Source organism: Somniosus microcephalus, chromosome 19 (genome assembly GCF_052327205.1).
Source record: "Somniosus microcephalus isolate GS21.2 chromosome 19, FLI_Smic_1.0, whole genome shotgun sequence".
In the NCBI taxonomy this organism is placed as follows: Eukaryota; Metazoa; Chordata; class Chondrichthyes; order Squaliformes; family Somniosidae; genus Somniosus; species Somniosus microcephalus.
Window position 1 is genome coordinate 22,108,360 of NC_141005.1, and position 288,358 is coordinate 22,396,717.

Here is a 288,358-nt window from a genome sequence, read left to right on the forward strand (position 1 = left end):
TGGTGTTGGTCAAGAGAGGCGGGAACACTGGATTTGATGTGAGCCAGGACCAGTCTCTCGAAACACTTCATTATGATGGGTGTGAGTGCGACAGGTCGACAGTCGTTCAGGCACGTCACAGCCTTTTGTTTTGGCACAGGAATAATGGTAGCGGTCTTGAAGCATGTAGGGACTACTGCCTGGGCCAATGACAGATTGAAGATGGCGGTGAAGACATCAGCCAGCTGATCAGCACATTCCTTGAGTACCCGTCCAGGGATGCTATCCGGTCCAGCAGCCTTTCGTGTGTTCACTCCGTGTAGAACACCCCTTACGTCGGAGGTTGACAGAGTGAGCACCTGGTCTTCCGGGGGTGGCAAGGCTTTGGTAGCCGGCTCCCTGTTGTCCCTGTCGAAGCGAGCGTAGAAGTTGTTAAGCTCCTCCGGAAGGGAGGCATCGCTAACCGGGGGGCTGGTGTTTTTGCCCTTGTAGTCAGTGATGGACTGGATGCCTTGCCACATGCGCCGGGGGTCCGAGTTGTTGTGGAAATGTTCCTCTATCCACAGTGTCTGTTTCCTTTTGGCAGTCCTGATACCCTTTTTTAGGTTGGTCCTAGCTGCACTGTAAGCCGCCGCGTCGCCAGATTTAAATGCTGTGTCGCGTGCTTTCAACAGTGAGCGGACCTCTCCGTTCATCCAGGGTTTCTGGTTGGGGTATGTCCTGATTTTTATGGGTCGTGACGACCTCGACGCAGCTGTTAATGTAGAATAGCACTGTGGATGCGTATTCCTCGATGTCATTATGGGCAAACATGCCCCAATCAGTGCGTTCGAAGCAATCCTGAAGCTCCGAGACTGCCCCCTCTGGCCATACTTTCACTGATCTCACTGATGTTCTCACTCTTTTGATGAGCGGTTTGTATGCCGGGGCTAGAAACAGGGAGAGGTGGTCAGACTTCCCAAGGTGGGGGCAGGGAATGGCCTTATAAGCGTCTACAATGCTCATGTAGACTTGATCCAGTGTGTTCTCCCCTCTTGTGGGGCAGGAAACATTCTGGTGGAATTTCGGTAGTACAGTTTTTAGGTTTGTGTGATTGAAGTCCCCCGCGACGATAAAAGCTCCGTCTGGGTGCGCAGTTTGTTGTTCACTGATGGCCCTGTAGAGGTCCTTCAGTGCTAGTTTGGCATTAGCGTGTGGTGGGATGTAGACCGCAGTGATGATAACAGCGAACTTGGATGCGACACTACAACGACTGAAAGAGTACGGACTCAGAGTTCGTAAAGACAAATGTGAATTCTTTCAGTCTTCCGTTGAGTACCGGGGGCATGTGATTGACGCTACTGGCCTGCATAAGGCGCCGTCAAAGGTCAAGGCGATCGTGGAGGCCCCAGCACCCCAGAATGTGAGCCAGTTACGTTCATTTCTGGGGCTACTTAACTACTATGGGAAGTTTATTCCAGACTTAGCAACATTGCTGAAGCCGTTACATCAGTTGCTATGTCAAGGCAAAACATAGAAATGGACTGAACTGTGCAACGAAGCTTTCGCCCAAGCAAAGAAAGCATTGCTGAAATCGGAGGTCCTGACACACTTCGACCCAAAGCTACCCGTGCAGCTAGCATGTGATGCGTCACCATATGGTGTGGGAGCAGTCATACCCCACATCATGCCTACTGGTGAAGAGAAACCTATCGCCTTCGCATCACGCATCTTGAACAAGGCCGAGAGTAACTATGCACAGATTGGGCGTGAGGCCTTGGGAATCGTTTTTGGAATTCGAAAATTTCATCAGTACCTGTTTGGGAGAAGGTTCACACTCCTGACGGACCACCGTCCATTGACTTCAATCTTCGGGCCCCACACCGGAATTCCATCTCTTGCTGCAAGCAGGATGCAAAGGTGGGCTTTACTGTTGTCAGGACACACATACGACATCAAATATCGCAAATCAGACTTGCACGGCAACGCAGACGGTCTCTCGAGGCTTCCCTTGCCTGTTACTCCCCCAGAGCCTCGTCAGATAGACATCTTCTACTTTAGACAAGTGGAGGGAGCACCTGTCACGGCAGTTCAGGTGTGAAGGTACACCCGCAACGATCCAGTCCTGTCTGAGGTAATGGACGATGTCATTCGAGGGAGAGCTATAGGAGATTCTCCTAGTTTGATACCTTACGTTTCAAAAAGAAATGAGCTCTCCGTCCAGGCAGGTTGTCTTCTTTGGGGACGCCGTGTCATCATTCCGCCACCTCTGAGGAAACCTATACTGCAACAACTTCATACAGGCCACAGTGGGATGGTTCGGATGAAGGAAATGGCAAGAAGCTACTTCTGGTGGCCAGGTCTCGATGGAAATATTGAGGAGAAAGCCAAAACATGTTCCCCATGTCAAAGGGTCCGGAATGTTCCACAGCTGGCAACCCTACACCCCTGGGATTGGCCTGTAGAAGTGTGGCAGCGAGTACATGTGGACTTCGCCGGTCCTTTCGAAGAGAAGATGTTTATGGTGGTTGTGGACGCTCGTAGCAAGTGGCCGGAGGTCACTGTGATGAGGTCTACCACGGCAGAGAAAACAATTGAGAAACTTGGTGAGATGTTCAGCCGTTATGGCTCACCGGAACAACTCGTAAGTGACAACGGTCCACAATTTGTATCACAGGAGTTTGCAACCTTCCTGCATGTGAATGGTGTCCAACACATCAGGTCTGCGCCCTATCATCCCTCTACTAACGGCCTGGCAGAAAGGTTCATGCAAACTTTGAAGCACGCCTTGAAGGCATCGCAAGGTCAGGTCTCAATCCACCAATATCTGAACAGCTTCCTGTTGTCCTACAGGAACGAGCCGCATGCCACAACCAAAACTTCCCCCGCTTCGCTCATGATGAAGAGGCAGTTGCGGACAAGTTTTGACTTACTCAAACCTCCAAGGGCAGAACAGGTTGTCCATTGTCAACAACAAGCTCAAGTTGAAAAGAGAGAGAAAAGAGCCAAGGAGAGACGGTTTCACCCTGGAGAGCACGTCCTAGCTCGAAACTACAACACTGGACCGAAATGGGTTCCTGCTATGGTGATCGCGCAGACGGGCCCTGTGTCTTTCACGGTTGAGACTGCTGAGGACGTCATCTGGAGAATACACACAGATCAACTGTTGCTAGGAGCAGAGACAGCCAGAGAGGCTCCAACGGCTGGTTGGCCTGAACTGTTTCCGAATGATACCGCAAATCAGCATCCTTTGCCACAGTGCTCTTCTCCAACACAGGAAGTCATAGAGACTGTTCCACCTGTGCAAACTCCTGACTTTCGACTGACACAGGCACCTTCTCCATCCAGGCCTGTGTCAATGCCTACTGCTGTGGAAGCCAGCGATGACAGGATACCGGCGGTCAGAGAGCGGCGGCCTCCAAGACGCTTGGATCTGTAGGCTTAGCAACTTACCCACAAGACTGGGGCAGAATAAACCCCAGGGTAAAGTCAGGGTTTGAGGCAGTCTACCTCTACCCTTGGTTAGTTGAGTGCATTGAAAGTAACTTACCTGTTGAGGAATAATGTGGACCTTTCATTTAAGAGGGGAGGAATATGTTATGTATTGTGTGTTCTCCTCCCACCTGTGGTGGCGCTGTCACAGCAGATAAATGGTTGGGTGTTCTCTTGGTTAAGTTTAGCTCACTTTGTTCGGAACTCTCCACAACTTCCCTTTCCTTCCTGAATAAAGCACTTCATGTTTGAATCTCTGGGTTCTGAGTTCTAATTGTGTCTAGGTAGAAAGGTACCGACACAACAGTGCCAATGTAAGTCAGCGAGCACAGGGATGATGGGTGAACGAGACTTGTTGTGAGTTAGGACATGGGCAGCTGAGTCTTGGATGACCTCAAGTTTACATAGGGTAGAATGTGGGAGGCCAGCCAGGAGTGCATTGGGATAGTCAAGTTTAGAGGTGTCAGCAAATTCAAAGAGCTGTATGGTTAGAAGAGAACATGATGTATAGTGTGGGCAGCAGCGAAATGGATGGCAATTTGCATTTCTGGTCCTGTACATTCTTGGATGTGACTTTAAAAATGGCGCAAGGTGAAATTGCCATTGCAAGTAAAAAGATTTTCCTGGAGTGGGGACTATTTTCATAGAAGACGGGCAAACGAAAATGTACCCTCTGGGAAAATGCTAAACACCAGAGGGTACATTTTCGTTTTCATGCTACATGTTTTCTGTGCTCTTTTTAGGCAGCCATTAACCGATTAGAAATAAATTGATTCATACCTGCCAAAAAATAGCGGCCAGAAAATGTACAACGGGTATGTTAAACATTCATATGTGTGCTTTGCTGATTGGACAACAGACCTTCAGTGTAAAAGTGGGTTTAATCAAATTGTAGCCTGAATGGCTGATTCATCAGCTTCCTTGGAAAGCTCTGTCAAGCCATAGAGAATAAAAGCCAGGGTTCCTGCTCCTGGTCTAGTGACTCCTGCTGGTAAGTACACAACTGATGGCATTGGATGAAGACCGCTTTTGGACTCGATAGTGACAGCCCTTAGCTGAGGTAGCAGAGGCCCACCAGCTCCTATGGAACCAAACTATTGCACCTGATCCCATCAGTTTCCCGATTTGAGGGTTAAGTTAAAATTACCCCCAGGCTGTCCAGAAACACAATGACAAATAATCAGTGCCCTGTAAAGGGTTAATGACTCAATTGCTGTGATGACTTCAATGATCTGGGCTCTTGCGCTTATGACTTGAGGGAATTAGAATGGTTGACCAACCACTGAATTGTCCACTTTAACCATGGGCTGAAGAAGGGTCTCAGTGTGTTCATAATGCTGTAAGGAAATCAAATCCAGCCCTCCCCTGTGATAAACACCACAAGGAGCTGGAGACAGAGAATAAAACAGGATCTCAAGTGTTGGAATCTGACACTGAAAGAATATATTTACACAGGGGGCCTGCAAGCAGTTCTCATCATACAGGGTTTATAAAACAGCTGCAGTTGTCTCATTTGGAGTTAGGACTGACCTAGAATGTAATTATCAAAGGCAGTGATTTTGAGAGGCAGGGAGGGAGAGAGAGGGATAGAATGAGAGAGAGAGAGAGAGAGAGAGAGAATGGATTGGATATCTCCGAGGTGGGACAAGCTGAATCTTGTTGAGTGTGAAACCTCCTGGTGAATAAATTGGAGAAGGACTGTTTCCCTGAATGAGAAATGGAGAGGGCAGGATAAGTGCTGAAGAAGCACACACCCAGGAGAAAGTCTGAAGCAATGTGTTTGAGCCGGAGATGAGATTAGAGGGGAGCTGATGACCTCTCCTCTGGGAGTATATTCAACCTTCTGAAAAATGTTCAAGTGCACAGCTTTTCTCAAATATTAGAGAAGCTTTGAAGTATCGGGTCCTGTGTGTGAGGGTGCCGGTTAGTTCCCTCAGTAACCCCTAGATGGCACCTTCACTTGTTTTTTCCCTTTGCTAATTGTTACTAGTTTCTCCTGTGTTTATTACTTAACTGCCTTTTATCAGGTTTATTGGTTTCACCTGTTTTTGCTTGTATTTAAGTTCTGTGATTTCTTCCATAGAAACATAGAAGATAGGAGCAGGAGTAGGCCATTCGGCCCCTCGAGCCTGCTCCGCCATTCAATGACATCATGGCTGATCATCCAAATTCAGTACCCTGTCCCTGCCTTCTCCCCATATCCCTTGATCCCTTTAGCCTTAAGAAATATATCCAACTCTTTCTTGAATATACTTAATGAACTGGCCTCCACCGCCCTCTGTGGCAGAGAATTCCACAGGTTCACCACTCTCTGGGTGAAGAAATTCCTCCTCATTTCAGTCCTAAATGGCTTACCCCTTATCCTTAGACTACGACCCCTGGTTCTGGACTCCCCCGCCATCAGAAACATCCTTCCTGCATCTAGTCTGTCCAGGCGTGACAGAATTTTATAGGTTTTGATGAGATCCCCTCTCAATCTTCAATCTTATACTCCAGTGAGTATAAGCCCAATCGACACAATCTCTCCTCATACGCCATTCCTGCCATCCCAGGTATCAGCCTGGTGAATCTTCGCTGCACTCCTTCCATGGCAAGAACGTCCTTCCTCAGGCAAGGCGACCAAAACTGCACACAATACTCAAGGTGTGGTCTCACCAAGGCCCTGTACAACTGCAGCAAGACATCCTTGTTCTTGTACTCGAACCCTCTTGCTACGAAGGCCAACATACCATTTGCCTTCTTAACCGCCTGCTGCACCTGCATGCTTACCTTCAGCGACTGGTGCACAAGAACACCCAGGTCTCTTTGCATTTCCCCTTCTCCCAATCTATTGCCATTCAAATAATAATCTGCCTTCCTGTTTTTGCCACCAAAGTGGATAACCTCACATTTATCCACATTATAGTGCATTTGCCATGTTTCTGCCCAATCACCCAACCTGTCCAAATCGTACTGGAGTTTCACGACATCCTCCTCACAGCATACCCTCCCATCCAGCTTTGTGTCACCTGCAAATTTGGAGATATTACATCCAATTCCCTCGTCCAGATCATTAATATATATTGTGAACAGCTGGGGTCCTAGGACCGATCCTTGCGGTACCCCACTAGTCACTGCCTGCCACTCGGAAAACGACCCGTTTATTCCAACTCTTTGCTTTCTGTCCGCCAACCAGTTCTCTATCCAAGTCAATACCTTGCCCCCAATCCCATATGCCTTAATTTTGCACGCTAATCTCTTATGCGGGACCTTATCGAAAGCCTTCTGAAAGTCCAAATACACCACATCCACTGGTTCTCCCTTATCTATTTTACCAGTTACATCCTCAAAAAATTCCAGTAGATTAGTCAAGCATGATTTACCTTTTGTAAATCCATGTTGACTTTGTCCGATCCAGTCACTGCTTTCCAAGTGCTCTGCTATTACATCTTTTACAATGGACTCTAGCATTTTCCCCACTACCGATGTCAAGCTTACCGGTCTATAATTCCCCGCCTTTTCTCTACCACCTTTTTTGAATAGTGGGGTAACATTAGCTACCCGCCAATCCATGGGTACCGTTTCAGAGTCTATCGAGTTCTGGAAGATGACCAGCAATGCATCTACTATTTCTAGGGCCACTTCCTTAAGTACCCTGGGATGTAGATTATCAGGCCCTGGGGATTTATCGGCCTTCAGTCCCATCAATTTTCCTAACACCATTTCCCTACAAATACTGATTTCTTTCAGTTCCACCCTTTCATCAGACCCTATGTTCCCTGGCATCTCTGGGAGGTTATTTGTGTCCTCCTTTGTGAAGACAGAACCAAAATATGTATTTAGTTGGTCTGCCATTTCTTTGTTCCCCATTATAAATTCCCCCGATTCTGACTGCAAGGGACCTACGCTTGACTTCACCAATCTTTTTCTCTTCGCATATCTATAAAAGCTTTTACAGTCAGTTTTTATGTTCCCTGCTAGCTTACTCTCATATTCTATTTTCCCTTTCTTAATTAATCCCTTTGTCCTCCTTTGTTGAATCCTAAACTGCTCCCAGTCCTCAGGATTATTGCTTTTTCTGGCCAATTTATATGCCCTCTCCTTGGACCTTATGTTATCCCTAATTTCCCTTGTTAGCCACGGTTGGGTCACCTTTTTTGTTTTATTTTTATGCCAAACTGGGATGAACAAATTCTGTAGTTCATCCATTCGGTCTTTGAATGTTTGCCATTGCCTATCCACCGTCAACCCTTTGAGTGCCATTCCCCAATCAATCCTACCCAACTCACTCCTCAGACCATCGTAGTTTCCTTTATTTAAATTGAGGACCCTAGTCTCCGAGTCAACTACTTCATTCTCCATCTTAATGAAGAATTTGATCATATTATGATCGCTCCGACCCAAGGGGCCTCGTACAACAAAATTGCTAATGAATCCTTTCTCATTACATAATACCCAGTCTAAGATGGCCTGATCTCTGGTTGGTTCCTCGACATATTGGTCCAGGAAACCATCCCGTAAACACTTCAGGAATTCCTCCTCCACAGTATTGTTACTAATTTGGTTGGCCCAATCTATATGTAGATTAAAGTCACCCATGATGACTGCTGTGCCCTTATTGCACGCTTCTTTAATTTCCCTTTTAATGCCATCCCCAACCTCCGCCTTACTGTTTGGAGGTCTATATACCACTCCCACTAATGTTTTTTTCCCCTTTAGTATTTCTCAATTCTACCCATACAGATTCCACCTCATCAGAGCTAATATCCTTCATTACAATTGTGTTAATTCCTTCTTTAACCAGTAATGCTACCCCACCTCCCTTTCCTTTTTGCCTATCTTTCCTGAATATCGAATACCCCTGGATGTTGAGTTCCCAGTCCTGGCCTTCCTTGAGCCACGTTTCCGTAATCCCAACCAAATCGTATTTGTTTACTTCTATTTGCGCAGCCAATTCATCCACCTTATTACAAATGCTCCTCGCATTAAGACACAAAGCCTTCAGGCTTGTTTTTTTAACGCTCTTCAACCTATTAGAATTATTATTTACTGTGGCCATGTTTGATTTAAACCGTTGATTTCTCTGACTGCCACTTTTGTTTTTCTCCTTCCTATCTTTTGCTTTTATCCTTGTTTCCCTTTCCTCTGTCTCCCTGCTCAGGTTCCCAACCCCCTGCCATTTTAGTTTAAACCCTCCCCCCACAGCACTAGCAAACACTCCCCCTAGGACATCGGTCCCAGCCCTGCCCAGGTGCAAACCGTCCGTTTTGAACTGGTCCCACCTCCCCCAGAACCGGTTCCAATGTCCCAGGAACTTGAATCCCTCCCCCTGGCACCATTCCTCTAGCCACGTATTCACCTGAAGTATCCTTCTATTTCTACTCTGACTAGCACGTGGCACTGGTAGCAATCCTGAGATTACTAACTTTGAGGTCCTGTTTTTTAATTTATCTCCTAACTCCCTATATTCCGCTTTTAGGACCTCATCCCGCTTTTTACCTATATTGTTGGTGCCTATATACACCACGACAACTGGCTGTTCACCCTCCCCTTCCAAGATGTTCTGCAGCCGCTCGGAGACATCCTTGACCCTTGCACCAGAGAGGCAACACACCATCCTGGAGTCTCGTTTGCGGCCGCAGAAACGCCTATCTATTCCCCTTACAATTGAATCCCCTATTACTATAGCTCTACCCCTCTTTTTCCTCCCATTCTGTGCAGCAGAGCCACCCCTGGTGCCAGGAAATTGGCTGCTGCTGCCTTCCTCTGATAAGCCATCCCCCCCAACAGTACTCAAAGTGGTGTATCTGTTGGAGAGGGGGATGGCCACAGGGGACCCCTGCACTACCTGCCTGCGCCTAGTACTCTGCCTGTTGGTCACCCGTTCCCTTTCTTCCTGTCCAACCTCTACCTGCGGTGTGTCCAACTCCGTAAATGTGCTATTCACGATGTCCTGAGCATCGTGAATGCTCCAGTATGTATCCAGTCGCAGCTCCAGCGCCGCAATGCGGTCTGTCAGTAGCTGCAGCTGGATGCACTCCCTGCACATGTAGTTGTCAGGGACACAGGAAGTGTGCCTGAGTTCCCACATATCGCAGGAGGAGCAGATCACGGAGCCCGGCTGTCCTGCCATGACTTACCCTTTAATTAATTGAATTTAAATTAAATCAATCAATCCCACTAATTACACTACAGTTAACTGGTTTACCAACAGTCCCTGCTACACTAGAGAGACCTTAGAAACTATAAACCAGAGTTAAAGTTTTAAAAAAAAGAGAGAAATACTCACCAACCAATCACTTACCTGCTTTCTGGTGATGTCACACTTGGATTACTTTTTACCTCTCTCCCCTGCTGTTGAATTGGTACGCCTCGTTCGCTGAATCAGCCGCCGCTCCCCAACTGCCGCCGGTTTTTGAAACTCCTCAGCTGCTCGCTCGCAGGTCCGCTCTGATCGGGCCTCGTTCGCTGAATCCCTATGTGCTCAGTCTTGACAAGCTGTTTGCCTAGTGGTAGCTTGTCTTGAGCTCCTATGTTTGTAACTGTTTACCTGTGTGATTCTAGTAAAGTACTTTTATTTAAGACTGCATACCTGCTTCTCGCCTCGTCTTTCTGCACTTGGGTCCAGAACCAGCCTCACCCTGACAGCAAGACTGAGGCAGTATGGACCCAGCAGTGATGGAGGAATTTCGTTCTATTCTCTCCCATCAAGGTGCTTTCCTCGGCCGCCTTGAGCAACTTCTCCAAAGCATTTCGGACCAGGTAAGTACATGGACTGAGACCATGCAACACCCAGCCGCTGTGGCTTCTGCTCAGGATGTTCCTCCTCAGTCAGTTCCTTTGGGTACTACCCCACCGGTCGCTGACCTCCAGACTCACTGAGAGCCTCGCCTACCCGCGCCAGAGCGCTATGACGGTCATCCGGGCAAGTGCCGTGGCTTCTTGACCCAGTGCTTCCTAGTTTTTGAACTCCAACCCTCCATGTTCCTATCACCCCGCTCTAAGGTAGCGTTCATCATATCACTACTCTTGGGGAAAGCTCTCACCTGGGCTACCGCTATCTGGGAGCAGCAATCTTTCGTCTGCTCGGACATTCTCCTTTTCGCCGAAGAGATGAGCAAAGTCTTTGACCATCCTGTGAGTGGACGGGAGGCAGCTAAGAGACTTTTGAATCTCCGCCAGGGCAACTGCAGTGTAGCCGACTTCGCCATCGAGTTCCGCACACTCGCTGCGGAAAGCCGCTGGAATACCGAGGCCCTTCTCTCCACGTTTCTTCATGGCCTTTCCGAATCTATCAAAGATGAACTGGCTTCCAGAGAGGTTCCGGAGGACCTTGACACGCTCATCTCCCTTGCCATCAGAGTGGATAACCGCCTCCGGGAGCATGGTAGAGAGAGGAGATTCACTACTTCCACAGAGGTGAGATCTTCCAGTGTTTCGAATCTGACCAAGAGTTTCCAAGTACCCCCGAGTCCACCTGTTAGCACCGAAGAGGAACCTATGCAACTCGGCAGAACTCGGCTCTCCCAGTTTGAGAGACAGAGGAGATTGAGAGAGGGGCGTTGTCTTTACTGTGGCCTTTCTGGCCATCTCAGAGCCACATGCCCTGAGCTTCAGGAAAAAGCCAGGAGGATTGGGAAAATACTGACAGATCAAATCCCTTCTCCTACCCCTTCTGTCTTCCAAACCCTGCTTCCCGCTCGTCTCTCTTGGGAGGGACAACAGTACAACCTCCAGGCGTTTGTTGACTCCGGGGCCGCTGGCTGTTTTATCGATGCCACCCTTGTGCGCAGCCTGAAAATTCCTTTCTCCCGCCTTGACAAGCCTTTACAAGTCACCGCCCTCGACGGCAGGCCCCTTGGTTCTGAGCGCATTCATCATATCACCGGAGTATTACATGTCCAAGTAGGGGAGAGACATCAAGAGTTGCTGCAGTTTCACCTTATCGATTCACCTGAGCTGCCTCTCGTTCGTGGACATCCGTGGCTCTCTCTTCACAACCCTCACATTGACTGGACTACCAGGACTGTGCTGGAGTGGGGTCCTTCATGTCTAGCCAACTGTCTTAAGGTCTTCCCCAGTCTGCCCCGTCCTTCCTCTCCCGAGCCAGCTGATCAGCTGGACCTTGCTCATGTGCCCCCTGAATATTCGGACCTCCATGCTGTGTTTAGTAAGAGGCGGTCCACTACACTCTTTCCCCCCCCCCCCCCCCACACCGGTCCTACGACTGTGCCATTGATCTCCTGCCTGGCACTAGCCCCCCTCGGGGTCGGCTCTACTCTCTCTCAGGCCCTGAGAATGTTTCCATGGAAGAATACATCAAGGAAGCCCTCGCTACAGGTTTCATTCGCCCTTCCACCTCCCCAGCGGGTGCTGGCTTCTTTATTGTAAAGAAGAAGGATGGTGGTCTCAGGCCTTGCATAGACTATCGGGGGCTTAACCGCTATCCTCTCCCTTTGATGTCTTCAGCGTTTGAGCAGCTGCAGGGAGCTACCATCTTCTCCAAACTTGACCTCCGCAACGCGTACAACCTGGTCCGCATTAGGGAGGGGGATGAATGGAAGACTGCCTTTATCACCCCTAGCGGTCACTGGGAATACCTCGTCATGCCCTTTGGTCTCACTAACGCTCCTGCTGTCTTCCAAGCTCTGGTCAATGACGTGCTCCGGGACCTGCTGAACCAGTTCGTGTTTGTTTATTTGGATGACATTCTCATCTTCTCAAAGTCCCCCCAGCAGCATGTCCAACACGTCAGACGGGTGCTGCAGAGGCTCTTGGAGAACCGTCTCTTTGTCAAATCCGAGAAATGTGAATTTCACGTCTCTAAGGTCACCTTCCTGGGCTACGTCATCTCCTGTGGAAGCGTCCAGATGGATCCTAGCAAGGTTCAAGCCATCTTGAACTGGCCGCGTCCCACGTCGGTTAAGCAGGTTCAGCGGTTCCTGGGATTCACCAACTTTTACAGATGCTTCATCCGCAACTTCAGCTCCCTTGCCGCCTCCCTCTCCGCATTGACCAAGGGCTCATCTTTACGGTTCAGTTGGTCTTCTGAAGCAGAACGGGCCTTCCAGGAGCTCAAACAACGCTTCACCTCTGCTCCCATTCTGGTACACCCTGACCCCATTCTGGTACACCCTGACCCCACCCTGCCCTTTATCGTAGAGGTGGATGTCTCGGATATTGGAGTCAGGGCTGTCCTGTCCCAGCGCTCCCCTAAGGACCAAAAGCTACATCCCTGTGCCTTCTTTTCCTGTCACCTGAAGCCAGCAGAGAGTAACTACGATGTCGGCAACAGGGAGCTCTTGGCAGTTAAGTTGGCCTTGGAAGAGTGGAGACACTGGTTGGAGGGAGCAGAGCATCCTTTTGTCGTCTGGACCTACCATAAAAATCTGACATATATCCAGGACGCCAAGCGCCTCAACCCTCGGCAGGCCAGGTGGGCTCTCTTTAACCGGTTCAACTTTCTCCTGTCTTACCACCCAGGGTCTAAGAACCTCAAACTGGATGCCCTTTCTCGCCAGTTTGACCCCTCGGAAAAGGACCGGAACCTATCATCCCCAGTTCCTGCATCGTTGCTCCCGTCGCATGGGAGATGGAGATTGAGACTGTGGTGCGAGGGGCCCAACGTCAGGAGGCTGACCCTGGAGGAGGCCCTCCTCATAGCCTTTATGTTCCCAGTCAGGTGCACGCCCAGGTCCTTCAATGGGGGCACTCTTCTCGATTGACTGGTCATCCTGGGATCCGTCGGACTCTCGAGTTCCTTAAGAGGAGGTTCTGGTGGCCCTCTGTTGAAGCCGACACCCGGGCCTTTGTCTCCGCTTGTCCCGTCTGTGCCCAGAACAAGACATCCTAACAACCTCCGCTTGGTCTCCTGCATCCCTTGCCGTCCCTGATCTCATATCGCCCTGGATTTCATCACCGGGCTACCTCCATCTGAGGGATTCACTCCAATCCTAGTTGTGGTCGATCGCTTTTCCAAGGATGCTCACTTCATCCCTCTTGTCAAGCTTTCCTCTGCCAGAGAGACTGCCCAGCTGGTTGTCCAGCATGTCTTCTGCCTCCATGGTTTGCCCCTGGATGTCGTCTCTGACCGTGGTCCCCAGTTCTCATCCAGGTTCTGGAAGGCTTTTTGTTCCCTTCTGGGCGCTTCCGTTAGACTGTGGGTGGAACCCAGAGGAGAGACTAACGGCCAGACTGAGAGAACCAACCAAGATCTGGAGAGGGTGCTAAGCTTTGTGTCCTCCAATCCTTCCACCTGGAGCAAGTATCTGGTCTCGGCGGAGTACGCACACAATACCCTTCAGAGCTCCTCCACTGGCCCCTCACCTTTCGAATGTCAATATGGCTTCCAACCGCCACTCTTCCCTGAACAGGAGAGGGAGGTAGGAGTCCCGGCTGCCCAGGGGTTCGTCCAATGCTGCCGCCGTACCTGGAGGAGGGTCCGATCGGCCTTGCAGCTCGCTTCTTCTCGGCAGAAAGTGCAGGCTGACTGACACCACCGCCCAGCTCCTCGGTTCCGGACCGGACAGAAGGTCTGGCTGTCTACCCAGAATCTTCCGCTCCATGTGGAGTCCCGCAAGTTGGCTCCCCGGTTCATCGGACCTTTTAGGATTTTGGAAAAAGTAAAACCTGTGGCCTACCGGCTCCTCCTTCCTCGGTTGATGAAGATACATCCCACGTTCCACGTCTCTCACCTCAAGCCGGTACTTACCAGTCCCTTGGTTCCTGCTTCCAGACCTCCCCCCCCCCCCCCGCCCCACATGATTGATGGTCAGCAAACCTACACTGTCCATCGCCTCCTTGATAGTCGCCAGGTTAGGAGGAGCATTCAATACCTGGTCGACTGGGAGGGTTATGGTCCTGAAGAGCGTTCCTGGGTTCCGGCCCGGGACATTTTGGATCCTGAACTCATCAGGGATATTCGCCGTCGCCACCCTGATCATCCAGGAAGAACGTCAGGAGCCGTTCCTAGGGGAGGGGGTTCTGTGAGGGTGCCAGTTAGTTCCCTCAGTAACCCCTAGATGGCACCTTCACTTGTTTTTTCCCTTTGCTAATTGTTACTAGTTTCTCCTGTGTTTATTACTTAACTGCCTTTTATCAGGTTTATTGGTTTCACCTGTTTTTGCTTGTATTTAAGTTCTGTGGTTTCTTCCCTCTGTGCTCAGTCTTGACAAGCCATTTGCCTAGTGGTAGCTTGTCTTGAGCTCCTATGTTTGTAACTGTTTACCTGTGTGATTCTAGTAAAGTACTTTTATTTAAGACTGCATACCTGCTTCTCGCCTCATCTGTCTGCACTTGGGTCCAGAACCAGCCTTGCCCTGACACTGTGCTGTGCTGTGTGAGTAATTCACTTTATTCTTTACTCAACCCATCCTGATGGTTCACTGAGTAAATGCACTGCCTCGTGCACTACCAGGTCATACAGGGCAGAAGGTTCTGACTTTAACCCCAGGCTTGTGTTGAGTTAGTTGATCTCAGGTAAGGCAGTAACTGCAGTGCTGCAGTTAGCCTCAGTGCCCGGGACTGGCAGAGAGAGAGAAAATCCCTAAAAAAGCTCTCTGCTTAGTCCTATTCATGAGTCACTTGCAGGGGAGGGCAAAAAATCAAGAGTGTAAATCGTGACTTGAGTAGTAGACGTTCATTGCATATACAGGCTATTTAGCCTCTGAGATTAGACCACACAGCCTGTTTATTTACTGGCATAGCAGTCACATTGCAATTATTAACTAAGGTGGTGCGGATACCCTGGGAAAACTGTAAGGGGGTCAATATGCAATGGCTGGCGAAGCAGAGAAAGAAAAGAAAGACTTGCATTTCTATAGCGCCTTTCACGACCACCGGACGTCACAAAGTGCTTTACAGCCAATTAATTATTTTTTGAAGTGTAGTCACTGTTGTAATGTAGGAAATGCGGCAGCCAATTTGCACAATGCAAGCTCCCACAAACAGCAATGTGATAATGACCAGATAACCTGTTTAAGTGATGTTGATTGAGGGATAAATATTGGCCAGAACACCAGGGAGAACTCCCCTGCTCTTCTAAATAGTGCCACAGCATCTTTTACATCCACCTGAGAGAGCAGACGGGGCCTCGGTTTAACGTCTCATCCAAAAGACAGCACCTCCGACAGATTGTCAGCCTAGATTTTTGTGCTAAAGTCTCTGGAATGTGTTAGGTCCGTGTGTTAATGGAGACACGGAATGCAGGAGTTGATTTAACAAGTGTTTACTGAACAAAGTCTGGAGGTGAACTAACAACACAAGACGCTACACAGGCTTATATACTCGAGTGGTCACTACTGGTACTACAGAATACAGGGGCTTCAAAAACATAGTTCCTCTTAAAAGGTACATACACTACAATTCCTCCCCTTTTAGATAAATAGTACATAACATTTTAAGTAATCATTAAATAACATTTTTACAAGAACAATAATATACACATTTGCTGAAGTTAATCAATTACAAATTCAGTCTTTCTGGAGGCTTCCTGACTCGGTCCGGATAACGCCTCGGTGGTGTAGTAGGTTCTTTTGGCAAGGTCGATTCGGCTTCAATGCTAGTGTCGGGTTCATCTGGTTCCAGTATCACCGGATCGGAGGTAGATACTATGGGTATCTCTGCTTCATCACTAGGCGTATAGAGTTGTGGTGTAGGTTGTCCTTTTTCGGATGACTCTATGATCTGGTCAGCATGGCACCTTATTATGCTTTCTCCCATATCCACGGTATACATCAGCGGTCCTAGTCGTGTGCAAATAGTTCCAGGCTGCCATTTCTCGGTACGGTAGTCCCGGGCCAAAACTGGTTGACCTATCTGGAAGGTTCTAGTTGGCCTTTCATTCATGCTTTGAAATTGCAGGTTCTCTACGTCCCTTCTGACGTTTGGCTTGACCAAATCCAGCCGGCATCTTAGTCTTCTATTGAAAAACATCATGGCGGGGGTTTGGTTTGTAACCACATGTATTGCATTCCTGTACGCAAACAAGAAGTTATCTACCTTATGTTGTAGATTTATGTCTTCATTACCCATGGCCTTTATGGCCTTCTTGAAGGTCTGGACAAACCTATCAGCCAATCCATTGGTGGCGGGATGGTATGGGGCGGACGTGTAGTGCTTAACCCCATTGTTTTTTAAGAACTTCCTGAATTCTTCGGATACAAATTGCGGTCCATTATCAGAACAGATCTGTTCAGGCAGCCCATTCCTGGCGAATATGGTCCTTAATACTGTGATGGTTTTTTCCGTGGTGGTGGAGGACATCTTTATTACCTCCGGCCACTTGGAGTGTGCATCCACCGCGATTAAGAACATTGAGTCCATAAATGGACCAGCAAAGTCGATATGTACCCTTTGCCATGGAGATGAGGGCCACTCCCATGGATGTAGAGGGGCTTGTGGTGGGGCGTTTTGGACCTTCTGGCATCCTAGACAGCTCTTGGTCATTTCTTCGATGTCTCCATCGATACCTGGCCACCACACAAACGCTCTGGCTAAGTTCTTCATTTTCACTCCACCCAGATGCCCCTCGTGAAGCTCCTTTAGCACTCTATCCTTGAGTTTGGGTGGAATCACCACTCTGGATCCACACATCAAGGTTCCTCGGCACACTGACAGCTATTCTCTTCTTTGCGAGAATGCTGGCAACAGTGGTTCGCCATGTGCTGGCCATCCCTTCATCGTTAAATCGTAGACTCGTGAGTGAGTTGGGTCATTTTGCGTTTCCTTGTCAATGGTAGAATTTGTCACCAGTAGACATTCCACTATGGTCGTGTGGAATATCTCCATTGGGTCCACTGTAGGCGCCTCTTCCACCATTGGCAACGGTAGGCGCGATAACCCGTCAGCATTCCCATGCTGTTTTGTTCCTTTGTACTCTATGTCATATTGGTGTGCCCCTAGGAAAAGGGACCACCTCTGTAGCCTTTGCGCTGTCATAATGGGAACGCCCTTTTTAGGGTTGAATATGGAGACGAGGGGTTGATGGTCAGTCAACAAGGTAAATTTTTGTCCGTGTAGGTAATGGTTGAATTTCTTCACCCCCCACACCAGGCTGAGTGCCTCCCTGTCGATCTGGGCATAGTTACGCTCAGCTGAGTTCAATGAGCGTGACGCAAAAGCTATCGGCCGCTCCGAGCCATTAGGGAATCTATGCGATAATACCGCTCCCACGACGTAAGGGGATGCATCGCACGCCAGTCTGATTGGCAGTGATGGGTTGTAATGAGCCAACACTTCCCTGGACGCGATCAAGCCTTTGCATTTATGGAAGGCACGTTTACAGTCTTCGCTCCATTTCCAAACTACTCCCGTTTGTAGCAGTGCGTTAAGTGGATGCAGAACCATTGACAAGTTTAGTAAAAATTTATGATAGTAATTTACTAATCCCAGGAACGACCTTAATTGTGAGACATTTTCAGGCGCTGGGGCCTTTACGACTGCTTCAATTTTTTCAGGTGACTTATGCAACCCTTCTTCGTTAATGACATGGCCACAATATGATATTTGTTTCTGGAAAAATTCGCACTTGGGGCGATTTGCTCGTAGGCCCCGTTCTCTCAGCCTCGTGAGCACCTGCTCCAAGTTGGCAAGGTGCTCGTTGTCGTTTTCTCCTGTTACAAGGATGTCGTCTAGGTAGCATTGAGTCCCCGGAATCCCTTGCAGGACTTGCTCCATAGCTCTTTGCCAGATAGCCGGAGCTGATGCCACTCCGAAAACCAGTCGATTGTACTGGTACAGGCCTTTGTGTGTGTTTATCGTGAGATACTTTTTAGAGGCCTCCTCAACCTCCATCTGTAGATATGCCTGTGCTAAGTCAATTTTGGTGAAACGTTTCCCTCCGGATAGTGAGGCGAAAATATCTTCTATCCGAGGATAGTGTACCGTGTGAAGAACCGGGTTTACAGTCACCTTGAAGTCCCCACAGATGCGAACTTTTCTCTGTTCTTCAGATTTATCATTATTCAACGTTTTTCTTCATGACCGGGACGATGGGTGTTGCCCACTCGCTCCAATCTACCTTGGATAACACGCCTGCTTTTTCCAAATTCTCCAGCTCTGCCTTGATGGCTGGACGAATTGCGTATGGCACCGGCCTTGCCTTAAAAAACTTGGGAATTGAAGCATCTTCCACTTTTATTGAGGCGGTGGCGCCTTTCAGGGTTCCTAGTTCCTGTTGAAACACTTCTTTGGCATTAGCCAAGATTTCTTTTAATCGTCCAGGTATGACGTCATCATCGGTTTTTTTCTTACTGGTCACCGTCAGTGTCTGAATGGAGTGCCAGTCTAAACGTATCTTTCTGATCCATTCACGTCCCAACAACGGTGGACCACCATCTTGCAGAACGTATAAATACAACTTCTGTATTTCCTTGTCGTTGTATACAACAGGCACCCTTATTTTCCCTCTGGGGTATACTTTCTGCCCCGTATATGTCTTCAAGACAATGGATGTGTCTTTCAAAGGTATATGCGGAAATAGCTGCTCGTAATCCCGTTGACTCATGACGGTCAGAGCTGATCCTGTATCTAGCTCCATTTTGACTGGGGACCCCACTATCATGAGGGTAACCCAAATGGTCTGGTAATCTTCTTTGGCAATTACATTATGTAATTTGAGACAGCTTAGTCTCTTGTTTCCGGAGTCGCTATCGCTCTTCTGGTCTTCGGCGCTACTGTCCGTCATCATTTGTACCTTTCTGTACTTTTTCTTATTGACCTTTTTACTGTCAGCGGATTTCTTTCCAGATCTGCATACACATGTAATGTGTCCCATCTTTCTGCATTGCCTGCATGCTTTGTCCTTGAACCAGCAGTCCTTCTGGTCATGGGTGGATCTGCCGCAGCGATAACATCTCTCTCAACCCCGTGTCATTTCATGGGTGCCGAAGTCCTGTGGCTTTTGCTGTATCTCTGCAGCTCCTCTTGCTGCTGCTTCGTATGATACAGCCACACTGAAAGCCTTGTCCAGTGTCAAATCTTTCTCGGAAAGTAGTCTTTTCTGTGTTCCTTCGCTTAGGAGACCGCAGACGAATTTGTCTCGTAGAGAATCTGCCAGTCCTGCCACGAATTGGCAGTGCTTTGACAGCTTTCGTAATTCGGTGAGGTAATCAGCGTTACTTTCATTCTTGTGCTGATTCCTCCTGAAGAATTTAAATCGTTCCGCTATCAGCAGCGGTGTTGGGTTTAAGTGCTTCTGTAAGGTATCAACAATCTCCTTAAAATTCTTGTCCATCGGTTTGGCTGGAGTGATCAAGTTTCGTAACAGCCCGTATGTCCTTGCGCCCATCAGATTTAGAAGTACCGATGCCTTTTTATCATCCGCTACTTCATTCGCCTTGCAATATACCTCCACTCTTTCCACATATGTGGTCCAATCTTCTATATCACTATCGAAAGCAGTAATATTGCCAGTCTTCGGCATCTTGAAAATCTAAAATGGCGCTTCCCGCGCTTTTCCTCCATCCCCGATGGATCAAAATGGCGCCTCCCGCGCTTTTCTTTCTTCCCCGCCGAGTTAAGATGGCGCCTCCCGTGCTTTCCCGCCGCTGCCGCTGCTGTTCTCCGTGGTTCCTGTTGCGACCTGCAGCTTTTCGCGGTATATCTATTTTTTTTTATATATCGCTTCAATATTCTCTCCGTAATTGAAGAACCGTTCCCGTCGTGGAGCGGACCCTCTGCGACTTTTTTTATTACAGCGCTTCAATAGTTTGTCCATTACTTGGAGAACCGTTCCCGTCGTGGAGCGGACCCTCTGGGACTTTCCCCTCCCTCTGCTCGGTCCGAACGCCGACCTGCTTCGCAGCACCGGCCGCGCCCTGAGTGCTCCACCCTCTCTCTCTCTTTGCTTCTGCTTCCTGACTCGCTGCCCGGCCCCGTTGCAGAGCCACCCGATCGAGCTCTAGCCCGCCGCAGCCCAGGAAGGATCAGTGCACTACCTGCCACCAGCCCGTTTAGCTGGGGAAACCACAGACTGGAGACCAAGCCTGGCCCTCGTTTTCGAGTTTCTTCGAGTTATTATTTTTTTTCTTGCTTCTGGCTTCGACCTTCGTCTGAGGAATCGATCCCCTTGAGGTGCTGCCGAATTGCAGGTAAGTTCGTTTCTAACTCGTCACCACTGTTAGATCCGTGTGTTAATGGAGACATGGAATGCAGGAGTTGATTTAACAAGTATTTACTGAACAAAGTCTGGAGGTGAACTAACAACACAAGACGCTACACAGGCTTATATACCCGAGTGGTCACTACTGGTACTACAGTATACAGGGGCTTCAAAAACATAGTTCCTCTTAAAGGTACATACACTACAGAATGGTACTTGATACCCGCAACCTTCTGACTCAGAGGTGAGGGTGCTACCAACTGAGCCACGGCTGACACTCAGAGGCCTGAGGCCTACACTTTGTCTGAGGCACACTGTGTATGCCTGTGTGCTGGGAGATAGCACGCAAATTGTAAACAAGGCCCATTAAAGCCCCAAATGCTTAATGATTAGGAGGCCTCCCATAATTGGAACAGGCGCTAAAGGAGAGGCTGGCAACAAACATTTTTTTCCCCTGTTCCACAGTTGCTCTTGTGTCATACCCTTCATTATTCCTTGTTGCACCCATGGCCTCCAATGGCCAAACAAAGAGGTCAAAGTACCTCCGAGCAGGTAAGATGGGCAAAGAATGGAGGCGCTCCACAGGTAGCCAGCTGCCGCCACCCAACATTTTGACTTCTGACCCATGTGGCACTCCCATTGAGTCATGTGGTGTGTGCCAGGAGCACCATCAAATTATGGGTATGAGCTGACTTCACATTATGGGGTGAGATCAACTCATATGGACACAGTCCCGGTCCTGGCATTGCACAGGCAGGACTGTGTTAACAGCCCTGACGAGTCCTTCGGGCAGCAGATCTCCTTTAGCCTGTCTCGCAGGGAATCACAGGTTGTGCTGTTACAAGAGGGGGTGAGGGAGGGATGCACTTTTTCACTGAAATTTGTAAGATATCTGCTCGGAGAGAGTGAAGTAAGTGTTTCTTGAATGATTCTTGGAAGTAGTTTTCCTTACCCACGGCAGATAATAATGCTGCAAACTAGAATAATGGTGCAGTCCTTCAAAAAAATGGTCACTTATATGAAATAACTTTGCTCTCCTCAACTACCAAAGAGGTATAACTAAATCTAAGCATGTCTAAGGGACAAGTTGCTTTTTACCTCGGATATCTATCCTATCTGTCTAGCGTGCAGGTTTTTATAGTGAGGGCCGAGAAATCTTAAACCTAAGAAAAGATTCATTTGTATCTTTCCTTTCCACCAATATCTCTGAAGCAGAACGCTGCATTACTAAAAATTTATGCTGTAATAATCATGTTTAAATTTAGTACTTTTTTCCGGAATCTCACTGCAGACTTGCAGTACAGTCCTTCCAGCCATTGTCACCAATAAACATTTATTTATTGATTGCGTTTGAGTTCTCTTTCAAGCACACATAGAAGAAATACAGCTGTAGTAAACATAGCCAATTATACTTTAAACAATATAGGTTAAAAAAAGTAACATTTCAAAGTGCAGTCTGTCTTTTGTTGCTCGCTTAATGTGCTGTATTTGCTGTTTGGGTTTTTTCCATTGAAAAACCCAGATGAAAGGCGAAGTCCCATAGTGCAGCATTCCACCAAAAGGAGCAGAAGAGAAGGCAAGGTAAATCAAGAAAACGTGATTAGCTAACTAAAGGCTTAGATATTAAAAGCCTGCAGATTGTAAGAGCGAGGGAGGTCAGGAGTTCAACAGCAACAACAATTTGTATTTCTACAGTGCCTTTAACGTAGTAAAATGTCCCAAGGCTCTTCACAGGAGCGATTAACAAACAAAATTTGACACCGAGCCACATAAGGTGCTATTACGGCAGAGGAAGTAGGTTTTAAGGAGCGTGGCTAGAGGAATGGTGCAAGGGGGAGGGATTCAAATTCCTAGGACATTGGAATCGGTTCTGGGGGAGGTGGGACCAGTACAAACCGGACGGTTTGCACCTGGGCAAGGCCAGAACCGATGTCCTAGAGGGAGTGTTTGCTAGTGCCCTGGGGGAGGGTTTAAACTAAAATGGCAGGGGGTTGGGAACAGCAGTTATCATGGGTGACTTTAATTTATATATAGATTGGGCTAACCAAATTAGTAACAATACTGTGGAGGAGGAATTCCTGGAGTGTATACGGGATGGTTTCCTGGACCAATATGTCGAGGAACCAACTAGAGATCAGGCCATCTTAGACTGGGTATTATGTAACGAGAAAGGATTAATTAGCAATCTTGTTGTACGAGTCCCCTTGGGTCGGAGCGATCATAATATGATAGAAGATGGAGAGTGAAGTAGTTGACTCAGAGACTAGGGTCCTGAATTTAAATAAAGGAAACTACGAAGGTATGAGGCGCGAGTTGGGTAGGATTGATTGGGGAATGTCACTCAAAGGGTTGACGGTGGATAGGCAATGGCAAACATTCAAAGACCGCATGGATGAACTACAGAATTTGTTCATCCCAGTTTGGCATAAAAATAAAACAACCGTGGCTAAAAAGGGAAATTGGGGATAGCATAAGATCCAAGGAGAGGACATATAAATTGGCCAGAAAAAGCAGTAAACCTGAGGATTGGGAGCAGTTTAGGATTCAGCAAAGGAGGACAAAGGGATTAATTAAGAGGGGGAAAATAGAGTATGAGAGTAAGCTTGCAGGGAACATAAAAACTAACTGTGAAAGCTTTTATAGATATGTGAAGAGAAAAAGATTGGTGATGTCAAGCGTAGGTCCCTTGCAATCAGAATCAGAGGAATTTATAATGGGGAACAAAGAAATGGCAGACCAATTAAATACATGTTTTGGTTCTGTCTTCACAAAGGAGGACATAAATAACCTCCCAGAGATGTCGGAGAACATAGGGTCTGATGAAAGGGAGGAACTGAAAGAAATCAGTATTTATAGGGAAATGGTGTTAGGGAAATTGACGGGATTGAAGGCCAATAAATCCCCAGGGCCTGATGATCTACATCCTAGGGTACTTAAGGAAGTGGCCCTAGAAATAGTAGATGCATTGCTGGTCATCTTCCAACATTCGATAGACTCTGGAACAGTACCCATGGATTGGAGGGTAGCTAATGTTACCCCACTATTCAAAAAAGGTGGTAGAGAGAAAACGGGGAATTACAGACTGGTAAGCCTGACATCGGTAGTGGGGAAAATGCTAGCGTCCATTGTAAAAGATGTAATAGCAGAGCACTTGGAAAACAGTGACAGGATCGGACAAAGTCAACATGGATTTACAAAAGGTAAATTGTGCTTGACTAATCTACTGGAATTTTTTGAGGATGTAACTGGTAAAATAGATAAGGGAGAGCCAGTGGATGTGGTGTATTTGGACTTTCAACAGGCTTTCGATAAGGTCCCGCATAAGAGATTAGCATGTAAAGTTAAGGCACATGGGATTGGGGGCAAGGTACTGACTTGGATAGAGAACTGGTTGGCAGATAGAAAGCAAAGAGTGGGAATAAACAGGTCTTTTTCCGAGTGGCAGGCAGTGACTAGTGGGGTACCGCAGGGATCAGTCCTTGGACCCCAGCTATTCACAATATATATTAATGATATAGACGAGGGAACTAGATGTAATATCTCCAGGTTTGCAGACGACACAAAGCTGGGTGGGCATGTGTGCTGTGAGGAGGATGCCGAGAAACTCCAGTATGATTTGGACAGGTTGGGTGATTGGGCAGAAGCATGGCAGACGCAATATAATGTGGATAAATGCGAGGTTATCCACTTTGGTGTCAAAAACAGGAAAGCAGATTATTATCTGAATGGCAATAGATTGCGAGAAGGGGAAGTGCAACGAGACCTGGGTGTCCGTGTGCACCAGTCGCTGAAGGTAAGCATGCAGGTGCAGCAGGCGGTTAAGAAGGCAAATGGTATGTTGGCCTTTGTAGCGAGAGGGTTTGAGTACAGGAACAAGGATGTCTTGCTGCAGCTGTACAGGGCCTTGGTGAGACCACATTTTGAGTATTGTGTGCAGTTTTGGTCGCCTTATCTGAGGAAGGATGTTCTTGCCATGGAGGGAGTGCAGCGAAGATTCACCAGGCTGATACCTGGGATGGCAGGAATGACGTATGAGGAGAGATTGGGTCGATTGGGCTTATACTCGCTGGAGTTTAGAAGAATGAGAGGGGATCTCATTGAAACTTATAAAATTCTAACAGGACTAGACAGACTAGATGCAGGAAAGATGTTCCCGATGGTCGGGGAGTCCAGAACCAGGAGTCGCAGTCTAAGGATAAGGGGTAAGCCACTTACGACAGAGATGAGGAGGAATTTCTTCACCCAGAGAGTGGTGAACCTGTGGAATTCTCTACCACAGAAGGCAGTAGAGGCCAATTCATTAAATATATTCAAGAAGGAGTTGGATATATTTCTTAAGGCTAAAGGGATCAAGGGATATGGAGAGAAGGCAGGGACAGGGTACTGAATTTGGATGATCAGCCATGATCTCATTGAATGGCGGAGCAGGCTCGAGGGGCCAAATGGCCTACTCCTGCTCCTATCTTCTATGTTTCTATGTCTTAAACGAGGAAAGAGAGGTAGAGAGTTGGAGAGGTTTAGGGAGGGAATTCTAGAGCTTAGGGCCTCGGCAGCTGAAGGCACGGCCACCAATGGTGGAGTGATTAAAATCGGAGGCCAGAATTAGAGGAGGGCAGATATCTCGGAAGGATGTGGGGCGGCAGGAGATTACAGAGATAGGGAGGTTCCACAGATGTGAGGTGCTGGGAAAGGATTAGTTAATTGATTTCAACACAAGGAAGTTGAAGAGCATCTGAGGTTACATGGAGCTGAGGGGAACAATTTGGACTCTGTGACTGTGGTGATATAGAATTCTCCAAATGCTGACTGGGTGGCTCATATTGAAATTGGTGCGATGAAGGGAGAGAGTTCCTGTGTCTGTTTAAATCAGTTACAGTGACGAAAAGGAGAAGCCTGCTGGAGGACATTGTAGAAACCACAACACTGCAGCTTGGTACTCTGCCAATTAATCACTGCACCATGGCATCATAGAAACATAGAAAATAGGAGCAGGATTAGGCCATTTGGCCCCTCGAGCCTGTTCCGCCATTTAATGAGATCATGGTTGATCATGCAAATTCAGTACCCTGTCCCTGCTTTCTCCCCATATCCCTTGATCCCTTTAGCCTTAAGAAATATATCCAACTCCTTCTTGAATATATTTAATGAATTGGCCTCAACTGCCTTCTGTGGTAGAGAATTCCACAGGTTCACCACTCTCTGGGTGAAGAAATTCCTCCTCATCTCTGTCCTAAATGGCTTACCCCTTATCCTTAGACTGTGACCCCTGGTTCTGGACTCGCCCCACCATCGGGAACATCCTTCCTGCATCTAGTCTGTCTAGTCCTGTTAGAATTTTATAAGTTTCAATGAGATCCCCTCTCATTCTCTAAACTCTAGCGAATATAAGTCTAATCGACCCAATCTCTCTTCATACGTCATCCCTGCCATCCCAGGTATCAGTCTGGTGAATCTTCGCTGCACTCTTTCCATGGCAAGAACATCCTTCCTCAGATAAGGTGACCAAAACTGCACACAATACTCAAGGTGTGGTCTCACCAAGGCCCTGTACAACTGCAGCAAGACATAGAAATATAGAAGATAGGAGCAGGAGTAGGCCATTCGGCCCTTCGAGCCTGCTCCGCCATTCAATGAGATCATGACTGATCATCCAAATTCAGTACCGTGTCCCTGCCTTCTCCCCATATCCCTTGATCCCTTTAGCCTTAAGAAATATATCCAACTCTTTCTTGAATATACTTAATGAACTGGCCTCCACCGCCCTCTGTGGCAGAGAATTCCACAGGTTCACCACTCTCTGGGTGAAGAAATTCCTCCTCATTTCAGTCCTAAATGGCTTACCCCTTATCCTTAGTCTATGACCCCTGGTTCTGGACTCCCCGGCCATCAGAAACATCCTTCCTGCATCTAGTCTGTCCAGGCCTGACAGAATTTTATAGGTTTCGATGAGATCCCCTCTCAATCTTCTAAACTCCAGTGAGTATAAGCCCAATCGACACAATCTCTCCTCATACGTCATTCCTGCCATCCCAGGTATCAGCCTGGTGAATCTTCACTGCCCTCCTTCCACGGCAAGAACGTCCTTCCTCAGGTAAGGTGACCAAAACTGCACACAATACTCAAGGTGTACTCGAATCCTCTCGCTATGAAGGCCAACATACCATTTGCCTTCTTAACCGCCTGCTGCACCTGCATGCTTACCTTCAGCGACTGGTGCACACGGACACCCAGGTCTCGTTGCACTTCCCCTTCTCCCAATCTATTACCGTTCAGATAATAATCTGCCTTCCTGTTTTTGCCACCAAAGTGGATAAACTCACATTTATCCACATTATACTGCATCTGCCCAATCACCCAACCTGTCCAAATCATACTGGAGTTTCTCGGCATCCTCCTCACAGCACACACGCCCACCCAGCTTTGTGTCGTCTGCAAACTTGGAGATATTGGCCCAGAAATTCGGGCCTCCACGGGTGAGTACGCGCTGGGTACTCACCCGTAGGCCCAACGAAAGTGCCGGTTTCGTGCATGCACTGCGCATACGCGGGAAACTGGAACTTCCGTTCCCTTAAAGGAAGGGGTTCAGAGGTCGAACGCGTACGCCGCAGAGGCAGCGCGTGCGCCTGGAACTTACGTTTTTTTTTCCAGGTTTCTCTGGGAGGGTAAGTCTCCAGGAGTTACACTTTTAAAAAGCAGGCGCAAGGCCTGCTTTTAACAAGGTAAGTGGTGAATTAAAGTAAAAATAAAATTAAAACATTTTTTCCACAGGTTTATTATTTTTAAATACTTTAAAGAAAGGTAAGTTTATTTTTAGCCCCATTAGAAAATGTAATTAATTTTTTCAAAAATTTAAATTATTGTTTAAAATAGTTATTTCATGTAATTTATAGTTATTTTAAAAATGTGATTTAAAAAAAAAAAATTATTTGAAGTTTTAGTTATGTTTTGGGGCTTATAGTATTTATAGTTTTGACAGCTCTTCCTGTCAATTTTATGAATGGGCATTTTCCTGCTACCATTGGCTCTCCATGACCCACGTGATCCCAGGGGACGCTTTGAACTAACTGCACCCCTGGGATACGCAAGCACTGCGCGCCGGCAGTTGGAGGAGGCCCAGGATCGGAATCCCACGCAGGCCCACAGCACAACGGCTGGTGCGCAAGGTAAGTGCAGGTCGGGGGCTTGCACCCACGGGAAGCCTCCGACCCGAATTTCTGGCCCATTACATCTAGTTCCCTCGTCTAGATCATTTATATATATATATATTGTGAATAGCTGGGGTCCTAGCACCGATCCCTGCGGTACCCCACTAGTCACTGCCTGCCACTCGGAAAAAGACCCGTTTATTCCAGCTCTTTGCTTCCTGTCTGCCAACCAGTTCTTTATCCAAGACAGTAGCTGGCCCCCAATCCCATGTGCTTTAACTTTGCACGCTAATCTCTTATTTGGGACCTTATCGAAAGCCTTCTGAAAGTCCAAATACACCACTGGTTCTCCCTTATCTATTCTACCAGTTACATCCTCAAAAAATTCCAGTAGATTAGTCAAGCATGATTTATCTTTTGTAAATCCATGTTGACTTTGTCCGATCCTGTCACTGTTTTCCAAGTGCTCTGCTATTACATCTTTTATAATGGACTCTAGCATTTTCCCCACTACCGATGTCAGGCTTACCGGCCTATAATTCCCCGTTTTCTCTCTACCACCTTTTTTGAATAGTGGGGTTACATTAGCTATCCTCCAATCCATGGGAACTGTTCCAGAGTCTATAGAATTTTGGAAGATGACCAGCAATGCATCTACTATTTCTAGGGCCACTTCCTTAAGTACCCTAGGATGTAGATCATCAGGCCCTGGGGATTTATCGGCCTTCAATCTCGTCAATTTCCCGAACACCATTTCCCTACAAATACTGATTTCATTCAATTCCTCCCCTATGTTCCCCGACATCTCTGGGAGGTTATTTGTGTCCTCCTTTGTGAAGACAGAACCAAAGTATGTATTTAATTGGTCTGCCATTTCTTTGTTCTCCATTATAAATTCCCCTGATTCTGACTGCAAGGGACCTACGCTTATAAAGGAAGCATAATCAGTGAAGTCACTGAAACAAAACATCAAGGACAAACGGGGAAGATGCTTAAAGGATTAAAGTTGTAACAAACACACCAGACACTCTTCCAGCCCCTCATTGGTGGCACTTTTCAGTCATTTACAGCATCTCAGTAACAGTGTATGTTTCAGTGCTTTTCATTCATTTACAGCAGCTAATCAGTCTTTCTGAAGAGATCGTTAACAGAATACTCTCACTAATGATGTAGAACTAACAACCTGAGAAGAATATTATGAGGGCGAAGACTCAACCAACTGGAGAAATTTACTTAGGATTCAGGGAATGCTCCAGAAACTCTTCAGATGCTGTGTTTGACATATGATATATTAGTTAACTAAATACTGAGATACACAGGAAGATAAGGACATAAGAGTTAGGAGCAGGAGTCGGCCATACGGCCCCTCGAGCCTGCTCCGCCATTCAATAAGATCATGGCTGATCTTCAATCTCAACTCCACTTTCCCGCGCAATCCCCATATCCCTCGATTCCCCTACAGTCCAAAAATCTATCAATCTCCGCCTTGAATACACCGAATGACTCAGCATCCATAGCCCTTCCGGGTAGAAAATTCTAAAGATTCACAACCCTCTGAGAGAAGAAATTCCTCCTCATCTCAGTCTTAAATAGTTGACCCCTTATCCTGAGGCTATGCCCCCTAGTTCTAGCCAGGGGAAATAACCTCTCAGCATCTACCCTCAGTTAATCCCCCTCAGAATCTTATATGTTTCAATGAGATCACCTCTCATTCTTCTAAGCTACGTGTATGTGTATCAAAAAAACCAGAGCAGAAAAGTGGGCGAGCAGATTACACTTCCAACACCAGGGAGAAATAACAGTTCCCCATTAACATTACAGAACCACTTTTGTAATCTGGTGGGGCACATGGCGCTCTGAGTTCAGCCCATTTGCAGTGTGGGGTGAATCGGGACAAGGCTTTAGATTTCTGGCTGTGCACTTTCCCTGGTGTTGTAAGGAGGGTACAAGTTAGCAATTTGAAACTATGATGCTGTACTGTAACCAGCCTGCCCAGAGCCAGGACAAAATATTTGCTTCTAGCAACTTGCTTCCACAACCAGGAAGTGCAAGCAGACAAATAGGTATAGTGTTCCGCTCGAGGCAGTGCTGTAGTGTAAATGGGGTATTAGATTTCTTACTGGGAGATGTGCAACTGGAGATTTATAAGGTCCCAATGTTTGTAGCTCTCCTCCACCTATAATCCATTATTCATTCCCACCCATTTATTTCTCTCTCTTTACTGCTTCCCCTGCCCTATCTTCCAGCACGAGTATTTTCTTTTCTGTTTAACGGAGCTGAGGTTTAACCTATTTTCTTAAGAGGTTAATTACTTATTTCTAGTTTCCTGGTCTATTCCTGTCCAGGTTGCCCTGGATCTGTATTGTCCTGATGGGATTGAGTCTGAAATGGATCCCGGCGCTCTCCTGTACCAGCTCCCCGCGCTCTCCTGTGCCAGCTCCCGGCGCTCTCCTGTACCAGCTCCCGGCGCTCTCCTGTACCAGCTCCCGGCGCTCTCCTGTACCAGCTCCCGGCACCCTCCTGTACCAGCTCTCGGCGCTCTCCTGTACCAGCTCTCGGCGCTCTCCTGTACCAGCTCCCCGCGCTCTCCTGTACCAGCTCCCCGCGCTCTCCTGTACCAGCTCCCGGCGCTCTCCTGTACCAGCTCCCGGCGCTCTCCTGTACCAGCTCCCGGCGCTCTCCTGTACCAGCTCCCCGCGCTCTCCTGTACCAGCTCCCGGCGCTCTCCTGTACCAGCTCCCGGCGCTCTCCTGTATCAGCGCCCCGCGCTCTCCTGTACCAGCTCCCGGCGTTCTCCTGTACCAGCTCCCGGCGTTCTCCTGTACCAGCTCCCGGCGTTCTCCTGTACCAGCTCCCGGCGTTCTCCTGTACCAGCTCCCGGCGCTCTCCTGTACCAGCTCCCGGCGCTCTCCTGTACCAGCTCCCGGCGCTCTCCTGTACCAGCTCCCGGCGCTCTCCTGTACCAGCTCCCGGCTCAGTCCTGTACCAGCTCCCGGCGCTCTCCTGTACCAGCTCCCGGCGCTCTCCTGTACCAGCTCCCGGCGCTCTCCTGTACCAGCTCCCGGCGCTCTCCTGTACCAGCTCCCGGCGCTCTCCTGTACCAGCTCCCGGCGTTCTCCTGTACCAGCTCCCGGCGCTCTCCTGTACCAGCTCCCGGCGCTCTCCTGTACCAACTCCCGGCGCTCTCCTGTACCAGCTCCCGGCGCTCTCCTGTACCAGCTCCCGGCGCTCTCCTGTACCAGCTCCCGGCGCTCTCCTCTACCAGCTCCCGGCGCTCTCCTCTACCAGCTCCCGGCGCTCTCCTCTACCAGCTCCCGGCGCTCTCCTGTACCAGCGCCCCGCGCTCTCCTGTACCAGCTCCTGGCGCTCTCCTGTACCAGCTCCCGGCGCTCTCCTGTACCAGCTCCCGGCGCTCTCCTGTACCAGCTCCCGGCGCTCTCCTGTACCAGCTCCCCGCGCTCTCTTGTACCAGCTCCCCGCGCTCTCCTGTACCAGCTCCCGGCGCTCTCCTGTACCAGCTCCCGGCGCTCTCCTGTACCAGCTCCCGGCGCTCTCCTGTACCAGCTCCCCGCGCTCTCCTGTACCAGCTCCCCGCGCTCTCCTGTACCAGCTCCCGGCGCTCTCCTGTACCAGCTCCCCGCGCTCTCCTGTATCAGCTCCCCGCGCTCTCCTGTACCAGCTCCCGGCGCTCTCCTGTATCAGCTCCCGGCGCTCTCCTGTACCAGCTCCCGGCGCTCTCCTGTACCAGCTCCCGGCGCTCTCCTGTACCAGCTCCCGGCGCTCTCCTGTACCAGCTCCCGTCTCTCCTGTACTCTGGTGTATGATGCATGTCAGGTGAGTTCTTCAAGGGAGAGCCAGACCAAATACAATAAGTTGAGTGGGGATGTGAAGATGAAAATAAGATAGGCAAAGAGAGAATATAAGAGTTGAATGGCAGTTAACATAAAAGGGAACCCAAAAATCTCTTCCGGCATGTAAACAGTAAGCGGGTAGTAAGAGGCGGGCTGGGGCCTAGTAGGGACAAAGAAGGTGATATATGCTTAGAGGTGCAGAGCAAGGCTAGAATACTCAATGAGTGCTTTGTATTGGTGTTTACTAAGGAGGTTGGATGCTGACAAAATATCGGTAGAAGTGGAAAAGGTAGAAGCAATGGAAGGGGTGAAAATTGATAGACAGGATGTACTAGAACGGCTGGGTATGCTTAGAGTGGACAAGTCGCCTGGTCCAGATGGCTTGCATTCCAGGCTGCTAAGGGAATTGGGGGAGGAGATAGCGGAACAGCTTGCCGTAATTTTCCAATCTTCCCTAGATACGGGGGAGGTGCCTGAGGATTGGAAAGTGGCAAATGTGACACCATTGTTCAAGAAAGGGTGCAAGGACAATCCTAGTAACTACAGGCCGATCAGTTTAACATCAGTAGTGGGTAAAGTTTTAGAAACAATAATCAAGGAAAAAATTAACGGGTACTTGGAGAGGTGTAAGCTAATTAAGGAGAGCCAACACGGATTTGTAAACGGCAGATCGTGTTTGACGAATTGAATTTTTTGATGAAGTAACAGAGAGGATTGATGAAGGGAAGGCGTTTGACAAAGTACCACATAGAAGGCTGGTTAACAAAATTGAGGCTCATGGAACAGGTGGGTCAGTGGCAGCTAGGATAAGGAATTGGTTTAAGGATATAGAACAGCAAGTTGTGGTAAATGGCTGATTTTCAGACTCGAAGATGGTGGACAGTGGTGTTCTCCAAGGGTCAGTGCTGGGGCCACTGCTTTTTTTGATATATATAAATGACGTGGATATTGGAATACAGAGTAGAATTTCTAAATTTGCCAATGACCCCAAACTTGAGGGTGTGGCAAACAGTGATGATATCAATTGACTGCAACAGGACATAGAAAGGCTAGCAGAATGGGCAGACATGTGGCAGATAGAATTTAATACAGAGAAGTGTGAGATGATGCATTTTGGCAGAAGGAACAGGGAGAGGCAATATACACTTAATGGCACAGTTTGAGTGTGCAGGGACAGAGGGACCTGGGAATTAATGTGCATAGATCTCTGAAAGTGGCAGGACATATTGAGAGAGTGGTTAACAAGGCATATGGGATCCTGGGCTTCATAAATAGAGGAATTGAGTACAAAAGTAGAGAAGTTATGACGAACCTTTGTAAACCGCTGGTTAGGCCACAACTGGAGTATTGCGTTCAATTTCTGGCCACCACACTTTAGGAAGGATGTGAAGGCACTTGAGAGGGTGCAGAGGAGATTTACCAGAATGGTTCCGGGGATGGGGGATCTTAGCTACAAGGTGTCATGAATCTTATCATGGCTCATGAAGTAACACTGGGCGGCCAGCTGGTGGCGCCGTCCAAGGAGTATAAATACTCGGGTGTGGGCCCAGCTTGCTCAGGATGTTTCTGTAACCAGGAACTAGTGATGTAACTAGAATCTCATGGTTTTGAAACAGTTGATTAAAGCCTTGTTTTATACTCAAACCAAGTGCTCAGTAGTCTTTTTACGTCAATTTAATCAACTTGATATCGACTCCACGCTCTGAGTAATTTCGGGAACAGCCAGCTACGACTTCAACTGTAGAAGGGAACTCCGACGTAGTAATCAATCCATCATGGACAAACTACTCAGACCCACCCGTCTTGACCTGGACCCAATTTCCATACTAAGGTATGGAAACACTGGTATCGTACCTTCAGCAACTTCCTCAGGGTGTGTGGTGAGAATGTTCCTGATAAATTAGAGATACTTGCCAATTATGTATCTCCTCATGTGTTTGACTATATCAAAGACTGTGTAGACTATGACTCCGCTATCCTAATATTACAGCGACTATATGTTAAGGCCTCAAACGAAATTTTTGCTCGGCATCTACTGGCCACTACTCGACAACAACCCGGGGAATCACTTGACGAATTCCTTCAAAAGCTTCGCAGGCTCAGCAAGGATTGTAATCTTACTGCTCAGCCATGACAGCTTTATCAGAAGGAGCCAATTCATGATTCTTTTATTAACGGAATTACGTCTCCCTTCATACGCCAGCGTCTGTTGGAGAATAAAACCCTCAAGTTACAGGCTGCCTATGACCAGGCATGTTCCCTGGTCTTAGCAAAGAGGAATGCAGATACCTATCTTTTACCACATGCACAGGCTGCTGCTATCACTTTTAATGACTCCTTCGATAGGTCTCGGGCGGAAGCCCTCACTGATGATGACTCTAACCTAACGGATGACAACCCTACCCTAGAAGCCTTCACTGATGACAACCCTGCCCTAGCGGCATCTTGGCAATCTGGAAGGAAGTGTTTCTTCTGTGGAGGTGCGTTCTACAATAGGAAATTTTTCTCGTAACGCAACCTGCAATCATTGCAGTAAGAAAGGTCACTTTTCTAAGGTATGCCAGTCAAGAGCCTCTGTTAGTAAGAAAGGCCACTTTTCTAAGGTATACCGGTCGAGAGCGCCTGTTAGTTTTGCAGCTACTATCTATAAAACTGCTCCTCCCCCGAGAGCCACTACTAAGGTTACAGCTGCAATCTATAAAACTGCTCCTCCCCCAAGAACCACTACTAAGGTTACAACTGTCAAGGGTAAAACTGCCCCTCCTCCCATCACAGCTGTTTTTCCCCAAAGTCTGTCCCATGCAGCCACGACGGTTTCGGTAAATGGACACATTTTGAGTGCACTAATTGACTCATGCAGCTCTGACAGCTTCATTAGTGAGCGGGCTGTCAGTAAGTTAAAACTGCGTATTTACCCCTCGGACAGGGAAATTGCAATGGCTCTGACGACACTGACCACCAACTCTTCCGGCTTTTGTCTTGTCGACCTTATTCTCAATGGCCGCACTTATTTCTCCACCCGGTTCGGGGTGCTCAAAAACCTATGCAGTGATGTGCTCCTGGGACAGGATTTCCAGAAACAACACAAAAGACTCACTTTCGAGTTTGGAGGTTCAAAGCCGGAGCTTACTATTTCCAAAGTACCGTTTTGTGCGCTTTCGGCGGCTTCATTCGACGAGCCCTCCTTGTTTTCCAATCCTTCCCCCCCGTTGTAAGCCCATAGTCACTAAATCACGACGTTTTAGCCAAGATGATCGATCCTTTATTGAGGCAGAAATCTCTCGCCTTCTAGCTGACGGTATTATTGAGCCATGTTCATCTTCCTGGCAGGCTCAAGTCGTCGTTGTTAAAAATCCTCTGAAGCAACACAAGAAACGTCTTTGCATCGATTACTCGCAAACTATTAACCAGTATACCGACCTGGATGCCTACCCACTACCACGCATCGATGACATGGTCAATAACCTTGCCAACTACAAGGTATTTTCAACTTTTGATTTAAAGAGCACATACCATCAAGTACCGTTAAAGACTCTGACAAGAAGTATACGGCCTTTGAGGCCAATGGTCGGCTTTATCAGTTTTGTCGCCTTCCATTTGGGGTCACCAATGGGGCGGCCGTCTTTCAACGGGCAATGGATAGCCTAGTCAAACAGGAGAACTTAACGGACACTTTTCCATATCTGGATAATATCACCATTGCTGGTCATGACCAGAAGGAGCATGATGCCAACCTCCAGAAATTTTTTGACGTTCTCCGTCGTCACAATTTAACCTTAAATGAGTCCAAATCTGTGAAATCAGTACCATCAGTCAACATCCTTGGCTACTGGGTGGGCAACGGTGTCATCAAACTGGATCCGGAGCGACTTCGTCCGCTTCAGGAGCTCCCTCGCCCTACGAATCTCGACTCTCTTCGTCGGGCATTCGGCATGTTCGCCTATTATGTGAAGTGGATACCCCACTTCTCCGACAAGATCCAGCCCCTGCTTCATGCAAAGTCATTTCTGTTGGAGGCAACGGCTATTTCAGCTTTCAACCTCCTCAAGCGAATACTGGAAAAAGCCACGCTTCGTTTCATCGATGAAAATCTCCCTTTTGTGGTCGAGTGCGATGCATCGGATGTGGCGATCTCAGCTACCTTGAATCAAGGTGGTCGACCCGTTGCATTTCTGTCCAGAACTTTGCAGGGTAGCGAGCTCCATTATCCTCCTGTCGAGAAGGAGGCTACGGCTATCATCGAAGCAATACGTAAATGGAGTCATTTTCTCGCTCGTCGCCATTTCACACTTATAACCGATCAGCGCTCCGTGGCCTTTATGCTGGATAACCGGAAACGCACTAAGATCAAGAATAACAAAATACAACTCTGGAGGATGGAATTGGCCGCCTTTGGCTACACCATACATTATCAACCCAGCAAAGAGAATGTGGCCCCGGATAGCCTCACGTGTGCATTCTGCTCTTCTATGTCAACTTCGACTCTTGCGGACCTTCATACTGACTTATGCCATCCTGGCGTTACCTGTATGTTGCACTTTGTGCGATCTAAAAATCTCTCATTTTCTATGGAAGATGTGAAAAGAACTTGCTCCACCTGTAGAATCTGTTCGGAATTAAAACCGCAATTCTTCCACCAATCAGATGGCTCGCTCATACACGCTATGCAGACTATGCAGCAACTCAGCATTGACTTTAAAGGGTCATTGCCTTCCTCAACGCGAAACACCTACTTACTTACTATGGTGGACGAATATTCACACTTTCCCTTGCTTTCCCCTGTCCCAATATGCTTACTTCCACAGTGATCAAATGCCTCGATCAGGTCTTTTCCCTTTGCGGTATGGCCAATTTCATCCACTCTGATCAGGGTGCCTCCTTCATGTCAAGCGAACTCAAAAGTTATCTTTCCCAACGGGGAATTGCCACAAGCAAAACGACACCTTATCATCCCATCGGTAACAGACAGCATTGTATCTCTCAACCTATCATTTGGAACGCTGTTCGTCTTGCACTGAGGTCACGCAACCTACCAGACCAGCAGTGGGAAACTACGCTCCCTGACGCGTTGCATTCCATCAGGTCTCTTCTTTCTATATCCACCAATGTTACTCCTCACGAGCGATTTTTCAGGTTCCAGCGTCGCTCCACTCATGGGACGTCCCTACCGTCATGGTTGGCAGCTCCCGGCCCCGTGCTGCTCAGAAGATTCGTCCGATCTTCCAAAAACGATCCCCACGTCGACGAGGTGGAACTAACGGACGTTAATCCCACGTACGCGCACGTGCGGTACCCTGATGGCCGGGAGTCCACCGTTTCACTCCGAGATCTGGCTCCCTGTCCAACCAGTCCCACGGACCCAACTGATAGAGGGACCCATGGTAATGATACCGATGCTCTGCGCTCCTTTGAGGATGATGCCCTACCTGGGACATCAAGGGATCTGCCGGCTACTCCACCGGATCAACTCGGGGAGCCGAGCGCTTCCCATGGGATGGCCACCCGAAGCCAGGACGTCGGTCAATCCCCGGCTACCAACCAAGATGATGCCAGCTCTGTGCCTGAGGGGACCCGCACCTGGAGTCACGATCTCCCCAGTCTTCCGCAGGTCGATCAAGGCGACACGGGCCCCGTCAATCTACCAGTACGGAGCAAGCGACCCAGGGAGCAAGACATGGTCTGAGGAGACGTGCCTCCCAGCCACAAGCGAAGATCTAAAAGACTGCGCCTATTCGTGGTCCGCCTAATCCACTAGAAGGAAGTCGCCGGACTTCCAAAACTTTCAGGCGGGAAGGATGTCATGAATCTTATCATGACTCATGAAGTAACACTAGGCGGCCAGCTGGTGGCGCCGTCCAAGGATTATAAATACTCGGGTGTGGGCCCAGCTTGCTCAGGATGTTTCTATAACCAGGAACTAGTGATGTAACTAGAAATCTCATGGTTTTGAAACAGTTGATTAAAGCCTTGTTTTATACTCAAACCAAGCGCTCAGTAGTCTTTTTACATCACAAGGACAGGTTGGAGAAGCTGGATTTGTTTTCATTAGAGCGCTCTCCTCTACCAGCTCTCGGCACTCTCCTCTACCAGATCCCGGCACTCTCCTCTACCAGATCCCGGCACTCTCCTCTACCAGATCCCGGCACTCTCCTATACCAGCTCCCGGCACTCTCCTCTACCAGCTCCCGGCACTCTCCTCTACCAGCTCCCAGCGCTCTCCTATACCAGCTCCCGGCACTCTCCTCTACCAGCTCCCGGCACTCTCCTCTACCAGCTCCCGGCACTCTCCTATACCAGCTCCCGGCACTCTCCTCTACCAGCTCCCGGCACTCTCCTCTACCAGATCCCGGCGCTCTCCTCTACCAGCTCCCGGCACTCTCCTCTACCAGCTCCCGGCACTCTCCTCTACCAGCTCCCGGCACTCTCCTATACCAGCTCCCGGCGCTCTCCTCTACCAGCTCCCGGCACTCTCCTCTACCAGCTCCCGGCACTCTCCTCTACCAGCTCCCGGCACTCTCCTATACCAGCTCCCGGCACTCTCCTATACCAGCTCCCGGCACTCTCCTCTACCAGATCCAAGCGCTCTCCTACACCAGCTCCCGGCACTCTCCTATACCAGCTCCCGGCACTCTCCTATACCAGCTCTCGGCGCTCTCCTATACCAGATTCCGGCACTCTCCTATACCAGCTCTCGGCGGTCTCCTATACCAGATCCCGGCACTCTCCTCTACCAGCTCCCGGCACTCTCCTCTACCAGCTCCTGGCACTCTCCTCTACCAGATCCCGGCGCTCTCCTCTACCAGCTCCCGGCACTCTCCTATACCAGCTCCCGGCGCTCTCCTCTACCAGCTCCCGGCACTCTCCTCTACCAGCTCCCGGCACTCTGCTATACCAGCTCCCGGCACTCTCCTATACCAGCTCCCGGCACTCTCCTATACCAGCTCCCGGCACTCTCCTCTACCAGATCCAAGCGCTCTCCTACACCAGCTCCCGGCACTCTCCTCTACCAGATCCAAGCGCTCTCCTACACCAGCTCCTGGCGCTCTCCTACACCAGCTCCCGGCGCTCTCCTACACCAGCTCCCGGCGCTCTCCTATACCAGCTCTCGGCGCTCTCCTATACCAGCTCCCGGCACTCTCCTATACCAGCTCCCGGCGCTCTCCTATACCAGCTCCCGGCGCTCTCCTATACCAGCTCCCGGCACTCTCCTATACCAGCTCCCAGCGCTCTCCTATACCAGCTCCCGGCTCTCTCCTATACGAGCCCCCGGCACTCTCCTATACCAGCTCCCGGCGCTCTCCTATACCAGCTCCCGGCGCTCTCCTATACCAACTCCCGGCGCTCTCCTAAAGCAGCTCCCAGCACTGTCCTATACCAGCTCCCGGCAATGTCCTATACCAGCTCCCAGCGCTCTCCTATACCAGCCCCCGGTGCTCTCCTATGCCAGATCCCGGCGCTCTCCTATACCAGCTCCCAGCGCTCTCCTATACCAGCTCCCGGCACTCTCCTATACCAGCTGCCGGCGCTCTCCTATACCAGCTCTCGGCGCTCTCCTATACCAGCTCCCGGCACTGTCCTATACCAGCTCCCAGCGCTCTCCTAAAGCAGCTCCCGGCACTGTCCTATACCAGCTCCCGGCACTGTCCTATACCAGCTCCCGGCACTCTCCTACACCAGCTCCTGCCGCTCTCTACCAGCTCCCGTCACTCTCCTATACCAGCTCCCGGCACAGTCCTATACCAGCTGCCAGCGCTCTCCTATACCAGCTCCTGGCTCTCTCCTATACCAGCTGCCGGCGCTCTCCTATACCAGCTGCCGGCGCTCTCCTATACCAGCTCCTGGCTCTCTCCTAAACCAGCTCCCGGCGCTCTCCTATACCAGCTCCCGGCGCTCTCCTATACCAGCTCCTGGCTCTCTCCTATACCAGCTCCCGGCGCTCTCCTATACCAGCGCCAAACAGTCTCCTATACCAGCTCCCGGTGCTCTCCGATATGAGCTCCTGCCGCTCTGCTATATCAGCTAGGGCTTTAAACTAAAAAAGGGGGGTGGGGGCAGGGGTCAGGTGAGGGGAAATTTAGAAATCTAAAGAGAAAGGTCAAGGCAAATGGGCAGTGTAGCGATTTGGGTCAAAATAAGCAGAGTATGACAGGAAGGGACAGCGAGTTTAACAGTAGCAGTGCAGCAGAGAATAAGGTCAAAGCAGGAAATAATGGTAAAAAAAATTAAATTAAAGGCTCTTTATCTGAATGCATGAAGCATTTGTAACAAGATAGACAAACTAATGGCACAAATATAGATAAATGGGTTGTTCTAATGGCCATTACAGAGACATGGTTGCAAGGTGGCCAAGGTTGGGAACTAAATGTTCCAGGGTACTTGACGTTTCGAAAAGACAGGCAGAATGGAAAAGGAGGGGGAGTAGCTTTGATAACAAAGGATGACATAAGGACAGTAGCGAGAAAGGATCTCGGCTTGGAAGATCAGGAAGTAGAATCAGTATGGGTAGAGATAAGGATTACTTCTCTTCTTAGGCAGTCCCTTGAAACCGATGATGACTTGCTTCCACATTAAAAATGGGTTCTCAGGTGGCTGATGAGTCCAATGCGAGACCTAGGGCAAGATTTTCATTGGGCCGTGGAGGCGGGATTGGAGGCGTGTGGGGGGTTAAAATCACAAAATTGGGGGGCACAAACCCATCCCACCCCCAACCCGCCTCCATGCCAGTTTCAAAGGAGGCGGATACCCGACCTGTGCTGGGAGCCACCTCCCCGAGGCAGGAAGGGGATTAGTGCCAATTAACTGCCTGTTCACAGGTAGTGAACAGGCAGTTTTTAGCCTAATCCCTATTTTTATTCCTGAAGTGTGGGATTCCCGACGGCTCCAAACCACGCCAAGTTAGTGAGGCGGACCGTCGGGTTGGAGGGTTCGAGATGTCCGGTGTTCAGGTGAGTGATGGGTGCATGAGTGCAGAGATAAGTGTGTTTGGTGTGTGTAAAGTGTTTAAAGAAGTTTAATTACCTTTACAGCCTTCCTTCCTTCAGGTCTCGGGAGCCCCTCATCTCACCGGCACAGAAAGCAGAATGGCCGCGAGCTGTCAAAAGTTGCAGCATTCAGCTTTCTGTTCTGGAGAGATCTCTAAATCAGCTTGAGAGGAAGGAATTAACTTAGTGTACAGATTGTCAGTGTTTGACAGCTTCAAAGAGCTGTCAAACGCTGATATTTCATCTGTCAAAAGCTCTTGACAGATGAAATGTCAATCTGTGACATCACCTGTTGCCGGGTCACCCTTAAATGGCCTGCTGAGCCCACTGGGCAGGCTCAACAAGGTCAATCAAGTGAAAATCGCGTGGGTTGGCCACAACTCGATGGAGGCGGGACTACAACCCCAAAAGTTGTAGTCCCGCCTCCTACACGCCTCCAGTATCAAAATCCAGCCCCTAGAGTCTCTGTCACAGGTGGGGCAGATGGTGGTTGAAGGGGCGGGTCGGTGGGGTGCTTGGGTTGACGTGCGCTCCTTGCGCTTGGCTTCCGCTTGCTCCCGGCAAAGAAACTCAAGGTGTTTGGTGCCTTCCCGGATGCTTCTCCTCCACTTTGTGCGGTCTTGGGCCAGGGATTCCCAGGTGTTAGTGGGGATGTTGCACTTTTTCAAGGAGGCTTTGAGGATGTACTTGAAGCGTTTCCTCTGCCCACCTGGGGCTCTCTTGCCGTGCCGGAGCTCTGAGTAGAGCGCTTGTTTTGGGAGTCTTGTATCAGGCATGCGGACGATGTCTTCTTCTTAGGCAGTCCCTCGGAACCGAGGATGACTTGCTTCCACATTAAAAATGAGTTCGCAGGAGACTGATTAGTCCAATGCGGGACCTACAGCCTCTGTCACAGGTGGGGGCAGACGGTGGTTGAAGGGGCGGGTGGGTGGGGTGCTTGAGTTGACGTGCGCTCCTTGTACTGCCTGCGCTTGGCTTCCGCCTGCTCCCGGCGAAGAGACTCGAGGTGTTCGGCGCCTTCCCGGATGCTTCTCCTCCATTTTGTGCGGTCTTGGGCCAGGGATTCCCAGGTGTCGGTGGGGATGTTACACTTTTTCAAGGAGGCTTTGAGGGTGTCCTTGAAGCGTTTCCTCTGCCCACCTGGGGCTCTCTTGCCGTGCCGGAGCTCCGAGTAGAGCACTTGTTTTGGGAGTCTCGTATTGGGCATGCGGACAATGTGACCATCCGTCGGAACTGATCGAGTGTGGTCAAAGCTTCGATGCTGGGGATGTTGGCCTTAGCAAGAACACTGACGTTGGTGCGCCTATCCTGCCAATGGATTTGCAGGATCTTGTGGAGGCAGTGTTGGTGGTACCTCTCCAGTGCTTTGAGGTGCCTGCTGTACATGGTCCATGTCACTGAGGCATACAGCAGGGCAGGTATCACTGCTGCTCTGTAGACCATGAGCTTAGTGCTGGGTTTGAGGTCATAGTCTTCAAACACTCTCTTCCTCAGGCGACCGAAGGCTGCACTGGCACACTGAAGGCGGTGTTGGACTTCGTCGTCGACGTCTGCCCTTGTTGACAGTAGGCTCCCGAGGTATGGAAAGTGGTCCACGTTGTCCAAGGCCTTATCGTGGATTTTGATAATCAGGGGGCAGTACTGTGTGATGGGGGCAGGTTGGTAGAGGACCTTTGTCTTACAGATGTTTAGTGTAAGGCCCATGCTCTCGTACACTTTGGTGAAGGTGTTGACGATGGTTTGGAGTTCGACCTCCGAGTGAGCGTAGATGCAAGCGTCGTCTGCATACTGTAATTCGACAACAGAGGATGGGACGACCTTGGATCTGGACTGGAGGCGACGGAGGTTGAACAGTTTCCCGTTTGTTCTGTAAATTAGCTCCACTCCAGCGAGGAGCTTACTGAGGGTGAGATGGAGCATTGCAGCAAGGAAGATCGAGAAGAGCGTTGGTGCGATGACACAGCCTTGCTTGATCCCGGTCCGTACGTGAATTGGGTCTGTGGTGGAACCGTTGGTCAGGATCACGGCTTGCATGTCGTCGTGAAGCAAGCGGAGGATGATGACAAACTTCTGAGGGCAGCCGAATTTGAGGAGGACACTCCATAATCCCTCACGGTTGACAGTGTCGAAGGCCTTTGTTAGATCAAAGAAGGCCATGTATTTCTCTTGTAATTGATGTGCGGTGAAGATCATGTCCATTGTGCCCCTTAGTGGGCGGAATCGACATTGCGACTCTGGGAGGAGCTCTTTGGCCACTGCGAGAAGGCGATTGAGGAGGATTCATGCGATGACATTCCCTGTGGCAGACAGCAGGGAAACTCCTCTGTAATTACCGCAATCGGACTTGTCACCTTTCTTGAAGATGGTCACGATTACGGCGTCTGAGATCCCCTGGCATGCTCTCCTCCTCCCAGATAAGAGAAATGAGTTCATGAATTCATGCCAGTAGTGCTTCTCCGCCATGCTTTAGTGCCTCAGCAGGGATTCCATCTGCTCCTGAGGCCTTGTTGTTCTTCAGTTGTCGGATGGCCTTTGCAACCTCATGCCGGGCTGGGGTTGTACTGAGATGGTGGCAGGCAGCATGCTGCGGGATGGAGTATGGGTGGAGATAAGTAATAACAAGGGGCATAAAACACTGGTAGGAGTAGTATATAGACCCCCTAACAGTAGCTATACTGTTTGACAGAATATTAATCAAGAAATAGTAGAAGCTTGCAACAAAGGTAATGCAATAATCTTGGGGGATTTTAATCTTCATATAGACTGGACAAATCAAATTGGCAAAGGTGGTATGGAGGACGAGTTCATGGACTGCATTCAGGACAGTTTCCTAGAATAATATGTCATGGAACCAACCAGGGAACAGGCTATTTTAGATCTTGTATTGTGTAATGAGACAGGGTTAATTAGCAATCTCATAGTAAAGGATCCTCTGGGGCAGAGTGATCATAATATGATAGAATTTCATGTTAATTTTGAGAGTGACTTGTCCGAAACTAGAGTCTTAAACTTGAATAAAGCCAATTACATAGGTATGAGGGGCAAGTTGGCTAAGGTAGAGTGGAAAAATAGGTTAAAAGGTATGGCGGTAGATAAGCAGTGGTTAGAATTTAAAGAAATATTTCATAATTCACAACAAAAATACATTTCATTGAGAAACAAAAACTCCACGGGAAAAGTGATCCAACCGTGGCTAACTTGAGAAGTTAAGGATAGCATTAGATTGAAAGAAGAAGCTTATAATGTTGCAAAGATTAATAGTAAGCCTGAGGATTGGGAGAGTTTCAGAAATCAGCAAAGGTTGACCAAAAAATTGATAAAAAGGGAAAAAATAGAATATGAGAGAAAACTAGCAAGAAATGTAAAAGCAGATTGTAAGAGTTTCTACAGGTATGTAAAAAGGAAAAGAGTAGCAAAAGTAAATGTTGGTCCCTTAGAGGCTGAGACAGGAGAAATTATTATGGGGAATAAGGAAATGGCAGAAACGTTAAACAAATATTTTGTATCTGTCTTCACAGTAGAAGACACAAAAAGCATACCAAAAATGGTGGGGAACCAAGGGTCTAATGAGGGTGAGGAACTTAACGTAATTAATATAAGTAGAGAAAAAGTACTAGAGAAACTAATGGGACTAAAAGCCAACAAATCCCCTGGACCTGACGGCCTCCATCCTAGGGTTCTAAAAGAGGTGGCTGAAGAGATAGTGGATGCATTGGTTTTGATCTTCCAAAATTCCCTAGATTCTAGAATGGTCCCAGCGGATTAGAAGATTGCAAATGTAACACCGCTATTCAAGAAAGGAGGGAGAGAAAAAACAGGGAACTACAGGCCAGTTAGCCTGACATCAGTCATCGGGAAAATGCTGGAATCCATTGTTAAGGAAGTGGTATCAGGGCACTTAGAAAATCATAAAACCATCATTTTATGAAAGGGAAATCGTGTTTGACAAATTTATGAGAGTTTTTTGAGGATGTAACTAGGAGGGTAGATAAAGGGGGACCAGTGGATGTGGTATATTTGGATTTCTAAAAGGCATTTGATAAGGTGCCACATAAAAGGTTATTACACAAAATTAGGGCTCATGGGGTTGGGGATAATATAATAGCATGGATAGAGGATTGGTTAACAGACAGAAAACAGAGAGTAGGAATAAATGGATCTTTTTCAGGTTGGCAGGCTGTAACTAGTGGGGTGCCGCAAGGATCAGTGTTGGGGCCTCAGCTATTTACAATCTATATTAATGACCTAGATGAAAGAACCGAGTGTAATGTATCCAAGTTTGCTAATGACAGTAAGCTATGAGGAGAACACAAAGAGTCTGCAAAGGGATATAGACAGACTAAGTGAGTGGGCAGTAAGGTGGCAGATCGAGTATAATGTAGGGAAATGTGAGGTTATTCACTTTGGTAGGAAGAATAGAAAAACAGAATATTTTTTAAATGGTGCTCAGAGAGATTTGGGTGTCCTCGTGCAAAAAATACAGAAAGCTAGCATGCAGGTACAGCAAGCAATAAGGAAGGCAAATGGCATGTTGGCATTTATTGCAAGGGGGTTGGAGTATAAGAGTAAGGAAGTCTTGCTACAATTGTACAGGGCCTTGGTGAGACCACACCTGGAGTGCTGTGCACAGTTTTGGTCTCCTTATCTAAGGAAGGATATACTTGCCTTGGAGGCGGTGCAAAAGAAGGTCCACTAGATTGATTCCTGAGATGAGAGGGCTGTCCTATGAGGAGAGATTGTGTAGAATGGGCCGATACTCTCTGGAGTTTAGAAGAATGAGAGGTGATCTCATTGAAACATAAAAGATTCTGAAAGGACTCTATTTTCTCTCCACGGATGTTGCCTGGCCTGCTGAGTTTTTCCAGCATTTTCTGTTATTTAAGATTCTGAAAGGGATCGACAGGGTAGATACTGAGAGGTTGTTTCCCCTGGCTGGAGTGTCTAGAATTATGGAGCATAGTCTCAGGATAAGGGGTAGGCCATTTAAGACTGAGATGAGGAGGAATTTCTTCACTCAGAGGGTTGTGAATCTTTGGAATTTTTTGCCCCAGAGGGCTGTGGATGCTGAGTCTGAGTATATTGAAGACAGAGATAGATAGATTTTTGGACTCTAGGGAAATCAAGGGATATGGAGATCGGGTTGGAAAGTGGAGTTGAGGTCGATGATCAGCCATGATCTTATTGAATGGCGGAGCAGGCTCGAGGGGCCGTATGGCCTACTCCTGCTCCTAATTCTTATATTCTTATGTTCTCCTGGCACTCTCCTATACCAGCTCCCGGCGCTCTCCTATACCAGCTCCCGGCGCTCTCCCATACCAGCTGCCAGCGCTCTCCCATACCAGCTCCCGGCACTCTCCTATACCAGCTCCCGGCGCTCTCCTATACCAGCCCCCGGCACTCTCCTATACCAGCTCCCAGCGCTCTCCCATACCAGCTGCCGGCACTCTCCTATACCAGCTCCCAGCGCTCTCCTATACCAGCTCCCGGCGCTCTCCTATACCAGCCCCCGGCGCTCTACTATACCAGCTCCCGGCGCACTCCTATACCAGATCCCGGCGCTCTCCTATACCAGCTCCCGGCACTCTCCTCTACCAGATCCCGGCACTCTCCTATACCAGCTCCCGGCGCACTCCTATACCAGCTCCCGGCGCACTCCTATACCAGCTCCCGGCACTCTCCTATACCAGCTCCCGGCACTCTCCTTTACCAGATCCCGGCGCTCTCCTATACCAGCTCCCGGCGCACTCCTATACCAGCTCCCGGCACTCTCCTATACCAGCTCCCAGCACTCTCCTCTACCAGATCCCGGCGCTCTCCTATACCAGCTCCCGGCACTCTCCGATACCAGCCCCCGGCGCTCTCCTATACCAGCTCCCGGCGCTCTCCTATACCAGCTCCCGGCGCTCTCCTATACCAGCCCCCGGCGCTCTCCTATACCAGCTCCCGGCGCTCTCCTATACCAGCCCCCGGCGCTCTCCTATACCAGCTCCCGGCACTCTCCTACACCAGCTCCCGGCGCTCTCCTATACCAGCTCCCGGCGCTCTCCTATACCAGCTCCCGGCGCTCTCCTATACCAGCCCCCGGTGCTCTCCTATACCAGCCCCCGGCACTCTCCTATACCAGCTCCCGGCGCTCTCCTATACCAGCCCCCGGCGCTCTCCTACACCAGCTCCCGGCGCTCTCCTATACCAGCTCCCGGCGCTCTCCTATACCAGCCCCCGGCACTCTCCTACACCAGCTCCCGGCGCTCTCCTATACCAGCTCCCGGCGCTCTCCTATACCAGCCCCCGGCACTGTCCTATACCAGCTCCCGGCGCTCTCCTATACCAGCCCCCGGCGCTCTCCTATACCAGCTCCCGGCGCTCTCCTATACCAGCTCCCGGCGCTCTCCTATACCAGCCCCCGGCACTGTCCTATAGCAGCTCCCGGCGCTCTCCTATACCAGCCCCCGGCACTGTCCTATAGCAGCTCCCGGCGCTCTCCTATACCAGCCCCCGGCACTGTCCTATAGCAGCTCCCGGCACTCTCCTATACCAGCCCCCGGCGCTCTCCTATACCAGCCCCCGGCGCTCTCCTGTACCAGCCCCCGGCGCTCTCCTGTACCAGCTCCCGGCGCACTCCTGTACCAGCCCCCGGCACTCTCCTATACCAGCTCCCGGCACTCTCCTATACCAGCTCCCGGCACTCTCCTATACCAGCTCCCGGCACAGTCCTATACCAGCCCCCGGCGCTCTCCTATACCAGCTCCCGGCACAGTCCTATACCAGCTCCCAGCGCTCTCCTATACCAGCTCCCGGCGCTCTCCTATACCAGCCCCCGGCGCTCTCCTTTACCAGCTCCCGGCGCTCTCCTATACCAGCTCCCGGCACTCTCCTATACCAGCCCCTGGCGCTCTCCTATACCAGCTCCCGGCGCTCTCCTATACCAGCCCCCGGCGCTCTCCTATACCAGCTCCCGGCGCTCTCCTATACCAGCTCCCGGCACTCTCCTATACCAGCTCCCGGCGCACTCCTATACCAGCGCCCGGCGCTCTCCTATACCAGCCCCCGGCGCTCTCCTATACCAGCCGCCGGCGCTCTCCTATACCAGCCCCCGGCGCTCTCCTATACCAGCTCCCGGCGCTCTCCTATACCAGCTCCCGGCGCTCTCCTATACCAGCCCCCGGCGCTCTCCTATACCAGCTCCCGGCACTCTCCTATACCCGCTCCCGGCGCTCTCCTATACCAGCCCCCGGCGCTCTCCTATACCAGCTCCCGGCGCTTTCATATACCAGCTCCCGGCGCTCTCCTATACCAGCTCCCGGCGCTCTCCTATACCAGCCCCCGGCGCTCTCCTATACCAGCTCCCGGCACAGTCCTATACCAGCTCCCAGCGCTCTCCTATACCAGCTCCCGGCGCTCTCCTATACCAGCCCCCGGCGCTCTCCTATACCAGCTCCCGGCACTCTCCTATACCAGCCCCTGGCGCTGTCCTATACCAGCCCCCGGCGCTCTCCTATACCAGCCCCCGGCGCTCTCCTATACCAGCTCCCGGCGCTCTCCTATACCAGCTCCCGGCACTCTCCTATACCAGCTCCCGGCGCACTCCTATACCAGCCCCCGGCGCTCTCCTATACCAGCCCCCGGCGCTCTCCTATACCAGCCGCCGGCGCTCTCCTATACCAGCCCCCGGCGCTCTCCTATACCAGCTCCCGGCGCTCTCCTATACCAGCTCCCGGCGCTCTCCTATACCAGCTCCCGGCGCTCTCCTATACCCGCTCCCGGCGCTCTCCTATACCAGCCCCCGGCGCTCTCCTATACCAGCTCCCGGCGCTCTCCTATACCAGCCCCCGGCGCTCTCCTATAACAGCCCCCGGCGCTCTCCTATACCAGCTCCCGGCGCTTTCATATACCAGCTCCCGGCGCTCTCCTATACCAGCCCCCGGCGCACTCCTATACCAGCCCCCGGCGCTCTCCTATACCAGCTACCGGCGCTTTCATATACCAGCTCCCGGCGCTCTCCTATACCAGCTCCCGGCACTGTCCACTACCAGCCCCCGGCGCTCTCCTATACCAGCCCCCGGCGCTCTCCTATACTAGCTCCCGGCGCACTCCTATACCAGCTCCCGGCGCTTTCATATACCAGCTCCCGGCGCTCTCCTATAGCAGCCCCCGGCGCTCTCCTATACCAGCCCCCGGCGCTCTCCTATACCAGCTCCCGGCGCTCTCCTATACCAGCTCCCGGCGCACTCCTATACCAGCTCCCGGCGCTTTCATATACCAGCTCCCGGTGCTTTCATATACCAGCTCCCGGCGCTCTCCTATACCAGCTCCTGGCGCTCTCCTATACCAGCTCCCGGCACTGTCCACTACCAGCTCCCGGCACTCTCCTATACCAGCTCCCGGCGCTCTCCTATACCAGCCCCCGGCGCTCTCCTATACCAGCTCCCAGCGCTCTCCTATACCAGCTGCCGGCGCTCTCCTATACCAGCTCCCGGCACTGTCCACTACCAGCTCCCGGCGCTCTCCTATACCAGCTCCCGGCGCTCTCCTATACCAGCTCCCGGCGCTCTCCTATACCAGCCCCTGGCGCTCTCCTATACCAGCTCCCGGTGCTCTCCTATACCAGCCCCCGGCGCTCTCCTATACTAGCTCCCGGCGCACTCCTATACCAGCTCCCGGCGCTTTCATATACCAGCTCCCGGCGCTCTCCTATAGCAGCCCCCGGCGCTCTCCTATACCAGCCCCCGGCGCTCTCCTATACCAGCTCCCGGCGCACTCCTATACCAGCTCCCGGCGCACTCCTATACCAGCTCCCGGCGCTTTCATATACCAGCTCCCGGCGCTCTCCTATACCAGCCCCCGGCGCTCTCCTATACCAGCTCCCGGCGCTCTCCTATACCAGCTCCCGGCGCTCTCCTATACCAGCTCCCGGCGCTCTCCTATACCAGCTCCCGGCGCTCTCCTATACCAGCCCCCGGCGCTCTCCTATACCAGCCCCCGGCGCTCTCCTATGCCAGCTCCCGGCGCTCTCCTATACCAGCCCCCGGCGCTCTCCTATACCAGCTCCCGGCGCACTCCTATACCAGCTCCCGGCGCTTTCATATACCAGCTCCCGGCGCTCTCCTATAGCAGCTCCCGGCGCTCTCCTGTACCAGCTCCGGGCACTGTCCTGTACCAGTTCCGGGCACTGTCCTATACCAGTTCCGGGCACTGTCCTATACCAGCTCCGGGCACTGTCCTATACCAGCTCCCGGCACTGTCCTATACCAGCTCCGGGCACTGTCCTATATCAGCTCCGGGCACTGTCCTATATCAGCTCCCGGCGCTCTCCTGTACCAGTTCCGGGCACTGTCCTGTACCAGTTCCGGGCACTGTCCTGTACCAGTTCCGGGCACTGTCCTATGCCAGCTCCGGGCACTGTCCTGTACCAGCTCCGGGCACTGTCCTGTACCAGCTCCGGGCACTGTCCTATACCAGCTCCCGGCACTGTCCTATACCAGCTCCCGGCACTGTCCTATACCAGCTCCGGGCACTGTCCTATACCAGCTCCGGGCACTGTCCTATATCAGCTCCGGGCACTGTCCTATACCAGCTCCCGGCGCTCTCCTGTACCAGCTCCGGGCACTGTCCTGTACCAGTTCCGGGCACTGTCCTATACCAGTTCCGGGCACTGTCCTATACCAGCTCCGGGCACTGTCCTATACCAGCTCCCGGCACTGTCCTATACCAGCTCCGGGCACTGTCCTATATCAGCTCCGGGCACTGTCCTATATCAGCTCCCGGCGCTCTCCTGTACCAGTTCCGGGCACTGTCCTGTACCAGTTCCGGGCACTGTCCTGTACCAGTTCCGGGCACTGTCCTATGCCAGCTCCGGGCACTGTCCTGTACCAGCTCCGGGCACTGTCCTGTACCAGCTCCGGGCACTGTCCTATACCAGCTCCCGGCACTGTCCTATACCAGCTCCCGGCACTGTCCTATACCAGCTCCGGGCACTGTCCTATACCAGCTCCGGGCACTGTCCTATATCAGCTCCGGGCACTGTCCTATACCAGCTCCCGGCGCTCTCCTGTACCAGTTCCGGGCACTGTCCTATACCAGTTCCAGGCACTGTCCTATACCAGCTCCCGGCACTGTCCTATACCAGCTCTGCTGTACCAACATCCTGAAAACTTTATTTCATGGAAGATGGATTACTTATCTAGGGGAGAGGAATATTCTTGTCCTGGTAAATGCGCCGCATGCAACGGCTGGTAAAGTGCACTGGACACGAATATGCTATACAGGAGACACGCAGATGAGTTAAGTTTCCGGTGCAACCCTTGATTTTTGCTTAGTTGCTTGGGCTCAGTCAAGCAGTAGTTGGGGTACTGCAGGTAGCCTAAGCTTCCCAGAACTGGGGAGAGGAGAATCCATAGGAAAGTTAGGTACCGGAGTAAGCCATTCAGCCCCTCGAGCTTGCTCCGCCACACAATTAGATCGCGGCTGATCTGTACCATAAATCCATTTAGCCGCCTTTGCACCAGATGAAATTCCTGCTCCCAATCACTATCCAGCGAGTCCTGCTGGAATTCGTCGTGCAAGATCAAGCGAGAACAGCACCAGGCTTACCGATGACGTCCTCGTGACAAATAAAAGACTCCTTACACTCACAAGCAAAGCTCATACATGAAATGCAGCTGCTCAGACAAGATACTAAGGGACTGTTGGCACTTGCAGAATCGTATGCAAATTGATTCAGCACTCCAGGAAAGGAGAGAGAATTAGGAGTGGGCGGGGGATGATAAAAGCGGATTGAGAATTTTCCTTTTTCAGTATTTGTTGATAGGCGTTGGAGTAAGGTTGTGGGTGCAGTTGCTGCAGATTTCATGGGGTGATGGTGTTAATCCTAATCGAATCAGCTGTAGGAAGACTAATCCATTGCTACCAATAACCGACACTGTACTAAAAATGTCATAAATCATTAACTGCCTCAAGTGGCTCCACACAAAGCACTCCTTGATTTGGCCTTTATAAGTCAAGCTTAATATTTAATTGATAAATTGTCCAAAACAGTTAGCACCCCTGTCTCTGAGCTCTAAATCTTTCCTTGCTGTGCACAGAAAAATGAACCCAGTGTCTCATTTTGTTGCAGGACGAATAAGATTTAAAGTCTGGGCACCTCCACTGGCTGCGTTGGTAAACGCGTTACTCAGTGTAGACTATAGACCATATGCACCAGAAAGGTCCAGGTTCAATCAGATTCCCCTTCCTCCTCCCCTTCTCCTGCTATGGGGAGATGCTGAGCAGCTGCTGACAGGTAGTTAAGATTGAGAACTCAGTGGAAGTGGAGCAACTCTGAATGCATTAACTTTGCAGCTTCCTTGGTGCCCCAGTACTCCCATCCACTTCTCCCATTAACACCGCTTTAATATTCAACCCACTCTACCCCACATCTCCCATTAACGCTGCGTTAACATTCAACACTCTGTACCCCTACTTCTCCCATTAATACCTCTTTAATATTCAGCACACTCTACCCCCCCTTCCATTAACATCTATTTAATATTCCATCAGCAAATTGACTGAATTCATATAAATTTAGAATCATAAATCCAGTCTGAACATTAATCACTTTTGAATTATTTTGGAGAGATTTCCTCAAACTGTAAGCTCTGTCCCTGTGGAGCATTTATCAGAGATGTATTAAGGATGCTCACACTCAATTTATATTACTGTTCTGGCTATCATACAAATGAGTTCACATAAAGAAAAACTTGCATTTATAGAACACCTTTCACACCCTTCAGACACCCCAACGTGCTTTGCAGCCAATTATGTATTTTGGAAGCGTCATCACTGTATAGACAAATCAGCAATGAGATAAATGACCAGTTAGCCAGTTTTAGTTGAAAACATAAAAACGTAAGGAATAGGAGCAGGAGTCGGTCATTCAGCCCCTCGAGCCTGCTCCGCCATTCAATAAGATCAGGGCTGATCCTCGATCTCAACTCCACTTTCCCACCCAATCCCCATATTCCTTGATTCCCAAAATCTATTTATCTCAGCCTTGAATATACTCAACGACTGAGCATCCACAGTTCTCTGGGGTAGAGAATTCCAAAGATTCACAACCCTCTGAATGAAGACATTTCTTCTCATCTCAGTCCTAAATGGCCGACCCCTTATCCTGAGACTGTGATCCCTAGTTCTAGACTCTCCAGCCAGGGGAAACAGCCTCTCAGCATCTTACCCTGTCAAGCCCCTGTATAGCCACACTTATGACGAAAGGTTGTACCTTTTTCTTATTCATTCACAGGATGTGGACGTCGCCAGCAAGGCCAGCATTTATTGCCCATCCCTATTTGCACTCGAGAAGGTGAGACGTCTTCTTGAATATAACTGAGTGGGCATTAAGTGAACCAGCTTTTTATTCCAGATTTATTTAATTAACTGAATTCAAAATCCCCAGCGGCCGTGGTGGGATTTGAACTCATGTCTCCAAATCATTAGTCCAGGCCTCTGGATTACTGGTCCAGTAACATAACCCCTGTCATAAATCTCATCATCGAGAAACTACCTGTGAAGTGACACTGGACGGCCAGCTGGTGGCGCCATCCAAGGAGTATAAATACTCGGGCGTTGGCCCCAGCTTGCCAGGGGCATTTTGTAAAGACAAGGAGCTAGTGAAGTACAACTAGACCTCCATGTTCTGAAACAAGTTGATTAAAACCTTGCTTTATGCTCAAACCAAGTGCGTAGCGAGTTTTATTACGTCAAACACTATGCTACCATACTCTACCTGACACTGGGAGATCTTCTTGCTCCTCTTTGAAATAGTGCCTTGGGATCTTTTACATCCACCTGAACAGGCAGATGAGGCCTCAGTTTAATATCCCATCCAAATGACAGAAGGAAAGAAAGACTTGCATTTATATAGCGCCTTTCACGACCACCGGACGTCCCAAAGCGCTTTACAGCCAATGAAGTACTTTTTGAAGTGCAGTCACTCTTGTAATGTAGGAAACGCAGCAGCCAATTTGCGCACAACAAGCTTCCACAAACAGCAATGTGGTAATGAGCAGGTACAGTTATGTATTATAATGTAGCATTCCCTCAGTACTCCACCGAGTGTCAGCCGAGATTATTTGCTTAAACCCTGGTGTGGAGCTTGAACCCTCTCAACAGCAGGTGCACTCCCACTGAGCTAAGTTGACACACATGCATTTGAAGATGAAGAGCGAGCACCTTGCATCCTGTTTAGTTCCCTGCCTCCAAGAGTAAAGCACTACTGACAGGTATCATAACTAGTCAACGCCTTTGGTGCTTGCCATTGGGACTGCTCTTTTGTCCTGCCTTCAATGAATGTCTAGCCAGCATTGTAAAGTCATAAATGTAACTTCAGAGCAATGATGCGTGCATGAACCGTGCACCTGTGCACTTCTGCTGGCCTCTGAACCCTCACAGCAGTGTAAACGGGACAAATCTGGTACACAGGCATCCAGACTGTCCTGCAGTGTGCTTTCACTGGGAGTAGTTTTGTAATTTAAGTGAGGGGTCCCTTTAAATCAGCAGCAGGTGGCAACTGCACTCTCTCCCCACGTCTAAAGACATCCAAACCTTTGGGACCAACAGAAAAGTCCAACATTGATTCACCAGCCCAGATGCACCAGAAAGGATCAGATTTTAGCCAAATGCTCACTCTCACAGTGACAAAATGCCATAAATAATTCTACAGACAGACAGATGAGCTGCGTGCAAAAAAAGAGGGTAGCTCATTATCAAATGCAGCCTGAGTCAGGATTAAAATGCTCTTTTAATTAGTGGCTTATTTTGTAATGCTTTTTCTTTTCTGCTGTGCAGTAGGAAATGGACTGGTGATGGAGTGTTTATGGAGGACTATTTTACAAGTGCTGCATATCACACGTGGGTTTGCTGAAGCGATTCCTTAAAGGTTTCGCTAAGTCGGAGTGGTTGGTGACAGTTTAATAGATTCACAGTCGAACAGGACCTTCAGTTCTTAACGGTGTGTTGTAGACTCTCTGCACCTTGCCTGCTGCTAGCCCTAATACAGACGGACTCCCTCCTGCCAGTAATCATTACAGTGTGTAAATATCAAGGGATTCATCTCTCTGCGATTGCATTTTTTATTTCTGTAGCCTAAGGTGAAACGTGTAAACGTGAGTCATAAAGTGTTGGCTCAGTGTGGAGACTTAGCGGTGGGGCAAGTTTTCCAGGATGTTTAATGCTCTCACGTGCGTGCACACAAACACTATGAGCTCCTGATCTCAACTGGTCTATCATGGGACATGTGCAGAACAGAGATGGAGGTGTCTGCTGAGGGAGGGAGAATTAGCAGGTCAGTTAACTCATACCCCTGTCTTGAATGCCCTGTGGGTCAGGGGGAAGTGGACAATGGGGGAAACAAAAAATTGTACAAATCTGTGAAAATTCTGTGGCAAAAAATGTTGAAATATTCATTGACACCAACGTGAGATGCTGCCCATGCAGCTTCAACTCCTGTGGGGCTCAGGTCCTAATCATAGCTGTGCCGCTGTCAGGAGACGTCAGAGAGCACAAGCCGGGAGCGCTGGCTGAGGCCTCGGAGCTGGGCTGGTCCCGGTCTCTCTCAATGGCATGATGTGCATCGCCCAGGAAACGAAGGAGACTGGGCCAAAGGGAAACAGTCTGATAAAGTCAGCAAAGGCTAAATGTTATGATGCTTTTCAGTAGATTGGGGCAGGAAATGGAGGAACACTCCCAGGTGCTCTTGCACTTCTGAATTTTAGCAGTGACATAAAGCTGAGCCTCACCATCTCCCAGAATGACGTACAGTGTCGACACAAGCTAATAGGATAAGGGGATTTTAAATTAGACCATAAAAGTCGGCTACACAGTTAGAGGATAAGGGCTGAGCTTCTGACCGGCGTGCTTGGCAGGAAATAAACACAGTGTGGAAATTACAGGAAACTCTTTTTTATCCGGCACCGACGGGACCGACGTGGTGCCGGTTCATAAAAATTTTTGGATAACCAAGAGCTATAGTTAAAAGATACGGAGAGCTGAGAGCTCCATATAAAGCAACAAACCCTGTTGCTTAGCAACAGGTGCAGAACAATGGCCACAAGTTCCAAGCGTCTCTGTAGCTTAGCAACAGCTGCAGCCACACCCGATTGCACAGCAACAGATCGAGGAAGGCAAGTAATATGAAGTAAACTTACCTGAACCTACTCCTGAATTTTGCCGGTTAACCGAGATTTCCGGTTATTTAGGTGCCGGTAAATCGAGAGTTTCCTGTAGATTTGTTCCACGTGCAGAACAATCACAAGACAGCCCGCTCCCTCTCCCACACACGACTGAGCGAGTGCTGCACAGAGATCCCGGCTGAGAAAGAGAATACTGAATGTGGAAGGACACCAGGAGGAGAGCAAGATTGGGGAGGCTAGAAACCCGCCTTCCCACGCTCATAGCACAGAGGAAGGGAAGTTACCTGTGGGCAGGTAGGCACCAACAGCTACAAAGGGGAATGTGGCTAAACTCGGGGGTGTCCAACCTACGACCTCTGAACCCTAGTATTCTGGTCCTTGATGCCCAGGCAACTCACTCCTACTTGTGCTTGTTTGCCGGTTCGTCCCGTTTGAATTGTGTGGGATCTACTGGTTTGGAAAGGGCTATTTTAAACACTGTTGCCTCATTGATGGTTGAACCCAAAATCAGATCCCCAAGACCTGCAGGATCAGCAGCTTGAGGAATGGGCCGATTAATGGGAACATGGACTTGAACTTTATACGCAGCCCCAAGGTGCACACCTATATGGCCCATGAGGACAAGCGATCGGCCATTCCCACCCTATAGCAGAGAAGCACTGGTCAGAGAAGAGGGTCAGGGTGAAAGAACAGAAGCTGCAGATTCCCCCACCACTCAACACTGTGGCCGGGGTTTTCCTTAGAAAGAACCACCCATTTTTGGCTATTCTTCAGACGGTCTGGCAAGTTTAATGGGGTGGAGAGGTTTTCCGCACTTATAAAATGGCCACTGCAATTTCAGCACGTGACCCCACTGTGACCCTGAGCTGCCCGCTGGAAGTGTGCTCTGCCACATTCAAGTGAAGGAGGAAGTGTGGCCAATCCCCCCTTCCCCAAATAACCTCCCCCCCCCCCCCCACAACCCCTGGGACCTCCCCCGCCCCCCCCCCCCCCCCACAACCCCTGGGACCTCCCTTAGTTTACGCCCACGTAGCAGCTCTGAAAGTCACCACCAAACACTGGGGGGAATTATTACTGCCAACTTTTTTCCCCTCATTTTTTTGGGCTGCGCAGCCCATTCAAATTTCTGCACATGCACTGTTTTTCCATTTTAAAAGCCGGTGAGCTTGCTGCGTGGGACCTCCAGACCGCTGTGCGGCCACATGACCACGCAGCTTAGCAGGACAACTGCCAGAAGGCAACGGGGTCCTGCTTTAAATATGTGGATGAGGTCCTGATGATGTCATCAAGGTCCAGCACCTATTTCATCCTGAGGCCTGTAATGCTAGCCTGAGAGGCTGAGCAGTGGTGCCTTCCCCGCCAGGCCAAATCTGCCAGGAGCTGCATCAGGGGCCAGAAGAGGCCTAATGAGGTAAGTTGTTTTTTAAAAATGTAGGTTTCCTTGTTGGCCAGGAAGAGCCGGTTCTGGGCCCCACAATGAAACCTTGGGCTTCCACTCCCCCACTCCCCATCATCCCCTGCGATCGCCTGCCGACTCCTCCAATCAACCTACCTTAGTTCCCACAAGTGCAGGTTGTCATTGATGCCACCCATGTATCTATAAACGCCTGGTCTGAAAGCCACATCAACTTCATTACATAATATTACAGAAACAGGCCATTCAGCCCAACAGGCCTATGCCTCCACACGAGCCTCCTCCTACCTTGCTTTTTCTCATCCTATCAACATATCCTTCTATTCCTTTCTCCCTCGTGTACGTATCTAACTTCCCCTTAAATGCAAATTTAACAGGAAGGATTTTCATTCCATGACAGCCCAGATAGTGAGTGCTGCTTTCCACCTCATTCTGCATGTCAACGCGTGCTACCTAGGGAGTAGCCACAATTTGTTTATTCTCAGGCTATCGAGGATGCCTGCATTGAGCAGCCAGAGTAACGTGACAGTGCGGCACAATAATCCCTTCATGATCCCTTCCTTACCTTGCTCTTAGGCATTCATTCAGCAAATCTGTAATACCTCGAATATCCTCTCTGGAAAGGACAGTTAGTAACATTAATTACTTTGTAAGAGAGATAACAGGAGGCCTCCCTGGAAATGATACGCAGACACATCAGCCCCGATTTTAACTCTCCACGCCCGATGAGAACGGGCTGAGCAGGGGGTTAAAATGGGAGCAGGGCACTTACCTCCCCATTCACACCACACTCCCGTCTACCGCTATTTTAACCGGGTTTTGGCAGGCGTGTGGTAGGTGGGCAGGGGCCTCAGTAAATATTCAAACGTCTGGGTTCAATGATGTCATTCAAACCCGGCCTGATTTTAAAGCTGGGATGTCTGAGTCGCACAGTGCAGACCGGGCTGGGGAAAGCTGTGGCCAAATGGATCCAGAAGAGTACTAGAGAGTTTCCGGTGGCTGTGGAACTGTGCCCCAGTAAGAAATCACTGCCCTGGAAAGGAGGTGGAACAGGAGAGAGAACTGGTGGGAAAAGGAAGAAGCAATGAAATTGGGGGAGGGGGGGGGGGGGAGATCTGGCAAAGACTTTTTTCATGATGACTGTATCCCTTTAAAGAAAACCTGAGAATTAAAAATATGCCAAAATAAAACTTTGAATAAGTTCAGGATGAGACAGGAACCAAGTCAGTCGTGGTGCGACCTCAACGGAGTAGCGAGCCGTTCCTGCCAGAGTCTCCACTGCCGAGGTGACCGCCCCTTTAAATTGGGGCAATCTGGAGCAGCAAAAGCACAATAACCGTATCCATAAACCTGCCTTCAGTCAAGTCGGATGTACAAGCACATGTGAGAGTTTAACATTTCCATGTCCTGTAATAAGGGGCTGGGGTTAAACCCAGACCAGAGAGATTTTTCTGCATTGCTGTGCAGCGCACTGCTCATCTGCTACACTTCGGGAGCAGGCTGCCTCTTCATTCCTGTTCATCGATTGATGCAGGGGGAGGAACTAACAGCACTGCACACATCAGTAAGAGAGAGCAGAGCGGGCTATTGATGACTGCCCAACTGGTACAGCTGCAGATAAATCAGTTTTACAAAGAGGCCGTGTAATGTTTGGAGAATCTCAGATAGCCCAATCTGCTGAGTCAGGACCAATTTGCTTAAACTCATTGACTTCTGCAGCGATTGATGGAGTTCTTTTTAAAAAAAAATAATTAGTTCCATAAAAATCACAGAATCAGCAGGAGCTTATGTCGGAGAGCACAGATCCTGGTGTGCTCAGTAAGAAATTTAAAAGAAAAGAAATCAAATTTAAACTGCTTTTATAAAATGAATGATCTTTAAAGATTCCTGGATATTATTGGAGATTGGCCAGACACTCCTCAACATCAGAATCACCATATCATTCTCTGAGGTATTGGATGTACATCGGATGTACACCTGTGAGGAAGTCTTGCTACAATTGTACAGGGCTTTGGTGAGACCACACCTGGAGTACTGTGCACAGTTTTGATCTCCTTATCTGAGGAAGGATATACTTGCCTTAGAGGCGGTGCAACGAAGGTTCACTAGTTTGATTCCTGGGATGAGAGGGCTGTCCTATGAGGAGAGATTGTGTAGAATGGGCCTATACTCTCTGGAGTTTAGAAACATAAGATTCTGAGGGGGATCGACAGGTTAAATGCTGAGAGGTTGTTTCCCTGACTGGAGAGTCTAGAACTAGGGGGCACAGTCTCAGGATAAGGGTTCGGCCATTTAAGACTGAGATGAGGAGGCATTTCTTCACTCAGAGGGTTGTAGAGCTTTGGAATTCTCTACCCCAAAGGGCTGTGGATGCTAAATCGTTGCGTATATTCAAGGCTGCGATAGATAGATTTTTGAAATCAAGGGATATGCAGATCGGGCGGGAAAGTAGAGTTGAGGTCGATGATCAGCCATGATCTTATTGAATGGTGGAGCAGGCTCGAGGGGCCAGATGGCCGACTCCTGCTCCTAATTCTTATGTTCTTATCTACACTTCTGAGGTACAGGTTGAGCGTCCAAAATATGGAGTTCTGGAATCCGGAATGTTCCGGAATCCGGGATGATTGGTGGCAGGGTCGTCCGGAATCCGTAAAATGTTCCGGAATCCAGACACCCTGAGGGAGGCTTACCAAAAACCGGAAATATCGCAACCTGGGCCCAGGCATTTCCGGACTCGGCACGTGTTTCTGATGTCCAAAGTCCGGAAATATCGCAACCCGGGCTCGGGCGTTTCTGGACTTCGGACATCAGAAACACGTTCCGAAGTCCGGAAAAACACGAAAACCGGCTCGGCCTCGGTCCCGAGGTTGCTGGATTCAGGACGCTCACCCTGTATTGGATGTACATCTCTGAGGTATCCTTGACGTACACAGGAAGCTTCTATTACTGTGCCAACTCTATATTTTTATTTTCTCTCCAATTTTCTCCCTACCCAACCTTCCTTGAAGCTGTTGATTCACCTGCAGGGATACGGCCCATGGGGGAGCGGCTGCCCTTCGGTACCTCACCTAAGGGGATAATTTTCTTGTGTGCGCCTATACAATGAGTGTCAGCGGGCTTTTCAATGCTGGAGGACGTCAGAATTGACCCTCTCTTTACTCAACATCCACACATATGCACACGTCCTTTCAACAAGGACTCACGGGATAGCAATCGGGAACCCTCGCCCAGAGTGCTGAGGCCAATTAACGCACCTTAACTGCTGCCCCAGCCGAGTTCAGCGAACTCAGCACAGGTCAGTGATTGAACCCGAACTAATTGAGAAATGTGCACGTGCACATTCTGAGAATTCAAGATATCAGAAAACCAATGGGCTAAGAGTTTACAAGAAATGCATCTGCGAACCCCAAAACACAAAGGGGTTCGACTAAAAGCTCTTCTGTTATAGCATTGACTGTAAAATATCCAGCATGATTTCAATTTCCAAGGTAGGATGGAGATATGACCCAGGGAAATGTGAGATTAGCATCAATAACAGAAAAAAAACAGGTATCTGTTACAAATGAATCATTCAGCAAGACAGAGGTGATAAACAAGAGACAACACGGGCTCAGTAAAAGGATGTCATGCACAACAAATGTCCTTATTATTGAGGATGTTACTACCCTGGTGGATGAAGGCAGTGCAACTGATGGATCTTCCTGTTCAGAGAGTATTTGGTAAGATTTATCACAGAAGACTTAGTAGTCAAAACAATGGCTCAAAGGTGAAGTTGTAAGTTGGGTAGGGAATTGGCTTGACAAAAGAAGGACAGAGGCTGGTGCAAGTGGCAATTGTTTGATGCTCGTGTAGCGTTGACTAATAGAGTCCCATAGGAACCTGTTCTGGGACCTTTTGCTATTCGGAAGGTTTATTAATAACCTCAGCATGAGGATAATGAGCAAACTGCCACAACTACAGATGATCCCAAAAAAGTCCCCACAGAATATCAGCAGCAAATCTTCGCACGCTCGGCCCCCGGCATCCTTTTCTACAACCCCTCCTCCCCAGCCTGCTTTTCTCTGTCCCTCACTTACCTGAGGGTCGCTGCGACGCCAGCACTCGCCTGATCTTCATTTACTCTTTGCTGGCTGGCTATTCATGTTACGCCTGCTTGATGTTAATAAAAGCTGAGGCCCAATATTGATTGTACCCTGCACCCAATTCACCACCCCATCATTTTTGTACAAATTGGAAATCAATATTGAACTATATGAATGTACATTATATGTAAGATTATTAGGATAATTCAAGGTATTGGAGGGCTATATGGAATTCATCAAGAACCCCAACCTTCAAACTTACTTCAGGGTAATGCTAAGTAATTTTGACAAGGTAATTAACCACTTCCATGATGTCAGTAGAATGTCTCGTCTGATACAAATATGGAATGCACTGCCTGAAAGGGTAGTGGAAGCAGCTTCAATAGTAACTTTCAAAAGGGAATTGGATAATCGTAGAATAGTACAGCACAGAAGGAGGCCATTCGGCCCATCGAGTGCGTGCCGGCTCTTTCGAAGAGCAATCCAGTCAGTCCCACTCCCACTCCCCCGCTCTTTCCCCATATCCCTGCAATTTTTTCTCCTTCAAGTATTTATCCAATTCCCTTTTGAAGGCTACTGTTGAATCTGTATCCACCACCCCATCAGGTAGTGCATTCCAAATCATAACCACTCGTTGCATTAAAATATTTTTCCTCATGTCGCCTCTGGTTCTTTTGCCAATCACCTTTAGCCTTCTCTGCTCTAAGGAGAACTACCCCAGCTTCTCTAGTTTATGCAGGCAACTGTATTCTCTCATCCCTGGAACCATTCTAGTATTCTTCTGCACCCTCTCCAAAGCCTTCACATCCTTCCTAAAGTGTGGTGCCCAGAATTGGACACAATACTCCAACTGGGGCCGAACCAGTGTTTTATACAGGTTTAGAATAATTTCCTGGCTTTTGTACTCTATGCCTCTAAAGCTCAGGATCCCATATGTTTTATTAGCTGCTTTGTTACTACTTGAAAAGGGAGGGGGGAAATTGCAGGACTATGTGGAAAGAGCAGGGGAGTGGGACTAATTGGATAGCTCTTTCAAAGAGCTGGCACAGGCACGATGGGCCAAATGGCCTCCTTCTATGCTGTATGATTCTGTTCTAGAGGGAAAATGGTGAATGTTGTGGCTGAAAGCTTGCTTAACTCTTTGGTTGACAGGGTAATATCAGAAGAATGCAAATGCAATTTCCCGATGCAATTTCAGTCTTCAGGTGAGGCACTGAGGCACGACTGCAGGAAATGTGAGCTGGGGATTAGAAGAACGCAGGCATCTGTTATAATTAAAGTAAGTTAGAATCATCTAGCAAGACAAAAGCCAATAAACATGATGTTCAATAAAAGGAAGTCAGCCATAAGAAAATCACTTATGTTGTGAGGGTGTAATTGGGTTAATGGATGAAGCTCTCTTTTCAGTACTCCATACAGGACACTCGCTGAACATTTCATTTTCTTTCTGCCTCAGTTAGGACTTTCTCTGTTTGTTTAATTGTTTCATTTTTCCTCCTCTCCTGAAGGCGTATGTTTATTGCTGGGGTTTAGGCTGCTCCGATACTGGTACCCCACCCAGGCCACTGTTCTTCTTGTGCGAGTAGGGGTTGCCAACCCTCCAGGATTGTCCTGGAGTCTCCAGGAATCGAAGATTAATCTCCCGGACACTGTTACAACTAACCCAATAGAAAAATCATAGGGGCACTAAAACAAAATGGTGCAGTTTAAAAAAAATAATCTTTTAACACTTGTTTATTTGTTTTAAAAATAGTGGAGCTGGGGGGAAAATGGCTATGAGACTGGGCAGGGTGGTTGGAGGTCATATGAAACCGCCAGGAATACGTCCAATCAGAGTTGGCAACCCTATTAAGTGGGAGCCTTAATTATGCAGCTGGCACCACCTGAACTGCTGAGTGCTTTGGGCAGTGGAGCCTGTATTATCGGGGTGGCGTACTTGGGCCTACTCTGCATCTGATGCACTGAGTGACGAGCAGTGTAGGTGGGGTGCACCTAGGGTGCTAAGAGTCTACACACCAACTGCGTGCAAGGTTCAGTCAGGCTCCATTCCACAATGCTGCTTCTCATATAGGGGCTGGGGCACCTGAGAAGGATGCTGGTTGCACAGTGCTGTTTGCAAATGGACACTGCAAGGGAGGGCGGTGGGGAAACTCTTAAATGTTTTCTCTGTCTCGCCATGACATTTCATTAGGTCCATTCAGCCTGCCTGCAAGAAAGAAAAACTTGCATTTATACAGCGCCTTTCAGGACAACTGAACATACCAAAGCGCTTTACAGCCAATGAAGTACCTTTTGAAGTGTAGTCACTTTTGTAATGTAGGAAACGCGGCAGCCAATTTGTGCACAGCAAGCTCCCACAAACTGCAATGTGATAATGACCAGATTGGTTGTGGTTGTGGTGGTTGGAGGTCAATCATCACAGCCCCAGGACATCGCTGCAGGAGTTCCTCAGGGCAGTGTCCTAGGCCCAACCATCTTCAGCTGCTTCATCAATGACCTTCCCTCCAACATAAGGTCAGAAATGGGGATGTTCGCTGATGACTGCACAGTGTTCAGTGCCATTCACAACTCCTCAGATAATGAAGCAGTCCATGCCCGCATGCAACAAGACCTGGATGACGTTCAGGCTTGGGCTGATAAGTGGCAGGTAACATTCGCACCACAGAACTGCCAGGTAATGACTATTTTCCAAGCGAAAGTCTAACCACCGCCCCTTGACATTCAACGGTATTACCATCACCGAATCCCCCACCATTAACATCCTGGGGTTCACCATTGACCAGAAACTTTACTGGACCAGCCACATAAATACTGTGGCAACAAGAGCAGGTCAGAGGCTGGGTATTCTGCGGCGAGTGTCTCACCTCCTGACTCCCCAAAGCCTTTCCACCATCTACAAGGCACAAGTATAGAGTGTGATGGAATGCTCTCCACTGGCCTGGATGATTGCAGCTCCAACAACACTCAAGAAGCTCGACACCATCCAGGACAAAGCAGCCCGCTTGATTGGCACTCCATCCTCCACCTTAAACATTCACACCCTCCACCACCGGCGTACCGTGACTGCAGTGTGTACCATCTACAAGATGCACTGCAGCAACTCGCCAAGGCTTCTTCGGCAGCACCTCCCAAACCCACGACCTTTTCCACCTAGAAGGACAAGGGCAGCAGGCGCATGGGAACACCCAAGTTCCCCTCCAAGTCACACACCATCCTGACTTAGAGGTATATCGCCGATCCTTCCTCGTCGCTGGGTCAAAATCCTGGAACTCCCTCCCTAACAACACTGTGGGAGCACCTTCACCACACGGACTGCAGCGGTTCAAGAAGGCGGCTCACCACCACCTTCTCAAGGGTAATTAGGGATGGGCTATAAATGCTGGCCTTTCCAGCGACGCCCACATCCCATAAAAAAATTTTTTAAAAGATAATCTGTTTTAGTGATGTTGATTGAGGGATAAATTTTTGGACAGGACACTGGGACTAACTCCCCTGCTCTGCTTCAAAATAGTGCCGTGGGATCTTTTACATCCACCTGAGAGAGCAGATGGGGCCGCGGTTTAATGTCCCATCTGAAAGACGGCACTTCCGACAGTGCAGCGCTCCCTTAGTACTGCACTGGAGTATCAGCTTAGAATTTTAAGCTCAAGTCCCTGGAGTGGGGCGTGAACCCAGAACGTTCTGACTCAGAAGCGAGGGTGGTACCAACTGAGCCACGGCTGACACTATTTCTTGGTCAGGCACCATCCTCCTCAACGCCCCTTCTCCAAAAAAGTCTTTTTGCCATTTCGGCTCCAGCAGCTGCTGACACAGGAAATCCGACCCTTGTCAACTCAGCGTGTCATGGGCAACCGACTGGGAGCGATATTTAAATAATGAGATGAACTGACCTTGATCCAGGACAATCCTGGAGGGCTGGCAATCATATTGTACATGGAGAATGGTGACCAGTATCCAAGAAGCTTAAAGCCCACAACGTTTGCTCATTTATGTGCAGCTGCATGTAAGGGCTAAGGAGCCGCAATCCTATGAACTCTGTGCTGGGACAGCGTTGTTGGCCTCGGTCAATATCTACGGTTAAGAAGGCAAATGGTATGTTGGCCTTCGTAGCGAGAGGGTTCGAGTACAGGAACAAGGATGTCTTGCTGCAGTTGTACAGGGCCTTGGTGAGACCACACCTTGAGTATTGTGTGCAGTTTTGGTCGTCTTATCTGAGGAAGGATGTTCTTGCCATGGAGGGAGTGCAGCGAAGATTCACCAGACTGATACCTGAGGTGGCAGGAATGACGTATGAGGAGAGATTGGGTCGATTGGGCTTATACTCGCTGGAGTTTAGAAGAATGAGAGGGGATCTCATTGAAACTTATAAAATTCTAACAGGACTAGACAGACTAGATGCAGGGAGGATGTTCCCGATGGCTGGTGAGGCAAGAACCAGGGGTCACAGTCTAAGGATAAGGGGTAAGCCATTTAGGACAGGGCTAAGGAGGAATTACTTCACCCAGAGAGTGGTGAACCTGTGGAATTCTCTACCACAGAAGGCAGTGGAGGCCAATTCATTAAATATATTCAAGAAGGAGTTAGATTTATTTCTTAAGGCTAAAGGGATCAAGGGATATGGGGAGAAGGCAGGGACAGGGTACTGAGTTTGGATGATCAGCCATGATCTCATTGAATGGCGGAGCAGGCTCGAGGGGCCGAATGGCCTACTCCTGCTCCTATCTTCTATGTTTACTGACTATTCTATGATGACAGCATCGCAGTCAAGCTCAATCCTCTCTCTTGCCCAATACTTTAGCCCAGGGATGCTGAGGCACTTTGTAGCACCTCCATTGTTGCCCCAGCTAAGATCAGCTAATCCTGCTCAGACAGAGGATCACATTGTACATAAGAATATACGGATTAGGAGCAGGAGTAGGCCATTTGGCCCCTCGAGCCTGCTCCGCCATTCAATAAAATCATGGCTGATCTTCTACCTCAACTCCACTTCCCCGCACTATTCTCATATCCCGTGGTTCCCTTAGTACCCAAAAATCTATCGATTTTGTTGTCATATTTGACCCTGAAATGAGCTTCCAACCACATATCAGCAGCATAACAAAGACCGCCGACTTCCACCTCCGTAACATCGCCCGTCTCCTCAGCTCATCTGCTGCTGAAACCCTCATCCATGCCTTTGTTACCTCTAGACTTGACTATTCCAACGCACTCCTGGCTGGCCTCCCACATTCCACCCTATGTAAACTTGAGGTCATCCAAAACTTGGCTGCCCGTGTCCTGACTCGCACCAAGTCCCGTTCGCCCATCTCCCCTGTGCTCGCTGACCTACACTGGCTCCCGGTTAAGCAGCGCCTCGATTTCAAAATTCTCATCCTTGTTTTCAAATCCCTCCATGGCCTCGTCCCTTCCTATCTCTGTAATATCTTTCAGCCCCACAACCCCCCGAGATATCTGCACTCCTCTAATTCTGCCCTCTTGAGCATCCCTGATTAAAATCGCTCAACCTTTGGTGGCCGGGCCTTCTGTTGCCTAGGCCCTAAGCTCTGGAATTCCCTGCCTAAACCTGTCCGCCTCGCTACCTCTCTTTCCTCCTTTAAGACACTCTTTAAAACCTACCTCTTTGACCAAGCTTTTGGTCACCTGCCCTAATTTATCCTTATGTGGAACGGTGTATATTCTTAAATATATTCAAGAAGGAGTTGGATATATTTCTTAAGGCTAAAGGGATCAAGGGATATGGAGAGAAGGCAGGAACAGGGTACTGAATTTGGATGATCAGCCGTGATCTCATTGAATGGCGGAGTAGGCTCGAGGGGCCGAATGGCCTACTCTTCATCCAATCTTCTATGTTTCTATGTGTCAAATTTTTTGCCTTAAAATACTCCTGTGCAGCACCTTGGGACGTTTTACTATGTTAAAAGCACTATATAAATACAAGTTGTTGTTGATTTCTGTCTTCAATATACTCAATGACTGAGCATCCACAGCCCTCTGGGGTAGTGAATTCCAAAGATTCACAACCTTTTGAGTGAAGAAATTTCCCCTCATCTCAGTCCTAAATGGTCGACCCCTTATCCTGAGACTGTGACCCCTGGTTCTAGACTCCCCAGCCAGGGGAAACATCCTCCCTGCATCTACCCTGTCAAGCCCTGTAAGAATTTTGTATGTTTCAATGAGATCACCTCTCATTCTTCTAAATTCTAGGGAATATAGGCCTAGTCTACTCAATCTCTCCTCGTAGAACAGTCCCCCCATCCCAGGAACCAGTCTGGTGAACCTTCATTGCACTCCCACTATGGCAAGTATATCCTTCCTTGGGTAAGAAGACCAAAACTCTACACAATACTCCAGGTGTGGTCTCACCAGGGCCCTATATAATTGCAGTAAGACTTCTTTACTCTTATACACCATCCTTTTGTAATAAAGGCTAACATACCATTCCCTTTCCTAATTTCTTGCTGTACTTGCATGTTAACTTTCAGTGATTTGTGTACAAGGACACCCAGGTCTCTCTGAATACCAACATTTCCCAATCTCTCACCATTTATAAAATATTCTGCTTTTCTATTTTTCCTACCAAAGTGAATAACTTCACATTTCTCCACATTATATTCCATCTGCCATATTCTTGCCTACTCACTTAACCTGTCTGTATCCCTTTGCAGCCTCTTTGTGTCCTCCTCACAACTTACTTTCCCACCTATATATGGATATATTGGATATATTTCTTAAGGCTAAAGGGATCAAGGGATATGGGGAGAAGGCAGGGACAGGGTACTGAATTTGGATGATTAGCCATGATCTCATTGAATGGCGGAGCAGGCTCAAAGGGCCGAATGGCCTACTCCTGCTCCTATCTTCTATGTTTCTAGCTTTGTATCATCAGCAAACTTGAATACATTACACTCGGTCCCCTCATCTAAGTCATTAATATAGATTGTAAATAACTGAGGCCGAAGAACTGAACCTTGCGGTACGCCGCTAGTTACAGCCTGCAAACCCAAAAATGACCCGTTTATTCCTACTCTCTGTTTTCTGTCCGTTAACCAATCCTCAATCCATGCTAATATATTACCCACAATCCCATGAGCCCTAATTTTGTGTAATAATCTCTTGTGTGGCACCTTATCGAATGCTTTATGAAAATCCAAATACACTACATCCACTGGTTCCCCCTTTATCTTCCCGGATAGTTACAACCTCAAAAAACTCTAACCGATTTGTCAAACACTATTTCCCTTTTTATAAATCTGTGTTGACTCTGCCCAATCATATTACGATTTTCTAAGTGTCCTATTACCTTGTCCCTAAGAATAGATTCTAGCATTTTCCCTACTACTGATGTCAGGCTAACTGGTCTATAGTTACTTGTTTTATCTCTCCCTCCTTTCTTGAATAGCAGGGTTACATTTGCTACCTTCCAATCCACGGGGACTGTTCTAGGATCTAGGGAATTCTGGAAGATCAAAACCAATGCATCCACTATCTCTGTAGCCACCTCTTTTAAAACACAAGGATGTAGGTCACCAGTTCCAGGGGATTTGTCGGCTTTTAATCCCATTAATTTTTCCAGTACTATTTCTTTACTAATTCTAATTTCTTTAAGTTCCTCACTCTCACTAGACCCTTGGTTCCTCACTATTTCCGGAATGTTTTATGTGTCTTCTTCCGTAAAAACAGATACAGAGTATTTGTTTAATGTCTCTGCCATTTCATTAGTCTTCATTATAACTTCTCCTGTCTCTGCCTGTAAGGGACCCACATTTACTTTCACTAATCTATTCCTTTTTACATACCTATAGAAGCCTTTTGCAATCTGTTTTTATGTCTCTTGCGAGTTTACTCTCATTCTCTCTCTTTATCAATTTCTTGTTCATCCTTTGCTGAATTCTAAAATCCTCCCAATCCTCAGGCTTACTACAGGAAACTTTTTTTTTATCCGGCACCGACGGGACTGACATGGTGCCGGTTCATCAAAAATTCCGGATAACCGAGAGCTATAGTAAAAGATACGGAGAGCTGAGAGCTCCGTATAAAGCAACAAACCCTGTTGCTTAGCAACAGGTGCAGAACAATGGCCACAAGTTCCAAGCATCTCTGTAGCTTAGCAACAGCTGCAGCCACACCCTTGCACAGCAACAGATCGAGGAAGGCAAGTAATATGAAGTAAAACTTACCTGAACCTACTCCTGAATTTTGCTGGTTAACCGAGATTTCCGGTTATTTAGGTGCCGGTAAATCAAAAGTTTCCTGTACTCTTTTTGGCAACATTATAAGCAATGTTCCCCCTAATTTTTTTTGGGTGCACGGCCCCTTTAACAGTTCATTCACAGTTTAGCGCTGCGCGAAATTTAACATTGGTAAAGCCGGTCCTGGGCTGTGCGGGACTGGCAGACAGTTGCGCCGCCGCATGTCCGTGCAGCTCAGAGGAAATGTTGATTATAAGCCTCTTCCTTTAATCTAATACTATCTCTAAGTTCTCTTGTTAGCCACGGTTGGACCATTTTTCCTGTGGAGTTTTTATTCCTTAAGGGAATGTATATTTGTTGCGAATTATGAATTGTTTCTTTAAATGATTGCCATTGCTTATGTACTGTCATATATTTTAATCTAGTTTCTCAGTCCTCTGTTTGATTGGACGAGCTGTTCTTTAATGGACTGGCACAAGTACTGAGGAGAAGCTTTGCTGTGTGACTGCTGTACCAATAAGACTTTTTCCTTTAAAAATAAATCACTTTCGGTGGAAAATGGAAAATTCTGATCATGTATTTTTCATCCGCTGCAAAGGCTGTACTGCAGTCCTCGGCTAATTCAGTGGAGCGAGCTCCCCTCACGAATAAAACTTCAAACATCAAGAGATGGTGTTGTATAACTAGAGTCTGTTAGCAGGAAAATAAAGGCCAGTTCAAACTCCTCCTCATTCTTCTCCTGCCTATTCCATAGTTTGTGTTATTTTATAGCTCTTTTGAGGAATTAAGCATTTTTTCATTTATTATTGCTATTTTCTACTAATTTACTTAACTTTGCCCCTCCCCTCCCCCACATCACCTTGTGCAAGACATCATTCTGTCGCTTTTCACTGGATGCCAGGAGCTGCCAGGGTTTGCACGCCCTTCCCTCGCCAGTGTACGATGTGCCTGGGCTGTGCTTGGTATCTACCACCATTCAACTTGTCTTTCCCATTCCCCCAAACCTGCTGACAATGCTGTGTGTGTATTCATGGGGGCAGGCAGGGGAAGGAGGAAATCAAGGGCGCAAACCATGTATTATACCAGTGTGTGCTGTGCATATGCACTGTGACAAACAACATTGTTTAATTCATAAGGTGGCAGTAGCTAACTCCAGATCTCTGGTCTGGCGTATCTTTGGCTTTTGGTGTGACCCTGAAAGAAATTTTAGCAAATATCAAAAAAGAACCATTTTACTCAGAGAGGGAGAGAGTGATCACACTGAGTATTGAAAGAGATGGAGCAATTATACAGAGAGTATTATTCATCGCTCCACCATTGGCGGCCGTGCCTTCAGCTGCCGAGGCCCTAAGCTCTGGAATTCCTTCACTAAACCTCTCTGCCTCGCTACCACTCTCTCCTCCTTCAAGATGCTCCTTAAACCCTACTTCTTTGACCAAGCTTTTGGTCACCTGTTCTAATACTCTCTCTCTCATTATTACTTGTGTAGTAAAACGTCCCATATGCTTCACAAGAGCGATTATCAAACAAAATTTGACACCGAGCCACTTAAGGAGATATGTTCATAAAATATTAGGAGGGAGTCATTATACAACGGATGGTGTACTGTTGCTTCAAATTCTACATTTTTAAAGTTTCTCCAGCTTTTGGTTACCCCTCCTAATCTATCCGTCTTTGGCTGGCCATCAGTTTTTCCTCACTGAAGTGCTTTGGGACATTTTTCTATGTTAAAGATGCTATGTAAAGACAAGTTGATGTTGAAATGTAGAGTTTGTAACAATCTGTCTTATGGAAAACCAAATGCTTTGATCCAACTGTCCAACTCCTCAAATATTGCCAGTTGGTATCTCCATCAATACCTATAATGTGGAAACAGGGACCTAGCAGATTTGGTGGCTAAATCCCATTATTTCTTTCAAGTCAAATAAAATTTGATATAGGATTACATCGGCTATACGGCACAGAAACAGGCCATTCAGCCCAACCAGTCCATGCTGGCATTTATGCTCCACTCGAGCCTCCTCCCGTCTTTCCTCCTCTAGCTCTATCAGCATAACACTCTCTTCCCTTCTCCCTCATATGCTTATCTAGCCTCCCCTTAAATGCATCTATACTATTCGCCTCAACTACTCCTTGTAGCGAGTTCCACATTCTCACCACTCTCTGGGTAAAGAAGTTTATTCGGAATTCCCTATTGGATTTCTTGGTGACTATCTTATATTTTACAGTATGCGTGCCTTTTGGAGCATCACAGAATTTGGGTGCTCAGACATTAAGCTGGTGGATTAGATGCTTTCACACAAGTACAGTCACTCAGAGTGTTTCAATGGTGCTGATACCGTTGTAGATACATCAGGGTATCGGACATTTCAGAATGACATAAGCAATTCCACCTCCCAATAGACCAGGTACAATTTGCTCAGTCAAATACTCACCTCAACTTAACTCAGGTCCTAGAGGAAGTGAACAACAGTGAAAACATTGTGGGAACTCCTAAAGGTAATGGAACAAAAAATGATCCTCCTTTTCTTCCTGTTTATATGTATCAGGAATATTGATATTTGCCATTTTAAACATTTCTTGACTTGTAGGGAGCAAAATTCTTCTGATGGATGGTTTTGACAAAAAAGTCAAGAAATCCAATTTTGAACTTGCACCAACATTTTCACTAAAATAATCCACAGGAAGAATTTCAGCCCATTGTGTTTAAAACAAGAATGTGCTGTGTAAACTGTGCTACCATAGTAACACAGGCTGAGGATGTTTATGGATGAATTTCTGACTTGGCAACAAATTGACTGGGAGCATGCTTCCGTCTGATGGTGTAAGACAACGAGACAGGGTAATTAATACCCAAGGGAGTTCAGTCCTTCGCCTTGATATGCACAGCCCCGCACTTATGTGAAAGCATCTAATCCACCACCTTAATGTTGTTTGAAAACAAAAAAGTAACGTTTGCAAGTTTCTCCTCTTCCCTTTTAGGTTGCACCCCCGCCCGCCCCATCATTGCTCATCCAACCAGCAGGCCAGGAGACCTGTTCCCGCATCGCTCCTCAGCCAATACCTTCCCATAATCGGGGCAAATGGGGGAGCTCGGGTTCAGATCGTGTTGCTCTCTCGGTAACTCCACCACTGACTCATTCCCAACAGTGGGAACTTGCCATAAAACGGGAATTGCACGGTTGGGGTGGTCAGCGCTTTAAAGAACCGTGGCGAGAAATCCCACCCGAAACATTATTAACCTTAATTTCTCTCTCAGACGTTGTTCGGCTTTGCGGTGCATTTTCTGGTGTTGTTTCAGATTTCCAAACGTGGGTCTCCCCTCCCCCACTTTCCCTTTGTATCTGACTCTGGGAATGTTGGCTTTGATGAAGGGCGGCTGCACCATCCGCGCCGTGTCCGTGTGTAGATAGGGCGGAAATGGGTTGAAAACAAGCCGTGCCTTGGGCTCGCTACGCCGTTAGTGGAGAATCCAGGGATCTTTTGGTCAGAATGAAGGAGCGGCTAATGACTCGGTGGAGAGAGTCTGAAGTAGGCATTGGGACCGAAGGGTTGGGTGGACTGAGTCCGCAGTGCTGCCTGTGGGATTGCAACAGTTTCATTGATTCGCTTGGGCTGCCCTCCCTGTCACACACAGGGAGGGATCTGCCTTTATTTATTCATGTCACATTCTCAATTTGCATGAAATAGCATTGACTGGCGACACCACGTGTCATGGGGCATTGGCCATCAGTGGTGGAACATCCACCAGCAGAGGCACAGAGAGGAGAGAGTAGGGACTGCAATTAAGCTGTTGGCAGCAGAATTGATACCAGTGCACAGACACACAGCGCAGACAGGACAGGACTGGATTGCACCATCTCTCAGGATCTGTCCCCATTCTCAGGTAGTACTCTTGCTTGCCTTCGATTATCTATCAATGTAGTGCACGCAACAACAAAAATTAACCCATCAGATCGTAAGCCTCGGCTATTAAGGTTTGCGAGAACTGTTATAAGAAACTGGTGTGATGTTGATTGCACATTTTCCCAGGACATCAGCAAACCAGGCGTGTTAGAGAAAAACAGCCTTAAGAAGACATTGCTTCTTTTTTCTGTGCCCGACTGTAACAGAATCAGCCTCGATCGACCGCACCGAGTGAGAGTGTTTAACATTCCTCGTTACCGGTACTGCACTCGTTGTATGTGACTGTATATTAGAGCCGAGCAGCAGGTCGTGGTGAATGCAGGGGCAGTGTGCAGTACTTACACCCTCTTCCCCACACAGACAGAGACAGATACACAGGGACACACACAGACAGAGAGACACAGACAGACACACACACACACACACACACAGACAGAGAGACACAGACACATAGGCAGAGACACACAGACACAGATGTGTGCAGGCATAGCTTTTTCTGTGTGTGATGCTAAATCTGGTGCTTTGTATTGGAGTTGTTGCATAGCTAGAGCCATCTGAGATTCCAGCAAACGATGGAAGGCTGGCTGCTCTCTGTTGTACCGCATTGTACATGTTTACAGTTTGGTAGCCGGGGCTCTGCCTTTAGGTGTCTCTTGGGGGCTCAGCCTCTGTGAGCCGGGCTGAAATGTCACTTTTCCGTCGCCGCTCTTCAGTTATGAATGGGGCGGGAGAGGAGAGTGCGGCTGGTTGAATGAAGAAAGCGCGCACACTTGGATTTAGCACTGGATGTCAAAGGGGCTGAACTGTGACCCTAAATTGCAATATTTATCTCAGTAACATTTAAGGTAGAAAGTACTAGGGTTCATGATACAAGAATTGTGCTTTGCAAGAAGAGTCTAACTGTGGCGCATGTACAGTTTTAAAATATTGTGTAGTGAATTCACAAAAGGTTCCGCGTTCGATTTTATTGGGGGCTGGCGGTGCAGTGGGTTAGAATCTTTGAATCTCTCAAACCTGTATTTGAAATTCAGCCCAGACCGAGAAGACGAGAGACGAGAGGTTTGGACAGTTTCATCCCAGCTCCGACCGGGCAGGGGTTGTCACAGCACCACACTGCCCCACCGCCCAGCACAGATCGGGGATTAGATTGGCCAATGTGCCTGGTGTAGGAAACGCCGCAGTCGGGTTCTTTAAAGCCACGTTGTTCTGTAGAGGCGGCTGTACTCTGCATCTGGCCCGCTGAACAGCTGCCCCGAGGAGTGCCGACACTGGAGGGGACATTTCCCACTTGTGTGTTTTCCCAGCGTAGAGGCGGCACATGAATGGACGGAAAATCGAGCGTAACGGCAGCGCGACGCTTTGTGCCCAATGCGCGTTGCTGGCAGGTGCTGCCTCTGCACCAGAAGTGTGAAAGAATCCCCCCCCCCAACAATAACAACAACTTGCGTTAATATAGCGCCTTTGAAGACGTCCCAAGGCGTTTCACAGGAGTATTATAAGACAACAAATATAACAATGTGAAATTTGGAACTTGATCCATTCCTAAGCTTGCCTGGAGGAGCACCAAAATGCAGCTTTCACATTCCCCTCTCCCAACCTCCACCGATGGATATCGGTTCCACCTGGTTTGGGACATGTTGGCACATTTGTTTGGCCACAGAGCGAAACAGGGGACATTTGACTTAAGCTGCAGTTGAGTTATTTGGGTCAGTTTTAACCTAAATGGGGCTTCTGGGTGGCCGGGAAGGACTGCGAAACCCATTCGCTGTCACAAAATTCAGGGGTAGTTTATCTTCGGGTCTCATTTAAATGTGGCTGCTCCACATCCCACCTGTTTTGGGTGAGAAGAGGGCACAGAGTGGCTGCTGGCAGGGGGAGATCGGGGGCTTCCAGGTAAGTGGTGGGGTGGGAGTTTTTGGGAGGGTCTTGCGGTGGGGGGACATCTTTCTTTGTGGGTTCCGGAGAAGCACTTCAGCTCCTTCTGGCTTCACAAACAAAAAAATATTTTGACTTACCTGGAGGACTGCTTTGTCCTTTCCACCAGCCATTGACCTGCTTCAACTTCCTCGCTCAGACCCGGGTTAAATGTCAAGGGGCGGGTAGGGGACAACGACCCCGATTTGCATAAATTCACGAGGCTCCTGCCTGCTTCAGACAGGAATTTCTGAGGTAGTCATAATCCCCCCCCCCAAAATTGATGTAGATTACAACAGTGACGAAACTTCAAAAGTCCTTCATTGGCTGTAAAGCGCTTTGGGAAGTCAGGAAAGGCACAATAGAAATGCAAGTAACAACAGAAAATGCTGGAAAAACCCAGCAGGCCAGGCAACATCCGTGGAGAGAGAAACAGAGTCAACGTTGCAGGTCGAAACCCTTCATCAAGTCTTTCTTTTCTAACATAAAAGATCCCGGCGGCACTATTTCAAAGAAGAGCAGGGGAGTTATCCCCGGTGTCCTGACTAATATTTATCCTTCAACCAACATAACAAAAACAGATTATCTGGTCATTATCACATTGCTGTTTGTGGGAGCTTGCTGTGCGCAAATTGGCTGCCACGTTTCCCACATTACAACAGTGACTGCACTTCAAAAAGTACTTCATTGGCTGTAAAGCGCTTTGAGACGTCCGGTGGGTCGTGAAAGGCGCCTATATAAATGCAATTCTTTCTTTTCTAACATTAGGAAGATGGCGGATGCGGAATCATTAGCCATCCCTGAATTTCTGAGGGCGGTAGTCAATCACGATCAGCGTTGCCGTTAAGCCGCTCAAGCAGCTTGTACATGGGAGAAACCGCGCGTGTGCGAAAATTTGAACGGGCCGCGCGCCAAAAAATATTCCAGGGGACGCCGGTCACAATCAACGGTTCCCCCCAAGGCGCGCGGCCGCCCGCCAATTGGCAGGTTTCATGCAGCAAATTGCAAAGTATGACCTGAGAGCGATAGCCCTAATATAATCCCGCTAACTGGAGGAAAGACAGTGACTGACTGGTACAGAGATTTCGGAATTGGAAGGGAGATGCGAGAAGTTTCATTTTAAACATTTTTCAAAGAATCATCCCATTGAGAGCAGGGTGGAGTGGGGTGGGTGACACGCCACGCCACCACCACCACACGCCTGTAAATAATGTATCACGCTTCCAGCAAAGGCTTGTGCACTTCGTTGAAGTGACACCATAAGCTGGAGTGGGCAGAACTTTGGATTTACACAAGCCTCCTCGATATTTTTGAAAGTAAGACATTGTCTAGCCACAGAATCATCTAAATTAAGATCTTCAGCTTGTGACACCCAGCCCCGAAGTTGTATGTTTTAAGTACTGTACAAAGTTCCATCTATCAATGCATGTTCTATGCAGTTGATTAGAAGAGGGGGTATGTTTGGGGAAAGGGGCCATATTTTTTTAACATGCCATGTGTTGGCTGGTAGTTCTGACTCTGATCCTGTTCAAATGGAAACCTACCCATGGTATCAGAGTACATTATATTATCTTTCTGATTGGTGTCCAAAAGTATTCTGAAACACTTCTTTGTCTATTGCAACCTGTCCATTGAGGCAACTCCTGCCAACACTAAGCTGTCCAACAGATCCACTTTTGCCCCAGTTGTGGTTGATTTCTGTATGGAATGTGATGATTCCTGAGGTTGCTGGGACTATGAAATTGTCCTAGCAAACAAGGTCTACAATACATAGTGTAGGAAGTAAGGTTGACAGATATTCTGGAGTTTTGCTTAAGGATTTTTGCAGAACCGTTTCTCCATAAATGGCTTGGATAGAGTCCCTGATGGAGCAGATTGTACATGGTCTGAGGAAGCTCTTGGTGAGCCTTTTCTCATTGTGCTCTGGGGGGTGGTGATGACAGCTGTGACTTCAAGACCTTTACCTGAAAATCAAATTAGTGCTTGGTGTTGCATGGTCCTGTTTCCATTGTCCTAATATTGCCCCACCACTGCACTCAGGTTTTGTTTATTCCAAGCAATACTGAGAGAAGGATTTGTACTCCCTCACCTTAGTGGGGTAGGGGAAAGGAGAGATGAAACCGATGTCTCAATGTTGCTTAAACCAGGGGTGTCCAACTTGTAGCCACAGATGTGGCAATCTAATCCTCAAAGCCCAAGAAATTCAGCCTTATATGGTTTTATATTTCTTATTTGTTGGTTTATCCTGTTTGAATTTTGTGGGTTTCCAAGTTTGGAAAGGGCAGTTCTTAGCCCTCATTGGTGAATAAATCCTGAAACAGAACACCAAGATCTGTTGGTATATGAACATAAGAAATAGGAGCAGGAGTAGGCCATTCGGCCCTTCGAGCCTGCTCTACCATTCAATAAGATCATGGCTGATCTTCTACCTCAACTCCGTCTTCCCGCCCGATCCCCATATCCCTTGATTCCCTTAGTATCCAAAAATCTATCAATCTCTGTCTTGAATATACTCAACGACTGATCATCCGCAGCCCTCTGGGGTAGAGAATTCCAAAGATTCACAACCCTTTGAGTGAAGAAATTTCTCCTCATCTCAGTCCTAAATGGCCGACCCCTTATCCTGAGACTGTGACAGCAAGGGGAAACATGCTCCCAGCATCTATCCTGTCAAGCCCTGTAAGAATTTTATATGTTTCAATAAGGACCAACTTGTGCTTTATGGGCCTTAACAGGAATATGGATTTAAACTTTATCCATGGTCTTGGGGCTCTATTGTGCACATGCATGGGGCTATAAAGACAAAAGCTTGACAGCCCTGCTTTAAGCCCAGCAAGGATGACAACATCGGGAGCTGTATTGCAAAAACCTTTTCAATCCCATGGGCATGGCTGTGAGGAGGAGGGGCTACTATTTAAAAAAATGAAAGAGCACCTCCATTCCATTCCTTTTTAAAAAAAACTTTAACTCTACATAGAATGTACAGCACAGAAACAGGCCATTTGACCCAACTGGCCCATTGCAGGTGTTTATGCTTCACACGAGCACTGCATTGGGTTTAACCTTAAGTAAGTCTTGGGTGTGAGTGGCTTAAACGACATATAATCAAAGGCGAATTGGGAATGTCTGGGTATTTGACTGCAGCCCGTAGAAACATTAGAAAAAATGGAATGACAATTGGAAATTCTGCCCAATCACTCTGCGTGTTCTAATAGTTGGTGAACAATTTACACTTGCACGCACTCTCCAATTTGCTTCATTTTCTGAAGGGGCGGTGAACGGCCACAGGTTTATCGTCACCTCCATGTGATAGCCCCGTGCTGGGCCAGTTGTATAACGGAGTGGATTGCAGGCTGTTACCAGCTGCAATGCTGTGTCCATCAGGCATCCCTGGCATGTCAGGGTACTGCAGAATAATAAGGAGCTGACTGCTGCTGAACCACCACTGGCACGGGGCTGCTTACTGCAGGGATCCTCTGCTCTCTGCAGCTCTCTGGTGTCGAAAAAAAAAAGCAGGATCAGCAGAAGCAATTGGGAGCTGAAGCTCGCTCCTGAAAGTCTTTAACACAGAGACAATCTGCCAACTGAGGAGGACAGTGGTAATGACCTGAGTTCTGAAGCTTTTAGGAAACATGTTTTGCAAGAGGCAGTGTCTGAGCTGACAGACTTCCATATATATATTTTATTAACAATTTTTGGGACTGTTTATTCTTATGACTGAATTTTTAACATGGTCAGTGAGGAAGATAATGCCATACTGTAAATGTATCTTCTCATCGATATAGAAAGTGCGCAGACTTAAATGGTGTTGGTTCTTGATATTATTGAGGTTGTCTCACACGGATATTGACCTTTTTTTGCAGTGGGAACTTAGCCTGTATAATTCAAGTAGAAATGTTCTAACTGATTACAGTCGCTCTGTATTTATTTTGTTGTTACATTGGTGGAGCTGTGCTACTGCTTTATGATCATTTGAAATGGTGTGACTACACCGCTTGAAGGATTGATGCTGTCCATAGTGATGTAAGGGGGCTGCTTAAGGAGGCTGACACCAAACTGAGAGCTGATGTTTGCAGCAAACTGAGGCTTACTTTGAGGTAGAGCTGTGGGGTCTTGTTGTGATGGGGAGTGCTCAGGGGGTCTTGTTGTGTTGGGGGGGTCTTGTTGTGATGGGGAGTGTTGGGGGGGGTCTTGTTGTGATGGGGAGTGCTGGGGGCGGTCTTGTTGTGATGGGGAGTGTTTGGGGGTCTTGTTGTGATGGGGAGTGTTTGGGGGTCTTGTTGTGATGGGGAGTGTTTGGGGGTCTTGTTGTGATGGGGAGTGTTTGGGGGCCTTGTTGTGATGGGGAGTGTTTGGGGGTCTTGTTGTGATGGGGAGTGTCGGGGGGTCTTGTTGTGATGGGGAGTGTTTGGGGGTCTTGTTGTGACGGAGAGTGTTGGGGGGGGTCTTGTTGTGATGGGGAGTGTTGGGGGTCTTGTTGTGATGGGGAGTGTTGGGGGGGTCTTGTTGTGATGGGGAGTGTTGGGGGGGTCTTGTTGTGATGGGGAGTGTTTGGGGGTCTTGTTGTGATGGGGAGTGCCGGGGGGTCTTGTTGTGATGGGGAGTGTTTGGGGGTCTTGTTGTGATGGAGAGTGTTGGGGGGGTCTTGTTGTGATGGGGAGTGTTGGGGGTCTTGTTGTGATGGGGAGTGTTGGGGGGGTCTTGTTGTGATGGGGAGTGCTCGGGGGGTCTTGTACTGATGGGGAGTGCTGGGGGCGGTCTTGTTTTGATCGTGAATGCTGGAGTCTTGTTCTGAATGAAGAACTGGTGTTGCTCTAACTGGAAGAGTTGGAGGTCTGGTTCCAAGCAGGATGATGGAAATCTTGTTCTGAAGGGGACAGTTTGGTGGGGTGGAGGGTGGGTGAACTTACTCTGAAGGGTAGATGTCAGGTTGGGCTGATCACAACACTGATTCAATTTTTTATTAGTGTACCCTGAGGAGGTGGGGCAGCCAAAAATGGTATTTTATAAACTGCAACAGCTGGTTAATTTAGTATGGACTGCATGTTCTGGAGATTTTATTCCTGTTTGGAGATGAGAGAAGGCGCCAAAAAACAGAGAACAAACTTAATATTCATAGAGCAGTAGAAATAGTCATGTTTAGCTTATAGAGAGTTTTTCAGTAAAGTTCTGGAAATACACAGCAAATCGGTCAGTAGCTAATGTTTCGGATGGGACTCCATCACAACCGCACGTGATGAGCAGCCTCACCCCAAATGTGAACCTCTTGTTTTCTTTCAGATACCCACCTGCTTTCTGTGTATTTCCAGCATTTATGTTTAATCTTAAAATGTTGCAAATGTAGGATGTGTCTGCTTTAATTCACCTCACTGATAGTTTTACGGGATTGTTTAATAAGTTATTTTTTGTTGTTGATGCTCCTATGTAGGTCTCCCTGGGGGCCTCATTTCATTTCCCAGCTAAGAGGGTGGAATTGATCCAGCCACAAGAAGAAGGTGTACGTGAGTGGTTTGGAAACAATTACTCCCTTAATTTATTTTATTCTTCTCCTTTTGAATTCCTCTGAATTGAGCATCGCCTCTGACAGAAGGCAGCAGCCAGGAAACTGGCAATCGGAGAATTGTGATAGCAATTCCACATCCAAGCCATCACTGATGCAGCTTGTTGGAGTGCCGCTGTGTCACATTGCCACGCTGCTCATTTCAAATCATTAAATAGGCTCTGCTCACTACGTTGTGGTGAAGCTTGAAAATAACAACCCCTCAGGATTTGGGTTGGCACACCTCCACTCCCCCTCTGGGACTTATGTTTGAATCCAGCTCAGACTGATGGGATGAAAGCCTCCTCTGTCTATAAAGGTCCAAAATGAATTGAGTCTGAGGATCTCGCAACCCATCGGGCATGAACTGCGCACCATAAAATGGTCTATAATCGTCACTAAATTGGCAGTCTCACTGAAAGAAGTCACAAGGGTGGAATGCTGCAGAATCTCAGCCAGAGTAGATATTGCCTTAAAATGAATGGTCCCTGATTGACGCAGTCTGTAATGAAATAGGGTTGGTGCCTGGATGAAGCTGTCTAAAATGACAACAGTTATTGTTGAAGAAAGAGGTTAGGGAACTGGGAGGGGTGCTCGGTTAGCACACTGATATTTTACTGCTGCAATGTGGAACCAAATCCAGCTCGTATAGGTTGCAAGTCTGCTCTCTGTGCGGGCTCTATAGGTTCTGCATGAAATGAGTTTGGGCAACTGCAACCCAAATTCCAGTGAACATTTACCCACTGTACATATCTCGTAATTAGCCAAAAAGTGACAATCTTGTTCATACAAGCCATAGGATGGCTGCTATGGGAATGGAAACATTTACAGGGGTGTAGTAAGTGGGTGCTCTTCTGAGATTTTGGTTGGGGTATACAGTTGGGGCAGAGTAAAGAAAGATTAATTCTGCAACTGGCTTCGCTGATGCCTCACTTGGTGGGTGCTTGATGCTGATAGCAGGTGACAAAATTGCAAAATGCCTTTCACTTGCCAACTTTAATGTCCTTCACCTTGATTAGCACAAAAAATGTAAAGATGAATTCTTCTACTTTCCTATTACTTATGGTGAAAGAATTCAACAATGAGAATATGTCAGAGGCGGTCTAGTGTTGGAGTGGATAATTCATTACACCATGGATTGGAAAGATGTGGTGCTTGTGCCTGCGGTCGCCTCAGAGCATGAACGTTTGTCTGGAGCAGTGCTTGGTGGGAGAGGGGGGGAAGGTGCTTCCCCATCGAACACAAGGTAACAGTAACCAGTGACGCATCTCAAACACTTCCAATCATTCACCCACACATTGTGAGGACAGCGGCTTGGGTGGGCATTGAGGAGAGGGAGCTGCTCAACTGCCCAGGCTCTCTGAGGGGAAGTGGCATATGATGCAAGGCATCTGGAGCGAGGCAGGGGGATGTTCAGGGAAAGTGATGGGAAGAGGAAATTGTGAGCTCAGAATGTGCTGTAATGTTGCTCATGGCCTTTATTAATATCACAGCAAACTCCCTTCAGCAACACCATCTCCGCATGCGCATGAGCCAACATATCTCCATCACCCAAGTGTAGACCCAGATCATAAATTGTTGGCTTTCCATTATCTTTATCCCCCATGTCCCCCAGTATTATCTGCCCCCCTCGGTATTTAAGGTGGGGCATTCCAGTCTGGCCTTGTCCCTGCTTTAACAGAAGGATCCAGTTAATCACTTTCGGGATAATCCCTGATTATTTGATCAGTTTTTCCCTTCCTTCCTTCAGTGAAGATAGAGGGAACTCACCCTCGACGGGAGTTGTATCCAGTGCCCTGGTCTTAAATCAAAGCAATGATTGAGCTTATGTCACCTCATCGTGGGCCTGTCTGTCCCAGGGCTGTGACAGAGCTGTTCAATCTGTTCATTTTACAGGAAACTCTCGTTTAAACGGCACCTAATTCTCTAATAACCGGCAAAATTCAGGAGGAGGTTTTGAGGCTTCCGTATACTGTATAATTGCGGCTGTGTAACCGGGGATCTCGTACCTTTTGCTGTGTAACCATGGCTCCTGCACCTCTGGCTGTGTAACCGGGTCCCCTGTACCTGTGTTACGGGGCTCCAGCACTTCTGGTTGTGCTATGGGGCTCCAGCACTTCTGGCTGTGTTACGGGGCTCCAGCACTTCTGGTTGTACTATGGGGCTCCAGCACTTCTGGCTGTGCTACGGGGCTCCAGCACTTCTGGCTGTGATATGGGGCTTCAGCACTTCTGGCTGTGATACGGGGCTCCAGCACTTCTGGCTGTGCTACGGGGCTTCAGCACTTCTGGCTGTGCTACGGGGCTCCAGCACTTCTGGCTGTGATACGGGGCTTCAGCACTTCTGGCTGTGTTACAGGGCTCCAGCACTTCTGGCTGTGATACGGGGCTTCAGCACTTCTGGCTGTGATACGGGGCTTCAGCACTTCTGGCTGTGTTACAGGGCTCCAGCACTTCTGGCTGTGATACGGGGCTTCAGCACTTCTGGCTGTGCTACGGGGCGTCAGCACTTCTGGCTGTGTTACGGGGCTCTCGTACCTGGGGCCATTGTCACTCCATGTCCCTTCTTCCTTATCCGGAATTTTTAATCAACTGGCACCATCCCAGTCCCGTTGGTGCCGGATATGAAAGAGTTTCCTGTACTGCATTTTCGCTGGCTGTCCTTGAATGAGGAACAAATGAGCATCCGATGAAATTACAACAGCTCGCTGTGCCGGGAAAAGCAATGAATTATAATAATATATAATAAAAACAGAAAATGCTGGAAATACTCAGCAGGTCAGGCAGCATCATTAACTCGGTCTCTCTCTCTCCATAGATGCTGCCTGACCTGCTGAGTATTTCCAGCATTTTCTGTTTTTATTTCAGATTTCCAGCATCCGCAGTAATTTGCTTTTGTATAATAATTTACAACAATCTCCACTTATTCTACCCCAAGCCAAAACAAGCTAATATTCTGTTGACTCAGTTTGCGTTGGCATATCCCATAATGTTGACAACCTGCAAAAGATAGAAAGCCTAACGACTGAAGTTCACAAACAAAAAACCTTTCAATTCTTTTACTGACTAATTTCCCTTTTCCTTTCTTCTCTCCTGTCCAGAAGGCACTGCTTCTTGCTCGGGTACAGCTCTGTGGCTCCTGGCAGCTCTCCCAAGTGACCAATATGACCAAGGCCGTGAGTGCCAGTGGAAAAATCACAGCCAAGTGTCCCCCTTGTCCTCACCCAGTGCCCGCACAAGCACTTTCTAGCAGGAGGTCAGCGGACAGCAACGGAGAGTGGTTGTCGTGCCCCAACTGTTGACGCCAGCAGAGACCAGTGATCCAACATGGGGGCTGACCAGCCTGATCGGCTCAGTGCCACTTCAGCATGGTGTATTTCCCCACTGAGCCATCGACAGCACGTTTTGTTTTGTCGATAAACTTTCAATAACTAATTTGGCAACTCATCTTGCCGTCCACAGGGTGATTTAAATCATCATCTGCTGTTGCATCCTACGATCCTGCCATCGAGTCACCCAAACAGCAGAACCAGTTGACAGCAGAGTTTGTTCACTGCAAAATGATGCTGTGTAAATATAGGTGATGAGATAGAGTACACATGCAGAGCGAAGTGTGAAAAGGGAACGGGATTTTTTTTTTTCTTCCTCACCACATTGTGATTCTAAAGACCCGATTTTAAATGGGGCCGAGCAGCAAGCCTGGGACTGGCGGTGCGAGCATCATGTTTGCCCCAGGCTCGTCGTGTGAGCCCTAGGGCATTTTAACTCCCTGGCCTCATTTAAATATACCACTTCCGCTCGATTGTGACGTGAGGCCGACGGGTGGGAGGCAGGCAAGCAAGGCGAGAGGTCGCAGCCCGGAACACATGGGAGCAGTCCCCGACAGTCAGGTAAGTTGATCGGGGTGGGGTGGGCCGACAGGGATCGCAGTCAGGAGAGAGAGGAAGCCTGGTGCAGGGGAGGCCCATGGTTTCCTTGTGGGGCCCATGGAAGCACTCCTGCTCCTCCTGACCCACAAGGAAACTTGAAAATGTCAATAAATTTACCACCTCAGACCTCTTCTGGGCCTGCTCCCCCAACACTACATGCTGCCCTCAAGACACGTAGTAAAAACAACGTCGAGGTCTGACTGACATTGTAAGGCCCCGACTCTTGAGCCTCAACGAGGCCTTCGGCTGCCTGGGGCAAGGACCTCACACACTGCCCAAAACGAGCCTGTTAAAATGTCCCGCAGCGTAGATCCAGTGAGTGCCACACTGCGAATATCTTAATCCCGTCGCATGCCCTGTTGTAATTGGGCACGGGGGCTTAAAATCAGGACTTAAAAGCTTTGAACCCAAGTAATATTATGCAAACAAGTTCATCGTTTCAACATCACAATAAATGATAGAGTATAAGAACAGTTGTCAAACTGCTGAGAGGTCCTGTTCTTAATGGAAATGCTTGGTAGTACAAATGTTAAGCAATGGAGTACATTGCTTTGAGTGCCTGGAATATGATCCATGGCCAGTGACTTACAGTGCCATTAGTGTTCCAAGTAATTACCCTCTTCATCTTTTTACTGCTAAAATGTCAAGACGGCAAGAGTTTTTCTTCATTTTGTGAAACCAAAGTTATTCATGGCAGGATTGTAGGTTATAAAGAATTGTTCAATCACACATGAAGATTTAATCACAAAGTGACACTTTTTAAAATTCCTGCAGTTTTTCCTGTCACAACAATCTTGCCAAAAAGTCTTTTTAAAAACTTGAGTTTTTTTTTACTAACATGATTTGAGGTTCTAGAGCGAAGTGAAACTGTAGTTGTGTGGACAGCTGTCAGCAACTTCCTGGTCAATTGGTGTGCGTCCAGAGGCTGCTGTCCAATATCCCTTGATTTAAATGATCTTTGAGTCCAATTGCTCTTGGGTTTAATTATATTGATTCCATTAGCCTTTGGTTTGGTAATCTTGCGTGTAACACTGTTTTGTTGTAGTGGGCCTTGAATTGAACAGACGTTAAACAGGATAAAGCTGCGAGGATGGTGTGGTACTGCTGGTCAGAGCTTTATTTTTGCAGGCTTATATGCCAATAAAATGGTGTGTGCTGCATAACAAATGTCAGTTGGTAGCACTGTTGCCTCTGAGTCAGAAAGTTGTGGGTTCAAGTTCCAGTATGGACCTTAACACATATTAAAGCAGAACGGAGGACGTGTTGTATTGTTGGATGTGTCATCTTTCTGATGAGACAATAAACTGGGGCCTTGTGAATGTAAAAGATTTCGTGGCACTATTTTTTATAAAGGGTAGTGAGTAACAATAACCAGCCCCAGGACAGTGACATCGTAGCACAGAGAATTCGACCCAACACAATTGTCACTAAGCAAAAGGAAAAATACCTGTCATATTGGGCAGAAACAACAAAAACCCAAAACAAACTCAATTGCTACTTGGCCCTAAACAGACAATACAACATGGCTGAATACCTGACCATGGTAAAGGATAGCAAACTGAGAAAAACCTTGACAAGGTACAGACTTAGTGAACATAGCCTGGCGATCGAAAAAGGCAGACACAGACAGACCCGGCTGCCAAGAGAGGACAGGATATGCTCTCACTGCAGTCAGGGAGTGGTGGAGACAGAGATGCACTTCCTCACAGCTTGTGGAAAATATCAGGGCATCAGGGAGAATTTCTACCAAAAATTCTCACAAATATGCCCTGAATTCAGAAATTTGAATGACGACCAAAAACTCCCATACCTACTAGGGAAACAGAGAAACTGTGTAACCTTAGCGGCACACTATGTTACAGCTTGCCATAAACAGAGGGACAACCAGTAAACCTAAGAAAAGAGTATATACAAATTATACGAATGTATATTTATACACTGTATGAATAGATCTGCGTTTATGTGTTAAACCATAAATGTTTTTCGATGCTTTGGCAACATAAGATGTACCTTATCATGCCAATAAAGCGATTTGAATTGAATTGAATTGAGTTCTGTCCCATCAACATTTCTACCTTAAACCAACATCACCAGGGGTGGGGTGAGCAACAAACACAGATCATCTGTTCATTTGGTATTTTGGGACCTTGTTGTGTGCTTTTCTGTCACTTCTATCCACATAATAACAGTGACTGCACTTCAAAAGAAACCCATTACCTGGGACATTGTGAGGCCACGATTAGGGGGTATTTAAATGCAAGCTCTGTTTTTCTGACCGCTGTGCACTCTATGCATTTCTCCAGAGATTTAGAACCTGTTATAGAGATTTGCTTCTGCTCCTATTTGCGATTGGGAATTGAATGCAGTAAAGGATTGAACCCAATGTCTGTGGAGCTGCATTGGTGTGGTAATATTCTGGGCTGTGGATTTCGCAACTTGTTTTTTAAAATGTAGCCAGTGGGACTGAGAAGACCCATTTAAAAATGGAGATGGGAAATGTTTTCAGGATTATGATTTGTCTCCTGTGCCCTTTCTCTTATCAGATTGGGCCATCGTTATAAAGTGGTTTTATGACAATGTGTTCTGGTTGGTTAGTTTTTATGACGTTTATGGGCAAATTAAATCAGATGATGCGAATACCTCAATCATTGTCACTAACCTGCTATTAGTGGGCCGGATGCATGCTGCCCTGGTGAGATTAATTGAAGCAAACTCTTAATAGCTATGAATTATATATGGAGTTTTAAATTCTTGGGAGTGAGTAATAAAGCGAATCAAAAGTTTTCTCAGGAAATGAAATGGTTTGGGTAGAATCCAAGACTGAGCAGATTGTTCAAGAACTGCGGAAGGAACAGGGTTGAGGGTCTGATTGGCCCTTTCTTGCTCCTTACTTACTTATGTTCTTACTTTAATCGTCCAACAGACAGCATAAAGCATGAGAGCAAAGATCAAATGGTTTCTGGATAAACCTTGTGCTGACATAACAGCTTGGTATTCTCGACTGACTGTAATTGTTATGTATTGCATCCTCAATAAAATTAAAATCTTACTAATGACAGTTGAAAGCACTGTTGACATTAAATTGATTAAAGACTGAGAAACGTTTTTGATGCCTCCATTATAGAATAATATAGTTACATATCAGAGGGAAGTAATATAAAGGGATTCTTTTCCAGTCGTAAAACAGAATTATAAAGGAATGGTGAATCAAATGCATATAAGAGTCATATATTTGAAAATGTCTGCTTGTAAATGTGCTGGATGACAGCTTCCCTGTTAGCAGTGATCTGTTTCAGGTAACTTATACACATCCTCTGAGTTTACTGCGCTCAGACTCAATTTTGTGCCTCCCTCTCTTCTGGAGTTTTGGAGTCAAGATTTTCTTTCACAAGAGTCTTCTAACTGAACTCCACACATCCAACAGACTGCCTCATTTCCTCTTAAAAGTTCCAACTCAACTGACACCCATCCCAGCTTCACCCTGAGGCCCTATCTTTTTCTTCCCTTTCATTTTCCTATTGGCACAATTCCCACTTCTCATCCTCCTCAAGCTCTTCCTCCCCCACAGACCTGCATCCCTTACTGTTGTATCTATGCTTTAATATGTTCAATCAAGCATGTAGATACGTCGAATTAAATCAGAGTCAGGCAGACAGGCTTCTAACTGTGATCTTTACTTTATCTGTAAAATGGCTGACTGCTGCTTTCCCGGGTAATTCCCATAATGCAATGCACATTACATTACCATATTAACTGGTGTTAAACTCGCACATTACATTACCGTATTGACTGGTGTCAAACTCGCAATCAATACACGACATCTACCTCTTTGCCTGATGAGTCAAAACTCTCCTCTCGAGGGGAAAAAAGGTGGGTTGGATGAAGAAATAATGGTGGAAGTGAGGCGATCTGCCACCTTAAGCTCAGCAGCCTTCTCAATACAGAGGCTAGTTGTGACTTGTCATGTCTGTTGTTGAGTGTAGAGTATTGAGAGTCTCATGACGAAACATCTTGAACCTAATTCACATTTCAGAATCCACCAAATTAAACTTGGACTAACAGTGTGTATTGCATTGCAACGGGACAAGGTTGGTTTAATTCAGAACCAAAGTCTAATGTTTTCGTTGTTTTTGCTTTATGCAGACCCTACTGCCTTCCAGCAGTTGCCAGCCATGACGGACACTGTATTTGGGAACAATACTGACCGCTGGGTCTGCCCTAATGATCGTCAGCTCACTCTCAGAGCAAAGTAAGCAAAAATATTCTTTTATTGTGTTTTTAAGAAAATGCATGTGGAAGCCTTGAAGTATTATAAAGGGAATCTGCTTCACCATCTCCCTCAATCCTGTTTTCTGCATGCTCAGTCATTATTCAATTGCATTGTACCAAGGACTAACTTAATGAAACCCACTGAAAGTCCATGTATCAATCCATTACAGATACTGCACTCCAAGCCATTATCGTAACACTCCTTCACACCCCCCCAGTCCTGTGGAGAGTCATGGATGCTCCACCAGTTGTCTCGGGCACTGAATCCATTTCTTCCAGTGTCTCAAATTTTTGTTTTAGTGCTGGCCTTGTAGGCAAAAGAGTAACAATTACTGAGCAAACTTTCTATGCCTTCTGCTGGTATAATAAAAAAAAAGCAGCAGGCTGCGTGTGCTGAGTATACCTTTTAAATCAACGTCAGATGTGCTTCTGCCATCCATGGGTTGTTGAAGACAGAACCACAGCGGCAGAGAGTTCTAAGTAGCAGTGGAGATTAAGCCAGCTCTTATCTGGCCTGATCTTTGCTAGCAGTGACAACAGTGGAACAATTGTGGCCTACCCCCTTGTTGACTAGACTGTATCCAGACTGAGGTCGGGGGGTAGCTTGGAGACAAAAGGATTTGAAATCTGGTGGCCTGGCCAGGATGGGCACCTGGTAGGTGGGGAAGTTGGTTACTGTCAGCGTTGACATTAAGGATCCCAGCTCAGGTGCTGCACCAGGTCCCACTCCTAAAATCAGGCATAGGCTGCCCCAGATCTCTGGTTTACTGGGCGCAGATCCCCCTCAGGACACTGGGCACAGACTGCACCAGATCTCTGAGACATTGGACATAGGCTGCAGTAGGCCTCCTGGGTTGCCCGACACAGCCTGATCTAGATATCTGGACACTAGGCACAGACTGCACTAGATCCTCTGGGACACCAAGTAAGAAGAGAGGCAAATGACCTGCTCCTTTTTTTATGTCATTCTGCCCCTGGTCTCTAGGAGTGCGTGAGCAGCCTGCGTCTAATTCACTATTCCAGAAACATTAGAAGCAAGTAAATTCTTACACATCTCTGAGGAACTTCGCTGTTTCACTTTAGATATGAGCTTTCTCTTCCAACTCATGGAGAAATGGATTCAAGTTTGATTCACGCCTTTACTGCACTATACTTGATGATTCAAATCTGCTTTAATTACAGTCTAAAGTGAATACAAAGGCATGAACTGCTCATTTTGGAGATATAAACCTAGAAATGACTGCTGCCAGTATTAGCCTACAAACATTTAGTGTGTTCAAATGATAATCCTTTGTCTGCTATTTTAACGCAGATGGGAATTCATGTATTTTCTAGACTGTAAACTTTCAATAATTAGTCCAGTTCTGGTGTCACATCAAGGCCATAGATAACCCCATTCATTATTTAACTGCTTCTAGGCATATTGTACTGTGAAGTAACTTGATTGTCTTTTTGGTGGCTCTATTTTAAAGAACGTCAGTAACCGCACTGCATGATTATAAATGCAGTCATGCATGCTCAGTGAGCAGTGTTGTATCTACAGTCATACACATCCTGTAGCAACACTGCATGGTTGTAAACGATGTCACATATGTGTGTTCAGCGTTGCATGATCCTGCTTTATTTAATGAATGGATGCACAACATCGAGATAAAACGAGTACTGGATCTGTCATTTATATTCTGGGGTTGAGTAAAAGACCGTGAGACAAAAGTAACGGACAAAACAATTGGGTTTGTTGTTAAGAGGGTTTGGTTTGAAGCACCTGCTGCTGTCAAATTTACTTTGAATAACAATACCTTTTTAAAGAGGTGTTGTCACTGGGGGAAAAGGTTAAAGCTGAGATGGTGAATCTGTGAACAGGAAAAACTGAATGAAAGAGCGACAACACACAGGCAGCTGGTAGAGGGGAGAGTGGGATGGCAAGAACTTGCCATCTGTGGCCAGCCCTGTTCGCAACTGATTGATAAAGTGCAGATATCATTGATAATACAGTGTGAATATAGTGGGCATGTCACTAATGATACTCACCATGCAAATTGTGAATGAGTGATTGCTAATATATATTGCCTTGAAGTTACATTGGCAGATAATGGGTACAAACACTTAATGCGTTTGTCCAAAATTCTTCTGTCCGCTATCTGCCAACCTAATTAAATAAATAAATAAAATGTTACTATTTTCCTTCCATGTAACATGTGAATATAAGGGCTGATTTTTGAGCTCCCATGCACCCAGCAGTGGGCAACGCTCACAGCAAGTGCATCAAGAAACATTGCAGCTGCACAACTTTGTCTGTTCATTTTAATCAGTGGAAAATCGCAGGCTGTACCCGTGCGATTCCCCCAGTGCTTCCCACTGGAAATGCGGAATTAGCCCTATAGTACAGATTTCACTGAGAAAACACTTTGGGGCCGATTTCTCTGATCAGTTGCTCCTGGCAAGGAGCGCCACTCACAGGAAGAGCTAGTCAGAAAACCACAGGTTCACAGTTCCTGCAATTCCGTCCATTTCATTTACAAATCAGGCATTGTGGACTCACAGTATCCTGGCCAGCTCTCACTCTGTGAGCGCTGCCCCTCATCGGGAGGGCCGAATTTGGGAATCGGTCCCACTGAAAAAATGGTGTAGGCGTTGCTGGGATTGCACAATGTGAGTACAGCATCGATATCACTGAAAGGCCACGACCCGAAATCCCTAGGTTGGGAGAGGGCGTAAATGCGACTTCCACCCAGGAAGGGGGCCAGAATATGAGCCAGGAGGATCTGGATGCCCTGTGATTCTGCCCCGTTTAGAGTAGACCTTTATATTTGAATTTGGGGGTGCAGTGGGTGGACCTTCCACTCCCTGCACCCATATGAAGGGGTGGGTGCGGGGGTGTTAAGGGTGTTCCCAGGCTACCCTTGGAAGTGACCCCCTCGAAAGGTTGCCGCACAGCTCACGGCCCTTGAGACCTGGAGGCGATCAATTATCTTCACTAGTGGTAGAGTGGCTCCCATGGGAGCTGAAGACCTACAGGAAATATGTTTTAATTGGCCCAGTGTTTGTTTCTTTGGGGGAGCGAGAGACTTCAGGCCAGGGGGCACGGTGCTGCTCTACCCTAGAAGGGTGGATCAGGCCAGGAGAGACGCCGCTGATTTGCCCATACAGGCGCCAGAGAGCACGCCCTGGATAAGCAGATAACCCCGTTCCTTGGGATTTGGAAGGGGGCCTCTGGGCTAGGGCTAGAGTGGGTGGAGGTTCCTGCTCCACCACACTTACACCAACTCAGTAGGCCCCCCAAAAACCTCCTGAGAATACGGTGCAGATCTGAGTAAGATTCACACTGAATATAGTGCAGATATTTTTGAGAATGCACACTGCAAATATAGTGCAGGTCTCATTGAGAATACACATTGTGAATGTAGTGTAGCTATGACAGTTAACACACTGAGGATTGATCCAAAGCTTCTCAGTCTTGTGAAGACAGATTGTCACTTCAATTGCTGAAGCACTGAGATCAGGACTCGATGCTTGTGGTGCTCCGTTTGTAAGTTGAATTTTGGTTTCTTCTCCGTAATGAGATACAGCTGGGGTGTCAAGATAAGCCGAATGTCAGTTTTAAACAGAGGGCTGTGATTTTAAAATTCTGGGCTTTTACTCAACCTGCTGTTGCTGTGGTAACAATGAAAATGCTGCGGGAAACCTGTGGAATTTTATTTTCATTTTTCATTTTTTTCTTCGCTTAATCCTCTGCATAGTGAGAAGGAACAGTAAGTAATCTTTTTTCTCTCTTGCTCTATGTCACTCTCTGTTACTTTTCTTGCCATTTTATCAGCATTTTTGTACTTAATGCAAAGCAATAATGAATAAATTAAAACAAATGTTGAGAATGGTATTAATGCAGACTGGAAATCTGGCTCATGAGCTTGCCCCAGTGACTCAGTAGTTAAATGCACTACCTGATGTGGTACTGAGCCATACAGAATGGGAAGAGCACAGGTCTGATTGTCTATATTGTGCTAAGTTAGCTGAACTCAACCTGCGCAGTGGGACGTGTACTACAATTGGCCAGCACCGTGAGAGCGGGAGAACATAAGAACACAAGAATTAGGAGCCAGAGTAGGCCATACGGCCCCACGAGCCTGCTCTGCCATTCAATAAGATCATGGCTGATCTACAACCTCAACTCTACTTTCCCACCCGATCCCCATATCCCTTGATTCCCCTAGAGTCCAAAAATCTATCGATCTCAGCCTTGAATATACTCAACGATTCAGCATCCACAGCCCTTTGGGGTAGAGAATTCCAAAGATTCACAACCCTCTGAGTGAAGAAATCCCACCTCATCTCAGGCTTAAATGGCCGACCCCTTATCCTGAGACTATGCCCCCTAGTTCTAGAGTCTCCAGCCAGGGGAAACAACCTCTCAGCATCTACCCTGTCAAGCTCCCTCAAAATCTTATATGTTTCAATGGGAGGGAGAAGTTAAGGTGAAATTCTTGATTGCTATCCAGCGACTCCTGCGGGAAATTACTCTTCTGTGGACGTCTGGTGAGGGCTGATTGGGGCTTGCCTGTGAGACCCCTGTGCTTCAATAGTGAGACCCCTGTGCTTCAATAGCCTGCCGACGATCACTCATACATGAAGAATGGCTCCTTGGATGATGTACCCCAGCAAGTGCTAGTACCTTCTTAGGGCAAGAGGAGAAACCTGGAGGGGGGGGGAAATGATTCAGAATCCCTTTCTATTGGGTTGAATAAATATAATCACTCCAAGGCTTAGTACCATCACAGATACACCATTCACCCATATCCGTTTTTTAGGTTTTAGGGAAATCTTAATTCACGGGGTTTGCTACCAGATCTCTCTAAGTTTTGGTTAGAGGCTCTGGAGTAATGGCACCATGAGGGAAAGTAGAAACCTGTGGTAGCTGACACCCTCCCACCCCTTCCTGCCCCCCCCCTCAAATTGCCACAGAGTATTAAGTAGATCTATATATGATGGTTATTCTCCATAGTATTGCCGCCTTCTTTAATGAGTGCATTTGGTTTGAACTTGTTGACCCTTATTTTAGTGGTTCTGTTCAGGAACAACCATTGTTTCCATATACTGGGTTGGGCTCCTTTTACCCTGCAGTCAATCAGAGCTGAGGAATTCAGATCTCAAACTATACAGTTTCTTCAGAAATATTTCATTTTGCAGAAACACAGGGATAACGATCTAATATAACCGAAAAATATTTTGTACATATTTTTGTCAGTGTTGCTTATAATGTTTGTTCTGTTGAGTTGTCCACATCACTGAAGCTAACATCATGGTGGGTGGGGTGCACAGGTGCCTGAAGAGCCTTTCTCGCTAGGAGTAATGCCACATTGTCTTCACTGTGTAGAGTTTGGTCCTGTCTGAATCAAGGCAGCTGACACTTGACCTTATTTAAAAATGAATGTAAGCCTACCAGTGTACTTTCCAAATTTGATACTCGATTAGACCCATAATATAATCCACTGTTCAAAATTCAGAACCTACACCGTAGATTTTATTGGTAAGATTTATCTTGATTCCCTATTTCCACATGAACTGTCCTAATGGATCACATTATCTGTTGAGCAGTTAGAGTAAGAGTTGTGCCTGTGAAATAATTTACAGGGCAGTTCATCGAGTGAGAGGGAGATTCATATTCACGATTATCAAAAAGGACTCTAATATTCTGAGCATTATCATGGTATTAAATCTATTTTTCATCAGTTATTTTTAGTTATTCACTTTGAAGTATGTTTGGTTTAATTGTTCCAATGTAATAAAGGGGGAGGGGGTTCTTTATACCCAGTTCACTGACATCTCCCATTCTCTCTTTTGTTCCCGTGTTTTAAACTCTACTACCAATGTCTGAGGTAGGCTGGGAGCACACAGGATAGTAGAATCTCATCTTCCCTTCAATGAACGGGGCACACTTCCCCTGGCTCATTATCTTGAGTTGTGATTCATAAAGAGGGAATTTTGTGCATTATGGCTGGCTCTACTGTGCACTTTTACAAAAACCAAGAAAGGAGACTGAGAAGTGTCATTCACTAAAGATGCATAGCTACCTCCCTTTATAACATCACGGTCTGTCTATGGCTAATGATGATGGGCACTTTCCCATTACAGAGTGGTTGTGGGGAGAGGAGGCAAAATGCTGTGTCTGTGTATTTTCTTATTCTCTCACTTGCTGATCATACTGTATTCTGATTTATATGGGCTTGTGCTGCTTGACACCAACAAATCATAAAAAGACACAATTACATTTTCCAGTCCAATACACAACTCGCAAAATGAACAGCATCTGTAGCCAGGTACAGATGAGGATCACAATGGCTGCAAATAAATATATCAAAGGTGTTATAAGTAATGATTAAAATCACATTGTTTGCTGATTTGGACCCGTATTTCTAGTTGGTGAATTGTCCCTATTTCAGGTGGTTGTATCAAGCAGCCATTTGTTATGGGCTGAAGACATAAAATGCCAAACCGTCAGCTTTTCAGATTTTGACACAGTGCGATAGTGTAAAACGGGTGATCGCGAATCAGCAGCCCGTTTTACATCGCTCCCCATTTTTATTTCCACTGAAGTCAAAATCTACCCCCATGCACCAGCTCACCAGCGTTTTACAAGAAAAAATATACATTTTTAACCGACATTGGAGGCTGTTATTATCAACCAATCAGATCATTTGGCAGGCGGGCCTGCAGCCTGTTAGAACCATATAGGTAAGAGGGTGGGCCTAGGACAAATCAGAAGTTATTTTCTCCCAATTGTTTGTTGAGCACAAACTTGAGGCAACATTTTTTTAACATGAACTGTTGGTTTCTGAAAGTCTAAATGATGGGTGTGTTTACATAGAATTACATAACGTGTACAGCACAGAAACAAGCCATTTGGCCCACCAGGCCATCTCCCATCCAACTTTGTCTAACCCTATCAGCATAACCTTCTATTCCTTTCTGTCTGAGGTGCTTACCTAGTTTCCCTTAAATGCATCTATGCTATTTGCCTCAACTACTCCTTTTGGCGAGTTTCACATTCTTAACCACTCTCTAGGTAAAGACGTTTCTCCTGACTTCCCCATTGGATTTATGAGTGACTATCTTATATTTGTGGCCCCTAGTTTTGCTCTCCTCCACAAGTGGAAATATCTTCTGTACGTATATCCTATCAAACCCTTTCATAATTTTAAAGACCTCTATCAGTTCACCCCTCAACTTTCTCTTTTCTAGAGCCCCAGCCTGTTTAATCTTTGCTGATAGGTGTATAACCTCTCAGTTCAGGTATGATCCTTATAAATCTTTTTCGCACCTTCTCCAATGCCTCTATATCCTTTTTATAATATGGAGACCAGAACTGTGCACAGTACTCCAAGTGTGGTACTCGTTCACAAAGAAGTTTTATGTAACAAATAAACTGCCGAAGTGCAGGTTCCAAAAACATTTTTTTTAAATTCCCTCAAAGGGAACTTTCTCTGGCATGCCTGGCTGTCATCTTATGTGAAGGGTTTTAAATGCTAGTTGCTGCTACTTTTTTGCAATAAGATGTATCTTCTCTGTTGTGAATACAATATCTGGCTTAATTTGTCAATACTCCTGGAACTACCAGGGTTTAGGAATAAAATAGAGATGATGCGTTTTACTTAAATTAAAATGTGTTCATGGAGATTTACAAAAATAATTGCTGGTTAACACTTTGATAAGCTTGTAGCCTTGGCTCAAAGGTACCATTCTCCCTTCTAAGCCAGAAGGTTGTGGGTTCAAGTCTCACTCTTGGACTTGAGCACATAATCTAGGCTGACACTTCAGTGCAGTATTGAGCGAGTGCTACATTGTTGGAGATGCTGTCTTTCAAATGAGATGGTAAACTAAGGCCACATCTGCCCTCCTGGGTGGATGTAAAATATCCCATTGCACTATTCAAAGAGGAATAGGGGAGTTTTCCTGGTGTTATGGCCAGCATTAATCTCTCAACCAACACCACCAAAAACAGATTATTTGGTCATTTATCCCATTGTTGTTTGTAGGACCTTGCTGTGCGTAAACTAGTTGCTATGCTTACCTACAAAACAACAGTGACTATACTTCAAAAGTAATTCATTGGCTGTAAAGCACTTTGTGACGTCTTTAAGCCTTAAAGACACTATATAAAAGCTCTTTCAATCAAGAGCAACTCGAGCAGCATTAAACAGGGAGTGAGATAAACAAAAAGTGACTCTCGCACCCCAGCTCAGATATGGCATTAGTCAGCTGAATGAAGGATTAGCTCTGGAAGTATTGCCACAGGGTGGACAGAAGTGTATCATGCAGAGGAGTTTTCACGTCTACAGCAGTCACCATTGCAGGGATATCTTAGTGGAGCAAGAAGAGAAGGGAGTCCGAGAGCACAGAGGGCATAGGAGGTACTTGGTCCACAGAACCACCCCAGGAAATGGATGCAGCGCAGCAGTCAGCTATCCTGGGCATGATGCACAATCAGGTTCAGGATCAGCAAGGAGGATGTGGCTAAGGTGAGCTACCTGGTCCACAAAGACCTACAGGGACAGTCATCCAGTGTGCTACCAGTGGCAATAAATGCTGTAAACTTTATGCCACAAGGTCCTTCAGGACGCCACAAGGTCCTTCAGGACACCACAGGGGCCTTCACTGAAATCAGTCACTTTGCCATCCACATTCGGGAGGTAACTGGAGCTCTGTTTTTCCACATACCCACCTACGTACAGTATAGAAGCAACCAGCAGGAAAGGCAGCTAAAGTTTTTTCAAATTGGCAGCTTCCTCCGGTCCAAGTTATCATTGTGTGTAAAATTCTATGGCTTAATTAAATAGGAAGGCTAATTATTCCAGAAAGGAAATAATGCACATAATGAAAGTAATGAATCTGTGAAATAAGCTTTGCCACGTTGGCACTGAGCCACTTATCAAAAGTTTTGCCCATTCCACAGCTGGATGAATGAACGTCTCTTCATTTATATCCAATTAGTGCCAGGTTAGATGCTTGAGAAGTGTTAATGGATATTATTACAGGTCATTGTGATTGGCACATTGCCAAATCAGCCATAGTAAAATACTGCACTAACCTGCCCTTTCAATTGTGGGGCCATTAAAATCTATGAAAAAGGGCATGTAATCTTTTTGGAAAAGAACAAAAATGTAGTACTTTGTTTCTCTTAAATCTGCCAAACAATTCCACTGTTGCACCTTCCAGTGAATTGTGTGGCTATGTTATTCTGTAGTGATGCTGTCACAGTGCCCAATATCTGCATATAATCAGTGTGACTTTGGCAGGTTTAGCTGTTCATACTGCTTTTGTATTAGTAAGACTACATCAAATATTATATTGCTTGGAGAGGGTGAATACAATTTAATCACACAGTTCCAATGCGTCTGTAATCCACTCAATTTTCACTGTTGATGTCATCCAAACCCTTTAATATTCGCTCATCATCAATAATTTAAAGCATTTGTGGGTTTTAACTTAATCAATGAATTTTAAAGCTTTTGTTTTATGTCCCAAAAAATAGATTAAAGTTGTTTTATCGCGTTTTCACAATAGAATTGTGAGTTTTCGTTTTCTTTTGTAATTCCCAAGAGCAGAGAGGAGGAAGCCAAAAATGTTGAGCCCATTGAACAGAGAAAAGGCTCTGCAAAGAGTTGAAGTAATGCATCAAGTAATGCGGTGGGTGGAACTGATTCAAATAAAAAGAAAGACTTACATTTATATAGCGCCTTTCACGACCACCACTCGCTTTACAGCCAATTGAAGTGTAGTCACTGTTGTAATGTGGGGAACCCAGCAGCCAATTTGCACATAGCAGGCTCCCACAAACAGATAAATATTGGCTAGGACACCAGGGATAACTCCCTTGCTCTTCTTCGAAATAGTGCCATGGGATCTTTTACGTCCACCTGAGAGAGCAGATGGGGCCTCGGTTTAATGTCTCATCTGAAAGACGGCTCCTCCGATAGTGCCACACTCCCTCAGCACTGCACTGGAGTGTCAGCCTAGATTTATGTGCTTAAGTCCCTGGAGTGGGACTTGAACCCACAACCTTCTGACTCAGAAGCGAGTGTGCTACCCACTGAGCCACAGCTGACAATAAAAAAAACCAAGAGAGAATCATTGTATAATCCCATTGAAAAACACACCCGGGAACTTGCAGCAAGATTCCTTCATTTTGGTTAACTCCTAACCTATTTATAAACATCAGACTCTAAAGGAAAAACAAACCTCTATATATCTTTAAATATGGCATTTTGTCACTCCTAACAGGGGCTAACCCAGTGTCTCTGTGCAGTCGACATCTTCATTTTCACTTGGCTCTCCATTCTCGTCAAATAGGCATTCCTGGAATATGCTGTGAATTGGAATATCCATAATTAGGGACAGTGATCAGCCCAAGCTCAACATATCATAACCTTCTCCACTTACCACATGTAGATGATATCCAACCTGTGTGACACAAAGGGGTAGATCTTGACTTTGTGGAATGGTGTACAATGGGTGATAGCGAGTCAGCAGCCCGTTTTACAGCTCTCCCCATTTAATGGGCATATTCACTATCACCTGGTTTACACTATTGCACAAAGTCAAGATCTACCCCAACCAGCTTAAAAGGTCCCGGAACCAGGCAGTAATCACCGAGTTATGTTTCCACCCCAACAGGCAGAAAGCAACAACATTCTCAGTTCTCAGTATCAGAGGCTGACCAGGTAGACTGAGTGGGAACCGGGGAGCAAGACTACCCCGGAGGGCATGGAAGGAGAGCAGTTGGTGTGAGGTGGAGGCAGGTGCCGGTGTTATGGGCTATATAAAGGGCTGCGGCAGCGGCGTGGTTCAGTGGCAGATGTGGCGGGTGAGACTGGTTCAAATCAAAAACCTTGAGAGAATCGTTTGTGACAATTTATATAGTGAGACCCAGAACTGGCATTGGCTTTTTGGCATTTTTATTTTACTGTAACAAAACACCTGCTCTTTGTACAAGCTGTATGCTGCACACAGACTATTAAGCAGGCTGAAGCATGGTTACTTTCTCACTGATGGACATTAGGGCAGGTCACTAAACATTTCAGGAATTGTGGGGGGAAGAGACCAGGTTGGCATTTTACAGGATAAATGGTTTCTTTCACTTTTGGCATAATCTTCAGTTAACAATTAAAATAAAGTTTCTAATTAATCTGAAAGAAGCATTTCAATCACCAGGAAGAAAAACTGCCGAGCACTGAGCGACATGAAGGCAAAAAAGAGTTATCCCAGAAACTGAACTTAAATCTCTTGTATAAAGATAGTCAAGTGGCATTATGCTTGGTGCATGTGCACACACAAAACATATAATTAGATAGGATGATGATTTTCATCCCTGTTTTCCGGTGGGAAAGTGGCAGTAACGCAAGGAATATTGGTGTGCTGATCTTACTGCCCCATTCCTGCTGTCATCTAGGCTTCCGACTCCTTGGTGGGGTCCTTGAAACCTTATTAGTCCATGCAAATCAGGGTTCTATGACATCAATAGGACCACAATACAATCTTTGAATGTGAGCCACTTGCACGCCACCCATTGGTAGTTGCATCGAGTGGAATAACCAGCGGTCCTTAAAGGGACCACTGCAGGCCGGTCAAATTCTTAACAATTACCTTTCCAAGGTCAGGAGGAGCATCCTCCTTGCCCCCACTACCCCAACATACCTGCACCGGCTAAGTTTTGAGCTGGACTCACCACATTTTTGGCCGTCTCCGGTATGTAAATGAGGCCCGACTGTGAAAATCAGTCTGAGAGCGGCATTGATGGAAGCCTGGAAACAAGTGGTCCTGTTGGCAGGGTTGGTACATGATAAGGGGAGAACATGAAACAGGGAGAAATTGATCCTTTTTATATTAAAAAAAACATACTTCACTATCAACAAGCAAAAATGTAGCAGGAGGTATGCTCAACAACCCAATGGTCTCACTATACTTCAGATTATTTCATAACGTTTAGGAATATTGTGGAGCCTTGCAATGCCATCTCTGTAATCAAGCCCTTTTGGAGGTGGCAGTGTTTATATTCAAAGCTCATCCTCTGTGTGGAGGAGGGGAGTGATAGAGATGAGATAAAAAGAATGCCCTTGGGATCCATCACTGAAACCATAGGCTCACCTCCCTTATCTCATTGAGGTAGAATCAATAATAGAAACATGAACAAAACTCCCCAAATAAATCATCATCAATCGATGGTTTCCATCTCCAGTTCCAGATTAAGAGCAATTCTCACCATCAATAACCCTTTAACCCATTGAAAAATAAACAATTACAATGTACTATAATTAACATGAATATCCTTCTTGCTTTTTCTCCATTTTGGAATATTTTGGTTTGGAAAATTTATGGAGTAAGGAGAACTGACTTGAAAGAGTTCTTGAGTCCTACAGCGTGGAGGATGAAACTTGGGTCACATCAGGGGAAAGCAGCTCGCACCAGTGTGCTGCAAGCTCTAAAGTGTTGCAGCAATTTCCAGACATGCATACACAGGGCAGGAAGTATGCAAAATGCAGGAATCCCTAGATTATAGACCATTGACATAACTGGACCATTCAAATTGCTGCCTTCCCCTCGCCTCCCCTTCAATTCCAAAGAAATATCTCATCCGTAAAATAGTTACATTGGTTTCAAGTCTCATTTGATACTTTTCCAATGGCTAACCCAGCTGTGGGATCCTACACTATAATACCAATTTATACGCTTTGCAGGAATAATTGCCACACTTTCTGGAGAAAAACTAGCAGTTTAACAGAAAGAAAGACTTGCATTTATATAGCGCCTTTCACCGGACGTCTCGAAGCGCTTTACAGCCAATTAAGTACTTTTTGAATTGTAGTCATTGTTGTAATGTGGGAAATGCGGCAGCCAATTTGCGCACAGCAAACTCCCACAAACAGCAATGTGATTGGTTGAGGACACCGGGGATACCCTGCTCTTCTTCAAAATAGTGCCATGGGATTTTTTACGTCCACCTGAGAGCGCAGACGGAGCCTCAGTTTAAAGTTTCATCCGAACGACGGCACCTCCGACAGTGCAGTACTCCCTCAGCACTGTACTGGAGTGTCAGCCTAGCTTTATGTGCTGATGTGCCTGGAGTGGGACTTGAACCTACAGATGTAGAGGTGAGTGTGCTACCCACTGAGCCACAGCTGACACTGTAGAAGCAAGAGGTGGTTGTTCCTGTTACAGCCTGTAGTATTATAGAATCATAGAATGATACAACACAGAAGGAGGCCTATTGCGCCTGCGCCAGCTCTTTGAAAGAGCTACCAATTAATCCCACTGCCCTGCTCTTTCCCCATAGCCCTGTATATTTTTTTCCCCTTCAACTATTTATCCAATTCTCTTTTGAATCTACTTCCACCACCCTATCAGGCAGTGAATTCCAGATCACAACAACTTGCTGCATTGAAAAAAAATCTTCATGTTGCCTCTGGTTCTTCTGCCAACCAATCACCTTAAATCTGTGTCCTCTGGTTACTGACCCCTCTGCCAGTGGAAACAGTTTCTCCTTATTTACTCTATCAAAACCCTTCATGATTTTGAACACCATTATCAAATCTCCTTTTAAACTTCTCTGCTCTAAGGAGAACAATTCCAGATTCTCCAGTCTCTCCACATCACTAAAGTCCCTCATTCCTCATACCATTCTAGTAAATCACTTCTGCACCCTCTCTAAGGCCTTGACATCCTTCTGTGGTGCCCAGAATTGAACACAATTCTCCAGCTGGGGCCTAACCAGTGTTTTATAAAGGTTTAGCATAACTTCTTTACTTTTGTACTCTATGGGCTGGATTTTGTCATTGGGGCGGGCTGGGGTCGTGTCATCCGCTTTTCGTGTTATCCACCCAATTCCAAATCGATGTGGGAGATTGATGCGATTTTCACATAATTGGGCAATTGAGTTCCAGCGTTTGGGAACCCATGGCCCAATTCGTTTTTTCAGTTTGAAACTCGCCTCCGATGACATCATCATTGCTGCTTCATTTAAGGTCTGCAAGAAGCCTTGCTTCTTCTGCAGGCTGCCAACCTTTTGGCCTTTATAGTGAGAAGGATCTGGAGGCAGAATGAGCAGCGGGAGACCTAAGTCTGCTCCCAGATTTGATGGCATCACCCTGCAAGCTTTGGTGGAGGGAGCAAGAGCTAGTAAGGAGGTGCTCTTCCCTTCTTCAGGGAGGAAGAAGCCTCCCCAGCAGATGAAGGCTGTGTGGATCCAGGTGGCCCAGGAGTTCACCTCATTGTCGATGATCCGCAGAACCTGGCTTCAGTGCAGGAAGAGGTTTCATGACCTGCTACGCACTGGAAAAGTGAGTATGAATTTCCCATCACCCTCAATCAGCTCCCCATTGCCTCTCCTCACCAGCACTCAGCTTTAGCAACCTCTTCCTCCACATCCCACTTGACACTGACATCCCTGCACCCTTACCCATTCCCTCTCTCTCTATGGTCACATTCACCTAACTATTCGACTATGCAGCCCTCACACTTCCCATCACTGTGATGCTATGAAAACAACTGACAACACACAGGGAGGGCCCTTGGTCTTGCCAACTCACTCCGTCTTTGTCTCCTTCTAAGCATCTATGCTATGGATTCTCTACACTCACTCCTTCATTCTCACTCAAACTCCACTTGTCTCCCTCATTGCAGGAAAAGAGAGCTCACAATAAGAGGGAAAGAGCGAGCACAGGAGGAGGGCCACCCTCAGTAGCCCACCTCACCCCTTGGGAGGAGGCAATCCTGGAGATCGTGGGACTCGAGGAAGATGCGCAAGTGGGGGATGGACAGACGGGTGCATCAGAGAACAGAATAGTTTTTCATCTCTCTCATTGACATTGCATGAGTCGCTGATAATGATTCTGAAGCTTTAACAGATGGACTTATGATCATCTGCAATATGCAATGTGCATGTAACCTTGGCCTCACATCTCTGACTCTTTCCTTTACTCCCCCACAGGACCATCGCAAGCACCCGTCCCCACTATCCAGGAGGAACAGCCTGAGTCTCCAGACTCCTCAGAGGAAGCTGCAACCTCTGAGGGCGCAGCATCAGCAGAATTCAGCCAACCCAGCACCAGCGCAGATACTTACACCTCGGTGGGACCATCGCGAGATAGAGTACTGTTGTCACCTGGTGTATCACAGCTCACAAGTGAGCATCAGCAGATTGTGGAGACAGGGACAGCAGTGGAGAGTCATAGTCAGAGGGTCCATCCAGAAGAACAGCGGTGCTGAAACTCCAGGAACAGATGCGGGGGTCTCTGGCAGGTTTTGTCTCCAGGATCGCTGCGAGTGTGGTGCGAATGGAGGAGTCCATCGCAAACATGAGCAGAGCCTTTGTGGAGTCATTGGCGCATGAACACAGCACCATGGAAAGGATGGCAATCTCCGTGGAAAGGATGGCTACAGTAGACGAGAGGATGGCTACGGCCATGGAGGAGCTAAGTCGCCAGAGTGTAGAAAACATGGTGAGTGTTCAGAATAGACTGACATCTTTGGAGGAGTAATGGTCAGCTATTGAACAGAGAAACCAGACCTTCATGGAAGTCCTTCTGAGTAGGACTACCAGTGCAGATACGGGTCCCCATGGCCCCCCTGATGTGCAGCAAGGTGCTCTCAAGCCACTTGCAAGCGCTGAGGTGGACCTGACCCATGAGAGGGATGTTGGTGGCAGAGAACAAGGATGTGGGGGCTCCTCTCCAAGCGCTCACACTTCCATGCCACTGCCAAGTCCTCGGTCAGAGTCCCACCAGAGTCCCCGCCCAACTGAGATCGGCGTCTCAACCCCTGCACAGCCGCAGGAGCAGCAGACTGTTGCCCACCCCTCACAGGTTCACCACCTCAGAGGACGCCTGCTAAAGATGTTGAGACAGGAGCAGAAAGAAAGTGAGCAAGGGGCCTCCACATCTGCTGAAGCCACAGGGGAAGCACCACGTAGGAGCACGCGTAAGAGAAAGATACTGCACAAATAGTCACAAGGGTAGTTACTTGGGTGAAATGTTGTGTTTATTTTTTAAATGCCATCAGTTGGTTATTGTAAATAAAAATTCTGATGGCAACTGTTGCAGTTGTGGCGTGTGTCATTTCGCTAATGGTACTTCCACATTGAGGGCTTAGGATTACTTGTAATTGTCAATATGGTGGTCAGAGTGCTAGGAATCCGCTGGTTCTTGGTCATTGTCGCTGCTCTGATAAGAAGCTGCGAGGCAAAAGTGCTTGATTGGCTAGGCTAAGCAAACCTGGCCAAGATGAGTGCGTTCCTTGCATCCCGGGCAGCAATGTTCTCGCGTACTGCTGCCGCTGGCTGATCGGCCTCTGCAAGATGTTCATTTTCACTCTGCTCCTCCTCCTCCTCATCTGAGGAGGATATGTGAGGAGCCACTTGGTCCTCAGGAATCTGCAAGTCACGACGCTGTGCCATGTTGTGAAGTGCACAGCAAACCACGACGATTCTGGAGACCCTGGCTGCTGAGTACTGCAGGGTTCCACCTGATCTATCCAGGCATCTGAAGCGCATCTTCAGCATGCCGATGGTTTGCTCGATTATGGATCTGGTGGAAATGTGGCTGGAGTTGTAGCTCTCCTCAGCTTTGTTGGATGGGCTCCTCAACGGCGTCATTAGCCACGTCTTCAGGGGATAGCCCTTGTCTCCAAGTAACCATCCGTTAAGTTGGTCTGGCGGACTGAATAGTGGAGGCACACTAGACTGGCGCAGTATGAAGGGGTCATGGCAACTGTCAGGGTACTTGGCACAAACATGCAGAATTTCCTTCTTGTGGTCACACACCAGCTGAACGTTAAGGGAGTGGAAGCCCTTGCGGTTGACAAAAATACCTGGATTATGATGGGGTGCCTTAAGGGCCACACGTGTGCACTCAACGACGCCCTGCACCCTTGGAAAGCCTGCCAGATTAGCTAATCCAACCGCACGCGCTGTGACACTTGCTTGATCCGTGGAGAAATGGATGTGATTGTGCACAATGGCAAAGAGGGCATCGGTTACCTGCGTGATGCAAGTGTGTGCGGCCGCCTGGGAGATGCCGCTGATGTCTGCTGCTGATCCCTGGAATGAGCCGGAGGCAAAAAAGTTGAGTGCGGTGGTGACTTTGGCGGCCACTGGTAAGGGTTGTCCACCTGCTCCTCTGGGCTCCAGGTCTTGCTGCACCATTGTGCAGATGTCACCCACTACCTCTCGCGAAAGTCGGAGCCGCCCTTGGCACTGCTGCTCCCTCATGTTGAGGTAGCTGACCCTGTGTCTGTAGACCCTGTTTGGGGGGCATCTCCTGTGTCGACGGGCTTCCATGGGCTGGCGCCTTCTGGCCTGTGCAGCTTCAGGTGGGTGAGCAGCAGCTTGGCGCTCCTGTTGTTGCCGCTGTTGTTGGTGCTGCTGCTGTTCATGGTTCTGCTGCTACCGCGGTTGGTCTTTGTCCTCATCTGATGTCCAGGAGGAAAGAAAATAAATGGTTCCCATGCTTCTGGTATATGCCTCAGTTGAGGAAGCGCTCAGTCAAGGTGGCGAGAGGGTTTTCCCAGGAGGCCACACTGGAGATGGGTGTCAGGCTCCAAACTTCCACAGCTGTGGTTATGCCTGCTAAAAGTTCCCCCAGACCTGAGGCAACAAAGTCCTGCCAACTGCAAATGATGGCTGATCAAATCTCCTATTTAATGGTGGAGCTGCAGCTGATAGTCAGCAATCCAATTGTGCTCCCGCCAGGTTTCACCGTCGTGTTTCAGAGGAGACGTGAATCACGTGGGAAATGTGTTAAAATCGGAAAGGCCTCTCAAAATGGGATTATAGAGGCAATTTAATGGTTGTTAAGGGCCTTAAGGGCCTATCCCGCCTCTTGGAGGCAGGACCAAGACGGGATCAGAAACCATGCATTTGGGAAAATTGCATGCCACTTTTTGCAATTTTAACACCCCACTCGCCTCCATTCCCGCCTCCTCGGGCCTGGCAAAATCCAGCCCTATGCCTTTATTTTTAAAGCCAAGGATCACATATGCTTTTTTAACAGCCTTCTCAACTTATCCTGCCACCTTCAAAGATTTCTTTACATACACCCCCAGGTCTCTCTGTTCCTACACCCCCTTTAAAATTGTACCCTTTAGTTTATATTGCCTCTCCTCATTCTTCCTACCAAAATAGATCACTTCACACTTCTCTGCATTAAATTGCATCTGGCATATGTCTGCCCATTTCACCAGTCTCTCTATCTCCTCCTGAAGTCTGTTACTATCCTCCTCATTGTTTACTACATTTCTGAGGTTTGTGTCATCTGCAGACTTTGGAACTATGCTCTGTATACCCAAGTCCAGGTCATTAATATATATCAAAAAGAGCACTGGTCCTAATACTGACCCCTGGGGAACACCGCTGTACAATTCCCTCCAGTCTGAAAAAGAGCTGTTCACCACTACTCTCTGCTTTCTGTCCCTTAGCTACGTATGTATCCACGCAGCCACTGTCCCTTTAATCCCATGTGTTTTAATTTTGCTTACAAGTCTATTATAAGGTACTTTGTCAAACGCCTTTTGATAGTCTGTATACACATCAGCCGCACTACCCTCATTAACCCTCTTCGTTACTTTAACAAATCTGTGCTGACTTTGATTTATTGGCCCATAATTTTCCAAGAGCAAATTAATTTTTATTCCGCATTATTGTCACCAAAGGTTTCCCCACCACCAACGTTAGGCTGACTGGCCTGTAATTGCCGGGTTTATCCCTCTCCTCTTTTTGGAACAGGAATTCTGATACTTTGAGAAGGCCGGCACTTCCTTTGTCTTACTGAATTCAGTCTGCAATCTGGCTGAAGACCAGTTGTCAATGTGCAGTTAATCCTGATTAGGGCTGTAGGTTTTTTCCACACAGTACAATTTTTGCATGGAGACACTGAAGCCTCAATTTTCTACTTCTGGCAAAAAACCACTGGCCGGTTTTAGACAGATTCAAATGGAAGTGTGCTGTTTGTAGCCGGTTACCTGAGGTCATCTCATTAGCATCGTTTCAGATGTAGACTTAAGAAATGTATAGGGAACATGTTAGCGGTGGGGGAGGAAAATTGCATGTAAGTGAAATTTAAAGGCATGGGAACAATAGGGTGACAAAAATTCTGAAAGCCTTTGGCGAGCCTCAGAAGTCATCTCAACCCATTAACACTCTTTCTCAAGATGAAAGAGCAAGGACTAAGACAGGCAAAAGTGAAGGGAAGGGAATCCCAAAAACAAGGGATTTGACAGAGCAGCCCAGTCCTGACATCTTGAACGTTGCTGAATTGGATACAGTGCTGAATGAGCTAACGAGGAGGGTCACCCTCTGTGACACTACATGGTACCATCTGTAGATCAGCATTCTAGCATGCCTGCAAGTTGGTGGAGCCAAGTTTCAGGCTACAGCTGGCCGTTACTGTTCCTGAATGTGCCAGCCCTGTGGCGCATGGCAGCTACAGGTATCCCAGCAGCAGATGGCTCAGCTCTGCACCTGTGCCTTTGCTGATCGAGACCATAAGAAGACAGTTTCCCCATAGTCACCACCAAGTGGGTGTCCAAGCAGGACTGGTTAGTGATATTTGGTAGATGCAGTCAGTCAGGCTACACAGGCTGTTGATCTCCTGGCAGGCCTTCTTTCATGTAGTGACACTAAAAGCATCACATATTAACGTCCATCTGCAGAAGCATTCAACATTACTCAAGGTTCACATATCTCAGTAATGCCATGGCATCTGCTGGGAAATGGAGCTTCTCACTGCACTAATCAAAGTAAGAAATGCTTCCCTCTGTCTGCAGATTAAGGTACTGGCGGGTGAGCACAGGGCACATCTTGGGTACCCTGAACTGCCTCTCGTCCCTCTTGCAAACACATGTGATAGGAGGATTCCCTTTGGGAACCCAATTGTAATAGTGCTGGAGGCAACGAAAAAAATGTACAGCAATTGACATAAAGACTCAGGAAACATAAGTACTAGCAGAGAAAAAAAACAAAAAGAATGGGGGGAAAATGGCTGAAATACAATTGTCTTTATACTGCTGTGTCCTTTCCATGACCTACATATACTTGCAGCAACCCTGGACACCCATGTTACAAAGACGTTACATATGTCTGACATCCTACGCTCCAGAACTGCAGTGCAGGAATAACACCCCTCCCAAATTAATCTTGAAGTGCCTGCCTGTTTGAGGTGGGCACTCCCACCACCTCTGGTTCCTCTCACCAGAACCTGTGGACAAAGTTCTGGGGCACGATGAGACATCTGCCCATTACCCAATTCATGGTGCTAGAATGGGCATCAGGGAAGGTAAAGTCTAGCCATGTACAAAGTTGGAGAGGGTCCTGCTGAATTTTGGGAGACTTTTATGAAATTCATCCGGTCCCCCAACTTCACAGAACTTCAGGGACTCGACACAAAAAATGTGCCCTGTGAAAATTGCGCAGCCCTAACCTTGAGGAACCTATCACTGCTTTGCCAAGAAATGGTGCACTTAGATCAAGTTTTAATAACCTGCAGATATAAACTGGCATTTACTGGTCTGTCTACCACAGTTCCTTCAGTAATTCATTCAGTGATTTAATCAAAACAAAGCCAACAGCAAACACGGAACTAAAACCTATAGTTTACACACAAATAATTTGATTTGAAAATGCATCGCTGTCTCCGGCAACTGTTTGGCAGCAGATCGATTATATTTACTGCGCTGAATATTAAACACTGGATAATCTGGGAATATTTCATTCTTGGATCAGGATTTTGTATTCCAACAGGAGTCAGAAATTCCATACACGGGTGAATAGGAAGGGATTTGATCAATTAGGAGTCTGCACATTTGAAATCAGTAAGAAGGGAGTTTAATCCATTGGGATTCTGCTTAATTTAAATTCTGGCAATGGATTACATAGGATATACTGCACAGAAACAGGCCATTTGGCCCAACCAGTCCATGCCGGCATTTATGCTCCAGTCGAGCCTCCTAGAATAGAAGTATAGGCTGCGATTTCGCCTACCGAACAACCCCAGCTTCTCTAGTCTATCCACATAACTGAAGTCCCTCATCCCTGGAACCATTCTTGTAAATCTTTTCTGCACCCTCTCTAAGGCCTTCACATCCTTCCTAAAGTGTGGTGCCCAGAATTGGAAACAATACTCCAGTTGAGGCCGAACCAGTGTTTGAAAAAGGTTCATCACAACTTCCTTGCTTTTGTACTCTATGGGCTCGAATTTCATCGGGCCGTTGAGGCGGGATTGGAGGCATGTGCGGGGTTAAAATTGCAAAAACTGGCGGGCGGGCTCAACCCCGCCTCCAAGCAATTTTTATTAAATCGTGTCTACTGGTCCCATCTCCGTCCCGCCTCCAAGAGGCGGGATAGGCCATTAAAGCCCTTAACAAGCACTAAATTGCCTCTATAATGCCATTTTGATAGGCCTTTGTGATTTTAACCCTTTTCCCACGTGAAGCATGCCTGTTCTGAAACACGACGGTGAAACCTGGCGGGAGCACAATTGGAATGCTGACTATCAGCTGCAGGTCCACCATTAAATAAGAGATTTGACCAGCCATCATTTGCAGGTGGCAGGACTTTGTTGTCTCAGGTCTGGGGAAACTTTTAGCAGGCATAACCACAGCTGTGGAAGTTTGGAGCCTGACACCCATCTCCAGTGTGACCTCCTGGGAAACCCCTCTCGCCACCTTGACTGAGCGCTTCCTCAGCTGAGGCATATACCAGAAGCATGGGAGCCATTTATTTCCTTCCCTTCTGGACATCAGATGAGGACGAAGACCAGCCGCGGCACCAGCAGAACCAGCACCGACAGCAGCACCAACAGCAGCAGCACCAGCAGGAGCGCCAAGCTGCTGCTCACCCACCTGAAGCTGCACAGGCCAGAAGGGGCCAGCGCATGGAAGCCCGTCGGCACAGGAGATACCCCCCAAACAGGGTCTACAGACACAGGGTCAGCTACCTCAACATGTCTGAGCAGCAGTGCCAAAGGCGGCTCCAACTTTCGCGAGAGGTAGTGGGTGACATCTGCGCAATACTGCAACAGGACCTGGAGCCCAGAGGACCAGTGGACAACCCTTACCAGTGGCCGTCAAAGTCACCACCGTACTCAACTTTTTTGCCTCAGGCTCATTCCAGGGATCAGCAGCAGACATCAGCGGCATCTCCCAGGCGGCCGCACACACTTGCATCACGCAGGTAACCGATGCCCTCTTTGCCATCGTGCACAATCACATCCATTTCACCACGGATCAAGCAAGTGTCACGGCGCGTGCGGTTGGATTAGCTAATCTGGCAAGCTTTCCAAGGGTGCAGGGCGTCGTTGACTACACACATGTGACCCTTAAGGCACCCCATCGCAATCCAGGTATTTTTGTCAACTGCAAGGGCTTCCACTCCCTTAACGTTCAGCTGGTGTGTGACCACAAGAAGGAAATTTTGCATGTTTGTGCCAAGTACCCTGGCAGTTGCCATGACTCCTTCATACTGCGTCAGTCTAGTGCGCCTCCGCTCTTCAGTCCGCCAGACCAACTTAACGGATGGCTACTTGGAGACAAGGGCTTTCCCCTGAAGACGTGGCTAATGACGCCGTTGAGGGGCCCATCCAACGAAGCTGAGGAGAGCTACAACTCCAGCCACATATCCACCAGGGCCATAATCGAGCAAACCATCGGTTTGCTGAAGATGCGCTTCAGATGCCTGGATAGATCAGGTGGAGCCCTGCGGTACTCAGCAGCCAGGGTCTCAAGAATCATCGTGGTTTGCTGTGCACTTCACAACATGGCACAGCGTCATGGCTTGCAGATTCCTGAGGACCAAGTGGCTCGTCAATATCCTCCTCAGGTGAGGAGGAGAGCAAAAACGAACATCTTGCAGAGGCCCATCAACCAGCGGCAGCAGTACGCGAGAACATTGCTGCCCGGGATGCAAGGAACGCACTCATCTTGGCCAGATTTGCTTAGCCTAGCCAATCAAGCACTTTTGCCTCGCAGCTTATCAGAGCATCGACAATGGCCAAGAACCAGCGGATTCCTAGCACTCTGACCACCATATTGACAATTGCAAGTAATCCTAAACCCTCAATGTGGAAGTCCCATTCGCGAAATGACACATGCCACAACTACAGCAGTAGCCATCAGATTTTTTATTTACAGTAATTATCTGATGGCTTTTTAACATAAAACATCAAATTTCACCCAAGTGACTACCCTTGTGACTATTTCTGCACTATCTTTCTCTTACACGTGCTCCTACGTGGTGCTTCCCCTGTGGCTTCAGCAGATGTGGAGGCCCCTTGCTCATTTTCTTGCTGCTCCTGTCTCGACACCTTTGGTGGTCGTCCTCTGGGGTTGCGAACCTGTGAGGGCTTGCCAACAGTCTGCTGCTCCTGCGGCTGTGCAGGGGTTGAGACGCCGATCTCAGTTGGATGCGGACTCTGGTGGGGCTCTGACTGGGGGCTCTGCAGTGGCATGGAAGTGTGAGTGCTTGGAGAGGAACACCCACTTCCTTGATGTCTGCCACCAACTTCCCTCTCGTGGGTCAGGTCCCCCTCAGCGCTTGCAAGTGGCTTGAGAGCACCTTGCTGCACATCAGGGGGGCCATGGGGACCCGTATCTGCACTGGCAGTCCTACTCAGAAAGACTTCCATGAAGGTCTGGTTTCTCTGTTCAATAGATGAACATCGCTCCTCCAGAGATGTCATTCTATTCAGAGCACTCACCATGTTTTCTGCACTCTGGCGACTTATCACCTCCATGGAGGTTGCCATCCTTTCCATGGTGATGCGTTCATGCGCCAATGACTCCACAAAGGCTCTGCTCAAGTTCGCAATAGACTGCTTTATTCGCTCCACACTCGCAGCGACCCTGGAGACACAACCTGCCAGGGACTCCCGCATCTGTTCCTGGAGTTCCAGCACCGCTGATCTTATGGATGGACCCAGAGGCAGAGGGGCGATATGCAGCTGAGCTGAGCTGGCAGAGTCCTGCACCCTCCGACTAGGACTCTCCACTGCTGTCCCTGTCTCCACAATCTGCTGATGCTCACTTGTGAGCTGTGATACACAAGGTGACAACACTACTCTATCTCGCGATGGTCCCCCCGATGTGTGAGTGTCTGCGCTGGTGCTGGGTGCGCTGAATTCTGCTGATGCTGCACCCTCAGGTTGCAGCTTCCTCTGAGGAGTCTGGATGCTCAGGCTCTTCCTCCTGGCTAGTGGGGACGGGTGCTTGTGATGGTCCTGTGGGGGAGTAAAGGAAAGAGTCAGAGATGTGAGGCCAAGGTTACATGCACATTGCATATTGCAGATGATCATAAGTCCATCTGTTAAAGCTTCAGAATCATTATCAGCGACTCTTGCAATGTCAATAAGAGAGATGGAAAACTATTCTGTCACCAGCTTTCTCTGATGCACCCGTCTGTCCGTCCCCCACTTGCGCATCATCCTCGAGTCCCACGATCTCCAGGACCGCCTCCTCCCAAGGGGTGAGGTGGGCTACTGAAGGTGGCCCTCCTCCTGTCCTCGCTCTTTCCCTCTTATTGTGAGCTCTCTTTTCCTGCAATGAGGGAGACAAATGGAGTTTGAGTGAGAATGAAGGAGTGAGTGTAGAGAATCCATTGCATAGATGCTTAGAAGGAGACAAAGATGGAGTGAGGTGGCAAGACCAAGGGTCCTCCCTGTGTGTTGTAAGTTGTAATTGCATCACAGTGATAGGGAGTGTGAGGGCTGCATAGTCGAATAGTTAGGTGAATGTGACCATAGAGAGAGAGGGAATGGGTAAAGGTGCAGGGATGTCAGTGTCAAGTGGGATGTGGAGGAAGAGATTACTAAAGCTGAGTGCTGGTGAGGAGAGGCAATGGGGATCAGATTGAGGGTGATGGGAAATTCATACTCACTTTTCCAGTGCGCTGAAGGTCATGAAACCTCTTCCTGCACTGAAGCCAGGATCTGCGGGTTATTGAGAAAGAGTTGACCTCCTCTGCCACCTGGATCCACACAGCCTTGGTTTGTTGGGGAGGCTTCTTCCTCCCTGAAGAAGGGAAGAGCACCTCTTTATTTGCTCTTGCCCTCTCTACTAAAGCTTGCAGGGCAACGTCATCAAAGCGGGGTGCAGACCTCGGTCTCTGGCTGGCCATTGTTCCTGCAGGTGCCTCTAACATGCAAGGGCAAAAGCTTGGCAGTCTGCAGAAGAAGCAAGGCTCGTTGCAGACCTTAAATGCAGCAGCAATGATGACATCATCGGAGGCGACTTTCAGACTGGAAAAACTCATTGGCCATGGGTTCCCACACGTTGGAACTCAATTGGCCAATTAAGTTAAAATGGCATTATTCTCCCACATCGATTTAGAATCGGATGGCTAACACGAAATGCGGATTACACAACCCTAGCCCGCCCCAGTATCAAAATCCAGCCCTATGCCTCTATTTATGAAGCCCAGTATCCTTTCTGCTTTTTTAACTGCGTTCTCACCTGCCCTGCAACCTTCAATGATTTCTGCACATATACCCCCAGGTCTCTCTGTTCATGCACCCCCTTTAGGATTGTACCCTTTCGTTTATATTGACTCTCCTCGTTCTTCCTACCAAAATATATCACTTCGCATTTTTCTGTGTTATATTTCATCTGCCATATGTCCGCCCATTCCACCAGCTTGTCTATGTCCTCTTAAAGTCTATCACTATCCTCCTCACTGTTCACTATACTTCCAAGCTTTGTGTCATCTGCAAATTTTGAAGTTGTACACCCAAGTCTAAGTCATTAATATTTATCAAGAAAAGCAGTGGTCCTAGTGCCGCCCCCTGGGGAATACCACTGTGTACCTTGCTCCAGTCCGAAAAACAACTATTCACCACTACTCTCTGTTTTCTGTCCCTTAGCCAATTTCGTATCCATGCTGCCACTGTCCTTTTTATTCCATGGGCTTGAACTTTGCTGGCAAGCCTATTATGTGGCACTTTATCAAATGCCTTTTGGAAGTCCATGTACACCACATCAACCGCATTGCCCTCATCAACCCTCTTTGTTATCTCATAAAAAACTCAAATCAAGTTAGTTAAACATGATTTATCCTTAATTGCTTTCCTTAATTAATCCTTACTTGTCCAAGTGACTGTTAATTTTGTTCCTGATTATCATTTCTAAAAGTTTCCCCACTACCGAGGTTAAACTGATTGGCTTGTAGTTGCTGGGTTTATCCTTACACCCTTTTTTGAACAAGGGTGTAACTTTTGCACTTCTCCAGTCCTCAGGCACCACCCCCGTATCCAAGGAGGATCGGAAGATTATGGCTAGTAGCTCCGCAATTTCCACCTCTACTTCCCTCAGCATCCTAGGATGCATCCCTTCCGGTCCCGGTGACTTATCTACTTTAAGTACAGACAGCCTTTCTAGTGCCTCCTCTTTATCAATTTTTATTCCATCCAGTATCTCCACTAACTCCTCTTTCACTATGACTTTGGCAGCATCTTCTTCCTTTGTAAAGACAGATGCAAAGTATTCATTTAGTGCCTCAGCCGTGCTCTCTGCTTCCATGTGTAGGTCTCCATTTTGGTCCCTAATAGGCCCCACCCGTCCATTTACTACCCGTTTACTATTTATATGCCTATAGAAGACTTTTGGATTTCCTTTTATGTTAGCTGCCAATCTATTCTCATACTCTCTCTTTGTCCCTCTTGTTTCCTTTTTCACTTCCCCTCTGAATTTTCTATATTCAGCCTAATTCTCACTTGTATTCTCAACCTGACATCTGTCATACTTTTTTCTGCTTCATCTTACTCTCTATCTCTCTCATCATCCAGGGAGCTCTGGCTTTGGTTGCCCTACCTTTCCCCCTCGTGGGAATGTACCTCGACTATACCCGAACTATCTCCTCTTTAAAGGCAGCCCATTGTTTGATTACAGTTTTGCCTACCAATCTTTGATTCCAATTTACCCGAGCCAGATCCATTCTCAACCCACTGAAATTGGCCTTCCTCCAATTAAGTATTTTTATTCTAGATTGCTCCCTGCTATTTCCATAGCTAATCTAAACCTTATGATACTGTGATCACTGTTCCCTAAATGTTCCCCAATGACACTTGCTCTACTTGACTCACCTCATTCCCCAGAACCCGATCCAGCAATGCCTCCTTTCTCGTTGGACCGGAAACGTACTGATCAAGAAAGTTCTCCTGAACACACCAGAAATTCTTTCCTCTCTCTTCCTGTCTTTCCTCATCTAACTCTATCAGCATAACCCTGTATTCCCTTCTCCCTCATATGCTTATCTAGCCTCCCCTTAAATGCATCTATATTACTTGCCTCAACTACTCCCTGTGGTAACGAGTTCCACATTCTCACCACCCTCTGGGTAATGAAGATTCTTCTGAATTCCCTATTGGATTTCTTGGTGACTATCTTATATTGATGGCCTCTAGTTATGCTCTTCCCCACAAGTGGAAACATTCTCTCTGTATCTACTCTATTAAAACCTTTCATAATTTTAAAGACCTCTATTAGGTCACCCCTCAGCCTTCTCTTTTCAAGAGAAAGGAGATGCAGCCTGTTCATCCTTTCCTGATGTGTATACCCTCGCATTTCTGGTATCATCCATGTAAATGTTCTCTGCACCCTCTCCAGTGCCTCTATATCCTTTTTTATAATATGGGGGGAGAGAGAGCGGGAGTCGGGGAGAGAGAGCGGGAGTGAGCAGGAGTCGGGGAGTGGAGGCCTGGAGTAATACACAGGTTATCAAGGCTTCACAAGATGACGGCCAGTGACCCCACCCAGGCAGTCACTGACCGGGTCTGTGACCGGGGCAAATGCGGGGCCTGTGAGCTCTTGTTCGGGGCTTCAGGCCTACACCGGGTGTTTGAGACCCAGGAGCAAGGTCGAGGATCAGGAGCGAGGACGAGGCATAGGGGCGAGATCGGGACGCAGGAGAGAGGACGAGGCCCAGGGGCGAGGACAGGGCCCAGGAGCAGGAATGGGAGGAGGAGCAAGGATGAGGTCGAGGCCCAAGAGTGGCACAGCGTGGACCAGCAGCGGGGTCGGGAGGACCACACTGCAGCCTATGAAACCCAGGCAGAGAGGACATGCAGGAAGGAGGGAGGAGGACAGTAGGAGTATGTTTGTGTGAGTGTGTTAGGCCGATGTAGCAAAGCCTGGTCTCCAATCGTCTTGGATCCCCTTGTTATTGGACCAAGACCTTGCTCTGTCAAGCCCGTGTGGTAGCTGGTGTGCAACGTTAAAAGAATTCACGTACAGGCATCTTCCATGCGTTAAAACGAAGTTCGGAACCTGGAACTTCAGGACCCTCATGGACAACCCATGAGGAACGCCGTACTGCTATCGAAATACTGCTATCGTTGCCCGGGAGCTCAGAGGTTTCGACATAGACATCGCCGCCCTAAGTGAGACCCGGTGGGCAGGGGAAGGCCAGCTCAAGGAGCAAGATGGTAGTTATACCTTCTTCTGGAAAGGCAAACCTGAAGAAGAACGCCGCCTCCATGGGGTAGGCTTTGCCATAAAAAATAAGCTACTTGAACGTCTCGGAGACTCCCCTTGCGGAATAAACGAACGCCTCATGACTCTACGGCTCACCCTAGCCCGGAACCAGTGCGCTACGGTCATTAGTGCATCCCCCCAACACTGGAAGCCACAGATGAGACCAAAGAGGAATTCTACCCCAGCCTCGAACAATCCCTGTCCCGAGTCCCAATGGCGACAAGCTGATCCTCCTTGGCGACTTTAACGCCAGAGTTGGAAAGGACACAGACCTCTGGGGAGGCGTGATCAGCAGAGAGGGGGTAAGGAAAGCCAACTCCAACGGTACCCTCCTCCTGACGAAATGCTTAGAACATGGCCTTGTTATAACCAACACCTTGTTCTGCCAGAGAGACAAGTACAAGGCTTCATGGCAACACCCTCGTTCCAAGCACTGGCATCTGCTGGACTACGTCATCGTCCGAGCGAGGGACCGCAAGGATGTCCGCATCACCCGCACCATGACAGGAGCTGACGACTGCTGGACAGACCACCGCCTAATCCGCTCTGTCATCTCCATCAATGTAGCTCCAAAACAGCGGCGGCAACAGAAACAATGCCGCAGGAAAATCAACGCTGGAGCACTCAAAGACCCTGCTAAGAAAGCCCTATTCAGCCTGCGCCTCACAACCAACCTGACGACTCCCAGTGATGCAGAGACACAGAGTGCCCACAGCGCCTGGTCTGCACTCAAGGCCTCCATAATCAGCACCTGTGAAGAGACGCTCGGTCACTCGACCAGGAAACACCAAGACTGGCTTGACGAGAACAACCAGGAGATCCAGGAGCTAATAAGCCGCAAGTGCAAGGCATTCCTGATCTGGAAACAGCAACACAACTCGAGAGCAAGAAAGCAGCTCTACAGACGCCTGAAGGCCAAGGTCCAACAAAAATCTCGCAACCTAGAGAACAGATGGTCGGTGGAAAAAGCGCAGGAGATCCAGCAGCTAGCCGACAACCGCGGCATGCGTGGATTCTTTAGCGCAGTCAAGACCGCCTGCGGCCCAAGCACCCAAGGTCCTACCCCACTGTGGGCCAAGAACGGAGAGGTACTCATCAAGGACAGAGAGGCAGTCAGTGCCCGCTGGAAGGAGCACTTCGAAGATCTCCTTAACCGAGACTCTGTCTTCGACGTGAATGTCCTCAACTCCATCTCGCAGCATGCTACCCGCCACCACCTCAGCACAACCCCAGCCCAGCATGAGGTTGAAAAGGCCATCCGACAACTGAAGAACAACAAGGCCTCAGGAGCAGATGGAATCCCTGCCGAGGCGCTAAAGCATAGTGGAGAAGCACTATTGGCGTGAATACATGAACTCATTTCTCTTATTGGAAGGAGGAGAGCATGCCAGGGGATCTCCGAGACGCCGTAATCGTGACCTTCTTCAAGAAAGGTGACAAGTCTGATTGCGGTATTGATGTGCCAAATAACTGCCTGAATCCATGAGGTTAAAGCTTAAAACTAAAGGCTTTTATTAAGTAAGAACATGGCATCAAGTTAACACAGGGCAGCCATCATTCATCACCGACCCAGCCCTTGGTAGAACATTCCAGAAGAGGGGCGGGGCTAGGGAGGAGCATTAGTGGTTACACCGGTGGAACATTCCAGACATTAGCAAGTACAACAACAACAACAACAACAATACAAATGCCAGAAGACAGAGTTATTTCATCACAGGTAATTACAGAGGAGTTTCCCCACTGTCTGCCACAGGGAAAGTCATCACAAGAATCCTCCTCAATCACCTTCTCCCAGTGGCTAAAGAGCTCCTCCCAGAGTCGCAATGTGGATTCCGCTCACTAAGAGGCACAATGGACATGATCTTCACCGCGCGTCAATTACAAGAGAAATGCAGGGAACAGCACCAACCGCTGTACATGGCCTTCTTTGACCTCACAAAGGCCTTCGACACTGTCAACCGTGAGAGATTATGGAGTGTCCTCCTCAAATTCGCCTGCCCTCCAAAGTTTGTCACCATCCTCCGCCTGCTTCACGATGACATGCAAGTCGTGATCCTGACCAACGGATCCACCACAGACCCAATTCACGTATGGACCGGTATCAAGCAAGGCTGTGTCATTGCACTAACGCTCTTCTCGATCTTCCTGGCTGCAATGCTCCATCTCACCCTCAGTAAGCTCCCCGCTGGAGTGGAGCTAATCTACAGAGCAAACGGGAAACTGTTCAACCTCCATTGCCTCCAGTCCAGATCCAAGATCGTCCCAACCTCTGTCATCGAATTTGTGAGAGTTGTCTAAAATATGGAAACAAAAATATCCAAAGTAAGAAGGGCAGAAAAGACCCAAAAACATAATGGCTCTGAATTTACGGTTGGAGGCATACCAGAAGAATACACCTCCGAACTGGAAAAAAACCCAGAACTTACGTGGTGTCTCCGGAGCTTCGGGTCCTGGGCCTGCAGGCATACGCCTGCATAAAGGCCCACACATCCCGGGGCGCATGCCGTTTGCAAGCGTCCCTGAGATTACGTGGGCCAGGCCAACCAATCAAAAAGGGGGATTCCTATGATGCTTATGGGGATTCCATTTGGGAATCTCCATAGGGATATTAGAAATCCCCAAATAAATAAGAATTCACACCACTTAAATAAAAATAAATGATAACATGTTCAAAATTAATTAAAAGATCCTTTAATTAAGCATTTAAAATAAAAATTTAATTTTTTGAAAAATAAATTTAAACATTTTAAAATGGGCCAAAACTTACCTAAACTAATTTTAAATGTATGTGTATGTTTAAATCATTTTTTTAAATTTCATTTTAACATTTATTTTAACCCTTATGCTGGTAAAAGAAGGCCTTATGCCTGCTTTTACCAGGCGTAAGGGTTTGGTGGGCATTTGCTGGGCAGTAGTTGGGCAAATAGCCCCACTCTGCGCCAGCGAAAGTGATTGTGTAGCAAATACGGTGGATCTGACCAAGCGAAACTTGACAGATCACAAGTTCCCGGTTTTCGCACATGCACAGCGCATGCTGAGACCCGGAACCTGCAGGGCCATTCTGAGGGCTTCCGACATCGCATGCTATGTACGCTGTCGGAAACAACTTAATTTCAGGCCTATCGGAAAATCAGTGAGAAGGGATTCGGATTCAGTACATTTAAAATCAATAGTAATGGAATTGATTGGATAGAACTGTTAAGCCATCACATTTGTGAGGCAGGGAATGAAAATCCTGGGGGGGGAAAATTCGGTTGCTTTGCACCTCCCGTTAGCGCCGCAACATCCCCTCGCAGTGCCCCAAGAGGGAGGCGGGGTGCTTCCAGTTGCGCCCCGCTTCCCTCTTGGTGCGCTACCACTCCATTTCGGCTGCAATGGAGCTAATGTTTTTCGAGGCGTGAAAAGTGGGCGATGTTAGCGTCCCAAAGGGGGCGCAACTAAATTTTCCCCTCCTGATACATTAGAACTCACTACAGTTCTTACAAATTCGAGTCTGCTGCAGATATTTTTACAGGTTCAGTTGCATCAATCACTCCCGTGAGCAGTCTGGGCATCTTACTTTAATGTGAGGTGACTCGCACTGCCCTATATCTACTTCTACAATAGCGTAACCTGTGGATGTAACAATGGTACCCCCTTGTGACCTGAACTAGATATTCACATCTTTCACATAAGCACTCACTGTAATCGTTCCAAAGGTTGACTGAGAAAATAAACGCAGGGTAAGATGAAGCCTGACTACGAATCAATAAGTTGCTTTATTTCAGTGTAAGGTGACCATCCAGAACAGCAGTTATGATTGGACTCACTTAATGCAATGAGAACAACTTATCTTTGCATAATAATATAAAATAAAGAATGTGACACATTTCCCCACATAAATGGCTCTCCTTACTTGACTTAAACAAGATGGCTTCTAACTGTACTCCAGCATTTCTAACCTTAAGTCTCAAAAAAACCCTGTAGTATTTTACTAAAAACCTGACTGACATCGGTCTTTGTTGGACCTCTCTCCCTGTTTCTCTGCCTCTGATTTTAACTGTTTCCTGAAATGCCCTACCCCCTCACAAACCCTTTCACAGCCAGAAAGGGATCAAAGACTTACCAACATAATGGATGAGTTTTTTTTGAAAGCTGAGACAGGCTAATGAATTGCTGACTATTTACAGTCAAATGGGAAAACTTCAAAGTTAGCTGATTACCATCATAACTAGTTATTGTCTCATAGCCTTTATATAACATGTGTGAATAGATTATGCTTTAAAATACATTTAAAGATAACTTTGTTTTTCAAAACCTTATTATGGAAAAATGGTCAAAAGATCCAAAATGTGAAAAAAGTGAATGTGAAGGGTTGGGTCAACTAGAATTCTGTCTGGGTTGTGAGTGCGTTGTGGGTGTTGGGAGGAGCTGGTCTGCTGAGATCAGGTTAGTGTTTAAGGTTACTTACACAAAGGAACCAGAACACCTGCACTTGGGTGCATTTTGTAACCCCATTTTGCAGTTTTACTCACCAAACACACTTGACTGCATTGGTGGCACTGCAGAGGGTACAAAAAAGATTTACAAGGATACCAGAAATGCGAGGTTATACCCATCATGAAAGGGCGAACAGGCTACGTCCCTTTACTCTTGAAAAGAGAAGGCTGAGGGGTGACCTAATAGAGGTCTTTAACATTATGAAAGGTTTTGATAGCGTGGATAGAGAGAGAATGTTTCCACTTGTGAGGAAGAGCGAAACTAGAGGCCATCAATATAAGATAGCCATCAAGAAATCAAATAGGGAATTCAGAAGAAACTTCTTTGCCCAGAGAGTGGTGAGAATGTGGAACTCGCTACCACAGGGAGTGGTTGAAGTGAATAGTATAGATGCATTTAAGGGGAGGCTAGACAAGCATATGAGGGAGAAGAGAATAGAGATTTATGCTGATAGAGTTAGATGAGGAAAGAAGGGAGGAGGCTCGTGTGGAGCATAAATACCGGCCTGGACTGGTTGGGCTGAATGACCTGTTTCTGTGCCGTATATCCTGTGTAATTCTATGAAGGCAGAGTTATTATTTAATGTGCTTCTATGCCATGTTGTGTGATGCTACTGTTACTGATAGTTAAATAAATAATGTGATGACTTCCAGAATACAACATTCCCACAATGCCACTTTTAGTTCCACCCAATCCAATACACTCCCCACCCCTCACACTCCCCACCCCTCACATGCTCACCCTCAGACCCCTCACACTCCCCACCCCTCACACACTCTCCCTCAGACCCCTCACACTCGCCACCCCTCACACTCCCCACCCCTCACACACACTCCCTCAAACCCCTCACACTCGCCACCCCTCACACACTCTCCCTCAGACCCCTCGCACTCCCCACCCCTCACACACTCTCCCTCAGACCCCACACTCTTCCCCAGACCCCTCACACTCGCCACCCCCCACACACTCTCCCTCAGACCCCTCACACTCGCCACCCCTCACACACTCTCCCTCAGACCCCACACTCTCCCCCAGACCCCTCACACTCGCCACCCCTCACACACTCTCCCTCAGACCCCTCACACTCGCCACCCCTCACACACTCTCCCTCAAACCCCTCACTCTCCCTCAGACCCCTCACACTCCCCACCCCTCACACTCCCCACCCCTCACACACTCTCCCCCAGACCCCTCACACTCGTCACCCCTCACACACTCTCCCTCAGACCCCTCACACTCGCCACCCCTCACACACTCTCCCTCAGACCCCTCACACTCGCCACCCCTCACACATTCTCCCTCAGACCCCTCACTCTCCCTCAGACCCCTCACACTCCCCACCCCTCACACTCCCCACCCCTCACACACTCTCCCTCAGACCCCTCACACTCCCCACCCCTCGCACACTCTCGCTCAGACCCCTCACACTCCCCAGCCCTCACACTCCCCACCCGTCACACACTCTCCCTCAGACCCCTCACACTCGCCACCCCTCACACACTCTCCCTCAGACCCCTCACACTCGCCACCCCTCACACACTCTCCCTCAGACCCCTCACTCTCCCTCAGACCCCTCACACTCCCCACCCCTCACACTCCCCACCCCTCACACACTCTCCCTCAGACCCCTCACACTCCCCACCCCTCACACACTCTCGCTCAGACCCCTCACACTCCCCAGCCCTCACACTCCCCACCCGTCACACACTCTCCCTCAGACCCCTCACACTCCCCAGCCCTCACACACTCTCCCTCTGACCCCTTGCACTCCCCACCCCTCACGCACTCTCCCTCAGACCCCTCGCACTCCCCACCCCTCACACACTCTCATTCAGACCCTTCACTCTCCCTCAGACCCCTCACTCTCCCTCAGACCCCTCACTCTCCCTCAGACCCCTCACTCTCCCTCCGACCCCTCACACTCCCCATCCCTCACATACTCTCCCTCAGACCCCACACACACTCCCACTCCTTGCACACTCTCCCTCAGACCCCTCACGCTCCCCACCCCTCACGCTCCCCACCCCTCACACACTTCCCACCCCTCAGACCCCGCACATTGTTGAGTACCACATATTCACCCCTCAGACTCGACATTGGCCCCTTTAACCCGACTCGCTGCTCACACATTCCCTCTCTAACGCAACACAATGCCCAGTGCGCTCTCTCTCCCCTCAGATCACAACACCCTGCTAGAGACACTCCTTGGCTTGAATCTTGAGTTAGCTGCACTGAGCCAAGCCAGTGCTGGCTGTAATGGTCTCTGGTGCTCCTGGGTGTTTCGGGAAGAATCAGCCAGGGTTCTCGTTTCAGTGAGAGTGTTTGAGACCACACCTGGAGTACTGTGTGCAGTTTTGGCCTCCTTATCTAAGAAAGATTATACTTGCCATAGAGGGAGTGCAGCGAAGGGTCACCAGACTGATTCCTGGGATGGCAGGACTGTCGTATGAGGAGAGATTGGGTCGACTAGACCTGTATTCACTAGAGTTTAGAAGAATGAGAGGGGATCTCATTGAAACGTATAAAATTCTGACAGGGCTAGACAGACTGGATGCAGGGAGGATGTTTCCCCTGGCTGGGGGGGTCTAGAACGAGGGGTCACAGTCTCAGGATACAGGGTAGGACATTTAGGACTGAGATGAGGAGAAATGTCTTCACTCAGAGGGTGGTGAACCTGTGGAATTCTCTACCACAGAAGGCTGTGGAGGCCAAGTCACTGAATATATTTAAGAAGGAGGTAGATAGATAGATTTCTAGACACAAAAGGCATCAAGCGGTATGGGGAGAGAGCGGAAATATAGTATTGAGATAGAGGATCAGCCATGATCATATTGGAAAAATAGGAGCAGGCTCGAAGGGCCGAATGGCCTACTCCTGCTCCTATTTTTCTATATTTCTAATTGCTATCCACTGACACCTTGCCGTAAAGTATGTGAACATGGACATCAGGTGAGGACCAGCTCAGGGTTGGTTTTGATGGCCCCCCATCTCCACACTCAAGTAGCCTGTCAGAACGGCAATGGGTGAAATACAAGAGGATGGCTGGGTCTGCGATACTGTACCCTCGCATTAGCCAGCAGGTTCAGGAGGGAAGAAAAGAACATTTAGGGTGGCGGGGGGGGGGAGGAGGGGGGAGTGGTGGGAAGGGAATGATCAGAGAGAAAGCAAGAAGGAGGTGGACAGTGTTCAGGGTGTCCCTCCTTGGCTACACTGGAGCTCAGTCACTTAACTTCTCATCACTGTCTTGCATGAAATAATGTTTTGATTCATGCAGCCTTGCAATTTTCTTCTAATTTTTTTTATTTTGCAGTGTTGAAATGTAATTATTTATGGTCAGTGGTTGGGAGGAGGACACGCTGTATTTCTTCGCTCCACCCACTAGTGTCAGTAAGGCTGTAATAAGTGAGGAACGTGGTCCAGGAACATGGAGAAAATGCCATAAATTCCCAGCAGACAGAGAGATCTGTTTATTTTTTAATGTGAGAGCTGACTGCACAGAGCCAGAGCTACGGCAGCAGAATACTGATAGGACCCTTCACAGTCCTGGAACCAGAAAAGAGAAACCCAAATCGCTGCATCTCGGCGCTGCGTATGATTAGATCAGCATTTCACTCTATTGGCAAAGTAATGGACTGTTTCTGTGGGACACATTCCTGATTGGGCAGTTTTTTAATATTTTCGCATTGCCGTCTGATGCATAGGAACGTTTAATGAAAAACAAAGCAGCATTAGTCTGTTTTCTTTCTGTTTGGTTGCCTTTATCCGAGGAACACCACTATCACTCTTTCCTCTCTGTCGGTCTCTTTTTTCTTTCTCTCTCGCGCTCTCTCTCTCTCTCTCTCTCTGGTTCTCTCACTCTGTCTCTCTCTCTCTGTCTCTCCGTCACTCTGGTTCTCTCACTGTCTCTCTGGTTCTTTCTCACTGTCTCTCTCTCTCTCTCTAAGTCTTTTTCTCTATCACACTCTCTCTGATTCTCTCGCTCTGTATCTCTCTCTGTATGGTTCCCTTACTCTCTCTCTCTGTCATTCTCTCGCTCTGTATCTCTCTGTATGGTTCCCTTACTCTCTCTCTCTGTCGTTCTCTCGCTCTGTATCTCTCTCTGTACAGTTCTCTTACTCTGCATCTCTCCCAATAGATATGACAGGGCCGATAATGTGGTGCCATGCATTATCGGCTCTGAAAGCCACAGGTCTGCATGTGCTCAAGGCGCTCATTGCCCCAAACTGTGGCCAGCCAGCATGTAGTCTGCTGGGAGTCTGTGCACAAGGCTCATTAAGGACCCATGGAATATTAATTAGGAGACCTCCCCCCCCCCCCCCTCCCCCTGTAATGTGACAGGAGTGGCCGAGCAGGGGCTGCAATCACTCAACACCATTAATGGGCACTGAAGAGATGTTTGTTTCTTGTGTGAGGACCACCCATTCTATCTACTGTGTCAGTGCAGGGCCTCGAAAGGTTGATGTCTTTCCTTCCCCATGCCCTCGCCCCCCCCAAGAACCTTTCTCCTATTCGTTCATGGGATGTGGGCGTTGCTGGCAAGGCCAGCATTTATTACCCATCTCTAATTACCCTCGAGAAGGTGGTGGTGAGCTACCTTCTTGAACCGTTGCATTCTGTGTGATGAAGGTTTTAGTATACTTCTTTGTAGCAGTTTTGGCAAAACTGAGTGGCTTACTAGGCCATTTCAGAGGGCAGTTAAGAGTCAACCGCATTACACCAATGGCTGTTTACATTTTCTGACATCCGAAATCCCAATCCCACAAACTCGACGCACACTCAGCACTTCACACCTGCCAGGAACAATGTTCCGTTTCCAGTCCCTTTAACTGTCTGTGCAGCCCATTCAAATTTTCGCGCATGCACGGTTTCTTCCATGCAAGAGCCGGTGAGCGGCCTGCGCGGGACCTCCAGACCGCTGCGTGGCTGCGCCGCTTAGTGGGAACATTGGCCAGGAGCATCTGAAAAATATTTGCATGAGCTGACCTCTCCTTGTGGTGCAAGGTCAGCTCATTTGGACACAGGCACGGCCATCGGCTGATGAGAGACAGTCCTGGTGCCGCACTATCGGCACAAGACTCTTCTGGGATGTGTGTGTGTGGTCTCTCTCTCTCTCTCTCTTTCATTGCCTGGGCTGCAGCCAGTGTATACAATCAGCAGCACATTTGCAACACGGATGATCATCTTACAGAAAACACTAGAAGGCATAGTTCAGCCTGAGATGTCATTTGCTGAATGAGGAATGATTTGTTAACTCCCCCAGGATCCTTTGAAAGAACAATCTTTCTGCCCCACCTCCCCCCCCCCCGCCCCCAACTTAAATCAGTTTTCATTCTCCGCAGTATTACTGCTCCATACTGTACTGCACAGATTCACAAAACTCAAGGAGGCAGGGTAGGCCCCTCCGGCCCATATCCCCAGGCTAGGCCCCTCCAGCCCATACCCACAGGCTAGGCCCCTCCGGCCCATACCCACAGGATAGGCCCCTCCGGCCCATACCCACAGGCTAGGCCCCTCCGGCCCATATCCACAGGCTAGGCCCCTCCGGTCCATACCCACAGGATAGGCCCCTCCAGCCCAAACCCCCAGGATAGGCCCCTCCGGCCCATACCCACAGGATAGGCCCCTCCGGCCCATACCCACAGGCTAGGCCCCTCCGGCCCATACCCACAGGATAGGCCCCTCCAGCCCATACCCACAGGATAGGCCCCTCCAGCCCAAACCCACAGGATAGGCCCCTCCAGCCCAAACCCCCAGGATAGGCCTCTCCGGCCCATACCCACAGGATAGGCCCCTCCGGCCCATACCCACAGGATAGGCCCCTCCGGCCCATACCCACAGGATAGGCCCCTCCGGCCCATACCCACAGGATAGGCCCCTCCGGCCCATACCCACAGGATAGGCCCCTCCGGCCCATACCCACAGGCTAGGCCCCTCCGGCCCATACCCACAGGATAGGCCCCTCCAGCCCATACCCACAGGATAGGCCCCTCCAGCCCAAACCCACAGGATAGGCCCCTCCAGCCCAAACCCCCAGGATAGGCCTCTCAGGCCCATACCCACAGGATAGGCCCCTCCGGCCCATACCCACAGGATAGGCCCCTCCGGCCCATACCCACAGGATAGGCCCCTCCGGCCCATACCCACAGGCTAGGCCCCTCCGGCCCATACCCACAGGATAGGCCCCTCAGGCCCAAACCCCCAGGATAGGCCCCTCCGGCCCATACCCACAGGATAGGCCCCTCAGGCCCAAACCCCCAGGATAGGCTCCTCCGGCCCATACCCACACGATAGGCCCCTCCGGCCCATATCCCCAGGCTAGGCCCCTCCGGCCCATACCCACAGGCTAGGCCCCTCCGGCCCATACCCACAGGGTAGGCCCCTCCGGCCCATACCCACAGGATAGGCCCCTCCGGCCCATACCCACAGGATAGGCCCCTCCGGCCCATACCCACAGGCTAGGCCCCTCCGGCCCATACCCACAGGATAGGCCCCTCCGGCCCATACCCACAGGATAGGCCCCTCCAGCCCATACCCACAGGATAGGCCCCTCCGGCCCATACCCACAGGATAGGCCCCTCCGGCCCATACCCACAGGATAGGCCCCTCCGGCCCATACCCACAGGATAGGCCCCTCCGGCCCATACCCACAGGATAGGCCCCTCCGGCCCATACCCACAGGCTAGGCCCCTCCGGCCCATACCCACAGGATAGGCCCCTCCAGCCCATACCCACAGGATAGGCCCCTCCAGCCCAAACCCACAGGATAGGCCCCTCCAGCCCAAACCCCCAGGATAGGCCTCTCCGGCCCATACCCACAGGATAGGCCCCTCCGGCCCATACCCACAGGATAGGCCCCTCCGGCCCATACCCACAGGATAGGCCCCTCCGGCCCATACCCACAGGCTAGGCCCCTCCGGCCCATACCCACAGGATAGGCCCCTCAGGCCCAAACCCCCAGGATAGGCCCCTCCGGCCCATACCCACAGGATAGGCCCCTCAGGCCCAAACCCCCAGGATAGGCCCCTCCGGCCCATACCCACACGATAGGCCCCTCCGGCCCATATCCCCAGGCTAGGCCCCTCCGGCCCATACCCACAGGCTAGGCCCCTCCGGCCCATACCCACAGGGTAGGCCCCTCCGGCCCATACCCACAGGATAGGCCCCTCCGGCCCATACCCACAGGCTAGGCCCCTCCGGCCCATACCCACAGGGTAGGCCCCTCCGGCCCATACCCACAGGATAGGCCCCTGTGGCCCATACCCACAGGAAGGCCCCTGTGGCCCAAACCCACAGGATAGGCCCCTCAGGCCCAAACCCACAGGATAGGCCCCTGTGGCCCATACCCACAGGATAGGCCCCTGTGGCCCATACCCACAGGCTAGGCCCCTGTGGCCCAAACCCACAGGATAGGCCCCTCAGGCCCAAACCCCCAGGATAGGCCCCTCCGGCCCATACCCACAGGATAGGCCTCTGTGGCCCATACCCATAGGATAGGCCCCTGTGGCCCATACCCATAGGATAGGCCCCTCCAGCCCATGCCCATAGGATAGGCCCCTCCGGCTCATATAGGATAGGCCCCTCCGGCCCATACCCTGAGGATAGGCCCCTCAGGCCCAAACCCCCAGGATAGGCCCCTCCAGCCCATTCCAATAGGATAAGCCCCTCCGGCCCATTCCTACTCTAATCGTTATGGAGCAAGCCCTACTAGAGAGTGTTCCTATGTGAAAACCTGGTGGATAGAACTAGGCTCGGCTGTGGACCCTCTCACTCACATGATCAAGCAGCCTGGCACAGACATGAGGAGCGGCCAGTTGGTGAGGTACTGGAGGACTCCTGCCACCCATGGAACAGTATCTCAGCAAAGAGTCAAGGAGGGGAAGTGGACAGGCCGGATAATGGATGGCGAAAGGAAGAGAAACAAGTGCCAAACATACCATGACCTGGGTCTGGAATCCTCCTGGATGATACTTTTCTCCTCTGTTGCATGTCACTTTACTTTTCTGATGTACAATGAGATGCAAGGTGTAATTATGCAAATTAAGTAGCTTACTAACTGCAAATGACTTTAACGAGTCTGACACTGGCAACAACTGAAGCAAAGCTGGCAACAAGCCAACCTGAGACATTATTCACAGTTTGGAGGCAGCAAGCTTCACAATGAAAGGATTCATCAAGAAGGCTGCACAAGTAATTTGCCTGCAGCAAAACAGTCATTGAAGAGCCAAGTTGAACCTGCCCAAAAATCCAATCAACCCTCACAAACCAAACAAAAGACACAGAAAGTAGCTGAATAACCAGCTCAGTTTAACGTGTCTTCCAAATGATGACACCATTGACAGGGCTACAGGGAAAGAGCAGGGGAGTGAGAGCAGGGGAGTGGGACTAATTGGAATGTTCTACCAAAGAGCCAGCACAGGCATGATGGGCCGAATGGCCTCCTTTTTGCCTCATTCTATGACCATCCAGCACTCCCTCAGTATTGTACTGGAGTATCAGCATAGTTTATAAGCTCAAATCCTTGACTGGGACTTGAAACGACAATCTTCCGACTTAACTGCCATTTGAGCCAACATGCCACTTGTGAGAGACATTCCTCTCATCGCCGCATACCCAACCTAGAGACCACCCTCTCACTAGAGCATAAAATGCAAAGTGAGCACCTCTTCACTACAGCAGATGACATCGAGGTCACCCTCTCACTGCAGCACACAGGGATGAGAAGAATGAGGATGAACCAAAGGAATTACAGACTGCTGCAAAAAAAGAGAGGGAATAGCAGTGATCTGTACCCAATGCTGTTATTTTTCAATAAAATATACTTGTGCTGTGTGGGTCTCCACCAACAGGTCCCAGACTGCCTGGTACCTCCCCAGTTTTTGGTGATGCTCCAACATCACGTGTTCTGATTGGAGGATGTCCTGTGCATGTTTCAGCCACATGGTTATTGTGGGAGGGGTTTCACTTCACCATGGAGACAAAGTGCACCTTGAGCTAGTAATGAGATGCTGGCCTGCTCTGAGCAGGGTGGGGAGTGGGAGGGGGAGGGTGGGGAGTGGGGGGGGGGGGGGCGGGGAGCAGGGAGCCCTTTCTCGCCAGTGGGCAGGCCTGGGAAGCACGGAGCTAGGTGCTCTGGGAGTGTGAGACTTGGCACGTTCCTAGTGGGCTGCTTTCCAGAAAAGGTGGAGAAAAGTACTGTTCTCACCACAGCCCCTCCAGTTGGCTTCCGGTACGGAGAGGGTGAAATTTATGTGCAGGGTGTGGTACGTGTAATGTGTGATTCTGTATTTGTCATCACATAGCAACCTACCCACTGACTATGAAAGGCATCAGCCCCAAGCAACTTGACTGCAAGTATGTAGGACCTCTTCCTCACTGAAGGGCACTTGGCATCCGAGGAACCATAGCCCAGAGGAGTCAGTGCCGGCAAGAATGAATGGGAGGAAAGGAAAGTGCTCCCACCAGATAGTATCCCTGATGTAATATAACTCACTACGCACTTGGTTTGAGCATAAAGCAAGGCTTTAATCAACTTGTTTCAGAACATGGAGGTCTAGTTGTACTTCACTAGTTCCTTGTCTTACAAAATGTCCCTGGCAAGCTGGGGCCGACGCCCGAGTATTTATACTCCTTGGACGGCGCCACCAGCTGGCCGTCCAGCATTATTTCTTGAGTAGTTTCTTGATGAATGATGAGATTTAGAACAATCCCTTTAATTGTGACCCTTGTACAGATGTGGAGCAAGAATTGATTGTCCTCCTGTATGTGTAGTTGGTGGAAGAAACATTCCCACTGCACAACTGGGAGTGTGTCAATTACCCCCTCCCCAGTCGCTGTGTGGTGGGTGCGATTGTCCAGCTTCCTTTGAAGCCCAGAAGTATTCAGTATGTTTTTGTGAATGTGTCTTTAAACGCTGTCTGAAAACCCGTGACAGACTCGGGGCCGGCTGGTCAGTCCACACAAACAAAACAGAGAAGCAGCGGAAAAATGAGGAGCTGACCGAGGAGGAGAAGGAAATCATCAACAGGGTGATCGCTCGAGCGGAGAAGATGGAGGAGATGGAGCAGGAACGAATTGGGTGAGTCCTGTACAGTGGGGCGGTGATTGGGTGGGGGGGGGGGTGGCAGTGTATCACTCGTACATCTGTTCACGATAGCGACCGACTCAAAAATAAATACTAGAAATAAGGGACTAAACACGATTGCTCTTTCAAAGAGCCGGCACAGGCACGATGGGCTGAATAGCCTCCTTCTGTGCTGTAAGTGTCTATAATTTTATGAAATACATAGCAGGTCTGGCAACATCTGAAAATACAATCGACAGTTAACATTTTGGATGGAGATCCCTCATCAGAATTCAAAATTAGCTCAGTAGAAAATATCTGACTGGGGAGGGGGGAAGCAACACTGATAATTCATCCTTATAAAATGGCTACTTGCAAGTTTTTCACAAATCAAGGGAAATATTTGGTTAAATCTTTTCGGTTTAATTAATGATTATTAGTTGTTACACTTTCTGGCTTTCTGTTGAAAAATTTCAGAATTATTCACGAGTTCAAAATTTGTCATCAAACATCAATTCCTATTTCAAGTAGCTGTAAAGGCACTGGAATGGTTCATTTATTTTACTTGTTTGTCCATTAGATTTAAACGGGGAAATTGTAACCTAATCCACCCGGTGGGGAACTGAACTGATCCGGTTGAAAGCGAGTTTTACGCACCACGCGACTTTACTCTCTTTTTTTGTGGGGGGGGGGGTTTTACGCTCAGGCGACTCGTGGACCGTTTGGACAACATGCGAAAGAACGTCCTGGGCGACGGTTTATCTCGCTGCATCCTGTGTGGGGAGCAGCTGGGGCTGCTGGGATCGCACTCCGTGGTGTGTGAAGACTGCAAAAAGGTAACTGATGCGCTGCGCGGAATCGGTGCAGCGAGCTCCGTGTCGACTGAATAAGTCATGGCAAAAATTAAAATGTAGCACAGTCTTTACAGGAGTGATGTCCTTTAAGGAATTCTGCCAAATGGAAGTGAAGCCTATGGGCGAGTACTTTCAGTTTAAAAAGACGCCTCCAATTTTATCGTTTATTTATTGTAAAAGTTAAAAAATTAAATCTTACTTCCTAATGGGCGCCCCCCCCCCCAATTTAGAGACATTATTTTTGTGTTTCAGACGTGAGACGTACTGTTTCTCCGCTCCCCCTCCCCCAACCCGTTTCCCACTGCTTCACTAAAATCTCCAATGCTTGTTGATTTTTGGCTTGGGAGAACAGTGCTGGGAGGAAGAGGGTATGAATTAGATGCGAGCCATGAAAGTCGTGGCCCCATCAGTTTAATATCAAAGTTTAAAGTATAATCACCCTGTCTCTGACCCATGCTCCCATTTAGCACTGTGCTGGGAGTGGAGCCTTTCAAAATTGGTCTCACAACATTCATTTTTATATTTTTTCTCTCTTTCATATATTCAGGTCTTCCCCAGGCTGGGCACAGTTCATTGGCCAAGAGGCCAGGCAGCATGGCTCCCTGTGGGAAATGGCCTGTCTCTGCTGGACACCTCCATTGCCTTGTATAGTGAATCATCACTGTGAGCTCATGTTCTGTCTGTTTATGTCCCATCGATGAACTGCAACATCTTAAAAGAATTCTGATTAACTTTAATACAAAAGCAAAATACTGCGGATGCTGGAAATCTGAAATAAAAACAGGAAATGCTGGAATTATTCAGCAGGTCAGGCAGCATCTGTGGAGAGAGAAAAAGCGTTAACGTTTCAGGTCGACCTGATTAACTCTAACATCCCTTTAGGATTACTCCTGTCCAATTTCTATTCACTTATTTAAAAAAATCTAAGTAGTGTGGATGACATCACGAAGGAAATTAGCCCGTTTTTGTGAGGCAACTGAAAGAACTAATGCACTTGAAGTGACAAGGCAGCAGAAACACCTTGAGGTTAATAACCATCATTAGTGATTTTTAATTCAGTTCCTCACACTGTCAAATTTGGAGACACTGCAAGTTGAAACAAAATTACTCTTCCCCTCGTACACAGAAGATACAACAGTCACGGCCTTCCTTTGAGCGATGTGCTTTGAGACATTTCAACATGATACGGCATTATAGAAACATAAGGATTTATTTGCTACCTAAGCCTTTTTAAAAAAAAAAGATTAATCACAATTCCAGTTCCTACTGTGGATAAGAACCAAAGCACAAAACTGTTCCTAGTTCTGACTCACTCAGAGGCCACAGAATGGTTGTTGCAGGAAATTGAACTGGGTGTGATGGGGTGGAGCTCTATTCAGCACCTAGCTTTGCTTTACTTGAGCTGGGAAATGCCTGCTGACACCGGATACCCATTCCATTCCTCGTCTTGATCAATACAAAAGTTCCCCCAAAAATACCGGGTTTTTTTGGAAAAAGAAATTTGTCTTAAAAGTCTTTATTTAAAGAGATTCCACGTTAATAATGTTCCCCTTTGAGTCTATTCTTGTGGCCGCCTGCCTGCCAACAAATAAAACTGCGAGACATTTCTAACTTATTTACAGGACATCAATTCTACTTATTATGTGGATAAGTGAAATGGCAATGCTTCATTGTAGCCTGTGGCACAGCAGGTAATTATGTGAAATGGGACTCTGATTTCGAAGGGACATTTCAGATGATTACCTTTTCCAACCCGACTTGTTCAGCTCTTTTACTCCCTGACAGACGATGAGCACAGATTTACTTATTTTTAAAGTAAAATGTTGCAGTCCCTCTTATCCCATTTGTTTCTCACTCGCCTGCTTGTCTTTATGAACATGGATTATAGTTGCAGAATAAGTCATTGCTATTTACAAATGATACAATCACATGTGGCAGACCTTCCTCAGAGCTGCTGCTACTCCCGCCCCACTGTGGTAATTTTGCCGGAAGCCTGTAGAATCATAGAGCACAGGAGGAGGCCATTTGGCCCATTGTGCCTGTGCCGGCTCTTTGAAAAAGCTACCCAATTACTGCCACTGCCCTGCTCTTTCCCCCCCAATAACTTGCAAATGTTACCCCATCCAATTCCCTTTTGAAAGTTACTATTGACTCTGCTTCCACCACCCTTTCAGGCAGTGCATTCCAGATCACAACAACTCGCTGTGTAAAAAAAAAAATTCTCCTAATTTCCGCTCTGGTTCTTTTGCCAGTCACCTTAAATCTGTTTCCTCTGGTTACTGACCTTCCTGCCAGTGGAAACAGTTTCTCCTTATTTATTCTATCATAATTTTAAACACCTCTATTAACTCTCCCCTTAACCTTCTCTGCTCTGAGAAGAACAATCCCAGCTTCTCCAGCGCGGAGGTAACTTCGATTACATGCATAAATGGGCTTTCCGCCACACTTTCAGTGAAGTTATCGGGAGTAGCTCCAAGGCTGCAGTCTTTGTGCTGATAGAAAGGTCTTAGTTCTCCCTCTAGTGTCTGGATGAATACACTGCACCCACAGTCCAAGTACAGTACTTGTTTTTTTTTGGCATACACTTTACTTTTAGAAAATGTTTTCTTTCAGCTAATTAGTGAGAATGGCAGTACCTTCACCCAGTCTGCAGACCTGCCTCTGTTGCTGCAGTATAAAACCTTCACGCAGGAAGCATAGCCAGTTGAGCTGTTCATTGAACTGCACTGCAGCATGAGTCTGTGCCTTCAGGAGGGGAAGGGATAAATTGGAAAGGGGTCTGAGGCCGTGAGGAACACAAGGCTACCTGACAGCTCTGTGTACCATTGCACAACTTGTAGTGCCTTGGAATGTTGGGATGCAATCCAAACCAAAGAGAATTCCTGATTCTGGCTTTTTGTGGGAGATAAGTTTTAGTTTATTTCCACTGGGTGCTATTTTTAGGAGATTGGATAATGTTTTTGTATTAAATGCCTAACTGTGCTATTTTAACACAGTCACTAAACAGGTTCACACCGCTGGTAAAATATCACAGTGATGTAACCCAATGTGTTACCAGTCTGCTAAAAACAGCACACTGAAGAAATTAAACCCCCAAGAGTTCAAATTGCTTCCCCATTGCACAGACTAGGAGGAAAAATCAGAACGGGAGTCTCCCTCCACTCTTCTTGTGAACCTCCCTCCTCTCCTGAAGGAGCTGCCCCTTGCTAGGGTATGGCTCATTGGCACTGGATTTGTTTCTGGCTGGGACAGAGATCACCTCTTTCAGAAGGTAGGTACTGCAGGGAATTAAGGGCCAGAGTGATCTCCTGGTCTAGTTTCGGTCACCTAGATGGGTCGGAGAGGAATTTCCCAGATTTTTTCCCCCCCAAATTGGCCTGGGTTTTTTAAATCATTTTTGCCTCTCCCAGGAGATCATGTGGTTTCGGGTGGGGTGGAGTGTACATTGTGATACACAAGGTTTCGCAATTGTGTGGGACAGGCTCGATGGACCAGAGGGTCTTTACCTGTCCGTCACTGTTCATACGTAACACTCTTCCCGTGTGTGTCTAGACAGGCTATTTAACTGGACAGCATTCCAGCTGAGCCCAATCCTGTTCTTAATTGACATCTGCACAGGCTCACTTCCCAGCAAGATGATGGGGGACGGGTGTCGCTGGATTGATCAGGAAAAGGAATCTGGTTGATTCTGTTTCATTTTCCTTTTTCCAGCCTATTACCGAGGCCGATTGTAGTGGCCCATTCTGCTGTGTCAGGTGAGATCAGTTAACAACACAAACTGGGGAACGGACCGGACCTGCTTTATATAGTTTAATACCACACCACATGGAGTAGGGGAGCACCCAGCCTCGCACCCCATCCCATCCCCCACAACCCTTGCCCCCATGTAAAGAGAGACCATCTTCATTCCCTCCTTGACCCAGCTGGGTTTGAAGCAGCCTTGATAATTTTTGCAGTCGGCAGCGAGCACAGGCAGAGGAGCTTTCGGTTGACTTTAACAACTGAGCCAACCCTTTATCTCTTTCACCTCCAGAATGTCTGCACGAAATGTGGGATTGAAACTCCCAATCGTCCTCAGACTGTGTGGCTGTGTAAGATCTGCAGCGAGCAACGAGAGGTAGGCACTTGTGTTCATCTATCTTGGTGGTTCCCCCTTATTCCCAGCAAAATATATAAACCGAGACCAGCAGGCTACTGTGCCCACAGACTGCATGGGATTGTGGAACAGGTGTAGGATAACACTGTAAAGGTGCAGTGCTACTTAATTAAAGTATGCTGCAGTGGAAAAGTGCTAAGCAAAGGCCGGGCACCGCCCCACTAGGGGAGAGAGGATAGAATTGGAGGGAGAGTGGCCTCCTTCTCTTGGCCTCCCTCACACACGATCTAGCTGCTGGTTTCAGAGTGGTATTGGCTGAAGCACCTGCCTCCTTATGGATGATGTTGGTGAGAGAAATGCTTCAAAGAGGCAAGATTTCCAGTCAACAAAGCAAATGGGTTAAATTGATAACTTGGGAGCATTGCAGACACAATTGAGTTAAGATTCCCACTGTCACAAATGAATAAAAGCACAAAGCTGGAGTGTGATTTTTTTTTCTTCATTATTAGCTTTTGTGTTTGTTGTCTTTTCCTTAATGCCATAGTTGGCTCAACATTTCACACAGTTTTCAGTGTGCAGTTTATACCTGATTGTCTAGCACTGCTGTGAAGCCATGGTTGCCATGTCAACACCACAGTTGAACTGTTCGAATTGCTGTCAGAAGGCAGCACAGGAAGCTGTTCACTACTTGATGGTAGATGCTGCTTTCTGTCTTCACCACAGGAACTTACCATCTTACTGAGGAGCATAAATAACATGAAGTAAAATGATACGTTACCCTGGTAACCACATCTGCTCATCTGGTTACTTTTGCACATCACTCTCCACCATCGATCCCACCTCTCCCTCAAGATTCTAATGATCTACACACCCCCCACCTCCCAACTGCTGCCTTTCTTGCTGAAATGTTCTTCCTTTTGTTCTTACTTAGATTTAGCACTGAGTAACTCTTCATCCTCAGCGACTTTATGCCAACCACCTATCCGGGTTTTGGTTTGGCTACACTAATTTTTAGGCAGGCTGTCTGAAAAATCTCTAAAATCAAAAGTCTGGGTTTTAAAATGGGTCTGGGTTTTTTTCTGGTTATTTCTGTAGAATTGTGGTTCTGTGTCATTGTCTTGGAGGCAATAAAGCTGCTGTCAATCTCTGACCATGCTATAGTGGGACGACAGGTGTTGCAAACATGCTAAGCTAGAAAACTAGCAAAAGCTAAACAATAGCTTCAAGCAAGCTGACACAGCCTGGGAACATGGCCTTGGAGGCAATTTTGAATTTTGAACATAAGAATAAAAGAATTAGGAGCAGGAATAGGCCATACAGCCCCTCGAGCCTGCTCTACTACTCAATAAGATCATGGCTGATCTTCAACCTCAACTGCACTTTCCCGCCCGATCTCCATATCCCTTGAGTCCAAAAATCTATCTATCTCAGCCTTGAATATACTCAACGACTGAGCATCTACAGCCCTTTGGGGAAGAGAATTCAAAGATTCACAACCCTCTGAGTGAAGAAATTCCTCCTGATCTCAGTCTTAACCCTGAGACTATGTCCCCTAGTTCTAGACTTTCCAGCCAGGGGAAACAATCTTTCAGCATCCATCCTCAGAATCTTGTATGTTTCAATGAGATCACCTCTCATTCTTCTAAACTCCAGAGAGTGTAGGACCAATCTACTTAATCTCTCATCATAGGACAACCCTCTCAGCCCAGGAATCAATCTAGTGAACCTTTGTTGCACCGCCACTAAGGCAAGTATATCCTTCCCTAGATAAGGAGACCAAAACTGTACACAGTACTCCAGATGTGGTCTCACCAAAGCCCTGTACAATTGTAGCAAGACTTCCTTACTCTTGTACTCCACCCCACTAGTAATAAAGGTCAACATGCCATTTGCCTTCCTAATTGCTTGCTGGACCTGCATGCTAACTCTGTGTGTTTCTTGCACTAGGACACCTAAATCTCTAAACATTTAAAAGTTTCTCACCATTTAAAAAATATTCTGTTTTCCTATTCCTCCTACTAAAGTGAATAATCTCACATTTCCCCACATTAAGGGCTGAATTTTGCCGGCGCTCAGAGTGCGGATTTGGAGGCAGATCCACTGTCAAAATCACAATGGTTGACAACGGGTCAGTAATCCACTGTAAACCCGCCTCCTTGTCAGTTTCCTATGTGTCGGGTCTGTCATCCCTGAACAAACCCGACACCAAACGGCGGGTCAGCCAATTTCGATAGTTAAAAGCTTATTAAAAGGTAGTTAAGAACCATTTTCCCACATACAGGAAACTTTGGTTTAACTGGAGGTGGTATGTCCGGAAACCTCGCTCTACCGGCAGAATTCACCCCCCGAAAACTGCGCCTGAGTAACCGGCGATGTTGCCGGTTCCGAGTCCGAGTCTTCAACGGTTGCCGAGTTCGTCAGTGGGGGTAGTTCTACAAACTGCCACTACTCGGCCTCTTGGCGCCAGCGGAACTCGGATCACCTCAGAAACCCTGCATCAGGAGCCTCACCCTCCCACGCTGCCGGTAGCCTCTTCTGATCCGCCATTTTTTGGGGTTCCAGTACAGTACTGTGTGTCTCCCACGCTGTTGCAACTCATTGGACTGCATTATGGAAATCCCAAAAGTTGATCCAACCAAAAGGAAGAGTGGTGTTAACTTTAAAACAGAAAATTGATATATGCAAATGACTAGAAATGGGAGCGAAGCGTATGCACATTATGAAAGAATTCAAAATCGGTTCGTCAACAGCATACGACATCAAAGCGCAGAAGGATAAGCTGCTCAAGTTTTATGCAAGCTCGGAGACATCTAAGAGTGTAGAGAAACGGCACACGCTTCGTAAGCCTAAGCTTGAAGAGCTGGATACCGTGCTTTATGAGTGGTTTGCTCTGAAGCGTTCAGAGGGTGTTCCGATTTCCGGACCCATGCTAATCGAAAAAGCGAAGGATTTTCACGCAAAGATGGAGCTCACTGACAAGTGTGCTTTCTCTGATGGATGGCTGTCGTGCTTCAAGGCACGGCATGGGATACGACAACTCGATGTTTGCGGGGAGAAGAAATCAGCTGACCGCGACGCCGCAGAAGAATACTGCGATTATTTCAATCGGATTGTGCAGCAACATGATTTGTCGCCAGCACAGCTATACAATGCCGATGAAACTGGCTTATTTTGGAGGTTTTTGCCAGAATCAACACTTGCTGGGGCTAGTGAGGCTAATGCTTCAGGTTACAAGAAAAATAAAGATCGTGTAACCGTGCTAACATGTGCGAACGCTGCTGGATCACACCGGGCTAAATTTCTCGTCATTGGGAAGTATAAAAATCCCCGTGCATTTAAAAATGTGAGGCACTTACCTGTTGAGTACAAAGCTCAAGCAAATGCTTGGATGGATAAGGAAATCTTTTCAAATTGGTTCCATCATACTTTTGCTCCATCTGTGAGGGAACATTTCCGTAGAATAAGGAAACCTGAAGATAGCAAATGCATTTTATTGCTGGATAATTGTAGAGCCCATCCACATGAATCCGAGTTGGTTTCTGGAAATATTTTCACCATTTATTTGCCACCAAATGTAACTTCTCTCATACAACCCATGGACCAGGGCGTTATCCAAAATCTCAAGTGTCATTACAAGAAAGACTTCCTACGTAGACTGATAAGCCAAGATGCCAATACAGGTAATCAGGCATTTCAGAAGGAATACAATCTTAAAGATGCCATCTTTAATGTTGCATGTTCCTGGAAATTGGTGAAAGGTCACACTTTGAGACAAGCCTGGTGCAAATTGTGGCCTTCTGTAATGTTTGCTGAAGGTTCTTCTTCAGAGGAGGAATTTCGTGAGTTCAATGTTCGTCCGCGGAAGACTGCAGTAATGGAAATGGCTGACATGGTGAAAGATGTAGGCCCAGCAAACCCTCTACATCACCTCAGTGAAAGTGATATTGAGCAATGGGTTGATGCAGATAGAGAAGTTGCTGTTGTGCATTTGCTAAGTGATGATGAAATAATGGAGACTGTTTTGAATCCAAAGAAAGAAAAGGAAAGTGTGATGGAAAATGAAGGCGATGAGATTTCTGAAGTGAACAAGATTTCTTGGGCTAAAGCTGCAGCAGATCTTGCTTCATTCATGAAATTTGCTGAAAGCCGTTCTTGCTATTCTGCCCAAGAAGTTATGCAGCTCCATATTCTGCAGTCTACCTTTCTACAAAGAAGGCAAGAGTCCACTAAGCAAGCAGACATCCGGGACATGTTTAAGAAAGCTTCCAAAAGAGTTGGAGCAGTGGAAGTGCCTGAACAATCTGTTGAAGTGCATGATCCTGATGAACCAGTTGGCTTGGAATAAGTGTACAGTCAACCACCGTACAGTACTTTATACTGTACTGTACAGTCGTTTAAGTTTTGGTGCACTGCACAGTCGTTTATAAGTTTTGTTTTACTGTTAAGTCGTTTATAAGTTTTGTTTTACTGTTAAGTTATTAAAGAGTTATGGATTACCATCAACTGGCAGTACTGTACTTAATCAAGCATCTTTCACCATCCATTTAACACAACATCCTGTAGGTGAGTACCCAATTACTGTATATTGCACATTTCTTGATTTTTAAATTTTTCTTAGTTAAAAACAGCCTGGGTAGATAATCCGCTCACCACTCCGGAACTTTTGATAGATCGGTATCACGCCAGTCCCGTCGGTGCCGGATATCAGAACTTTTCCTGTACTTACCATTTTACCAGGTTTTCAATGAGGTTCCCGGAGAGCGGCTATCACGTCTAAGTATGTCGGATTCTCAATGACTGGATTGCTGTGAATAGGTGAAAGCTGCAAAAGTGGTCTAAAACCTACCATTTCATAGCTGTTCACTTCCCAATCTTAGAAGCTGATGATTTGGAACCCACTTTTGAGCTTTATGCACTTTTGAAGTGTTTGGAGTAATCTCTCTATCCACTGTCACCTCCTTGGAACAACCTATCTCAACATTGACAGATTACTTCTGTCATCTCAACCTCACTTGCCATCTATTCCGTCAGCATCGGTGCCCTTGAAAAAAATTTCACCTTCGTCCTCAGAATCCCAACACGATCAGCCCCAACACCAGCATCACCAGACGCACCAACATGCACACCAACCTTCTCTGCAATCAACTGATGCTGCACTGGATACAGGGCATCATCACCCGTGCACATTGATGCCCAGGACGCCAGGGATGGCATCGCCATATCCAGATTTACTTCACTTGACGCTGTACACCTTGGCTGCCACATGATGCACCAGGTTGGCACCACCCCACACCAGCACCATAAAGTATTCCTACAATGCCCAAGCCATTCCTTTCACACTCATCACCATTGCTGGAGGTACTGTTATGCCTCACCATTCACTGCAACTCACTAAGCCACTTCCAAAGGTGCACACAAATCTGTCCAAGAACACAAAGTGTTCAAAATAAAGATTTCGATGTTTGATAGCACATTACCAGAAACTTCACATGAACATTGGCTAAACCACCCAAGTGCCTACCCTTGTGTGATGTCAGTTGGTATGCTTGCAGTAGGATGAGGGTGAGTGTGTGAGGGGTGGCTAGTGAGATGGGGATGTGATAAAGTAGGTAGAGAGGGATGGGTGGAGGTGCAAGGTAAGTTGGTGTGAGTAAATATGTGCAGGAGTAGGGTAGGGAAGGCAGATTGATCGGGATGTGATGAGTGGCACAGCAGGATGAGGTTGAGTATGGCTTGGCATTATTCCCTACTTTCACCTTATTCACTGATGCATTATTACCTTTAAACTCTCTGGCCTAGAAATTCGGTGGAGCCCCAAATGGGGCGCCAAGCTCGCCTGGGCGCCGGAATTACCGCTGCGAACGGAGCCGTTGCGCCCGCCAGAAATTCAGTTTGAGCGCCCCAAGAGGGACGCGGGGCGCTGCTCGAGGCGCCCTGCGTCCCTCTTGGGGCGCTGAAATTGAATATCGCAGCGCAACGTGCCGCAGCGGCGCGCTGCGGTACTGCAGGCCTTCCTCCCCTTCTTAAGGGGGAGGGGTCTGCACCAGCGCGATGACCGATCGCGAGTGTCGGCAAAAGAGCCCGGCACCGAGGAGAAGTGCCGGGCCCTCGGGACACAGCCGGCACTGCCCGGGGGGGATCAGGAGGCTGGGGACGGAGGTGCTGGCAGGCGGCCACCAAAAAAATGGCCGCCCCGCACCTCCACCTTAATTTGCGCCACTACCGCCACAGGTAGGCCCCGTGAACCGGGCGCGATTTGCAATCGGCGTTACAGAGGCGGGCGCGACCAAATATCGCGATCGGGGCGGTAGTGGGGCGCTGCGCACACCGATGACGTCATCGGTGGCGGCGCGGCGCTACAGGCTAACGCCGCCATTAGCGCCCCGCTAAATATCGCGGGAGGTGCGGCCAGTGGCGCTAAAGCCACTGAGTGCCCTCTTTAGGCGCTAACTGGTGGCGCAGCCCACCGAATTTCTAGGCCTCTGTCCCTTCAGTCACACACTGCTTATCTTGCTAAACTAGAAAACTAGGTAAAGCTAAACAACAGCTTCAAGCAAACTGAGAAAGCCTGGAAACATGGCTTTGGGGACAGTTTTGAATTTTGAACATCTCTTCTCTCTTAGGCAGTCCCTCGGAACCGAGGATGACTTGCTTCCACACTAGAAATGAGTTCTCAGGTGACTGATGAGTCCAATGTGGGACCTACAGTCTCTGTCACAGGTGGGGCAGACGGTGGTTGAAGGGGCGGGTGGGTGGGGTGCTTGGGTTGATGTGCGCTCTTTCCGCTGTTTGCGCTTGGCTTCTGCTTGCTCCCGGCGAAGAGACTCGAGGTGTTCGGCGCCTTCCCGGATGCTTCTCCTCCACTTTGTGCGGTCTTGGGCCAGGGATTCCCAGGTGTCGGTGGGGATGTTGCAATTTTTCAAGGAGGCTTTGAGGGGGTCCTTGAAGCGTTTCCTCTGCCCACCTGGGGCTCTCTTGCAGTGCCGGAGCTCTGAGTAGAGCGCTTGTTTTGGGAGTCTCTTTTCAGGCATGCGGACGATGTGGCCCATCCATCGGAGCTGATTGAGCGTGGTCAGAGCTTTGATGCTGGGGGTGTTGGCCTGAGCGAGAACACTGACGTTGGTGCGCCTATCCTGCCAATGGATTTGCAGGATCTTGCGGAGGCAGCGTTGGTGGTACCTCTCCAGTGCTTTGAGGTGCCTGCTGTACATGGTCCATGTCTCTGAAGCATACAGCAGGGCGGGTATCACTACTGCTCTGTAAACCATGAGCTTCGTGCCGAGTTTGAGGTCCTGGTCTTCAAACACTCTCTTCCTCAGATGACCGAAGCCTGCACTGGCACACTGAAGGCAGTGTTGGACTTCGTCATCGACGTCTGCCCTTGTTGAGAGTAGGTTCCCGAGGTATGGAAAGTGATCCACGTTGTCCAAGGCCTCGTCGTAGATTTTGATAATCAGGGGGCAGTACTGTGTGATGGGGGCAGGTTGGTAGAGGACATTTGTCTTACAGATGTTTAGTGTAAGGCCTATGCTCTCGTACGCTTTGGTGAAGGTGTTGTCGATGGTTTGGAGTTCGACCTCCGAGTGAGCGCAGACGCAAGCGTCGTCTGCATACTGTAATTCGATGACAGAGGATGGGACAACCTGGGATCTGGACTGGAGGCGACAGAGGTTGAACAGTTTCCCGTTTGTTCTATAGATTAGCTCCATTCCAGCGGGGAGCTTACTGAGGGTGAGATGGAGCATTGCAGCAAGGAAGATCGAGAAGAGCGTTGGTGCGATGACACAGCCTTGCTTGACCCCAGTCCGTACGTGAATTGGGTCTGTGGTGGATCCGTTGGTCAGGATCATGGCTTGCATGTCGTCGTGAAGCAGGCGGAGGATGGTGACAAACTTTTGAGGGCAGCCGAATTTGAGGAGGACACTCCATAATCCCTCACGGTTGACAGTGTCGAAGGCATTTGTGAGGCGAAATAAGGCCATGTGCAGCGGTTGGTGCTGTTCCCTGCACTTCTCTTGTATTTGACACGTGGTGAAGAGCATGTCCATTGTGCCCCTTAGTGGGCGTAATCCGCATTGCGACTCTGGGAGGAGTTCTTCAGCCACTGGGAGAAGGCGATTGAGGAGGATTCTTGCGATGACTTTCCCTGTGGCAGACAGCAGGAAAACTCCACTGTAATTACCACAATCGGACTTGTCATGATTACAGCGTCTCTGAGATCTCCTGGCATGCTCTCCTCCTTCCAAATAAGAGAAATGAGTTCCTGTATTCACGCCAATAGTGCTTCTCCGCCATGCTTTAGTGCCTCGGTGGGGATTCCGTCTGCTCCTGAGGCCTTGTTGTTCTTCAGTTGTCGGATGGCCTTTTCAACCTCATGCCGGGCTGGTGTTGTGCTGAGGTGGTGGCGGGTAGCATGCTGCGGGATGGAGTTGAGGATACTCGCGTCGAAGACAGAGTCTCGGTTAAGGAGATCTTCGAAGTGCTCCTTCCAGTGGGCACTGACTGCCTCTCTGTCCTTAATGAGTACCTCTCCGTTCTTGGCATGCAGTGGGGCAGGACCTTGGGTGCTTGATCCATAGGTGGTCTCGACCGCTAAAGAATCCACGCACGTTGTGTTTGTCGGCTAGTTACTGGATCTCCTGCGCTTTCTCCACCCACTATCTGTTCTTTAGGTCGCGAGTTTTTTGTTGGACCTCGGCCATCAGGCGTCTGTAGAGCTGCTTTCTTGCTCTCAAGTTGTGTTGCTGTTTCCAGATCAGGAATGCCAGATCAGGAGCTTGCGGCTTATAAGCTCCTGGATCTCCTGGTCGTTCTCATCGAACCAGTCTTGGTGTTTCCTGGTTGAGTGACCGAGCGTCTCTTCACAGGTGCTGATATGGAGGCCTGGAGTGCAGACCAGGCGCTGCGGACACTCTGTGTCTCTGAATCCCTGGGAGTCGTCACGCTGGTTGTGAGGCGCAGGCTGAATAGGGCTTTCTTAGCAGGGTCTTTGAGTGCTCCAGCGTTGATTTTCCTGCGGCATTGTTTCTATTGCCACGGCTGTTTTGGGGCTACGTTGATGGAGTTGACAGAGCGAATTAGGTGGTGGTCTGTCCAACAGTCGTCGGCTCCTGTCATGGCATGGGTGATGCGGACGTCCTTGCGGCCCCTTGCTCAGACGATGACGTAGCCCAGCAGATGCCAGTGCTTGGAGTGAGGGTGCTGCCATGAAGCCTTGTACTTGTCTCTCTGACGGAACAAGGTGTTGGTTATGACAAGGCCATGTTCTAAGCATTTCGTCAGGAGGAGGGTACCGTTGGAGTTGGTTTTCCCTACCCCCTCTCTGCCGATCACACCTCCCCAGAGGTCTGTGTCCTTTCCAACTCTGGCGTTAAAGTCGCCAAGGAGGATCAGCTTGTCGCCCGTTGAGACTCGGGACAGGGATTGTTCGAGGCTGGAGTAGAATTCCTCTTGTCTGTGGCTTCCAGTGTTGGGGCATACGTACTGATTACCATAGCGCACTGGTCCAAGACTAGGCTAGAGAACCAGCAAAAGCTAAACAACAGCTTCAAGCAAGCTGACACAGCCTGGGAACATGGCCTTGGGGCCTTGACAATTTTGAATTTTTCTATTTTTAATGCATTCTGGTTCAATTTAAGTACTTTTATACTTCATAATTGATCAGATTTTTTTCCTATATCTTATAAACAAAAGCCCTGATTTTAACCCCGCGTGCCTGGCGGGAACAATAGGAGTCGACGGGGTTAAAATGACAGGGTTGGTTGCGCCGTGTTTCCAAGTCGTCCCCGCCCCCAAACAAACCATCTTGACTCACCTCAAATTGGGCACAAGAGGACTGCCCGCCCCAGGCAGGCGGGGGTCTTCTCTAGATGGACAGCATTGGTATTTTAACGTGAAATCTTGGGAGGATCTCACGCGCCAAATCCACCAGCCGGGGGGAGATAAAGAGTGTGTCCCGAAGAAGCCAAAGGAAGTTTTTTTTTTTTTTGTGTGGCTTCCTTGTGGGTCAGGTGGAGCAGGAGTGCTCCTCTGAGCCCCACAAGGAATCTTTGCTCCTTTCAGCCCCAGCCTTTTCTCCCTCTGGCAGCTCTTTGAAGGACCCATCCCCCACGGACTAACCTTATGTCGGGAACCGTACCCTGGGATCCCTAGCGGTGTCGGCCTCCCACTCAATTTCCCGGCCGACGGCTCTTGCCTCATTCCCACCAGGTTCAGGCAGGAGACAGTGGAGAGAAATGGAAATGAGGCCTGGGAGTTAAAATGACCCGGGTCTCATACCAAGGAATCTTAGGGGGTTTCCCTTCCACCCCGCACCCCTCCCACCCCGAAAGTGCCCCGAGTTAAAATCGGGGCTAAAGTTTCATTTAGATTGTCAACAAACCAACCAGTCTATCACTTCCCCAAATGTTACCTCAATAGTCACTGTCCCACATCCAACCCACAATGCCCCACTTCAGACTTGCTTCTCATTTGCACCGAGGGAATGATCAGTTCCCGAGCGCAAAGTATAGGAAAATTGCACAGAGACCTGTGACACTGGGTCTACGATCCCCATCTCCCAACTTTGAGTTTCCCGAGGATTTCTGGAATTGCCCTGGTTGGTGGGAGGTGGCCAACTGGCCTCTCCTGCATTCAGCCCCTTCCGTCGCATTTAAATGAGGTGGGAGTTGCCTAATAGTTCCTCCTGGGACATGGGGTGCGTGTTCACTTGGAGGAGCACACAGAAAAGACAGGAAGCAGGGTGTTGTGCACAAGTCCACTCAGATTAGAGGATCTGATTGGGGTCTGCTGGTGTATCCATCCAGAAGATAAGTGCTCTTTCCTCACATATAAATATTTTACCACATTTTACTTAATCTCCGGTGGCCTCTTTAAAACATGCCATTAAAAATGCAGCTGATGCCAGGGATGTTTCTAATAGAAGCTCCCATTACGCCTGAGCTACTGCAAGACATCCTTATCCAGCAGATCCGAACAGACCAGTAATAGGAACATCATCAGAATGTACCCAGGAGGTGCGATCAGTCAAACAGAAACCTCCCATCTACCAGGACATAAAAACACCATGTGAAACTCCTCACACTCACAGCTGGATTGTTCGAATGTTCAGGCTGCCTCGGGGATTTGAATTAGATTTAAATGGAATAAAGATTCCAGCACAGCCTGGGGCTCCCCAGAGAACAGACACCACATTCAAAGCGAGCTGGTGCTGCAGATATTTATGAAGTAAATCTCATTGCTCACATTGTCAAACTATAAAAGGAATTCTCAGAGCACCATTGCATCCCTCTATAAATCTATAACTTGCTATGTGCCATATGCTGCTGCCCAATAAAATGTTAATGCTTACGGCGCTTGTTCCTTTGCTGTATATATGAGGGTAAATTGATTACACCTTAGTACAGTGATAAATCATTGATTTTAAAATTGAATATTTTGTGTTTTGGATTTTGTAACTCTTTGAAGGGAGTGTATCGATCCTCATGCTCACCAAGGTGCAGGATGTGTATGTGATGCTGTCAAAATCATTGCCTCCCAGGTTGGGTATATCACTGGTTAGATGTAGCGTACTATATAGAATAACATACATAGAAATTACAACACGGAAACAGACTGTTTGTCCCAACCAATCCGTGTTGGTGGCTATCCTCCACACGAGCAGTAGTCCTAATCCCGCGTGCCCGCTCTGTTCCCAATCCCTTTTTACTTCAACCATCTATCTTAATCTATTCTTAAATGTTGACGTGGTCTCTGCTTCAATCACTAACTCTGGTAATGCTCTCCACAGCCCTCTGTGTAAAACAGGTTTTTCCTGCTCTCTGCTCTAAATTTCTTGCATTTAATCTTGTATCAAGTTCCCCTCATTCTGAACCCCTGAATCACTGGAAATAGTCTAATTCTATCTACCGTGGCTCAGTGGGTAGCACTCTCACCTCTGAGTCAGAAAGTTGTGGGTTCAAGTCCCTCTTGAGTACATAAAGCAGTGCTGAGGGAGTGCTGCACTGTCGGAGGTGCCGTCTTTCAGATGAGACGTTAAACTGAGGCCCCGTCTGCTCTCTCAGGTGAACGTATAAGATCCCATGACACTATTTCGGAGAAGAGCAGGGGAGCTATCCCCGGTGTCCTGGCCAATATCTATCCCTCAATCAACATAACAAAAAACGATTATCTGGTCATTATCACATTGCTGTTTGTGGGAGCTTGCTGTGCACAATTGCCTGCCACGTTTCCTACATTACAACAGTGACTACAATTCAGAAGTACTTCAAGCACTTTGGGATGTCCTGAGGTCGTGAAAGGTGCTATATAAATGCAAGTCTTTTTTTTCTTTATTCCTTCATAAATTTAAACACCTATCAAATCAACTAATGATCTCTTTTCTAATTAAAATAGATCCAAATTTTCAAGTCCTCCTTTTGAAAATAAGTATTACATTGGCCACTCTCCAGTCCTCTGGCACACATTGGCTCTCAATCAAACCCTGAAATACAGGGGGCAATTTTAACCCCCCTGCCCAACAGAAACCAGGCAGGTGGGTCACTAACTGGAACTGTGGACTTACCCATTCCTGTCCCAGCCCGACCTGGCCGACTGCAATGTTAAATTGCAAGTGGCAAGGATACTCGTGTGAAACTGGCGGGATCTTCTGGCAGGAATGCTACTCCAGGCCCTGCAAGGAAACCTTGGGTCTCCCCTGCCCCGGACAAGCATATGAGGGAGAAGGGAATAGAGGGTTATGCTGATAGATTTAGATGAGGAAGGATGGGAGGAGGCTCGAGTGGAGCATAAATGTCAGCATAGACTGGTTGGGCAGAATGGCCTGTTTCTGTGCTGTATATCCTGTGTAACTCTATGTAATCTCTCATCTCGCTTTTAACCAATTCAGGGCTTATCTCTTCTCCAGTAGCCTTTGCTTCTGTAAACACGGATGTGTGAAGTACTTACAGTATTAAGAATCTGTCCTCCCCCCCCCCCCCCCCCCCCCCCCAGTTTCTACTTATCTTCTCCACTAACTCACTACACTCTCCCTAAAGAGGTCTCGCCTCACATTTAACCATTTATTTTTCCTGTAAAATACGTTACCGTTCTTTTTAATAAAGCCACCTCGACCCCACTATTTGGCCTTAACTGGGAATCTGGTAGGTTACTGAGCAGAAGCCCAAAGCATAAAAACAAACCCAACCTGATGCAAACTTTCAACTACAGAGACAATCTCATTCAGAGAGCTGGGTGGGAAGTGCAAGTGTCACACTGGTTACAGTGCACTAAGGGATGCTTTTCAAAGGAGGGAATCGAATCAACTTACATCTGGTCTGGGCGTTTCTGGTGTCTGATACTGACACTGGGTATCTAAAGTAGAACATTGCTCCATTCACAGAACTTGCATCCCTTACTTGGACGAGCACAAAGTTCAACATTATAGGTTTTTGTAAAATTGGTTTTGTCAGACTGAATATTTTTTTACCTACTAAAGTAAATTTTTCACTGATACTTACCCAGGTCTGGAAGCGTTCTGGCGCTTGGTTTTTTAAGGGTTTGCCTAAACAGGTGCTGCCAGAACCAATCCCTGTTAACAAACAGAATCTAGCGTCTGTTAAGGGAGAACATCCTTCACAGGAGCCTCCAGGTCCGGAGCAGAAACCTTCTCACAACTGGACTCAGAACAGAGGTGAGTGAGAATTCTCTTCAGAATCTGAATTGGGGCAAAACTGGATTCTTCCAGGGGTTGACTGTGTGAGTTGGGACTGAGCCATTCAGACTAGACGGTCTCCGGTTTAGTTCTCATTCAGGCAAGGTTCCTGCTTCTTTGGCCATCCGGGAGCCCTGATGGAAAGTGCCTGTGTGTAAATATTGAGTGAGGACAGGATCACTCATGGCTGTTGTGCTTCCATGGTCACTGTGTAGGTTCACACATGAAGAATGACCACTTAGGTCAGATAGTAGAGGGCTGTCAGAAACCATGAAACTATACTCTAGCCAGAGTGGAGAGGAGGACATTGAGGGAGGGGAAGGAGAGATCGGGACCCATTTGAGATACAGAACCATTAAGGAAATTCAGGGACAGTGCAGGAAATCAAGGAGTGGTTATTGCCCTTGTGTGCAGATTGTGTGGGGATAGCTTAGAATGAAAGACATGCAACATTCTTTACCTGACTTTAAGAATGTGTCTCATAACTTTTTTTAAAACAATTACTTTTATTCAGAGATAAGAGGTTAAAATGTTTTGAGAAAAATTGATCTTTTTTACAATATAATTGATTCAAGAGATGTTTTTATATACTGTAATCTTAAAATATCGAAACCCATTAGCATCTGAAGCAGAAACAATTTGCTAGGTACATAAGCATCTGTGAAGACCCTGCCCAGATGACACTCCTGTCACTAACATTTAATTTAAATATCCCTGACCAAACATGAGTGGGGGGAATCCTGGAAGTGGCAGAAGAGTTTAGGGAGTTAGCTGAATGGCTCCTCCCATTATCTGCTATACGCTGCTTCCGTAATTATGCCCCAAATGGGACGTGCAAATCTAGGCCAGAGCGGTTTGTTGCAGCGAGTTACCAAGTGTAAGGGGAGGGGGACAACCACATGCAGAGACGAGAACCATTCTCAGCTCGTGGCTCTGTTAATGCCACATTCAGAGTGGTGGGTGGGGGCCTGGATCAAGTTTTCCACCTGTCAGTACGGTGGGTGACATGGCGAAAGTCAAGGAAAATTGGAAGCAAAAATAAAAATGCTTGGCAAAGAGATAGTCTCAAACTCCTCTCCCCCAGCACTCCACCACCCCCCCCCAAACAATTCTGCCTGAAATCTTTCAACAGCCATTTTATGTCCAGCAAGACCAGAGACAAAGACTTCACGGGTTATTTCTTTTCCACCTAACTTAATAACACATTCACAGGGTCAGTTGGAAGTCAGAGTGGAGTGGGCAGGCACCTGACTAAATCAGAGCTACAGCCAATGGTATAGAGAGAGTTTATTGAATCAGTCCCAGTGTAAAATGAAGCCCATCTTTGATGGAGAGAGGGGGAGTTCACTCCTGGAGTGAGTTGGAGGCTGTGCAGTGTAAAAGTCACCAAAATAACCCATTTCATACATCATTACGCTGACGTTTTAACATCACTGTGCATGGCTACCTGATGTCTGGACACACCCAATGTTTTCATTTGTAAATGATCAAAAAAAAGACACTAATATTTTGAAGGTGGCTGTGCCTCCTTGAGATCCAACAATGGGACACCACTACACCGAGCTTTTGACTCTGATTAAGGAACTGGAATCTTTTTATATATAAATATTCACTGAATTCTCCTAGCCAAAGAATCCTCATTTCCCTCCTGTAGAGGACCATTAACAACAGACAAAAGTGACCCGTACTTTATTATCATGTTTCTCACCACAAGCTTTTTTTTCAGCTAGCTCAAGTGACATGATCATCTGTACACAATGGGCATCAAAATCATCCATCAGCAGCTTTTGATTTTTTTTAAATATCTACTAAGGCTTAATATTTAAAAGAAATTAAAATCCTGCAAAGCCTACTCGCAATTTACCATGTAAACCAGCTGTGCAACTTTTACATGCCTGGAAGCACATGGACCATGTGATCATGCAAGGTACACTGCACATCTTGTGTGCTTTGCTGCATTTATGTAAATCTGTAATCTCACCATTTGCATTCAGTTGATGGAACAGAATGTTTCTTTAATCGTGAAGCCTAAGTATGAAGAGGGCTGTGCCCTATTCCTTGTTGACTTCAGTTTTTAAAATATGTGCCTGGATTTTGTCTCCTTCACACTCCCTCAGACACTGTGCAGTGCTCAGGTGGGGGCAGAGAAAGTCTGGATGGTACTGCTGTTGTTTCTGGTGGTTGTGTCGATGCTGGTCTTCGGGGTGCCTCAGAAAAGATCAGCTACAGATGCTTTTGAGGCCCTAGAGATCCAGGCTGACTCACAGAAAGAGCACACAAACTCACTGAGAATAATATTGTGATCTAACGAGTAGAATGTGTGTCCCCTGGGTGAAGTCACAGATGAACGAATGGCATCTGGATTGAAAATGTTATTGAGAGTGTTTTATGGAAAGTGGGTTTTAGATGCTGTGTATTTAGCAACATGCTCTATAATTCACAATCATAATAGGGGCATACTTTTCTCTGAAACAAGTTAAATCCCCATTTAACTTTGTTATTTTTGATTCATGCTGATTTCTCATTTTTGAAATTTGTGTTCCAAGAATGTGATTCCATTAACGGGAACAGAGACAGAAGCACCGTGTTTATAAATGTCTTTACGGCAAGTCTGTAGTTTGCAATGTTTGTGCGAAATGGCTCAGTGTCATTTTCGAAAGGCTCGATTACACACACAGTGTAAATGTGTATTTATTTCTCGCACTGCCAGAGATTAGTGTGCGAGAGATGCACTGGGAGTTATTTTTAAAAATACAGGCTGTAAGCACATCCATTTATTCAGATTTCTGAGCAGGTATAAGGGCTTTCATGAATCTGAGTTTGGTTGAGGTGCTGGCCAGGGTGTGCTGTTAATACATATTTTGTCAAGCAATTAAAAAAAAAATCATCCCCAGGTTTGTGACCACATTTATGAATGTAAGGTCACTTTGGCTTTACATCACTCAGGGTGTTTATGAAATATGACAGTACGGGTTCCCTGTGGAAATAAACTTATTACAAGATGACGTATAATATTTTTAAAATCTTACATCAGTGCACACTTCCTGTCTGCACTTAATATCATTATTTTCTCTTTTTTTGTCAGCTTTTACCCATTCCACATTACTATGTTTACATTTACAATGGGATTTGCTTATGTAGAATCACCATTCTGATTGCACAACCTGGCCACCAAGTTCCTACAAATTGCTCAAAATGCTTTCTGAAATATTTTTTCATTGTCCTTTTTTTGCTCAGTGATGAAAATTTCTAATGCCTAAAATAAGAGTTTGAACAAAACAAAAAATAGATAAATGTTATATATTTCACAATAATATGATTAAATGTATCCATTCATTTGTTTTGTATTGCCTTTATTAATGTTTTTACTTGAAATCTCAGTCTCTCCCAAAAGCCTGGACTTGGATCTGATATTTTGACCAGAGATGTGACTCTGAATTTGGATTGTGCAGTCTGGACATTGTACCTAAAGTCCCAGGGTGTATCAGTACTGTTCAGTAACCTCTACAAGTTGGAATATTTTTCTTGCGGATGACACCATATTGGGGGGGATAGTCAATACTGTGGAGGACTGCAACAAATTACAGGAGGACATTAATAAACTTGCAGAATGGGCATATAATTGTCAAATGTATTATGTCCGTGTATAATTGAGACACGGACTGCAGGAGTTGATTATAACAAGTCTTTACTGAATGGAGACAACCTGGAAACTGAAACTACAGAAGCCTGCTAGGGCCTTTTATACAGGGGTGGTCACTGCCGGTACTGCAGTCTGAGACCAGTTATTCCCTTAAAGGTACATACACAACAATTCCTCCCCTTTTAGATAAACAGTACATAACATTCATTTAACAACTAAATAATAACTAATTACAATTACAATTACGGTTGCTAGATACATTGGTTAAAGTTAAGCAATTATAAGTTCAGTCTTTGAGGAGGCTTCCTGATTCTGTCTGGATAACGCCTCTTTGGGATATCAGGTTCTTCTGGCAAGGTTGCGCCAGGATCAATGTCGTTGTTTGGTTCGTCTGCTTCCAATATCACCGATTCTGTGGTAGATGCAATTGGTACTTCGGTTTCATCGCCAGGTGTATCAGATCGTGGTGTGGAGTTGACGTTTTCCAATGACTGTAGAATCTGGTCAGCATGGCGTCTTACAATGCTCTCTCCAACGTCCACAGTATACATTAGAGGTCCTTGCCGTGTACAGATCGTTCCTGGCTGCCATTTCTCTGTGCGGTAGTCCCGGGCTAAAACTGGTTGACCTATCTTAAAACTCCTGGTCGGCCTTTCATTCATATTCTGAAACTGCCTGTTCTCCACATCTCTTCTGACGTTTGGCTTAACCAAATCCAAGCGGCATCGTAGTCTTCGATTGAAGAACATCATGGCTGGAGTTTGGTTGGTAACCGCATGTGTCGCATTCCGGTAGGCAAACAAGAAGTTATCCACCTTGTGTTGTAGGGGTATATCTTCATTACACATTGCCTTGATAGCCTTCTTGAATGTTTGAACAAACCTCTCAGCCAATCCATTAGTGGCTGGATGATATGGGGTGGATGTGTAATGCTTAACACCATTGTTCTTTAAGAACCTCCGGAACTCTTCAGTCACAAACTGTGGTCCTTTGTCAGAGCAAATCTGTTCAGGCAGCCCATTCCTGGCGAATATGGTTCGTAAGACTGTGATAGTTTTTTCTGTGGTGGTTGAGGACATTTTTATTACCTCTGGCCACTTTGAATGTGCATCCACCGCAATTAAAAACATCGAGTCCATAAAGGGACCAGCAAAATCAATGTGCACCCTTTGCCATGGAGATGAGGGCCACTCCCATGGATGTAGAGGGGCTTGTGGTGGGGCGTTTTGGACCTTCTGGCATCCTGTACAGCTCTTGGTCATCTCTTCGATTTCTCCATCGGTTCCCGGCCACCACACAAACGCTCTGGCTAAGTTCTTCATTTTTACCCCTCCCAGATGACCCTCATGAAGCTCATTGAGCACTCTATCCTTCAATTTGGGTGGAATTACTACTCTGGATCCACACATCAAGGTTCCTCTGCACACTGACAGCTGTTCTCTTCTCGGCGAGAATGCTGGCAGCAGTGGTTCGCCATGTGCTGGCCATCCCTTCACCGTTAAATCATAGACCCAGGAGAGTGTCGGGTCATTTCGTGTTTCCTTTTCTATGTTTGCATTCGTCACAGGGAGACATTCGACTATAGTCGAGTGGAATAACTCCACTGGATCCACTGCCAGTTCTTCTTCCACCGTCGGCAACGGTAGGCGCGACAATCCATCAGCATTCCCATGCTGTTTAGCTCCTTTGTACTCGATGTCATATTGGTGTGCCCCCTAGGAAAAGGGACCACCTCTGCAGCCGTTGTGCCGTCATTATCGGTACGCCCTTCTGAGGGTTGAAAATGGAGACGAGAGGTTGATGATCAGTTAGTAGAGTAAATTTCTGACCATGCAGGTAGTGATTGAACTTCTTCACCCCCCACACCAGGTTGAGGGCCTCTCTGTCAATCTGGGCGTAGTTACGCTCGGCTGAAGTTAACGAGCGTGACGCAAAAGCTATCGGCCTCTCTGAACCATCAAGGAATTTATGTGACAGTACCGCCCCAATGCCGTAGGGAGACGCATCACACGCCAGTCTTATCGGTAGTGATGGGTTGTAGTGAGCCAATACTTCTCTTGAAGTGATTAGGTCCTTACTCTTCTGAAAGGCCCGCTTACATTCATCGCTCCATTTCCATGCTACTCCCGTTCGTAGTAGGGCGTTCAGTGGATGCAGAATTGTGGACAAATTCGGCAAAAACTTATGGTAGTAATTCACCAATCCGAGGAATGACCTCAGTTGCGACACATTTTCAGGCGCTGGAGCCTTAACTACCGCTTCAATTTTGTCAGGGGACTTATGCAACCCCTCTTCATCAATCACGTGGCCACAATACGATATCTGTTTCTTAAAAAACTCGCACTTGGGGCGATTGGCTCGTAGCCCATGTTCACGTAGTCTAGTGAGCACCTGCTCTAGGTTGGCAAGGTGTTCACTGTCATCTTCACCTGTCACTAGGATGTCGTCCAAGTAACACTGAGTCCCTGGAATCCCTTGCAGGACCTGTTCCATCGCTCTTTGCCATATCGCCGGAGCTGATGCTACTCCGAATACCAGTCAATTATACTGGTAAAGACCTTTGTGAGTGTTTATCGTGAGATACTTCCTAGAGGATTCTTCAACCTCCATCTGCAAATATGCTTGTGCTAGGTCAATTTTTGTAAAACGCTTCCCTCTAGATAGTGAGGCGAAGATATCTTCTATCCTTGGAAGAGGATATTGTACTGTGTGAAGGACTGGGTTCACCGTCACCTTGAAGTCCCCACAGATGCGAACCTTCCTTGGCTCCTCAGACTTATTGTTTAACGTTTTCTTCATGACAGGAACGATGGGTGTCGCCCACTCGCTCCAGTCTACCTTAGATAACACGCCTGCATTCTCCAGATTCTCCAGCTCTGCCTCGACGGCTGGGCAAATTGCATATGGTACCGGTCTTGCTTTGAAAAACTTGGGAATTGCATACTCCTCTATTTTTATCGAGGCGGTTACGCCTTTAAGAGTGCCCAGTTCTTGTTGAAATACCTCTTTGACGTCAGCTAAGATTGTTGACAATCGTCCAGGAGTGACGTCGTCATCCTTTTTACCAGCCACCGTCAGTGCCTGAATGGAGTGCCAGTCTAAACTTATCTTTCTGATCCATTCACGTCCCAATAACGGTGGTCCACCATCTTGCAGAATGTAGAGATACAATTTCCGTATTTTCTTGCCGTTGTATTCGACAGGCACCCTTATTTTTCCTCTGGGGTATACTTTTTGCCCCGTATACGTCTTCAAGACAATGGATGTCTCTCTCAAGGGTATGTGTGAGAATAGCCGCTCGTAGTCTCGTCGATTCATGACGGTTAGAGCTGATCCTGTATCCAATTCCATTTTGACTTGGGACCCTGCTATCGTGAGGGTGACCCAAATGGTTCTGTGATCCTCTTTTGCGATTACGTTGTGAAGCTTGAGACAGCATAGTCTCTTGTTCCCGGATTCACTATCACTCATCTGGTCTTCGGAACTACTGTCCGTCATCTTTTGTACTTTCCTGTACGGTTCCTTAATAGCCTTTTTGTTGTCGTTGGTCTTCTTCCCAGACCTGCAAACTCGTGCAATGTGTCCCATCTTTCCGCATTGCCTGCATATTTTGTCCTTGGACCAGCAGTCCTTCTGGTCATGGTTTGTTCTGCCGCAGCGATAACATTTTGCAAATCCCCGTGTCATTTCGTGGGTGCCGTATTCCTGTGGCTTTTGTTGTATTTCCGCAGCTCCCCTTGCTGCTGCTTCGTATGATACTGCCACGCTGAAAGCCTTATCTAGCGTCAGCTCTTTCTCTGAGAGTAACCTCTTCTGGGTTCCTTCACTCAGGAGTCCACAGACAAATTTGTCCCGTAAGGTATCTGCCAGTCCTGCTCCGAACTGGCAGTGCTTTGATAGCTTGCGTAGTTCCGTAAGGTAATCAGCATTGCTCTCATCTTTATGCTGATTTCTCCTGTGGAATTTAAATCTTTCTGCTATCAGCAGCGGTGTAGGATTTAGGTGTTCCTGTAGGATAGCAACAATTTCGTTAAAACTCTTCGCCTTCGGTTTGGCTGGAGTAATCAGGTCCCGCAATAGGCCGTACGTTCTTGCGCCCATTAAATTTAGCAATACCGATGCCTTTTTCTCATTGGCTAGTTCGTTTGCCTCACAATATACCTCGACTCTTTCCACATACGTGGTCCAGTCTTCTATTGCATTATCGAAGGCAGTGATATCGCCAGTCTTTGGCATCTTGAAAATCTAAGATGGCGCCTCCCACGCTTTGCCTTCGTCTCTGATGGATCAAAATGGCGCCTCCCGCGCTTTTCCTTCTTCCCCGCCGAGTTAAGATGGCGCCTCCTGCGCTTTCCCGCTGCTGCCGCTGCTCTCCGCGGTATTTTAATTTTTCTATCGCGCTTCAATATTTGCTCCGTTAATTGAAGAACCGTTCCCGTCGTGGAGCGGACCCTCTGGGACACTTCCCTCCCTCTTCTTAGGTCCGAACGCTGCCCGGCTTCGAAGCACCGGCCGCGCCCTGTGTGCTCCACCCTCTCTCTCTCTCCTTGCTTCCCGACTCATTGCCCGGCCCCGTTGCAGAGCCACCCGATCGAGCCCCAGCCCGCCGCAGCCCAGGGAGAATCAGTGCACTACCTGCCATCAGCCCGACCAGCTGGGGAACCACAGACTGGAGAACCAAGCCTGGCTCTCGACAGTCTCTCCTGCACTCCCTAACTCGATGATTTGGAGGGCGGTTGCCCACGGTCGACGCCTGTTTCTCGAGTTTCTTTGGATTTTTTTTTTTTTTCTTTCCCCTGGCTTCGACCTTCAATAACGTCGTCTGAGGTGCTGCCGAGTTGCAGGTAAGTTCGTTTCTTACTCGTCGCCAGTATTATGTCCATGTATAATTGAGACACGGACTGCAGGAGTTGATTATAACAAGTCTTTACTGAATGGAGACAACCTGGAAACTGAAACTACAGAAGCCTGCTAGGGCCTTTTATACAGGGGTGGTCACTGCCGGTACTGCAGTCTGAGACCAGTTATTCCCTTAAAGGTACATACACAACAAAATGAATTTCAACACAGATAAATGTGAGGTAATACATTTGGTAGGAAGAATAGGGAGGTCACTTGTTACTTGGAGGGTGCAAGTCTAGGTGAGGTAGAGGAACAAAGGGATCCCGGAGTACAGATACACAAATCACTATAAGTTGCGACACAGGTTAGCAAGGCCATAAAAAAAGCAAACCAAACACTAGGGTTTATTTCTAGAGGTATAGAATTGAAAAGTAAGGAAGTTATGCTAAACCTGAATCGAACCTTGGTTCGACCACACTTCTGCCTACAGCTCTGGTCACTGTATTATAAAAAGGATATAGAGGCACTGGAGAGGGTGCAGAGAAGATTTACAAGGCTGATACCAGAAATGCGAGGTATACATATCAGGAAAGGATGAACAGGCTGGGTCTCTTTTCTCTTGAAAAAAGAAGGCTGAGGGGTGACCTAATAGAGGTCTTTAAAATTCTGAAAGGTTTTGATGGAGTGGATACAGAGAGAATGTTTCCACTTGTTGGGAAGAGCCTAACTAGAGGCCATCAATATAAGATAGTCACCAAGCAATCCAATAGGGAATTCAGAAGAAACTTCTTTCCCCAAGAGTGGTGAGATTGTGGAAATCGGTACCACAGGGAGTGGTTGAATCGAGTAGTATAGATGCATTTAAGGGGAGGCTAGACAAGCATATGAGGGAGAAGGGAATAGAGGGTTATGCTGATGGATTTAGATGAGGAAAGATGGGAGGAGGCTCGTGTGGAGCATAAATACCGGCATGGACCTGTATGGCCGAATGGCCTGTTTCTGTGCTGTATATCCTATGTAAACAATCTTCACTCCACACGTGCACGATTTTGCGTATATTGATAAATAGCTATATAATTTTATTTTGGCTCAAGAAATAGGAATTTTTACATTTCCTAATCTGCCTTGCATTAAAACCTTGTGCCCATGTTTCATATGAGCAGCTGGTGTAGATATGTCATCACATATCATTGTTTTCTGAATGCACTCTGGGAAAGTGGATCTAAAATTTCAGACAAAAGATGCTGTTATCCCCTGGGATTAGCTGTACCTTTTTTTCCCTCCGAGTCTGTCCCTTCTAATTCCTGGGAATTTAAAACCTTTTTATCAAGCAAATTGTATTCACTGTTCAATGTTCACTTATAACGCTTTATTTTAAGTCAGAATTGATCTGATTTTCTTCAAATAAATGAGCTGTTTTTGTATTAAACTGCTGCAGTTTGTGCAAGAGCAAAACAATAGGAGACATTGAGCTGTTGCACAGCAGCCCGGTGAGGGATCTCGGCTATGCAAATTATAAAGATCATCATAAAAATACTCACTTAGATATATATAGTGTTTAACTCACACAGTGACAAGCTGATTACAGTAGACACTTGGTATAAATACACAATTGTCTTCATTTTGCAACTTGATATTACAAAAGTAACTAATCATGGAAAAATGCCCATCTGGTTCCCCAGAGTGGGCCTCGCACTTTATTAAACACAATATCCTGGTAACTTTATACTGAAATTATCCTGATATGCGGTGCACGTGGGAGTTTGCCATTTATTGAATTCCTGCATGAGGGATTGTTTTAGATTCAGCTACCAGATGAATAATTAATGAATGAATCCATCTCTTCTCTTCAACAACACCCCCAAGAATATTATCCGTCTGCTTTGTTAAGGTCACTCTCCTTGAAAATCTGCAGCTGAAAACTAGGCCAGGATATGCGGAGTCTCGGCCTTGCACCCGAGTTTCTGGGATGGTCTTGTGGGTGCTGACCCTTCGCCTGTCCCTTCTAAGGCCATTGGCATAAGGAGGGCGCAGGGCAGGGGGCAGGGACTCCGAGCGTCGGGTTTCCCATGCCGTCTTTCAGACCTGGTGTATGGTTGGCGCAGGTATACCTGATCAAATCAGGTTTATCGGCTGACCCACCAGTAGTTGCGGGGCCCACCAGGCCACATTCAAGGCCTGGACCCGCAACAATTTGGCTGTGGAATGTTTTTGTTTCCGGCTTGAAGTAGCCTCCTTTATCAGGGAATACCTACAGTTTTGTTTCGGGGAGCGGGGTGGAGGGGAGACCTGGCACTTTTCACCAAGATTAGTGAACAGAAGACAGTGGGACAAGTGTCACTTTTTGTTCTGCGGAAACGATCTTTGGGATTTAATTATGTTTAAGTAGTGTGTTTAAAAACAAAGTGAATTTGCTCAGTTTTATTACAAAAATGCCACGGGCTGCCGGATGGCCCAGAAATTCGGGTCTCCACAGGTGAGTACGCATGGGGTACTCACCCATAGGCCCGATGGAAGTGCCGGTTTCCTGCATGCACTGCGCATGCGCGGGAAACCGGCACTTCCGTTCCTCTGAAAGCAGGGGTTCAGAGGTCGAACGCATGCGCGGGGGAGGCTGTGCGTGCGCATCAAACTTAGGTTTTTTTTTACAGGTTTTTCCGTGAGGGTAAGTCTGCAGAAGTTAGAAATTTAAAAAGCAGGCATAAGGCCTGCTTTTTACAAGGTAAGTGGTGAATTAATTAAAATTTAAAAAAAATTTCCACAGGTTTATTATTTTTAAATACTTTAAAGCAAGGTAAGTTTATTTTTAGCCCCGTTAGAATATAAAATTATTTTTTTCAAAAATTTAAATTATTGTTTAAAATAGTTATTTCATGTAATTTATAGTTTATTTAAAAAATGTGATTTTTAAAAAATTTATTTGAAGGTTTAGTGCTATTTTGGGGCCGTAGTATTTATAAGTCTTGACAGCACTTCCTGTCAAGACTTATGAATGGAGCATTCCCTGCTCCGATTGGCTCCCCATGGCCCACGTGATCCCAGGGGACGCATCGAACTAACTGCGCCCCTGGGATACACAAGCACTGCGCGCCGGCAGTTGGAGGAGGCCCCATATCGGAATTACATGGGGCCCTACAGCTCAACGGCCGGCGCGCTAGGTAAGTGCTGGTCGGAGGCTTGCACCCGCGGGATGCCTCCGACCCGAATTTCTGGGCCGATGCGTATTGAAGCCAGACAAACCAATCTGTGGAACGTCACAACTGATACAATGAGGGTCAATTGTCTCGTCCCAGACCCATTGGTCAGGATTTTAAGCACAGCAGGAGATGCTTCTTTTTATCCCAGAGCCAAAGGCAGTTGGAGAGGTGATGGTTTTTTATTGAGAGGCCTACCGGTGAATCACTAATAGGGAGGAAGTCAGCATTACAAGAGCAGTCAAGCTTTTAAACGTGAGAAGTCACACAACACCAGGTTATAGTCCAACAGTTTTATTTGAAATCACAAGCTTTTGGAGTGCTGCTCCTTCATCAGGTGAAGTGAAGAGATGCATATAGGCACAGCATATATAGTCAGAGAACACTGCCAGATGATTACAGGTAATCTTTCTAACTGCCCTTTATCACAACTCGGCAGAGAGATAATCACAGCAATCAAAGGTGTGAATGGTGTCCAAACAGGTCAGTCAGGAAAACATTACATCAAAGAACAATGAGGTGGGGTCACAAGGGGTTGAATGTTGCAGATGCTGGGGTCTGTATGAAAAACAAAAAACAGACAAAAAACAATAAATAAACAAAATAATTTTTTTTTTGCTGGCAATCACAGCAGGTCCGACCGCATCTGTGTAGAGAGAACAAGCCAACGACGACTCGAGTCTGGATGACTCTACGTCGGGTGGGGTTACATGTAGCGTGACATGAACCCAGGATCCCGGTTGAGGCCGTCCTCATGAGTGCGGAACTTGGCTATCAGTTTCTGCGCGACGATTTTGCGTTGTCGTGTGTCACGAAGGCCGCCTTGGAGAATGCTTACCCGAAGATCGGAGGCTGAATGTCCTTGACTGCTGAAGTGTTCCCCGACTGGGAGAGAACACTCCTGCCTGGCGATTGTTGTGCGGAACAATCGCCAGGCAGGAGTGTTCCCTCCCAGTCGGGGAACACTTCAGCAGTCAAGGACATTCAGCCTCCGATCTTCGGGTAAGCATTCTCCAAGGCGGCCTTCGAGACACACGACAACGCAAAATCGTCGAGCAGAAACTGATAGCCAAGTTCCGCACTCATGAGGACGGCCTCAACCGGGATCCTGGGTTCATGTCACGCTACATGTAACCCCACCCGACGTAGAGTCATCCAGACTCGAGTCGTCGTTGGCTTGTTCTCTCTACACAGATGTGGCCGGACCTGCTGTGATTTCCAGCAAAAAAAAAATTATTTATTTTTATTTATTGTTTTTTGTCTGTTTTTTGTTTTTCATACAGACCCCAGCATCTGCAACATTCAACCCCTTGTGACCCCACCTCATTGTTCTTTGATGTAATGTTTTCCTGACTGACCTGTTTGGACACCATTCACACCTTTGATTGCTGTGATTATCTCTCTGCCAAGGTGTGATAAAGGGCAGTTAGAAAGATTACCTGTAATCATCTGGCAGTGTTCTCTGACTATATATGCTGTGCCTATATGCATCTCTTCACTTCACCTGATGAAGGAGCAGTGCTTCGAAAGCTTGTGATTTCAAATAAAGCTGTTGGACTATAACCTGGTGTTGTGTGACTTCTCACATTTGTCCACCCCAGTCCAACACCGGCATCTCCACATCAAAGCTTTTAAACAAAAGACTGCAAGATATAGGCCTGAGATCTGGAACAAGAAGCTGAAGTGCAGTTTTTTGCAGTTAGGAGTTTTCTAAAAGAAAGGTATGCCAAAAAAGAAGTACCTTAGCTCATGAAGGGATTAGATGTGCGCTTTAATATTTTGCCCCATGAATTTGCTTTGACGGTTACTCTGTACATTAATATGCTGACTCGGACACAAAGCAGCTTAATTATTCGCATCCGGTTATCTCACCAAGTGTTTCAGTCCGCCCTCAAAGATTGGAGATACAAATGTGAGGGCACATGTGAAAGTCCCAATATCTAGTTCAGATCACGAGGGGGGTCCATTGTCACACCCCTGAGTTGCACTACTCTATAATTTGATAATAAGGCACAGCCCTGAATGTGAGACACACAGACCATTTCTGGGAGTGACTAGCACCCAAGAGAATATCTAAGACATACCCGAAACTTGTAACCTGAATGAGCAAATGGGGCTTTGGTTTAATATATCCTTCAAAAACAGCACCTCCGACAATGCAATATTCCCTCAGTATGGCACTGAAGTATCAGCCTAGGTTATGCGTTCAAATCCTGCAGTGGAGTTTGAACCCACAACCTTCTGACAGAGGCTAGAGTGTTACCAAGCTGAAACTGTCCAACTTAATTGGGTTAGACCATAAGAACATAAGAATTAGGAGCAGGAGTATGCCATACGGTCCCTCGAGCCTGCTCCGCCATTCAGTAAGATCATGGCTGATCATCCACCTCAACTCCACTTTCCTGCCCGATCCCCATATCCCTTGATTCCCTTAGAGTCCAAAAATCTATCGATTGCAGTCTTGAATATACTCAACGACTCAGCATCCACAGCCCTTTCAGGTAGAGAATTCCAAAGATTCACAACCCTCTGAGTGAAACAATGTTTCCTCATCTCAGTTCTAAATGGCCAACCCCTTATCCTGACCAGTTAGTGTTTTATTTTGACACTTTAACTCATTGTCACTGGTAAATTAACCTTTAAACATACAGTATAGGAAGTTCCATTCTTACAGGCCAGCGGTGAATCTGATTTACCACCAAGAGAGCCTTCATGGGTTTAGATGGAACGATTCAGCCCAGGGAATGTGAATGTCTTAGATATTCTCTTGGTACAGGATAAATATTTTCATCAGTTATTGGGATATATGTTGGCAGATGACAATCATTAGCTAGCTAAACCTATCTGGGGGAATCATTCTTATGAAAGTATTTGGCAAATTTTTATTCATTTGTTTCCGCATACGCCGTACAACGAGGAGGTTAATTGAAAATGAATAAAAGTGATGCATGTCCCTGCTAGCTCTTATGTTTACAGAAGAGAATGGTTTGCAAAATCATTTCCATGAAGACTGCCCACTAGGAACTGTGTTGAGGCTTCTTCAGACTCATTTCACGTTGGACCCTTACTGGCAGCAGATAGAGGAGACGTTCTGTCTGATCTAGTACTGAACTCCAATCCTAGAGGTGCACTAACCCACTACATTGCCCTTTAAGAGTACAGTAGCCTTGTTGTCATGATAGCAACCCAAAGGTCGTGAGTTGAAATCCCACCATGGCAAGTTGTAAAATTTAATTCAATAAATCTGGTAATTTGTAGGGTGGCACTTGTAAAAAATAACTGACTGGTTCACTAGTGTTCTTTTAGGGAAACTAAGGTTAGGCAATAAATACTCCAGTCTAGATCTATCTGTGCAGTGTAGAGCAAATCAGAGAGATAATGCTTCCCAGTTTCTGAACTCTGTCTCCTGATCAATCTCCTCCCTGGCAATTTTCTCAACTCCCCTCCTCTTTTGAAGCCACTGCCTTTTACTGGGCTACAGTACCCCAGGCAGCCCTCTGGCACCTCACCCAGGCAACCATTCTTCATATTTGAGTGTTTACAGGCTATTCAATTTAGGAGGCATCAACGCCAAACCAAATCTTCTCCTCCCCTGACATCCACACACTGAAGCAATCCCATGACCACGTTGGCTGCAATCAACTAACTCAAAGAAAGAACTTATATATTTATATAGGAGCTAAAGATCCGCAGGATGTGGTACCAGCTGTTATGTCGGGATTGTGCCTGCCAGTGCCCTCCAGCACTGATCCAGTTAGAGTTTGTGGTCTCAGTGAATGGCATCTCATGGGACTTGTGGGCTGAGGTGTTCCACACTGCCAGAAACTCCGGCCATTTTCAGCTATCCATGGAGGGAGCTACCCAGGCTCTCTTTCTCCCCTATCTACTGCCAGTGACCCTATTTAGTGGCCTTTGCAAGAGGGCTAATACTGAAAAAGAAGTTGCCCTCTTCTCTAGCAGTGTCCATCCCTAGCCTGCCTCCTCCCCATCACAGACATTGTAAAGGGCAGGCACGGGCTCTGTACCATACAAGGCCCTGTGGGAAATCCCAATTCAGGTCAAGACTCTGGTTCCCAGGCTTGTTTTGAGCCATTCCACCTGACTCCCACCCAACCAGCCAAGGAAATTGAGTCTTATCATGTCCCTGGAATGTCCCAAAGCACGTTCCAGCCAATGGATTGCCATGCAGATAAATGGGATCAAATCTGGGAATTTCCTGATCTGGATGGCTCAGTTTTACACTGGACAGTCAAGGAAGCTTCTTGCTCAATCTATCTACTTCTCTGTCAAACAGTTTTGTTTGCTTGATCATCAGTATGTAAAGCTGGCCCATGACAGTCTGTATTCTTTTAATTTTCTCCCATTCTGTGTTTCCCAGGTCAAGCAGAGGGTGCTATCCCTGCTGAGCAGGCCTCTTATGGTAAGAAAAATTTCGCATAAATACAGCATGTTAACTCCCAGTACACGCATGTGAATTGTATTTCCAAACAGTCTGCCAGAGCATGATGATAAAAACTCCTCCAAGAGTGGTTTTATATTATTGCTTGTTTAGTTTGGATCACTGAAGAGTGTTGGTCTTACATTGGCTGCCCATGTTTATACTGCTAAAATTGGCTTCCTTATTCAATGGTGCATTTTCATGGGTCTGTGATTCTGCTGCCAGGTTAAATGAACTGGTCCTAGCAACAATGTAGACGCAAGGGACTGGCACAGTTTCACCGCTCTTCCACCATCCGAACTAAACAAGCAACAAACACCATGACACGGATTGGTGCTCAGCACAGGATCGTAAGAACTGGACCCAGTGCACGCTGATGACTAGAGTACAGGAACAGTGACTGATGCCAGGTCCTGGTCAGAGAGACAGGTCACTAAGGAAGCACTGATTCTAGAAGGACTGTAGAAATTTAGATTCATTTGCTTTTCAACCTTTGATTCTGATTACAGCTATTAAGAATGGTATCGCTTCCCACCCACCCCACTCCCAGAATATTTTGTCCCTCCTCTCTTGAAACTGGTGACTTGCTGAGGTACGGTTTCAGAGGTGCTTGCTGTGCCCTGATATCTCAAACAAGTGGCGATCCTTTCTTTTAACCTAGAAATTGAGTATTAGTAGACTATACAACCATAGAGGCATCACAGCTGAGCCTGATCCTATCCCCGTGTACACACACAATTTCTCTCTCTCTCTCTCTCTCTCACACACACACACACACACACACACACACACACTTTACAGGAGGAGTCACTGGAAGGTAATCAGTGGAATCCTACCTGTTTTTCCCTTCTTTTGCTCAAGGGGCACTGAGATCTATTCGAGGTGCCCCAGTTGAGATCACTGACTGAGAATCGAGCCTGGGATCTTTCTATTCTGGTAGAATTTAATACCGCACCACAAGATACATTTACCAACTGAGGCGAGCAAGAATTGTTTAATAATTTATTGCATTTCTATAATTCTGCAGGTTAGTATCTTAGAAACATCCAGAAAATGAACCTGTGCTATTTTAAAATTCAAAAATGTACATGCACTTTTGCAATTGTAAAGAACGCTTTGATCTCAATTGACGTAACCTTTCTCTCCCCCCAACCACACCAAACCATATGTGCTCATTCAAGCAAAACACAGAAAACTTCCAACAGATTATTTCATTTCTACGCTTCTTTCTTCCACTGATTTCCTGAGCTTGGCTCAAATATTAGCATTTTGCTTCAATGAATAAATTGTCGTCTTCTTCCTTCCTGAGGCAGTCCCTCATCAGAAGAGGAACTTTTCTAAATCGCCTTCAACTTGAGGGTGACGACCACATTTCTGAAAAATCACTGCGCATTTTTACCGTACACGTATTCTTAGTTTACTGGTACATTTTGTATCAAACAGAATAAACAAAGGGTTTGTGACTACCCAAAGCTTCTGGGAGGCCCCCAAACACAGTAAATGTGGCTCCATCTTGCGCCTTTGGCACTTTGCTGAGTCAGCCCCCTTGTCAACGTTTCTGCAGGTTAGAAGGTTCTCCTAACAGTTTGTGGTTCTGTGTTGCACAGGAGATCCAGGTGAGAAGAGAGGAGTCAGCAGAAAGTCAGGTAAGTTTCTTCATTCATTGAATAATATTTTTCAGGTAAGGGTGACGTTTATTTTGGGGAGAGGGGCCGGGGAGGAAGTACTTGTGATTATATTTTTTTAAACTACATGTAGAATAGACTACCAGAGAAAGTAGTGAATTCTGAGTCAGTAGATATGTTTAAAAAGGTGGTTGAGGATTGTAGCGCTATTAGTAGATCATTGATTCACATGGGGTTTAATAGAGTATAAGCTCTTACATTACATAGAATTATATAGAATTTACAGCACAGAAACAAGCCATTTGGCCCAACCGGTCTATGTTTATTCTCCACACAATCCTCCTCCCACCCTACTTCATCTAACTCCCTCAACATATCCTTCTATTCCTTTCTCCCTTATGTGCTTATTTAGCTTCCCCTTAAATGCGTCGATGCTATTTGCCTCAACCACTTCCTTTGGTAGCGAGTTCCACATTCTCGCCACTCTGAGTAAAGACGTTTCTCCTGAATCCCTTATTGGATTTATTAGTGAAACATAATATACTAGTGCCCTTAATTTTAGACTCGCCCCACCACAAGTGGAAACACTTTCTCTACGTCTACCCTATCGAACCCCTTCATAATTTTAAAGGCCTCCATCGGGTCATCTCTCAGTCTTCATTTATCTAAAGAAAAGAACCCCAGCCTCCCAGCTCAGGAGAATTGTAGGACAAATAATGTCCCACCAGAAATGGTGCTGGAAACAAAATACATGATAGCTTTTAAAAGGGAAATATATATTTTTTAAATTAAATAAAATTCTATAGGGAAGGGGCTGGAGAATGGGAGTGAGTGGATAGCTTTTTCAGAGATTTGACACAGACAATATTGGTCGAATGGCCAACTCGTGTGCTGTAAAATTCTATGATTATAATCGGAAGTAAAGATAATAACAGGCATTGCCAGTACCATTACAACATTACCCATTGATTTCAATGCAGTTGGAGCGTTAAAACATTACCCCTGCAAAGGGATATAGACAGGTTAAGTGAATGGACAAGAAGGTGACAGATGGAGTATAAAGTGGGGAAATGTGAGCTTATTCACTTTGGTAGGAAGAATAGAAAACAGAATATTTTTTAAATGGTGAGAAACTATCAAATGTTGGTGTTCAGAGGGGCCTGGGTGTCCTTGTACACGAAACACAGAAAGTTAACATGCAGGTACAGCAAGCAATTAGGAAGGCAAGTGCTATGTTAGGCTTTATTGCAAAGGGGTTGGAATACAAGAATAAGGAAGGCTAGCTACAATTGTACCGGGCTTTGGTGAGACCCCACCTGGAGCACTGTGCACAGTTTTGGTCTCTGTACCTGAAGAAAGATATACTTGCCTTCGAGAGGGTGCAATGAAGGTTCATTAGATTGATTCCTGGGATGAGAGGGCTGTCCTTTGAGGAGAGATTGAGTAGAATGGGCCTATACTCTCTGGAGTTTAGAAGAATGAGAGGTGATCTCATTGAAACATATAAGATTCATAGAAACATAGAAAAATAGGAGCCTGCTCCGCCATTCATGGCTGATCCTCTATCTCAATACCATATTCCTGCTCTCTCCCCATACCCCTTGATGCCTTTTGTGTCTAGAAATCTATCTCTTTCTTAAATATATTCAGTGACTTGGCCTCCACAGCCTTCTGTGGTAGAGAATTCCACAGGTTCACCACCCTCTGAGTGAAGACATTTCTCCTCATCTCAGTCCTAAATGTCCTACCCCGTATCCCAAGACTGTGACCCCTCGTTCTAGACCCCCAGCCAGGGGAAACATCCTCCCTGCATCCAGTCTGTCTAGCCCTGTCAGAATTTTATACGTTTCAATGCGATCCCTTCTCATTCTTCTAAACTCTAGTGAATACAGGCCTAGTCGACCCAATCTCTCCTCATACGACAGTTCTGTCATCCCAGGAATCAGTCTGGTGAACCTTCGCTGCACTCCCTCTATGGCAAGTATATCCTTTCTTAGGTAAGGAGACCAAAACTGCACACAGTACTCCAGGTGTGGTCTCACCAAGGCCCTGTATAACTGTAGTAAGACATCCTTGCTCCTGTACTCAAATGCTCTTGCAATGAAGGCCAACATACCATTTGCCTTCCTAACTGCTTGCTGCACCTGCATGTTTGCTTTCAGTGACTGGTGTACAAGGACACCCAGGTCCCTTTGTACATCAACATTTCCCAATCTATCACCATTTAAATAATACTCTGCCTTTCTGTTTTTCCTACCGAAGTGGATAACGTTCACATTTATCCACGTTATACTGCATCTACCATGTATTTGCCCACTCACTCAACTTGTCTAAATCGCTTTGAAGCCTCTTTGCATCCTCCTCACAACTCACAATCCCACCTAGTTTCGTGTCGTCAGCAAACTTGGAAATATTACATTTGGTTTCCTCATCCAAATCATTGATATATATTCTGAATAGCTGAGGGGGTTTGACAGGGTAGGTGCTGAGAAATTGTTTCCCCTGGTTGGGGAGTCTAGAACTAGGGGGCATAGTCCTCAGGATAAGGGGTCGGCCATTTAAGACTGAGATGAGCAGAAATTTTTTCACTCAGAGGGTTGTGAATCTTTGGAATTCTCTACCCCAAGGGGCTGTGGATGCTGAGTCGTTGAGTATATTCAAAGTGTAAAGTCTGTGGGTTGTATAGCGAAGTAATACACAGACTACAAGAGTAACTTAAACAGGACTTTACTATTCGAAGGTCAGGGCGAATCTGCCCAATAAATTCTGCCACAGCACTTATATACCGGTGTGGTCACCGTCGGTATTACAGTATACAGCAGCCAGGATAAAGTAGTGCCACACCTAAAATAGTTCTCTTAAAGGTGGACGGTTACATACAATAGTTCTCTTAAAGGTAGAACAGTTACATACACTACAATCCTCCCTTTTTAGCTTACAACATACTTATTCCCCATTAACATAACATCATAACATATCCAACTTCATGTTACAACAGTTCACAGAGGTAGTCTCTGCGGAAACAGTTCACAGATTCAGTCTCTGCGGGAAACAGTTCACAGATTCAGTCTCTGATCTTCTTGACTCGGTCCGGACCATGCCTCCGTGGTGTAGTTGGGTCACCTTGCTAGAGGGACTCACCCCATAGTCCTTCCCTAGACTTAACAGCTTTACTTCCATCACTTCTGAACCAGCATTGCTGACTTTTTTAAAACAAACAAAAAACAGTTGGATTGCCTTGGGAAATTTTCCTACTTTCCAACTGATTTGGCTCCATTCGGGGGACCACGTGTGTGATCGGGTAGAGGTAATAATGGTTCAGATGGTTATCATCTTCTGCTTCGTCTTTTCCTTTTTTGCTTCTTGGAGACTCTCGGGGCTCCATTGTCAGCTGCCAGCTGTAACGCCACCATCTCCCTATGTTCCTTAGACTTTAAGTGATTCATCCTGATTTCGGCACTTTGGGAGTTCTCGGCACAAGCTGGGCAGACCAGGTCCTCGTAATATTCAGTGTCACTCAACAGATCATGGTAATATTCGGTGTCGTCCTGAGCTAGGCCAGCGAGAGGGTCTTCTATTTCCTCCTTACCCAGCTGGACGTTAGCCGACTTTTGTTCCAAATCCCGACATCTGTCCTGAAGAGACTTCATCATGCGTTCAGATTCATCCCGCTTTTTCTGGGCTTCCTGCAAGTCTTTTACTAATGGCCTCATTTGTGATTTCAATACTTCAACTTCATTCGGAGATTGATTGATCGGACTATTCAATCCCTCTACTGAAGTAGCTGTTTCAGTATTCTGTTGTTCTACATTGCCGTGCGTCAGCGTACTTTTGGCATCCAAGGGCTGTTCTGCTGCAGACTTCTCAGTCTGGGTTGCCACCTCAGCTCTTCCAATGACTTTTGAGAGCTCCCTTCCCTTTGAAGATTGAGGCTCGTATTTAAGTTTTTCCCATTTTAGAGTTTTATCCCTCAGCATATGAATGAGTTGGCTGACTGTTAACTCTTCTGCCATCATCCCTTTTCCATTAACTACAGGGCTGTTTATAACCTTGCCCTGGAGGAGTTGGCTGACTGTTAACTCTTCTGTCCTCATCCCTTTTCCATTAGCTGCAGGGCTGTTTAGAACCTTGTCCTGGGGCTCCTTTGCTGCTTCTACTTCGCCATCATCCGCAGCCCCCATCATTCGAATTTCCACAAATGAATCGTCCGGTGATGCTGCACCCAACTTCAGTAGGAGCTCGGAAGTCATGTCGACCAACTCAGCTTTTCCTGCCTGCAACCTGCTAACCAGCGCCTTCAGTTGCGGCACATCTTGTTCCACCGGATTGGAGCACGCCCCTTCAGAAGCCGAATCAGCTTTGATTCGTTTGGCCTCCTCGTGCAGACGGTTTGTGTGCTCCTGCTCCCTTTTCTTCCCCAGCTGCTTCTGTTGTCTTTCCAGATTCTCCCATTCGGTATCATAGAACTTTTTCATTGCTTTCATCTCTTGCTCGAGACGGCAATTCAATTGTTCTAATTGCTGTCGTAATCTGAAATAAGTTTGCGTTCGAGCTCGATGTTCCTCAGTAATATATATGTCTGTAACTTGAACAGACTCAGAATTCTCTGTCAAGCTATGTTGTTGTTGTTCAGAGGAATTCTGTTCTGAAGCTTTGTTCTCCTCTGGAGCATAAGCCTTTATGCCCACATTCGTTCTACCAACCTTAGTCAGCAAGTTCATTTTAGACTTGTCTTTCATGCTTGTGCTGGTCTTATCGTCATCCCTTTTCAGAGTCTGAGCTGATTGTCTGCCCCGAGTCCTCACTCGTTATTGCTTTGAGGTAGTGCCATTCCATGTCTATTTTCTTGATCCACTCCCGTCCTAGAAGTGGTGGTCCTCCCTCAGGTAGTACGTATAAGTCCATTCCGGGGTGTTCTTTGCCCCTGTCTCTCACCTTGACTCTTATCTTTCCCATGGGGTATACTTTATGCCCCGTGTATGTCTGCAATATGAACTTGGTATCTCTCAAGGGTATATGTGAGAATAGCCGGTTGTAATCCCTTCGATTTATGACTGATAGGGCTGATCCAGTGTCCAATTCCATTCTCACTTGGACTCCGGCTATTTTTAGCATGACCCAGATAGTTTGTAGGTCAGCTTCCTTACTCACATTATGAATTCTCAGACTACCCAGTTCCTGGCCGCTTGGGTCTGAATCTGAATTCTGTTCATCTGAACTCTTCTCAACCACCTTGTGTACTTTGTTGTACTTTTCCTGTGATGGCTTTTTTTTTTGGTTGTTGGTCTTCTTCCCTGACCGGCATACTTTGGCTATGTGACCCAGTTTGCCACATTTCCTACAGTCCTGATTTTTAAACCAGCATTGGTTCTGGTCGTGTGTTGTCTTCCCACAACGATAACATTTCGTTGCACCCGAAGTAATTTGATCCACACTGAGGACCGCTGCCCTCAGCTGCATTTCCGCAGTTCCTTTCGCTGCGGCTTCGTGTGATGCTGCAATAAGGACAGCCCTATCCAGTGTAAGGTCGTTCTCTTCGAGCAGTCGCTTTTGCGTTCCTTCCTTTGACAACCCGCACACGAACTTGTCTCGCAATGCCTCTGCCAGATTTCCTCCAAACTGGCAGTATTTCGCTAGCCTACGCAGTTTGACCAAGTATTCCGCGTTGCTTTCCTCTTTCCGTTGCGTTCTCGCATAAAATTTGAATCGTTCCGCCAACATCAGCGGTGTGGGGTTCAAGTGATCCTTCAGAACAGCAACAATATTATCGAAGGTTTGATCCGCCGGTTTAACTGGTGCTAGAAGATGCTTCAATAGCCCGTATGTCTTCGCCCCCATCGAGTTTAGCAAGGTTATAGCTTTATCATCATCCTCTATTTTATTGGCCTCACAATATATCTCAATGCGTTCTACATACGTGGCCCAATCTTCCACCTCGAATCGAAATCGTTCATGTTACCACGCTTAGGCATCTTCACCTCCCTGATAAACAACAACGAAATATTTCTTTAACTCTTCTTTTTTTTTTCCAAGATGGCGGTTTCCCCGCGCTTATCTTCTTTCCCCGCCCCTTTCAAAATGGCGGTTCCCGCTTCTGTCTTTTTCTCCGCCTACTGGCGGCTTCCCGCGGTTTCCCGCGCTTATCTTCTTTCCCCGCCCACTTTCAAGATGGCGGTTCCCGCTTTTCTTCCCCTGGCAGGAGGGGTAAGCTTTTCCCTCGGGCGACGGCCGCTGGCTTTCGGGGTTCGCAGCCTGCACTTCGGCTTCAGCGCGTTCCCTTCTCTCGGCCGGGCAACCGGCTCTGGGTACAACCCATTGACGGCGAACAGTTTCAGCCGCTGGGCTGGATCTCGCTCAGTCTTCCTCGGGCTCGGTCTCTCCCGCTCGCGCGGCTCTCGCTCGCTCTCTCTCGGGCTCTGTCTCTCCCGTTCGCGCGGCTCTCGCTCGGGCTCTGTCTCTCCCGCTCGCGCGGCTCTCAATCGCGCCTCCCAGCCCTCTCGCAGTCCGGTGCTTCCCTCCCCGGCTGCGGCTGAATTCTCCGCGATTTATTTATTTTATCTCTTCCCGCGCCTTACGATCCCGGTCGCAGCGCTTCGTGGCCTCGGTCACTGTCCGACCTTTTTCACCCAATCGCTCCTCCCAGCCTCTCGCAGTCCGGTGCTTCCTCCCCGGCTGCGGCTGCGTTCTCCGCGGTTTATTTATTTTTATCTCTTCCCACGCCTTACGATCCGGTCGCAGCGCTTCGTGGCCTCAGTCACTGTCTGGCCTTTTTCGCCGTCGCGGTCTAGTCGTCTCACGACGCTCCCCAACCCGCTTGTACCGCGGCTTCTGCTCCACGCTGCCCCAGTCTCAGCGCCTCTGGGCCCGACTTCTGTCCGGCTCCTTTCCCCCTCGACCGTGGTCGAGTGCACCGCCCTTATCCTCCGTTTATTTGTTTCTATTTTCCCTTTACTCACAGTCACCGTGGCCGACTTGCTTCTCGTGTTGATCGGCTCACTCACCACCGTGGCAGAAGGGACAATCCATGCCTGTTGCTGATGGAAGACTTCGTGTTTGAAATCTTCCTCCTTTCTTGGTCTGCAGACTCGAGTTTTCTCTCAGCAAAACGACGAGGGCGGGTGCCTCTTCTCGACGCTCGTTTACTTCTTCAGAAGTATTGTTGCCGCAGGGTAAGATCGAACTCGTCGCCACTGTAAAGTCTGTGGGTTGTATAGCGAAGTAATACACAGACTACAAGAGTAACTTAAACAGGACTTTACTATTCGAAGGTCAGGGCGAATCTGCCCAATAAATTCTGCCACAGCACTTATATACCGGTGTGGTCACCGTCGGTATTACAGCATACAGCAGCCAGGATAAAGTAGTGCCACACCTAAAATAGTTCTCTTAAAGGTGGACGGTTACATACAATAGTTCTCTTAAAGGTAGAACAGTTACATACACTACACAAAGCTGAGATCATAAGAGTCATAACGGCTCAGAAGGAGGCCATTTGACCCATTGAGCCCATGCCGGCTCTCTGTAGAGCAATCCAGTCAGTCCCATTCCCCCGCTTTATTCCCATAGCCCTGCAAGTTTATTTCCCTCAAGTGCCTATCCAGTCTCCCCTTGAAAACATTGTGTCTGCTTCCACCACTTCCGTCGGCAGCGAGTTCCAGGTCCTCACCACTCGCTGCGTAAAAAAGTTTTTCCTCACATCCCCCCTGTATCTCTTGCCCAAAACCTTAAATCTGTGTCCCCTAGTCCTTGTACCATCAACTAGTGGGAACAGCCATTCCCTGTCTAGCCTATCCAAACCCGTCATAATCTTGCACACCTCTATCAAATCACCCCTCAGCCTCTTTTGCTCTAATGAAAACAAATCCAGCTTCTCCAATCTGTCCTTGTAACTAAGATCCCCCATCCCTGGAACCATTCTGGTAAATCTCCTCTGCACCCTCTCAAGGGCCTTCACATCCTTCCTAAAGTGTGGTGACCAGAACTGGATGCAATACTCCAGTTGTGGCCTAACCAGCGCTTTATAAAGGTTCAGCATAACTTCTCTACTTTTGTACTCAATACCTCTATTTATGAAACCCAAGATCCTATATGCTTTGCTAACCACTCTCTCAATATGTCCTGCCACCTTCAGGGACCTATGCACATTAACTCCCAGGTCCCTCTGTCCCTGCACACTCTTTAAAATTGTGCCATTAAGTGTATATTGCCTCTCCCTGTTCCTTCTGCCAAAATGCATCGCCTCACACTTCTCTATTAAATTCCATCTGCCACTTGTCTGCCCATTCTGCTAGCCTTTCTATGTCCTGTTGCATTCGATTGGTATCATCCTCATTGTTTGCCACCCCCCCAAGTTTGGTGTCATCGGCAAATTTAGAAATTCTACTTTATATTCCAATACCAAGGTCATTTATATATATTTAAAAAAGCAGTGGCCCCAGCACTGACCCTTGGGGAACACCACTGTCTACCATCCTCCAGTCTGAAAAACAGCCATTTTACCACAATTCGCTGTTTTCTGTCCTTAAGCCAATTCCTTAGCCAAGCTGCCACTGACCCACCTATTCCATGAGCTTCAATTTTGTTAACCAGCCTTCTATGTGGTATTTTGTCAAACGCCTTCCTAAAACCCATGTCGACAACATCCACTGCATTCCCTTCATCGATTCTCCCTGTTCAATAGATGTTTGAACTCTAAGGGAATCAAGGGATATGGGGATAGCATGGGAAGGTGGAGTTGAGGTCGAAGATCAGCCATGATCTTATTGAATGGCGGAGCAAGCCTGAGGGGCTGTATGGCGTACTCCTGCTCTTACTTCTTGTGTTCTTATGTTCTTACCCATTGATTTCAATGCAGTGGGAGCATTACAACATTACCCATTGATCTAAATGCAGTTAGAGCATTACAATGTTACCCATTGATTTCAATGAGGACTACGTCACCTTAATATTCTTTCACTCTCCAGTTCCCTGCACTGATTCAGTTTTAATCATTTCATCTAAAGTAGTACAAACTGGTTTTAAAGTGTGTTCTACTCTCTCAGAGCAGTTATGAGCTTTTGTGCAGCGATACTCAGCAGCCGCCTGTGCCCAGATGGTGGTGTTACACTGCTGCTACCAGCTGAAATAAAATACTGTACAAATGAAGCAGTTTTATTAGCTTTTAGATTTATTCGGGGTGATTTTCCTCCGTGCCCTTCCCGTCCTGGCAATCAACAGGATCAGATGATCCAAAGTGCACTGTTCCTGTCCAGCCCCCGCATCGCCCGCGTTTCAAACCCTGGCACCGGCTGAAGGAGCAGGAAAACTAGGCTCTTGCATCTCAGGCTTTGGAAACTGTTACTTTCTGGTCACCGATGGAGATTGGCAACCACAAGATAATTATTGCAGTTAAAAAAAAAAATTCAGGTTGTAATTTAAAATTTCTCCCAATATTTCTCACTTCCCAATCTTCGCGCTGACCCCTGAACCCCCGTGGACTCTCCCATCAGTGGGGGTGCAGGAGCAGGCCACAGCACCATCTTCTATGCCCTCCCTTCCTAAGAGCAGGAGTAGGCCATACAGCCCCTCGAGCACGTGGTCAACCAAGGAAATGAGGTGGAAGGCAGGGACTGCCCTCTCCCCCTCATATACAATGCCCTGACGGGCCTTCACCTACTGCAGGCACAGCCCAAGCACTACCCCCCACCCCCTCTCCCTGGAAATCCCTAGGCACCATTAAATGGACGGAGTCCTGGGGGCAAAGGTCAGGAAAATCCACCCTATCTTCTCTTTCTTTGACAAAAGGGGCAGGAAGCCCATTAACACAGAAAATGTCATTGTCTTTCAGTCATTAACTGAGCTCCTGCTTTTAAAGATATATAATTGATGAATCTTCATCTCTTGACATTTCTAGTTTCCTGTGTATATTAGCCAGGGTTGTGACCCATGGTCTGTTGGCCCACCCTCCAATGCCCCCCTTTTACATTGCAGCAATGCTGCTGACGACAACCTTGCCCTTGGTAGTGTCGATGAAAAGTAAATAAAGCAACGCCACAGTGTCACCTCCAATAACAAGTCTAAACACTGCCACAGGGAGAAACCGCCAGATTGGCTGGCTGTGGGTGGGCAGTAAAGTTAGCGACCAGCTACTTACTCATTGGCCTGTAGGGCCCTTCCTCAACCACACTGGGAAAGAGCCAACAGCAGGAATCAAAGTTGTAGCCTTTGACAGTCTCACTGCCATGAATGCGCAGCCGACTGTTGCTCCAGTGCTATGGAATGTGTCCTGTGACGGGATCCACAGCACCGGCAGCCTTGGGATGTGTTCCAGAAATACATCAAACAATTCTGAATGAAAACAGGGCATGAAAGAACTCAAGCTGTCTGTCCGTAGAAAGCAGCTGCTTTGAAGCTTGTTGCTATGGTGTGAATTATACATCAAAAATAAACTGGTGCGAGGAACCAGGTAATGGTGGCGTGATCAGATTATTCAAGAGACATAGGGCGGAACTTTCAACTTCAGCTGGGGCGTAAAACTGGTGGCATCATAGCGGGCGTTCATTATCCACCTCACCCTATTTTCCTTTCCACTGACATTATGGATAGGAATTTTGGACAGCCTGTATAACGGGCAGCCGGTCTGGTGCCGTCAGTTGTACGCTCCAATGGAAGTTGAAAGTTCTTCCCATCTCCTCATACTGAAAGTGCTTTGACAGCCTTTTCATTGACCTTATGATCTCCTCTATGTGCAATGATATCATCCACATGCTTCAAAAAAAAACCCTGGTCCCAAAACCACTGGTAGTTTCCAGGGAGCAGCGTCTGGGGCTGAACTTCTGTCTGCCCCAAAACATGGTCCTCTGTGTCAGAGAGAGCGAGGCCAGAGACTGCTGATGCTGGGAGTTCCCACTTGCCTGGCCCACGTGGCACCTGATGCGAGTTGTGCGATGAGGCATCTGAAGGGTGCAAGTGGGCCCCACCGGGGAGGGGGAGCAAATGCTTGCCATGAGGTCGCACCCAAGCAGGATGTCCCCATCCAATGTTCTTACTCCTCCCCATATAGAGATGCCCCGCGGCTCTGCCTGGCATCTCCCTGCTCAGCACAGCTCCCATCAAGAGCTGAGCAGAAAGTATAATGTCCTCACACTCGATGACACTGAGGGCTGGATTTTGTCAATGGGGAGCTTTTGGAGGCGGTCTCCCACTTTTTGGGTTGTAGTCCCGCCTCCATCGACTTGTGGCCAACCCACGCTATTTTCCCTTGATTGACCTTGTTAAGCCCGCCCAGTGGGCTCAGCAAGCCAATTGAGGGACACCTGGTTACTGGTGATGTCAGCGATTGACATTTCATCTGTCAAGAGCTTTTGACAGATGAAAAATCAATGTTTGACAGCTCTGTGGGGAGGCGGCTCCCAGCACAGGTCGGGTACCCGCCTCCTGGGACATTGGCCAGAGGCGGGTTGGGGGCGGGATGGGTTCCTGCCCCCCGATTCTGCAATTTTCCCACCACTCCCGCCTCCAAACCCGCCTCCTCGGGGCTTGGAAATTCGTGCCCTGAGCATCAGTGCACCAGTCCTCGGGAACGCCTCGCACTTTTGTGAACTTGGCACGCACATAAATCATTTTACCCAGATAATGACCCCTTTAAATGGGACAGGCAAGCAGGCTGCAGCATCAGCTACCACAGCATGGGATCGACGCCACAGGACCAGCAAGCTGCTGCCCAGCTGCCTTTCTGCAGGGGATGGAGAGAGGGTCTAATTACTGCAGAGCTTTCTTATTATCATCTCAAGTAAGCAACCTATGAACTGCATTTGCGATGGGGAGGCAGCAGTGCGGCTCCAGTGTGAGACTGACGTACCTCTCTGCATAATGCAGACTTATAGAGAGTGGAAATCAAAGCGGTTAGAAGCAGCATCCTGTTTGAATGAAACCCCGAGGCTGTAATCAAAGCTCTGCTGGATAGACATTGAAATAACGATTTCTATTTTTGTCTTCAGCTGTTATATAAATCTGTCTCACTGTCCTAATTTTCTGCTTGTTTGCAATGGACATTGAATCCTGAATCAACAGAAAGGAGTTGGCGTCGGTGAATGAAATCCCCTCCAAACCATTAGAGATTCCCCATCCTCGGGAGCTTTCAGATTACATGTTGTGTTAGGTATAGGATATATGAGCGTCCAGTTGGCAGGGCCTTGGGCAAGTAACCTGTGGCTCAAGCAGTTTTATTGTTTAAACCATCAGTCCTGACATAAACTATTCTACAACATGTTTAATTCCTTCACTCCTGTAGGCATTCACTCTTCCTGGGATAGAATTCCATGGGCACTAGCCACCCTTTAGCTCCTCGCGCAAGTGATCATTGGTTCATGAGCGAACCTAGACAGTGAGCGTTGGCAGCAGTGTTCCCCCTCATTTTTTTTTGGGTGGTGCGCGGCCCATTCAAAGTTTTGCGCATGTGCGAAGTTTCATGTTGGAAAAGCCTGTCCTGGGCTGCGCAGGACTGGCAGACAGCTGTGCGGCCGCGCAGCTCAGAGGGAACATTGGTTGGCAGGCTACTCCACTGTAGGAGGCCGCACAATCAAGCTTGATCCGGTCCTCATCAGATGTCTACACATACGCACTGGTTGCCAGAGCTGGAGTAGGAGCTGTGGCTGATATTCCTCTTCCTAGCCTAGGGACATTGAGCACAATTATAGCGTCACATCTACTTCCCTGGCTGGGATCAGCAAACTTAGCACAGGCTACTTTGGAGCATCCTGGTCTTTGTGGCTCCATTCCATACCGGGTGGTGCTTTTACGTACTGAGCGCACATGCACACAATCAAATATCCCCCTCGTCTACTCACTAGGAATGGGGCACCAAAGGACCACCACCCACTCTACGTTTTAAAAAAAAATGCCAATGCAAACTTCTAGAAGTGTTTACAATAAGATGTTTGAATTAAAGGCAAATGGTAACCTATGGATTACAGAAGCATGGGCCACCCCAGAAGATTGAAGTGAATTTAATGTGCAGGGGTATAAGATATTCCAAGAAGGCTAGAAAAAAACAGGAGAGGACAAGATGCAGCAATATATATTCAGGAGAATTTGGAAATTAAGCAACGGCAAATGGTGTCCCAGGAAAAGAGACAAAAATAGTTTTGGGGGAAAAATTCAGTTGCTATACGCCTCCCGTTAGTGCCCTAAGATAGGGCACAAAGCAACTAGCGCCCGTGCACGGCGATGTTTGCGCCGCTCGCGAAATTGACCAGACATTTTGCGGCGGCACTAAACTCTACCGCCACGATCTCCTGCGCCCGCAGACCGTGACGTCAGTCGAGCGTGCAACGCCCCGGACTGGATGTTGAATGGCACCCCCTGCCTTACCGTCTGCCGCTAGCAACGACAGGTTGAGGGGAGCGTTTTGCAGTCGGGAAGGGACTGGGGGAGCGCTATTTAAAGGCGACCACTTCCTGCCTTTTTTGTCGTCGACATTTTTGCACCACGCATTCTGAGAGAGACAGAGAGAGACTTCTGGAGAGATTCAACGCTGTGTGAAGGAGTTTTGGGTACTAAGCAGCACTTTGCAGGTTCATTTTGATTTGACCTTCCTTGCATCGATTTAGAAGAGACTATGGGGGCTGCACTCTGAGCTCTTTCAGAGCCTCTCCATTGTTCTTTCCAGCAGATTTGATGTACAGGTCTCTCCAGGCTGAGATTCAAGGCTGCAATGAGCAGGGTGTAGATGGAGAGCATGATCGACCTGGTGCTAGTGTGTCTGTGTTCCATTGCTGACTGACATCACATGAGCTTCGCCAGCGCTGAGGTAGCGCCTCGCTCCTCGGCGTTAGCGCCTTAAGAGAGGTGTGTAGCGCCTGATTTAGCGCTCCAATCACCTCCAGGAGCGATAGAAGCCAAGTTTGCAGTCGGAGGCGATAATTAGCGCCAGGTGCTAAACTTTGCGCCCGGCCGATAATTGCGCCCCAAACGGGGCGATACCAAATTTCTCCCCCACTGACTTTAACAAGCTGGCGGAAGACAAAATTCTAGGGTTCTCCTATAAACCCCCTAGATCTTAACATTCTGGTCTCTTCCTTTCATCCTCCTTCCCATGCCTTGCTCCCCTCTGAGTGCCGTTGCACATTCCTCCACTTGACGACATTGCCACAAAATCTCACATGAGCCATCTATTACAGCTACACACCAATCAACTGAGTCTTGCAAAAGGCTCACTACTTACCTGCTGCTCCCCCAACCCGCTGCTGATATCTTCAGACATTCCTGGCTATATAAAGGCTGCACCTGAAAGTTCTATACACACCTTTGAAGTAAAAGGTCAGCAAATGCCTTTGACATTATCAATTCGACAAGTAGGCTTTTTAAAATTACTATAATATATTTAGCCCTTTTTCAACGCTGTAGTCATGCTCTCTATTTTTACTCTTCAAGCTGACTAGTAAAGCATGCGCTCTACATGTTGGTGTGAGATATTTGTTAAAGGGAGTCATATATTTCATTAAATGCAACCGTTCTGTGGAGGTGCATGATGGAGGAAAGATGGTAGAGGCAGGTGGAGTGGCCAAACATGTTGAATGCAGTGGACAGGTTGAGGAGGACACAGAAGGATAATGTGCCCCTGTCACATTCACAAAGGATGTTATTAGTGACTGATGGGCTGACTCATTGCTTCCGAATAAATTCCATGCGGTAGGCTGGAGGAGTGCCTGAATGTCAATAAATTGATGACATATCCAACGTGGATTTAGAAGGGCAAATCCTACCTGACAAACCTTGGTTTTGGTGAAGATATTGGAGATAAAGCAGATAGCGGAACTTTGTATTTTATAATTTATCTTGACTTTCAGAAATCTTTTTTCACATTAAAGACATTAAAAGCCACAGAGATCCCAGGAGAGTTGATTAGAAATAGGAAACGGAATACAGTAATGTATTCATTAATCATGACACAGGAAGCGCATTCGGCCGTCACTAACCGATTACTGATCTAAAAACATAAGAAATAGGTGCCTTGCATTTTTGATCACAAAAAGTAAAAAAAAAGGATTTGTACATGCGTGGGGTGCAGTTCTAATTGCCCCTAAACAGTTACTCAGCCCTCTAGTTATAAACGATCAATAATAATTAGCAGGCAATTTTTTTTTTGCTTGCTTGGTAGCTTCGGATCTAGCCTTTTTCTTTGCGGTGACTGTCCTCAGGCCACGATGGTGGTGTAATATAAATGCGATGGTGCTGATATATGTTAAAAGTGGCTCAGGAGGAAACGCACATCGATCCAATGCACATTAATACATTTAAATATCTCTCCCTCTGTAAAAAAAAAATGCTGTTACACAGTGCTGAGATGGCTGCGCTTTCTCTCTCACACACACACACACACTTTGCAGCTCCTTTCAATTCAATTCAATTCAATTCAAATCGCTTTATTGGCATGACAAGTTACATCTTATGTTGCCAAAGCATCGAAAAACATTCATGTTTGTACACAAAAATACAGATCTATCCATACAGTGTATAAACAGATATATCCCTGAGTGTATAAGTATACTTTCATATAATTTATATATACTCTTTTCTTATATTTAGTGGTTGTCCCTCTGTTTATGGCAAGCTGTAACATAGTGTGCCGCTAGTGTTACACAATTTCTCTCTTCCCCTAGTAGGTATGGGAGTTTTTGGTCGTCCTTCAAATTTCTGAATTCCGGGCATATTTTTGTGAATTCCCCCTCTCTCTCTCTCTCTCTCTCTCTCTCTCTCTCATTCTCACTTTCCAGATCACTTTAATTAGTCCTGTTGCATTTCTTATCTTTTTGCCCCGATCCTTTTTGCAAACTGCATCTTGTGGGTTTTTTTCTACTTTTATTTTTTAAAGTCTTCCCTCCTTGTTTTTTTTTGCAGTACGATCTCTATAGTATTAATTTGGATGTGCAAATAAAAAAAGAGCCCGTACGGTCGGATTGCAGGAGGGAGACTCACTTTGGCAAATTTACCTCCAGAAAACAACACAACCAACCAATACTCTCTACTCTACAATCGCCATATTTTTTCCTCACACTTTCGAAAATCGCGGGGTTTTTTCTGCACTTGCAGAATCGTATATTTTTCCGTGCGTGCGCAAATCGACGTAATCTCGAGATTTAGGCGTTCCATTGCAAGATCGCGAGCGATGCTTTATTTCTCTCCGAAATTGCGTGGAATCACAAGAGTTGGCAATACTGGGAATATGAGGGGTGTACTCTTTTTGGTGCACACAAAAAACAAATAAACTGTAACTTAACTTAAAACGTTAAAGGAAACTTAATAATTTCAATTAAAAGTTGGTGCTCGGGGGTGGTGATGCACTCCAGTCCCCGCAGCGCCCACCGGTCACGGAAGGCCTCGAGCGTGCCGGCGGACACCGTGTGCTCCATCTCCAGGGCCACCCGGGCGCAAATGTGAGGGGTGTAATGTGAGACGGGGGAGGTGTTCAGTGGAGTCCTGCAGGGTCAATGCTTGTTGTTTGCAATCTACATAAATGACCTGTACTGAACGCAAATATAAATTTGTCATATTTACTGACAATACTAAAGAACACTACAGACACAGGATGTAATTAAAGCTTTATAAAAAGGATTAAAATCAGGTATAGAATTGGACAGACAAATGAAAACTGTGTATTGCATATAGATTGTATATTTATGATCCACATTTTTTCAATGAGTAGAAATCAATTAGCATAGTGAAACTTGGAAAGTGATCTGGGAGCAACATGTCACTTTCAATGCCCAGACAATGTGGTGAAGCAATTGAGGCTAATGGAATACTGGGAAATGTAGTCGGAACAGTAGTGTACAAGTCTTCAGAGGTTACGCTAACAACAACAACTTGTAATTATATAGCGCCTTTAACATAGTAAAACGTCCCAAGGCGCTGCACAGGTGTATTTTAAGACAAAAAATTTGACACCGAGCCACAGAAGGATAAATTAGGGCAGGTGACCAAAAGCTTGGTCACAGAGGTAGGTTTTAAGGAGCGTCTTAAAGGAGGAAAGAGAGGTAGCGAGGCGGAGAGGTTTAGGCAGGCAATTCCAGAGCTTAGGGCCTAGGCAACAGAAGGCACGGCCACCAAAGGTTGAGCGATTATAATCAGGGATGCTCAAGAGGGCAGAATTAGAGGAGCGCAGATATCTCAGGTGTGGGGGGGGGTGGTGGGTGGCGGATTGTGGGGCTGAAGGAGATTGCAGAATAACAACAGAGATTGCAGAGATAGGGAGGGGCGAGGCCATGGAGGGATTTGAAAACAAGGATGAGAATTTTGAAATCGAGGCGCTGCTTAGCCGGGAGCCAGTGTAGGTCAGCGAGCACAGGGGCGATGGGCGAACGGAACTTGCTGCAAGTTAGGACACGGGCAGCCGAGTTTTGGATGACCTCAAGTTTATGTAGGGTGGAATGTGGGAGGCCAGCCAGGAGCGCGTTGGAATAGTCAAGTCTAGAGGCTTTATAATGCACTTTGAAAACTGTGTTCAGTATTGGTCGCCACACTACAAAAAAAGTACATAATTGAAAAAGGGACAGAAAAGAGCATTAAAGATCTTGCGCACTTACTTCTTGTAACACTATCCCGACATGCTATATCCCTCATGATTTCCTTTCATGCCTGCAATGTCTAAACTGTACCTGTCTGCTTAACCTTATTCATACCTTTGATTGAGTCCTTCCTGCTCCCATCACCACCTGAAGTGTAATTGACCTTTCACCCATCCTGGCTCCCTTTGGCAGCAGCCCCTGGCACCACTCTAAACCCCCACTGGTCCGTCCCTAAAGCTGGCACCCTGACCCGACGGGCGTAAAAATGGGGATGACTGAGCCAAGATGTGTTATGCCAGATTTCCTCCCATTTAGCTTCCCATCTAATTCTCTGGTCTGGTTTTAGTTTAGTTTATGCTCTGCCAGTTTACAGTTAACTCTTTTAAAATTCGCTTCCAGTGACATTCATGGAATGTGGGAGTCACTGGCAAGGCCAGCATTTATTGCCCATCCCTAATTGCCCTTGAGAAGGTGGTGTTGAGCTGTCGTTTCAGAGTGACAGTTAAGAGTCAACCACATTGCTGTGGGTCTGGAGTCACATATAGGCCAGACCGGGTAAGGTCGGCAGATTTCCTTCCCTAAAGGACATTCATGAACCAGATGGGTTTTTACAACAATCCGATAGTTTCATGGCCACCATTACTGATACTAGCTTTTTATTCCAGATTTATTTAATTAACTGAATTTAAATTCCCCAGCTGCCGCGGTGCGATTTGAACTATTGTCTCTGGATCATTAGTCCAGGCCTCTAGATTACTAGTCCAGTAACATAACCACTATGCTACCATACTGTAGAATTAAATGTCATTGCACCCATTTCAAAGCACCATGGGATTTTTTTCCCTTAAAGATGCTTATATAAAATATCAATGTAATTAGGACTGTGGGGTTCCTAATGGGAATTCCCATGCTCCTTACATTTTTTAGAGGAAGAAGAAGAGTAAAGGAGGAACGCCAGGCAGGTCAGGCTACACCAGAGGCACCCGACAGTGCCTTTCTACCCACATTCATTCAGAGGCCCACCTACCTGGCAATGGCAGTTCAGAACTGGCTCCAGGTCAGCAGACAGCCAGAGGCAGAGCTGTGCCATCTGATGCAAGGGTGCCCGCAGCTAACCAGGGCTGGCACTGCCACTGGCAGTAAGTGCACCCTCAAGTGCTGTTTCTTTGCCTCTATTCAGGCATGCAGCAATACTTCCTTATTGAGAAGGTGCCCTGGACTGGAAAGCAAGGGTCACCTTCCTCACTACCACTTCGGTCTGCCTCACTTCACCAAGCATCAATTGAGATTGGTCTGTTGTTCCATCCATCAATTGGCCACAGACTCGGTATCTTGCCGGCATAGTTGTTGTGTCAGCCTCAGGGATTTGCTTTTTTGTCGTCCAAATAATCTTTGCAACCTGTTGAGCTGGAAAAACCTGTGTATTGTTTAATCAGTAGAACAATGCTTATGCTATTTGAATAATACAGCCATGCTGGAAATTTCCCAATGGGTCTGCCAAACACCTCCTCCACCTTGAAAGCCCATGCCTTTCTCTGCCTTCCTGCTTCCCCCTACTGCCTCTTGCCATTTCTAACCTGACCCAAAGCACCTATACCTTCCACCTCCCCTGCTTCCTCCTACTGTGTTTTGCCTCCCGACCTAATGCTGAGCACCAGTGCTTTTTCCCTTTCACTCGCTGCTGACCTGCTCTGATAAAATCTACAACCCTCTTCCCACTGTTCCCACCCGCCAGGAATCACCTCCCAGTGCTACCACAGTCCAGGACCAACCTCCCAACACTGCCTAATGCAATAGTGCGAGGCCAGCTTATTTAAGTACTGCTGTGGTGCTCCAGATGCATAGTGCATGATGTACTGGGAGCACCTTGGTGACCGAAAGCCTGAATTCCAGGTGCAGCAGCCAGTAAAGAGCTGCTGATCGCCCACGATTAATTGCCATTTAAAAAAAATGCTATATGCACTTCCGTACCCATGCAGGAATTGGCTGTTGGAGGCCGAGTAAAAGCTGGAGTAGTAAGGAAGAGAAGGGGCCTTATAGCTCAGAGAGGGACAACCAGGGGGACCAAAGTTTAAGCAGGCCGCCACCTGAAGCACCCTTTGGAAATGGGCACTTGGGTGCTCCAGCAACATTATGGGAGGACCTGTCATTTGTATTAGACTTAGGGCCTTGGTGAGCCTTGTGTACATTTGGTGTGCAGGCTTCTAGCACTCTAGGCATTTCTCACCACATTGCCCTGAAAGTATTGCTGCAGGCAGATAGTAGGTCTAAGGTCTCTGTGGCCAATAATACAGGCCCCGACACGACTGCGCTTTGTGACTCCAGGCTACGATAATCAACACCTGTGATATAAACTTTCCACACAAAACTGCACATAATCATGGAATTCGACTCAAAATAACACTAAGGCTCCCACAATACCATGTACAGGAAACTTTCTGGTATCCGGCATGGACGGGACCGACGTGGTGCCGGTTCATCAACAATTCCGGATAACCGAATGCTATAGTAAAAGATACGGAGCTCAGAGCTCCGTATAAAGCAACAAACCCTGTTGCTTCAAAACAATCGGCACAAGTTGCAAGCGTCTCTGTAGCTTAGCAACAGCTTCAGCTACACCCTTGCACAGCAACAAATGGAGTAAAAAAAGTAATAAAAGTAAAAAAAGTTACCTGAACCGACTCCTGAATTTTGCCGGTGGATAGAGCGTTCCGGTTATTTAGGGGCCGGTTAATCGAAAGTTTCCTGTAGTAAAAAACCTAATGTAGATCAGTGGCCCTCATAATATGTAATACATTAAATGAAACAAAACAACTTCCTCCAACTCGGCATGAACAGCGACATGGGAAATCTATTAATAATATATTTTAAAAGTACATTTCAGGTAAAACCAGCAAGATGGCGTATAGCTGGTGGCAAGAGCTGTGCTCTCGTGGTGGCGAGGTTGTGCAGCTTGCAGCAGACCACCACAAATCTTGACACTCGCTCTGCCGAGTACTGCAGGGCTCCTATAGAGTGGTCCAGGCAGCGGAAGCATCATTTCAGCATACCAAAGGTCTGCATGGCTTCCATTGTATGCCTGCTGCCCACCTGTGCGTGGGTTGTGCACCAGAGTCATCAGCCATGTCATCAGTGGATAGCCCTTGTTGCCCAGTAACCACCCTTTGGTTTGCCATGGTGGCTCAAATGCAGATGGCACAGCGGACTACCGCAGAATGAATGCAGCATGACTGCTGCCAGGATACCCAGCATTGACCTGCATGATTCACTGCCTATGGTCACACACCAGCTGGACGTTGAGGGAATGGATTCCCTTTCAGTTCTGGTATAGAGCAGAGTTGACATGCGGCGCCCGTAAAGCGAAGTGCGTACAGTCAATGGCACCCTGCACCATGGGAAAGCCTGCAATCCTAGCGAAGCCTCGTGCTCACCTCCGCCTGCTTGTTTCTGGCAAGAGAAAATGAATAGAGAGCCTCAGTGACATCCCTTACGCAACAGTGGACTACAAACTGCGAGATGTTGCAAGTATCTCCAGCTCCAGCCTGGAAGGAGCCAGGCACATAAAAGTTCATCACCATGGTCATCTTCACAGCCACTGGCAATGCGGTCTGTGCCCTGTTCTGAGGTTGCAGTCGTGGCAGTAGGGGGCAGATTTCAGTGAGGACATCCTTACTGAAGCGCTGACGTCCCACACATTGTTCTTCACTGAGGTACAGGTAAGAGAATTGCTCCCTGAACACCCTGGGTGGATATGGTCTCCTGCTGAGAACCCTCCTCCCACTTCCAGCAGCTTGTCCTGCTCTGCGTGACCTTTGTTCATTCTCCAAATCATGCTATATTCCAAGGGCAATGCCTACTAGTGCACAAATGCCTGGGAGCAACTGGTTTGTGCAGAAGCCTTGAAGTCAGCAAAAAGTTCCTCAGCACCTGCCACACCACTCCCTGCAGCCTTTTGCAACTTGAAACAACTATAGAACGCACCAAACACTTGTAGAATCAGAGCAACAGCCAGAATAAATCAACCAGCAACTAATCTGTAAGTAGTTGATGATCCCTTGAAATAGCGCTGTTAGGGGTCCTTCCTGCTGCTGAGCACGTGTTCAGCTGTGCGAGATTGCGAGAGGGCATTGGCTGGAGCTAACACCTGCACCAATATGGCGTCCGGCACGACAAATGTGCGCAGGCGGCACAGACGCCATTTTGGAACTCTAAGGGCGCTTGTAGCACCCAAAAAACAGGCACTAACGAGCCTAATTTCTCGCCCGATATCCCTTCCAGTCTTTCAGTTAATTATTTTGGCTCATCAAGATGATGAATGTTAGTGCTCAGGGTATGACAAAATTTGTTTTGAAAATTCTTCACATGCATGCTGTGTCAATACCAAGCTACAACACGCTTCGATGCAGAGTAACACTCCTCAGAAGCAATGTTCCCCGTAATTTTGTTTTGGGTTGCGCGACCCCTTTAACAGGCTGCGCGGCCCATTCAAAAGTCCACGCATTGCGTGCTTTTTTTTTCAATTTAAAAGTTGGCTCACCGGCTGCATTGGACACCTGGAGAGCTGCACGGCTGTGTGACCACGCAGCTTAAAGGAACGTTGCTCAGAAGTACATCCCATTCTGCGCCAGGTTGACATTTGAATTTCCTATATCAGGAATTCTTGTGGCCAAATCATGGATGTCTGTGCGATGGTTTGGTGCCCATTAAAAACTGGGTAGTGGTTGCCTCTGCTACACTGCAAAAGGGAGCCCCAAAATTCAGAGGTCTTTGGGGCATTGAGGGTGAATTTCCTCAGGGCACCTGCCCCCGCCCCCCCCACACCCCACCCGCCATAACCTTACATAGAAACATAGAAGATAGGAGCAGGAGTAGGCCATTTGGCCCCTCGAGCCTGCTCCGCCATTCAACGAGATCATGGCTGATCATCCAAATTCAGTACCCTGTCCCTGCCTTTTCCCCATATCCCTTGATCCCTTTAGCCTTAAGAAATATATCTAACTCCTTCTTGAATATATTTAATGAATTGGCCTCCACTGCCGCCTTTGGTAGAGAATTCCACAGGTTCACCACTCTCTGGGTGAAGAAATTCCTCCTCTCTGTCCTAAATGGCTTACCCCTTATTCTTAGACTGTGACCCCTGGTTCTGGACTCCCCAGCCATCAGGAACATCCTTCCTGCATCTAGTCTGTTTAGTCCTGTTAGAATTTTATAAGTTTCAATGAGATCCCCTCTCATTCTTCTAAACTCCAGCGAGTATAAGCCCAATCGACCCAATCACTCTTCATACGTCATTCCTGCCATCCCAGGTATCAGTCTGGTGAATCTTCGCTGCACTCCCTCCATGGCAAGAACATCCTTCCTCAGATAAGGCGACCAAAACTGCACACAATACTCAAGGTGTGGTCTCGCCAAGGCACTACAACTGCAGCAAGACATCCTTGTTCCTGTACTCGAACCCTCTCGCTACGAAGGCCAACATACCATTTGCCTTCTTAACCGCCTGCTGCACCTGCATGCTTACCTTCAGCGACTGGTGCACAAGGACACCCAGGTCTCGTTGCACTTCCCCCTTCTCCCAATCTATTGCCGTTCAGATAATAATCTGCCTTCCTGTTTTTGCCACCAAAGTGGATAACCTCACATTTATCCACACTATACTGCATCTGCCATGCTTCTGCCCAATCACCAAACCTGTCCAAATCATACTGGAGTTTCTCGGCATCCTCCTCACAGCACACACGCCCACCCAGCTTTGTGTCGTCTGCAAACTTGGAGATATTACATCTAGTTCCCCTGTCTAGATCATTTATATATATTGTGAATAGCTGGGGTCCTAGGACCAATCCCTGCGGTACCCCACTAGTTACTGCCTGCCACTCGGAAAAAGAGCCGTTTATTCCAGCTCTTTGCTTCCTGTCTGCCAACCAGTTCTTTATCCAAGTCAGTACCTTGCCCCCAAACCTTGGTAGAAGTTCGACGGAAAACCCGTTTATGCTTGTAAGTCTCTGGAGATATTCACAAATTCCTATAGAGGAAGGCACACACAAATCTTTGAAGGAGGCAGGACAAGTTGATAAGGTTGTTAAATAGAGGCACAGTGTAATAAAACAAGGTAAACCTTTATAAATCACTGGTTAGGCGTCAGCCAGAGTATTGTGCCGAATTCTGTGCACGACATTTCAGGAAGGTCTAGGAGAGGGTGCAGAAGAGATTTACTAGAATGATACGAGGAAACTGGGATTTCAGTTATGTGGAGAGACTAGAGAAACTGGGATTGTTCTCCTTAGAGCCGAGAAGGTTAAGGGAAGATTTAATACAGGTGCTTAAAATTATGAAAGGTTATGATAGAGTAGGTAGGGGGGAAACCGTTTCCACTGGCAGGGGGGCCGGTGAGCAGAGGACACAGATTTTTAAGTTAACTGGAAAAAGAACCAGAGGGGATATGAGCAGAATTCTTTCTACACAGTGAGTTGTTATGATCTGAAGGGGTGCAGGTAGCAGTTACAGGAGGGGCTGCCAAATAAGTTTGTAATTATCCGCACAATGAACGACTGTTGATCCAAGAGCGATCGGTTACCATTTAAGGAGAGGCAGGTCAGTGAGGGAGCATCTTTGAAATAATTTCTATGGGTTTCTTAACTTAAGCCAGACTAGCCTGGATCATGGCCAGAGCAGGGGGATGGATGAAAATCCTGCCCTGCTGCATTTCTGATGGCAGAGTGGGGCCTCTGCAGTTTTGACCCAAGGACCTTTAGTCAGAGACCATTATATTTTTGAGAACAGAAAACAGAAGTGTTGATTATTGGATGCGTAACATACCGTATATTATATACTGTGAACTATAGGGGGAATTCTACAAACCTGTGTTCCCCACATTGTAATCTTGATTCTCTGACCTACACCCCCTGTTGGTGTGCCTCACTGGGAGTATGGGATTGAGTAATTACCCCTTATATATTTGTTAGGAGGTGGCGGTGGGCCTTCTTCTTGTATCACTGGTAGAAACTTTATACAACTGACTGGCTTGTTATGCCACTTCAGAGGGCAGTTAAGAGTCCACCACGTTGGTATGGGACTAGAGTCACATATAGGCCAGGCCGAGGAAAGACGGCCTCTTTCCTTCCCTGAAGGACATTAGTGAACGATGTGGGTTTTTATGGTGATCCAACAGCTTCGTGGTCACTTTTACTGTTTATTTCGAGATTATTTTGAAACTAAATTAAAATTCACAAAATACCATGGTGGGGTTTGAACTCAGGCTCTCTGGATTATTAGTCCAAACCTGTGGATTACTGGTTACCTTTAATGCCTGGGGTGCATGGGTGTAAGTAATGCTGAGTGGCACCAAAAGCTGCTGATTCGCATGTAGGATGTATGTGAAATAAATTTGTTGGACAAAATTATGCAAGAGCAATTAGCACAGCAATTAGCTTATCGGAATACCTTGAGTGAGGGGGTCCCAACGGGGGGGTGGGGGCGAGCGAGTTTGCTGAATGCCCAACTTCCCATTCCCCATTTGCTCGATTCCACCTGCAGGGGCAATCCTGTCAGTTGGAATATCTACCTTGATTAGTCTGATAACCTACCTGTACTGACCGAGAAGCCTTAATTTTCCAACTATTTTCTTTCAGGCAGTGAAGTTGGGTCTGGGCCTACTGGCCGAGCTCCTGCCAGTTATGTTTCCGCAGGACGCAGGCCACCAGAATCACGAATGGCCGCAGGCAGCGAATATGGTGAATGTGAGAGTCAGGATGGATACAGTGGTGACATGGAGAGTGACACCAATAGGAGTCCAGGAGGTTAGTGAAGCCATTGAAAATGGATGGTGCATCATTCCATTCGAACCTCCTGCAGTACACTGCTATTCTCTCTCTCTCTACCTCTCATGCTTACTTTCATGCTTGTAGTCTCTGTGCTATCTCTTTCATAGAATCATAGAATGGTTACAGCACAGAAGGAGGCCATTCGGCCCATTGAGCCTATGCCAGCTCTCTGCAAGAGCACTTCAGCTAGTCCCACTCCCCCGCCCTTTCCCCGTAGCCCTGCAATTTTTTTTCCTTCAGGTACTTATCCAACTCCCTTTTGAAAGCCACGATTGAATCTGCCTCCACTGCCCTTTCAGGCAGTGCATTCCAGATCCTAACCACTCGCTGCGTAAAAAGTTTTTCCTCATATCGCCTTTGGTTCTGCTGCCAATCGCCTTAAATCTGTATCCTCTGGTTCTTGACCCTCCCGCCAATGGGAACAGTTTCCCTCTATCTACTCTGTCTAGACCCCTCATGATTTTGAACACCTCTATCAAATCTTCTCTCAACCTTCTCTGCTCGCAGGAGAACAACCCCAGCTTCTCCAGTCTATCCATGTAACTGAAGTTCCTCATCCCTGGAACCATTCTTGTAAATTTTTTCTGCACCCTCTCTAAGGCCTTCACATCCTTCCTAAAGTGCGGTGCCCAGAATTGGACACAATGCTCCAGTTGAGGCTGAACCAGTGTTTTATAAAGATTCATCATAACTTCTTTGCTTATGTACTCTGTGCCTCTATTTATGAAGCCCAGGATCCCGTATACTTTTTTAACCACTTTCTCAACCTGCCCTATCACCTTCAACGATTTGTGCACATATACATACCCCCAGGTCTCTCTGTTCATGCACCCCCTTTAGGATTGTACCCTTTAGTTTATATTGTCTCTCCTCGTTCTTCCTACCAAAATGTATCACTTCGCACTTTTCTGCATTAAATTTTATCTGCCACGTGTCCGCCCATTTCACCAGCCTGCCTATCTCTTCTTGAAGTCCATCATTCTCTCTTGCCCGTTCTCGCACTCTTGCTCTCTTTCATGTGCACTCGCACGTCCTCTCGCTTTCTCTTTCGCTAGCTATTTATAGACAGCCTTGTTCTGTGTGCAGGCAATCAAATGGCAGTTTGTTTGTTACTATGATAATCTTCCCATATCCTCGTCTCGAATGCCATGCAGTTTCTGTGGAGCGCAGATGAAGCACATTCTCTCAGCTCTTAAGAAATAGAATTTGTAGATGAATGCTGTTTTTCAGCATTAATACCAGATCGGTGCAGAAACAATGTTAACTGTGACACAGCTTGAATTATTATGGTAATTCAAAAGTGCTTTATGTATTTTTTTCAAGATGGATTTTATTGAGGGCTGTACTTTGTGGCGGGGCATGATACTTGTGGATGATTTTCCTGTGAATCGCACTGGGATGGAGTTTTCCTGTTTCCAGTCCTTGTGGGAATATTCCACCATTGGTGTTTGCTGAGTGACACTGTTGATGCATTGGGCTCGAATTTCCAAGCCCCGAGGAGGCGGGTTTGGAGGCGGGAGTGGTGGGAAAATTGCAGAATCGGGGGGCAGGAACCCATCCCGCCCCAACCTGCCTCAGCGCCAATGTCCCAGGAGGCGGTTACCCGACCTGTGCTGGGAGCCGCCTCCCCGAGGCGGGAAGGGGATTAGTGCCAATTAACTGCCTGTAGTTAACGGGCAGTTTTTTGCCTAATCCCTATTTTTAGCCCTGAAGTGTGGGCTGTCCGATGGCTCTGAACCACGCAAGTTAGCGAGGCGGACAGTCGGTCTGGAGGGGTCGAGATGTCCGTTGTGCAGGTGAGTGATGTGTGCAGAGGTAAGTGAGGTAAGTGTAAAGTGTTTTAATAAGTTTTACTTACCTTTTACTTTCTCCTGCAGGCTTCCTTCCTTCAGTTCTCGGGAGTCCCTCAGCTCACCGGCACAGAAAGCAGAATGGCCGTTGAACTGTCAAAAGCTGCAGCCTCTGCTTTCTGGTCTGGAGAGCTCTCTAACTGAATCTGAGTAGAAGGACTCAAGTTAGAAGACAGATTGTCAGGCCCCGATTTTCTGCCAGCCGTCGGGCGGGTTTTCATGCGGGCGGGGGCCGAAAATCGCCGAAATAGGGGGTTGCGACCACCCCCCTCGCCTGATTCCCCACCCCGTCCGACTTTCGGACCACCATTTCTCCGCGACCCGAATCAGTCCCGCCTGCCACTGGCGGGACTGGCCGTCGGGACCCTGATCACCAATTATTGGCATGTTTAATGCCATTTTAGGGTGCCCTTGCGATTTTCAGGGGTTCCCCACGCCAAACATGCCTGCGGGGAACCCCGCTGATGAAACCTTGCCGACTTGCTTGCTCTCAGCTGCAGGTCATTCGGGAAAGCTGCGATTTAAAGGGACAGCATTTGTATGTTGAAGGACCTTGTTGTTGCAGGCTTGGGGCTACTTCTTCAAGGCTTAGGCACAGCTGTGGAAGGTTGGAGCCTCACACACTTCTCCAATGTGATCTCCTGGGAAGCACCGCTCGGCACCTTCACTCAGCGCTTCCTCAGCGGAGGCATCTACCAGAAGCATGGGCCGCCTTTTTTTCCTTCCCTTCTTGCCATTAGAGGATCTCCAGCAGCAGAGGCGGCAGCAGCAGAACCAGGAACAGCAGGATCAGCACCAGGAGCACCAGGCTGCTGCTCACTCACCTGAAGCTGCACAGGCCAGAAGGGGCCAGCGCTTGGAAGTGGCTTGAGAGCACCTTGCTGCGCTTTAGGGGGCCATGGGGACCCGTATCTGCACTGGCAGTCCTACTCAGAAGGACTTCCATGAAGGTCTGGTTTCTCTGTTCAATAGATGGCCAACGCTCCTCAAGAGATGTCATTCTTTTATGAGCACTCACCATGTTTTCCGTACCCTGGTGAATTATCTCCTCCATGGAGGTTGCCAACCTTTCCATGGTGATGCGTTCCTGCGCCAATGACTCCACAAAGGCTCTGCTCATGGTCGCTATGGACTCCTCCATTCGCTCCACACTCGCAGCGACCCTGGAGACAAAACCTGCCAGAGACTCCTGCATCTGTGCATGGAGATCCATCACCTCTTCTCTTGCGGATGGACCCAGAGGCAGAGGGTCGACATGCAGCGCACTGAGCTGAGCTGGCAGAGTCCTGCGCCCTCCGACGAGGACTCTCCACTGCTGTCCCTGTCTCCAGAATCTGCTGAGGCTCACTTGTGAGCTGTGAAACACCAGGTGACAACACTATATGTCCCGAAGGTCCCCCCGAAGTGTGAGTGTCTGCGCTGGTGCTGGCTGCGCTTACTTCTGCTGACGCTGCACCCTCAGAGGTTGGAGCTTCCTCTGAGGAGTCTGGCTGCACAGCCTCTTCCTCCTCCACAGTGGGGACGGGGGCTCTGGATGGTCCTGTGGGGGAGTAGAGCAAGGAGTTAGAGATGTGATGCCAAGGTTACATGCACATTCGAGTTGACATCTGCTGACACCTGCATTCATGCAGCCTTGGTCTCAGTGGGAGGCCTCTTCCTGCCTGACCTAGGGAAGAGGATCTCCCTGTGGGCCCTAACCCCATCCAATAATGCCTGCAGTGAAGCTTCGTCGAATTTGGAGGCAGCTCGAGGTCTGGCACTGGCCACAGCTGCTGCAGGCTCCTCTGCCATCCTGTATGGTTCATTTGGAAGCCAACAGAGGAAGCAATGCTTACTGTGGACCTTGAAAGCACCACGAATGATGACATCATACTGTGGGGCTTCCTGACTGGAAATGGACAATTAGCAAGGCTGCCCACACGCTGGAAATTAATTGGCCACTTGAGGGAAAATTGCGTGCAACTGGCTGACCCATTTTTTTGTGTGTCAGAACCCCACATTCGGGGGAATCCGACCATTTCCCACACAATCCACAAAATCGGGCCCTAAGTGTTTGACAGCTTCACAGAGCTGTCAAACGCTGATTTTTCATCTGTCAAAAGCTCTTGACGGATGAAATGTCAATCGCTGACGTCACCAGTAACCAGGTGCCCCTTAATTGGCCTGCTGAGCCCGCTGGGCAGGCTTAACAAGGTCAATCAAGGGAAAATAGCATGGGTTGGCCACAAGTCGATGGAGGTGGGACTACAACCCAAAAAGTGGGAGTCCCACCTCCAAAAGCTCCCCATTGACAAAATCGAGCCCATTGTGTTAACAGTGTAGACCAGACTGTTTATGTTCAGCTGTTGCTCTCTTCCTCAAATGCTTTTAGTGCCACAAACTTCTCCCTTTATCTCTCCCAGTTTCCTTAGGGGAAGGCGTTCCCTTCTAGGGTACAGATCCATGCATGTTTGAAGTTCTTGATCCCTTTCCCAGCAAGCTATTCTTCATGGGGCTGATTTTGAGAAGGTTGGATTATCAGGCGCTCAGGCCAGCTCCATGCCTCTTTTGTTTGAGTGGCATGTTTGAGGCCTGCGTGCAGAAGGCTCAATAAGGCCCCTGAATTATGTAAATGAATTCATGCAGTCAAATCTGAGGTGCACTTCAGTTGCTCAGCACCCTATAAAATGGGAACTGGGTGGTAGACCCATTCAGCCATCTTGAATCCTCTTAAGTGGGGGGGACACTGGTGTTAGAATGAAGCGGCTGCAAAGCATTGCAGTGATTTGTCAGTTTATGTGCAGGTTATTGCTTTCTTAAAGCTGCACCCATCTCCTATCTGTGGGTACAAAAGCAAAATACTGCGGATGCTGGAGATCTGAAATAAAAACAGAAAATGCTGGAAATACTCAGCAGGGCAGGCGGCATCTGTGGAGAGAGAAACAAAGTTAACGTTTCAGGTCAATGACCTTTCATCAGAACTGGAAAAAGTTAGAGATGTAACAGATTTTCCTATCTGTGGGCATTTGACAAAGGTCCGCTAATTGTCCCAATGGTACCCATGAATATACCACTGGGCATATCACCTTATTTGAGGTTTCTGGAGGACAAAGATGAGGATCAGAGGAATCAAGCAAGGTAGGTGTGTTTATGAATTAGGTGTTCATGATGTAGTTACCCATACACTCCCCCCCTCCCCCTCCGTTGCGTATACATGCAGAACCTGCTTCGCAAGGGACACTGTGACACTGGAGCCATACCTTCAAACCACAAGAGGCTGTTCGTAGCATTTGCATGGGTTCTGCTTTCACATATTCGTCTCTGTCGACACTTTGCCAGTGAGACAGTTCAGAGTGTGTTATTTGATTTCCTTTTTAAAGGAAAAAGAACCAGAGGTGAGATGAGGGGAATTTTTTTTTTATGCAGCGAGTTGTTGTGATCTGGAATGCACTGTCCTAAAGGGTGGTGGAAGCAAATTCAATAATAACTTTCAAAAGGGATTTGGATAAATACTTGAAGGGGAGAAATTTGCAGGGCTATGGGGAAAGGGCAGAGTAATGGGACTAATTGGATAGCTCTTTCAAAGAGCCGGCAGAGGACAGTGGGCCGAATGGATTGCATGACTCTAGAGATGGACAACTGAATTCAAAGTAAATCTCAATCATTCCAGCTGCACCAGTGGCATTTGACATATTTGTACAGTTGATAGGAGTTAACTGACTGTTAGTATATTGATCGGTGTCCCTACCTGACATTCATGACGTGTCACCTTGGTTCAGTTGAAAGCACTCTCACCTCTGAGTCTGTAAGTTGTAGGTGAAACTCCATGCCAGATTTTGAGCACATAATCTAGGCTGACAGTCCAGTGCAGTGCTGAGGAACTTCTGTACTGTCAGAAATGCCATCCTTTTAGTAAGATGTTGAACCAAGGACCCGTTTCCTGTATCAGTGATTAGAAACATAGAAAAGAACAGAACTGGAAAGGACTATGCAGTTCATCCGACCAGCTCGAACACCAAGAGCTCTGAATTGCCCACTCCCTCAAATATCTACCCAATTCTCCCTTAAATTTGTTCACACTGTCGTGACTCCACCACCTCAACTGAGCAGTCCATTCCACACCTTCACCACCTTCTGTGTAAAATACTTAAATCTAACCTTCCATCTTATAAGAAGTAAAAAAAAAAAAAAATTTGCAGGGCTACGGGGAAAGGGCGGGGGAGTGAGACTAGCTGAAGTGCTCTTGCAGAGAGCTGGCACGAGCTCGACGGGCCGAATGGCCTCCTTCTGTGCTGTAACCATTCTATGGTTTTATGGCCTAAAAATTCGGTTGCTTTGCCCCTCCCGTTAGCGCCCAGGCGTGGCGCCGCCAATGCCTCCCACGAAATTCAGCGGGAGGTTAGCGGCAGCGGTAACCGTTAGTGTCGTGCTGTGCCACCAGCGCTGATGTCATCACCATGCGCAGTGCCCCAGTTGCGATCTTCGGTAGCGCCCCCTGACTTACCGCTGGACGCTATGTCCGACGGGGTCAGGAAGGCCTACTTGCGGCCGGGGCGACACTAATTAAAGGGAAGGTGCCGGGCAGCCATTTTTGTTGCTGGCCACCTGCCAGCAGCTTCCCCCTCTGCCGTCCCCAGCCTCCTCTTACATAAGGACATAAGAAATAGGAGCAGGAGTAGGCCATTCAGCCCTTTTGAGCCTGCTCCGCCATTCAATGAGATCATGGCTGATCTTTGCCTCAGTTCCATTCACCAGCCTTATCGCCATATCCCTTGATGCCCTTACTAGTCAGAAATCTATCGACTTCTGTTTTGAATATACCCAATGACTGAGCCTCCACAGCCCTCTGGGGTAAAGAATTCCAAAGATTCACCACCCTCTGTGTGAAGAAATTTCTTCTCATCTCAGTCCTGAATGGCCTACCCTTTATCCTGAGGCTGTGGCCCCTGGTTCTAGACTCCCCAGCCAAGGGAAACATTCTCCCAGCATCCACCCTATCAAGCACTGTAATAATTTTGTATGCTTCAATGAGATCCCCTCATTCTTCTGAATTCAAGAGAATACAGGCCTAGTATACTCAATCTCTTCTCATACAACAGTCCCGCCATCCCAGGAATGAATCTCGTGAACCTTCGTTGCACTCCCTCTATGGCAAGTATATCCTTCCTTAGGTAAGGAGACCAAAATTGTACACAGTACTCCAGGTGTGGTCTCACCAAGGCCCTATATAATTGGAGTAAGACTTCTTTACACCTGTACTCAAATCCTCTTGTAATGAAGGCCAGCATACCATTTGCCTTCCTAATGGCTTGCTGCACCTGCACATTCACTTTCAGTGACTCATGTACAAGGACACCCAGGTCCCTTTGAGCATCTGCATTCCCCAATCTTTCACCATTTAGGAAATACTCTGCCTTTCTGTTTTTTCTACCAAAGTGGATAACTTCACATTTATCCACATTATAATCCATCTGCCATGTTCTCGCCCACTCACTGAGCCTGTTGAGATCCCCTTGAAGCCTCTTCACATCCTCTTCGCAACTGACACTGCCACCTAGCTTTGTGTCATCAGCAAATTGCCTGCCATCCTGAAAAAGACCCGTTTATCCCTACTCTTTGTTTTCTGTCTGTTAACCAATTCTCAATCCATGTTAGTATCCATGTTCCCAATTCCATGTGCCCTAATTTTGTTCACCAACCTCTTGTGTGGGACCTTATCGAAGGCCTTCTGAAAATCCAAATACACCACATCTACCGGTTCCACATTGTCTACTCCACTAGTTACATCCTCAAAGAACTCCAATAGGTTTGTCAAACAGGACTTCCCTTTCATAAATCCATGTTGACTCTGCCCAATCTTACTATTAGTTTCTAAGTGTTCAGTTAGTGCATCCTTTATGATAGATTCCAGCATTTTCCCAACTACTGATGTGAGGCTAACAGGTCTGTAGTTCCCCGTTTTCTCTCTCCCTCATTTCTTAAATAGCAGGGTTACATTTGCTATCCTCCAATCTGCAGGTACCGTTCCAGAAGCTATAGAATTTTGGAAGATGACAACCAATGCGTCCACTTTCCCAATGGCCACCTCTTTCAAAACCCTAGGATCCGGTCATCTGGTCCTTGAGATTTATCAAATTTTAGTCCCATTAATTTTGCTAGTACTGTTTTTTTACTAATAATAATTTCTTTAAGTTCCTCATTCTCGCCACACCCTTGGTTTTCTCGTAGTTCTGGGAGGTTTTTTGTATCTTCCTCTGTGAAGACAGAAACAAAGTATTTATTTAATTTCTCCGCCATTTCCTCATTCCCCATTATAAATTCTCCCGTCTCTGACTGTAAAGGACCTACATTTACCTTCGCCAGTCTTTTCCTTTTCACCTACCTATAGAAGCTTTTACAATCCGTTATTATATTTTTCGCTAGTTTGTGCTCATATTCCATTTTCCCTTTCTTTATCAATTCCTTGGTTCCCCCTTTGCTGATTTCTAAAAAGATCCCAATCCTCAGGCAGACCATTTTTTCTGGCAACTTTATAAGCTTTCTCCTTTGACTTAATACTAGCTTTAATTTCCTCAGCCACCCCCCTCCTGCGGAGAGCCGGCTTCGCTCTGTGAGCTCGGCACTTCTCTTGAGGGCCGGGCTCTTTTGCCGGCACTCCGATCCATGGTGGCCCAGCTGGGCCCCGGATCACACTGCGCAAGGCCCCTCAGGCGGGGCGCTTCCAGTAGCACCCCGCCTCCCTCTTGGGGTGCTACCGATGAATTTCGGCCGCAGGGGTGCTCATTTTTTCGGGGCACTAAAAGTAACGCCCCGGCGAAGTTAGCGCCCCAAAGGGGGTGCAACTCAATTTTCCCCCCTATGATTCTAAGTGTGACTCCGTATACCCAGTTCTAGAAGGCAATCTTGAACATATTGGGGTTCAGTTTATTTATTCCTTTAAGTATCTCGAATAATTGAACATCTCCCTTGAGTCTTTTCTTCTTCAGAGTAAATAATTCGAAGTATAGTCAAGTGTGAAATATCCCTTAGCACTATTTGAAGACCATCGAGTTCTCCTGGTAACCTGGCCAGCATATTTTCTTGAACCAACACCCCAACAAAGCAGAATAACCAGTTATTCATCTCATTATGGCTCGTTGGATATTGCTCATGAAGAATAGCTGCTGTGTTTGCTTACATATCAGTAGATATTGCATCTCACAGTAATGCATTGTGTGAAACATTTTGAGAAGATTCAATGTGAAAAGCACTATATAAATGCCATTAAAAGTATTTTAATACAGAACCTGAGCACTAAAACAAATCAGAGCGTTAAGTTTAATGTTATAAAGTGATTTATTCTTATAAAGTATTGGTTGCCGAACTTGGTCACTTGAATATTTTAACATGTTGGTCATTCTATTTTTTTGTCTGGCTTTCAGCCTAGTTACTGTTGAGCTTTGTCTTTAAAAAGGTTTTGGTCCATTATTGCGAAGTACGAAGTCTTCCTGCTGACACTAGTTCTCACTTGCTCTTCTTTCTCAGTTGGACGACGTAACACTTCAGCTCAGGGTTCACGACCACCTGCAGCTCCACACCAAACTACGCCTGCACAGCCACCTCAAGCAAGTAGGTATCTCCCTGAGTAAATGAACCTACCTCATCTTAGTATTTGAGAAAATACATTAAAGGGCCAAGACCCCTGGTTTGGGAAACCAGCAAGGTTGCAATGCATAGGAGAGAAGACCAGGTCAACAAGGAAGTGATTTAGGGGGATGTCAAGCTTTGGGTCTTGTGCCTCGAACTTCTCCTGATCTCCCATTTTAACCTCAGCGGCAATCCCAGAGAAATGGCGTGCGTGGTCGTTTACACTTGCTCTAGGGTTTCCGCCAATCTTCCGCTTAAGTTATGGTGGAAGATCGGGGAAACTGCCACAGAAGATCTGTAGACTAGGAGGAAGGAAAGACTGAGGGACATGAGGAGTTCCACCACTTTGAGATCCTGAGTAAGAATGAGTTAGAGTGAAAGCCTGTGGAATGAATCTGGATTTCAACAAAATGAGAATGCAGGGAGGAGGAAACGTGTAAGGAATGGCCAGTGTAAACAAACCTATCCACAGCTGTATATTTGGAGTAAATAAGTCGGGCGAGCGGGCAGTTAAAATGGTCGCAATGACTTAGCCCCTCCAATTCTGCTCCCTTCCCGCAGGTTGTCATTTTAATCTCTTTTAAGCAAGTGGGACACCCACTGCAAAGTAGCAGGTCCTTCGATAAATACAGGAAACTCTTTTTTATCCGGCACCGACGGGACCGCCATGTTGCCAGTTGATCAAAAATTCTGGATGACGGAGAGGGTTATCTACCGAAGCTATTTTTAACAAAGAAAAATAAAAAAATCAAGAAATGTGCAGTATACAGTAATTGGGTACTCACCTACAGAATGTTGTGTTAAATGGATGGTGGAAGATGCTTGATTAAGTACAGTACTGCCAGTTGAGAGTAATGCAATGCAGTGACTACCAGCAGCATGGGAGACACACAGTACCCCTGTAAAATGGTGGATCAGAAGAGACTACCGGCAGCGCGGGAGAGTCAGACTCCTGTTACAGGGGTATTGAGGTGTTCCGACTTCAGACAGCGCCAAGAAGCCGAGTAGTGGCAGTTGGAGAACTACCCCCACTGACTAACTCGGCCACCGCGGGAGACTCGGACTCGGAAACATTGCCGGTTATTGAGGTGTTGTTTTCGGAGCGAGAATTTTGCCGGTTAATAGAGAATTCCAGATATTTAGGTGCTGTTTAAACGAGAGTTTCCTGTAAGCAGATCGGGCTCCAGTGATGGCATTGGGGCCTGACTGCAATTTTAACCTGAGGCCTGTGTGGGGAAGCTGTCATAGCTTCTCCGCCAGGCCAACCTGGTGGCAAGAGGAGCTGGGGCCAGAAAAGGCCCAAAAGGTAGATCAATTTGAGGTTTTTTTTTGGTTTCCTTGTAGGCCAGGAGGACCACGATGCCCTCCTGACCCCCCTCCCAACCACTTACCTGAGTGCAGGAGATTGTTCCCTTGGATCCTAGACTATCTAGTGCTGCCTGCAGGTTCGGGCAGGAGTCTAACATCAGGTGCAGTGAGTTAAAATGTTTTGGGCCTCATGCTACAGGAAGGCTTGGATAGTTTGCTGTCCACAGCTCCTAGTCGCACAACTCCTACCAGGGCTTATGTCCCACCCCCCTCCCTGTGAAGAAGTGACCAGGTTTCACCGGATATTTGCCCACCTTATTTTAATGCATTAAAATCCATTCGTAAGTCTCCTTAACTCCGAACAATGTGCCTTCCTCTGAAAATGCACCAGTGTTTCATTTCAAGGGGAAGGAAAGTCTAGGGAAAGTACTTCTTTGTTCAAATACTATATAGAAAGAAAAGAAAGAACTTGCATTTATATAAAAAATAATATTTTTGGCCAGTCTTCCTCGGTGCTAGGCTATTCTGAGATACCACAGATGAGGATCATTGCTGTGTATCCCAGAATGGCACCATAAAAAATACCCGTGGTTTCAAAGCAGCCTCAGCGTTGCACCAGTGCCCTCCCACCCCGCCCCACCACAACTCCAGTGACCAATGCAATTGATTGGAGGTGCATTGGTCCTCACATGGTTTTTCATGGGCAGTGGCTCGCTACCAGTGCTCAGGCTGTCTCATAGTTTCCCCCGCCTCCATAATTTACCATGGATCCACTCTGGACACTCTGTCAGTAACAACACCACAACAGCCTAGCAGCAAGGAAGATCCAACTTGAACCCCCCCTGCCTGGTGATACAAAAACTTCAGATTCAATAATGGCAAGTATTTTTGTATAGAGTAGACGAGTATTTTGAACAGAAATTACTCCCCTAAGATTTTCCTTCCCCATCAAAATTCATTAGGGCTCTTTCACCAAACGTCATTCTGGTTCCTTTTGTGCTGTCATTATAAGATTTGCGGACTCTTCATGCTTGTTAGACTGACATATTTCTGGTCTCTCCGTTCGCAGGCGCCCCTGGAACCTATAGAGCAGGTCAGGGAATGACTCCCAGATATCCAGAGCAAAAGCCAAGTAAGAACGGTTACGAGCAGCTCCATCCTCAGCATCTCATTTCTCATTTCAGTTCTCCCTGCTTCTGGGTCCTCGGTTTCATCTTGGAACATAGTGCCATCAAACAGATCCTCAACTTGAAGTGAAGAAGAAATGATCTCTCTCTCTTTTCTTTTGTTTGTTTCTCTCCGCCAGTGGTAGGGTCTCCCTCCTTGTCGCATTCAGTGGCCAGTCAGCCCACCCCATCATCGGACACCAGTTACACCCCGGTGAAGGAGGAGAGAGTTGTCCGCCAGCACGCGCAGTATACAGCACCAAGCACAGCCTCAACGCTGCCTCCTTCTGCACGACAGCAGCAGCAGGAGGATGAGGACGAGGATGTTTATGACTCGGATGAAGCCAGTGAGTAATACTGGGGCTGGGGGGTTCTCTAAAAAAAAGACTATTAAACAGCAAGGATAATCTGTGGTAGAATACTTCCTAACATGACTAAGGGAATCCAACATTTCACTGCTGGGGTGAAATTAAAAGCAGAAAATACTGGAAGGGCAGAGCAGCTCAGTCATCATCTGAAAGAGAAAGATTAACTCGAACCAAGTCCTGTTCACCTATCACCCCTGTGCCCGCTGACCGGCAACGCTTCGATTTTAAAATTCTCATCCTTGTGTTAAAATCGCTTCATGGCCTCGCTCCTCACTTTCTCTGTGACTGCCTCTGGTCCTTCAAACCCTCCGAGATCTCTGCCCTCCTCCAATTCTAGCCTCTTGCACATCCCTGTTTTCCATCTCTCCACGATTGGCGGCCGTGCCTTCAGCTGCATAGGCCCAAAACTCTGGAATCCCCTCCCTAAACCTCTCCGCCTCTCTACTGCTCTCTCCTGCTTCAATTCGCTTCTTAAACCCTACCTCTTTGACTAACACCTATCCTAATCTCTCTTTATGTGACTTGGTGTCAAAAATTTTGTCTGATCATGCTCCTGTGAAGCGCCTTGGGATGTTTTACTATGTTAAAGGCACTATCTAAATGCAAGTTGTTGTAATGTTTCAGGTGGCAGCCTTTAATAGGAGTTCTATTTTGTTCTGCTTTAATAAAACCATCAGAGTCTCCCTTGTAGAACAGGAAATAAAATATATGCGCACATTTTGCAGATATTTTATTTGTGAAATGACAGCTTACCATCGCATCAAAGGAAATGTTCTCACAGCTGTACTACTGAAGTCATCAGCTATTCTCACTTTGAATACACAGACACATCCTGAAGCCTTTTTTTCCCCAATTAGTCTCCTAATTGCGTTGTTGTGTTGGGAGTAGAGAGGCCACAATGTCTTCTTGAGGCTGAAGGTAATAGAATGGAGGCTTAGATAACTTTTCAGGTATTTTATGGGGATGTGATTGGTTTGCTAAATATGGACAAACCCAAATGTTACTTACTTTACCTCATTCAATTGTGAAATTAAATGGGTTTAAATTTAGCCAGAATATGCTATATATTTAATGTAAAAATTCAAAATTTTCCAGGGCAGGATGTCCTGGCTCCTCCCCTAGAAACGCATGCACCAGTGACCTCAGGAGGGGCTGAAAGCGGCATTGGGAAGAAATGTGTCTAATTCTGAATTTTCTGCTTGTGGTTCCCCCGTTCATGACATTCCTCTGTCTGCCATTTTAAATGAGTTAACATTTCAACTAAAACAGCCACATGATTGCTGAAGCCTAAATTTTCTGCCTCTGCACCTATGGCAAGGCCCCGACAGTCCATTTATTGTGGACGGAAAATTGCGGGCAGCTGCATGCAGTTGTCTGATGTGCGCTGGCAGGACTTGGAAAATGTCACCCTAAGAGTTTGCCTGCTAATATCAGCAGCAGTAATTCCTTGGCTGCGGTTTTGTCAAAGGAGTTTTTTGATCTGGGTCATTTTGAAGAGCAGCTCGTGACTGGGTTGGGATTTTGGGTGGATGTAAACTATGTTCTTGTTTTATGTCACGCACTAAAGAGAGAGAGAAAGAGTAAGCCAGGAATACAGCAGAAATGTTTGGAGGAGAAACACCACCACTGAAGTCGGTGGCAGGAGATTTAAGACCCCCGAATGTTCTAGCTCACAACCTAGAAAGAGGAATCTAATGCCAACCACATGATTAACTGAGATGCCAGCTGCTCATCCTGATCCAGATCATAGCGACCTGTGTTACTGTGACAAAAAGTGTCATCTTTGTGGAGTTGCATTCTGCAATATCAGACAATGCAAAGCAGATTAAAGCCCAGAAATTTTGCTGTGCAGTACAGTCATGTGAATGTTTAATATGTCTCCCTTAAATTAACCTACTATGTTAACCCATTTTGGGTTAATATCTCTGTTAGGGAAGTGCACCAAGTGTTCATAAAATAATAATCGCACAATATAAATTCCAGGCTCAAATATTTACTATGTGAACCCAATTTATATCACCACCTGTCATCAACTGAGACCATCAGGCATGCATTCCTTTGCAATAAGTACATTATATTGTTTATACAATTGTTTATACAAAATTCTTACAGGGCTTGACAGGGTAGATGTAGTGAGGATGTTTCCCTTGGATGGAGAGTCTAAAACCAGGGGTCACAATCTCAGAATAAGGGGTCGGCTATTTAGGACTGAGATGACGAGAAATGTCTTCACTCAGAGGGTGGTGAATCTTTGGAATTCTCTACCCCAGAGGGCTGTGGAGGCTCAGTCGTTGAGTATATTCAAGACAGAGATCGCTAGATTTTTGAATATTAAGGCAATCAAAGGATATGGGGATAGTGCAGGAAAGTGGAGGTTAGGTAGAAGATCAGCCATGATCTTATTGAATGTCGGAGCAGACTCGAGGGGCTAAATGGCCGACTCCTGCTCTTATTTTTTATGTTCTTATCCAAGTTATACCTGAGAGAATGTTGTTTATACTTGAAAGACTGGCACAGATGATGGAACTGTGTTTGCCTTGAAGCGTGATATCTATCAAAATGGTTTACAATTATAAACCAAAATGAAAGCTATAAATGACAATGCTGCTTTCATACCTGAGGTTGGAGATTGTTTTGTTGAGAAAGTTGTATTGGTTGTGTTCACAGCTACACTGGGAGCACTGGAGTTCAGTCTAATATACGACCAGGTCAACAATGCTTTGCACTGCACCATCATAAAAGCAAAGGTGAGCTGTCTGATTTACTAATTTTCAGGTAGTACTCCATAATCAAACTCAACATGAGGATACTGGACCACTAAAGATATCAAAGCAATTGCCAGTCAATTGTGAAATGTTCTCTCGTCCCAAAGAATTGAAAAGTCCTCAATTAATAGGTGTTTTAAAATGCTTTCATTACAAAGAGATGTTTGTGTCCCTGCTGTGTGACATGAACATTTTGTTACATTAAAGGCATTATATAAATGCATGTTGTTATTGTTGAAAATGTAGCCCCAGGGGACTGGATGTGGCAGTATGCTAGAATGGCAATTTCAAGGACACTGGGTGGTAGGGTCAGTTAGAACACTGTGCTTTTAGGGGAATTGGGAGGTATAGTCATTTCGGAGATCTGTGTTCGCATCCAATTCAGACCAACAGGATGAAAATCTTTTACTGCTGCCTGTGAAGGTGCTACACAAAACGAGTTTGGGAAACCTCAACACACTAACTAGTGGATGCTAATCTGCAGTACTTAATTGATATTAAGCTGGTAAACTCATCATCAAGTCAAACAGAAATACTGTTGGAGGTGGTGATTCCATTTTGTTTACATGTGGTCACGATGTGAGATTCAGCTACAGACTGGTAGCCCAAATACTGACTGGGCATTTGCGACCTTCCTACCTTACAGGGGCTGAAACCCATGGACTCCAACGGCTTGGCTGATCCCTATGTGAAAATACATCTCCTGCCTGGAGCCAGCAAGGTAAGATGTTCCTGTCAGATTGTAAACATCGTGTTCATGACATCTACCATTACTACTGGTGAAATGTGAAGTATCTGTTCTATGGCCACTGGGATGTACGGGGGGGTATCTGTGCCAAGATGACCAGCAAGATGGGGTATGTGCATCACAATTATATGGGTTTGGGTTTCTGTGGCTCAGTTACTTATGATGTATGGGGACTGTGACAATTTACAGGTTGAAGTGGCATGTCTGCACAACAGTTATCACTGACATCAGGAATGAATATATCTACATTAAATTTCTTAGCCTAGCATTTTAACCGTTGTCAGATACAGTTATCAGAAACACATTGAGGTAGATCTTGACTTTGTGTGATAGTGTGAAACGGGTGAGTAGGCAGCCCGTTTTACACTATCGCACAAAGTCAAAATCTATCCCATTATGTTCCCCATACTCCCCAAATTCCTCAGGGAAAGGTCTTGATCTCAGCCAGACAAGGCCCAAAGTGGAAGGCAAAGCATTTCCTGGCAAGAAGAATGGGAAAAGGTGGAAGGGAAGTTAACCCTGAGTGCTTCGAAGTATCTCACACCAACTGGATTTACAATGAAATATTGGGAGCCATCCAACAGAGCTGCTGGCTTGCCCACCCTGTCAGTTGAGAAAGGAACCATAATCAGAACATCACAAGAAAGATAAATACATTTTCTATAGGAACCATTTAACCAGATGGAGCTCCCCTGATTTAATGCTGGGTAGATGCACCTACTGATATGGTACTGGGCACCCACTCCAGGTTCGACACTGGTTTGTACTGAGTCAGCTAATCTTATTCGAGTAGCAGTGTGATGGTACATTGGCCTCGCTGCCTGTGAGCTAGGAAGGCCATATCCTACCATGAACCATTGCCTTCAGGAAAGATGGGCAGAGAATTTGAGAAGAAAAAAAAATTAACCTGATAAAATGTCAGAACTGTTGATGCTTTTTGATACACCCAAAAATGGTAACCTGAGGAATTGAATGAGCTGTCATCTAACTTGTTTATGTTCCAAACTCACAGTCAAACAAGCTGCGCACAAAAACTCTGCGCAACACCCGAAACCCTGTGTGGAATGAACGGTTAACATACCATGGAATCATTGAGGATGATATGCAGAGAAAAACTCTCAGGTGAGAAATGTAGACACAGACACACAAGGAAAGTGCTCCTCTAGCAATCTGCAGCTAACCAAATAACCCTCCAGTAATCTACAGCCAATTCAAAAACCTCTAGGAATCTTCAGCCAACTTAAGCTCCTCTGATAATCTTCATGTAAATCCATTTTTCAGGTTTGAATTAAGGTATTTGACATCTCGCAGATGGTCTGTGATTATTTCTTTTTGACAGTCTGGGGGCGATTTTAACTCGACTCGCTCAGCAGAAACCTGACGGGTGGGCAGTTAAAATCGCCCTGGCTCTTACCCATCCGAAAGCCGCCACGATCGTAACATCTGCAATTTTAACCTGCTCTCCTGCAAGGACACACGCCCAGAGCCAACAGGGTCCTTCTTTACATATGTATGTTGCGGCCCGATGACATAATTGAGGCCAATGTCCCTTCTAAGCTGTGTGGCCACGTGGCCGCGAGGTTCTCTGCCGGTCCCATGCAGCCTGGGACTGGCTTTTTCAATGTTAAGTTTCGCGCAAAACTGTGAATGGGCTGCCCAGCCTCTTAAAGGGGTCATGCACCCAAAATAAAAATTAGGGGGAACATTGATTGAGACCCGACTGTAATTTTAACTTATTTAAAATACACCCCCCCCCCCAAAAAAAAATGAACCATTGGCTTCAGGAAAGATGGGGCATGTTAAAGCATTAAAAAAAAGTCTATATAATAAAATAAATAAAAAGTATCCTTCCTACATTGGCTCCCAATCCAGCAATGCCTCAGTTTTAAAATTCTCATTCTTGTTTTCAAATCGCTGCATGGCCTCACTCCTCCCTATCTCTGTAATCTCCTTCAGCCTTACAACCCTCCAAGATCTCTGCGCTCCTCCAATTCTGGCCTCTTGCGCATCCCCGATTTTAATCGCTCAACCATTGGCGGCCGTGCCTTCAGCTGCCTCGGTCCTAAGCTCTGGAATTCCCTCCCTAAATCTCTCCGCCTTTCTCTCTTCCTTTAAGACGTTCCTTAAAACCTACCTCTCTGACCAAGCTTTTGGTTATCTGTCCTAATATCTCCTTATGTGGTGTCAAATTTTGTTTGATAACGGTCCTGTGAGATGCCTTGGAACGTTTTACTACATTAAAAGGGGCTACATAAATACATGTTGTTGTTGTTGTTGTCTTCGCAACCTGAATTGCTCTCTTTCCAATACAGGATCTCTGTCCTGGATGAAGATAAATTTGGTCACAATGAATTCATCGGGGAGACCAGAGTTTCTCTGAAAAAAATCAAACCCAATCAAACAAAGAACTTCAACATCTGTCTGGAGAGAGTGGTGCCAGTAAGGGACTACTAGTTATTTATTCTTCAGGGGGCTGGGTGTCATGGTCAGTTGAAGCTCTGAACTTTCAGCTCTAGGATCAGGGTTTCAATCCAACCAAACCAGTGGGTTGAATCTTTCTGTCAGCCATCAGATAGTGTGGGAAATTAGTTTTGGGCTGTCTCGACCCTGACTCTAGTGGTCATGAGTCACCAGAATGCCTTGAATATGGCATGAATAAGCATTAACTTGGTAAGGTAACTCATGCAACAATGCTGACAGTGTGGAGAGGAGACTGCTCATACTCCTAACTTTGGAGGATTGATATTGGAGGAAGCGATGGGCTGACTTGATGGACAAAACATAGGAAGAAATAAATTCCCAAAGTGACATTGGGAATACATTTTAATTAGATTTGAACTTACTCGCTTGCTACGCCCCACACTGTCCCTAAATGTATTGTGCATATTTCCATAGGTAAAGCGAGGTTCTACAGGTGGAGCAACACGAGGAATGTCACTTTATGAGGATGAGGTAAACCTGGATTCATTGCACCTCTGTATTGTACTTTCTTTTACTCTGATCAAAAAGGGAAAAGGGGAGGGATCCTCTTCCTGGACACTATCCAATGACTGGAAACACAAGATAAGGACAGGATCAGGCTGAGCTCTGTGGCTGATACTCAAGGGCCAAAATTCCAATCCGGTGTAAGTACCAGGAAGGGGGACGGGGTTGGAAAATGGGTTGGAATACGGTTCTGACTGGATTCCACCTTGTTCACAGGAGCCCAAGAATTTCTGGTGGGGGGGAGTGTGGATGGATCTTTCAGCCATTCCACCCTCCGCCACACATCGAGGGGGTGTGGCTGGGGATATCCTGGTATTCCCTAGGAAATTCCTCCCAGTCAACACCTGATAGGCTCAACAGAACCTGTGCCTGCCGAGGCAGTTTCATGTTCCTTATGGGCCGAGTAAAAACTCCACAATGCAGGAGGGAGCAGGTACAGTATCTGTAGTAGTTTCCCAGTACTGTTCCTGTAGTACACTTCCCCTGTATCTGTGGTACAGTTCCCCAGTATAGCATTTTGTGATGCTGTTCCCTAGGATAGTTCCTGTGTTACAGGTTCCCAATTAAACTGAGATAAAAATTTCAGAACTACTTTCTAAAAGTTTTCACATCTAAGTGTTAGTCTAATCATCTGCAACAGTGAGATCTGACCATGGAGTTAAATTGGCTGCTCTAACAGTGTTTTCAGAGCAAATGTGTACCATCTACAAGATGCACTGCAGCAACTCGCCAAGGCTTCTTCGACAGCACCTCCCAAACCCGCGACCTCTACCACCTAGAAGGACAAGGCAGCAGGCGCATGGGAACACCACCACCTCCAAGTTCCCCTCCAAGTCACACACCATTCTGACTTGGAAGTATATCGCCATTCCTTCATCGTTGCTGGGTCAAAATCCTAGAACTCCCTCCCTAACAGTGCTGTGGGAGTACCTTCACCACACGGACTGCAGCGGTTCAAGAAGGTGGCTCACCACCACCTTCTCGAGGGCAATTAGGGATGGGCAATAAATGCTGGCCTTGCCAGTGACACCCACATCCCAGGAACGAATTTTAAAAAAAGTGGGTTCTGCCTCTTTCAGGATCCCCCACTCCCCCATATGGAAATACTGTCCTTTAACTGGTATGTTCTGAAGAAAATTGAATGTTCAACTCAATTATTAATGATTGTTTAAGGCACAGTCTGGCATGTTGTTGTATATAAATATATATAGAGTAGGGTTCAGTCTGACACATTCTATGGGCACATTCATACTGATGCACTCTGCCCTCTCCCTGCAGGGCGAACATGGTGGTGAAACTGAAGAGCGAGGCCGGATCCTTGTCTCCCTCCTGTACAACAGTCAGCAGGGAGGCCTGATTGTGGGAATTATACGTTGCGTTCATTTAGCTGCCATGGATGCCAATGGATACTCTGACCCCTTTGTCAAAATGTATGTAAGCCTGTACCTGCCTTTCTGCTTGTTGCATCCTTCCTAATCTCTTCCGGTGGGTCTGTCACAGAGTCCAGCCTCTGCTGCCTGCTTGTGTTCTCTTCCAGTTTGCCTGTCTGAATGTCTAGCTTCCTGCCTGTTATCCTGGTAATCCTCCATCACAAGTCCAGTATTGATTCCCTGTCTGTTCTCTTGCTAGGACCATCTCAATTTTAGTCCCTACTTTCTGTCTAGGCTTTACTATTCTGGTGGGCTTGTTTCATGGTGTAACCTCAGCAACATGCATATGTTCTCCCAGTGTGTCTCAGTGTATAGGCTTTGCTCCCTGCCTGCTTTCTGTCAAAGGGCCTGTCTCATATCCAATGCTTGCTTCCTGTCTTACTCTCCCAGTGGGTCTGTTTCTGTATCCAGCCTCTGCTTTCTGCCTGATTTTTTTCCCCCTGGGATCAGAGGGCCTGTCTTGGTGTCCAGTCCTTGTTCTCTGCCAATGTTTGCGTGGTGGTCATTTTTCCCATGCATTCTGTGTTTGCTTTTTGTTCATTTACCAATGAGTTCATTTTCCCTATTACTACGGCACTAAGTTAAGTAAAAATTGATGACTGCCTGAATCGTACCAAGCAAATGAGGACAATGTTCATAACTGACACTTGGCTGTCTTTTTTCAGTTCCTGATTAGCTCAGGCAGAATCTATTATACTTGTTCAGTTATATTATCAACATGGTTCACTGATCAGCAGTTTATCAGCCATTATCCTAGATGCTTTTGATGGAAGACATATTGTTCTACGTACAAGAATATTGAAGCTGTTAACAACATGGCTTCCTTCTTTCTGTGTCTGCCTGTCTGTGTGTTCCCTCAATGGCGTAACTGTTTGCATTGGTTGCTGAATGGACGCAATAAAGGTGGTGTGCCACCCAGCACGGCATTCAAGAGGCCCGAACCACTTTCAGGTTCGGGGCTCATTAACATTTTCTCGGCATGCTGTAGCTGCTAAACAAACACCCTGCTGTGGGCACCTGGCCAGATAGCAAGGCCTGTCGGAGGGAGGAGCGGATGTCGGGGGGAAAGACAAGAATGGGTCAGTGACAGGCCGGAACATTTTTGTTTGGGCAAAGAGGAGCACAACAAACATACTTATTGGCAGAGGTCTTCCGGTGGTGCCTTTTAAAGATTGCAGGATGGCCTCCAAACACCCGGAGAAAGCGGGACCAGCATGAGCCGTGCGTTCTTCACCCGTTTCTCCTAGAAAGTTGCAGTCGGGCTCCTCCAATACGCGTAGGACACCGATTTGCATATTTAAGCAACCTCCCACCTGTTGTGGCCAGTCCCCAGTCCACAGGTAAGTGGTGGGGAGGGGGGAGGCGATCCTGACCCTGGGAGTTAATCCCGGGGCCCTAGATTTCCTTGTGGTGACAGGAGAAGCATTCCTGCTCCTCTTGGCCCACAAGGACACCATTACAGAAAAAAATGTACTTATCTTTCTGGATCTATTCTGGACCTGCTGCTCCATCACGCCCAATGCTCTTGGTAAGTCCGTCACTGCTGAACACGGATGTCCAGCATTAAAATACAATCGGGGTCTGAATTAGATCATCAGACCCCAACTTTTGAATTCCAATGAGGCTCTTGCCTGCCTGAGGTGAGGGCCTCGCGGGCTAGCTAGAATGCACCAGTTAAAATGGGACACCAGCACGAGGATCAGGTGAGTAGGTTGCTGCAAGGATTTTAACACACTGCATATCCCTTAAGCAACAGGCACAGGGGATTTAAAATCAGGGCTTAAGTCTCTTATAAGCTTCTTGTGCTTCTCTTGTTCCCAACTGGTAGGAAAATGGCAGAATAACCCCGCAGGTTAGGAGGATTTGCCAGTTTCTCACGCATATCTCAATTTGAAACAGCGTTGCCATTAAATGCAAAGATTCATGTTGCTCTGGGACCAGCTATTGAGCCATTGTCTTGTTCTCCTGAATCTCTCTGCAACGTGTAATCTCAGACCAAAGACTACAATTGGCCTCAGTGCCCTCAGAGTGGGGAGGGAAAAAATATCGGTCAAGGTTTCCCAATCCTAACTGCTCTCCTGTGACCCCTGTTGGAAAATGAAGGTGTGTGTTGACGCTGGGTGAAGGCAAGATTGGGATTGGTTTTCATGTCCTGTCTGATGATCTAAAGTCACATGTAAAGAATGAGCAGTTGAGAGAGGTGACTAAGAACATAAGGATTAGGAGCAGGAGTAGGCCATTCAGCCCTTCGAGCCTGCTCCGCCATTCAATATGATCATGGCTGATCTTCAACCTCCACTCCACTTTCCCGCCTGATCCCCATATTCCTTGATTCCCCTAGAGTCCAAAAATCTATCGATCTCAGCCTTGACTACTCAACAACTGAGCATCCACAGCTCTCTGGGGTAGAGAATTCCAAAGATTCACAACCCTCTGAGTGAAGAAATTCCTCCTCATCTCAGTTTTAAATGGCCGACCCCTTATCCTGAGACTATGCCCCCTAGTTCCAGACTCTCCAGCCAGGGGAAATAACCTCAGCATTTACCCTGTCAATCCCCCTCAGAATCTTATGGGGGCTAAATTCGGTTGATTTGCGCCTCCCATTAATGCCGTGCGCAGCGCCCCGCTCGCGCCCCAGCTGTAATATTGGGTGGCGCCCCCCGACTTACCGCCGGACGCTATGTCCGCCAGGTTCAGGGGGGCTTACCTGCGGCCAGAGCGCCGCTAGTTAAAGGGGAGGTGGCAGACAGCCATTTTTGTTGCTGGCCGCCTGCCAGCACCTGCCCCCGTTGCTGTCCCCCCCCCCCGTGGGATGCCGGCTGCTCTCCGTGAGCCCGGCACTCCTCTTGAGTGCCAGGCTCATTTGCTGGCACTCCCGATCCCTGGTGGCCGAGCTGGGCACCGGGGTGCGCTGCACCAGGCCCCTCCCCTTTAATAAGGTGAGGACGGCCTGCAGTACCGCGGCGCGACGTGCCGCAGCGGGCGCTTCCAGTAGCACCCTTCCTCCCTCTCGCGGCGCTACATGGGAAAATTGGCCGCGGGGGGCACTAACTTTTTCGGGGCGCGAAGGTTACGCCCCCCAATTTTTACCCCTATATGTTTTAATGCAATCATCACTCATTCTTCTAAACTCCAGAGAGTATAGGCCTAAACTACTCAGTTAGGATCTGTTTCCTGTGGAGATTTATCACAGCACAAGTCAGTGCCTTTAGAGGAGTGAGAGAGTTTACAAATTACATTTATAGGCATTGAAATTCCAACACGCTGTGGCACTGAGTACAATGAGACACAGGTTCAAGCCTGTGATTTCCTGCAGGGGGGGAGTACATGATCTCCACCATAATATGATGGGAAGTATCCACAGGAGAAGGAAATCTGAATGCAGAGTTTCCCTAGGATGCTGCACACCTACAGCAGCTGGCTATCAAGTGGCATTGCAGAAGGCACTTGGCTGAGGACTATTGTTTGGCATGGGGAGACTCCAGAAGAGGAAGAAAGTAATAACTTAGACATTTTTAAAATCAGACCCACTCTGCTTATGTACCACAGGCCTGTAATATTTGACCTGAATGACAGTGACTGGACAGTAACTCTCCCATCTCATGAAATTCTAGCCTTAATATACGAGACGTTTGTTTAAAACCCTGATGTCGATTTCTCTTGGTTTCTTTCAGCTGTCTCAAGCCTGACATGGGAAAAAAGGCCAAGCAAAAAACTCAGATCAAGAAGAAGACGCTGAACCCTGAATTTAATGAGGTGAGGCTCATTAATCTCATGTGTAAACATCCGGGAGTGGGGGAGGATACACATGATTCCTCCATTAATAAAGTAACTCCTTATATTAATCTGTTTACATTCAGAATGTTGCACATTCTCCAGTCAAGATATATTGAGGTTGATCATATTTGGCTTCAGTGAGCCTAGGCTAGGAGAAGGGAAAATAAATCAGTCTGAAAACATGAGGGTTAAAGGGGGAAACTTGGAACCAAAATTACACAATTTCTATCCAATTCATTAACCGATTGCAGTCTCCTATACAAACACTATAGTCTGTTGCCAATATGAGCAGATGAATGCTGAATACATTTATGTAACCTGGATGAATGCCTCCTCCAAAGAATTGGAGAAACGGATATCATATGAACACATCAGGTCTTCATCTCCTACTATAACAAAAATGGCTATAATACAGCCCTAATACTGTATTGATCCTTATTATCGTTACATATCATTATTGGTTTATCATGTGGCATTGTGTGAGGTGCATTGGACAGAGTGGTGGGATATGAGTTCACGTATTTCAGTCTCAGCCATGTGGCTATGAAGAAGCACACGGCCTCCATTCAGCACTTTCCTAAGTGGAGCGAGGGACATTCAGAGATAGGAGCCCCAATTTTAACCTGGGGCAGGAGAGCGGTGTGCAGGATGAAGCCAGCTTGAAGCCCCGACAGTTTTTTGCTCCCGGGCCTCATTCAAATGTCCCGGCCTGGAGCCGGTAAGGGTGGGCAAGTGCTTCTCCTATGCACAAGAAAACTTTAAAAGAAAGGAACTCACCCAGGCCTCCTCTGGCCCTGACCCTTCTTGCCGCAAGGTTTCGCTGGCGGCTCTGGGACTCTGCACAATTCATGCATTTTACTGTTAAATCCGCGTCGGGGGGCTGAATTACGTCATCGGATCTTGACATTTAAATATTTGTGAGGCCCCCAGCTGCCTGTGGCCAGCAGGCTTGACGCTCCCGAAAACAGCAGGGGCCGAAAACACGATGGGAATGCAGCGTTTAGCACCCGACTGCCATTTTAGCACCCCGCCCGTACAGTTCGTACCGGGCGGGTGGACAGAGTTACAATCAGGGCTCCAGCTTGCTCGGACATGCCGCTCAGTGGCCTGACTTGGACATATTTCGCTGTACCTTTGTTGTCACTGGGTCAGTATCCTGGAACTGCCTACTTAACACTATTATGGGAGCACCATCAGAACTGCAGCAGTTCAAGGAGAAAGCCCAGTACCACCTTCTCAGTACAACTAGGAATGGGGAATAAATGCAGCCTTGCCAGTATCGCCCACATCTTAAGAACACATTTTTTCAAAAAAGATACAGGATCTTGTCACCCGCTTAACCACATTCATCAATCCAAGGAGGCCAGGCATGATGTGAAAAAAGTGAGTTGAATAGAAAAGGATTTATTTGTACCCAACAAAATAATAACTAATTATGGTTATCACATTTTTCTGAAGTGAAATGAATTAAAACGCAAACTTTACCGGGTTGGTGGGGGGGGGGGGAGCGGGGGGGAGGGTCGGGGTTTAAAGCACAGCTGAAGTCAGCAGACATCCCAATGTATCCTGAGTGAAACCGTTATTACATTAGATTTCAAGATCCATTATTGCTCACATTATCCCTTCCCTTCTATCTTTAGCCCTCAATCCCATTCTAAGTGGATCAGAAAATTGATAGGGGTTGTTTATTTTCTTCTAGTGTTAGTCAGAAGCATGAAAATATTGTGGTTACCGATTCAATTGCTGTTTCTGTAGGAATTCTTCTATGACATTAAACACAGTGACCTGGCCAAGAAAACTCTGGAACTCTCTGTGTGGGATTACGACATTGGCAAAACCAATGATTATATTGGTGAGTTGTGACTTGGAAATGATTTCAGTGAAGGGAGCACACCCTGGGGAACAGCATCCAGACTTTGGCTTTTGGATTCGATTTAAACTCAGAGGAATTCATGTGCAATCAATATCCGCATGTTTGAAGTATTCACAATTAGCGCAGTTCTCTCAAGACACTGAAATGTAATGCAACATGTTCAGTTCCATATTTTGTGACAGACACATCAATCAGCTCCACTCCATGTCTTGCAATATACACATTATTACTCCATTAACTTTGGTATATCCCATTCTATTACTGTTCGATGCAGCTGAGCAGGTTTGAAGAACTTACTGAGCTAGCTGGTCTGAAGCAGCTCGATTGAGTATAGTTACAGTTGTTAAACTTGGGTACTTCTGTAATCATGTGATTTAGAAACATAGAAGATAGGAGCAGGAGTAGGCCATTCGGCCCCTCGAGCCTGTTCCACCATTTAATGAGATCATGGCTGATCATCCAAATTCAGTACCCTGTCCCTGCTTTCTCTCCCTATCCCTTGATCCCTTTAGCCTTAAGAAATATATCCAACTCCTTCTTGAATATATTTAATGAATTGGCCTCAACTGCCTTCTGTGGTAGAGAATTCCACAGGTTCACCACTCTCTGGGTGAAGAAATTCCTCCTCATCTCAGTCCTAAATGGCTTACCCCTTATCCTTAGACTGTGACCTCTGGTTCTGGACTCCCCCGCCATCGGGAACATCCTTCCTGCATCTAGTCTGTCTAGTCCTGTTAGAATTTTATAAGTTTCAATGAGATATCCTCTCATTCTTCTAAGCTCTAGTGAATATAAGCCTAATCGACCCAATCTCTCTTCATACGTCATTCCTGCCATCCCAGGTATCCGTCTGGTGAATCTTCGCTGCACTCCCTCCATGGCAAGAACATCCTTCCTCAGATAGGGTGACCAAAACTGCACACAATACTCAAGGTGTGGTCTCACCAAGGCCCTGTACAACTGCAGCAAGACATCCTTGCTCCTGTACTTGAATCCTCTCGCTATGAAGTCCAACATACCATTTGCCGCCTTAACCACCTGCTGCACCTGCATGCTTACCTTCAGCGACTGGTGCACAAGGACACCCAGGTCTCGTTGCACTTCCCCTTTTCCCAATCTATTGCCGTTCAGATAATAATCTACCTTCCTGTTTTTGCCACCAAAGTGGATAACCTCGCATTTATCCACATTATACTGCATCTGCCCAATCACCCAACCTGTCCAAATCATCCTGGAGTTTCTCTGCATCCTCCTCACAGCACACACACCCACCCAGCTTTGTGTCGTCTGCAAACTTGGAGATATTACATCTAGTTCCCTCGTCTAGATCATTAATATATATTGTGAATAGCTGAGGTCCTAGCATTGATTGCTTTAATTCAGCTCCCTCGCACTGATCAACTTAGGAACTTCTCATTCAGCCATTTCCATACCTTCAGTGGCATCACCAGTATTACTTATATAAAGAAAAAGCATTCTAAAAGTTCTGCAGCTATGACTAACATCTCTCCATTTACTGTAAGTGCGCCTCTGCTGTCTCTTATTCCTGTAATCAGATTAGGCTCCACTTAAGACCCGTTACTAATTGGTCTTGTATTAAAAAAGACAAACCCCCTGTGCCACCAACGTATTACTCACGTGACAATTTTGTCGCACAAGTGTACTGGGAATCCAAATGAGTCATCCAGAATGAAGTGTTTTTCTCACTACTGCCCATATGGTCCCCTGTGTTCAGGCATCTATGCCACTAAATGTTTTTTGGTCAGTCAGGTATCTGATGCATTTGAAAACCCATCACCATGTTTAAGAGTCTCCAAAGCAAGCTACCAGGAACTTCGCTTTCAGCCATTCCCATAACGTCAGTGCATTGCCAGTATTACTTATATAAAGAAAGATTACTTATATAAAGAAAGATCATTCTAAAGGTTCTGCAGCTATGACGAACATATCTCCATTTACTGTAAATGCTCAGGCACACTCTATCCTATATACTCTCTGGAGTTTAGAAGAATGAGAGGTGATCTCATTGAAACGTATAAAATTCTTAGAGGGATTGAAAGGTGCTGAGAGGCTGTTTCCCCTGGCTGAAGTATCTAGAACTAAGGGTCATAGGGGGAAAAATTCAGTTGGTAGCGCCACACGTTAGCGCCTTAAGAGGGCGCTAAGTGGGGCGCAAACCAACTAGCGCCAGGGTGCAGCGATATCTGCGCCTCTCGCGAAATTGACCGGACATTTTGCGGCGGCGCTAAACACTACCGTCACGATCTCCTGTGCCGGCAGATCGTGACGTCAGTCAAGTGCGCAACGCCCCGGTAGCACCCCAAACTGGAAATTGAGTGGCACCCTCTGCCTTACCGCCTGCCGCTAGCAACGACAGGTTGAGGGGAGCGTTTTGCAGTCGGGAAGGGACTGGGGGAGCGCTATTTAAAGGCGACCGCTTCCTGCCTTTTTTTGTTGGTGACATTTTTGCACCACGCATTCTGAGAGAGAGAGAGAGACTTCTGGAGAGATTCAACGCTGTGTGAAGGAGTTTTGGGTACTGAGCAGCACTTTGCAGGTTCATTTTGATTTGCCCTTCCTTGTATCTATTTAGAAGAGACTGTGGGGGCTGCACTCTGAGCTCTTTCCCTGGGTCTCTCCATTGTTCTTTCCAGCAGATTTGATGTACAGGTCTCTCCAGGCCGAGACTCAAGGCTGCAATGAACAGGATGTAGATGGAGACCAAGATAAACCCTCCCCTTTAAGATAAAAACAGAAAATGCTGGAGAAACTCAGCAGGTCAAGCAGCATCTGTGAAGAGAGAAACAGAGTTAACGTTTCAGGTCGATGACCATTCATCAGAACTCCCCTTTAAGAATTGGCCGGTGCCAGTGTGTCTGTGTTCCACTGCTGACTGACATCACATGAGCTTCGCCAGCGCTGTGAGTTAGCGCCTCGCTCCTTGGCCTTTGCGCCTTTAGACAGATGTGAAGCGCCTGATTTAGCGCTCCAATCAACTCCAGGGGCGAGAGAGGCGAATTTTGCAGTCGGTGGCGATAATTTGCGCCGGGCGCTAAACTTTGCACCCAGCCGATATTCGTGCCTCAAAATGGGCGATATCGAATTTCTCCCCCATAGTCTCAGGATAAGGGGTCGGCCATTTAGGACTGAGGTCAGGAGAAATTTCTTCACTCTGAGGGTTGTGAATATTTGGAATTCTCTACCCCAGTGGGCTGTGGATGCTCAGTCGACGAGTATATTCAAGACTGAGTTTGATAGATTTTAAGGGAATCAAGGGATAGGATCGGGAAAGTGGAGTTGATGTAGAAGTTCAGCCATGATCTTATTGAATGGTGGAGCAGGCTCGAGGGGCCTACTCCTGCTCCTATTTCTTATGTTCCTCGTTGGGATACATTCAGCTTATCTAAGTCCAGCGGGCTTAGGTGCAGATTGGCAGAGTTGAGGCTTAGGAACCCCTAACTGTGCACAGAGTACAGCTGGAGTTCAACACAAAATAAATCATGCAGCTTACCAGCATAAAACAGTGATTAGCCTGATGCTTCTTGTCCAGCTAGGAGCACCTACCCTCTGGGACTTCACTTGAACAGTGATCTGGAGCTGAGTGGGAAGAATTCTGACCCCAATGAGCAGTCTGTCCCTCCAGGTTCCATAAGTAAGTCCCCACTTACTCCACCACACCCCCAGGAGGTCGTTTGACAGCTGCTAAGTGCAGGTTTGAGCCCTAGCCAGGTGGACACCAGAAGCAGAACCTCCTCATGAGTGATAATATGAGCAGCACTACTCATCGTAAGATGCGAGAGTCATTGCTACCATCCTCCTGTCACAGTATGGATACACACCATATCCCATTGAATGGTGGTTCTACCAGTTAGTGATGCAAAGCTTCAGGAATAGCTACTTGCCTCTCTGCAACCCAATGATGGCAGGCCCGGACCCTACATATGAGTGCACGTCCTTGGGCTACAAAATACTGCCTTAGAGCAACTATCATCCCAAGTCTGGCCGGAGCTTCCCTCCTGAATAGCTACTTTCAGCCTCTGCCGTGCGGCCCCGCGCTAACCCATAAAACACCGTCTTACATTAAAAGGAGAAAAATTGCAGGGGTGGGGGAGTGGGACTAATTGGATAGCTCCTTCAAAGAGCCAGCACAGGCACGATGGGCTGAATGGCCTCCTTCTGTGCTGTATCATTCTATGATTATCATTCTAAGTCTTATAACATCCTTATGCTATGTGAGAGGCATTTTCTTCAAGCAGGGTGGAGGGACCCACACAAGGCAGCTATGTCACACAAGCCACCTTTGACATTCTAAACATCCAAGTCCAATGTTGCATAACATATTTGCTCATCAACAACTGCTTAGAATCATAGAAATTTACAGCACGGAAGGAGGCCATTCGACCCATCATGTCCGTGCCGGCCGACAAAGAGCTATCCAGCCTAATCCCACTTTCCAGCTCTTGGACCGTAGCCCTGTAGGTTATGGCACTTCAAGTGCACATCCAAGCACTTTTTAAATGTGATGAGGGTTTCTGCCTCTACCACCCTTTCAGGCAGTGAGTTCCAGACCCCAACTACCCTCTCAATGAAGAAATTTCCCCTCAAATCCCCTCTAAACCTCCTACCAATTACTTTAAATCTATGCCCCCTGGTTGTTGACCCCTCTACTAAGGGAAATAGGTCTTTGCTATCCACTCTATCTCGGCCCCTCATAATTTTACACACCTCAATTAGATCTCCCCTCAGCCTCCTCTGTTCCAAAGAAAACAAACCCAGCCTATCCAATCTTTCCTTGTAGCTAAAATTCTCCACTCCAGGCAACGTCCTTGTAAATCTCCTCTGCACCTTCTCTAGTGCAATCACATCTTTCCTGTAATGTGGTGACTAGAACTGCACGCAGTACTCTACTTAATCTAGGTCCTCATGTAAAGAGCTTTAACTAAAAGGCATGCCTGCTGTGAGACTGACTCCCCCTTCCAGAGCACTCAGTGACAGGTCGCTGTAGGCCCAAACCCTCCCTCCTTGTAACTACCTCCTCTTCTGTCTGGCATTCCTCAGACAGACCAGGGTGAGGGAGAACCCCCACTGCTGATGATTTTACCAAACAGGAACTTGCATCTAACTCCGGGCAAGACTAACATTCCTCTCTGGGTGTAGCTATCCCCTGGGTACCACATTCACTCCTGATGGGAAATCCACTTCTGAGAAATGCTCATTGGTTTTTCGCCAGTGCAGGAAAGCAAACACTGACTTTTCCACCATGTAAAGCTGCAGTGTTGTCTAAGTGAGGGCGCCACGAGCAACTGCAATATCTAAAGCAGAGACCATGAGAGAAGAATTCTTGAGTGGTGGCATAGATGATCTCAGCTTCCATGTACCTTTATCTCCTAGGCATTGGCACCCAATGAAAAGGAGAAGAAAAATCATGTGTTGGATTGGTAGTACTGGCGGTCTGGGTGATTTTAGGATCTTGTTTGATGGTTGAATTTAGATGGATATGCCTATGTCACTACTGTATCTTGTAATCTCAGATATATTCTACACGTCATTCATTACTTGCCCTTCCTTATACCACATGTTCATAGTTCATTCACGGTCTGTTTTTTCTGTCTTCATCGCTGAGCTGACTGCATTGGTCACAAAATATGGAATGCAGTGCACAAAAACAAAGGGATAAAAACAAAGGGATGAAAACCACAGGATGGAATGTTAAAGGCAGAAAGAAAACGGCAAAAGCTGGAAATCCAAAACTACCAAAATGCATAGTGGGTCTTAGTATCTGAAGGTGTGGAACTTTATCAGAACTGGCATGGTTAGGCGGGAGACGTCCCTTTTATAGGATTGCCAAGGTCAAGTAAGGCTCCATCCAAGAAAACAAAGATAACCAAAAAAAAACAGACGGCGGTTAAAAGCTCAAATTTACTAACTACTTTCACAATGAGGCAGCTATTGTGTTTAAAATATGTAACAGATTTTAAAATGCCAGAATGAAGTGTAAAGTCTGTGCACTACGTGAAGGTTTATGTCAAATGGGACGGGGTGACGGGGTGACGGGGCGTAGATTTGCAAGTGTTTGAAAGACAGAGACAGGAAAGGTAAAAATGTCAAACGTTCCACCACAATGAATGGGAAAAGAACAGAATGTGAATGACACCTACTGGGAAAATCCAGCAAGAAATGTAGGAAACAGCTAATAACTGGTCCAGGCCCCATCCCCCTCAGCAGTGGTTTCCTACCATTGGCACTGAGGCAGATGGAAGACAGAAACTTAGCAATTGCCTATATCCACAACAATCCGGGGGTGGAACAATGACATTAACACCAGCGTTCCCAGCAAAATTGTGCCAAAGTCATTGGGTAGGATTTTCATTGGGCTGTGGAGGCGGGATTGGAGGCGTGTGGGGGGTTAAAATTGCAAAAACTGGCGGGCGGGCCCGCCCAACCCCGCCTCCATGCAATTTTCATTAATTCGTGTCTAATGGCCCCGTCTCCGTCCCGCCTCCAAGAGGCGGGATAGGCCATTAAGGCCCTTAACAAGCACTAAATTGCCTCTATAATGCCATTTTGAAAGGCCTTTGCGATTTTAACCCTTTTCCCATGTAAAGCACGCCTGTTCTGAAACATGACGGTGAAACCTGGCGGGAGCACAATTGGATTGCTGACTATCAGCTGCAGGTCAACCATTAAATAGAAGATTTGATCAGCCATCATTTGCAGGTGGCAGGACTTTGTTGTCTCAGGTCTGGGGGAACTTTTAGAAAGCATAACCACAGCTGTGAAAGTTTGGAGCCTGACACCCAGCTCCAGTGTGACCTCCTGGGAAACCCCTCTTGCCACCTTCACTGAGCACTTCCTCAACTGAGGCATATACCAGAAGCATGGGAGGCATTTATTTCCTTCCTTTCTGGACATTAGATGAGGACGAAGACCAGCCGCGGCACCAACAGAACCAGGAACAACAGCAGCACCAACAGCAGAAGTATCAGCAGGAGCGCCAAGCTGCTGCTCACCCACCTGAAGCTGCACAGGCCAGAAGGGCCCAGTGCATGGAAGCCCATCGGCGCAGGAGATGCCCCCCAAACAGGATCTACAGACACAGGGTCAGCTACCTCAACATGTATGAGCAGCAGTGCCAAAGGCGGCTCCGACTTTCGCGAGAGGTATTGGGTGACATCTGCGCAATGCTGCAACAAGACCTGCAGCCCAGAGGACCAGGTGGACAACCCTTACCAGTGGCTGTCAAAGTCACCACCGCACTCAACTTTTTTGCCTCCGGCTCATTCCAGGGATCAGCAGCAGACATCAGCGGCATCTCCCAGGCGGCCGCACACACTTGCATCACGCAGGTAACCATTGCCCTCTTTGCCATTGCGCACAATCACATCCATTTCACCACGGATTAAGCAAGTGTCAGGGCGCGTGCGGTTGGATTAGCTAATCTGGCAGGCTTTCCAAGGGTGCAGGGCATCGTTGAGTGCACACATGTGGCCCTTAAGGCACCCCATCGCAATCCAGGTATTTTTGTCAACCACAAGGGCTTCCACTCCCTTAACGTTCAGCTGGTGTGTGACCCCAAGAAGGAAATTTTGCATGTTTGTGCCAAATACCCTGGCAGTTGCCATGACTCCTTCACACTGCGCCAGTCTAGTGTGCCTCCGCTATTCAGTCCGCCAGACCAACTTAACGGATGGCTACTTGGAGACAAGGGCTATCCCCCGAAGATATGGCTAATGACGCCGTTGAGGAGCCCATCCAACGAAGCTGAGGAGAGCCACAACTCCAGCCACATGTCCACCAGGGCCATAATCGAGCAAACCATCGGCATGCTGAAGATGCGCTTCAGATGCCTGGATAGATCAGGTAGAGCCCTGCAGTACTCAGCAGCCAGGGTCTCCAGAATCGTCGTGGTTTGCTGTGCACTTCACAACATGGCACAGCGTCATGGCTTGCAGATTCCTGAGGACCAAGTGGCTCCTCACATATCCTCCTCAGATGAGGAGGAGGAGAAGAGTGAAAACGAACATCTTGCAGAGGCCCATCAACCAGCGGCAGCAGTACGCGAGAATATTGCTGCCCGGGATGCAAGGAACACACTCATCTTGGCCAGATTTGCTTAGCCTAGCCAATCAAGCACTTTTGCCTCGCAGCTTCTTACCTGAGCATCGACAATGGCCAAGAACCAGTGGATTCCTAGCAATTTGACCACCATACTGACAATTGCAAGTAATCCTAAGCCCTCAATGTGAAAGTCCCATTCGCGAAATGACACACGCCACAACTACTGCAGTAGCCATCAGATTTTTATTTACATTATTCATCTGATGGCTTTTTCACATAAAACATCAAATTTCACCCAAGTGACTACCCTTGTGACTATTTGTGCAGTATCTTTCTCTTACGCGTGCTCCTACGTGGTGCTTCCCCTGTGGCTTCAGCAAATGTGAAGGCCCCTTGCTCACTTTCCTGCTGCTCCTGTCTCGACACCTTTGGCGGGCGTCCTCTAGGGTTGCGAACCTGTGAGGGCTCGTCAACAGTCTGCTGCTCCTGCGGCTGTGCAGGGGTTGAGACGTTGATCTCAGTTGGGTGTGGACTCTGCTGGGGTTCTGACCGAGGGCTCTGCAGTGGCATGGAAGTGTGAGCGCTTGGAGAAGAGCCCTCACTTCCTTGATGTCTGCCACCAACTTCCCTCTCATGGGTCAGGTTCCCCTCAGCGCTTGCAAGTGGCTTCAGAGCACCTTGCTACACATCAGGGTGGCCATGGGGACCCGTATCTGCACTGGCAGTCCTACTCAGAAGGACTTCCATGAAGGTCTGGTTTCTCTGTTCAATAGATGACCATCGCTCCTCCAGAGATGTCATTCTATTCTGAACACTCACCATGTTTTCTGCACTCTGGCGACTTATCACCTCCATGGAGGTTGCCAATCTTTCCATGGTGATGCGTTCATGCACCAATGACTCCACAAAGGCTCTGCTCATGTTCGCAATGGACTCCTCCCATTTGCTCCACACTCGCAGCGACCCTGGAGACAAAACCTGCCAGAGACTCCTGCATCTGTTCCTGGAGTTCCAGCACCGCTGATCTTATGGATGGACCCAGAGGCAGAGGGTCGACATGCAGCTGAGCCGAGCTGGCAGAGTCCTGCGCCCTCCGACTAGGACTCTCCACTGCTGTCCCTGTCTCCACAATCTGCTGATGCTCACTTGTGAGCTGTGATACATCAGGTGACAACACTACTCTATGTCCCGAAAGTCCCACCAAGGTGTGAGTATCTGCGCTAGTGCTGGGTGCGCTGAATTCTGCTGACGCTGCGCCCTCAGAGGTTGCAGCTTCCTCTGAGGAGCCTGGATGCTCAGGCTCTTCCTCCTGGCTAGTGGGGACGGGCGCTTGTGATGGTCCTGTGGAGGAGTAAAGGAAAGAGTCAGAGATGTGATGCCAAGGTTACATGCACACTGCATATTGCAGATGATCATAAGTCCATCTGTTAGAGCTTCAGAATCATTATCAGCGACTTATGCAATGTCAATGAGAGAGATGGAAAACTATTCTGTCACCAGCTTGCTGTGATGCACCCATCTGTCCGTCCCCCACTTGCGCATCTTCCTCCACTTCTACGATCTCCAGGACCGCCTCTTCCCAGAGGGTGAGGTGGGCTACTGAGGGTGGCCCTCCTCCTGTCCTCGCTCCGTCTCGCTTATTGTGAGCTCTCTTTTCCTGCAATGAGGGAGACAAGTGGAGGTTGAGTGAGAATGAAGGAGTGAGTGTAGAGATTCCATAGCATAGATACTTAGAAGGAGACAAAGATGGAGCGAGGTGGCAAGACCAAGGGCCCTCCCTGTGTGTTGTCAGTTGTTTTCATAGCATCACAGTGATAGGGAGTGTGAGGGCGGCACAATCGAATAGTTAGGTTAATATGACCATAGAGAGAAAGGGAATGGGTAAGGGTGCATGGTTGTCAGTGTCAAGTGGGATGTGGAGGAAGAGATTGCTAAAGCTGAGTGCTGGTGAGGAAAGGCAATGGGGATCAGATTGAGGGTGATGGGAAATTCATATTCACTTTTCCAGTGCACAGAAGGTCATGAAATCTCTTCCTGCACTGAATCCAGGTTCTGCGGGTTACTGATAATGAGTTGACCTCCTCTGCCACCTGATCCACACAGCCTTGGTCTGCTGGGGAGGCTTCGTCCTCCCCGAAGAAGGGAAGAGCACCTCTTTATGAGCTCTTGCTCCCTCAACTAAAGCCTGCAGGGCAATGTCGTCAAACCTGGGAGCAGGCCTAGGTCTCTCGATGGTCATTCTGCCTCCAGGTCCCTCTAGCATGAATGGCCAAAAGGTTGGCAGTCTGCAGAAGAAGCAAGGCTCGTTGCAGACCTTGAATGCAGCAGCAATGATGATGTCATCGGAGGCGACTTTCAGACTGGAAAAACTCATTTGCCATGGGTTCCCACACGTTGGAACTCAATTGGCCAATTAAGTTAAAATCGCATCAATCTCCCACATCGATTTAGATTCGGGTGGATAACACGAAATGCGGATTACACGACCCCAGCCTGCCCCTGAATCAAAATCCAGCCCATTAACTCAGACAGTTAAACTCAAGCTGATCATTTATCTTTTCAGGCACTGTCGTTCAACCTTTAAGATGCTGTCATTGAATTCAGGCCACACAAGATTCAACTGTTCATCCATCTCTGTTTAATCTAGTGAGGCTTTAATTGAACAAGTGGTGTTGCTTAAATCATGGAAACTCCTTAAGCAGATTAGTCCTAGCCTTTCAGAATGTTAAGCCTATTATAACTATTAAAGATCTGTTTCCATTACGAGAATCATGTCCCCCACTAAATCTCAGGAGGAACTCTTGGTAAAGAATTCTCCAAATACATACAGATTAATTGAAATAGACAGGCAGCTTGGGTGAGATATGGTTTTCCTCTGATTTGTGCCCAGAGTATGCTTATTGCCTGGGTGCAATGTCAGAGGAAAAAGGGGCAGAACCCCATAATGCTTGGTCTCCGAGCTCTCTCTGTTTCGTGTGCACTTCTACGAGTTTCTTTGGGGAGGGTGGGGGGGATGGAGCTTTTGCCTGGAATAGGCAGAAATGTGTAAATCAGATGGTAATGACAAGGGAGTGATGTCAGCACACATCCCGCCCCATTTTCTGGATCTCTGCTTGGCAGTGGCACCCATGGGAAATGGACCTTAGTGCTTGCACCTAGCCCCCTCGGATTGGAGGATCTGAGAATGGGGCTGGCAGCAAATTGTCGGAGGCTCCAGAAAGGGATAGCGGGTCAAGCATCAGGGCTGGAGCACACCTGGCTGCTGCTTTTGAACAGTGAAAGACAGCCTTGAAGCTGGCGGCGATTACAGGCGCATGATTCTTCTTGCACTATTTATTTTCCCCTCCCACCAAAACAGGTACAGTTTCCACTCCTACCTCCAGCTGCAACCCATTTCCAAGGGACATTCCTGCACTGGGGTAGTATTGGAGCCATTATAAGGAGCTGACCCTACAAATAAAGAATAGTCCCGGTCCCGTCAGGTGGAGCGCAATTTAGGTGTCAGACCCAAGTCATTCAGACCAGATTTTTCTATTGCAGCAGGCTGCACTAGACCTAGTACGATAGCAAAATACTGCAGATGTTGGAAATCCGAAATAACAACAGAAAATGCTGGAAAAACTCAGCAGGTCAGGCAACATCCGTGGAGAGAAATTTGAGTTGACGTTTCGGGTTGGACCCTTCTTCAAAACTGGAAAGAAAAGAAACTAGATCGGAGGCAGGGCTGCGATCGGACAAAAGAATAAAAGAAACAAAAGAAGTAAAAGAGATTAGAAGCTAGACGAGATAGTAATAGGCTGGGATTAGGTGTAAAGTGTACTGGCAGGGCAAAAGATAGCTGCCAGGTGTGAGAGAGAAACAAAAGGAAAGGGGGGGGGGGGGGGGAAAGGAGTGGAACAATTACAAGAGAAAATGAAATGGGGGCCGAGCTTATGATCTGAAATTGTTGAACTCGATATTGAGTCCGGAAGGCTGCTGACTGCCTAATCGGAAGATGAGGTGCTGTTCCTCGAGTTTACGTTGAGCTTCCGTGGAACAATACAAGAGGCCAAGGACGGTGAGGTCCGAGTGGGAATGGAGCGGTGAATTAAAATGACAGGCGACCGGAAGCTCGGGGTCACCCTTACGGACTGAACAGAGGTGGACCACGAACACCCCTTCCAGGTGAAACAGCGATTTACTTATACTTCTCGCAATCTAGTATACTGTATTCGCTGCTCACGATGCGGTCTCCTCTACATTGGGGAGACCAAACGCAGATTGGGTGACCGCTTTGCGGAACACCTCCGTTCAGTCCGTAAGGGTGACCCCGAGCTTCCGGTCGCCTGTCATTTCAATTCACCGCTCCATTCCCACTCGGACCTCACCGTCCTTGGCCTCTTGTACTGTTCCACGGAAGCTCAACGTAAACTCGAGGAACAGCACCTCATCTTCCGATTAGGCACTCTGCAGCCTTCCGGTCTCAATATCGAGTTCAACAATTTCAGATCATAAGCTCGGCCCCCATTTCATTTTCTCTTGTAATTGTTCCACTCCTTTCCCCCCCCCCCTTTCCTTTTGTTTCTCTCTCACACCTGGCAGCTATCTTTTGCCCTGCCAGTACACTTTACACCTAATTCCAGCCTATTACTATCTCGTCTAGCTTCTAATCTCTTTTACTTCTTTTGTTTCTTTTATTCTTTTGTCCGATCGCAGCCCTGCCTCCGATCTAGTTTCTTTTCTTTCCAGTTTTGAAGAAGGGTCCAACCCGAAACGTCAACTCAAATTTCTCTCCACGGATGTTGCCTGACCTGCTGAGTTTTTCCAGCATTTTCTGTTGTTATTTTGCACTAGACCTAGATTTGATTTTAAGCTACATCCAGCTGATATCTTTAATATTGCTGCTGTTCATTTTTAAAGTTAATTCTGCTCAGGTGGGTGGGGAGAGGAAAACACTTCCAGATGGTGACTGACCTGCTCTGTATTTTCAGCATTTTCTGTTTCTTTTTATTTCCTGTTAATTAATCGTCTGTTAACATTTTTTCAGTCCAAACCTAGGAGTATGAAAACCAGTTTAATGGCCCTATTGTCAACCTGGTTGAGATCAGCTCCCATGTAGACCAGGGATTAAGCCTGGACTTTCCTGTCTGCACCACAGCAGGGAGTGCATTTACTCGCTACAACAACAACAACTTGCATTGATGTAGCACCTTTAACATAGTAAAACATACGAAAAATCATCAGGAAGCTTAAACCAGAGTTTGATTTGGAAATACTGAATTGAGCAAAAAGTACTTATTCTTTTTTGATAAATAGTAATCTTATTTTCAAAGCTTACATATCTGGGTGAATCACAGGTATGTAAGATCACAGAGCGCACAGATATATACGGACTGGAATATAGACAGATTCACACAGTTGAGTAGCACTATACATAGACAGGGTTAGTGTCATTTCTTGAGGCACAGTATTGGATAGAAATAAATTAAGTTTAATTAGGATACCAATGACTTGACTGCAGTGATTGGAGAACCTGATTCCCTTGTCCATTGTCTTTATTATTTGATCATTTTTCTGATGTTATTTCTGTATAACACCATTTTCTTTCTCTCCACTGTAACAGGCAGTATTATAATGGGCATTAATGCAAAAGGAGACTGCTTGAAGCACTGGTACGAGTGCCTGAAGAACAAGGATAAGAAGATTGAGCGCTGGCACACTCTGTACAATGCGAATCCCATTCCCAGTGACTGATCGACATTCTTACCAGAGCTCACGTTTTACTTTCCACCATCAAATCCGTTCACTTCCCTCCTCCTTCCTCTTCTTTGTCCCTCTCATTAGCTTCAATCCCGAATACTTTGATGAAGGGATGCCATCTTCATGAAAAGTGTTTAACCAATATTTATCCTTTGTTTACATGCAAAATATATGCTGACACAATCACCTTGGAACACATCACTGCACCACATGTGCAAGACATCACTGTGAGACAAATGGTGCATGATTCTTCTGGCATTATTTCTTCCCCCCCCCACACAAAAAGGTTGCCAAACAATTTTCTGGGAAGACTTCTGTCCCATTAAGGTACTATGTGGGTTTGTGTCTCTTCTGTACTTTCTAGAAGCGTTTAGCCTTTCCTTAACAAACTTTCTCCAATTGGAACCAGCTGAACTACGCATTAACTTGGAGGGACTGCTAGTTTCCTCAATGCCTTTCCACTGGCACATGTTATCACTGGATCTCCTGTACCAGGGCAGAAGATCCAGCTGGGGCCTGCATGCAGCGCCGCCCCCCCCCCCCCCCCCCCCCCCTTCTTGTGCTGGCCTACACTCTCCAGGCTAAAACTTCCCATCCGAGAGACGGAACTGCAGCAGGATCTGGATTTTGGGGCAGAATCCGTATCCACCAGTTTCCTACCCTTCCTTCTAAATTGCACTCAGAGTGGAGGGTGCTTCTCAGTCCCTAGACTCTATAACATCAAGGACAACTTTGGGGCCCCTGTCTGGGGCATTCCTGGGCTAGAAGCAGTTGTAGGTCCTTCTGGGTCTAGGGAAGGGGCCCCTACGGCTTAGATGGGAATGGTAATCCATCCGAGAGGGATGGATTACTGTTGAAAGTGTGGAAACATTTTTTTCCTTTCCACTTCAGCCTGTTTCAGGCCTCCGATGCCTCTTCTTGGTGCAGCAGAGTGTCGCTCCGCCTTCTGAGTGAGCAGGCACCTCTGTTGCGCCGCTACAAGGGCAGGCGCCTGCCCCTAGTATTCAAATGACCCCCATCCCTGAGATTCAGGGCAGGGCCACTGGCAAAGCACAATGCCTGATGCAAGTCCTGCTGCTCTGCACTTCTGCCCCTGCAAAGGGGTCTGCAGAATTTCCCACCTACTGTCTGTTCTGCAAATGCAATTTTGAACTAAAATGATTCAATCTAAGCTGCCCAATAACTGCTTAAAAGGCAAATTAAGCAGTGCCTTTGACAGTAAGTTATAGGTTCTGAAATATGTTCATCACAAATATTGACCTAGGTTAGGTCATTAAAAATCATTTGAGCATAAAGATAGAGTTGTCTGGTACCCAGGAACTCTAGGGTTTTGATCTAACCTATGTGATCGACAATCACTATCTTCCTAAAATGGGTATTTCCATTGAAGCTCGGACCTCAACTATTGACCTATTTTTCAAGAGCAACAAACCTAGGGCATGGTAGGAGAGAGAGCTTAAAGGGAAAATATATTCTACCAGAGTGCTTAAAGTTGTACTGGGAAAGCTCCGAACACTTATTGGTGTCTTAGTCATTGCGATGTTGATCTGCTAATTAGAGAAAGAATGGGAGTAAACATTTAAGACAGAATCTCTCCTCAAGTGACATCATAAATGCCAAGTATTGCCCTCAGCCTGTTATTCCTATTCATGATATCACTGACATCAACAGGAGGAAGTTGTATATTAAATGTCTTCTCTCAGGCTGCCTCTGGCCATTAGCGCTAAAGCACAAAATGAGGCAATTCAGTAGAATAAAGGTTGTCTCTAACTGATTTAAGAGCAGTGTAAATGAGTTCCTGCAGATAGTTAATGTTTAAATGGGGGAGCCGCTGCCATGTAGAGACGGATTCGAGAGAACTGAGTTCCTGGTATAGTGTGCTTTAAAAACTTGGCTGCAAGAACATCACATGGTCACTACGAGAGACTTGTTGTTATGCAGCAAGTGCTATCTTCTGTAGTACAACGTTTTTCAATAACGTTTTCACATTTTTGATCTTAAAACTATTATCACTGAATTCCAGCTGGTTATGGGAAGAGCGGCTAAGCTATATAGATTGATCTTCTTTTGGGCCGAGTTAGGGATGACAGTAGCGGTCCTACAGTTGGCCTCAATGCTCACGATTAGGGAAGGATCCCCCTCTTGATTTCTATCCAGTGCTGGCTAAGTGTGTATGTTGGGACGGAAAAGAATTAGGCTCAACTTGCTTGCCTGCCTGCACTCCAAAGTTGAATAGCCTGCAACAATGACCGGTCACATACTGGAGCATTTCCTACCCTATGTAGAGCCTCTAGCAGAGAAAGGGAGAAAGTTAAAGGAAAGAAAACCCTTCCAAACAGCTTCTGAAACAAAAGCAGAAAATGCTGGAAACACTCAGGAGGTCAGTTGGCATCTGAGAGAACAGGAGAACACCTGCTTTGATAAATTGTCTGTTCTCTCCACAGATGCTGACTGGCCTGCTGAGTGTTTTCAGCATTTATTGTTTTTGTTTCAGAGTTCCAGCATCTTCAGCTTTTTGTTTTTTGTCCACACAACTTCTGTTTAACATATCAACACTCTCCAACAATTAATTACCTTTTCATTCTATCTGCATTTTCCATTCCCCTGCAATTAAAGAGGTCAGCAATTAAAGGCATCAACAATTAAAGGAGGATTACGTATTCACTGAATGACCACATAATCCTAAATGATTTTAAGGGCATTTACCAGTCATTCACCCTCATTTTGTTCTTGTGTTTTATGCTTTCAAACTGCTGGACTAATGTAATCTTGGATCAGGCATTTTGTGTAGAATGCCCTCATCAGCGTCATTGTGAAGCAGTATAGAGTCCTGTGGGCAGCTCAGTTGATTGATAATGTCACAGAGTAGGGGAGTCTAGATAAAATGTCTGCTCCCAGGCTGCTTCTGGCCAGCAGTTTGAAAACACAGGACAGAGGAACAAGGGAAAACTCTCGAGTCATAAGTAGCTGCCTTTCAAACATTCAGGATAATATGACAATTAAGCACATAACCCTTGCCCCTTAACTACTTCTGAGAGGTTGTCAGGAGTCTTTTGTCACCAGATGGCTAAAATTACCTGAAAATCTAGGGAGTTCATCCTCTGTGTTTGAATTACAATTTCTTTATTTCAACAAAGAAAGCTCTTTTTCCATTTAACTGTTAGAAAAATCCTATTTTTTTTTTACATTGACTTTAATTTCTAGTTTTCCCATGTTGCTCAGCCAAGAGCAGCAAGCACTGTGGTGTGACATTATCAAGTGATGACAAAGGCACTAATAATCTCTCCACAGAAGCACAGGCTGCTGTCAGCAAAGAGTCCACTATGTTTGCTGTCAAAAATGTAATAATGCTCGGAAATAGGCACTAATGGTGGTCAGGTCTTGGGGCTCGTGTTATTTCTAACAGGTATGAATGACTGGATAAGGGCACTGAAAGCACAATCTCCAAGTTTGGAGATGAATTATGTAGCTAAGCACAGTGCTACCAATTCAGAAAGATTTGGATCTGTTGGGGAACTGGATCAGTGTGTAAAGTGATATGGGAGCAAGAATGGAACTGTCATACAGTGTAGAAATCAGGGATGGAGCATAGGAATATAAGAACAGGAGTAGGCCATTTAGCCCCTTGAGCTCGTTCCACCATTCAATTAGATGATGGCCCAGAAATTCGGGTCGGGGGCTTCCCGCGGGTGCAAGCCCCCGACCTGCACTTACCTTGCGCGCCGGCAGTTGAGCTGTAGGGCCCCGTGGAATTCCGATCCAGGGCCTGGCCCAGCTGCCGGCGCGCTGTGCTTGCGTGTCCCAGGGGCGTAGTTAGTGCGATGCGTCCCCTGGGATCACGTGAGCCATGGGCAGCCAATCGGAGGAGGGAAAAGCCCATTCATAAGACTGACAGGAAGACCTGTCAAAACTTATGAATACTACGGCCCCAAAATAGCAGTAAACCTTCAAATAATTTTTTTTTTTTAAATCACACTTTTTAAATTAACTATAAATTACATTAAATAACTATTTTAAACAATAATTAAAAAAAATAATTTTATATTCTAACAGGGCTAAAAATAAACTTACCTTGCTTTAAAGTATTTAAAAATAATAAACCTGTGGAAAAAATGTTTTAATTTTAACTAATTGACCACTTACCTTGTAAAAAGCAGGCCTTACGCCTGCTTTTTACATTTCTAAATACTGCAGGCTTACGATCCCGGGAAAACCTGCAAAAAAAACCTAAGTTCAAAGCGCAGGCACAGCCTCTCTTGCGCGCGCGTTCGACCTCTGAACCCCTTCGTTCAGAGGATCGGAAATGACGGTTTCCCGCGCATGCGCAGTGCATGCAGAAAACCGGCACTTCCATTCGGCCTACGGGTGAGTACCCCGTGCGTACTCACCCGTGGAGACCCGAATTTTTGGGCCCATATCTTAACTCCATCTACCCGCCTTGGTTCCGTAACCCTTAATACCCTTACATAACAAAAACCTATCAATCTCAGTTTTGAAATTTTCAATTGACCCAGCCTCAACAGCTTTTTGGGGGAGAGAGTTGCAAATTTCCACGGCCCTTTGTGTGAAGTGCTTCCTGATATCAACCCTGAACTGCCTAGCTCTAATTTTAAGGTTATACTCCTTGTTCTTGACTCCTCCACCAGAGGGTATAGTTTCTTTCTATCTACCTTATCAAATCCTTTAATCAGATTAAACACCTTAATTAACTCACCCCCTAATCTGTACTCAAGGGAATACAAGCCTAATCTATGCAAACTGTCCTCATAATTTAATCCTTTTAGCCCGGTATCACTCTGGTGAATCTGTGCTGCAACCCCTCCAAAGCCAATATATGCCTCAACTGGAGTATTGTGTCCAATTCTGGGCTCTGCACTTTAGGAAGGATATAAAGGCCTTAGAGAGGATGCAGAAAAAATTTACAAGAATGGTTCCAGGGATGAGGGACTTCAGTTACATGGATAGACTGGAGAAACTGGGGTTGTTCTCCTTAGAGCAGAGAAGGTTGAGAGGAGATTTGATAGAGGCGTTCAAAATCATAATGGGTCTAGACAGAGTAGATAGTGAGAAACTGTTCCCATTGGCAGGAGGGTCAAGAACCAGAGGACACCGATTTAAGAAGGAAAAAAATTGCAGGGCTATGGGGAAAGGGCAGGGGAGTGGGAGTAGCTGAAGTGCTCTTGCAGAGAGTCGGCACAGGCCGAATGGCCTCCTTCTGTGCTGTAACCGTTCTATGAACAGTAACATAACTTCTACCCCTTTGTGTTCCAGGCCCTCTTGAGTTCTATTAGCTTTTTAAATTATTTTTGTACTTGTTTTTAGTGATTTCTGTACTTGGACCCCTAAATATCTCTGCTTCTCCACAGTTCCTATCTTCTCACTATTTAGAAAATACTTTGATCTAACTTTCTTGGGTCCAAAGTGAATGACCTCGCACTTCCCCACATTAAACTCCATCAGCTACAGTTTTGGCCACTCACTTAATTTACCAATGTCCCTTTGCAGCTTTTTGCTCCCATCTACATTATTTACTGTGCCACCTAGCCTACTTGTATTATGACTCGCTATTCCTTCGTCTAAGTCATTTATAAATATAGTGAAAAGCTGAGGGGGCACCACTAATCTTGTCCTGCCAATTTGTGTACCTAGGATGGGATTTGGAAGATGTTGTGGACAGTGTTCCTGTTATTTTTGTTTTGATTGCGCAGCCCATTCAAAATATGCACAGTTTTCCCCACAGAAAAGCCGACTGCACAGGAGGTCCAGAGAGCTGCGCGGCCGCGCAACTTAAAGGAAATCGTTGGCTGTGGAAAAACCTGTTGAAACCATCAGTCCAGTATATGGCTGCCATAAAAATCCAAGGTTCTGGGTTGCATTAGCAGAGGGATAGAATGCTTTCAAAAGAGGCATTCCCGCATAACCTCATAGACCCCATCTGGAATAGTGCGTATAATACTGGTCTCCATATTGACCTTGAGGGGGCAACCAGAATGATACCATGGGCAGATTTTCCGATCTGTTTGTTAAGGTTGTAGATATATAGGGCTGGATTTTGTGAATGGAGGCGGGACTGCTGCTTGTCACGTCAATGTCCCGCCTCTATCCTCGCCTGACCATTCAGAGGGATTTTTCCCCTGCTTGAGCTTGTTAAGCCCGCCCTGCAGGCTCAGCAGGCCAATTAGGGAAGAAGTCACTGACAGATCACGTCAACGTCAGACGAGCTATCTGTCAAGACTTCTTGAAAGAAGAAATGACAGCGTTTGACAGCTCTGTGAAGCTGTCAAGCACTGACATTCTCTGTAGTTTGATGAGTCTCTGTGGTGAGGACTCATTAAACATAAAAAATTAGTAAATTTAAGATGTCTGATGGATCGGAGGGTCCATCAGCCATTACCTGAAATTGACAAGGTGGATGTCCGCTCTCCCAATCCACCGCGGTTAAAGGCTATAGAAGGAAAAAAGGTAAGTGAACACTTTTTTAAACTAATCACTCACCTTGCATACTTACCACTCCACACTTGCACCCATCACTCACCTCTACACCTTACTTCCAGATGCCTCCGACCACCGCAGACATCCTCCACGTCTCCTCCAACCCGGCGGGGCTCTCCGAGGTCGGGAAGCCTTCACCTGTGAAGGTAAAATGGCACTAATCCTTTTTTCTGCCTGTTAACGACCTGTTAACAGGCAGTTAAAAGGATTAAAAGCCTTTCCCGCCTCCAGTAGATGGGACCCGAAGCTGCACATCTTCCCGCCTCCTGGCAAAATGGCATAGGGGCGGGTTTGCCACCCGCCCCCAAATTCTCCGATTTTACAGGCCGTCCCGCCTCCATGCCTGCCTCCTCGGGGCTTGGAAAATCCAGCCCATAGAACAGGTTGCAAGGGAAGGCTATTTAAGCAGATAGGTTGAAAAGATAACTAGATCCATCAGATGGGAAAGAGGCATCTCCTCTGACCTTTGGAGCCAGGGTATTAAACCAGCCCAAGCTAATGAACGAAAGACGCCCCTTATTTTCTCCCTGCTAGGTGTTAGGATTCTAACTGAAATGAATTGGGGTGGGGGGTGTCAACTGTTGGGTGTGGGCTTACAACACAAAATTGCCCATAATTTACCCAATGTAGACGTCTTGCTCCAAGAGGAACAAAACCATAGTTCATATGGAACATGGAATTGCCATATTGAAGCTTTTCTGAGTTTGTTTGGGGTTAATCTACCTTGTTGGTGTAGAGTGGGGGCAGTGTTAATGCAACCCATGCAGAATCTGTTGTGTTTGAGCTTGATACTGACACTGAAAGCTAAAGTGGTAAAAGTTTCCCAGTTCATACAGCCCTCACCTGATGGTAACAACATTCCTCTCCCTACCCACTGCCTAGCAAACAAAAGAAAACGAACAATAACAACATTTGCATTTATATAGCGCCTTTAATGTCGTAAAACATCCCAACAGGAGCATTATCAAACAAAATGTGACACTGAGCCACATAAGGAGGAGGTATTGGGACAGGTGACCAAAAGTTTGGTCAGAGGAAGGTTTTAAGGGACGTCTTAAAGGAAGTGAGAGAGGCGGAGAGGTTTAGGGAGGGAATTCCAGAGCTTAGGGTTCAGCAGCTGAAGGCACAGCCACCAACAGCAAACAGAATTATCTTTGTTGTTCCTGGATGGGCTGATTTGGGAACTTTAATTTCAATATTTATGGGGCTGTGCAAGTAATTCAGTTGGTGTAGAATTATTGGCTGTGCCTTGTTACATACGACTATAGAGACACAAATTCCAAGTATTAATAGTTAAAAGAGCACAATGTGATCACAATAGTAATCAGAACAGAAGACTTAGAAATGTAGCGATCCATTGCATGAAAGCCCTCTGAAGCATCTTATAGAATAGAATTATTTTCATTCTCTCTGCCCCATGTATGCCAATTGTCATCTAATACTCAAATCTTCATTAATTGGCCAGGAGGAAGCTTTTAGAAGAAAGAAAGCACTTTGTTGCTAATTACTTCCCATAAACAGCTGGCCTTAAGGAGTATCCACCTTCTCCAATTAGTAAATTAATTAAATAATAGTAGTCTTCCAGTTGTGTTTTTGTTGAATTCTAACTCTACCAATGTTAGATTAAAGATTCTGAAGCTGGCACTCCATTCAGACTCCCCTGTCCATTCTCTGGAGTCTAGTATTGAATCTGAGGAGCCAGCATAGAGAAACAAATGGTGTTGTAATGATTTTGTACCCTTAGATGTCTTGAACTCTCTGTAAATAGGATATGATACAGTATTTAATCAAGTGTGATAGTGACATCCAGTAACGGATCATCAGTACGTCACTGACCTTTACTTTCTACTGTGTTAACAGGCCATCCAGTTTGGACAGCGTTGGTGCTTTCTGTGATGCCTCACTGGAATGGCAAATGTTCATTGGACAGATAGATTGATTTAATGCTTTTTTTCAGCCTTGGTGTTGAAATTTCAGGTCAACACTTTGTTAGAATAGTGGACACTTTTGTGACTGCATTAACCAGTGTGCTGAAACTAATGGAGTAATTTCACCCCACACCTGATTTTATCTATTTTTGTATATGACACAGTCTGGAGCAGGACAGTAGAAATGACTGTGCACATCCTTGAGTAGGTAAAGTTGGCATATTTAACATTACAGTATTACAGCATTGTGCAGCTATTTTAGTGAGAATCCCATCCCATTGTGCTTACACAATCTGAACTCTGTTTGCAGAGCTTTAAATCTCCAACCTTTGAATCCCAAGTCTAAAGTTGGATTTATTTTAATGGTGGCTTTAGACATTATGCCATCCTTCCACTTCGCAGAAGCATATTAGAAAATTATAGAGCCCCACTGAGACTAACTTAGAACCATAGTCACTAAAACAGCACAGAGTGCCAAAATCAGAAGAAGGTGCCCCTTCCTCCATTAGCAAAGAGTCACATAAAGCCACCCCAGGACTCATCTTGGATTTATGGAGTCTCATTGAGACTCACTGAGGATTCACGGAGCGATACAGTGGCTCGCCGAGATTTAATGGAGTCACACCAAGGCTTGCTGACATTTCATGGAGTCACATTGACACTTGCTGGGGTTTCACAGAATCACACCGGGACTCTCTGAGGTTCCATGGAGTGACCCCGAGACTCACTAAAACTTACCAAAGTCTCACTGAGATAGCATGGAGCTTCACGTAAGTTTGACTATATGACGTTATTGTAATCAGTTTCCTTATAACAGGTCACAGTTCTACACTGCTCATTGTTATCAAATCTCCACAAATTGTCTTCCATATGATTCTGGTTGGGGATAAGGATGTCAAAGCAGTCAGTAAGAAAATGGGAATCTTTAGCAGCAGAATGGAAATCAATCATTCATTTAAAAAGGATTTCTCCCCCTTACTGGTTATTGATCTAATACACAAAGTGCTTTTTCCACATCTTATCCTTTATCACCTTTATGTTTGAATCAGACCTATAATAGTCATACATGTTCCCTCTAATCTCTGTCTTTGCTTCTGTCCATCTATCTGTAATCTACTTGCTGCTATGAGTTTAGGCAGTGCATGTTGCTATATAGCAGGCACTTCTAACAACAACCTAAATTTGGGGCTTTTGTGGGGGTGAGTCATTCAATAGCAACCGTGATAAGATCTAATTTGATGCTAATTTCTGGAGGTATTAAATCCAAAACAAAGTGCCACTTTAGTGTGCTTCTGGGTAAGAAAACAATCCGCCAATACCAAAAGATGCTCGAAAAGGTCGGCTATAAGACACAGCCCCTAGCTCTGTATATAAGCAGCATGTGATACCTTCTTAATCAGCATGTTCAAACTGGTTACCTTGGAATCTGCATGATGTTTTGCAGTGAATTTACATTCAAGTGGACGTAAAAGAACCAAAACTTGATTTTGTATTGAGGTGCCTGCAATACTGAGGCTGTCTTCCAGTGCATGCGGATATAAAGCTCTGTTAACCACTTTGTCCTGATGATGCATATAAAGTGATACCACACACTACCCTGTCTGGCTCTGTTGATTTAACATCATAAAAAAAAGAAGTAGTGCTCGTGATCGAACGTACGTTGTCTTTGAGTGGTGGTCATGGGTTTATGCTCCGTTGATTTACTTACACCCTTCTGATCTCAATCAATGGCATCAAAGGAAATTTAAGAGCTAGCTCTGTCTCTATTCTCGGACGTTTTTATGCAGGCTGTAACTGCCATTAAGGCAACCTAGGCAGCAGCCCCTTTACCCTTTTCTGTCCTGAGTTATAACAAGGACTGAAGGCTTGTAGGTGTGCAAAAGAAAGATTAAACACAAAATCAAGGGCTGGGAAAGTCCTCATAGAGCTTCCACTGTGCGGGAATTTACTTCACCAGCAGTGTGACGGAAACCCCATTTGTGCGCATAAAGAGTCTCCGACGATGTAACGCCGGCGGAGCGGGAGCAGGTCCAAGGAATTCCCAGGCTGTTATTACATTTCTACAGTAAAAATACAAATTATAAACTCAATTAAAAATACGCGCATTATGTTACAGTGTACCAACACAATGCCAAACTTGGCTGCCAAGTTTTTCCGTAGATACACGGCGGCCATGTGTGATTGTGGATACACGGCAGTTATGTTTTCCTATGGATACACGGCGGCCATGTTTTCCTATGGATACACGGCGGCCATGTTTTCCTATGGATACACGGCGGCCATGTTTAATTGTGTGTAGGGGAGCTATATGTTTAACTCAATTTTGACCCCGGTTCCAATCCTGCCTGCACACTCCTTATAGCCTCTGTCTCGGGAAGAATTCTGGGATCAGTTCCCCAAGAGTGGATAAAACTACAAGCTTTTACTATTCTCCAGTAGGAGCTGCTAGTATTGTTGACCGATTAAAGTGGGCCTGGTGGTGAAAGCTCCACTTTGTAAAGCTCCAGGAATGCCACGCAGGTAAAAGCGACTCGGGCGTTAAAAAAACAAAATGGCAACATAAGCAACAATACATTTTAAAGGGACAACAACTGAAAAATAATTTGCTATTGGGGAGAGGTGATCGGCTGTAAAAGAGCACCTCTGGGTAAAACTATTAAAGGGGAGTTCATTGAGGCAAAATTAAAAGGATTCCCCAAAGAAGCAGAAATCCGAAGGGGAGAATAGTAAAGTGAAATGGGGAACATTAGAGATAATAAAATTTACAAGAGGGCAAGTGGGAGAAACAAGATTGAAGGGACAGTATTTTACAGGAGTAAAATTAAGATGGAGGTTATGAGGTGTCTTTGTTGAACGTTCAAAAATAAGAATTCCAGATACATTAAAAGGGTAACCAGATGTAATTGTCTTAAATAAAGGGTTATGGCCTCAAGAGAGCAAGGTATAAGAACTTACATGGGTATACAATAACAACAACTTGCATTTATATAGCACCTTTAATGTAGTAGAATATCCCAAGCTGTTTCACAGGAGCATTATCAAACAAAATTTTACACCGAGCCACATGAGATATTAGGACAGATGACCAAAAGCTTGTTCAAAGAGGTAGATTTTAAGGAGCGTTTTAAAGGAGGAGAGAGTGATAAAGAGGTGGAGAAGTTTAGGGAGCAAATGCTAGAGCTTAGGGCCGAGGCAGCTGAAGGCATAGCCGCCATTGGTGGAGTGATTAAAATTGGGGATGCGCAAGAGGCCAGAATTAGAGGAGCGCAGAGATCTCGGAGGGTTGTAGGGCTGGAGGAGATTACAGAGATAGGGCAGGGAGAGGCCATGGAGGGATTTGAAAACAAGGATAAGAACTTTAAAATTGAGGTGTTGCCGGACCTGGAGCCAATGTAGCTCAGCGAGCACAAGGGTGATGGGTGAACGGGACTTGGTGCGAGTTAGGATACAGACAGCAGAGTTTTGGAAGAGCTCAAGTTTATGGAGAATGTTAGATGGGAGGCCGGCCAGAAGAGCATTGGAATAGTCATGCCTAGAGGTAGCAAAGGCATGGATGAGGGTTTCAGCAGCAGATGAGCTGAGGAAAGGACGGAGTCGGGCAATATTGAGGGGATTTTTGAGGGTGAGTGGATAGTATTAGACTCGCTAACTGAGCAATCACAGGTCAGTGAAATGGCCAGGCAAACCTTAGACCTAGAGATAAAACCGTTCACATGCAGCTGAAGACCGATTTAACTAAGGTCAGGGTCGTGATAATGTGATAAGAAAATAGCGATGTGTGCTCGAAAAAAAAAGTTCACAGAATGGTGAGCTGGCTACCATTGGTTAGAGCAGTGCACGGAAGGGGTCAGGACCAAGTCGTGTAGTGGTAGTTTACATTGGGGTAAACAATATAGTAGGAAATAATATAGAGGCCTTAAAAGGCACTTACACAAGGATTTCTCAAAACTCAAAAGATAGGAGATGTAGTTTTCTATGGTATACTTACAAAGTTAGGGAAAGGAGAGAAGTTCACTAATAAAATTAAGGATGCAAATGAATGGCTGGCAACCTGGTGTCAAAGTAATCTTCATAAACAACTTGGAGCACTATCATAATAAAAAGGACTGGTACAGACTGTATCGTAATCAGATATGCACAAAGAGGCTTGCTGCAACATTAAGGCAGCAATTGAAAATAATTTAAGCTGGATGGGTGGGGGAGGGCAGGAAGATAACCAGATCCCAGACAGGATGGATCATGGGGTAGAAGGTAGTCAGCAGGTAGGTATGAACACAGTAATCCAGAGAGATCCACATGTACAGGTGCCCAGGGACAACTGTGAGGTAAATTAATTTGAACCTAAGGGAGGCAGTAAGCTTTTGAAATATTTAGTTTGCATAGAAATCTCTAATGTGAAAAACTCCATGATAACACTCACGGTATGTTACAGAATACCAGGTCAGCATAAGAAGGACAGTTTGCTCTCTGGAGAAATAAGTGTGTGTGAGAACAGGAAAGTTATTTTAATGGATGATTTCAATCGACCCTATATAAACTGAGAAAACCCAAGTGATCTGGAGTTGGTAAATGCAAGTGAGTATAGGAAGCCAACTTGACCTGACATTTGTAAATGAACCCGCCAATGTACAGAAAATAGAAGTTGTAGCACCCCTTGGGATCAGTGACCATAGAATGATTAAGTTTAACATAAACTGGAACCCAATTAAACCTGAGTTCATGAGGAAGGTTCATAATTATAAGTTCAAAGAGAAGAGGGAAATTTAAAACGAATGTATTGGAAGAGGTTGCTTCACAATTTTTTAGTAGAAGACAAATTGTACACTTTTAAAGGAATAATCCTGAACTTCCTTGATTTCTTTGAGGAAGTGACAAACCAAGGTGACTGTGGTAAACCCTATTGTATACTTAGACTTTCAAAAGACATTTGATAAAGTTCCACATGAAACGTAATTAAGCTCAAAGTTGCAGGAATTCAGATCAAAACTTGGGTATGAGTAAAAGTACTTTACAGGTAAAGTAGATACAGAAACTCACTGTGGTATCATTTATTTGGACTTTCAAAAAGCTTTTGATAAAAGTTTCACCTGCAACACTTCTAATTAAATTAAAAGACATTGGAATTCAGGGAAGAATGTGATACAGGTTCAACAACGATGACACTAAAATGAGGAATCATAGGGAGCATAGGAACAAGAGTAGGCCATTCAGCCCCTCCGGTCTCTTCCACCATCCGTTAGGTCAGTACCTCCACTCCATTGACCTGCCTTTGCTCCATATCCCTTGATACCCTTACTTAGCAAAAATCTATCAATCTCAGTCTTGATAATTTCAGTTGTCCCAAGATCCACAGTTTTTTGGACGAGAGAGTTCCGGATTTCCACTATCATTTGTGTGGAAAAAGTGCTTCCTTCTTAAATGGCCTGGCTCTAATTTTAAGATTATGCTCCCTTGTTCTGGATTCCCCACCAGAGGAAATAGTTTCTCTGTATCTACCCTACCAAATCCTTTTAACATTTTAAAAACCTCAAATAGATCACAAGTCAACCTTCTGATCTCAAGGGAATACAAAGAAAGACTTGCATTTATATAGCGCCTTTCACAACCTCACGACGTCCCAAAGCGCTTTACAGCCAATTAAGTAGTTTTGAAGTGTAGTCACTGTAGTATTGTAGGGAATGTGGCAGACAATTTGCCCACGGCAAGGTCCCACAAACAGCAATGTCATAATGACCAGATGATCTCTTTTAGTGATGTTGGTTAAAGGATAAATATTGGCCAAGACACCAGGGAGGACATCCCTACTCTTCTTCAAAATAGTGCCATGGGACATTTTACGTCCACCTGAGGGGGCAGACAGGGCCTCGGTTTAACGTCTCATCTGAAAGACGCCACCTCCCAACTTGCAGCACTCCCTCTGTACTGCACTGGAGTGCCAGCCTAGATTTTGTGCTCAAGTCTCTGGAGTGGGACTTGAAACCACAACCTTCTGACTCAGAGGCGGGAGTGCAACCTGCAAAAGATTTGCAGAAGGAAAAGAAACTTAACACTGATAAATTTTAGGTTTGCGCACTGGTCAAAAAAAAAATGTGGATCATAAGTATACAATAAGTGGAATTGAATTAGCACCGGGAGCCTTGAAAAGACACCCGGGTGCAACAGTAGACATGTCACTTTCAATGCCCAAAAAATGTGGCAAAATGATTAAAGCTAAGGGAATACTGGGATATATAAGTTGTAATTCCACTACCCTGTGCTTCCAGTCAGGAGCAGCACTCTCAGGGAGTGTGGGTCAGAGACAATGCTACAACGTTATAGCCCAGATTCTGCTTCCCACTGGGATCACAGAATGGTAGAATTATCCCAATAGCTAGAACAATGGAGTACGAGTCTCCAAGCTTATGCTAAGCTTTATAATAAACTAGTCAGGACACCCATCTCCAGTGTGACCTCCTGGGAAACCCCTCTCCCCACCTTGACTGGGCACTTCCTCAACTGAGGCATATACCAGAAGCATAGCGACCATTTAATTCCTTTCCTCCTGGACATCAGATTCGGACGAAGACAAGCCGCAGCAGCAGCAAAACCATGAGCAACAGCAGCACCAACAGCAGGAACATCAACAGGAGCGCCAAGCTGCTAGTCACCCACCTGAAGCTGCACAGGCCAGAAGACGCCAGCGCACGACAACATTGCTGCCCAGGATGCAAGGGACACACTCATCTTGGCCACATTTGTTTAGCCTGCACAATCACACTTTTGTCTCGCACCTTCTTACCAGAGCATCGACAATGGACAAGAACCTGCGGATTCCTATCACTCTGACCACCATACTGAAAATTGCAAGGCGCCCTAAGCCCTCAATGTGAAAGGCCCATTTGCGAAATGACACAGGCCACAACTTCAACAGTTTGCCATCAAATCTGTTTATAATACAATGACAATGATGGCTGGTCCAAATACAAAACATCACAGCACCCAAGTGACTACCCTTGTGACTACTTGTGCTTTATCTTCCTCTTACGCATGCTCCTACGTGGTGCTTCCCCTGTGGCTTCAGCAGATGTGGAGGCCCCTTGCTTACTTTTTTGCTGCTCCTGTCTCGATGCCTTTGGCGGCCGTCCTCTGGGGTGGCGAAACTGTGCGGGCTCGCCAACAGTCTGCTGCTCCTGCGGCTGTGCAGGGGCTGAGACGCCCATCTCAGTTAGGTGAGGACTCTGGTGGGGCTCTGACCGAGGGCTCTGCAGTGGCATGGTTGTGTGAGCACTCGGAGAGGAGCCCCCACTTCCTTGTTGTCTGCCACCAACATCCCTCTCATGGGTCAGCCCCACTTCAGAGCTAGCAAGTGGCCTGACAGCACCTTGCTGCACTTCAGGCGGGCCATGAGGACCCATTTCTGCACTGGAAGTCCTACTCCAGAGGACTTCCATGAAGGTCTGGTTTCTATGCTCAATAGCTGACCATCGCTCCTCAAGAAATGTCATTCTATTCTGAACAAATACCATGTTTTCCATACCCTGGCAACTAAGCTCCTCCATGGCCATAGCCATCCTCTCCTCTACCATAGTCATCCTCTCCTCTATGGTAGCCAGCCTTACCACGGAGTTAGCCATCCTTTCCATGGAGGTTGCCATCCTTTCCGTGGTGATGCGTTCATGCACCAATGCCTCCACAAAGGCTCTGCTCATGTTCGCGATGGACTCCTCCATTCACTCCACACTTGCAGCGACCCTGGAGACAAAACCTGCCAGAGACTCCTGCACCTGTTCTTGGAGTTCCAGCACCGCTCTCCTAGATAGACCCGGAGGCACAGAGTCGACATGCAGCTGAGCCAAGCTGGCAGAGTCCTGCGCCCTCTGACGAGGACTCTCCACTGCTGACCCTGTCTCCACCATCTGCTGATGCTTACTTGTGAGCTGTGATACACCAGGTGCCAACACTACTCTATCTCGCGAAGGTCCCACCGAGGTGTGAGTGTCTGCGCTGGTGCTGGGTGCGCTCAATTCTGCTGACCCTGCGCCCTCAGAGGTTGCAGCTTCCTCTGAGGAGTCTGGAACCTCAGGCTCTTCCTCCTGGACAGTGGGGACAGGGGCTTTCAATGGTCCTGTGGGTGAGTAAAGGAAAGAGTTAGAGATGTGAGGTCAAGGTTACATGAACATTGAATAGTGCAGATGATCATAAGTCAATCTGTTAGAGCATCAGATTCATTATCAGTGACTCATGCAATGTCAATGAGAGAGATGCCAAACTATTCTGTCACCAGCTTGCTGTGATGCGCCCGTCTGTCCGTCCCCCACTTGGGAATCCTCTTCGATCCCGGCGATTTCCAGGGCTGCCTCCTCCCAGGAGGTGAGCTGGGCTACTGAGGGTGGCCCTCCTCCTGTCATGGCTCTTTCCCTCTTATTGTGGGCTTTCTTTTCCTGCAATGAGGGATGCAAGTGGAGTTTGAGTGAGAATGAAGGAGTGAGTGTAGAGAATCCATAGCATAGATGCTTAGAAGGAGACAAAGGGCCCTCCCTGTGTGTTGTAAGTTGTTGTCATTGCGTCACAGTGATAGAGAGTGTGAGGGCTGCATTGTCAAATAGTTAAGTGAATGTGACCATAGAGAGAGAGGGAATGGGTAAGGGTGCATGGATGTAAGTGTCAAGTGTGATGTGGAGGAAGAGGTTGGCAAAGCAGAGTGCTGGTGAGGAGAGGCGATGGAGATCAGATTGAGGGTGGTGGGAAAGTCATACTCACTTTTCCTGCGCGGAGAAGGTCATGAAACCTCTTCCTGCACTGCAGCCAGGTTCTGCAGCTCATTGATATGGAGTTGACCTCCTCGGCCACTTGCAGCCACACAGCTTTAGTCTGCTGGGGTGGCTTTTTTCTCCCTGAGGAAGGGAAGAGCACCTCCTTATTAGATCTTGCTCCCTGCACCAGAGCTTGGAGGGAGGGCTCATCAAATCGAGGTGCACACTTTTGCTTGCTGGTGGACATGGTCGGTAAATGAAGTCCTTCATAGAATTTCCAAAGCGTTTCCAATCTCCAGAAGAAGCAAGGCTGCTTGCAAGCCTTAAATCCAGTAGCATTGATGATGTCATCGGAGTCGACTTTCTGTATGAAAAGACTCATTCCACACGCTGGAAATCAATTGCCCAATTAGGGGAAAATCGCAATTTTTCAACACTTCACTTCGGGGTCGGGGCCCTGATAAAAATCCCACCTGACATGCCCCAGCCCGCACACACTGGCAAAATTGAGCCCTAAATCTCCACAGTCTAAATAGAAGACAGTAAGGTGGCTCCTCGTAATGGTGTCTAAAATATGAAATACCTGTGCACAAGGCAAGCCCAGAATAGTCCTTCAAAGTAAAGCCATAAAATAGGACTACCAGACATAAATTAATGAAAAATTAAATGCATATTAGGAAAAGCTTCTTTACTTAAAGAGTGATTTGTTTTAAATAATCAATTAGTAGAGACAAAACTATTAAGGACGTTCCAAATATAGTTGGATGCTACAATGGAAATGAAAGACTACTAGACATGTTGGAACAAATGACATAGGTAGGAACAGGGAGGAGGTCCTGCTAAGAGTTAGGAGCAAAATTAAAAAGCAATACCTCGAGGGTAATAAATTCTGGATTATTGCCTGAGCCATGTGTACATTGGCATAGAGACAGACAGATCAGGCAAATTAACACATGGCAAAAAAGGGCTGGTGTGGGAAAGAGGGGTTCCTTTTCATGGAACACTGGCGCCAGTACTGGAACTGGAAAGAGCTGTACCGATGGGACAGGCTCCACCTGAACCGGAATGGGACTAGTGTCTGAGCAGAAAGGGTAAATAGGGAGGTCACAAAGGCTTTAAACTAGTAAGATGGGGGGAGGGATCTACAAGAAATGAAACAAGCTTCAATATAAACGAACCAGGAAAGGAGATCATGGGACAGACTTTAATGGCCAGGGAATACAGGAGTGTAAAAAGATGGTTAAAAATAAAGTGAGAAGAACTGCTATTAAAATGAATTAAACTGTCTGTACAGCAATATACACAGTGTCTGTAATAAAACAGGGGAACTGGAAGCAACAATACGTTGTGAGGAACCAAATATAGTTGGGATTACTGAGACATGGGTATAAGATATTTAGAAGCGATAGAATGGGAAAAAGGGGAGGTGGAGTAGCTGTACTTATTAGAGATAACATATTGGTAGTAGAAAAGTAACACAGCCATCAGTAAAACAGCAATAAAATCTGTGTGGATAAAGATAAAAGATAATAAAGGATCAATCACACTAATAGGGTTAGTCTACAAACCATCTAATAGTGGAAGGGAGGTGGAGGAAGAAATATGCAAACAAATGAGGGAAATGGATAACAAACATAGAATAATAATCATGGGGGATTTTAACTACCCCAAAATTAATTGGCCAGAAGAGGTAGGTAAAGGAGATAAGGGAATGGAATTCTTACAATGTGTCAGGACTCCTTTCTAAGCCAGTATGTAAGAAATCCAGTAAGAGAGGATTCTCTACTGGATCTGGTAATGGGGAATGATCCAGAGCAGATAAGAGAAATAAAAGTAGGGGAACATCTAGGCAATAGTGACCATAATATAATAGAGATTAGGATAATAATTGAGAAGGACATAAGCATGACAAAGACCAGGTTAGTAGATTGGAGAAGCACTGATTTTGGGGGATTAAAAAAAAACCCTAGTCCGGACGGACTGCAACTGCGCATTCTAAAAGAATCTAGGGAAGAGATAGCAGAGGTACTGTTACACATAATTAATAATTTATTAGAAAAAGATGTAGTGCCAGAGGACTGGTGGGTAGCTAATGTTATATATCAATATTTAAGAAGGGAGTTAGAACATGTCCAGGGAACTATAGACCAGTAAGCTTCACATCGGCAGTAGGAAAAATAATGGAATCCCTACTAAAGGAGAAAATAGAAAAACATCTAGAAACCAAAAATATAATAATGAATAGTCAACATGGATTTCAAAAGGGAAAGTATTTCTTGACCAACCTCATTGAATTCTTTGAAAAGGTAACAGAGAGAGTAGACAAGGTTAATGTAGTAGACATAATGGGCTCGAATTTCCCAGGGCCACGGAGGCGGGATTGGAGGCGTGCGGGTGGTTAAAATTGCAACAAGTGGCGGGCGTGCCCAACCCCGCCTCCATCCCACCTCCAAGCAATTTTCAAGAAATCGTGTTTACTGCTCCTGTCTCCGTCCTGCCTCCAAGAGGCGGGATAGGCCCTTAAGGCCCTTAACAAGGACTAAATTGCCTCTATTATCCCATTTTGAAAGGCCCTTGTGATTTTAACCCTTTTCCAACGTGAAGCACACCTGCTCTGAAACACGACGGTGAAACCTGACGGCAGCACAATTGGATTGCTGACTATCAGCTGCAGCTCCACCAGTAAATAGGAGATTTGATCAGCCATCATTTGCAGGTGACAGGACTTTGTTGTCTCAGGTCTGGGGGAACTTTTAGCAGGCATAACCACAGCTGTGGAAGTTTGGAGCCTGACACCCATCTCCAGTGTGACCTCCTGGGAAACCCCTCTCGCCACCTTGACTGAGCGCTTCCTCAACTGAGGCATATACCAGAAGCATGGGAGCCATTTATTTCCTTCCCTTCTGGACATCAGATGAGGACGAAGACCAGCCGCAGCACCAGCAGAACCATGAACAACAGCAGCACCAACAGCAGCAGCAACAACAGGAGCGCCAAGCTGCTGTTCACCCACCTGAAGCTGCACAGGCCAGAAGGGACCAGCACATGGAAGCCCATTGGCGCAGGAGATGCCCCCCAAACAGGGTCTACAGACATAGGGTCAGCTACCTCAACATGTCTGAGCAGCAGTGCCAAAGGCAGCTCCGACTTTCGCGAGAGGTATTGGGTGACATCTGCGCAATGCTGCAACAGGACCTGGAGCCCAGAGGAGCAGGTGGACATCCCTTACCAGTGGCCATCAAAGTCACCACCACACTCAACTTTTTTGCCTCCGGCTCATTCCAGGCATCAGCAGCAGACATCAGCGGCATTTCCCAGGCAGCCGCACACACTTGCATCACGCAGGTAACCGATGCCCTCTTTGCCATCGTGCACAATCACATTCATTTCACCAAGGATCAAGCAAGTGTCACGGCGCGTGCGGTTGGATTAGCTAATCTGGCAGGCTTTCCAAGGGTGCAGGGCATCGTTGACTGCACACATGTGGCCCTTAAGGCACCCCATCGCAATCCAGGTATTTTTGTCAACCGCAAGGGCTTCCACTCCCTCAACATGCAGCTGGTGTGTGACCACAAGAAGGAAATTCTGCATGTTTGTGCCAAGTACACTGGCAGTTGCCATGACTCCTTCACACTGCGCCAGTCTAGTGTGCCTCCGCTATTCAGTCCGCCAGACCAACTTAACGGATGGCTACTTGGAAACATGGGCTATCCCCTGAAGACATGGCTAATGACGCCATTGAGGAGCCCATCCAATGAAGCTGAGGAGTATTAAATCCATGTGTTAATGGAGACACTGAATGCAGGAGTTGGTTTAACAAGTCTTTACTGAATGGAGACAATCTGGAAACTGAAACTACAGAAGCATGCCAGGGCCTTTTATACAGGGATGGTCACTGCCGGTACTGCAGTCTGAGACCAGTTATTCCCTTAAAGGGACATACACAACAATTCCTCCCCTTTTAGATAAACAGTACATAACATTCATTTAACAACAAAATAATAACCAATTACAATTATGGTTGCTCGATACATTAGTTGAAGTTAAGCAATTATAAGTTCAGTCTTTGAGGAGGCTTCCTGATTCTGTCTGGATAACGCCTCTTTGGGATATCAGGTTCTTCTGGCAAGGTTGAGTCGGGATCAATGTCGTTGTTTGGTTCGTCTGCTTCCAATATCACCGATTCTGCGATAGATGCAATTGGTACTTCGGTTTCATCGCCAGGTGTATCAGATCGTGGTGTGGAGTTGAGGTTTTCCAGTGACTCTAGAATCTGGTCAGCATGGCGTCTTACAATGCTCTCTCCAACGTCCACGGTATACATTAGAGGTCCTTGCCGTGTACAGATCGTTCCTGGCTGCCATTTCTCTGTGCGGTAGTCCCGGGCCAAAACTGGTTGACCTATCTTAAAACTCCTGGTCGGCCTTTCATTCATATTCTGAAACTGTCTGTTCTCCACATCTCTTCTGACGTTTGGCTTAACCAAATCCAAGTGGCATCGTAGTCTTCGATTGAAGAACATCATGGCTGGAGTTTGGTTGGTAACCGCATGTGTCGCATTCCGGTAGGCAAACAAGAAGTTATCCATCTTGTGTTGTAGGGGTATATCTTCATTACACATTGCCTTGATAGCCTTCTTGAATGTTTGAACAAACCTCTCGGCCAATCCATTAGTGGCTGGATGATATGGGGCGGATGTGTAATGCTTAACACCATTGTTCTTTAAGAACCTCCGGAACTCTTCAGACACAAACTGTGGTCCATTGTCAGAGCAAATCTGTTCAGGCAGCCCATTCCTGGCGAATATGGTTCGTAAGACTGTGATAGTTTTTTCTGTGGTAGTTGAGGACATTTTTATTACCTCTGGCCACTTTGAATGTGCATCCACCGCAATTAAAAACATCGAGTCCATAAAGGGACCTGCAAAATCAATGTGCACCCTTTGCCATGGAGATGAGGGCCACTCCCATGGATGTAGAGGGGCTTGTGGTGGGGCGTTTTGGACCTTCTGGCATCCATACAGCTCTTGGTCATCTCTTCGATTTCTCTATCGATTCCTGGCCACCACACAAACGCTCTGGCTAAGTTCTTCATTTTTACCCCTCCCAGATGACCCTCATGAAGCTCATTGAGCACTCTATCCTTCAATTTGGGTGGAATTACTAATCTGGATCCACACATCAAGGTTCCTCTGCACACTGACAGCTGTTCTCTTCTCGGCGAGAATGCTGGCAGCAGTGGTTCGCCATGTGCTGGCCATCCCTTCACCGTTAAATCATAGACCCAGGAGAGTGTCGGGTCATTTCGTGTTTCCTTTTCTATGTTTGCATTCGTCACAGGGAGACATTCGACAATAGTCTAGTGGAATAACTCCACTGGATCCACTGCCAGTTCTTCTTCCACCATCGGCAACGGTAGGCGCGACAATCCATCAGCATTCCCATGCTGTTTAGTTCCTTTGTACTCGATGTCATATTGGTGTGCCCCTAGGAAAAGGGACCGCCTCTGCAGCTGTTGTGCCGTCATTATCGGTACGCCCTTCTGAGGGTTGAAAATGGAGACGAGAGGTTGATGATCAGTTAGTAGAGTAAATTTCTGACCGTGCAGGTAGTGATTGAACTTCTTCACTCCCCACACCAGGCTGAGGGCCCCTCTGTCAATCTGGGCGTAGTTACGCTCGGCTGAAGTTAACGAGCGTGACGCAAAAGCTATCGGCCTCTCAGAACCATCAAGGAATTTATGTGACAGTACCGCCCCAATGCCGTAGGGAGACGCATCACACGCCAGTCTTATCGGTAGTGATGGGTTGTAGTGAGCCAATACTTCTCTTGAAGTGATTAGGTCCTTACTCTTCTGAAAGGCCCGCTTACATTCATCGCTCCATTTCCATGCTACTCCCGTTCGTAGTAGGGCGTTCAGTGGATGCAGAATTGTGGACAAATGCGGCAAAAACTTATGGTAGTAATTCACCAATCCGAGGAATGACCTCAGTTGCGACACATTTTCAGGCGCTGGAGCCTTAACTACCGCTTCAATTTTGTCAGGGGACTTATGCAACCCCTCTTCATCAATCACGTGGCCACAATATGATATCTGTTTCTTAAAAAACTCGCACTTGGGGCGATTGGCTCGTAGCCCATGTTCACGTAGTCTAGTGAGCACCTGCTCTAGGTTGGCAAGGTGTTCACTGTCATCTTCACCTGTCACTAGGATGTCGTCCAAGTAACACTGAGTCCCCGGAATCCCTTGCAGGACTTGTTCCATCGCTCTTTGCCATATCGCCGGAGCTGATGCTACTCCGAATACCAGTCAATTATACTGGTAAAGACCTTTGTGAGTGTTTATCGTGAGATACTTCCTAGAGGATTCTTCAACCTCCATCTGCAAATATGCTTGCGCTAGGTCAATTTTTGTAAAACGCTTCCCTCCGGATAGTGAGGCGAAGATATCTTCTATCCTTGGAAGAGGATATTGTACTGTGTGAAGGACTGGGTTCACTGTCACCTTGAAGTCCCCACAGATGCGAACCTTCCTTGGCTCCTCAGACTTATTGTTTAACGTTTTCTTCATGACAGGAACGATGGGTGTCGCCCACTTGCTCCAGTCTACCTTAGATAACACGCCTGCATTCTCCAGATTCTCCAGCTCTGCCTCGACGGCTGGGTGAATTGCATATGGTACCGGTCTTGCTTTGAAAAACTTGGGAATTGCATTCTCCTCTATTTTTATCGAGGCGGTTATGCCTTTAAGAGTGCCCAGTTCTTGTTGAAATACCTCTTTGGCGTCAGCTAAGATTGTTGACAATCGTCCAGGAGTGACGTCGTCATCCTTTTTACCATCCACCGTCAGTGCCTGAATGGAGTGCCAGTCTAAACTTATCTTTCTGATCCATTCACGTCCCAATAACGGTGGTCCACCATCTTGCAGAATGTAGAGATACAATTTCCGTATTTTCTTGCCGTTGTATTCGACAGGCACCCTTATTTTTCCTCTGGGGTATACTTTTTGCCCCGTATACGTCCTCAAGACAATGGATGTTTCTCTCAAGGGTATGTGTGAGAATAGCCGCTTGTAGTCTCGTCGATTCATGATGGTTAGAGCTGATCCTGTATCCAATTCCATTTTGACTTGAGACCCTGCTATCGTGAGGGTGACTCAAATGGTTCGGTGATCCTCTTTTGCAATTACGTTGTGAAGTTTGAGACAGCTTAGTCTCTTGTTCCCGGATTCACTATCGCTCATCTGGTCTTCGGAACTACTGTCCATCATCTTTTGTACTTTCCTGTACGGTTCCTTAGTAGCCTTTTTATTGTCGTTGGTCTTCTTCTTAGACCTGCAAACTCGTGCAATGTGTCCCATCTTTCCGCATTGCCTGCATATTTTGTCCTTGGACCAGCAGTCCTTCTGGTCATGGTTTGTTCTGCCGCAGCGATAACATTTTGCAAATCCCCGTGTCATTTCGTGGGTGCAGTATTCCTGTGGCTTTTGTTGTATTTCCGCAGCTCCCCTTGCTGCTGCTTCGTACTATACTGCCACGCTGAAAGCCTTATCTAGCGTCAGCTCTTTTGCTGAGAGTAACCTCTTCTGGGTTCCTTCACTCAGGAGTCCACAGACAAATTTGTCCCGTAAGGTATCTGCCAGTCCTGCTCTGAACTGGCAGTGCTTTGATAGCTTGCGTAGTTCCGTAAGGTAATCAGCATTGCTCTCATTTTTATGCTGATTTCTCCTGTGGAATTTAAATCTTTCTGCTATCAGCAGCGGTGTAGGATTTAGGTGTTCCTGTAGGATAGCAACAATTTCGTTAAAACTCTTCGCCTTCGGTTTGGCTGGAGTAATCAGGTCCCGCAATAGGCCGTACATTCTGGCGCCCATTAAATTTAGCAATACCGATGCCTTTTTCTCCTCGGCTATTTCGTTTGCCTTGCAATATACCTCGACTCTTTCCACATACGTGTTCCAGTCTTCTATTGCATTATCGAAGGCAGTGATAGCGCCAGTCTTTGGCATCTTGAAAACCTAAGATGGCGTCTCCCGCGCTTTTCCTTCGTCCCCCGATGGATCAAAATGGCGCCTCCCGCGCTTCTCCTTCTTCCCCGCCGAGTTAAGATGGCGCCTCCCGCGCTTCCCCGCCGCTGCCGCTGCTGTCAACGCCACTCTCTGCGGTATTTTTATTTTTAACCGTTCCCGTCGTGGAGCGGACCCTCTGGGACACTTCCCTCCCTCTTCTTAGGTCCGAACGCTGCCCGGCTGCGAAGCACCGGCCGCGCCCTGTGTGCTCCACCCTCTCTCTCTCTCTTTGCTTCCCGACTCGCTGCCCGGCCCCGTTGCAGAGCCACCCGATCGAGCTCTAGCCCGCCGCATCCCAGGAAGGATCAGTGCACTACCTGCCACCAGCCCGATTAGCTGGGAAACCACAGACTGGGGAACCAAGCCTGGCTCTTGACAGTCTCCCCTGCAAGTTTTCAATCCGATGATTTGGAGGGCGGTTGCCCACGGTCGACGCCCGTTTCTTGAGTTTCTTTGAATTATTTTTTCTTTTCTGGCTTCGACCTTCAATAACGTCGTCTGAGGTGCTGCCGAGTTGCAGGTAAGTTCGTTTCTTACTCGTTGCCAGTATTAAATCCGTATGTTAATGGAGACACGGAATGCAGGAGTTGGTTTAACAAGTCTTTACTGAATGGAGACAATCTGGAACTGAAACTACAGAAGCCTGCCAGGGCCTTTTATACAGGGATGGTCACTGCCGGTACTGCAGTCTGAGACCAGTTATTCCCTTAAAGGGACATTCACAACAAGGAGAGACACAACTCCAGCCACATTTCCACCAGATCCATAATCGAGCAAACCATCGGTTTGCTGAAGATGTGCTTCAGATGCCTGGATAGATCAGGTGGAGCCCTGCAGTACTCAGCAGCCAGGGTCTCCAGAATCATCGTGGTTTGCTGTGCACTTCACAACATGGTTGCATCAAGGCTTGCAGATTCCTGAGGACCAAGTGGCTCCTCACTTATCCTCCTCAGATGAGGAGGTGGAGGAGGAGGAGGTGGAGGAGGAGGTGGAGGAGGAGGAGGAGGAGGAGAGCGAAAACGAACATCTTGCAGAAGCCCATCAACCAGCGGCAGCAGTACGCAAGAACATTGCTGCCCGGGATGCAAGGAACGCACTCACCTTGGCCAGATTTGCTTAGCCTAGCTAATCAAGCACTTTTGCCTCGCAGCTTCTTACCAGAGCTTCGACAATGTCCAAGAACCAGCGGATTCCTAACGATTTGACCACCATACTGACAATTGCAAGTAATCCTAAGCCCTCAATGTGGAAGTCCCATTAGCGAAGAAGCCTTGGCGAGTTGCTGCAGTGCATCTTGTAGATGGTACACACTGCAGCCATGGTGCACCGGTAGTGGAGGGAGTGAATGTTTAAGGTGGTAGATGGGATAACAGTCAAGCGGCTGCTTTATCCTGGATAGTGTCGAGCTTCTTGAGTGTTGTTGGAGCTGCACTCATCCAGGCAAGTGGAGAGTATTCCATCACACTCCTGATCTGTGCCTTGTAGATTGTGGAAAGGCTTTGGGGAGTAAGACAGAGAGACACTCGCTGCAGAATACCTAGCCTCTGACCTGCTCTTGTTGCCACAGTATTTATGTGGCTGGTCCAGTTAAGTTTCTGGTCAATGGTGACTTCCCCAGGATGTTGATGGTGGGGGATTTGGCGATGGTTATACCATTGATTGCCAAGGAGTGGTGGTTAGACTCTCACTTGTTGGAGATAGTCATTGCCTGGCACTTGAGTGATGCGAATGTTACCTGCCACTTATCAGCCCAAGCCGGAATGTTCTCCAGATCTTGCTGCATGCTGGCATAGACTGCTTCATTATCTGAGGAGTTGCAAATGGGACTGAACACTGTGCAGACATCAGCGAACATCCCAATTTCTGACCTTATGATGGAGGAAACGTCATTGATGAAGCAGCTGAAGATTATTAGGCCTAGGGTACTGCCCTGAGAAAGTCCTGCAGTGATGTCATGGGGCTGAGATGATTGACCTCCAACAACCACAACCACCTTCCTTTGTGCTAGGTATGACTCCAGCCAGTGGAGAGTGTTCCCCCTGACTCCCATTGTCTTCAGTTTTACTAAGGTTCCTTGATGCCAGACTCGGTCAAATACTGCCTTGATGTCAAGGGCAGTCACTCTCACCTCCCCTCTGGAATTCAGTACTTTTGTCCATGTTTGGACCAAGGCTGTAACGAAGTCCGGAGCCGAGAGGTCCTGACAGAACCCAAACTGAACATCGATGAGCAGGTTATTGGTGAGTAAGTCCCCATTGATAGCACTGTTGCCAACACCTTCCATCATTTTGCTGATGATTGAGAGTAGACTGATGGGGTGGTAATTGGCCAGATTGGATTTGTCCTGCTTTTTGTGGACAGGACATACCTGAGCAGTTTTCCACATTGTCAGGTAGATGCCAGTGTTGTAGCTGTACTGGAACAGCTTGGCTAGAGGCGCGGCTAGTTCTGGAGTACAAGTCTGCAGCACGATAGCCAGGATGTTGTGGGGGCCCATCGCCTTTGCTGTATCCAGTGCGCTCAGCTGTTTCTTAATGTCACGTGGAGTGAATCGAATTGGCTGAAGACTGGCTTCTGTGGTGGTGGGGACTGCAGGAGGAGGCTGAGATGGATCATCCACGCGGCACTTCTGGCTGAAGATGGTTGCAAACGCTTCAGCCTTGTCTTTTGCAAGGTCACCATATTATTAAAAGGATATAGAGGCACTGGAGAGGGTGCAAAAAAGATTACAAGGATGATACCAGAAATGCGAGGTTATACCTTATCAGGAAAGGCTGAGGGGTGACCTAATAGTGGTCTTTAAACTTATGAAAGGTTTTGATAGAGTGGACACAGAGGCCGGAATTTTCCCTACCTGGGCGGGTCCGGTGGCCACGGCCGGTCGCGACCCCGTTGCTGACTCCACCCCGCTCCACAGAACGACTTTACATCAATAGGGTCTATTAAGCCCACCCTGGACGTTACCCGGCCCAATAAAATGGTGCAGGTCTGCTCACATCATCCATGACGCATTTTCAGCTGGGATATTTAAAGGGGCCATGGCCTCATTGCATTTGAAGGTTAATCTAAAATAGTGCTGTCAGTGCACTCCAGCATTGGAGTGCTGCAAACACTTTGGAAATGACTGCACAGAGGCAGAGGGCTGCACCCAGGTTCTCCGATGACTCCCTCCATATGCTTGTGGAGGGAGTCAGGGCACGCAGGGAGGTCCTCTTTCCGTCCAATGGGCGGAAGAGACCTCCCCAGGAGACTAAAACAACCTGGTTGGAGATTGCAGAGGAGGTCAACAGCAGGGATGTGGTCAGGAGGACCTGGGTGCAGTGCGACAAACGTTTCAATTATCTCATCAGATCAGGAAACGTGAGTGAAAAGCCACACTCAACTTCATCCTGCTGTGCCTCTCATCACACCCCCACCACTCTGCCTTCCCAACCTCACTCCTGTATATCCTTACTCACACCAACATACCTTGCAGGTCCACCCATCTCTTTCTCTCTATCTACATTATCACATCCCCATCTGACTAGCCATCCCTCACACGCACCCTCATCCTAGTGCAATCATACCAACTAACAACACACAAGGAGGCCACTTGGCTTTGACCACCCCACTCCATCAGTCTCCCCCTAAAGATCTAACCCATCCATTCCTAACACTCATTTCATCACTCTCACTCAACCTTCTCTTCTTTCCCTCCTTGCAGGAAAAGTGAGCCCAAAATAAGAGGGAGAGAACCAGTGGTGGCCCGCCATCATTTACCAACCTTACAACAACAGAGGAGGCTGCTTTTGAAATATCTGGAGTCGCCGAGCAGCTGGAGGTGGGAGACAGAGAGAGGGGGACATCTCAGCAACCTGGTGACAGAATTACATATTGGAATAGAGCCACCTGGTGAACTACTGATGTATATAATAATAAAGCCATGTTCAGTACAGTTCTTACCGGAAGCCATGTTGTGCTGTTGTATATATATGCTGTGTCTCAAGATATCACAGAATTGACGATGAGGATGTGATTGCGGATTCCCTAGCTGAAATTTTTGTTGGAGGATAATCCTGCCAACCGATGGAGGGACTGTTAGAGGTTCTTCGTTTTGCAGAAAAACGTAAAAATCCCGGGCGGTAAATTTCGAGCACACGTGGCTGAACTGTCGACGTTGCCAGAGTCCAGATGGTCGTGCCTATGGGAATAATAGGGCGCTTGGGTGAGTTCCATCGTGACCGAGAGGCTTTCGGAGCATATGTGGAGCGGCTAGAAATGCTTTTCATCGCGAATAGTATTGTCGAAGTTCCCGATGATGTAAACCGTAACCGGGCGGTTTTAGAAATGAAACGGGCTATTTTTTTTGACTGATGCAGGCCCCGAGGTGTATGAACCCTGAAAAATGTGCTCGATCCCGCCAAGCTGAAAGGACACGTCACTAAAGGCGATCCTAACCAAGTTAGAACAGCACTACAGTCCTGAGCCCCTGGAAATTGCTGAAAGTTATCGTTTTGGAACACGTGATCAATTAAATGACGAGGGTATCAGGGAGTACATTGTAGCTTTAAAAATGCTATCCATTCACTGTCATTTCAGAAAACTTTCAGGACCGAGCTTTGTGTGACCGCTTTGTTTGTGGGTTGAAAAATGAATGTATCAGAAGTAAATTGTTGACAACCCCTAACTTGACTTTTGACTTAGCTTGTCAGACAGCTATGTTGATGGTTATGGCCGACCGATACCCCAGAGAGTTCCGCGCCATTTCCAGTCGTCAGACAACCGAGGTGAATCGGCTGCAGACTAAAAGTAAAAGGCAGTTGGGCCTCAAGGCCTCAGCAACTGGCCAAGATAACAATGCATTGAAGTCGTGCTATCGGTGCCTGGGACAACACATCGCTCACTGTCCATATGTGAAGGCAGATTGTTTCAACTGCAAGAAAACTGGGCATCTTGTGAAGGCATGCTGACAGAAGAGTAAACCGACTGGCAATGCTAGAAGTAGAAATCGCCAGACACTACATACCGTTGAAGAGAAGCAGCAGGACGAGGAGTTTCTGGAGACTCATGTCATCAGGAGCACGAAGGTATCTAACAACGATTCGCAAGGTATCATCATCCAAGTAGATGTCGCAGGAACCAGGATACCCATGGAAATCGACACTGGTGCACCTGTGAGCATAGTACCGGAATCACTATATCGCAACAAGTTGCGTGATTATTAAGTAGAGAAATCGAAAGTACAGCTGCGAGGCTACTCAGGGGAGCAAATCCCTGTAGTGGGAAGTGTCACCATACCAGTGAAATACAAGGATCAGTGTCAGAGCTTGCCTCTCATAGTAGCGGCAGGAGACAAGCCTGCCTTGATAGGTAGAAATTGGTTGGGATCACTGAAGCTGGATTGGAATGAGATTTTCCATGTGGAAGTGAAATTTGCGTCGAAAGATGATGTCATCAAGCAGTATCCGAAGGTGTTCAGCGAAACAGGCAGTCCGATCCAATACTTCAAGGCGAGTGTCAGAGTGCAGAAGGATGCAAGACCAGTTTACTGCAAGCCACATCCTGTACCATACGCACTCAAGGAGAAAGTTGAGCAAGAGCTTAAAAGACTAGAAACTGAGAACATTGGCCTAGAAATTGGGTTTTGGTCTTGCCAGGGCTGTAGCGCCAGAAAGTTTGCGCCAGCGGTAATGCGGCAGCGCGCGACGAAAATTCGGGTGCGCCGGGCCCAGACGGCGGCGGGCGCTAAAACCCTCCTTTAGCACCTCAAAACGGGCGTGAACTTGGGTTTCCCGGCGCTAATCCCCCGCTGCGGCACCCGATGCGGTGCGGCAGGCGGGGGAACTGCAGGCCTCCTCCTCCTGTTAAGGAGGAGCTGCCTGCAGCCGACAACTGTCCAGCGGATTGACCCGACATCTGAGCCCGGCACCTCGGGGAAGTGCCGGGCTCGCATCAGACACTGATCAGGGCCGCGGGGGGGAATGCAGGAGTCCGGGAAGGGAGGTGCGGGCAGGCGGCCGCCAGGAACGCGGCCGGCCACCGCTCCACCTTTATGCGTCGGCGCACACTGGGGGAAGACTCTGTTGCCAGAGTCTTAGTTGCGCCTGCCACGGGCGAGGCGGGCGCAACTGAATTTCGGCTTGGGGCCGGGTTACCACGGCAACTGGGATGCTGCGCACACCGATGACGTCATCGGTGCCGGCGCAGCGCTACCGGTGCAACGCCGATTTAGGGCCCCAGGGAATTTCTCAACTGGCCATAACTCCGGCGCTAGGCCCTCTAGCGCCTCAAATGCGGCGCTAAGCCTATCGAATTTCTAGGCCATTATCTCTAAGGTAGATCTGAGTAATTGGGCTATACCCATTGTTGTTGTACCTAAGTCAGATGGTAAGGTAAGGTTGTGTGGTGATTATAAGGTAACTGTAAACCCGGTTCTAGAGTGTAATCTACCCAATACGTTGCCAAATGTGAAAGATTTGTTCACAATGCTGACAGGTGGCCAGATCTTTTCAAAGTTAGATCTAACAAATGCCTACCTACAACTTGAGTTAGGTGAAGAGTCCAAGTCATGCTTGACTATAAATATTCACCGAGGCCTATATCAGTTCAATAGGCTTCCATTTGGAGTGTCTTCTGCCCCTGACATATTCCAGGGGGTGATGAACCAAATTTTGCAAGGGATTGAAGGGGTAGTGTGTTACTTGGATGATATACTCATTTCAGCACCAAACAGGCAAATCTATGATGAGGTGTTGAATGACGTGCTCAAATGGCTAGAGAAGCACAGAGTATGAGTGACAGCTCACAAGTGTGAGTTGTTTCATACCTCAGTGGAATACTTAGGGCACAGAGTAAACAAAGATGGTTTACATCCAACCAAGGGAAAGCTGGATGCAATCAGAAATGCACCCACTCCCAAGAATGTCTCTGAACTTCGATCATTTTTGGGTCTTTTGAATTATTATGGAAAGTCCCTCTCAAACTTGGTTGCTTTGTTACATCCACTGAATGAGCTGTTGAGAAAACAGGTCCCTTGGAAGTGGTCAAACGAATGCGACACAGCATTCAAAGAGTGTAAAAGCCAGTTAGTAGAGAGTACCATGTTAGTTCACTATGGTGTATCTAAGGAGATCAAGCTAGCATGTGACGCCTCTCCGTACGGAGTTGGGGCAGTGATCTCTCATGTACTAGATAGTGGGGAGGAGAGACCAATTGCTTTTGCTTCACGCACTCTCAGTGCTAGTGAGCGGAATTATGCGCAGATCAAAAGGGAAACTTTGTTATTGATTTTTGGGGTCAAGAAATTTCACAAATACTTATTTGGTCGTAAGTTTACCATACTTACTGAGCATAAGCCCCTGTCAGCAATCCTCCATCCAAAGTCCCCAGTTCCAACCTTATCTGCAGCCCGAATGCAGAGATGGGCTTTGATTTTGTCAGCGTATATGTATGACATTGAGTACAGACAATCAGCTGATCACAGTAATGCTGATGCTTAGTCCAGGTTGCCATCCCCATCACAAGTTACACCCAATAAGGAAGAAGTGTTCTATTTCTCATACATTGATGAGCTGCCAGTCACAGCTGAAGAGATTGGTAGGGCAACCAAACATGACCCAATTATGTCAAAGGTGTATGATTACATAGCAAATGGATGGCCAAACCAGGTATCAGAGGAAGATATCCATCCATACTTCATTCGTAGGAATGAATTATCAGTGGATAAAGATTGTATCATGTGGGGAGCAAGAGTGGTTGTCCCAAATAGGTTCAGGTCTAAATCGTTAGGAGATCATCATGACCAGCACCTGGGAATGTGCTTGACCAAGAGCTTTGCACGCAGTTACTTATGGTGGCCAGGTTTAGATAAAGAGATAAAGCACATGGTCAGTCAGTGTACAACATGTCAATCGGTGAGCAAGAAACCACCATCAGTACCATTACAGCCATGGAAATGGCCTCCCAGAGTGTGGCAAAGGTTACATGTAGATTTTGCTGAGCTAGAAGGACAGCAATTGTTCATAGTGATAGTCACTCGAAGTGGGTGGAGGTGTTTCCGATGCGGATAATAACAAGCAAAACACTAGACAATTTGTGAAGATTGTTTTCTTCATGCGGCCTCCCAGAAGAAATTGTGTCTGATAATGGGCTGTAATTTTGTTAGAAGAGTTCACACAGTTCATGAGCAGAAACGGTGTGAAACATACCAAAGTTCCACCGTACCACCCTGCTTCAAATGGTGCAGCAGAGCGCACAGTACAAATTGTCAAACGTGCCCTCATTCAGCAAATGTTGGATCCAAATCCAAAGAAACGTCAGTTGTCGTTGGACCACAACTGGCAAATTTTCTGATTACCTCTTGGAATACTCACCATACCACTACTGGTAGAAAACCAGCAGAGTTGTTTCTCAAACGACAGCCACAAACCAGGTTCTCGTTGTTAAAGCCAAACTTGGCACAGTCCGTAGAAGAGAAACAATCAAGGCAGAAAGAGAGTCATGATAAAGGTAGAGTTAGAGAGAGAAGTGTGAAGTTGAACCAGAAGGTTAGAGTGAAGAACATCACCATAAATGGTTAAAGTGGTTACCAGGAAGAGTAGTGAAGATATGTGGCCCTCGCACATATTTGGTCAAGATGTTTGATCATGAAAAGGTTAGGTTTGTTCACATTGATCATATCTTACCTACAGATGTGGAAGGAGTTGAAAGCTGGGGTGATTCAATTTATTCTGATGAGTCAGATAGTCAAGTTACAAGCAGAGCACCAGTAGCAAATCCTGCATCAGACGTACCAGAAACAAGTCCAAGACAAAGTCAGAAGTTAAATCTGAGTCCGAGTCAAGCAGACAAACTGTCTGAAAATGTAAAGAGTCCAAATGTAGATCAAAATCAGCCCTTGGAGAAAAATTATCTGCAGGCTCAGCCTAGAATGAGTCAAAGTCCTACAACAAGATCTGAAAGTTCTGTTCAAGAAAGAAGGTATCCTCTTCGAAACAGAAAACCAGTGGTTAAGTTTAATCTGTAAATATGGAAAATAAGTTCATATCTTTTGTTTGTGTTATAGAATTCTATAGTAGAATTTGGAAACATAAAAAGGGTTCCATTTGAGAAATGTATACCAAGAGTTGTGTATACCATGCAAGTCATGTACAATGATTATTTGCTATGATTAACTTCTTCAATAAGGAGGGAGAAGTGTAATAGAGCCACCTGGTGGACTACTGATGTATATAATAATAAAGCCATGTGCGGTACAGTTCTTAGCGGAAGCCATGTTGTGCTGTTGTATATATATGCTGTGTCTCAAGATATCACACATATCATACAGCTACATAGCATACATCAGTCACTCATATGGGGACTGATGTCATCAACCAGTGGATGGTCATCATGAGCATAATGGTATCTGTACCCATTCTTCATATGACATATCTAACTCATCTCTTTACACTCCCACAGGTCCATCAAGAGCCCCCCACCCCCACCCCACTGTCCAGGAGGAAGAGGAAGATGACTTTTCAGAGGAGCCTCCAGCCTCTGAGGGCGCACCGTCAGCAGACATAAGCGCACCCAGCACCAGCACAGATACTCACACCTGGGTGGGTCCCACGCGAGGTAGAGTAGTGTTGTCACCTGGTGTCTCACAACTCACAAGTGAGCAAGAGCAGATGGTGGAGACAGGGACAGCAGTGGAGAGTCCTCGCCGGAGGACGCAGGACACTCCCAGCTCTGCTCAGCTGCATGCAAATGTTGAGCCTCAGGGGCCATCCAGAAAGAGGGCAATCCTGGAGGTGCAGGAAGAAGTGCAGAAGGCTCTGACAGGTTTTGTGAGCGCGATGTCTGCAAATGTTCAGAGAATGGAGGAGTCCATCTCCAACATGAGCACCAGCTTGTCGCAGGCGATGGCAACTGTAGGCTCCTCCATAGATAGGATGGCCACCTACATGGAGCAGCTAATGCACCACTCATAGGAGCACATGGTCTCTATGGAGAATAGATGGCTAGCTATGGAGAATAGATGGCAGAGGTTCATAGACCTCCTCTCTAGGAGGGATGTCAGTGTAGACGTGGGCCCTCATGGCCCCACTGATGTGCAGCAAGGTGCTCTCCAGCTCTTTGGCAGCAGGGAAGTGAGCAGGCTGTCTCTATCTCTGCTGAAGCCACAGAGCTAGCACCTCGTTGAAGTACACAGAAGAGAAAGATGACACACATAGGTAGATTCACAAGGGTAGCCACTTGGGTGTTTTATCCAATGTTTATATAAAGTTTCCGTTAATGTGCTGTCTAACATCAAAATCTTTATTTTCATCACCTTCCGGTCTTGGACATATTTGTGTGCACTATTGGAAGTGGCTTAGTGAGTTGCAGTGAATGGTAAGACATGACGGTACCTCCAGCAATGGTGGTGAGTGTGAAAGGAATGTCTTGGTCATTGTAGGGATGTTTTATGGTGTTGGTGTGGGGTGGTCCCAACCTGGCACATCATGTGGCAGTCATATGGGTATATAGCATAAAGTTAAGTAAATCTGGCCATGATGAGGCCATCCCTGGCCTCCCAGGTAGCAATGTGCTCAGGTGCTGATGCCCTCTGTCCTGAGCAGTATTCCAGGTTGCCATTTATCATTTCTATAGTCCCTGGCCAACACTGGTTGTCCTATTTCAAAACTCCGAGTGGCCTTTTCATTTATGTGTTGGAATTGCTTGTGTTCAACTTCCCGTCTCACATTGGGTTTTAACAAATCCAACCGGGACCGCAACCTTCTGTTATAGAACATGATGGCAGGGCTTTGATTTGTCACTGCATGCGTGGCGTTTCGATACGCCATTAGGAAATTGTCCACCTTGTGTTGTAGTGGAATATGATCTTCACACATGGCCTTTATTGCCTTTTTGAATGTTTGTACAAATCTCTCGGCCAACCCATTTGTAGCCGGATGGTATGGGGCAGATGTATAGTGTTTCACCCCATTCTTTTTCATGAATTTCTGGAATTCTTCTGACATGAACTGTGGTCCGTTGTCTGAACAAATTTGCTCGGGCAATCCATTCCTCGCAAATATAGTTCTCAAGACTGCAATCGTCTTCTCAGTGGTAGTGGTCGACATCTTGATCACTTCTGGCCATTTAGAGTGTGCGTCTACTGCTATCAAAAACATGGAATCCATGAATGGACCTGCAAAGTCAATATGCACGCGTTGCCATGGAGCTGAAGGCCATTCCCATGGATGCAGCAGTGCAATTGGAGGTGCATTCTGAACTTTTTGACACCCTGAGCAGCTTTTTGTCAGGTCCTCTATTTGTTTGTCTATACCTGGCCACCACACATAAGCCCTAGCAAGGCTTTTCATCTTGACTCCCCCCAGGTGACCTTCATGCAATTCTTTTAAGACTCTCTCCCTTAATTTAGGAGGAATAATCACCCTTGTTCCATACATCAATGTTCCTTGACATACGGACAGCTGTTCTCGTCTGGCTGAGAATGCTGGTAACAGTGGTTTGCCATGTGCTGGCCATCCCTTCACCATCAAATCGTAGACCCGAGACAGTGTCGGGTCATTTCGGGTCTCTCTCTCAATACTCGCATTGGTGACTGGCAAGCATTCGATGATGGTCGAGTGGAATATCTCGACAGGATCAACTGCCGGTGCCTCTTCCGCTGTAGGTAGTGGCAGGCGCGACAGCCCATCAGCATTACCATGTTGCTTTGTACCTTTGAACTCAATATCGTATTGATGTGCCCCTAGGAAAAGGGACCATCTCTGAAGCCTCTGCGCCGTCATTACCGGAACACCCTTCTTAGGATTGAATATGGAAACCAATGGTTGATGATCTGTCAGCAGTGTAAACTGTTGTCCGTGCAGGTAGTGGTTAAATTTCTTCACTCCCCACACGAGGCTGAGGGCCGCCCTATCTACCTGAGCATAGTTGCGCTCAGCGGAGGTCAATGATCTGGATGCAAAAGCGACTGGCCTTTCCGAGCCATCTGGAAACCTATGTGAGAGCACCGCCCCGATACCATAGGGAGATGTATCACAAGCCAACTGAATAGGTAGCGTTGGGTTAAAGTGAGCCAACACTTCCTTAGACGTGATCAACGCCTCGCTCTTCTGAAAAGCCCGCTTACAGTCATCGCTCCACTTCCATGGTATTCCCGTTTGCAAGAGGGTGTTTAGTGGGTGTAACACCGTAGATAAATTTGGTAAAAACTTGTGGTAGTAGTTAACCAGCCTGAGGAACGACCTCAACTGTGACACATTTTCCGGTGCTGGAGCCTTGACTACTGCCTCAATCTTGTCAGGGGACTTATGTAACCCCTCCTTGTCAATAACGTGGCCGCAGTACGAAATTTGCTTCTGAAAAAACTCGCATTTCTGGCGATTAGCTCTTAGCCCATATTCTTTCAATCTGATGAGCACCTGTTCCAAATTCGCGAGGTGATCACTATCGTTATCCCCTGTAACCAGGATGTCATCCAAGTAACACTGTGTCCCTGGAATTCCCTGCAAGACCTGTGCCATGGCCCGTTGCCAAATAGCCGGAGCCGATTCCACTCCAAAAACCAGCCTATTATACTGATATAAGCCCTTATGCGTGTTGATCGTGAGATACTGTCTCGACACTTCAACTTCCATCTGCAGGTACGCCTGCGCCAGGTCTATCTTGGTGAAGTGCTTGCCGCCAGATAGCGAAGCGAAGATATCTTCAATCCGCGGAAGCGGATATTGCACTGTGTGAAGAACTGGATTAACAGTGACTTTGAAATCACCACAGATGCGAACCTTCCTAGGTTCACCAGGCGTGTTGCTCAATGATCGCTTCATGACAGGAACAATGGGTGTAGCCCACTCGCTCCAGTCCACTTTGGACAGTACTCCTGAACATTCTAACCCTTCCAGCTCTGCTTCCACAGCAGGTCATATCGCATAAGGCACCGGTCTGGCTTTGAAAAATTTTGGGCTTGCATTTTCTTCAACCTTGATGGTTGCCGTAATTCCTTTCAGTGTCCCAAGTCCCTGTTGGAACACCTCCTTAGCACCATCTAAGATTTTGGACAGTCGTCCAGGTTTTGACGTCGTCCTCCTTACTGGCATCCACAGTCAGTGCTCGTATGGAATGCCAATCCAGTTGTATTTTCCGGGTCCATTCACGTCCTAGTAGTGGCGGACCTCCATCAGGTAACACATATAAGTCCATTTTCTGACTTTCTTTACTATTGTAGACCACGTTTACTTTTATTTTTCCTTTGGGGTATACTTTTTGCCCCGTGTATGTTTTCAATACAATCTTCGTATCCCTCAGGGGAATGTGCGAGAATAACCTTTTGTTGTCTCGCTTATTTATGACCGTTAAGGCCGATCCTGTGTCCAATTCCATCTTCACTTGGACTCCTGCTATCTTGAGCATGACCCAGATAGTTTGGTGGTCTGCTGTGTTGCCCACATTATGTATCTTCAGACAACCCAGTTCCTTGCTGCTGGAGTCTGAATCAGTCTTCTGTTCATCCGAACTGTTCTCTGTCACTTTATGTACTTTTTTGTATTTCTCCTGCGGTGACTTTTTGCTGTTGGTCTTCTTTCCTGACCGGCAGACTCTCGCTATGTGACCAAGTTTGCCACATTGCCTGCATTCTTTGTCTTTGAACCAGCACTGGTTCTGGTCATGCGTTGTCCTACCGCAACGATAGCACTTTACTGCACCCAATGCCATTTCATTGGTGCTGAATTCAGGTGACTTTTGCTGTATTTCCGCAGCTCCCTGTGCTGCTGCTTCGTACGATACGGCCACGCTGAAAGCCTTGTCCAGTGTCAACTCTTTCTCTGAGAGTAGCCTTTTCTGGGTTCCTTCGCTCAGGAGACCGCAGACAAATTTGTCCCGTAGGGAATCTGCCAGTCCTGCTCCGAACTGACAGTGCTTTGATAGCTTGTGTAATTCCGTAAGGTAATCAGCGTTACTCTCATCTTTATGCTGATTCCTCTTGTAGAATTTAAATCGTTCTGCTATCAGCAGCGGTGTAGGGTTTAGGTGCTCCTGCAGGATAGCAACAATATCCGTGAAACTTTTTTCTACCGATTTATCTGGGGTTATCAGGTTCCTCAATAACCCGTACGTCTTCGCACCCATCAAGTTTAATAGGGTTAGGGTGAGATGGCAGCAGCAAAAACAGGGGTGATGGGCAGCAGAAAAGGATCCCAGATTTACTGATTTCTGCAGCTGGGAATGACTTTTGTAGCTTTTTATTTTGCCATTCTACCACACACATACCTGGAATTGCTTCTGAGGGTCTGAGACCACCAGGGGATTTGGATCCCTTTCCCCACAGTGAGGGCTTCTCGGGAGCAGGTATGGCAATCCATGTAGGTAACATTCACGCCACAGAAGTGCCAGGCAATGACTATCTCCAACAAGCGAGAGACTAACCACCTCCCCTTGACATTCAATGGCATTACCATCGCCGAATCCCCCACCATCAACATCCTAGGGGTCACCATTGACCAGAAACTGAACTGGACCAGCTACATAAATACTGTGGCAACAAGAGCAGGCCAGAGGCTAGGAATTCTGCGGCAAGTGTCTCACCTCCTGACTCCCCAAAGCCTTTCCACCATCTACAAGGCACAAGTAAGGAGTGTGATGGAATACTCTCCACTTGCCTGGATGATTGCAGCTCCAACAACACTGAAAAAGCTTGACACCGTCCAGGACAAAGCGGCCTATTTGGTTGGCATCCCATCCACCACCTTAAACATTCACTCCCTCCACCACCGGCGTACCGTGACTGAAGTGTGTACCATCTACAAGATGCACTGCAGCAACTCGCCAAGGCTTCTTCGGCAGCACCTCCCAAACCCGCGACCTCTTCCACCTAGAAGGACAAGGGCAGCAGGCGCATGGGAACACCACCACCTCCAAGTTCCCCTCCAAGTCACACATCATCCTGACTTGGAAGTATATCGCCATTCCTTCACCGTCGCTGGGTCAAAATCCTGGAAGTCCCCACCCAACGGCACTGTGGGTGCAGTTCACCACACGGACTGCAACGGTTCAAGAAGGCGGCTCACCACCACCTTCTCAAGGGCAATTAGGGATGGGCAATAAATGCTGGCCTTGCCAGCGATGCCCACATTCCATTAAAAAAAAAATCCTTGTAGGTCATTATGAAGAGGAAGGAGAAGCAGCTGCATGATGAAACAAAAGTGGGGATGGTGTCAGGCAGCATTTTAAAAAAAGATGGACCCCAGCAGATCTTACCCGCCCCCATCACAGAATATACAGGCAGCACAGATCATAGAAGGAACCTAGGTGTGTATAAGCAGAGTACACTTCACCAAAGAGGCGATAGGACAGCTCTGCCACTTCCTGCATTAGGGTCTGCAACCGTATTCATCTGCCTGCCCTGCTGTCTCTGAAGGTGACCACCACAGTCAACTTTTATATCACAGGCTCATTTCAGGCTGTCATGGGGGAATCTCAGTACTATCAGCCACAGTGCACTATGGGGATGCATTCATCAGGTGACTTTTTTTTAAAATTCGTTTAAGTATGACTATTAGTTATCGGTGCAATTTCAGTGAGTTACTATTAGTTACTGTTGTGTATGTAACCTGTACTACCTTAAGAGGATACCTTAAGGTGATGGACTACTTTTTGATGGCTCCTGTACATTGTAGTACCGGTGGTGACCACACCGGTATATAAACCCTGCGGAGCAAAGTGTATCTCAGTTCAGCCCTGACCCTCAATCACTAAAGACCTGTTTACTTTCTTCTGTAGTCTGTGTCCTGCTATTCAGCATAACTGCATTTGAAAACACAGACTCAACAGTGGCGATGAGTCTGATCTTACCTAGTGGCAGTTTTGCATCAAAGGAAGCTTCGTCCTCAGAAACGGGCGTCGAAAAAGGGCATCCGCCCTCAACATCCTGCTGAGCACTGCATCGCACGGGAGGCCATCGGGAACCCGGGTTGGTTTTCTGGCCACGAAGTCAAACATTAGTGAGCATCCCTTCTACGACAGCGGCGGGTAAGCCCAATCGAGCGGCACGGGGGGGGAAGTCGGCCGAGTTGTCAGTGGGAGAAGGGGAGGGAAAACGACGAAAAGGGCGGAGAACACGACCGCAGCCGGTGTCAGGGGCTGGACGGCAATCAGGGCAGAGACGCGCAGCAGCCAGAAAAGCGTTTATGGCCACAAGGACCGCGGGAGCGGCGGGGAACAAGAGCAGCAGCGCAGGGGAAAATAAAGGACCGCTGGGAGGCATGGACGGCAACAGCGCGGGAATCGCCATTTTGAGTCGGCGGGGGAAGAAGACAAGCGCGGGAAAAGCCGCCAAGCGCGGGAAAAGCCGCCATCTTAAATAAAATAAAAAAATTTTTTTAAATAATAATATCCGAAGGGAAAGGAGAAACTCAGCAAGGATGCCAAAAACGGGTAACATCACTGCTTTTGATAACAATGTGGAAGATTGGGCCACTTATGTGGAACGCATCGAAGTTTACTGTACAACGAATGAGGTACCGGATGATAAGAAAGCACTAACCCTATTAAACTCGATGGGTGCGAAGACGTACGGGTTATTAAGGAACCTTGTAACCCCAGACAAACCGGTAGGGAAGAGTTTCGCGGATATTGTTACTATCCTGCAAGAGCATTTAAACCCCACGCCGCTGCTGATAGCGGAACGATTTAAATTCTACAAAAGAATTCAACTTAAAGAAGAAAGCAACGCTGAATTCCTAACAGAACTGCGCAAGTTATCAAAGTACTGCCAGTTCAGAACAGGACTAGCAGACGCACTGAGAGATAAGTTTGTGTGTGGGCTCCTAAGGGAAGGAACCCAGAAGCGACTGCTAGAGGAAAAGGACCTTACGCTGGACAAAGCTTTCAGCATTGCAGCATCCCACGAGGCAGCAGCACGGGGCGCTGCAGAGATACAGCAAAGGCCATTGGAATTCAGCACCAATGAAATGGCATTGGGCGCAGTAAAGTGCTATCGTTGCGGAAGGACAACGCATGACCAGAACCAGTGCTGGTTCAAAGACAAAGAATGCAAGCAATGTGGCAAACGTGGTCACATAGCGAGAGTATGCCGGTCAGGAAAGAAGACCAGCAGCAAAAAGTCACCGCAGGAGAAGTACAAAAAAGTACACAAGGTGACAGAGAACAGTTCGGATGAACAGAAGACGGATTCAGACTCCAGCAGTAAGGAACTGGGTTGTCTGAAAATACATAATGTGGGTAACACAGCAGACCACCAAACTATCTGGGTCATGCTTCGGATAGCAGGAGTCCAAGTGAAGATGGAATTGGACACTGGGTCGGCATTAACGGTCATGAATAAGCAAGATTACAAAAGGCTATTCTCGCACATTCCCCTGAGGGATACGGAGATTGTATATACACGGGGCAAATAGTATACCCCAAAGGAAAGATAAAAGTAAATGTGGTCTACAATGGTAAAGAAAGTCAGAAAATGGACTTGTATGTGTTACCTGATGGAGGTCCGCCACTACTGGGACGGGAATGGATCCGGAGAATAAATGTGGACTGGCATTCCATACAAGCACTGACTGTAGATGCCTGTAAGGAGGACGACGTCAAACCTAAACGACTGTCCAAAATCTTAGACGATGCTAAGGAGGTGTTCCAACAGGGACTTGGAACACTGAAAGGAATTACGGCAATCATCAAGGTTGAAGAACATGCAAACCCAAAATTTTTCAAAGCCAGACCGGTGCCTTATGTGATACGACCTGCTGTGGAAGCAGAGCTGGAAGGGCTAGAACGTTCAGGGGTTCTGTCCAAGGTGGACTGGAGCGAATGGGCTACACCCATTGTTCCTGTCATGAAGCGTTCGTTGAGCAACAAGCCGGGGGAACCTGGGAAGGTTCGCATCTGTGGCGATTTCAAGATCACTGTTAATCCGGTTCTTCACACGGTGCAATATCTACTTCCGCGGATTGAAGATATCTTCGCTTCGCTGTCTGGCGGGAAACACTTCACCAAGATAGACCTGGCGCAGGCGTACCTACAGATGGAAGTTGGTGAAGCGTCACGTCAGTGTCTCACGATCAACACACATAAGGGCTTATATCAGTATAATAGACTGGTTTTTGGAGTGGCATCGGCTCCAGCGATTTGGCAAAGGGCCATGGAGCAGGTATTGCAGGGAATCCCAGGCACACACTGCTACCTGGATGACATCCTGATTACAGGAGATAACGATAATGATCACCTCGCGAATTTGGAGCAGGTGCTCATCAGATTGAAAGAATATGGGCTCAGAGTTAATCGCCAGAAATGCGAGTTCTTTCAAAAGCGAATCTCGTACTGCGGCCACGTCATTGACCAGGAGGGGCTCCATAAGTCACCTGACAAGATCGAAGCTGTTGTCAAAGCTCCTGCACCGGAAAATGTATCCCAGTTGAGGTCGTTCCTCGGGTTGGTTAACTATTACCACAAGTTTCTTCCAAATTCATCCACGGTGTTACACCCGCTAAACACTCTTTTGCAAATGGGAATACCATGGAAGTGGAGCGATGATTGTAAGCGGGCTTTTCAAAAGTGCAAGGCACTGATCACCTCTAAGGAAGTGTTGGCTCACTTTAACCCAACGCTGCCTATTCGCTTAGCTTGTGATGCTTCTCCATATGGTATCGGGGCAGTGCTCTCACATAAGTTTCCAGATGGCTCGGAAAGGCCAGTCGCTTTCGCATCCAGATCATTGACCTCCGCTGAGCGCAACTATGCTCAGATAGATAGGGAGGCTCTCAGCCTCGTGTGGGGAGTTAAGAAATTTAACCATTACCTGCAAGGCCAAAAGTTTACGCTGCTGACAGATCACCAGCCGTTGGTTTCCATTTTCAACCCTAAGAAGGGTGTTCCGGTAATGACGGCGCAGAGGCTTCAGAGATGGTCCCTTTTCCTAGGGGCACATCAATATGATATTGAATTTAAAGGTACAAAGCAACATGGTAATGCTGATGGGCTGTCGCGCCTGCCACTACCTACAGCGGAAGAGGCACCGGCAGTTGACCCTGTCGAGATATTTCACTCGAACATCATCGAATGCTTACCAGTCACCAATGCGGGTATTGAGAGAGAGACCCGAAATGACCCGACACTGTCTCGGGTCTACGACTTGACAGTGAAGGGATGGCCAGCACATGGCGACCCACTGTTACCAGCATTCTCAGCCAGACGAGAACAGCTGTCCGTATGTCAAGGAACATTGATGTATGGAACAAGAGTGATTATTCCTCCTAAATTAAGGGAGAGAGTTCTGAAAGAATTGCACGAAGGTCATCTGGGGGGAGTCAAGATGAAAAGCCTTGCTAGGGCTTATGTGTGGTGGCCAGGTATCGACAAACAAGTAGAGGATCTGACTAAAAGCTGCTCAGGGTGCCAAAAAGTTCAAAATGCACCTCCAATTGCACCGCTGCATCCGTGGGAATGGCCTTCAGCCCCATGGCAACGTGTGCATATCGACTTTGCAGGTCCATTCATGGATTCCATGTTTTTGATAGCAGTAGACGCACATTCTAAATGGCCAGAAGTGATTAAGATGTCGACCACTACCTCTGAGAAGACGATTGCAGTTCTAAGAACCATATTTGCAAGGAATGGGTTGCCGGAGCAAATATGTTCAGACAACGGACCACAGTTCGTGTCAGAAGAATTCCAGAAATTCATGAAAAAGAATGGGGTGAAACACTATACATCTGCCCCATATCATCTGGCTACAAATGGGTTGGCCGAGAGATTTGTACAAACGTTCAAAAAGGCGATAAAGGCCATGAGTGAAGATCATATTCCACTACAACACAAGGTGGACAATTTCCTAATGGCGTATCGAAACGCCACGCATGCAGTGACAAATCAAAGCCCTGCCATAATGTTCTATAACAGAAGGTTGCGGTCCCGGTTGGATTTGTTAAAACCCAATGTGCGACGGGAAGTCGAAAACAAGCAATTCCAGCATGTAAATAAAAAGGCCACTCGTAGTTTTGAAATAGGACAACCAGTGTTGGCCAGGGACTATAGGGATGATAAATGGCAACCTGGAACAATTCGTGCATGACAAGGACCCTTGATGTACACGGTAGATGTTGGAGAGAACATAATACGACGTCATGCTGACCAACTTGTGGAATCGAGAACAAGGGTCGACCCCATGTCTACGGCAGAGACACCAGTTGAAGAACTTATTGAGCCTGTAGCATCTACCTCAGACTCGAACGTATTGGATGATGTTAAATCCATAGGAGATCAAGTGGATGAGTCACCCCAGCAACGAGAACCAGAGACCCCTGAAAGGCGTTATCCGGGCCGGATCAGGAGGCCTCCTCAGAGACTGAATCTTTGAACAGTTCTTGTGTGTAAATTGTATATATGTTATCCATGTAATGTTTTAATTTGGGGTGTACACTGTTAAGCTAAAAGGGGAGGAATTGTAGTGTATGTAACCTGTACTACCTTAAGAGGATACCTTAAGGTGATGGACTACTTTTTGATGGCTCCTGTACATTGTAATACCGGTGGTGACCACACCGGTATATAAACCCTGCGGCGCAAAGTGTATCTCAGTTCAGCCCTGACCCTCAATCACTAAAGACCTGTTTACTTACTTCTGTAGTCTGTGTCCTGTTATTCAGTATAACTGCATTTGAAAACACAGACTCAACAGTTACTAGTGGAATCAAAGTTCCTCTCACCTCCTGCGAATCGCTGTCCCACCTTAAGTTTCCTCTCTTCCTCGCCCTTGGTTTCCCTTCTACGCCTGCTCACACAACAGCTGCTGGCGAGAGACCGCGAGCAATGATACTCAACTACCGGGACCCAACCTTTATCATTTGCTGATGTCACATAATCAGACATCACGTGATCGGATGTCGAATCAAGCCCCCAGGATTGGTTCCAATCAAAGCTGGCAACCCTAGGCCCAACCCATATTGGCGTTCCTCCAAATGGAAATCCGCCTAGCATAGAGGGAAGAACGTGAGGCAGAGGACACTGTTTTGTCGTTAATGCCTCACTTAAATTGGATTTGAATGTTTGCGCCGTCTCCAAGTACAAGTACCTCCCCCACCGCCCCCCCGGGAAAGACTGGAAATTCCAGGGCAATGTAAAAGGGCGATAGCCGGGTCGCCATCACTTTTTTTGCTCTGCTTTGCACCCAGGAAATCCACGCCCCCCCAACACAAAACAAGGAAAAGCAGCTCCACCGTCGCTGTGAAAAGGCAGGAAGATGAATTAGAGGGTGGATTTTCAGTTTGTCGCCCTGACGTAAAACTAGTGATGCAGACGGGCCCCTCTTATAGAAACCGCCCGATTTTTCACTTCCATTGCGGCCCGTCCTCAACGCCAGTGTTACTGCAGGGCAGCATGCTGAAAATCTAACCCAAGGTCTCTGTGTACTTGGTCCAGAGGGGGTGGGTAGACTGCCTTTCTGAACTGGGTTTGGATGTGAGATAGTGACGGTTGTGGTAACCTTTGGTCTAGTTGGACTGTTGAAAATCTAAATGTTACTTTTTTCCCTCTTTTTTATTAGATTAAAAATGCATTAATTCTGACTTAAAATGAGCCTGGATTCATGTTTATTTTTAAATGTGAAAGTTCATGCTTCCAGACCCCTAGCAAAGCATCATCAATGTTGTGCCTTCGACTTGTAGTTTTCTCCTCAAGACTTCTTTGTCCTGCTGCTTCTTTCACCTCCAATAGAAATGAGGGAATAAAATGCAAAAACAATGTAAGTGCTGGAAATCCGAAACAAAACCGAGAGAGCTGTAAACACAGAGCAGGTCAGTTCGAATCAGTGGAGAGAACAAGAAGTTAACATTTCAGGCATACATCTGCTACGATGAAGGGCTGTCTGCCCAAAACAATGAACTTATCTCTGCTCTCCACAGATGGTGGTTAGCTGATAGGCATTGCTAACATTTTCTGTATTTGTTTCACAAGTACTACTTAAGTTAAAAAGCTTTCTTGTGAAGCTCTTGGTCAACTTTTGCTGCGTTTTCTAGGTTAGGATGTGTGTAGATTCATGATAGCAGATCAAAGATACTTTTATCTTTAGACTTCAGCTGCCTCTAGTTCTAGGAAAGTGATATCTGTTAGATCTGTGACTCTGAGGATATACTGTTATACAATAATCACACGGATGCTGTAACTTAACAATAAACAGGTCTTTACTGGAGGAGGGTAGTCTCAAGACTGGGGGTACAGAGGCATGCGCAAAGCTTATATACAGGTGTGGTCACTGCCGGTACTACAGTATACAGGAGCTGTAAAAGTAGTTCTGACTTAAAGGCACATACACTACAATATCCATGCACTGGCCTTCAGCTTCTTCATTTGGAGCAGTAGGTTTCTATATAGTCGCAGCGAGCTCTGCTTTTATATGGAGCCCCACAAAGAGCTTCCTTATCCCAGCAGCAGAATCTTCATGAGTATACGATGCAGTCAGCAGAACGGAGCCAGGCTTATTTCTATTGTGGAGTGTAGCTGACCAGGTGCCCTCCCATAGCTGCACTCGTGTACTGTATTAGCAACGTATATGTGTTTATTTTATTTTTTTTATTCATTCCTGGGATGTGGGCGTCGCTGGCAAGGCCAGCATTTATTGCCCATCCCTATTTGCCCTTGAGAAGGTGGTGGTGAGCCGCCTTCTTGAACCGCTGCAGTCCACGAGGTGAAGGTACTCCCACAGTGCTGTTAGGGAGGGAGTGCCAGGATTTTGACTCAGCGACGATGAAGGATCAGCGATATACTTCCAAGTCAGGATGGTGTGTGACTTGGAGGGGAACTTGGAGGTGGTGGTGTTCCCATGCACCTGCTGCCCTTGTCCTTCTAGGTGGTAGAGGTCATGGGTTTGGGAGGTGCTGTCGAAGAAACCTTGGCAAGTTGCTGCAGTGCATCTTGTAGATGGTACACACTGCAGCCACAGTGCACCGGTGGTGGAGGGAGTGAATGTTTAAGGTGGTGGATGGGGTGCCAATCAAGCGGGCTGCTTTGTCCTGGATGGTGTTGAGCTTCGTAAGTGTTGTTGGAGCTGCACTCTCCAGACAAGTGGAGAGTATTCCATCACATTCCTGATCTGTGCCTTGTAGATGGTGGAAAGGCTTTGGGGAGTCAAGAGGTGAGACACTCGCCGCAGAATACCTAGCCTCTGACCTGCTCTTGTAGCCACAGTATTTACGTGGCTGGCCCAGTGAAGTTTCTGGTCTATGGTGAACCCCAGGATGTTGATGGTGGGGGATTCGGTGATGGTAATGCCGTTGAATGTCATGGGGCGGTGGTCAGACGCTCTCTTGTTGGAGATAGTTATTGCCTGGCACTTGTGTAGCGCGAATGTTACCTGCCACTTATCAGCCCAAGCCTGAATGCTTGAATACGTAAATGCTTATTGATTCAAAACTAATTTGTCCTATAAACAGCAGACCCAACACAGGAGCCTGATGGAGCACAGGTTGGAAGTGGTATGGGGAAGTGGACACTTGTTTTATGCCAAACGTTGAGTCATTCTGAAGACAAATTATTTATGAGAAAGGTCTCTGTTTACAGATAATAATATATTTTAGGAAATAGCAACGTCATTCTCTTTGTGTAGAATGTAAACAATTGGCTATCCAGGACTGCCCTAACCCATGCCTTCGCTATTGCTGCAAAGCTTGGCTCCTTGAACTGGTAAAAGTTAATGGTGACAATTCCACAACTTTCTACGTATTATTTACCTGTACAAGGAAATGGAGTCCGTTAGGTCACAATTGCCATTTCCTGATTCCTAAAATAAACAGTTTGGCAATCTGAATCTATTGGTTCAGATTTAATCTAGTTTTTAATAGGTCCATTATACAAAAGCGATTACATATTTAAGAATGTAATCAAGCTTCTCCTATGTTAGAAACATAGAAAACATAGAAGATAGGAGCAGGAGTAGGCCATTTGGCCCCTCGAGCCTGCTCTGCCATTCAATGCGATCATGGCTGATCATCCAAATTCAGTACCCGGTCCCTGCTTTCTCCCCATACCCCTTGATCCCTTTAGCCTTAAGAAATATATCCAACTCCTTTTTGAATATATTTAATGAACTGGCCTCCACCTCCTTCTGTGGTAGAGAGTTCCACAGGTTCACCACTGTCTGGGTGAAGAAATTCCTCCTCATTTCTGTCCTAAATGGCCTACCCTTTATCCTTAGACTGTGTCCCCTGGTTCTGGACTCCCCGACCATCGGGAACATCCTTCCTGCATCTAGTCTGTCCAGTCCTGTCAGAATTTTATAAGTTTCAATGAGATCACCTCTCATTCTTCTAAACTCCAGCGAGTACAAGCCCAATCGACCCAATCTCTCCTCATACGTCATTCCTGCCATCCCAGGTATCAGCCTGGTGAATCTTCGCTGAACTCTTTCCATGGCAAGAACATCCTTCCTCAGATAAGGTGACCAAAACTGCACACAATACTCAAGATGTGGTCTCACCAAGGCCCTGTACAACTGCAGTAAGACATCCTTGTTCCTGTACTCAAACCCTTTCGCTACGAAGGCCAACATACCATTTGCCTTCTTAACCGCCTGCTGCACCTGCATGCTTACCTTCAGCGACTGGTGCACAAGGACACCCAGGTTTCGTTGCACTTCCCCTTCTCCCAATCTATTGCCATTTAGATAATAATCTGCCTTCCCGTTTTTGCCACCAAAGTGGATGACCTCACATTTATCCACGTTATATTGCATCTGCCATGTTTCTGCCCAATCACCCAACATGTCCAAATCATCCTGGAGTTTCTCGACATCCTCCTCACAGCACACACGCCCACCCAGCTTTGTGTCGTCTGCAAATTTGGAGATATTACATCTAGTTCCCTTGTCCAGATCATTAATATATATTGTGAATAGCTGGGGTCCAAGGACCGATCCCTGCGGTACCCCACTAGTCACTGCCTGCCACTCGGAAAAAGACCCGTTTATTCCAACTCTTTGCATTCTGTCTGCCAACCAGTTCTCTATCCAAGTCAATACCTTGCCCCCAATCCCACGTGCCTTAACTTTACACGCTAATCTCTTATGCGGGACCTTATCGAAGGCCTTCTGAAAGTCCAGATACACCACATCCACTGGTTCTCCCTTATCTATTTTACCAGTTACATCCTCAAAAAATTCCAGTAGATTAGTCAAGCACGATTTACCTTTTGTGAATCCATGTTGACTTTGTCCGATCTTGTCACTGTTTTCCAAGTGCTCTGCTATTGCATCTTTTATAATGGACTCTAGCATTTTCCCCACTACCGATGTCAGGCTTACATTACATTCCCCGTTTTCTCTCCACCACCTTTTTTGAATAGTGGGGTAGTGTTTTTCAATATGACTTTTCAAAACAAAGGAGTTTGACACTGGAGTGGCTCAATGGACATGTGTGGTATGTTGTGCTATTGAGTCATATATACCAGGAAAGTTATTCCTTGTTCTGTGCTAAATTTGTTGATTTTAGCTGTAACATAATTCAGGGCATTAAATCCGTCTCTAATTCCCCTTGAATTGTTGGAGAGCGGAGAACCTCAAGCTGGTTTCCAATGGAAGTTGCTCAAGCAAACTTGGCTTATTTCCCCTCCGCTCTCCATTCCCAGCTATGGACGCAGAGATAAATTAGAGCACCCTTCCCTTAATGCTGCCTAGCTAAAATCAGCTAATTTGATGGCATTTGGGGATCAAAACTAGGACACAATGTCCTAATCTCTATATAGCTCAGCTGAATTTAACCATTGAGCTATTTGAGAGAGCAAGAAGGTTATGCTGTTATTTGATTTTAATTTAATCCTGGTAGTCTTGTGTACAATATCTGATGGGTAAAAAATCTATCTATTGCTCTCAAGTTGATCAGGCTGTGAAAAAGGCATACGGCATCCTTGGCTTTATAAATAGAGTCACAGGCTGCAATTTTCCCTACCTCGGCGGGTCCGTGGCGGGCGACGTCGGTAGTGGGTCGCAGTCCCACTGCTGGCTCCGACATGACTTTCCCCTGCTTGGGCTTGTTAAACCTGCCCAGCGCGTTTCGTGGCCAATTGAAGGAAGCGGGTCTGATGACGTCATTTGATGACGGGTTATCAGCCAGTTTTCTTAAAGAGACCATGCGCAAATTTATTTTGACATTTCTGCTGTCAGTGTTCTACAGCACTGAGGTGCTGCAAACACTGACAATGACTGCACAGAGGTGCAAGGCTGCACCCAGGCACGTCCATGACTCCCTCCATATCCTTATGGAGGGAGTCACAGCACGCAAGGAGGTTCTCTTCCCTTCCAATGGGTGGAAGAGACCTCCCCCGGAGATCAACACAGCCTGTTGCACATTGCACAGGAGGCCATCCCTGGCGTCCCGGGCAGCAATGTGGTTGGGTGCTGATGCCCTCTGTCCTGTGCAGCATCAGGTGATTGCGGAGAGGGTTGGTGTGCCTGGTGCTGTTGGTGTGCCCGGTGATGCTGGTGTTGGGGCTGATCGTGGTGGGATTCTGAGGACCAAGGTGAGAGAATTTCAAGGGCACCCATGCTGATGGAATAGATGGCAGGTGAAGTAGAGATGACAGAAGCGATCTGTCAATGATGGGAGAGGTAGTGAGGTCAGACTGGATGGAGACTTGTGTAAAGACTTGCAACATTCTGAATCTGCAGTGGAAGTGCAGTTTAGAGAAGCTAATGGTTAAGGGATCATTTCTCAATCAGCTGGAAGCTTTTACTGTACATTTGAAGCTGTCAACTCATCAGCTGATTCAATGGCCGCTGACCTCCCGTCTCAGCTTCACAGACAAGGTCTAGGCACAGCAGGAAACCAGTGGGCGACCTGTCAAATTCAAAAAGCTGGGAAAAGAAGCATTACTAAGTGGCTGTAAACAAGCCACTAATGATTTTAAATTTCACATCTGACCCGCCACCCATCCTGTCCGCTGAGCACTGTCAAAATCGCGGCCATAACGTACAAGAGCAAGAAAGTTATGCTAAACCTTTATAAGTCACTGGTTAGGCCACAGCTGGAGTATTGTGTCCAATTCTGGGCACCACACATTAGAAAGGATGTTAAGGCCTTGAAGAGGATGCAGAGAAGATTTACCAGACTGGTACCAGGGATGAGGGACTTCAGTTATGTGGAGAGACTAGAGAAGCTGGGATTGTTCTCCTTCGAGCCGAGAAGGTTAAGGGGAGATTCAATGAAGGTGTTCAAAATCTTGATGGGTTTTGATAAAGTAAATAAGGAGAAACTGTTTCTACCAGCAGGTGGGTCGGTATCTAGAGGACACAGATTTAAAGTAATTGACAAAGAGCCAGGGGTGAGACAAGGAGAATTTTTTTACACAGAGACTTATTATGATCTGGAATGCACTGCCTGAAAGGGTGGTGAAAGCAAAGTCAATAGTAACTTTCAAAAGTGAAATTGATAAATACTTGAAGGGGAGCAAGTTGCAGGTCTATGGGGAAAGAGCAGGGGAGATGGATTATTTGGATCGCTCTTTCAAAAAGCCAGCACTGGCATTCTGGGTCGAATGGCCTCCCTCTGTGCTGAAAGATTCTCTGATTGTATGGGGGCGATTTTCTCAATGGATGCGGGTTGGAGGCGAGTTTCGGTTTGGATGGGTTCCAAACTCGCCTCCACTGAGAGGTGGGAAAAAATTGCGATTTTCCCCTAATTGGCCAGTTGATTTCAGAGGTGTGGGCTGCCCTGGGCCAATTAGTGTTTTAGGACTGAAACTCGCCTCTGCTGACGTCACTTATCCAGCCTCATTTAAGGGCTGCTTGCTGACTTGGTTCATTCCACTGGATTTTTGTCGATGCTGCACCACCTCCAACATTTTTTCAGAAACTACAATGGCCAATTCCAAGGCAAGAGCCTCCCCGAGGTTCTCAGATAGGGCGCTGGGAATGTTGGTTGAGGGGGTGAGAGCCAGCAGGGAGGTGCTCTTCCCCTCATCTGGGAGGAAGAGGTCTCCCAAAGAAACCAAGGCTGTCTGGGTGCAGCTGGAAAGGGAGACCACCTCCAGATCGATGTGCAGCAGAACCTGGATGCAGTGCTGTAAAAGGTTCAATGACCTTGTAAGATCAGGCAGTGAGTATACCATCAGCTTGACCCTCCTTCTGCTCCCCTTCTCCTCTCATCACCAGCACTCTGCATTGTCAACCTCCTCCTACACATCCCACTTTACCCGTACAACCCTTGCACCCTTCACCATCCCTCTCACTCTATGAACCCAATCACTTCACTATTCGACTATGCTGCCCTCACACTCCCTGTCAATGTTATGCAATGACAACGACTAACAATGCACAGGGAGGGCCCTTGGACATGGAACCTCACTTCATCTTTGTCTCCTTCTCAGCATCTATGCTCTGGGCTCTACACTCACTCCATCATCCTCACTCCAACTCCACTTGTCTCCCTCACTGCAGGAAAAGAGAGCCCACAATAGATGGGAAAGGGCGAAGACAGGAGGAGGTCCACCTTCCCTAGCCCATCTCACCCAGGCTGAAGAGGCGGCCCTGGACATCGCCGGCGCAGAGGTGGAGGTGGAAATGGGGGACGGACAGACGGGTGAGGCAGAGCAAGCTGGTGACAGAATAGTTTTACCTCTCTCTCATTTACACTGCTTGAGTGACTGAAATGGCTGCTGGTGTACATGATTGGAATGCCACTTGAGCATCTGCACTATTGCATGTGCATGCCACACTTCCGTCAAATGTCTAACCCAAGCCTTTACTCTACCACAGGACCATCCACAGAACCCACCCCCCCCCCCCGCCCCACTGTCCAGGAGGAAGAGGCTGAGCAGCAAGACTCCTCAGAGGAGCCTGCAACCTCTGAGGACGCAGCGTCAGCAGATGTAAGCGCACCCAGCACCAACGCAGATACGCACACCTCGGTGGGACCTTCGGGACATAGATTAGTGTTGTCACCGTTTGTATCACATCTCACAAGTGAGCATCAGCAGGTGGTGGAGACAGGGACAGCAGTGGAGAGTCCTCGGCAGAGGGCGCAGGACTCTGCCAGCTCGGCTCAGCTGCATGTGGACCCTGTGCCTCTGGGTCCATCCAGAAATAGAGCAGTGCTGGAACTCCAGGGGCAGGTGCAGGAGTCTCTGACAGGTCTTGTCTCCAGGGTCACTGCGAGTGTGGAGAGGATGGAGGAGTCCAACTCTAGAACATAAGACCATAAGAAATAGGAGCAGGAATAAGCCACTTGGCCCCTCGAGCCTGCTCCGCCATTCAATAAGTTCATGGCTGATCTTGGGCTCAAAGCCACTTCCCCGCCTGCTCCCCATAACCCTTCACTCCCTTATCTTGCTAAAATCTGTCTATCTCCACCTTAAATGTATTTAATGACCCAGCCTCCACCGCTCTCTGGGGCAGAGAATTCCACAGATTTACGACCCTCTGAGAAGAAATTCCTCCTCATCTCAGTTCTAAAAGGGCGACCCTTTATTCTGAAACTATGCCCCCGAGATCTAGATTTCCCCATGAGGGTAAACATCCTCTCTGCATCTACCTTGTCGAGCCCCCTCAGTATCTTATATGTTTCAATAAGATCACCTCTCCTTCTTCTAAAGTCCAATGAGTATAGGCCCAGCCTGCTCAACTTTTCCTCATAAGTCAACCCCCTCATCTCTGGAATTAACCTAGTGAATCGTCTCTGAACTGCCTCCAATGCAAGTATATCCTTCCTTAAATAAGGAGACCAAAACTGTACGCAGTACTCAAGGTGTGATCTCACCAATACCCTGTACAGTTGTAGCAGGACTTCCCTGCTTTATACTCCAAC

The 288,358-nt window shown here is 47.2% G+C and overlaps 1 protein-coding gene across 2 annotated transcripts; it reads left to right on the plus strand.

Moving 5' to 3' along the window:
• The first annotated feature begins 73,097 nt into the window (after positions 1-73,097).
• LOC147103621 (rabphilin-3A-like) lies at positions 73,098-233,911 on the plus strand. Of its 2 annotated transcripts, XM_085961366.1 has the most exons (21): positions 73,098-73,242; positions 88,787-88,892; positions 131,820-131,963; positions 132,655-132,784; positions 136,836-136,919; positions 150,399-150,567; positions 166,646-166,687; positions 168,313-168,351; positions 193,508-193,675; positions 203,053-203,136; positions 205,532-205,594; positions 205,769-205,975; positions 208,664-208,743; positions 209,408-209,482; positions 210,522-210,631; positions 211,822-211,948; positions 212,405-212,461; positions 213,773-213,924; positions 217,599-217,680; positions 219,457-219,553; positions 233,235-233,911. In XM_085961366.1, exons 2-21 carry the CDS (start codon positions 88,816-88,818, stop codon positions 233,363-233,365), a joined length of 2,118 nt encoding a protein of 705 aa, XP_085817492.1. In that variant the 5' UTR covers positions 73,098-73,242; positions 88,787-88,815; the 3' UTR covers positions 233,366-233,911. The 2 variants fall into 2 exon arrangements, with proteins under 2 accessions (XP_085817492.1, XP_085817490.1); XM_085961364.1 differs by lacking the exons at positions 73,098-73,242; positions 88,787-88,892 and having other exon boundaries at positions 131,798-131,963.
• Positions 233,912-288,358: the final 54,447 nt, after the last annotated feature.

Bases quoted from the DNA above. Each gene is read 5' to 3' on its own strand.
- LOC147103621 (XM_085961366.1), top strand. From the start codon at position 88,816: ATGACGGACACTGTATTTGGGAACAATACTGACCGCTGGGTCTGCCCT. The intron at 88,893-131,819 runs GTAAGCAAAAAT...AACCCGTGACAG, and splicing joins CAGCTCACTCTCAGAGCAAA to ACTCGGGGCCGGCTGGTCAG. The intron at 212,462-213,772 runs GTAAACCTGGAT...CTCTCCCTGCAG, and splicing joins TGTCACTTTATGAGGATGAG to GGCGAACATGGTGGTGAAAC.